The 227,659-nt window shown below is 40.9% G+C and overlaps 7 protein-coding genes across 16 annotated transcripts; 1 reads left to right on the top strand and 6 right to left on the bottom strand.

Moving 5' to 3' along the window:
• Positions 1 to 94,807: 94,807 nt before the first annotated feature.
• Positions 94,808 to 154,311, bottom strand: tnk2b (tyrosine kinase, non-receptor, 2b). 7 transcript variants are annotated; one of them, XM_085438175.1, is made up of 19 exons: positions 154,080 to 154,311; positions 142,589 to 142,829; positions 114,346 to 114,523; positions 113,023 to 113,093; positions 110,545 to 110,814; positions 110,120 to 110,272; positions 109,741 to 109,904; positions 108,693 to 108,812; positions 108,374 to 108,500; positions 108,117 to 108,263; positions 107,820 to 107,914; positions 105,882 to 106,076; positions 105,564 to 105,655; positions 105,167 to 105,211; positions 104,403 to 104,836; positions 103,054 to 104,289; positions 101,436 to 101,531; positions 98,460 to 98,590; positions 94,808 to 97,359 (listed from the first exon to the last, which is right to left on the bottom strand). In XM_085438175.1, the coding sequence occupies exons 3-19, from the start codon at positions 114,506 to 114,508 to the stop codon at positions 97,353 to 97,355; spliced, it is 3,546 nt and encodes a 1,181-aa protein (XP_085294301.1). In that variant the 5' UTR covers positions 114,509 to 114,523; positions 142,589 to 142,829; positions 154,080 to 154,311; the 3' UTR covers positions 94,808 to 97,352. The 7 variants fall into 7 exon arrangements, with proteins under 7 accessions (XP_085294301.1, XP_085294295.1, XP_085294296.1 ...); XM_085438169.1 differs by lacking the exons at positions 142,589 to 142,829; positions 154,080 to 154,311 and adding an exon at positions 126,843 to 128,122; XM_085438170.1 differs by lacking the exons at positions 142,589 to 142,829; positions 154,080 to 154,311 and adding an exon at positions 126,843 to 128,122 and having other exon boundaries at positions 110,548 to 110,814.
• A 1,633-nt stretch (positions 154,312 to 155,944) lies between these two features.
• On the bottom strand, positions 155,945 to 168,490 carry LOC146688163 (transferrin receptor protein 1-like). Its single transcript, XM_085438839.1, has 18 exons — positions 168,199 to 168,490; positions 166,498 to 166,547; positions 165,600 to 165,837; positions 165,068 to 165,239; positions 164,716 to 164,941; positions 164,514 to 164,636; positions 163,834 to 163,929; positions 163,393 to 163,532; positions 163,143 to 163,294; positions 162,935 to 163,054; positions 161,799 to 161,884; positions 161,438 to 161,501; positions 161,237 to 161,304; positions 161,071 to 161,135; positions 160,864 to 160,957; positions 160,529 to 160,750; positions 158,599 to 158,757; positions 155,945 to 158,163 (listed from the first exon to the last, which is right to left on the bottom strand). The coding sequence occupies exons 2-18, from the start codon at positions 166,528 to 166,530 to the stop codon at positions 157,921 to 157,923; spliced, it is 2,301 nt and encodes a 766-aa protein (XP_085294965.1). The 5' UTR covers positions 166,531 to 166,547; positions 168,199 to 168,490; the 3' UTR covers positions 155,945 to 157,920.
• A 760-nt stretch (positions 168,491 to 169,250) lies between these two features.
• On the bottom strand, positions 169,251 to 174,661 carry LOC146688162 (transferrin receptor protein 1-like). The gene is made up of 16 exons (XM_085439152.1): positions 174,466 to 174,661; positions 174,173 to 174,359; positions 173,857 to 174,082; positions 173,655 to 173,777; positions 173,129 to 173,224; positions 172,662 to 172,801; positions 172,412 to 172,563; positions 172,204 to 172,323; positions 171,977 to 172,062; positions 171,576 to 171,639; positions 171,056 to 171,123; positions 170,890 to 170,954; positions 170,683 to 170,776; positions 170,348 to 170,569; positions 169,930 to 170,088; positions 169,251 to 169,647 (listed from the first exon to the last, which is right to left on the bottom strand). Exons 1-16 carry the CDS (start codon positions 174,644 to 174,646, stop codon positions 169,405 to 169,407), a joined length of 2,226 nt encoding a protein of 741 aa, XP_085295278.1. The 5' UTR covers positions 174,647 to 174,661; the 3' UTR covers positions 169,251 to 169,404.
• Positions 174,662 to 178,392: 3,731 nt separating this feature from the next.
• LOC146688161 (transferrin receptor protein 1-like) lies at positions 178,393 to 190,801 on the bottom strand. The gene is made up of 18 exons (XM_085438318.1): positions 190,682 to 190,801; positions 186,592 to 186,641; positions 185,849 to 186,086; positions 185,348 to 185,534; positions 185,024 to 185,249; positions 184,822 to 184,944; positions 184,273 to 184,368; positions 183,861 to 184,000; positions 183,611 to 183,762; positions 183,403 to 183,522; positions 183,176 to 183,261; positions 182,770 to 182,833; positions 182,251 to 182,318; positions 182,085 to 182,149; positions 181,878 to 181,971; positions 181,543 to 181,764; positions 181,128 to 181,286; positions 178,393 to 180,846 (listed from the first exon to the last, which is right to left on the bottom strand). Exons 2-18 carry the CDS (start codon positions 186,622 to 186,624, stop codon positions 180,604 to 180,606), a joined length of 2,316 nt encoding a protein of 771 aa, XP_085294444.1. The 5' UTR covers positions 186,625 to 186,641; positions 190,682 to 190,801; the 3' UTR covers positions 178,393 to 180,603.
• Positions 190,802 to 196,737: 5,936 nt separating this feature from the next.
• Positions 196,738 to 200,924, bottom strand: ints15 (integrator complex subunit 15). 2 transcript variants are annotated; one of them, XM_085439700.1, is made up of 8 exons: positions 200,772 to 200,924; positions 200,012 to 200,213; positions 199,682 to 199,903; positions 199,174 to 199,339; positions 198,787 to 199,064; positions 198,440 to 198,677; positions 197,584 to 197,623; positions 196,738 to 197,163 (listed from the first exon to the last, which is right to left on the bottom strand). In XM_085439700.1, the coding sequence occupies exons 2-8, from the start codon at positions 200,204 to 200,206 to the stop codon at positions 196,929 to 196,931; spliced, it is 1,374 nt and encodes a 457-aa protein (XP_085295826.1). In that variant the 5' UTR covers positions 200,207 to 200,213; positions 200,772 to 200,924; the 3' UTR covers positions 196,738 to 196,928. The 2 variants fall into 2 exon arrangements, with proteins under 2 accessions (XP_085295826.1, XP_085295825.1); XM_085439699.1 differs by lacking the exon at positions 200,772 to 200,924 and adding an exon at positions 200,610 to 200,704.
• Positions 200,925 to 202,360: 1,436 nt separating this feature from the next.
• Positions 202,361 to 212,390, top strand: rgs11 (regulator of G protein signaling 11). Its single transcript, XM_085439311.1, has 17 exons — positions 202,361 to 202,637; positions 202,907 to 203,003; positions 203,248 to 203,298; positions 204,042 to 204,148; positions 204,429 to 204,480; positions 204,927 to 204,985; positions 205,152 to 205,228; positions 205,311 to 205,392; positions 206,063 to 206,131; positions 206,596 to 206,619; positions 206,709 to 206,770; positions 207,064 to 207,177; positions 207,447 to 207,562; positions 209,103 to 209,190; positions 209,267 to 209,405; positions 211,005 to 211,087; positions 211,181 to 212,390. The coding sequence occupies exons 1-17, from the start codon at positions 202,575 to 202,577 to the stop codon at positions 211,308 to 211,310; spliced, it is 1,413 nt and encodes a 470-aa protein (XP_085295437.1). The 5' UTR covers positions 202,361 to 202,574; the 3' UTR covers positions 211,311 to 212,390.
• Positions 212,391 to 213,236: 846 nt separating this feature from the next.
• pgap6 (post-glycosylphosphatidylinositol attachment to proteins 6) lies at positions 213,237 to 224,956 on the bottom strand. Of its 3 annotated transcripts, none has more exons than XM_085439092.1 (13): positions 224,795 to 224,956; positions 223,114 to 223,297; positions 222,817 to 223,018; positions 222,104 to 222,231; positions 221,733 to 221,998; positions 221,047 to 221,393; positions 220,842 to 220,938; positions 220,151 to 220,265; positions 219,749 to 219,891; positions 217,813 to 217,991; positions 217,346 to 217,492; positions 217,121 to 217,237; positions 213,237 to 217,032 (listed from the first exon to the last, which is right to left on the bottom strand). In XM_085439092.1, exons 1-13 carry the CDS (start codon positions 224,859 to 224,861, stop codon positions 216,709 to 216,711), a joined length of 2,316 nt encoding a protein of 771 aa, XP_085295218.1. In that variant the 5' UTR covers positions 224,862 to 224,956; the 3' UTR covers positions 213,237 to 216,708. The 3 variants fall into 3 exon arrangements, with proteins under 3 accessions (XP_085295218.1, XP_085295219.1, XP_085295221.1); XM_085439093.1 differs by having other exon boundaries at positions 222,104 to 222,201; XM_085439095.1 differs by lacking the exon at positions 224,795 to 224,956 and having other exon boundaries at positions 222,817 to 222,872; positions 223,114 to 223,181.
• Positions 224,957 to 227,659: the final 2,703 nt, after the last annotated feature.

Below are 227,659 nucleotides of genomic sequence, written 5' to 3'. Positions count from 1 at the left end.
AAGTCACAATGTACAGATGTCTGGGCCTCACCCGCCTCCAATCTGCCAGCTCTGTAAAACTCCATGAATTGCATTTTCAGCCAGGAATAACGAGGAGCAGTGAAATGCTAAAACATGAGTGTCAGGCATCTTCTCTCCTGGCGTCCATATATTCCGCTGCAGGCAGAGAGGAGTCGTAGCATTTGTGTGCAGATAGCACACCGTGCACTGCTGAACCTTGACTCACTTCTGAGTCAAACAAGTGCAACCTTTCCTCCACATGCTACACTAACCACTCAACTCTTATCTCTAAACACGCGCGTGGCATGTCTGACAGATAATGCAGTTGTTGTTTTTTTCGTTTGTGCGAGGAACAGCATGTCGCCTTTCACTTTGATTTAAACGGAGTTTTATGTTGAAGCGACAGTAAGCAGATAAAAAAAAGCTGAGTGAACAAATAGATCAGTTTGCATCAGCAATAACATAACTTTGAGTCTCTTCTGGTTGTTGCAGCTTTATGTGTCATGTCAGCAGACACAGACAAACAGTACACACACAAAAAATAATTAATAAACCACCAGTTCAACGATTGTCAGCAATTAGCTGATGATTAAAAGCAAATCCTGGTAGCCAGACAAATATCGACTGCATGCGAGTGGGAGGGCAACAATTTGGTGCTAAAGCAGTGTGATAAAAATATCCCTCTTTTGCATCTCTTGACTTTGCATGCAATGGAAAGTTCCAGAATTAGATGGGGAAACTTAGTCTTACCTTCCCAGTGTGTTCTAACACTTTCCACCAAATAGGCCCCTTGTCACAGTGGAGCGAGGTAATTACCTGTGAAAACTGTACAGTGACATTTACTCTGACAACATCTTCCCCATATGCAGGCCTAATTGAGTTGAATCAAGACACTTGGGTTTCTGCTGTGAATACCACCCTCATTTAGTCATCGCAGTGGGATTGGGCGGTTGGTATTTAGGTGGGTTTCTAGGTCAATTTGGCGACTGTGCTCTGAGGAGATGTCCAGGACGATGAAGTGCAAATGGGGTCAGAAGGTTGTCTCAGAGATTCTGTTTTATGTGTAAATCAGAGGAAAAGTGCTAGCAGAATGGTGCTTTATGGATAATATCACATTTAGTTGATTTGTTATGGACTGTTACCTGTTTGGTCACATTAAATCTGTCTTGCTGTTCCCCCAAAGAGACACACAGTTCTGTCACTGTAGCCCAATTTCAGAGGGGTAAATTGTTACATTTATTAACAGAAAGTATTTTATTAGGTGAAAAGGACATGTTCACTTTCTCCGTGGTATGTTCAGACCCAAATTCACAATCTCGCCCTGTTCTGCTCGCCCTGTCCCACATTATGCTTTCAATTGCTAGGGTTTACATTTATTTATGAAAAGCACTCACACATCTGGGCAGCCGGCTGTGTCATTTCCACTTTAATATAACAGTATATACTAAAATGAGTAATATTTCTGGAGTTATTACCCCATTTATTGAGATGATATTCTCTCATGTGCTTTTCAGCAGGCCAAAGCTGCAATTACACCAATATCTGAGCTTTAAGTTGAGTTAGAAAACAGCCATGAGTTCAGCAGCCAAGCCAAGCTTTGTACAGCTCTGCTGGATATATCATAGCTTCTCTTCCTCCAAGTTTGCCTTTTCTTGTTGTCTATATAACTGTGAGGGGCTGAGCTGGTTGGACATGCGGACACAGGAGGTTTTAATTAAATGACAAATCTACAAAATTCCCAGCTTCCTTCATCCTCCCCATGCTTCCTCCTTCCTCCTACATCATTGTTACCCTCACCTCTGATGTTGACCTTGTGAGAATGGCCTCTGCTGCTCTGCAACTTAATGTACCACGGGCTTTAGGGTAAGCTCAGAAGAGGCGTGATGCTGTGGATCATATCAATTTATTGTCCACAAATGTAATACACAGGCCCTCCACAGCCCCTACTTGAGACCCGTGCTTTAAGTGCTTGACACACAGCTTGTCATGGCGTGATACAGCAGAGGAGAATATATGATGGTGGTGGGAGGTGGGGGGATTGTCTGAGAATAGATTGTGAGAGGCACTCAGGATGCGGCTCAGCATTTTGTGGCAGACTGGCAGGTGTCAAATCAAGTGCATGTCATTGCAGCTGTCCATAACTATGTGCTGAGGTCATTTAAAATTCTACAAACAATGATCATGGTGTCTTTAAAGCACACTGTTGAACTTACACATATGGTTGCAGTGGTGGATACTTTTATTAATATTATTAATCATCTCATGTTCATGTAATCTCTATGAGCCGAAAGTTCAGTCGTCAGACTTTTCCAAATACCCGGAGTATTTTTTCCTGCTCTCGGCTCTGAAACATGTCAGTGAAAAAAGAAAGCCTGCTTCTCTCCTAACAAGGAAGGTGTGGAAGGGGTTTTTTGTTCCAAATTTCAATCAGTTTGGCTCAGATAATATTCATACCAAGCTTCAAAAAGGTTATCAGTTTGATTTTGAATTTCCTTTTTCAAGTCATTTGCCTGTTACACCCAATCCAAACTGATTATGACTATCATGTCTCAGCGATTATTTCATGTACTGATATCATGTGAGATTGTTGACTCTTCACTGCTGAACTGCTGGCACCCATACCTTTGTTTGCAGTTTTTGTTTGGTAACTATGATCAGTTAATTGTGAAACACATTCCTGCACATGGCAGAGTGCATTAATTCACTGTGGAAATCAATAAGAATGTTTTATTTCACTTTCTGATGTAAAGAGAAAAAATATCAGACTTCGGAGCAAAGATACCTTTATTGGCTGGCTCACCGGGGACATTAAACCTGCCTTTAAACGCATTTAAAGCACCAGCAAAATTAAATGGTAAATGGACTGGTTCTTATTTAGCACTTTTCTGCTCTATCTGTGCATTCAAAGCACTTTAAATAACTTGCCTCATTCACCCAGTCACATAAGCACTTTTTTCTACGCTCTTTCTACCTAACATTCACACACATTCTTACTTGGGCTTAGACTCTTGTCCAAGGATATTTGGCATGCAAACTGGAGCAGACAGGAATTGAACCGCCAACCTTCTGATTAGTAAGGTAAGAATGGGTTCAGACTATAAAAACACTTTTATTCTGTTTTTATTTGGCAGGGTAATCACTCACATAATTAAATGGATGCTCATTTATTCATTTCAGTCATAAGAAGGAAAATGTAGTACTGGAGTAATTATGATGGTGCAAATATTTTGAAGTGACACAGTCCTGATGGCTGTCATCTCTCTTTACAAAGAACAATGCTGGGCATCCTCTGCACACGGCCATAAACAACCAGAAGAGTCTGTTCAGTGACAGGTTGCTTCTCCCCAAGACAAGAACTAACAGACTTAAAAACTCCTTTGTCCCACACGCCATCAGACTGTTTAACTCCTCTCTGGAGGGGAGAGGGAGGGGAAACAGGAGGACAAAGGAGGGGGGAACAACTAAGCTGTAGTGCCTCTTCACCTCACTGTACAATACCTTGTGCAATACTTTTTGTAAATAGTCAACAGTGCAATAGACTCAATACTTGAAATGTGCAATTCACTTGTATTTTTATTTTTTATTCCTATTTATTCTATTTATCCCCTTTGTATATTTTATTTATATTTGTCTCTGTATTTATATATGTGTGTGTGTGTGTGTGTGTGTGTGTGTGTGTGTATATATATATATATAACAGTTCTGTAACTGTAACTTTGGTCGTTGCTGTGCTTTTTTTGGAAGTCGAATTTCCCAGAGGAACCCACCCGAGGGATTAATAAAGTTCTAGCTTATCTTATCTTATCTTATGTGGCATAAAGAAACCTTGAAAGTGGCTCAAAGTCACTGTTAAAAGACACTTGTGCATATTTATGCTTACAGAAAGTGCAGAATATATACAGAGGGGCCTCAGGGACAATAACTCTAAGGGGAAAAAATAGAATAGTTTCCCCCAGATTATAAGTCCAAACAATCTTAAGTTTCACCTTAAGAGTGAAGATCTTATGTCTAACCAAACAGCTTAAACACAACTGAAACTGAATAGATAAACAAATAAAGAACTTTTATCCAAACTCACAATTAAACTTCAAGGACACCAAGGTTGCAAACCTTTGCCAACTCAGCTCACTTAGTAGTATTGTATTTCGTATATATTTATTTTCTTTACTTTGTTCTTTTAAACATACTTTAAGAAGTTTGTAGTGCAGTAAAAAGTCATGTCTTTACTCTGATCACACAAACATTGCGTTGGCGTAGATAATGAATAACAGGTTCTGATTTATAAATAACTGTACATAAATAAAATGGGCTTAGTATTTATAATCAGGGATGGGACTCGAGAACCTGTATTCCTTGCAATTCCTTGGACTTGGTCCTCTGCTTGGCTGTCCATCCTGTTTATCGGGTGAACTACAATCAGCTGATTTCTGTTTGAGTGCCAGAGGCGGAAAACAGTGGCACAGTCTGCAGCGAGGACATGTACATTACTTGTATTTTTTGCACCATAGTACACTGCAAACAGCATTCAGAACAGAAACAACTGCAGTATGCTGTTAACACAACTTTGGCAGTTTGCAAGTATGCTAACACTAAGCTAGCTAAGACCAGGAGTGATGTTAAAGCTGAGTAATTGTCCAACCCTACCTGTTCATGTTTCTACAGCAGAATCACAGTGGCGATCAGTTTCTTTGTGTCATTGTGCTGGTTTTCTGCTTTGCTTTGTGTTCATGCCTAAATACTAAGAGAAAGATCATATATGTGTTCTCTTTACGATAGGGATTTGTGTTGGTGTGTGGGACTGTAGGTTTATATTGTTAAATGGTAATTATGAGACAATGTGTCATTTTATGGAGAGGGTGAAAATAATATAATGTAGAATACTCCTGGGAGTAATTAATTCATGTACTTCACTTTACTTACTATTAAGAAAAGTAACAAGTGCAACACTGATCACAGCAAAGAGGGGAAACACATCCAACATGTACAAACATTTGACCACACAGCAATGCAACTAACCTGCATGAATGTAATGTCTTTGATATGCTTCTTGGAGATGGCGGTGACTCGATAAGGAATCAAATCGATAAGGGATAAGGGAAGCGCCTTGAGGCGACTTTTGTTGTGATTTGGCGCTATATAAATAAAATTGAATTGAATTGAATTGAATAATGGAATCGAAATCGCAAAATTCTTATCACTTCCCATCCCTATGTATAATATTATACTGTAGCATATTTCTAACTAACTAGGCAGCTCATTTTCTTTCTCCTGGTAATAGTTTCTTTAAAGATGTAACACATTTTCGGGTCAAAAAGGTGAAAAGGTAAAATTTAATGCGATATTTAGATGTCTTTATATGATATTTTCTATATGTTAACAATACACACCACACTTGTCAATTTTTTTAATGGATTGTAAACATGACTCTACTCCACATCCCTGCAAAAATTTTTATCAGAATTCATTCAAAACCTTTCGAGCTATCATGTATACAAACAGAATGATGACACTCACGCAAGCAAATGCTACCAAAAGGCGGTGAAGGCAAGAACAAACTGTAAAAATAAAAGAAAACTGAAATAAGGACCAAGAAAACACTCTCTCAGACAACAGAGGGACAGGAAGGAGGCATATGAACCAAACACACAACAAGATTATAACTATAAACCATGAATCAACACAAACACTATAGCATATGGGTCTTCAAGGACATTTTAAAAGATGTGTATTGTGCCTAACTCTTTCTGAATTGCTACAAGAACTCCAGGATCAGTAGTGACTATGCTTCTATGCAAATGCGTTTCAGGAGACAGCACATCACTAGTGTACATATATTTATATTTATAGATACATATATATTTAGTCATCTTTTCTCTTTTACCATGTCTCTCTAATATTTTGCTCCTTACTATTTTTCTATTTTTTTTATTATTTTATTTTTATTTTATTATATTTTCTCCTACTGTATCATGCTGCTGAGTGACTGCTGCTCGTCAAACACATTTCATTGCAATGTTGACCCTGTGCTAACTTGCATATGACAAATAAAACTGAAAAACTGAAACTGATCATGCTTTCTGTTGGTCTACTGATTGTTAAAGGCATGTTTTTCACGTTTTATACATCTGTGTCAGCTACACCTTGTTTTTTTAGACCAAGCAGAGCCAGATGAAGATGATGCATTTTCCTGTACAGCCTGACAGCGCTGTGCTAAAAGCACTAAGCATGAAAAGTGCCTGTTTCGCCGATAATTATAGCAAAACCTCTTATAATGCTAAGAAAATCTGTTTTCGAGTTTTCAAGATCCAGAACTATAAGTACTTGTATAACCACCAGTTAGGTGAGGACAGCATTTTGAGTTTCATTTAGGAGGCGATTACTTCCAAAACCAGACTTAGACTGCAAAACCACCTTTTTGTAACAACACTTTAACATTAGGGGTTTTCACGGGAACACTGTCAAAGTGGTAGATGCATCACCTCATTTAACATGCTAAATAGAGAAATAACAGTTCTAGTCAAAATCCTTCTTATAACATGAAGGCCCCTGAATAGGGTATTGTGAGGTAATTGCAGTGCCATTTATAGCCAAAGAACAAAGGCCCCACTATTCATAAAAGCCAGGAACATGCTCTTACTATAATAACAGTCTGCTGTTTTTGAACAAAACATGGAACTGGAAAGCACTTGTTTTTAGCGTGGACCCTTCGTTCACCACAATCGCTCACCTGTTGTTTGAAGACCGCTTGTCAGTTCTGTGCTTCTGCATTCAAGTAAGACTCTTTTACTTAACAATCGCTGGAGCTACAAGTCAGAGTGATGACATTTTTGGTTTTTTTAAGGTTTATTTGCTGCTCCAGAGAAGGATTTCCTCTAACTCGGTGATGATGTGGCTCATCAGCTGAAAACGAGTCAAACCGTGATTCCCTTTGTCAGTCGGCAGCACAGTCAGGGGCTTAGCCCAGCTGTCAGAATTTTAAACCTGCAAATGAAATTAAAAACAAATAAAAATAGAAACCATCCCCTTTCATTACTTGTAGTGGATATGCTTTGCTATTATTTTAACCATTACTGTCTGAAATATATACTTTATATTAAGCTTTTAGTTGAATCAATTATCAGCATTAAGAAACAAAATGTCTAATTTAAACCACGTCTCATATGGAGATGTAAAGTTTGAAAGCCGAGGTTCAAACTTTCTGCTTGAATTTAAGAGACAGAAAACTATTTATTGGTTCAAATGTATTTGGATAGTTGATTTAAAAAAAACATACAACAAGAGTGGGTTAACGTGGCATTTGCCCATGAAAGCTGCTGTTGTCTGAATTAAAACATGCAGCAAGAAAAAAAAGAAAAAAGGGAAACAAAAAGAGTTTCTAAATGAATACTGTGTTACACTTTGTGCAAATTAAAATACACTGGTAACATAAAACGCTCAGGACATCCAAGAAAGACATCATAAGTGGACGATAGCATGAGGCCTTCATTGATAAAGAAATACTCTTTCACAACATCCAGCCAAGTAAAGAACACACATCAGGAGGTAGCTGTAATGCTAGTCTAATGTAATAGCAAGACTTTACAGGAAAAATACAAAGGAATTACCACACAGTACAAAGTGTGGGATCAACAGGTCAAATTATACTTCAAAAAACTTTTTTTTTAAATCAGCTGACCTCTTCTGTAGCCTTTTTCTGGACAATCTGTAACAGAAAGAGTGGAAAAGGTACAAAAAGCCTCGGGAACGCTCATAATTTAAAGGAAATCACAAATTATAAAGTATAGTGTAGGCAGTGAATGCATGAACATGCATGTATTCTAATGAAAGTGGGTCAATTATACAGGGCAAAATCACAACAATAGTGCCTCACGGGGCTTTATATCATAAGGTAGACCCTACAACAATAAAACAGAGAAAACCCCAACAATATTATGACATCCTATGGGCAAGCACTTTGGAGACAGTGGGAAAGAAAAACTCCCTTTCAACAGGAAGAAGCCTCCAGCAGAACCAAGCTCAGGGATGGACAGGTGCTCAAAACACACTGTAACACAGGAGTTACTGAAGTTAAACAAATGAAATATTTAGCAAAGACAGAGTGAATTGCCTGATCTCAAATCAGCCTAGCAAGCATTTCAGTGAAGACAAAAAGCTGGAAGAATACTGACAATAATACATTTTAAATTTCCAAGTGCATGTGAACCCATGAAAAGAGAGAGAGTGTATAATAATGTCTTTAATACCTTAACAGCTAATGTTCAACCCCTCAGGTTTAAGCCTTCAATGTGCACTTGTGTTTGGTGCACAGTTCTAATTGAGCATACTTCCTCCCAGTTCACTGCCTGTAGGTTTTTGTCTGTGGACAAAAGGACTGTTTCCATGTATCTTCACGTCGAGGATTGACTCCAGGCTGTCTTTTGCACTTAGAAGCAGGATGACAGTTCAAGACACCCAGCCTTCTCGGAGTCACTGGCCAGGGTGCTGAAAGGTGCCCCCCCCTGGGTACTCTGCTTTTAACTGCTTTGCATGGTAGTTTCTATATAAAAAACAGGGCAGCAGAATGTAAAATTACCTGTTTCTATTTAATTTATTGTTTATATTAAGAATAGATTACATAACATTGTGTTTGGGACATATAGTAGATTTAATGGGGGCGACCGTGGCTCAGGGGGTTGGGAAGCGTATCTGTAACCGGAAGGTCGCCGGTTCGATCTCCGGGCTCTCTGTCCTGGTCGTTGTGTCCTTGGGCAAGACACTTCACCCTGCCGCCTACTGGTGTTGGCCAGAGGGGCCGATGGCGCGATATGGCAGCCTCGCTTCTGTCAGTCTGCCCCAGGGCAGCTGTGGCTACAACCGTAGCTGCCTCCACCAGTGAGTGAATGCGAGAGAGAATTCACTCTCTCGCATTGTGCACCCAAAGCGCATTGTAAAGCGCTTTGGGTGCCTTGAAAAGCTCTATATAAATCCAATCCATTATTATTATTATTATTATTATTATTATTATTATTATTATTAATTATTCCTTTATAATATGTTAATAGTATTGAATGAGAAAACATTAACCTATATTAGCTTATTATGATAAGGTAATGACCACTAATGTCACTATATTAAAAGGCACCACCATCTGCACCTTCTTGTAATCAGGTGAATCATTACTTACCCCATTCATCTATCCAGTTTGGTTTTGGTTGGGCTGGAGCTTAACCCAGAGCTGGGTACCATAAGGAAGGATACACCCCCGAACGGTCACCTGTCACAGATGGGGGAAAAATGTTATATGCAAAATGGAAACTATCAATATGCTTTAAATGATTTTGCATAAGAAAGCATGTGAATTTTAAATATGAGCTATAAAAGCAACAGCAATGATCATGTGACCCGTGTTCTTTAGAAAATGTAACAAGCCGATAACCCTACACAGGATAAAGACCCATTACTTTTCCAATATCTCTCCTGGCAACTGAATAATGATGGAGGAATGTGATAAATTATATCTGTCATCATGTGTTAGTAGGTCATTACATTATGAGTCCGTCTGATTTAACACCAGCCACTGAAATAATACAGATGTATGAAGTGACAGCTCCTGTTAATGTAATCTAGTGGTTCAGATTTGATTTCATATAGAAACATCAGACGAAAACTGCAATTGATTGCAGAGGAGAAAAAAGCAGTGAACCACAATAATTCAAATTGTGTGTAAGATGGACAGATGAAGAGAGGAAACGTCGGAGAACATATAATAATGTGCAAAAATATATTTGTGCACTTCGCAAAGTTAAATAAAGAAGAAAAACACAAGCTTTCAAAACATGCAGGTAATGGCACCTGTCCCCTGTGGCTCTCTTATAGAAACCAGATGGATAAATGTATGGTTAAGTGAAATGTAGACTTCACAAACATTTCACTTTACTTTTTCACAGTTAAGCTTATGAAGTTCGCTAATTGCTGCAGAAATCCAGGGCATAAAAGTCTGAAAGGTGATTTATCACCGTTCATGCTGTATAACCCTGCATGAATATTGCTTTGACATTTGCTTTATTGCTTAAGGACAAAAGGTTTTCCAAGCCTGGTTGTTCCTCGGTCAGTATGTCCATTGTTGTACAGTAAAAGCCCATTTCTCTCTCTGCATATGTAGACTACAAGAATGCCTTCCCAAAGGCTAGATATGTGACCTCTGCAAGTGCACTATGAGTGTACATATTTATGAGTCATTCCTTGAGATTCTAATGTGTCACTTCACAGTCTGTCTTCCAAATTGAAAAGAAATTTGACTGAATATTAATTTTACCTTTAGACTTGAATCTTTTGCTACCTGTCACCAAGAAGGTTCTGGATGCCTGCCTGCCCAGATCTCAGTGTATGTGGCTCAGTAAGAAAACAGGAAATTATATTTATATTATTGACATAATTTTGAGTACAATTATCTTTTTTTTAATGATTTTTTTTATTTATGTGGCTGTGATGTCTCTTTCTCTTGACTATGCTTTGTTTAAAGATATGACTCATTTTGGGATCAACTTGAGAGAAAGGCAAATATGAAATACAAAAAGGAGGTCAGAGGTCAAATGTGACACGATATTCGGAAGCAAACCATAATGGGATATTTATAAACACGTTAGCACAATGAAGCTGGAGGATGAATGCTAACTTTTTTCCACTCAATAAAAGTTAACGTGAGGGTTTCCAATGGTTAGCAAGAAATGCAATTGCATGGCAGGATGCTGTAAACGGACCAAACTTCAGTCAGGAGAACAACTGAGATAATCCATCCAGAATACGAGGTTAGTCATTCATATACCGCTGCACGGGCTGGGCTGTAGTTACATCATAAGGTTTTAAAAACTGAGCTTTAAAATGAATAGTGGTAATACAAAGCATTAAAAAATGTTAAAAACACAACAGCCTTGATAAACGCAGAGTAGCTTGAACCCAGATGCAGGGTTCACACGTCATAACTTAAAGACTGGATAGCATTAATATCACTTCAATTTGCTAAACTTGAAGGAGAGGTCAGAGGTCAAATGTGACATTATACATGTGACGTGATATTTGAAACAATGCAGTACTTTCCATACAATACACATCAGTTGTTATGAGACTTTTTGCTTATTTTCAACCAATAAATCATGAAGTTGACCTTGAGGACCTCGGTGGATGTAAGTCAAATTTTAATGGATTGTTAATGGATTCCTTCAAACTTTTCAATCTATTTTGTTTACAGACAGAATGATACACGCTCACGCAAACACTACTACATGACTTCCTTAGCGGAGGTAATAATGTTATACTTACACTCTATAAAGTTATACCATTACATTAAAGTACAAATTTGTCTCCAGAGGTTCCCAACTGGTCTCTATAAATATAGACATCCTTGTGCCTCTGCAGATACAATAACATGCTAGATTTTCTGAGAATCTAGCCAAATTTAAAATCAGCAGAGAGCTGACACAGATGAGTTACAGCCAGAGAAATATGATCAGTAATATGATCTTTTTCCCCCATAGGTAAGCAGGAGCTGAGAAAGCTTCATTCCTCTGCTATGTCAGCACGGCGCGCATCCCAACAGCATGAAACAATCGCATTTCCCATTTAAATGAAAAGCTGCTGTTATGGAAGCCATGAATCGATAAAATTGCTACACAACCCTCGATACCTCATCAGAGATGTGTGTTTTTGTGTGTTTTCTGGCACGCAGAGTCACATGTTTCAGTTATGCTCCCTTGGGAGTGATGTCCCTCCTGATGTATCATCATTTCATTTGACAGCAATTATTCTTTGTCACTGGCGATACGAGAAGAGGAGCAAATGAAAAAGAAAATGTGCAGCGAGGCCTGTTTCTCAGCTGGCACTTGTAGACACAAACAGCCATTCGAGCAACAAGCTGAGGAAGCAGAAATATGTGATTTATACATGTGATGCAATTATTTAGCATTTTACCTGAGGGGGCTCGTGACAGTTATTGAGGAGTGTGAAATTATAGATAGTATTCTGTTATTTGGCAGTGAATAAATGAAGTGATTTGTCAGGGGTGTTGTGAAACCAACTAAGTGCTGAGATTAATAGCAGATAAAGACAAGGCACACACAGTCTTGGAACAAAGTCTGACAGCAAGAAGCACAGAGCACCACAGTGCGAACGCCAGAAAACAGCTAATGATTTCGAAATATGACCACAACTATACTGGTGTGAAAAAGTGTTTGCCCCCTTCCTATGTTTGTAACACTTAAATGTTTCAGATCGTCACACAAATTTGAATATTAGATAAAGATAACACACGTAAACACAAGATGCAGTTTGTAAATAACAACCTAAATATAACAAAATATAAAATTAAGAAGGGGGCAAACACTTTTTCACACCACTGTATGTGTGGTTTAGACATTTGTTGTTTTTAGTTAGCGTGAAGGTGAAAACAGGGCTGCCAAGTAATAAACTTAAACAGTCTTGGTTATATTATGAGTGAATAGAGCAATGGACCATTGATAACATGAACTAATAGTGATTTTTTTTAGTCATGGTTTTACATCTGTAACTGGCCACATGAGTCTGTCACGTCCTGAGTATTTCCATATATAGTAGCCGTGTCCAAGAGGTTGTAGATAAAGCAATACTTAGCAAACAAACTAAACTCAAGTTTTTGACAGGCTACAATATTCTCATGCTAATGTTAGCTGTTAACTGCCTTTAAAATGAGTTGTTGTGGTGTTACAGTAAAGGTAGAGTGTGTACAATCTCACTTGTATAGAAAGTAGTCAACTGAAAACTGTTTTCTTACCTATCACAATTCAAGTGCATAATCCGAGCTATCGTGGGGACTGTGAGACAAACATGTCTTGCTGTTTTTTAATCTGTATTGAGTGTGAGCAGTTGCCTTGTTGTCAGCTATCAGGAGACCGGAGGCCTGCGTGTCTAATTTGCTGACAAGTAGTCAACAGTATTTGAGACAATATCGGGAATATATAATCATGTTTGTACAAGTTTCTGTATTTTAGAGCCCTGACTTCAGTTCAGGAGATGAGGCTGGAGGTTAGGAGGAAGAGGACGAGGTAGAAAGGAGGGAGGATAGAGAGCAGTGGTGGAGGAAGAGAAGGAGATCGTCGGAATCTCGGATCCATTGCAGCTGCATCATGTCTGACAATTGGTTCAAGGATTTCATCCTGACACCCAATGGTAGTCAGGGTGGTGTTGCCTAGCCTGTAGAGGTCTGTCCAGCCCTCCATGGATATGCTACATACCACCAAACCGATCATGCTGAATGCTGTTCCAGGCAGAGTAAAGTTGTCCACGGCTTCTCCTCATCCTTTCATGTCTGTCACATGTGTTTGGGTTGAAGCCGCTCTTAACAGTGAAAAGCACAGGGTACCAGTGATGAACCTGCCAATTCTGCTATTTTATGGCAAATATCAATCGGGCTCCACGGTTCCCACTAACATGAGGCCCACTGGCACATTCACACCAGAGGCTTGCTGGAGGTCATTTTGTAGCTCAGGCAGGGTTCATGCTGCCAGAGAACTGTTGGTAGACTGCTCACTATGGTCCTTAAGCCGAGCAGTTACTCACACATTGATACTGTAGAAAGGTTGCATTAAAGAGCAGACATGTTTTCTTTAAGAAACAAACTTAAGCAGTGTCATCTATGCAGCCTCTTTGTTCTTTGCGTTATTCTTTACATTCTTGTTTTAGTTACCGTCTCATTTTGCCCGTCACCTCTGTTTCTTTTCCCTCTTCTTGTCTTTTCGTCTTCTCCTTGCTACTTCATCCGTGACTCCACAGCTATAAATTAGAATCTCTTTCCTTTTCTCGCCATCTCCTTTTGTCACCCCCCCCTCCCCAACTTGCCTTTGTTGCCATCTCTTTCAGTTTTTCAATTTTCACATTCCACTGGTACTCCTCTTTCCACGCATTAGCTTCCTGTTGCTTCACCTTTTGCTCCGTCTCCTTTCCTTCTTTCTTCTTATCCTTGGCTTGGTGCTTGTGATTCCTGTGCCTAATCTGTCGCTATAGACATATGAGCAGCAACACAAGTCATTTCCCACCTGGTCTGCAGGCAAATCTAAATCAAATCCTCAGGGAGACAAGGAGACAAAGGGATAGGGTGAAGAATAACAGACAGCTCGTGAAAATGAGGAAGAAGAAGCCCATTAGATAAACAGGTGGGGACATAACCTCTGATAGAGTTAGATATCACTCCAGTGAATTAATTAGACAGCCAAGGAGGAGTGCGATAACCTCACAAGAGAGACTTCCGTAGTGTTGACATTTTTTATTGCTACTGGTCAATGAGACCCTGCGCAGTGTGTTCGCCATTTAATGGGTTTTATTGAAGACCACTGCAACTTTAATTAACTCGTCCAATCATCTGTGTCGTGGCAGATGGTTAAATTTATACATTTACATAAATATTGGCTCTTCTAGAAGACACTGATGCCGGTGAATCCAAATGTGTGCGTGTCCCTCCTGTGTGTTGACTTCCTTTGACGGAAGGGAAAGATGACCTACCCTGTCAACCTCCATCCCAGATTTAGAAAAAGACTTATGTCCACATTACACCCCCACAGGTTCCCTCCTGATTAAGAGATAGCGGATGGAGTAGGTGACGGAGAGGTGACAGAACAGCCCTCTTGTTCATTATGTATCTGGATATAGTGCTGACAGCTCTGATGACTAATGGACAGAGACTCTGAAGAGATGAGAAACTGGCTAAACTTTGTGGCCATGGGGTCTTTTTTTATATTGACTGTGTAAATACTGTGTTCATTCAGAAGATGTAAGTGCTTCATTTATTTTTAAGCTGTCAAACCTGCTTTTGTTTGGCTCTACAAGCATTTAACAAAACATAGCAATTTTTCTTAAAAACATAATCTCATTTTGACACGTACCAATTATGATGAAAGTGTTTTCTAAGTCTTACTAAAAACGGTAGATGGTTCTAAAAACTCAAATAAAATGAGGTACAAAAAAAAGTGTTTTATCTTATTAACCAGACCCTGGTTATGTAATTTCTGAAAAAAGGCCGCCATAGTTTTTCTATTAGTGCTCAGTTCAATTGAGTTTTAACAGTCATCTTGCTTCACATATTTGCTTTTATGCTTTATATATTTAAGGTAAAGATAATACAGTAATAGAGAGGAATCTCGAACTATGAGACTGTCCTCTGTGAGCAAGCATTTGGCAAAAAGACTGCAGATCATTTAAATTTTTTTCTTTTTTTTACATTTACACTTTGAAAACCGTACAATGACAACATATCAAATGTTAAAACTAACATATGAAGTTGTTTTTGAAAATTAAGTGCTCATAAAGACACAGTGATATCAAAAGACTGGGAAATAATAATATTAACAAAAGAGTATCCCAGAAAGACTGAGTCTTACAGAGACTGTGAAAGACCGTGTGAGGAAATGGTTGGAAAAAGAAGGGCTGGCCGCAGACCAGTCACCCCCACCTGGCCAGGACAACAAGGACTGGGACCAACCAGAAGCCAGCCGTCCCCACCCGAGGAGCAGGCATTAGTGCAGGGATGTACTGGATCTTGGTCCTGACCCAAAAAGTGCTTCTGGTTCTGATTTACTATAACATGAAAACTGATACTTTTTAAGTGACAGATATTATAATGTTTTCCATGTGATTTGTTAGACTGAAATGGGCATTTGGATCTAAATACTCTAATCAGCCATAATATTTAAATTGTCAGCATAATGATGTGTTCTGTGTCCTCCCAAATTGGGTCCAGCCTATGGGCATGTCCTGCAGCACTAGGAAATCAGCGGTGGATTCTTCAGGTCCTGCGGGCGGTGGGTGGCGCCTCCATGAATTGGGTGTGTTTGTCACGATCCTGGGTCTTTTGACCCAGCGTTTTGAGTTTTAGTTTATGGTTTATGTTTAAGCCCTTCAGGTTTTCTAAGTTCATTTTTATCATGCCTAGGTTGTTATAGTTCTTTGTCATTAGATTCCCCTTGTGTCTTCCACACCTGTTAAGTCTCACTTGCCCTTCATGTGTTTCATGTCTGTGTCTTACGTTGTCAAGTTCAGGTTGTCATGTCTGCGTCTTATTTTGAAGAGGTCTTGTGTTCCTGTGTTCATCGTGTTTAGTTTTACTGTGACGTCATTATGTTCATGTGTGTCAGCTGTTCCCCCATGTGTTCCCACTTCTCTCATTAGCCTCCTGTGTGTATTTAGTCTGTGCCTTTTCATTTAATCTTTGTCGGATCGTCTGCATTGTTCCCATGCCATGTCCTGCGTTCAGGTTTTCATAGAGCCGCCGCCGCCGCCGCCTCCTCCTCCTCATCATCATTGCCATGTTTAGCGTTTGTTTGTTTTTCTACTTGCCAAAGTTTTTCATGTTTCCTTTCTAGTTTACCCAGTTTAGGTTATTGCTTAGTTTGCGTTGTTTTCGCCCTTTTATTTTGTACTGTTCTGTCTGCTTTAATAAACAGTTCATCATCAGTTATGTTTGAGTTGTGTCTGCACCTGGGTCCATTCCTCACATTCCACGCAGTTTGCCTCGGCAAACTGTGACAGTGTTGTAGAGCATTCGGATTAGGATCTAGGGAGTTTAGAGGCCAAGTCAGTGCCTTGAGCCCTTTAGCCTACTCAGTCTGTTCCTGAGTAGATTTTGAAGCTTAGCAAGTTGCATTTTCCTGCAGGAGACTACACAGTATCAGGAGTGCCAGTTGCATGAGAGGAGGGTCAGTGTTTAGGTGGAAGTGGCATTAGATGTCAAACTGTCAAATTAACATACAAACCAACACCTGAGCTTTTCTAAAAGAGCACTATATTCTAGCAAGATCGTGTTATTAACTTAATCTGTCACCTGGTGTTGTTATGGCTCATCAGTTTATATTTTATATGTCCTACAAGGTAAACACACAAATCCAGAAAGCAAAAACACAAACTGAATTTCATTCCCATATTTAAATTAAAAAGCCCACACTGTGAAACAGACTACTCTGCTGGACCTTGTAGCACGTGCAAATCACAATAACAGTAGAGTTTACTTGAAGAGATCAGACTGTTACTCATAGTAAAATAAAGAACCTTAGTTTTGTGGAAGTTGGTGCTCCGTGAAGATTTGAAATGAATTTCAGCTTTGTGTATATACGACCTCTGCAGCACATCTACAGGTCTTAGAGGTTTCCATAGTGACAGCATTGTTCACCTCCTCAGGAGTGCTGCTGGTGGGTGATTACTGGAGATGAGATTAAAAAGTCTATAATGAAAAAGATGGACCTGACTCTAGATGAGAAAATTATATTCTTGTTCTACAATAAAAAAAATGTGGCTGAACAGTCAGTATTTTTCCAGAGGTGTTGTGTGTGGTTTTACAAAAGTCTGTGTGTCTGTGTGTGTGTGTGTGTGTCCCTGAACACGTGTGTGTTTGTGTCAGTCAGGCGGGGCCATGTTCAGCATGTCTAATGAGATGGAAGAAGGTGCTTGGAATGAGGATTAGAGAGGAAATAGTTGAGAATCTCCTGAAGGCCAGAGGTGAGACTGGTAACTCGTACAAGGCGGGCCTCATTACAGCAATGTGTTATAACAGAATCACTGCCGTAGAATAAACATGGGACTCACAGGAACACTGACATTATCTTTAGAGCTCTTTAGTCATTCGTATGTGAGCATCTCTACATGTGTACACATCATATGCATAATTTTAAAGATTTAACAAACATAAGACAAATAGAAGGTAAAAGGAAGGAAACTTTATCCACTCCAAGTTTTCCCCCCCTTTCTGCTTCACCTTCACACTGATGTGACACGTTGGCTGATGTTACAAGTTCTTTATTATTTATTTAAGGGGCGATTGTGGCTCAAGAGTTGGGAGTTCGCCTTGTAATTGGAAGGTTGCCGGTTCGAGCCCCGGCTTGGACAGTCTCGGTCGTTGTGTCCTTGGGCAAGACACTTCACCCGTTGCCTACTGGTGGTGGTCAGAGGGCCCGGTGGCGCCAGTGTCCGGCAGCCTCGCCTCTGTCAGTGCGCCCCAGGGTGGCTGTGGCTACATGTAGCTTGCCATCACCAGTGTATGAATGTGTGCGTGAATGGGTGGATGACTGGATGTGTAAAGCGCTTTGGGGTCCTTAGGGACTAGTAAAGCGCTATATAAATACAGGCCAGGCCATTTTATTATAGTTCTTGCTGCCAAGGGTGGCACAAATAGCTATTAGTGTTAGGAGGCAAGCCAGGTTGTCAGGGTTCCTGGGTCGGTGACCCAGTGTTTTCAGTTTTGTTCATGTTCAGTTTATTTTGCCACTTCCATGTGCTCACTTCCTGCTTTTCCTGTGTCAGCTCGTCTTGTGTCATTAGCCAGATTATGTTCAGCTGTGTACTCACCGGTCTCTCATTATCATCCTCGTCAGTCTGTGTATTTAAGCCCTCTGTTTCTACTCGTTCACTGTCGTGTCATTGATGTTATGTTGTCGTTTCCGCCTGAGTTCAGTCAGTCAGTTTGACCAGCCAGCCATTTCCTACCTCTGTTCTGTTTGTTCACTCCATCAGCAATAAACACCCACCTTCACCTACCTACCTGTGAGTCCAGCATTTGGGTCCTCCTTCTCTCATCCACGACACGACTCCTGACACAGGTATGTTTGAACATTATTTTTTCCATTAATGAATGAAACCATCCTGCAAAAATGTCCATCTGGCAGATACAGAACATAAAGAATAGTTTGAAGCAGCTTGATAAACTCCAGAATTTATTCTTCTTTTAGCTGTCTTTTATGAACTGTTCATAAAGAAGAGCAGACAATGACGACTGCTCCCTTTCATTCAGTGTAAAGAAGTTTATCCATGTATCACCCTTACCTAACCCAGTCAGCCAGTCATCCTATAGTGCAGATGAAGACTTGTTTTCAAATAAAGGGATTTCTTTAAATTCAGGAAAAAGGTGATATAATTTTCTTTGGCAGCGACTATATAATATCTGAGTCTTCACAGGTGCATTCAAGAAAACCCAAGTAAATATTTCTATAAGCTGCAAATTTAACCTGATCGGCCTCACGCCCCCAGCACCATGTAAACTCTAGCTATTACATTGGATTTGTAACTGCAGACTGCATTTAAACGTGAGACAGTAGTTACACCACTGGTATCACAAAGAAACACTTAGACCATACGAGATCACTGAATCTGCAGCCAAACAGGGTAATAGGGTGCGTAACAGGCTGTCTTTGATCCACAGGCCGGTGAGCTGGTTGAACAGCAGACTTCTCTTGACTTGCATTGGCTCTAACCTGACCTCCTGAAAGAGGATGGCCTTTACTCAGCTGGAAATGCTCCTGTCTCAGAATATAGATCACTTTCCAAAGCAAAGCACGACAAGACAACTGCAGGTCAGGTCAGAAAGATCCTCACAAATAAAATTTAAACTTTTTTCCACTCACAATTTTAATTATCTGCATTTATATATCAGTATGCAGGTGTTTGGTTTTTTGGTTTTTGTTTTATTTGGTGGTTCTGGTGGGGGGGTTCAACTGCATGACTAATGAAATCATCAACGAAATGACTAATGACAGCACAAATAGAAGTGTCGAGGCATATTTGGTTTGGTTAATAGAGAGAAACCATCCCAGTTTGACCTGATCAGCTGTGATCAGTCGAAACAGCAAGGGTCAACACTATCATCCCTGGCTGTGAAGTTGCTTTTTTGAAAATCACAACCTGGCACACCACATGTAAAGATAAATAAATGAGCTGGAAAAAAAAAAGAAAAAAGAAATGCCACTGGCTTCCAGTCTCTAGACCTCTTATTAGAGAGTGAGATGAGCGCTTTGTGTGCATCAGATAGTGGTATATAAAGGAAAGATGCCCTATGGGCTGAATGATGGATGATTTCCCATGATGAAATCAGCAGCCAGTGGCAGCTGACAGCAGACAGGAATACAGGGCAGTGGTATGTCTGAAAATAGTCATTTGGTGGTTGGGTGGTAAAGTAACAGCAGCCACCAGCCATAGGGACAGGCCAGTGAACCAGTTTCATAAATAGACCAGTTGAGCTGAAACACTAAACTCCAACATGTTACAGAAAAAAGTGTATATTTTTTTCACTTATTCATAGAGCAGAACAGCAGTAAACACTAGTTGAAATAACTGAGCGACATGTCAGATTAAACTTGTATTTCAATGAAAAAGGTGAATGCGTCACTCTTTTGTGTCTCTACAACTTTCTGTGTGCAGCCTAATCAGCTACTGCTTGTTTTTCTTATAGTAAAGTTATTTTTGGGTCTCATTGAGACACAAACCTCGTCTTTTCTCTTTTGTTCCAGCTTTGCATCTTCTCTCCTCATTAACTTCTTATGTTCAGCAAATTTGTGACATTACCAGCATGGCAGCCTGCCAGGAAATATCACAGTTGGCAACATTTTTATTGACAAGCAAAAGAGAAATGAGCAAATTATGCTGCAGCATCGCTCGGGCATGTGAGGCCTGGAAACTGGAGAATGATTCAAGTGATGAAAGACAGCAGGTATAACTGGGCATCATGGGAAGGTATAAAATCCAGGATGATGTCTAATCTCTTTTTCTTTAATAGTTGGTGCTATTATATTAAATCAAGCAAGCACAAATGGAACAAAAGAAGAATCATTTTTCATGGGGACACAGACGGAAAGTGTTTTGTTTATATTCAGCTAACAAAAGTCATATTTAAGAAAAAAAAAAACTTTGAATAATAGTTACGCAGAATTACGGAATAGCTTCAAAATACAAGGGACAAACCTTTAAAGGGTGTGTAAGAAAAAAGAAGTGTGTGTGTGTGAGAATCAGGAAGTTATGAGCACCCTTGAGGAAATCCTACTGAGGTGCAACTATATGGGAAGAACGGTAAACATGAAATGAACTGAAAAGAGATCAAATTACAACATCATCTGCTACTGTAGCTTCAGTCTGTCCACTGTGTCTAATGATCACAGTAAAAATCCCCGGTTGAAGTACCTGTGTTTCATTTTAGTGCATTTACAAATTTAAATTTCTACTGTTTTGCATATCTGAAGAAAATGATTCACACATTTATCTATAATCTAAGGTTACTGATTATTTTTCATCTTAACATTGTTCAAAAATCTCAAGATGGTAAATTAGGTTTTATTTTGTTAGAGTCCCAATCATGTTGAGGGATTTATATTTACTGTTCAATAAAGCAAAACTAAAATGTTTCTTTCTTGCCAACCTCTGACTAACACACAACACTGGTTCATCCTGTGAGTGAAGTGTCATTCTATGCTTGAATGACTCCCAAGTCCGTTTTGATTGGTTCAAAAAACACAGACATTTCTCTGAAAATGGTCAGGTACAAGGACTGGACTGAAAATGAGTGTGAAAGCAACCAATGTCCAAAGACAATTTTTGAAAAACTTCATGAGGCCTGGAGAACTATTGCAGAAAGTCCACTTTAAAACATTACATGGCATTCTGGCTCCTTAGAAGCAAAATGTAAACAAAGAAAGGGTGACTCTAGACTTTTTCACAGCACTGCACTTTCTTTTATCGTTATTGTACATTAATCAAATCAGAGAATTTTATTTTAAAATGGCCAAATCTGTTGGAGATCAATGGAATCACTATTTATATCAGTTAATATAATTTACAGATTATTTGAGTGTACAAACAGTTCGATTCTGGTGAGTCTTGAGACTTCAGGTACCATTAGTCATTGATCAAAGTCATCTTCTTCATCATCCCTTTCTTCTGATTGTTTTGGCATCAATAACACATTCCCTCATGCTTAGATGAGAAACGTCTTTTTCTCTTTATGTTTTATAGCAGCACATGTGATAATAATTGATTGGGATATGGTTAGAACGGGACGGACTGTGTGCAATGAATTCTGCAGCAATCACTCAGCTGGTCAGTGTACATTAACGGTGACTTGTTTGCAGCATTCCTGTCAAAACAAGAACCCAAATTACTTTGCTAATGGCTAAGTTTCACACAGCCAAGACAAAACAGAAATCAATAGCACAGCTCAAAAGCAAGAAGGCAAAAATGGTGTAAGACTGGCAGACCAGTTAAAGAGAATAATTAACAACCACCAGTTAGTACTGCTGAGAGTATTTATCAAACGTGCAAGCACCTAAGCAAAGAAGTTAAAACACACACAAACACACACATAATCTTGTACTGTCATAGGGAATCTATGAAATTGGCTTGCTGTGTTTTAAGATCTTGCAGAAATTATAGTGAGTGCTTTTATTTGAAAAAGAGATTTGCACAAAGTATATCTCAGTGTGTTGGTGTGTGTGAGTCAGTAGCCTCAGAGACCAACAACTGGGGCTGTACTCAATACACTAGAGTGGTAGCACAGTTCAACTCTCATTGCACTCTGTCTCTCATCCATGAGCTATCAAGGAATCTTTGGTCCACTAGGCATTGACATACTCCTAGATAGGATTGCAGCAAAAAGCCATTTCACCATTAAAGAAACAACAGATGGGGTGAAGAGGAGGAGGAAGTGAAGAAGGAACAGTGAAAAAACAAGGGATGAGGAAAGGGTAACCTGGGGAGATACAGGGTTTATGGATTACCTTTCCTTACATCTAACAAGACCACCTACACAAAGACACACGCACATACAAACAATTCCTCCCAGAATACCACTCATCCTAATCATAATTACACAGGTTGGGCAGGATAATAACCCGCCCTCAGCCCATCATGTTGTTTCCCCTACCAGATAAGAGGCTGAAGCAGCAGAGAAAATGAAATTGAGATTATGGAAGCTGACACATGTGTCCTTCAGTGCCTGGACCGGATCCGGCTAACATTTCATCCCAGGAGACGTAAATGTGTGTGTGCGCAAGAGAAATGAGGTGGGGAAAAAGCAGAAAGACAGTTTATATTTATAAGGCAGATGGCTTGTGTGCTCTTTAAAAGGTGTATTTTCAATTAATTTAAAATCTTGCATGTTTTATAGTCTTATTATAAGACTGTTAAATGCGTTGTCCTTAAAACGTTAAGGTCAGGAAGCCTGTGAAAAATCAAGGACACAATGCTTTGTTCTGAGTGAGCTGACCCACTGTAGTAACGATATTCATGGACCATTATTTTGGTAGTGCGTCACAGACCTGTGATGTGTAACAGCAACACTTCCACTGAAATGGAAATATATTACCTATTACTCCTCCCCCTCTTGTTAATTCCAAGATTTTTGGAGAGGATAGAATTTCCTTCCTATCATTAGATACCTTTATTAGATAAAAACAAAGGACAAATGAAATGGCAAATGGATATAACGATCAGCCATAACATTATGACCACTGACAGCTGAAGTGAATAACACTGATTATCTCTTCATCATGGCACCTGTTAGTAGGTGGCATATATTAGGGAGCAAATGAACATTTTGTTTTCAAAGTTGATGTGTTAGAAGTGAAGTCTGGTCTGTGTGTTCTGATCCAACAGATGAGCTAAAGTTCATGCTGGTTGTAATAGAGACAGAATACACAGAGCATCACAGTTTGTTGTGCAGACCAGTCAGGGTGCCCATGCTGACCCCTGTCCACTGCAGAGAGCACCAACAATGGGCATGTGAGTATCAGAACTGGACCAAAGAGCAATGGAGGAAGGTGGCCTGGTCTGATGAAGTTCCTTTTCTTTTGCATCAGATGGATGGCCATCACTTATCTAGGGAATATCTGCCGCCATGCACTATGGGAGGAAGGAAAGCCAGCAGAGGCAGGGTGATGTTTTGGGGATTGTTCTGCTGGGAAACCAAATCAAATGGGAAATCAGCTGCTATCTATGTGGATGCTACTTAATATGTACTACCTACATAAGCAGTGTTGCACTTCATGTGCACCCTTTCATGGAGACAGTATTCCCTGACACCTCCTTCAGCAGGATAACGCACTCTGCCACAAAGCAAAAATGATTCAGGAATGGTTTGAGGAGCACAATGAGTTTGAGATGTTGGTTCGGCCTCCAAATTCCCTAAATCTCAAAACAGTCAAGCATGTGTGGGATGAGCTACATAAACAAGTCCAATTCATGGAGGCCCCACAGGACTTAAAGGATCTACTGTTGATATCATTGTGACAGATAGCACAGCACACCTTCGGGGGTCTGGTGGAGTCCATGCCTCAGTGGGTCAGGACTATTTTGGCAGCAAAAGGGGGACCAATGCAATAACTTCCTTTTACGTTTTTGCATTTACGCTTTTCTGTCTTACATTTAATTGTGTCTAACTGTGTCCTTATGTTTGAACAGTAAAATTTAAATTAAGATGCTATAATAGTTAGTTTATTCTTTTTATTAATTCTTTCCATTTAGGCTTTTCTTCTAAATAAAATTATCCTCAGACAAATTCATGTGAATTTTAAAGCAAACTGAAAATGAAAATTAGAAATGTTAAAACACAAAATGATCTCAGTGATGTAAAATATAAAAATATTAAAAATTGCTAAGGGCATTTTAGTGCATCTGAATACTGCTAATGGATTTGGGGGATTTTTCCTTGAATTGTATTAAAATATTCAGAAGAAAGTTTTTTTAAGTAGTTTATTTTCCACTTTTTCTTCTGTCTTTGAATCCTGTTGAAGTCTAAAATTACTCAACTAAAAACAGTATTTTGGTCTATGTTGTATCAATTTGTTCCAAAAGTTCCAAAAGTAGTTTAAAATGTCTATAATACTGCACGCTCTGAAATCCCCACATTCAACCCTTTATTTCTCGATTCTCCAGATACTGTAGTCTACAATCATTTCATGATTTAATGAGCTGTGGCATACTTAAAAGTTTAATATTTTGATTTATGATTCCTGTGGTATATAAATAAAAGCTTAAAGATGAAATGTTAGTTTTCTAACATGCTCCAAATTTTCTTCATCGTTCCCACGATGCTCAGAGGCAGCATTCATTTTCCTCTCTCTCTTCAGTTCTATCATCCTATATAAAAGCTTGTTGCTCAATATCAACTTCACAGAAAGACTCCTCCGTACAGCCTAATAGTGGTTTTGACCTTTTGGGGGCTAAGGCACATCAGACATCAAACCAGATTGTCAGGGCATTAAACCAGTTTAATTCTAAATGTAAATATATTCTGAATGTTAAAACTCAAACACTACATTTAGATAAAGACAGTACCTTAGTTGATTAGTGTAATAGCAGTGTGTCTCCTCTTTTACATTAAATTAGGGTTATTGTATCTATATATAATCATGTATGTGAAATGACATTGATCAAGCTGCAAATAGAGCTGATTGCTATTTATTTAATTGTTTGTTTGTTTGTTTGTGAAGTTTTTAAAAAAGAAGACAAATATGTGTATTTAAAATAGCCAGGGCAAAGGTGCTTAAGCTATTGGATCTAGCACCGGTGCATGTGCACAGATGAAAATGGGACTGTACTTGTAAAATATTAAAATATCAGCAGGAAATTGGTATGCTTAGCTATGTTTGCCCTATTCCATTCTGGGACGGGAATTCAAATGACCAAAGGACAAAAGTTCCAAAGTCAAGAAAATCTGACAGAAATTTGATAAAGCTTAGAACACACACACACACACACACCCTTGTTTCATCTCTCGCTCTTTAAGTCCAAATAAAGACATGTTTTTAGATTTCATTTTCTCAAATGATAAACTAGTTTATTCAGTTTTATTTAATAATAGCTTCAGTGAGATAAAAATGTCTTTTTTCAACTAAATGGTAAATGACCTGTATTTATATAGCGCTTTACTAGTCCCTAAGGACCCCAAAGCGCTTTACATATCCAGTCATCCACCCATTCACGCACACTGGTGATGGCAGCTACATTGTAGCCACAGCCACCCTGGGGCGCACTGACAGAGGCGAGGCTGCCGGACACTGGCGCCACTGGGCCCTCTGACCACCACCAGTAGGCAACGGGTGAAGTGTCTTGCCCAAGGACACAACGACTGAGACTGTCCAAGCCGGGGCTCGAACCAGCAACCTTCCAATTACAAGGTGAACTCCCAACTCTTGAGCCACGATCGCCCCATTAAATGGGCAAAAAAGCCAGCAAACAGACATTGTGCCAACAGTAATACAACCTGAAATAGTGTAGGATGAATGTCAGGGTCTATTAAAAAACAAAATCAACAGCTCGTGCATGAAGAGTTATGACCTTCCAAAAGTAAAATAGATCCTCCACCATCCCTTAATAATTAAAAGTCATCTCTTCCTAACAGTACAGGCATTTGTATATATGCAGGAAAAGACAAATGAATCCAGTAACCATAAACTATAAGTTGCTTTAGTTGTTGAAAGAACAATGCTCAGTATTGAGTAACATTATTTTAATATTAAATGAGACCATTGCAACCTTTCAAATATAACCTGGTTTGGGCAGTTTGGGAACATCTGATGATTCTCTCAAAAATTCTCAGTCAAAATGTAGAGTCGAATCACTGTTTGGGATTTTATTGTAACAACCCCAATTTAAATAAAGTTAGAGAGTTAATTAAAAATATGTGTTTCTTAAAATATCTTTTTCCCTTTCAGTGTACAGTCAGTACACTCCCATTTTCTCAAAATGTTGAAAAACTTGTTGTTCTTTGCAAGTTTCCACAAAATCCAAAATCTAATTTACAAAGACATTGAGAGCCTTAACTGTGACGATGCATGCTGTACCAAGATTCACCCTGTTTGATTTCTTAGTCCTTTAGAAGCCCACAGAACATCTGTAGAATGAACTGTTCATGGACACAGGGACATTAGAATAAACAGCTTTTAAAGCCAGTTTTTAAAAAAGAAAAAAAGTCAATTTCATCCACATGAAATAAAATTTGAAGCACTATCACATTTGCAAACACATTCTGTTGGATTTACAGTAAAATACAGGCAACTGTAGCTGCAAACCTTCACTGTAAGAAATATGGTGATGATATTTAGCTTGAATACTTTGTGAAATTACTGTATATATAGACAGATATACAGTATATAAAACCCTGTGGTATACAAGCATAACATTCTTTAAATGAATGGGCATAAGGGAAGAACATAATTTGATACACTCCCATGTGAATGTAGCAATGACAAAAGCAGTGTTGTGTTACATAAACACAGATAATGGCAAGGAAAGAAAATCACAGCATTTCCTGTTATCGCCATTATTTGGACCATAATATAGTTTTTTAAAGCTTTGAGAATCCTTAGTGAGCCTTTTCCCTTCCTTTTAGAAAGCATCCACTGTTAAGTGCCTTTGAATATCTGGCTTTTTGGCTTGGTATTTATGTACAGACATCAATTACGAGATCTTATCCTCTTTATTTTCTGAATAATTTGTCATTGTGCTTCATACATAGACAACAACTGTCTGCCCGTGCCAGGCAAGGTCAGGTTGCTTCAATTAAACGTACCATTAGTCAAAGAAAACCATTTGGCATGACAAACAAAACATCGTACAGAGGGAGGGTTTAGTCGATAAGTTGGGAAAAAACAGCAAGAATGAAAGAAGGTTGAATGACTTTTCCCAGTCCTCTTTTATTCTTCCCTGAAAAGGGAGAGAAAGCTAAAGAGAGAGAGTACAGCTTAAAAAACACATTTCTGAAATATTACAGTTTTTGCCCGTTGCTTGAACACATTTGGCAAAACGTCGCTCATTGTGCCAAAACTCTAAACACAAGTAAACACGACACAACACTGGGAAATATACCATACACATCTGTGCCAAAATGAAACTCCACTCCCAAAACCTAAACTCTGCTGTCAAAACCTAACATTCCTCTGTCAAAATGTAACTCTGTTGACAAAATGACACATACTTGCATCATATGCAAACACTTACAGATCAGGGGGAACACACTAGTCTTCTTTACATAAAACACTGCAGTCCTTGATTTCCATTGTGTATTCAGAAGGCACATTTACAGGAGACACATTTCCAAACAACCAAAAACGCAAATAGACCTACTCAATAGTGTACATCGCAGTACCATGAATTCAGATGAAGCAAAAAAAAAAAAAAACACAACACAATAATACTGCAATAGAAAAAACACTATACTGTAAACACAAAAAACCATGACAAGTGTGCATAAGTGGGCTCATGGATCCCGCCGTCTGTTGGGGTCTGGCCACAGGACCTCATCAACATCGCAAGCTATGTCCTCTCCCGCTAGGCACCGGGGAAAATACCCTCTTGCATGCCGAAACCATCCATGGATCGCTGTCACCTCAATGTCGCCGCAGGCCTGTTCCATTGCCTGCAGAAGAGGCATGCGGGCATGTGGTTGGCGGTCATATACTCGCCATCTCCAAGCCGAAAAAAATTCCTCAATAGGGTTTAAAAATGGTGAGTAAGGGGGCAAGTATACCACTTCAAATTGATTGTGGTCGGTGAACCAGGCCTGGACCAGAGCAGCCCGATGGAAACTGACATTATCCCATATCACCACAAACCTGGGCTGATCTGGTCTGTTCTGTACAACTATGTTATGGAGAGCATCTAGAAATGTGAGTATGTGTTGGCTATTGTATGGACCTAGCATTGCATGATGGTGCAGAAGTCCTCGAAGGCATATGGCGGCACATAATGTGATGTTTCCCCCGCGCTGCCCTGGGACGTGCACAATTGCCCTTTGGCCAATCACATTACGACCCCGTCGTCTTGTTTTGCTCAGGTCGAATCCAGCTTCATCAATGAAAATTTATTCATGAGGCTGTGCAGCTCCATCCATGGCCATGATGCTCTGAAAAAAAGGGGAACATGTCACTGTACTACAGTGCTACACATACAGCACCCTCACCCCATCACACAGGTACCTGTGTAGCTCTCAGAATAGATCCATGTGGTACTGATATGGTACATATTCAGCTGCTACTGGACTTCACCAATACTCTATTGTAAATGTAAGGGACAGTTACACGTACCCGTACATATTCAGCTCGAAGTCCTTTGACCGTGTCACTGTTCCTCTCGAATGGGACTCTGTAGAGCTGCTTCATGGTGATGCTGTGTTTACCCAAGATGCGTCTGATGGTGGTGATGCTCACATGGTCTATGTTGCTGAACACTCGCCTGTCTGCAAGTATTTTCCGTCGTAGCTGGTGGAGACGGATGGCATTGTCTGCCCTCACTAGGTCCACAACGGCAAGTTCCTGCTGTTGTGTGAACAGGCGTTGCCGTCCACCCCCAGAAGGTCTTCGGGTCATTCTGGAGGAATACAACCACATATTGTCATCGGTTTGCTTATTTTTCATACAGTACTTTACTGTACGTACTGTGTCATCCACTGTACAACACTGTACTTCAATATGAGGAATCAGCCACTTTGGCTGCAAAAGGAGCATTAGCACCCCGTACACTTGATATGGTAATGTGATATACTGTAGAACAGTGCTATGGAACCATCTGAGTAGAGCAGAAGGTATGGAGGTGAAGACAGACCTGTTTTCTAGTCGGAATGTTCGTATTATAGATGCCACTGTGAAGCGGCTTAGATGTGGGTGGACTCTCTGCCCAGCTTCCCTCATAGTCAGGCCATGGTTGATGACATGGTCCACCAAAGTTGCTCTTATTTCATCAGAAATATGGGTCCGTGCATGGCCTCTTCGGCCTCCTCCTCCTCTTCCTCCTCCTCCTCTACCTCTTTCTCTTCCTCTTCCTCTTGCTCTCCCTCCATCCATGCTTGCGAAGTTCTTGAAATGGCTACGCTGAGGGCATTTTGTAGTTGGCTAATTGGTGTTCGGTTTTGCAAGTAAGTGCCTTCAGGTGTGTATTTGAGTGGTTGCAATTACCCGATGTGTTTTGTATTTTGGATACATGTGTTTTCCGAATGGCACCCTGAGATTTCATTTTGTGAGCGAAGTGTCTTATGTATGACATAGAGTGTAGCATGCAGGACCATGTGTGTTGCATAAAGGGGTAGGTGTGTTGCATAAAGGAGTAGGAGTGTTGCATAATTGGTACTGGGGTGCAAAGCAGCGCTTTTGTTTAAGGTATGGGTACATGTGTTTGAGGTATGGTAACAAAAGCTTCACGTTGTGTTACTTTAGTCTGAGCATGGGTTTATAGTGTTCAAGCAACGGGCAAAAACTGTAATACATGACATTCCTCAGCCAGATTCCCACTGCCATTATTATCTGTGAAAGGGTGACATATTGTAGAGAGTGGGTGATGATGATATTCAGTGTGAAAACACACTTCCTGTGCACGCTCGCTGTCGTTTTGAATGAGGCAAGCCGAGAGGATGGCTGCCAGTCTGCTCCACACATTTCCACACGTTTTCCTACAAATTAAAAGTAAGCCCTGTGTGTGTGTGTGTGTGTGTGTGTGTGTGTGTGTGTGTGTGTGTGTGTGTGTGAGATAGTTTAAATTGATATATTTAATCATCAATTCTAAAATCATTATCTGAGAAATGTTCATCCCTTAAAGTCTTCTGTTGTGCTTTCCATAATTACTTTTGGGGAATGTCCAGGGAGCCTCAAACGCTGCTGGAACTTCAATTTTCAATTTTATTGGTTTAGAAAATTGTCGCCAGTGTTGCCTCACAGCTAGAAGGTTCAAATCTACCATCTGGAGTTTGCATGTTCTCCTCGTGTGAGTACTGGCTTCCTCCGACTGATGACAGACAGGCAGGCAGACAGATAGATCAATGGATACACAAACTGCTTTTCATTATATTATTGCTCTCGGAACTACACATGAACCAGTTTCAGCAATATTAGTGCAGTTTGAGCAGAAAAGAAAATTGGTTGGCTGTTTGCTTAACTATTTGCATTCATTACTAAATATTTTTTAATCAGAACTTTTTGAGTCAATGTCATAAAAAATATCTTCAAAACAAACTTTCCCAATGGGAAAGAAATCGTGTTTTCCTCTGATCTCAAACTATTCAATTAACGATCACCAGAAGACCAATTTCAGTGAAATACCAAAATGAACTATCTGGTTTGAGGAACTTAGAGACAGCAATTTCTTATTCATCTCAGAACGAGAAAAAACAACAACATCTGGGGTACAACCAAGAGATCAGTGTCCACAAGCTTCGCTTTTCTTTAATTATTAACATTAATAATGGAATTTATAATGGAAGAGATAAAGCTCTTTCGTTAAATAGACTTTTGAACACAAAACATGGTGCATATTGAAATTCTCTAGACGAGTCTTGTGCATGTGTCAATTACCACAAACAGTCACTACAATAAGAGTGTTGTGTTGGGTGTGGATGTATTTTATCAAGCTGTGTTGTGCAGAGCTGAAGATGCTACAATTCTCTTTAGGAGTAACCAGGACTGACAGGATTTTAAATCGGTGCATCAGAGGGAGAGCTCAGGTTAAGCAGGGAGACTAAGTTAGAGAAGCCGTGCTGAAGTGGTTTGAACATGTGCAGAGAAGGGATTGTGGATACATATGAAGCGGACCCCTCTGACACGAATAAGGAGTTCAGCAAACAAACCTACCTATAACAGATAATATGATGTCACTGTGTTGGCCAGCAAGCACCTACCAATGGGGTAAAATGTCCATTTTTATTGTGCTTCTATAACAACTGAGAAAAGCATGTTATTATTTAACTACCCAAGACCACATCCTCATTTCCTGTAGATTTGGCAGCATTTCTAGTAGATAATGGCAGATGGAGTAAGGATTCATTGATGCTGCCGTTTTGGGAAGGCCTCAGCATGAAAATGAAAACAAACACCTTGTAGTGCAGAGAGCACAGGATATGTAGACGAGACCTGGAAGGAGAGCGTGAGCATTTTGAGTTTATTTTGTATTTTTGTATTATTTTGTATTGATTCATATAAATTATCTCCAATTTAAAATCATGACAATTACATCTAATTTGAATATTATGATAGTTTACGTCACATCACCTGGCAACCACCCAACAATGGACTAAAGTTACACTTATATAGCAAAGTAATTTGATTAATGTACTGAAAAAAACATGTTGGCTTCTAGATTTACTTCAGTATGTTTATAGTTAAGTTTATGCTTGGGTAGAAACACTATTGCAAGTATCAGACACACAAAGACTTCTTACACTTAGAAATTGTAATTTCTTTGTCTAACTTTAATGTGACATTTAATGTCACAGTTCATCTACTCAACTTTGTATTTTGAAGCTCGCAAAGTGTAAATGTGTCAGATTTTAACTGGCATGTGCTGCTTTGTTAAAACAAGTGGAACTCTAATAAATACAAAGTAATGTGACATTTGTTGCTGCTATAAACCACTGGTGTGATGGCAATCTACCATCCTGTTAGTTGAATTTACAGTGCTGTTACAGTCTTGAGCTTCAGCCCATTTCTTTATATTTTGTTAGGAAAATGGGAAATGGATGCAGTGATTTGTTGATCATTGGACAAATAGTGAATAAGGCAACAACAAAGTTTGTACATTTCTAACAATGTTGAAAGTCAATATTTAGTATAATCACTTATATTGATCAGCACAGCCTGAACTCTCTTAGGCAGCCATCTTACCATTACTTTTAGTGGTCTTCAGGAATAGCTCTCCAGACTTGTTGTTCATTCAAATATATGCAGTGGGTTCATAATCTCAACAGTTTTTTCTCTAACACAACTGGCTGAAATGCAGCCCCAAAAATGTCAAATTCGGAATCATCATTACATCAGACCTGTTTCCATTAATTTTCAGTGCAGGTCTTATATAATTTCTCAGCCTGTTCTCCCTGATTTCCTTCCTTAAGAATGGCTTCTTGACAGCCACACTTCCACTGAGACTATTTCTGATGAGGCTTCAGTGAACAGTAGATGACCTGAAGGACAGATGCATCTCTCAGGTCCTGTGAAGCTTTTTTGTTTGTTTGTTTGTTTTCTTCTTCTTTTGTACTCCAATCCATTTTCTTCAAATTAAAAAAAAAACACTGTACACCATGTACATCATATCTCAACATCAGTATGTTGAGATATGATATTTCCTGTGTGAATGGATTACAACCCAAAATCCCAGTCTTGAACACACATGAAACTCTACACATATAAAGGCTCATTTATATCACGGAGCCCTGCTCTCAAGAACACTGTCTGTGACCAGTGTTGCCAACTCCTCAGTAAGGAAAATCACTATTGGCTGTCCTAAAAGTCGCTAGAAGTCGCTAAATGACATCATCACCTAATTTGCGTAATTGGCCATGCTAATGTAATTGTAACCTACGCTGTTGGAGAGAGAAATAACATCGTGGAAGAGACATAAAGTGAGCAAAAAACGTCCTAAATGCATTTAGAATTTATTTAGAACTACAAATTAAATTTCTTTTAGCAATTATTGTTTTTTAATGTCAATGACCGGCAAAAGTGACCCGAAATAGGCACTCTGGTGTAGTTACTTTATGTGTGTGTGTGTTTATAAGTAGTTTTAAACCTTGTGATCCACAAAACAGCATAACAGTAAAAGAAGAACGGGAGCAGCGGCTTCACTCATGCACTGTTCATTTGCAGTTTGGACGCGTAGGTGTGAACATCTCCTGCAGCTGGGGGAGGACTATCCTCCGCCCGTGAGCGCTTTAGCACGGGTGGGGTGCCCACGGCAGCACCGCTGCTTGTTGAGAGTAAGAGCAACACGCCCTTTCACGTCAAAAAGTCGTCATAAATAAGTCTCCAATAACACCAGAAAAAGTCGCCAGATTTGTCGCTAGTCGCTTTTTAGAAAAAAAAAGTCGCTAAGGGGTCTGAAAATTCGCTAAATATAGCAACAAAGTCGCTAAGTTGGCAACACTGTCTGTGACGCTGGATTTAAGAAATAAGTGCTTTAAGTTTAAGCTGAATTTGAATCACCAGACTGACAAGCTAAATAAGGAAAGATTATTTTATTTTATATAATTGACTATGTGCACGTTAGCATATGCTACTTCCGGTGCGGAAACTCCTGTGGGGAGCTTTGTTTCCGGTGTCCTATTCGCGCCTGGCAAATGAATGAATCAAGCGGCGATTTACATTTCTATAGATGTCTTGGGCATTTACACAATATATCTGTAAATGATGTTCATCGACTTGTCAATATTTTACCCCCCGCCTCAGAGCAAAAGAGAAAAGGGATTCAAATGTTATATTTAGAATAGAATAGAATTCAACTTTATTGTCATTGCACATGCACAGGTACAGGGCAACGAAATGCAATTTGCATCCATCCAGAAGTGCTTTAGTGATATAGATATATTACAATATATATTAGCAATAATATAGATATGTAAGTATATTACAGAAATGGGTCTATTTTGGTATGTTATAATGTACACGGTATTATGTTGTGAATATTCTATAACTATAAGTATGTACAGGCTGTAGTGAGTACAAGCTATGTACAGGATATGAACAGGATATAAATATGAAAAACTATACAGAATATGAAATAAATAACTTTACAGAAATCTGAGATTTAAAGCTATACAGAAATGGGAACTATGCAAGTTGTAAACAGTTGTAGGGTTAAAAATTATCGTATGTACAGAATGATTATCACAGAGCTATACAGTAGTGCAGTTAAGATAAGTGAGGGTGTGGATAATTTCTACAGAGGCTATATAAAGTGCTAGTGGTTGTGAGTGGTGGTTCAGTCCATGTTATTATTGTGTGTTTGAGGGTACAGTTGTCCATTGTGTGTGTGTGTGTAGGTGGTTGTGTGTGTGTGTGTATGTTCAGTCCATGTGTTAACGTGGGTCAGATGTCAGGAGGCAGAGTTCATGAGTCTGACAGCTGTGGGGAAGAAGCTGTTCCGGTACCTGGTGGTCTTAGTCCGGAGGCTCCTGTAGCGCCTCCCAGAGGGCAGGAGGGTGAGGAGTCCATGTGATGGGTGACTGGGGTCTCTGATGATTTTCCCAGCCCTTTTCAGACACCGCTTCCTGTAGATGTCTTTTATGGCAGGAAGTGGTGCTCCGGCGATGCGCTGGGCAGTTTTCACGACCCTCTGCAACGCCTTCCGGTCTGAGGCAGAGCAGTTCCCGTACCAGACTGTTATACAGTTGGTCAGGATGCTCTCGATGGTGCAGCGATAGAAGTTCACCAGGATGTCTGAGGACAGGTGGTTCTTCCTCAGAGTCCTCAAGAAGAAGAGGCGCTGGTGAGCCTTCTTGACCAGCTTGGAGCGGTTGGTCGTCCAGGTGAGATCCTCGGAGATGTGGACTCCCAGGAACTTGAAGCTGCTCACACGCTCCACAGCCGTCCCTTTAATGTGGATGGGTGGATGTGGGTCAGCATTCCTCCTGTAGTCCACGATGAGCTCCTTGGTCTTCTCGGTGTTAAGCAGCAGGTTGTTTCTGTCGCACCACTCAGCCAGACGATCCACCTCCTCCCTGTAGGCGGCCTCATCATTGTCACTGATGAGGCCAATCACCGTGGTGTCATCTGCAAACTTAATGATGGTGTTGGAACCATCAGCAGGTCTGCAGTCGTGGGTGAAGAGGGAGTAGAGGAAAGGGCTCATCACACAGCTTTGTGGTACACCGGTGTTCATTGTGATTGTAGATGAGCAACGGTTATCCAGCCGGACATGTTGGGGGCGGTTGGTCAGGAAGTCCAGTAACCATTTGCAGATGAGGGAACTGATGCCCAGGTCTGTCAGTTTCCTGATGAGTTGTGAGGGGTGGATTGTATTGAATGCTGAACTGAAGTCTATAAACAGCATTCTGGCGTAGGTGTTGTTGTTGTCCAGGTGTGAGAGGACAGAGTGCAGTGCGATGGAGACTGCATCCTCTGTGCTCCTGTTCTGGCGGTATGCGAATTGGTGGGGGTCCAGGGTGGGGGGGAGACAGGATTTGAAGTGTGCTAGGACCAGCTGCTCTAAGCACTTAGTGATGATGGGGGTGAGTGCTACTGGGCAGTAGTCATTGAGGCAAGATGGGTTGGAGTTTTTGGGTATCGGGACAATGGAGGTGGATTTGAAGCAGGCCGGTACCACAGCGTGGGCCAAGGACAGATTGAATATGTCTGTGAGCACTCCTGCAAGCTCCCCAGAACACGCTCTGAGAACACGCCCGGGGATGCCATCGGGACCTGCAGCCTTGTGGACATTGATCCTGCTCAGCACCGCTCCTACATCGGTGGGGGAGAGAGTCAGAGGTTGGTGGTCTGGCGTCACGTCTGCTTTTGTTGTGATTGTGGGGTTCCCTCGCTCAAAACGAGCATAAAAGTTGTTGAGCTCGTTGAGGAAGGAGAGATTTCTCAGCTGTCCCTCGTTTATCGCGGGTGTTATGTTCTAAAAATAACCAGTGATAGGTGAAATCAAGTAGCCAATTTTATTTTTTGACGGTGCAAAACGTTTCGTGGACATCGTGGACATACAGTCACACTGCTAGAGATCGATGCAGCGATTCTGTACTGTACAGGAGAGACGTCACGGAGGAGATCATCTGCAGCGATCAGGACGCAGGACACAATGTGACGTAAAAAAAAAGCATGCAAACTTGCACTAAAAAATCCGCAAAACAGCGAGGTGAAAGGTGAACCGCGTTATAGCGAGGGACCGCTGTAATTTTGAAGGTAAGTCACAACATACCCTTCGTAAATACTAATGTATAGAAACCGTTACCAGCAATCATTAATTTTTTGTGTGGCTTTTTTCACGGTTTGTTAACATGCTGTGTAGGTGTGTACTTGACTAGCTGATATCGACATAACGGGGGAAACATCTGGTTTGACTATTCTTCACCTGTAGTTTGAATGCTGAACATTTGCCTGTTTAAATCATAAGACCAGTCATTATACAGAGATACTTCTGAATGTGGACGATGTGTCTTCTGCATGCAGTAATGCAGTTCTGCTTGTGTTGAGTGATGTAAACAACTGATCGATCTAAACACTTTAAACGTCAAAATTGATCATTAGATTTTTTATGACACAACAGTGGTGAGAGTTCCCACCTTCTGCTCTTTGTAACTTAACGCAATCTTTCCGTTTTCGAGTTTTGGACATGATTTTGGAGTATATCTTCGCAGTAGCGATTGACCGCAAAGTAAAGCTACCGGAAATGCACAACCCCACATCTGGTCTCAAACCAGGAAGTTAGCATTTTCTCGTGCACATAGTCAATAGCACTGATCACAGTATAGCCGGACAGGAGAGAAAAAATCAGATGCTGCCTTAAGCTTGTCTGTCATGATCTGGGTGAGTCTGAGTAACTTTCCACGGCATTGGCTCTCCTCTCCTGGGTGGAGCCCTCCTCACTCCTCCTTGCTCCTCACCTGTTGGCAATTACTCCAGCAGTATTTATGACCAGCGCTCACAATGAACCTTCACCAGATTGTCTGCTTACCATAGGCAGTCCTCGGCCTCACATTCTTTCTTGTCCTCCTCAGCGTGTTTTGCTTAACCCTCTTCACCTGTTCCCTAGTCGGCACCTGGATATATCTTCCAACTCTCGCCACAGTCAAGCCTCGGGATTCTGGTCTGTTGCTGCTGGTAAAACTCAATCTTGCAAAGTGCCATCCTCACCTGCCTTCCTCCCTGCGCACCCACATCACACTCTGTATTCACTCGGATGTAGTTCACCTCCTCCTCAAGCTAATCTCTACCTGCAGCCATGTAAGACATCTTAGTTGTTAAACTTGGATTTATTCACAACGCTGCGGACCATTCTGATTATTATCTCCTTTGTTCCAGTGTCCCTGGTTTGCTATAGTTTCCATCTGCCCATTCCTCCCCCTGCTGTTCCTGTGACCTGACTCAGCTTATATTCTGGCCTTAGCTCTGCACTTCTCATAATACCTAGCTATTGCTCGCTGTTGAATTTAGTTGCTATTATAATAATATTAGTTGCTGTTATTCTCTGCCAAGAAATAAATAGTAAAATAAATTTATGTTCAAAGTCACAAAGCCTCCGGTTTTTGGTTCTGTGCTTGAATCCATTCCTTTTCACGGGTCATTGAGCCCTGACTCTGTCCATCTGATGAACAACCTGTTACCTGACTCAAACGGGCTCTCCTCTACAAAGTCCTCTTTTATAAAGTGCTTTACAAACCCAAACACTACTGCTAACAGACGGATTTTCCAATTTGAGTGCAGCTAGCCAAATGACGAACAGCCAGCTAAAGAGACAAACAGTGAAAATGGACAGTTTATCCGTGGTTTAACATCAAACTCATTGTTGCAGCACAAAGTGACCCCCTTAAACTGATTTGTAGTTTTAGTGTACTTATGAGTTATCAGTTCTGGCACTAGTTAGCTAACAAGTCTATTAGCCACAATCAACCAACCAACCACATGACATCACGTCCCGTGCTGACAGAGGATGGCGCTAAACATGTTTTTACAACTTTAAGCACTGATTTCTTAAATCCAGCTGCACAGACAGACTTACAGAAGGCTCCATGATGTGAATAAGTCATTTCATGTCCTGTTTAATTTTAAATAGATATAGAAATTAACGTTTGCTAAGTCCTTCTTTACCTACTATTGGAATCTTTTTATAACATTTTTCAATGAAAATAGGCACTGACTTACAAAACAGATGGTTGCTGTTAAATAGTAAATACTTAATTTTCAACTGACAGCTCACTGTTATGACATTATAATCAACATGCATGAAGAAACAACTGAAAGTTGCTGGAAGACATACTCGGATATACGGGTGATTGTTGTTGCATCTAACCGTAATTAGTCATAAAAGTAATATAAACCAACCTTAATACACTAAATGGGATAGAAGAGATAGAAATGAAAATCAAAGGCATGTGAAGCTCATTACTCACTGTCACAGCGCGAGTGACAGCTACATCCGCCCTAAAAATGTACACTGTGAGCCATTTATAAATAACAGTGATAGGAACTCAAAATTGATGTCCCACATGATGTCAAATCCCTCCCACCATCCCTGCCATGTTTCTTTTCTCTCAACAGCTGGTGCAGATGCAGCAGAAGATCCCATGTGCAAATACGTCAACATAATAACCTTTTTTTTAAGCTGTCTTCTCCCAGAAAACACACATACCTGTGATGAGCTCCCTTGTCCACCTGTCACCAACTGGCGCGTAATCCTTCCTGGGAGCATCTTCCATTCAAGGTTATTTTAATTGGTTGCTGGTCTCCCCGGAGAAGGAGCTGTGTCTAACAGAAGACTCTGTAATGGTTTGCCATGGGAGCTGTGCATTAAACATACAGTCCAAGTCACCAAGGAATACTTGAGCACATGCAGTACCATCCCATATGGATGCCGGCTCTTTGGGTATCATCAAGTAAATGTGCCACATTACCTGAGGCCACAATAATTAATCTGTTGATGTTTTGCTATTTTTACATCTTTAGGCTTCGGTCACAAATATTCAGAGAATTGATGGAGTGACCTTGAATTGGATTTTGGGTATCAAAGTACATTGACAGAGGTGGGACCAAGTCATTGTTTTGCAAGTCTCAAGTAAGTCTCAAGTCTTTATCCTCAAGTCTCAAGTCAAGTCTCAAGTAATGTCAGGCAAGTCAGAGTCGAGTCTCAAGTCACTGGTGTAAAAGTCCAAGTAAAGTCACAAGTCTGAAATTTTGAATTTCAAGTCCTTTCGAGTCTTTAAAAAAAAACGAAAAAAGAATGTTGCAGTTATGCTAAATGTAAATATTAGACCATGTAATTTTTAAATCTGTGTTTTTCTCAACACATGACAAAATAGTGAACTTAGAAAATATACACAAATTGTGAAATTGCACCTCTTTAAAATGCAGCTCAATTAAACCTAGCTCCAAGAATAATTTTCACCGACAGTTCTGAGATAAGCTGCATGTTATTCTTGGATGCGGTTGTAGGACCGGCTTTAAAATCGCATGACAAAAATATCATACACATTTAAAAAAACTGTATCACCAACGTAGCCTGGACAACATTTGCTAGTTAGATGAAGTCAGCTATCTCATTGTAGCATATTTATATGCATATTTATAATCATACGGTTCTTGGAGTGAGTGCATACACTCATGAAGTTTAGTAACTTCCGGTCACTGAAACAAGCCCAGGTACAGTTTACCGACGGATGGGTACAGGACCTTGAAATGCACCGTGTAGAACGAAAGACCATCGTACGTATCATAAGTTTACCAGTCTCACAAATTGTCTTCATAAATACACATTCCTTAACCGTTTATTAATAGGACCTTTGAGCTCAAGGGTAATTAATTAGCAGTGGAAATAATTTCTGGTAGCATCACAGAAATGTAGCAGTGACAATAATATTGTATGCTGTAATCGTACTGGGCAATTAGTGATACAAAACAACTGTTTTACCCTGTGAATAAAAGTATATGTTTTTGTCAATGTACCATATTAACAGAAGCGAAACGCAATATTGTGTCAGGACAATTCACTATTTATGCACAATAAATAAAGGAGCATAGCGGGACAATTTCTGTTCAGCGCCAGACTTGCTTGTAACCTATATCACTAATTATGTTATGAAAATGACGTATTAACTACAACAGCAGACTGACCTTTGTGTAAATGCTTGAGCAGACTAACCTGTGAGCTGGAGTGTTCTGGGACGTTATATTTTGTCTTTGAATGGCTGCAATCCAGGCCACCTCTTTGTTACTTCGGAAACATGGCTCGAACAATTTCTCTTCAACGACGTAATCCGATAACAACCGATCTCTTTACCCGTCGGCTTCCCGTGGCTATCATGCGACCGGTTATTGCAGTTAATAATACAACAGCTTCTTGACATTTTTGTGTTTCTTTTTATCGCTGTGTGACTGATTTCAATTGAAAGCCTGCGTGCGCTAGTACCTCTTGCCACGAGTTCCCAGAATCCTTTGCGGTTCTACCCGTGAATGACGTCACATTTTCAATCTCTATATAATATGCATGTTAAATTTTATATTTGGGGTAAAATATCAAGTCTTTTCAAGTAAACCGGTTCAAGTCCAATTCAAGTCCCAGGTCATTGGTGTAAAAGTCTAAGTCAAGTCACAAGTCTTAGAACATTTTTTCAAGTCAAGTCTAAAGTCATAAAATTAATGACTCGAGTCTGACTCGAGTCCAAGTCATGTGACTCGAGTCCACACCTCTGTACATTGATTGTTGTTCTTGTTTTTTAAGCACTTACTGGCTGGAGAATGAGGTTACACTCATTCAGTTATCTGTTTTTATATCAGTGTGAAGTTATCCAGACTTTAGCCTAGCCTAGACACATCCCTATGTTGTAATTTCTATATATTTCACTATAATTCTGCCTTACATACTTTGCATTTCCTTATTTCATGCAAAAGGTCTGGTGGATATATCTGGAATGCTAAGTATAGAAACTTGCTGTAGGGGTAACTGATTTGAAGGCAAAAAAACAGTGGAGTCGCATGCATATCTGAGACTCATACAAAAATGAGCAAATCCTATTCATGTGGTACAGAAACCTTGAGAGAGACTGACCTGACTATTGTAGCTGACGGGTAACTCATTGTTACCAAAGACCACCTTTTGTATATTCATGGTCCTGACCCATTCTTGTGCATCAGACACCACACAGCTATCTATTTTTAACGGATTAATTCTACGTTTATGAGAATACATCAGTTCTCACAATGGAGTTGAATGGAATACAGTAATCTTTTTTGGTTTTCAAATAATCCCAAAAAATGACTGACTGCACCTTTAACAATATTCCTTAATCATACATATAATAAATATATCACACTTCCACAACAATCAAGGATCAAATGATAATATTACATCTGCTAATGTAACTTTAACAACAAATAAAGCGGCCAGTGCCCTGAGCTTTTCTGCTGTCTGGTGCAAAACTTGCACCAGTTTTTTCAGACTGTTCTCTGTAAACCATAGAGATGGTTTTGTGGGAAATTCCCAGGAGGTCAGCAGTTTCTAAAATACAATCAAAAGCCACGTCCTATTCAAAGTCACTTGAATCATCTTTCTTCCTCATTCTGAACTTCAGCAGGTCATCTTGACCATGTCTATATGCCTATAAGTCTTCATTTACATAAAGTTGAACAACAAAGGTCTTCTCATTTATTATAAGAAGATCTGCAATGACAGTTGCATATGCTTGCACACGCCGTTCACTTTGATGGAAGACTGACTTTAACAATAAAACGGAACATAACAGCCATCAGTGCTGCAATTGTTGTTTTTCTTCTTTTTCAACTCAGATTTGTTTGCCAAGAGTTGGTCTGTTTATGATTCATCCTTGCTGTAGATGTCCCCACAGGGACTGCTTCTTAAATAAGCCTTTGATAGCTATCTAAAAAGAATAGAAGCTTACAACACAAAGCTGGTAGTTTCTTTGCCGCAGTCAGGCCTGGTAGCCAAATTTGTTTGAAATTCAGTTTTAAGTCAAGGCCGTTGTCATTGTTTGGTAGGGCTACAGTGAATTACATCGTTTCATATTACTTGCAGGCAAGAAATAATCTGTGTCCAAAAGTCCTTATCAATAAATCAGGTGTTTTTGTAAACAACTTGAAGTACAGATATCTTTCACACACACACACAATATCATATATGAAAGTGCATGACTTGCCCTCATTCTGTTGTTTCATTAACTGCAAGCGTGTCCCTGAATATGCCCTGGCTGGTTAAATCCACCCCAAGCCTCAGAGACAAACAAGTAAATAAATAATAACAGAGCTGCTCTTCAAAGCTCGGTTTAATTATCCACAAGGAGCTTAACGGGTGGAGGGTGGGGGTGGGGGGGCGTTCCGAAGGGTGACAACCTTTGTGCCTTGAACCCTCCCACATACACACAATCACATGCACACATAGACATCCATATCTAGCGAATTCAAAGCCATTCATCATGATGTCAGTGAGAGGCCTGTGGGTAGGACTCGGGGGGAGGTAAAAACCTCTCGAATTAGAATTCTATTTCACGAGTTTACTCGCCTCTCGCTTGTCTGTGAGGTCTGGTGCTGTTAGGTTGTGTGTGTGTGTGTGTGTGTGTGTGTGTGTGTGTGTGTGTGTGTGTGTGTGAGAGAGAGAGAGAGAGAGAGAGACAGACAGAAAGACGGGGAGATGAAGAGGCCATTCATGGACAAACTCCCTGCTTCCATAACAAACTGCAGCTTCGTTGTTTTCAGAAAACAATAATAATTTTGTCAGACTCAAACATGCATTGTTAAGCACATAAAACATCACGATCGATGCTTTTGTCCAGTGTGATCTTGGGCCCCCAAGACTGACTCTTTCAGACAAGACTGACTGAATCTAAGGATGCAGACAAAGTTATGCTTGATCAGTGTGTGAACATGTTCCATGATAGAGATCACAGTCAGCAAACCAAATTGAGACAGGAGCTCAGTGATGCTCAGACACGGTAGGGATCACAAAGTGATCAGTACCTGAATTCTATGTCATGTGATTTGATTGTATTGAATTATGCACCAGCTATTGAACCATAGGTTAAAATCATGGGTTCCAGGTACCAGCGAGTTCTTCTTCTTTCTGTTAACAAACAACACTTGTGATATTGTGAGAAGAGGTGAGCACTAAACGTGATTCAGAATTATCCTTACAATCAGAGTGAGTCGCAGCAAAATCCTTTCCTCGCTCAATGATTCAGAGTTATTGTTGAAAATACAACTTTTCTACAGAGCAAGGTTGTTTTTTACAAGAGCGGATTTACTACAGTCAGTGTATCATTTTTATTGCTGCACTTCCTGTTTACAGCCCAAAAGCAAATAGTCTTACAAGGGAATTTGCCTTATATATTGTCATCAAAAGTTTTGTTTGTGGAATAAAAGATAAGTTAAAATAGTTAAAATATGCCACTCTGTGTACTATCCCTCATTATTAAAGTTCTTAGTTCAAAACAAATGGGAATTTTAAATATAAAAACTTACCCATGCATCAATTTTCTTATGCTTATTCTTGGCCATGTTGTGGGTGCAGCAGCTGAAGCACAGAGCCCCAGATCTCCCTCTCCCTAGCCACCTCCTCTAGCTTGTTCACGGAAACACCAAGGCGTTTTCAGGCCAGCTGAGAGATATAGTCTCTCCAACTTGTCCTGGGTCTGCCCCGAGGGTCTCCTCCCAGTGGGACACCTCACCCAGGAGGCATCCTTGTCAGATCTAGTCCATGTTTCATTTGTACCTGCATGAAAACTTGCATAATTTACATATTGCCAAGCAGTGAGATCTGCTAGCAAGCCTGTTTGTCTTGTTGTCAGAATAACCAATAACCATTATAGGCTGGGATGTCTGCACAGGGATGTCTCCCATCAATAGAGGGAGGTGTAACACATTAATGCTCGGTACTCTGATGGTTATTGAGACTGCATAAAAAGTGCAGGGAGATCAAAATAGATAAAACGGAGTGGTTAAAAGGTCAAACACCACCAACACATTTGCATAAGGAAACTGAGCTTAATTTGAATTCAGGCACACACACAAAAAATCCACATTTGCACAACCCTAGAAAACTGGATTCACTTACATTCTCCCTCATTCTCTTTGTATTTTCTGTATTTCCCCACACAGACCATACGCTCTGGGTGTAAAGCCAGAATCTTTAGACCCTCTGTCACAGCAAGGACAAATGTGCTGCAGCAGAAGATACCTCATTTAGAGATTCACTTCAGTGCTGCACCACAGACAGCCATTTATAATCTCTTCCACAGATCTTCACACATTCACACACAAGCATACATATGCATGCATTGCACATAAGGCAGTGCCACCGCTGCCTGTGTAGAATATTTTCTACCTAATATTCCTGATGTTATTAATTCTGCACCGTGACACAGTTGTGTTTGCTAAAGGTAGCAGCTGAAGAGTGATTTAGCCTTGACCCTGTAGTGGTATTATCAAATTGTCCCTGACACCTGAGTCCATTCTCAGACTTATGTGTGAACTCATTACTGTCCAGATTTTTGTCAAAGGTGACTGTGTGCTTTGACCCCTCCCCTTCCCCTTTGAAGGGAAAGGTGAGCTGCCTGCACTCGAGGTTGAACTATGTAAATGAAAAGCACGCTATCTCGTTCAAATTGTTGATCTTTCATGGGTGAAATAGAAGTCTTTCATGTTGGCAGGACGCAAAAGGCCAACGAGAAGGAAAAAAACTGACAGACAAAAATTTCAGCCATGCTCATCAGATGATTTTTTTTTTTATTTTGTATTTTTTTCTTGTTTGAAAGTCAGCTAGTGGAAAAATGACATTTGCTTCTGAAGCGATATGAGAAAAAAAGGTTAACATTCAAAGGTGGAAAAGTTGGATCTGTGATTACACATCAAATAGGTAATAATGGTGTTACTGAACAGTCTTACATCACCAGTGAGGTAATGTTTAGTACAGTACATGTTCAGCTGCTGGTTATGCTCTGGAATTTTGTTATAAAGCAAATGATGATTGTCTTGAAAGGCGTTTTAAAAATAACATTTTACTTACTTCACCTATCTGTATTGGAATTTCTTTCATTTGTTTATAATGCATTGGTTCCACTGGGTTTTTAGCATGTCTGCTAAATGTCTCAGTGTTTCACACCTCATTCACGCCGTTAAACAGCTGGATGAGTTTATCTCAGGAAGTTGGGGAGGAACATTCACTCAGGAAGCCTGGCACCAGTGTTGGAAGACTCCACAGGTAAATGGTAAATGGCCTGTATTTGTGTAGCGCTTTACTTAGTCCCTATGGCCCCCAAAGCGCTTTACACTACATTCAGTCATCCACCCATTCACACACACATTCACACACTGGTGATGGCAAGCTACGTTGTAGCCACAGCTGCCCTGGGGGCCACTGACAGAGGCGAGGTAGTGGAGTCTGTTGTTTCTCTTTGAGGATGGGGGAGAGACAAGGGAATCAACCACTGCAAGAGGTAACAAGGAAGGAGGAACTCTTTCTCTGGGGGAGACCAAAGGTGTAAAACAGCTGTGTTTTGCCTTTTGTTCTGGTGGCCGCGTGCTCCGAGATGGCTGCTCTCTCACCAAGCTTGGTTATTTTCTTTTTTATATATTTTATATTTAGGATATTAGCTGCCGCTCACCGTTTGTCTGCAGGTTTTATTACATGAAAACTTCCATAACACATCCTATAAAAACATAACCAAAAGCCCACCGACATTCTGAGTGTGAGGTTTACTTTGGCAAACTTCGATGGTCACATGTGCAATGAAGTCCAATAACAAAGAATGGTCAATATTTATTAAGCAGTTAATCAAATCAAGGTTATAATAGTTAATTAGTACTAAACCCACAACTAACACTGGATGTAAAGACAAAAATGAGATTTAGCAATTAAAATCAAAAAAAGAAAATGGTTTTGTGTCTTTGGTCATTTTTTAAAATCACTCTCAGACCAGATCAGTGGGGGAACTTTTTTTTAATAATAATAATAAGACAATATCCATCTCCTCTGCCTTGTTCTTTGTCCTCCATGGGTCATCCCTAAGTGTTTTCATGTTGAGTGTTAAAAAAAGCAACAAGATATTGATGACCAAATATCAGGTTCCATGGGCGAGTGGGTAACTCCACAGTCTGTGATTAGTGTCTGTGATTTTTTTAGTATTCTGTGTGTAGTTAGCTATGTTTACTACTTTAATTTTTGAATTGTCTAAAAACTCCTTCAACAGAAACTGAGTAATATCAAAATGTTGTAGATTAAGTACCGTAACTTTAAAACTAACATTTGGATATTTGCCTTTACTTCAGATTAAAACGTATGCTGCTTGCAAGCAGGCACCGACTTAAATGTAAACGATGTAGACATATCAGCCTTGTTTCAAAGCCCACTTCAAATTCCACATCTAATAACATGACTCGCTCATGGGAGTGAAAGACAACAAGACCTTTCTATCAATTCAGTCTGTGCTAACAGTGGTTCCTCTTAGAAGGTCCACAGAGTGACCTGATTAATCTGTAGATTGTCTAAAACCTTTTTAATGAACAAGTCAATCCCTTAAGTCCTTTTGAGCTTGTGCTGCAAAGCTAGCTCAGTCAGGATCTTCTCCTTAATCTCAGCTTTTTCATGTTAGTCATGGGATACAAGACTTTATTGACGAGGGCCTTCAAAAGATCTCAGCGTCAACTGCATGTAAGGCTGTAGCAGTGCATGTTGCAACTGAGCCTGAAGGTGTGTCATTGATATTGGACCCTTTATGAAGCGCCTTGAGGCGATATGAAGCGCCTTGAGGCGACTTTTGTTGTGATTTGGCGCTATATAAATAAAATTGAATTGAATTGAATTGAATTTACTACAGGGATAAAAATAGATAAAAATGAGATTAGGCAGTAAAAACTAGATTAACTGGGACTGCAGAAAGAAGAGAGAGGGCAGGGGAGAAGATGAGATGAGAGGTATTCCCTTGAGAGCTGGAAGCATGCTGAGCCGAGCCCCATTAGTTCACAGCTGCCCCCATTAATCTACTCTCATCTGCAGGTGTACAAAGCCTATATGTAGACAACATGCTCATGTAGAAATACACATCCATATCTTCTAAGGAGAAAGTAGATGTATTAACAGTAACATTCAGCTGTTATACATTTTTCTGAATTCTGGGTACGTTTGTAAGTTTATTTTTGTTTTTAGTTATTACATTATTTTCGTACTTGGTTTTATTTATTTATTTGCTTTAGTCAACTACAATAACCTTCACGAGAGAGCCCGCATTGCTTGCATATATACAAACTACAATATTTGCAAGTGATGCAGTCCTCAGCTTAAAACACCGCTAAGCCAGTTGTTTGCCCGACACAAACATGGTTTATTAATAGGAAATGCCTTAAGTAATATACAAAATTATGTGATGGAGTATTAACGAAACTGTGGGATTCAGAAGAGAAAACATACTTTAAAAGAAAAATGGTGACGAGATAGAAACATTAAGCTGAAGCAGCAGCACAGACACAAGACACCTGCTAGAATTAGGCAATGACTAGAGGTATTTTAATAAGACAGGTACACTGTGACCGATTCTGGTTTTATCTGTGCTGAAACATTGGTGAGGCAGTTCCGATGTTACCAGTTGTGCTGTTATATCGCTCTAACACCAGAGTTTGTCAAATGTAGAACAGACTTCACCTTGATTTATAGTTGCCGTGAATTTATGTCGAGCCTACATAAGTGGCTGACGTCGTTGCCAGTATTGCAAAAGAGTTTGTGTTTAGGACGTGCAGATGGTATAGATTAGGGCTGGGTATTGTCACTGATTTCTAGAATCGATTCGATTCCGATTCACAAGGTCCTGAATCGATTCGATCCACGATTCGATTCGATTTGAATCTGGGAAATTTTGCCTCAGACAGTCAGATATTATAATTCAGATCAGTACATTTACATATTTTTGTATCTATAAAAAGGAAGCTGACACTTTCCAGACTTTATCAAAGGTGTGAGCATCACAGCAGATGCCTTTGTGTCAAAGTAGCTGAAGATAAAACACAGAAAAACATGAAGGTGATTTTCCTGGCCTGGGATTTTATAAAAATATTCTGCAGTACATCAAAAATGAAAGAAAACCATTAATCAACATATGAACATTACCTCTGAAGTTACAGCAGTTTTATTAGAGACACGGCTAAGCGTTTTGCATTTTGTATAATTTTAAAAAGTTTAAATTTGTTCAGAAGCCTATTGAAGGCAGAAATTAGGTTTTCTTTTCAGAAGTAAGTAAAAGGAAAAAAAAACATCGGCCGACAGCGCTGTAAACAACGGTAGTCTTGCGCGTAACAAGCAAGCGAATAATGCAGAAAACAGATTTCAGGGATAGACGGGAAACTGTTCTTGAAGTACAGAGAGAAAGAGAGAGACAGCTGTGCATGAAGTGGGATTTTATTGTGGTGGAAGCAAAACAGCAAAAGTCAGAGGGAATCCATGACGATGTTTATGTGAAGCTTAGTTTGGATCTTCTTTTGCTGCTGGTTCGGTCAATATTGTTTGGAGAAAGATAAAACTAACGGCTTTAGAATCAGTGCAGAAAGGGCATAAACCAGGGGTGATACTAGGATCAGAGCTTTGGGGGTGCTGAGCACCCAGAGAGCTGCCCAGCCAGGCAAAATAAACTTTACACGTAACGATGAGACTTCTTCCCTGTCTCTGTCAGTCCCTGCATCCTTAAATGTCTCCAGTGGTCCCAAGTTCTCTATAACTGTCTCCTCCCTGTTCCTCCCTGTCCTCGTCGTCTGTTGTCTTCATTTCCGTTATCAGTCATCATAATTTTACCATCTCTGTGCAAGTCTGCAAATTTCTTTATTAAATCATAAGATTCTTAAATTCATCAAGTCTCTCTGTGCCTGGATCCTTGACACAAAACATGACATCACTGTTTTTGTCACTGTACATTTTAACACAATTTAATCCCCAAATTTTGAAAAGTCTGTAACAAAACCATCAAATCTGATAAGGTTTATTTAAATGCTGCAAAAGAAGAATGGATTGGAATAAAAAAAATACATATCCTAACCTTAATTACTGGGGGAGAATAATGAGTGATGCTCATAGTGAGTAAAAAGTAAACTGAGTGCATTTTTTGGACAGAGATTCACTTTTAATGAGTATGTATAATATAATACAGATACATAAAAAACAGTCCCAAAACAGAATAAATTATTACAAATAGATTATTACAAAATATTAATAAAAATTATAAAAATGGAGGCAACTTTGCCTGTGTTAGAATGTATACAATGTATGAAAAAATCTTTACTGCAGACACTAATTTGACTAATTTAATAATACTAATTTTGTGTTGTAAGATTTATGAGTTTCATGCTTGGTACTTGGGAGAGCTTGACATTTTTCTCAGGTGGTACACAATGTAAAAAGTTTGAGAAACACTGATAAGTGTATGTGTGCTTTTGGAAAACATTTACCAGTAAAGCTGCAGTACAGAATCTTTGAAACAAGCTTAAAACATTTTTAGAATATAAACAGAGCATCTGCTTCTCTTTACAGCTCCTCACTCCACCAGGGCTGTTTGGCACTTTCTGATAGTGTGCAAATGTGGTGCACGTATTGCCGCAGTCGTACAGACAACTGGACGGTCCAAAAGTTGGCCTACCTATTACTGGCTGAGATTTTAGTTAAGTTGTGGCTGCACCACATAAAAATATATCATTAATTTTAATCTCCCCAATCAATTATAATGTTATGTTGGAATGTTGTTAAAGAGGGTCAAAAATGTTTCAACCCAGTTTGTTTTGCAGATTCTGTATAGCAGCTTTAATATAGGGAGAACACAACTTCCAGATTGTGTGAGTAAAATCAGGTTTTTTCTCTTTGTCAGTTTAACAGTTTCTGTTGTGCCTGTCACTGTTCCCTGTCTGTTTTCTTACCTGGTTCTTCCTGACCTTGTACTTTCTCCTCATGTTCCCCTCTTTCCTCTCTCCCTCTTTGGACTGACAATCATACACAAATAGATTGTATTCAATTAGATGAAAAAATTACATTAATATGAAAAAAAATACTATTAAGATCACTAATGAAAAGTCCGCTCTCAGTGTACTTTCAACCAAAAGGCAAATAACCAAACCACATGAACATCTGATAAAAGATATTGTAACATTCACAAGAACCAGACGGTTGGGTCTCAGTTTGTCCGTTTATTCGGCACATAAGCAAGCGGGTTTCTAACTCCGGGGAGAGCGCCCTCATACAACTCTTCTCTCCAGCCTGGCACACACACACCCAAAACAACCAGGTCCCCCCTCCCCTTCCTGTACCACAACCAAACATGAATCTTAAAGGAACAACAACAGTGTGCAGAGATCACCAACATGTCACTGTACAATAACACTTAACCATCGTTACAATATAAATATTGAAACACTGATCCGACATTATCCTTTATTGAGGGATCGTTTGATCTTACACTTTTACCTGAATGTGGCTCCTTTTTTTGAAAAAAAAAAAAAACTTCCTTATATCCATTATGAACCTGGCTGTCTCTCTGTACACAAACACACACACACACACACAACAGGAGTTATAAGGTTAATGGGCATTCAGTCAGCATTCAGTTAGCTAGTTAGTATCCATTTCAAACAGGACAGTGGTAACAACAACAGGCTGCGGACTCCTTTAACCCTTGTGTGGTGTTCGTATTTTTGTTACTCAGCCAGTGTTCATGGGTCTGGTGGACCCGCTAGAGTTTTGGCTTTCCAAATTAACACTATCAAACAATTTTATGTTAAATTACTCAACAGATGTTTACTTCATCCCAATTACAAGACATATGAACAGCAAACATGGTTAATTTTTTCCCTTTACCTTTGTTAGATCACATTTATGAATTAATGTGCTTCTCGTTTTTCTTTTATATAAAATGTTATAAATAAATCAGTTATAATCAAGTGGAGTGAGTGGAAAGACACAACACATTTACACGTGAAAAAATAATTGATTGTTTAATTTTTCTTTTGAAAAAAACTGAACACGGGTCTCACAGACCCGAACACCATACAAGGGTTAAGTTTTAGATTTTAGATAGGCTGTATACATTTCAAAGGGAGCAACAGAACGGTCAAATGTCGCTGATTTTACTACAGAGCAGGATGGATTGTAGAGTAGCAAACATCGTTGGAAAACAAGTTTTCAACACTGCAGGTTACTTGGGTGTAATGTTTTTCGGCTAAAAAGAAACATGGTCTGACTCCTACCTAACAATATAAAGAGTAACTGCAGGTTAAATGCAGCTAACATGTCCTGTTTTCAGCAGAAGGGGAGAAGCGAGCTGGAACAAACCATTTTAGGGGGGGGGGGGTATCTATACTTTTGTTGTTAAAATGTTACGTCTCAACCAAGTACTGTATGCTTTTTATATTTTTAGTAGTGTGTAACAAAAACAGCAAAAATTGTCAAAAAAGTAAGAAATCTTTGGGGGTGCTTTGATTCATTTTTGGGGGTGCTGAAGGGTAGAGAAGCACCCCCAAAAATGGGCTAAAATAGCCCCTGGCGTAAACACAAAGCGCTGACCCGCCGAAACATCAGAGTCAGCGAGCTGTCGGCTTTCAGCCCCGACCGTGTCCGTGCCGTCCGGTGAGAAAGGCGACATCTCACTGATTCTGATCCGGGGGTCCGCGCTTTGTGTTTACGTCTTTGTGCAGAAGCCGTGTACCTGCTCTCATTTACTGTTTTAAATGTTTGGTGGTTGTCAAAACTTTGTGACGTTTCACCTGTGATTCTGTAATTTTGGGCAAAATACATTTATATAAAAAAATCGATTCAGGATTTTAATGAATCGATATCACGTTATCCAAGCCAGATTTTAATCGATGAATCGATTATTAAAACCCAGCCCTAGATATGAGGACACATTCAGTGGCACAAGGAACTATGTGAAGCTTTATGACATGCTGGGCATGTTTTGGACCACTAGTTACATTACATTACATTAAATTAAAAAATAATAATAACAATTGATAACAAGGTCGGCCTGCATGAAGAAGTAAAGCCGAGGGTAAAGGAGTCTTCGTGTATTGAATACAAAATGCAGTGGAGGAATATTAAACGTCCTTTAGTTGTATGCTTCAAACTTCTATCAAAGGAGTAAAAGGATAACTGTCTCCCTGCACAGCACTGTGGAGCTGCAGCTGTCATCTGACTATTAGAGAAACAATTAACATGCTGTATGTGTCATGTACGTTACGTATTTAAAATACAAAATATGAGTAACTATATTCCGTTACAGGTACCATTTAAAAAGGTGGTATTTAGAATACAGTTACTTTGTTGAAATAAATGGATTACACGGCAGTACTTTCCTGTTTTATATTGTGGCGGGTCAGGACTGTTTCGGTTTTGTTAGACAGCTACGTTCTGTAGTTCCAGGCGGCAGCGTTGCGGTTGCCATGGTTACAGGGTGATGCTCTCGCTCTGCGTGTTTCCTGGGTGAGAGAGGCCTTTTTGTTGTTGTTGTTGTGCTAAGCTAATAGGCAGAATGCAGAATGTAGCATCATGGGCAGTGTAGTCCGTCCTGGAGGGAGAATGGACTGCCATACTCGTTATGTGCCTGTGAGCGCGAGGTGGGAGAAAACGGGAGCTGGAAGCATGTAAATATAATAATAACCACTGCAGCCAAGAAGAGTGCCTGACGAGCCTAGTTGTAAGTAAGCTATTAAGACTCGACTGTACGCTTTGTTCGTGTTTTCCTCCGACACAATAAGTTCTGTTGGAGCAGTCTTTCAACGCCTCTCTCTGTCTCTCGCAAGCAGAGTTGACCCAGACAACAAAGTAAAGCTATTTTTCGGCTATGAGCCCGACACGGAACCGTATTAGTCAGAGGTCCCTTTACTACGGTTCGGAGCCGCAGAGCTTCAGTAATAGTAATAAATCACACAGCAATAGTACATTCATGTAGTTGTAAAATGCATGATAATATGTTAAGTAATCCAAAGTATTCAGAATACGTTACTCTCATTGAGTAACGTAACGGAATACGTTACAGAATACATTTTAGGGCATGTAATCTGTATTCTGTAATGGAATACATTTTAAAAGTAACCTTCCCAACACTGGTCATTGCAGTTATCTTGTTTTACTTGAAACAAGGAAGTTCTGAAGAAGTTTGTAAGTTGTAAAGTTGACTTACTGGTTTGCAAAGGGAAGAGAAGCGTGTTACAGATGTGTCCAAATTTTAAAAATTTAGCCGTTCAAGTTTTTTGTCAGTTTTCGGCATTTAAATCATTAAGCTGACCTTGAAGTCCTTGGTGGATGTAAACTGGATTTTAATAGATTATTAGCATGACTCCAGTCTAATCCCCTACCACTTTTTTAATCAATTCATTCAACACTGTAGAGACAAAAACATAACCATACTGGTGGCACTTCTTGCCGTTTCAGATCAATGTTTTCTGTCTCATTTGTATTAAAGACGTCATTTAAAATACATATCGGTGCCAAATGCTATAAATATGTTGCCTTACATTATAACGATCAAAAAACCAAAAGGTTATTTCTTGATGCGTCTTGTTTTTGCCTTAAAAAAGGGGTGGCTGTAGCTCAGGTGGCAGAGCAGGTCAGCCACTAATCAGAAGGTCGGTGGTTCGATCCCAGGCTGCATCCTGGCTGCATGCCAAATATCCTTGGGCAAGATACTAACCCCGTGTTTGCCTACTGGTGGTGGTCAGAGGGCCCGGTGGCGCCTGTGTCCGGCAGCCTCGCCTCTGTCAGTGCGCCCCAGGGCAGCTGTGGCTACAATGTAGCTTGCCATCGCCTGTGTGTGAATGGGTGAATGACTGAATGTAGTGTAAAGCGCTTTGGGGTCCTATGGACTAGAAAAGCGCTATACAAATGCAGGCCATTTACCATTTAAAAACGTCTGTGTTATGTTTTTAAAACTTAAAAAGGAAAGGTTGTAAAACTGTGATTTTCAGCCTGATATTAAGTTACTTGAGACTCTGTAGTATCTTTGCACAGCTACTGTAACACTTAAGGTTAATGTTTTGAGTCATTTAATGTTTTTGAGTGCTTTGAGTTGCTTATACCACACTCCTGCTGCATTATACTTTAGGAGAAATGGGCTGCAGAGTTCCTTTTTTTAGTAGTTATGATGATGTGAAGGGAGAAGATGTCAGAAACAATACTGGTTTTTAGACGAAAGCACAAATAGCGTTTCAGATGGAGTGAGCGAAAAGAGATAAAGAAGCAGAATAAGGATAAAGAAAAAGTCAAACACACACTGACAAAATTCTCTGACTCTGATCTAATTCCCAATATAAATTCAAAGATGCCAAAGACAGTTGTGTAAGATATAAGAAAGAAGAAAAAATAAAGAGGTCTAGGGTGAAAAAGCTGCAGAGAAAGTACATTCAGACCCCCAACATTTCCCAAAGAACTCCAACTTCTTATCTCCACCTATAGATTCAGTACATACTGTACCGCGTGTTCATCCTGATGTGTTTCTCTACCAATGTCCTCATGGCAAGCATGGGCTTCCATCATGATTTCAAATCAAATCAAATCAAATCAAATCACTTTTATTGTCACATCACATGTGCAGGCACACTGGCACAGCACATGCGAGTGAAATTCTTGTGTGTGAGCCCCACAAGCAACAGAGATGTGCAAACACAACAACACAAACGAGCAAAATACAAGAATGGCCAACCTGAAACTAATAAATATATGTACAATATATAATAGTGTATGCATTTCTGGATGTGTATACTAAATATTTTCCTACGTGTGTGTGTGTGTGTGTGTGTGTGTGTGTGTGTGTGTGTGTGTATACACATTTTTACAAATTAAATAGTAAAAAAAAAAATAATAATAATAATAATAATAATAATAATAATAATAATAATAAAATATATAAAATATACAGAGTTGAATATGTGCAAAACAAGTGGCATTTATATACAGTGTGGAGTGCATAATGTTGAAGTTCCAGTAGTGAAGCTGAGGTGTCTATGACGTGTTCAGCAGTCTGATGGCCTGATGGAAAAAGCTGTCTCTCAGTCTGCTGGTACGGGACCGGATGCTGCAGAACCTCCTTCCTGATGGAAGTAGTCTGAACAGTTTATGGCTGGGGTGACTGGAGTCCTTGATGATCCTCCCCGCTTTCCTCAGGCACCGCTTCCTGTAGATGTCTTGGAGGGAGGGAAGCTCACCTCCAATTATCCGTTCAGAGCACCGCACTACTCGCTGGAGAGCTTTGCAGTTGTAGGCGGTGCTGTTGCCATACCAGGTGGTGATGCATCCAGTGAGGATGCTCTCAATGGCACAGTGATAGAAGGTCCTGAGGATGCGGGGGCTCATGCCGAATCTTTTCAGTCTCCTGAGAAAGAAGAGGCGCTGCTGCGCCTTCTTCACTGTTTTGTTTGTGTGTACTGACCACGTAAGATCCTCAGCCAGATGTACACCAAGGAACCGGAAGCTGCTCACTCTCTCCACAGCAGCGCCGTTGATGGTGATGGGGGTGTGTACTTCTCTGCACCTCCGGAAGTCCACTATCAACTCCTTTGTCTTTGCGACGTTGAGGGTGAGATGGTTGTCTTGACACCAGTGGGTCAGGGCGCTGACCTCCTCCCTGTAAGCCGTCTCATCACCGTTGGTGATAAGACCCACCACTGTAGTGTCGTCCGCAAACTTCACAATGATGTTGGAGCTGTTAGTGGCTGTGCAGTCGTAGGTGTAGAGTGAGTACAGGAGAGGGCTCAGTACACACCCCTGTGGAGCACCAGTGTTCAGTGTGATGGGGGATGAGGTGATGCTGCCCAGTCTGACCACCTGGCGTCTGTCAGACAGGAAGCTAAGGATCCAGCTGCAGAGGGAGCTGCTCAGTCCTAGATCCTGCAGTTTCCTGTCCAGCTTCGAGGGAACGATGGTATTGAATGCTGAGCTGTAATCTACAAACAGCATCCTCACATACGTGTCTCTCTTCTCCAGGTGTGACAGGGCAGTATGTAGTGTCAGGGCTATGGCATCATCAGTGGACCTGTTGTGGCGGTATGCAAACTGTAGAGGGTCCAGTGAGTCGGGTAGTGCAGAGCAGATGAAGTCCCTGACCAGCTTCTCGAAGCATTTGCTTACGATGGGGGTCAGGGCTACAGGTCGCCAGTCGTTCAATGAGGAGATGGTGGAGGATTTGGGTACAGGGACGATGGTGGCCATTTTGAAGCAGGCTGGGACTACAGACAGAGAGGGGGAAAGGTTGAAGATGTGCGTGAACACTCCAGCCAGCTGAGCCGCGCATGACCTGAGGACGCGGCCGGGAATCCCGTCCGGACCAGTAGCTTTGCGTGCGTTCACCTTCCTGAAGCACTTCCGCACATCCTCCTCAGACACAGTGTGCGCACTGACGTCATCCGCGGTGCGCACACTGTCCGGTCTCATGGTGTTCGCTGTGTCGAATCTAGCGTAGAATACGTTTAGATCCTCACACAGAGAGGCCGTGGTCTGCGGTGTGCTGGTTTTCCCTCTAAAGTCTGTGATCGTGTTTAGTCCCTGCCACATACTCCGAGGGTTGTCAAACTGTTGCTCCACCCTGTCCCTGTACTCACGTTTGGCTGCTTTGATCGTCTTCCGGAGTTGGTAATGTGCGTGTTTGTAGTCCGATGTGTTCGCGGAGGCAAAGGCCGCGCGAACATCTCCGTTAATCCAGGGTTTAACGGAGATGTTCGCGCGGCACTCGCGGATTTTCTCTCTTCTCTATGCTCTCCTCACTCTACTACATTTTTTTTCTTGCCCTCTCCTCACTATCTCCTGTCAGCGCTGCTCACTGTTTTACCCAAGAGCCCTGGGCGTCCCTGGCAGCTGTTCACAGCACTAATGGGGCACTGAGAGAGAGAGGCACATGTAGAGGAAGAGAAAGAGGCCCCATGGGCAAAGCAGCACGCTGGTCATACAGCAGGTAATACTATACTTGACCCAGCCATTCAGACCAGCCCATCAGCAGTGAATTCAAACAGTAACTCATTGTAGCATTGTAATGGAGTTTTCTCTCCTAGTGTGTACGACTGAAAAAATCTGCCTGTGACACTGATCCATACTCCGTGCATGCTTTACAGCACCCGCGGGTAGTTATAGAAAGTGAACAATATAAAAAGCCATAAATACAGAAAAGAATCAGACTTGGATTCCACCCATGTGTAGTAAAACGGCGATATCAAATTAAAAGTGGTGACATTGCTGCAGCCACTCAATATTTGTAGCCGGCTGTATGTACGCTGCAGGCAACCAAAAGTGAAATACCGATGCAACAATGTGATGTAAACTGTGATAAATTGTGCCGTACATAAACAAAAGTAACACTGCCACATCAGTCCCTGAGGTGCTTTCTACACTCTAAACCGCTGTAGAAGTTTCCCAAAGTGTAATTGTTTGAGCAGGTTAAATGAAGATGAGAAAGTGCAGATATGGGCCTTGCAGTGAGTCACGTTGTATCTGTTCTGCTTTGTTTAACTGGGTTGGATAGGGAGTTGGTGAATTGGTGCATGGGATTTCATTTGTTGTTACTAAAAATCTAGTGTGCAATCTGCAGTATCTGACAAAGCAGTGTTCTTAACCACCACCATCTGCCTTACTTTGTAGACTCTCCAATATTCAGAAGAAAATATGTTCAACTTAACAAACACCAGATTTCACATGATAAGTTTTACCAAACAAATCCTGCCTGAAGCTGGTTTCAGCCAAGTATTGGAATTTTTGTTGCTTGGAATTGGAGTTGTTGTATTTCACTGTCATCAAAGTGCCAAGGCTGTGTTATCATTGAACAAGAATGCCTTTCCCTGTCCAGATAAGAGACAGGTAAAGAATTTAACTGGAATATTCATAGAGCACCAACATCGGGATCACCACAGCAAGCCAGAGCATGTGAGCCAGTGCTGAAGAGGGCAGGTCAGCTTCACACTGGGTTGTTACCAACTTCATGAGGCCCACTTAGCAGAACTTTAGGCAAACTAGCCTCACATCCACATCACCTGATAACTCTTTCCTGATGATATTGAGAGATTCACAGGCCAGGCGGGATATGTAATTCCCTTTCTCGAGTCTCTCTCCTATCCTCTGCATTGGACCTATAGGAATCAGGTTGTGATCATCACTGACATGATTTAAAACTGAATCCACAATTTTCTACTGAACACCATCACCCCACACTTAGAGTCAGATCACGAGAGTCGTCACACAGTGGCTGTATGTTAATATTCATTTTTAAAAAGTTACAAGGTGAATACGTCTCAAGGCACAATCTGGCTTGTGCCATATGGCGACAAAAAAAGTTCTTAACTTCCTGCCACAAATATTTATTCAATATTTATTCAGAGCAGTTCATAGAAGGACAAGTGTTACCTGCCCTATCGTCCAGCATTATCTTCCACAACATAGCCCAGGGCTTGTCCAAGTCCACAAAGCATATGTAGAGTGGATGAGTTAAGTCTCAGAGTCCCCCCAAGCTACCTTTAATGATGCTGCTCCTCCTAAGCCTTTAAGGTCAGTAGTTGGTCAAGGAGTCCTTTGCAGTGGTCATGCATAAGCTTTTCTAATAACGCTTAGCAGCGTGGCACCCCTTGTGGGACCTTTGGATGCCACAACCTGTCAAAGCATTTGGAGGTGACAACACGGTTGTTTGGAGATGATGCCACAATTTGCTTCAGCTATTTGGGATTATTTTGTGACCTCCTGAGCTGAGGTGTGGTGCTATAAAATACTGGAGCTCAAAATAACTTGCACCTACACATGCACATGCTTGGTGGAGCTGTGGCAACAGTGGAAGGACATACAACGTGGCAGGTTTATGTACATTAGTCATTTATGACTGAGCACGAAATTATATTTAAGACTAATTTTACCACACTGGCTCCTTCTCTCAGCCTCAGCTTCATCTCTACATCTCTAACAGTCAGTGTCAGACGCAAGTCTCAATCATTTTTCACCACTGAATGGTTATTCTCTCGTTCTTTCTCTCAGAAACACAAAATGATTCTGGATTGGTGGTAGAATAGTGTAAATTCTAACTAATTTACATTGGGGGAGAAATTATAATGTGCTTAATGTTTTATGCAATGCTTGTCATGATCCTGGGCCATGTTGGCCCGCCAGTCTTAGTATTCATGTCTTTTTGTGTATTGTTCCTTATTTGATTTCCCCTTGTGACTTTTATCCCCTGTGTGCCCCTCTATGTATCTGTGAGCCCTCGTCTCCCCTCCTTGTGTTTCATTCCATGTTTCCCCAGCCCACTATGCCCGTGCTCTCTCTCTCTCTTCCTGTCTGCACCTCTGTGTACTTCCTGTTTTACTTTGACAGTCTCCCGTCAGTGTTGTTTACTCCTGCCATGTCTTGTTATGTTTATCTGTGTCAGCTGTGCTCCCATGTGTGGCCACTTCCCCTGATCATCCCTCTTGTGTATTTAGTTTCTGTGTTTCATGTAGTCTGTGTCGCGTCGTCTGTGTTCCCACCCTCCGTGTTTCCATGCCCAGTCTTTTGTATCACCAGCCATAGCATAGTTTGTTCCCAGTTTAGGTTTGTTTAGTTACTGCTCTTGTGCTGCCCTCATTCTTGTTTGTTTCTTTCCTGATCACCAGCCACAATAAACGGCTCGCTTTTGTTTAAGTGCACCCCTGTATCCTCACTTGTGTTCGCACCTGGGTCCTCAACACACTCTCCACACGGTCTGCCACTGCGACCGTGACAATGCTTGATGTAATTTGCCAAAATCTATTTAAGAAATGAAGAACCTTTAATATGAAATGCAAACAGGAAATGTTCAGTCTGTATACCACAAATAAGGTGCAAGTACCATGTATTTATGTACAATTTGCAGGTAGCAAGTCAGCTTTTTGCAGGAAATAATGACACAATTAAGTACTCTCTGGGGTTATTATAACTTAATCTCGACTGTGACTTACAGGTATTTTTACAGGGAAGGAGACAAAAATTGTACTGTAAGTAATTTTAAGTATTGAATTATTCATTTTAAGTACAGCATAAGTAATTACTAAATAAGTGCTGGTTAAGCAATTTTGTGCATAATGGATGTTTTACTATTCAATTATCTTAATATATTAAATAACAAAATGATACAGTGATAAGTACTTTGTCCAAGCATACACTCATCTGAGCCTGTATTGGAGACAAGGTGAGTCATTTCCATTAAACTTTAAAAGTCATCCCAACTAGTAGAACAGCACACCAAGGCTTTCTCCTTCTCCAGTGATGCCTACCTGTATAGACAAAAATTGAGGTTTTCAATTCAATTCAATTTCATTTTATTTATATAGCGCCAAATCACAACAAAAGTCGCCTCAAGGCGCTTCATAGATACAGAGAAAAACCCAACAATCATATGACCCCCTATGAGCAAGCACTTTGGCGACAGTGGGAAGAAAAAAACTCCCTTTTAACAGGAAGAAACCTCCGGCAGAACCAGGCTCAGGGAGGGGCGGGGCCATCTGGTATGATTGGTTGGGGTGAGAGGTGAGTCAATGCAGAGAGGTCTATTAACACATAGTGAGTGAGAAAGGTGACTGGAAAGGAAAAACTCAATGCATCATGGGAATCCCCAGCAGCCTACGTCTATTGCAGCATAACTAAGGGAGGATTCAGGGTCACCTGGTCCAGCCCTAACTATATGCTTTAGCAAAAAGGAAAGTTTTAAGCCTAATCTTAAAAGTAGAGATGGTGTCTGTCTCCCGAATCCAAACTGGAAGCTGGTTCCACAGAAGAGGGGCCTGAAAACTGAAGGCTCTGCCTCCCATTCTACTTTTAAATACTCTGGGAACAACAAGTAGGGCTGCAGTGTGAGAGCAAAGTGCTCTAATAGGGTGATATGGTACTACAAGGTCATTAACCCTTTACAGCCGATCGGAGCGGGCACGCTCCATTTTGCGTAACTATTTTTAAATCCCGGTAGCACTGCAACCACGTAAGCTAGCGCAATAATTTTTTTTGCATATGAAACCGGAGGAGTTGTACTTACATCTTATGCCATCAGCTTGTCCTAGGTCACAGTTTCCTTCCACATATAGCTTTGCAAAAACTGCATAAAAATCACTTGCAGCAACAAAAACATGGGTCGTGTCCAAATTCATGGGCTGCATCCTCCTCAGGACCCGGCCTTCGCGGTCTACGTGGGCCGGGTCCTCAGAAGGTCGGGTAGGCCGGAAGTAAACAGCCGTGAAATTGGACGGTCTAGCCTTCTGATTAGCGTCACCGCTGTCTCGGTGGAGTTTAATAAACTCAGCCGTCTGCTCCTTGTTATCTAAAATATAACGGGACACTGGCGTAAATTCTCGACTGTCTCATACTTCTGTTTAATCAGTTTTCTGTTTGACGTTTAGTCAGCTGTGTAAAAACCAAGGAGGAACCCACCCGGGGGATTAATAAAGTTTTATTTTATCTAATCTAATCTACTAACTTTAATCTCAGCCAAACCGATTTACTCACGAACAAACAAAACACTGAAAAAAGCCCAACAATAACATTTTTAGGTTGTCTAAGTGACTTATATATTACGTTTAACCCGAGCAGCGAAAGTCCGCGGTGATCTGAAAATGATGTGCCGGGAGTTGTGCCGTTCTCGGCCGCATCAGTAACCCTCGAGCTCCCGGCTAGCTATCGAGCTGGTGGGTAGCAGACGCCTCCGAAAACGTCGAAGCACTTTTGCAAATATGCGATATCTTGATAAACCGAGCAGATATTTGATGTTTACATAACTACTTTATCGCCTGAAAATATGTTAAAAGTTTATTTTGTGACCCAGAAAGATTAGTATGAGTAATTTTAAAACTTAGTAGCGGCCGCCATTGTTGGAAACTGGAGTTTGGCTGGGCCGCGCTATGAATTCTGGGATATGGTAGGCCACGAAGGACACACCCGACCCATCCTTCAAATTCGGGGAAAAGGAGGACGCATTTGTCGGCTGCATTCGGAGGAGTCTACGAATTTGGACAGCCTTCGGCGCGTCGCTGTGACGTAATCGGTCTACAAATGCGGCCTCAGGAGGATGCAGCCCATGAATTTGGACACAACAATGATATTCCAGAAACACGCTTCGCCGATCCGATCAGCTGTTTGTAACACTTCCTACGTCCATCAGCGCGAACTATCACATGACCGCATGACCTGCCCGAAACCGGAAGTGACGTCATTTTGCGGAAATGTAGTTTTTTTTACGATCGGGGCCTTATGAGCCTATACTTGTGTTTTAAAAAGTTATGTTTGAGTTTATGACTTTCTGTGTCGTTTCTGGGATGCTTAGGACTCATATTGCACTGCTGGAAATAGTTTATTTTGATGCATATGCTGTTATTTTGCAAATTTGCACTCTAATATTTATTTTCGTTTTTCCTGCAGTATATAAAAATTGGTGTATTTCAAAAATAAAACTATGAAGACACTCAAAATAAATTTCCTGTGGTGGGAAACTAGTTTGTGCAACTTTTTTGCATTTACAGTTTTGAGGGATGAGCCTCTTAAATTTCTCTAACTAGAAATATATGTTAAAAAAAACAAAAACGATTTTCAATTTTTTTGTAGTTTATTGCACTTTTTTGCAATTTATGTAATTACTATGCACCTAATGCAGACATATTATTAAAGTTTGGGCTATAATGGTTGTATTGATGTATAGCAACTTGAAATGCTCCCAAAAATGGCTACACAGCATGTAAAAATATAATATAAGCTCTGGCGGACTTGGTTCTATGGTAGGTCTTAAAGGGTTAAGATAAGATGGGGCCTGATTATTTAACACCTTGTATGTGAGGAGCAGGATTTTGAATTCAATTCTGGATTTAACAGGAAGCCAATGAAGGGAAGCCAAAACAGGAGAAATATGCTCTCTCTTTCTAGTCCCTGTCAGGACTCTTGCTGCAGCATTTTGGATTAGCTGAAGGCTTTTCAGCGAGTTTTTAGGACATCCTGATAATAATGAATTACAGTCGTCCAGCCTGGAAGTAATAAATCCATGAACTAGTTTTTCAGCGTCACTCTGAGACAAGATATTTCTAACTTTAGAGATGAGATGGTACAATAACCTCAGTTTTATCTGAATTAAGAAGCAGAAAGTTAGCGGCCATCCAGGTCTTTATGTCTTTAAGACATTCCTGCAGTTTAACTAATTGGTGTTTGTTATCTGGCTTCATAGATAGAGCTGGGTGTCATCTGCATAGCAGTGAAAATTTATGCTATGTCTTCTAATGATGCTGCCTAAGGGAAGTATGTATAATGTAAACAGAATTGGTCCTAGCACTGAACCCTGTGGAACTCCATAATTAACCTCAGTGTGTGAAGAGGACTCTCCATTTACATGTACAAATTGGAGTCTATTAGATAGATATGATACAAACCACTGCAGCACAGTACCTGTGTGTACCTGTCAGCACTCTTTAATACATTTTTCCACTTTAGCATTAAAATCAAAATAAATTATTTGTCATATGACAGTTGGCATAAGATCCACTCTCCCACAACCATGAATTGGACAAGCAGTTATAAATGCAAAATGAATGTTTTTCATTATCATTTGGAGACCCAAGAAGTACAATGTACAATGTTGAAATCATGTATTGTATTTTTGGCATTTTTTACAACCAAACCATTACTACTACACGTACTGGCCACTTCATTAGGTTCGTCATGCAAGTAACTGGCTGGACCCCTTTTTCCTTTAGAACTGCCTTACTTATTTGTAGTACAGATTCAACAAGGAAACATTCTTCTGAGATTTCTCCACCATATTGACATGACATCCACATCCATGATGCAAATATCATATTTCACTGCATCAAAAAGATGCCGTATTGGATCAAGACTTGATGGGTGTCATTTAAGTACAGTGAACTGACTGTCATGTTCAAAGAACCGGTTTGAGATTATTTAAGATTTTAGATTTGGCAAGGCCTGCTCCTGCTAGAAACATCCACACCAACAAGGTATTTTGACACAGAGAAATGATGCTCACTGGATAGCTTCTCTTTTTTTGGACCATTCTCTGTAAACCTTAGAGGTGGTTGTGATTTCAAAACTCCAGTATTTCAGAGCAACCATGCAATGAGCAGAGTCAATTCAATTACTTTTCTAACAAGGGGCAAATGTGCAGCAATTTTAGAAGCTGTATTACAAAATTAATGTAAAACACCAGACCTAAATATAACACTGTCAGCCTTGTATTGCTTTGTTTCCTTAATGCCATAGCTTTAATCATCTGCGTTTACTTTGTCCCCATTAAAAACGAAAAAGTGTAGACATGTCAATGTTTGCATAATATTTTACAACACAGCAAGATAGTACCATAACTTTGCACATACTATAGCTAAACAGTTGTCTGTGACAGGGTTGTCTTGTTCACACTATCATAATTGGGTGTCTCTGCAGCAGACTCAGGGCTTTCTAGCTTGTACCTGTGGACCACATGGACCACAGGGATAGCCACTAAAAGAAGAAACTAAAAGAAAGAAAGATTCAGCCTATTTACTCATTTTGTTTATTTGAGCACAAATTTGATGCTGAATATACTGAACATAAATAATCATTTTGTCCATCTACAATGGTTCTGTAGATTGCCAATATCTTGATCGAAAAGGCTAGTTTTAGTGCAGCGCATAATATGAACCTAGTAAGCAGTTGTGAACTGGGACTACTTTGTGATGGTACAGCATAGTGCATTGCCCGTTACAGGGTCCTAGCACCTTAGTCGCTCCTTAACACAGCCTGTGCCCTGAAAAGTACAGGGTACTTACAGCGTAATTGTTTCATTGTTTCCTGCAAAAACCTGACTTGTTACCTGCAAAATTGCACATGATTACAGGGTATTTGTGCCTTATTCCAGGATCATATTATAAAGTGTTACTGTTTTATTGTGCTCTTTCATGTTATGGGGCACATTAGTTGATGCTGTAAAGCAGTCAACACACCTTAAATATGATAATAACACCTGACCATGTAATTTTTCTTTATATTATATCATATCAAATTTATTTGTATAGCACATTTAAAGACCAAGGTACACCACAGTGCTTTCCAGTAGAACCATGATACAGATAAAATCACAATATAAAATATAAAACAATTACATAATATAAATGCAGAGCCAGATAAAAAACACACTAATTAGCCTTAAAAGCCAGGTTAAATAAGTACTTTTTTTAGACATGATTTAAAAGATTGAATAGAATCTGATGCGTGAATGTCAATAATTTATATCCCATATTAAAAAGATTATCGAAGTTTTAAAAAATGATTGAATCTCATTCAACTTGTCTGGCTAAATATAAATAACTGGGTGTCCAACAGGGGTGACCAACTCCAGGCCTTAAGGGCCGGTGTCCTGCAGATTTTAGATGTGTCCTTGATCCAACACAGATGATTTAAATTGATAAATTTCCTCTTTACAAAAAAAAAATTAAATCCTCTTTCTCCACTGAGCCACTCTTTCAGCTTCAGGTGACAACAATCTTTGAAAAAATAAAATGTCTTCACATGCTGAGTTAATCTTTGTTTCCTTCTGTCACTTTCTGGGAAGAGACCAGCTTAATAAAAACAGTTATTTGCTTCCTTGTCTACAGCTTCTTCTTTTGGTTTGTAATCATGTTAGTCCACTTCACAGTCAGTGTACTTGTTTGCTGGCTATGCTGCCCTATTGATGTACTTATTCCCAGTAGAGAGTCAATAAAATTGCTTTTTCTTTTGTTTTTGTCATGGGTCACAGGGGCAGACCAGCTTAAATGCACATTTACATGAAATACTTCTTTACAATGAACAGTGAAACTGGATACTATCATAATAGCTTTGAATCTCGTAATTCAAAGCTATTACGACAAATCAGCAAAGGCAACATATGCAGGCAATACAGCATATGTTGCTAGGAAACGGACATAATCACATGTCCATCATGAACACAAGGTAAACCCAGCGTAGGTAAGTCCAGGGTTGTTAAGTAAGAACCACTTTCAAGACTAAACTAAAAGTTGAATTTTGTCTTTGTCCTTAAAGACCTCATGGTGAAAACGCTTTATAGATATTGATCTGTGGGCAGGTTCTTGTAAACTTAATGGCATTTCTAACAGAAGTTTAATCATATATGAACAGACTACAAGTGAGTGTTTGTTCATTTGCATCATTGTTAAACCACAATACTTCAAAGAAGAGATACAATTTAAATTAAAAATGAGGAGAGAATTATGGATAAATTAAGATTAAATCTGGGCTTTTTTGCATGTTAATCCAGAAGTTAATCCAGCCTCTCTAATGTGTAACTGATGCATATGCTCTATAAGCACACCAGTGCATGTAGGATGAATTACTTGTGACCAGTAATGTTAAAGTAATATTTTTAAGACATTTACAGGAAGAGTGTATAAGTAGTTTTAAAGTTGCCCTGATAAACAGTTCATTTGTTTGCTGAATCAATTTATCATTCTGTTTACATTCACACTAACCCTGATAAGTTCAGGTACCCAGACACAAATGTTTTCTTTTTCACTTATGTATTTACAGACTGTCTCCCACCTGTGCAGACAACTTCCCAATCTTTTGTCTTCCTTTCCTGCTGTGAGAGCTAAAAACTGCTTTGTCTGATACCTCTGGAGAAACATTGAGGATCTTAGTGCTTGTACATCAGAAACTAGGCCCAGGTCAGCCTGGGTCTGGCTGCTCTGCTCTGCTTTGTTCTGTACTCCTCTGTTCAAGACAGATATAAATGGACAGAAGGCAGAGAAGAAGCAGGCCACAGTGGTGAGGCTAGATGTTTTATTAGCTTTGTTCTTTTTGATGGGGTTTATTCCCTGATAGAAAAGCCTCATTTTGTGTTATGAAGAATTTACATATCACATTAATAAAGCATATTAGGTCTAAAAATTCAACAGTTAAGGTCAGATGCAGAACAAATGAGTCATCTATATAATATTTATCCAAAAATGACACTGTTAAATTGCAATTATGCTAACTGACACTGTGTGAGAGGGGAGTGTGTCTTCTAAAAAGGCTTTCGGTTTGACTTGCTATATTCGAAAAATATTCAAGCCATGCTAAAATCATTAAAACACTTTTTTCTCCACATTTGTAATAAGGATTCTTTTTGCTTAATAAAAAATGACAAACTTCTTTTGCATCTGAAACTTATTTTACATTTAAGCAGTTCAGCCTTACCTTCAGATAACAGCATCAATGATTTGCAAACCACACATGGCCATATTTTATTCACTACAAAACATACGAAACATAACAAATATTTAAACTGAGACATTTTACTATTTCATGAAAAAAAAAAAACTCATTTTGAATTTAATGCCAGCAACATGGCTCAAATAAGTTGGAACAGGGGCAAGCAAAGGCTGGAAAAGTAAGTGGTTGTGGCGTGGGTGTGGTCTCTGGCCGGCTGCAGAGGAGGGGTGACGCAGTGAGCTCCCGGGGTGGCGCAGGGGCGGGGTGAACAGGTGTACTGGGATCTGAATGTGATTGTGACTCTTTACATAAATAAATAAAAGTATTGCTGTCATCACACTCGTGTCCAGTGTATGTACAACGGGTCAAACATTACAGTGGTTCTAAAAAAGAAACAGCTGGAGGAACATTTTGCAACTAATTAGAATAATTGGCAACAGATCAGTAACATGACCGGGTATAAAATGCACATCTTAGGCAGAGTTTCTCGGAAGTAAAGAGAGGTAGAGGTTCAAAAATGCAATGCAAAATTAAATGTTCTAGAACATATAACACTGTGAGTACTCTGAGTAATGGTAATGCCCGACCTGGTGTCTTTGGATGCTCAGATTAATTATTCAGTCAGAGATGACGCCCACCTTTCTAAACAGTCAGCTTTACCTTTAAGGCCCAGGTGTTGACTGAAACAATCACAGTCCACATATTTGGCCACATCCCTACTACATCTGTATCAAGGGTAGGCAACTCCAGGCCTCAAGGGCCGGCATCCTCAGGTTGTAGATGTGTCCTTGAACCAACAGAGCTGATTCAAATTGCTACGTTACCTCCTCAACATGTCTTCAAGTTCTCCAGAGGCCTGGTAACGAACTAATCATTTAATTCAGGTGTGTTGACCCAGGGTGAGATTTAAAACCTGCAGGACACCAGCACTCAAGGCCTGGAGTTGCCCACCCCTGATCTATATAGTGGTGGCTTATGACACCAGCTATCAACCACCTACAATCCAGTCTTGAGATCCCTTCCCATATGCTTCAACCCCACTCACACCTTTCCTCAGGGGACCCCTACTGATGGAGCGAGGCAAGAATCCTCTGGGTGAGAGCTGAAACATCTTCACGAACTCAAAGAAGTCCGGTCAATTGCCTTTTTTAAAGCTCTTGAGACTGCATCCTGGCCACTGTGCTCACCCAAGTCACGAGATACATTTGATGGTTAACCCAATGTGTGTCCTTGTGCAACAGACCTCTCCTGTATGTGTCTTTGATGTATGTTGTAGACAGTGCAGGCGAGTCTAAGAGTCTGACCATTAAGGAGCATATCTTGTATCACCTCTGTTTACGCTTTACCACTCGAGAAAACCACCATCAAAAAAGTTGCAGTACTCCTGACATGAAGTCAACAACAGACTAAGGACAATCATTTGTTGAAGATGCCAGTATGTGGGTGTTATACAGCAGAGGTGGGACCAAGTCATTGTTTTGCAAGTCTCAAGTAAGTCTCAAGTCTTTATCCTCAAGTCTCAAGTCAAGTCTCAAGTAATGTCAGGCAAGTCAGAGTCGAGTCTCAAGTCACTGGTGTAAAAGTCCGAGTCAAGTCACAAGTCTGAAACTTTGAATTTCAAGTCCTTTCGAGTCTTTAAAAAAAAAAAAAAAACGAAAAAATAATGTTGCAGTTATGCTAAATGTAAATATTAGACCATGTAATTTTAAAATCTGTGTTTTTCTCAACACATGACAAAATAGTGAACTTAGAAAATATACACAAATTGTGAAACTGCACCTCTTTAAAATGCAGCTCAATTAAACCTAGCTCCAAGAATAATTTTCACCGACAGTTCTGAGATAAGCTGCATGTTATTCTTGGATGCGGTTGTAGGACCAGCTTTAAAATCGCATGACAAAAATATCATACATATTAAAAAAAACTGCATCACCAACGTAGCCTGGATAACATTTGCTAGTTAGATGAAGTCAGCTATCTCATCGTAGCATATTTATATGCATATTTATAATCATACGGTTCTTGGAGTGAGTGCACACACTCATGAAGTTTAGTAACTTCCGGTCACTGCAACAAGCCCAGGTACAGTTTACCGACGGATGGGTGCAGGACCTTGAAATGCACCGTGTAGAACGAAAGACCATCGTACGTATCATAAGTTTACCAGTCTCACAAATTGTCGTCATAAATACACATTCATTAACCGTTTATTAATAGGACCTTTGAGCTCAACGGTAATTAATTAGTAGTGGAAATAATTTCTGGTTCATTACAGAAATGTAGCAGTGACAATAATACTGTATGCTGTAATCGTACTGGGCAATTAGTGATACAAAAAACCTGTTTTATCCTGTGAATAAAAGTATATGTTTTTGTCAATGTACCATAATAACAGAAGCGAAACGCAATATTGTGTCAGGACAATTCACTATTTATGCACAATAAACAAAGGAGCATAGCGCGACAATTTCTGTTCAGCGCCAGACTTGCTTGTAACCTATATCACCAATTATGTTAAGAAAAATGACGTATTAACTACTAAAAAACACTGACCTTCGTGTAAATGCTTGGAGCAGACTAACCTGTGAGCTGGAGGGTTCTGGGACGTTATATTTGATCTTTGAATGGCTGCAATCCAGTCGCCTCTTTGTTACTTTGGAAACATGGCTCGAACAATTTCTCTTCAACAACGTAATCCGATAACAACCGATCTCTTTACCCGTCGGCTTCCCGTGGCTGTCATGCGACCGGCTATTGCAGTTAATAATACAACAGCTTCTTGACATTTTTGTGTTTCTTTTTATCGCTGTGTGACTGATTTCAATTGAAAGCCTGCGTGCGCTAGTACCGCTTGCCACGAGTTCCCAGAATCCTTTGCGGTTCTACCCGTGAATGACGTCACATTTTCAATCTCTATATAATATGCATGTTAAATTTTATATTTGGGGTAAAATATCAAGTCTTTTCAAGTAAACCGGTTCAAGTCCAATTCAAGTCCCAGGTCATTGGTGTAAAAGTCCAAGTCAAGTCACAAGTCTTAGAACATTTTTTCAAGTCAAGTCTAAAGTCATAAAATTAATGACTCGAGTCTGACTCGAGTCCAAGTCATGTGACTCGAGTCCACACCTCTGTTATACAGTATATGGAGGTCCTACTGCTTCCTTTCCATTCAAGAACAGCATTTTTTCTGCTGGCAGATTATGGTGGTGTCACCAGTCTAGTCTACAAGGACAATGCAGACCCACAGCAGGAAGAAGGAATGTCTTGGTACTCCAGGACAGTGTGATGTCTCTTCTGACAGCTTTATTTACTGTGATTTTTGCAGCTCAGGCAAAAACTAGAACTGTGTGTCAGCTTTCAGAAAGGAGAACTTACAAGGACTTTATTTTTAACTGACTTTTAACTGAATTCAGCTCAACTTTTGGTCCACTTAGGTTAAACTAAGCAAAAGTTTGTGGACGAGGTGCAGAGATCCTGACTCTTGTTATGTTAGGGGCTTTCAGGAGCCATGACATTGAGCTGCTGACAGAGTTTGTGTATTGTTTCTTTTTCCCAGTGATAATAAGAATGAAAAGATGACAACTGCCAATGGAAAACTATTGCCTTAGGTGCTCGGTGCACATTAAGAAGAGTTTTACCTAGAGAGTGTCTGTGCAGGAGTGTGAACTACTTTGCAGTCTATGAGCTCTTCAGTTTGCTCTGGGGTCCACAGTAGTTTGGCGTGATTGAAATTCTGATGGTACAATCTGAATAACTGCCTGGTCAGAAGTGCTTCAGGCAAGATGTACCCTTAATATAGGAAAATACTGAAAAAAGTTAATATTTTGTCCTTACGGGTTGGAAAGGTAACCAGTTCCAGCTCAAATCAGCGAGAATGGAGATTGCAGACTTGGGATGTCTGGAGTCCAGTTGTGCAATGTGTTCCTCTGATAAGCATCCCATTTCATCATTTCTTGCCTGTGGGTGAGATGTAGATGCCAGCTGAAATTAAGAAGTGAAATTGTCTGACAGAGGAGACCGGTTCCCAGGATTAATGACAAGTAGTCGGGGGAGGGGGGGGGGGGGGAATCATAAGTCAGCATCAATTTGAGGCTCACAACAAACACACTGACTAAACCAGAAAAGCAGGAAACGTAAAACTATTTAAACCTGTTCAGTGATTTTTAGAACTACCAAAATTATTTTGTTGAGGATTCATTTTAATTACCAAACTTAAAAGAATCTACTATAAAACTCTTAAGCCCAAAGATGTCTGACTGACAGGTAAGAAAATAATATGAGCTTCAATCAGCAATGGTTTGACATTTTAGGACATACTTTATTGCCTAGAGCTAGATAAGATTGCTAATTCTCTCAGACATAGTATGAAGCTATAGCCAGAATGCAGCTCAGCATAATGATTGGAGGAAAACTCAGCAAGCCTTACTCTGGTGAGTCACAGAGAAGAGACAGCATAAAACAACCTAGACACAGGACTGACGGCTTAAGGAGTTAAAGGTCCCAGCGACCCTGGACTCTGTTTAAAGTGTCTGTCAGTCAAACGGCCACAAACACGCTGAGAACAGTCAGAGAAACAAAATTAACAGGAAGTAACTGAAAATCAATCGCAAACACACTCAAGAAAAACACAAACAGACACAAAACAGCCCTTAAAAAGATCACGAATGGGCTAAATTAACAATAAAATGAATACAAATTACAAAGTTGTAAATACTGCAAAGATGTATAAGAGATTTGAGGCTTTCATAAGTCTCTCCCTTTAAGGGCCCATCGTCTCATAATGGATTGACGATTAAAGATAATGATTAGTGAGCTTTGGAGGTGCTGCTGCTCGGTCTGACAGCCTTTAGACCAGGGGTGGCTAATTTATTCCCCCACAGGGCCTTGTGAGAAACTGGGACTGTTGTGGAGGGCCTCAGCAATAAGCTGAACACATTCTGTTCAACATTGATTTAATCTCTTAGTAAACCACTACCAGTAAGAGAAGATGTTATAATTAGGCCCTAATTGTGGCCCCTTTGGGAAAATTAATTGCACATCCATACTTTGAAAGCAGGAACGAGATGATGATGATTTCTGTTTCTACATTACTGTGAACCAACCACTGGCTGTAGGTTCATGAGACTAGTACAAATAACGCTTCTAAACACATTTCCAACAACCTTTCCACAGTGTACTGACACTGTGTGTTACTGCATAAATATTAAACTGTGTTTATGACAGTCTAATACAACCACTGTGGGGAGTGAGGCAGACAAACTGATAATATAATGATCATGAAGATGGATTGTTTGCATGTGTATGTGTGTAAAATGGGAAAACTGACTGCAGCCAGCAAACACTGGAATACAAATAATGCTTAAACGCTTTAACGTCAGTGATTCGGCTTAATCGATGGCACAGGTGTCTGAACATTATTCTTTTGCTTTTAGGCTTGAGCTCATTAATAAAGTGGCAGGTGCACGGTGGCGTCAAAGTTCTACAAAAACATACACGATACATGAGCAGATGGGTCATTATAAAAGAGAAAACGTTGCAGTTTGATTGGTCCTTTAGTCAAGAACGACAAATATTTAAAGAACCTGTTTGCAGGGGATTTATATTAAAAAGTTTGTCACTGTCAGCTTTCATTAGAGCTGAGTAATTATTGTTGGTTTGATCGTGATAATCATAAACACGATCACTACCGAGAACTTCACATACTACATTAGAAGAAAACGCCCAGCCTCATGATCAGACCCGGGGAGTATCAGCTAACACTTGCTAGCTACTTAGCTTAGCAAGTTGCTAACAGTAGAAAGCTTTAATAAATAGTAAAGCAGTATATATTTTCCGGAAATAAACAATAGCAATCTTCTTTTTGCGTTCAAATAATCTTTTTTTATTAAAAAAAAAAAGAAAGTTATGTAAGTTTTCTACTTAAATGTTTTCTTTAACTGGGGTTAAACGTCACATTTAGCTGCTGATTAGCTCTGTGGACCACAGGCTTGTCCCATGATGATGTACCTGGATCATCTCACACTGGGAAAAAAGACGGTGGAGGGAGTAGAAGCTTCACACAGAGAGATTTCTAGCCAGAGGGAGAGATGAGAGACGCATCCCCTTCCTCTGGAGAAGCTCACACACAAGAAGCATTGGGTTTTTCTTCTCAGTCTTCCTCAAACCTGAAAGTTATTTTTGTGTTTGTGTCAATGTCGTGATTCACTTTAGGTCCCAACACCTATATATAGTATTTCAAAATTTCCCTTAATCTTTTAAATGTTTAACATCTTTGTTTGGTGTCCATTTTAATAGTTTGGATTGCTTTTTTATTATAAACTCATAGGAGCAGATTAATTCTTCCCCAAAAGAAGTTAAAATAAAAAATTAACTTTTTATCAACGTTATGTTTATTTTCCATATATTAGCTTTACAGTCCTTATACTAGCTTTTACAACTTCAGCTTTGTCTGAAGAAACAATACAGGAGGTTATTACTTCCTGCCGTTATCAAACTCTTGAACTCATCTACTTCGGTTTGAACCAGACGATACACAGCTCACTGTTCTCCGTCACGCCACGGTGTGTATTTGCATACCTACCAGCATCTTTTACCTGTTAATGTCTCAGAAGCATTAGTCTTAATACTAGTGTCCATTTACATTTATATCTCTATTTCTACACTTCTTGCTTTGTTGTCTGTGGTATCTCTGCTGCTATGACAACTCGATTTCTCTTTAGGACTAATAAAGTTTCTCTGACAAGACAAGACTAAAAGTACGCGTCATACTATGATTTACTTATAAAACTAGCTTAATCTTACATGGATGAATGGAAATCACAGTTGCTTCAGTTATACTTACGGTTGTGACATAGTTTTAAAGTTGCCCTGATAAACAGTTCATTTGTTTGCTGAATCAATTTATCATTCTGTTTACATTCACACTAACCCTGATAAGTTCAGGTACCCAGACACAAATGTTTTCTTTTTCACTTATGTATTTACAGACTGTCTCCCACCTGTGCAGACAACTTCCCAATCTTTTGTCTTCCTTTCCTGCTGTGAGAGCTAAAAACTGCTTTGTCTGATACCTCTGGAGAAACATTGAGGATCTTAGTGCTTGTACATCAGAAACTAGGCCCAGGTCAGCCTGGGTCTGGCTGCTCTGCTCTGCTTTGTTCTGTACTCCTCTGTTCAAGACAGATATAAATGGACAGAAGGCAGAGAAGAAGCAGGCCACAGTGGTGAGGCTAGATGTTTTATTAGCTTTGTTCTTTTTGATGGGGTTTATTCCCTGATAGAAAAGCCTCATTTTGTGTTATGAAGAATTTACATATCACATTAATAAAGCATATTAGGTCTAAAAATTCAACAGTTAAGGTCAGATGCAGAACAAATGAGTCATCTATATAATATTTATCCAAAAATGACACTGTTAAATTGCAATTATGCTAACTGACACTGTGTGAGAGGGGAGTGTGTCTTCTAAAAAGGCTTTCGGTTTGACTTGCTATATTCGAAAAATATTCAAGCCATGCTAAAATCATTAAAACACTTTTTTCTCCACATTTGTAATAAGGATTCTTTTTGCTTAATAAAAAATGACAAACTTCTTTTGCATCTGAAACTTATTTTACATTTAAGCAGTTCAGCCTTACCTTCAGATAACAGCATCAATGATTTGCAAACCACACATGGCCATATTTTATTCACTACAAAACATACGAAACATAACAAATATTTAAACTGAGACATTTTACTATTTCATGAAAAAAAAAAACTCATTTTGAATTTAATGCCAGCAACATGGCTCAAATAAGTTGGAACAGGGGCAAGCAAAGGCTGGAAAAATAAGTGGTTGTGGCGTGGGTGTGGTCTCTGGCCGGCTGCAGAGGAGGGGTGACGCAGTGAGCTCCTGGGGTGGCGCAGGGGCGGGGTGAACAGGTGTACTGGGATCTGAATGTGATTGTGACTCTTTACATAAATAAATAAAAGTATTGCTGTCATCACACTCGTGTCCAGTGTATGTACAACGGGTCAAACATTACAGTGGTTCTTTTTTTTTTTTCCTTTTTCTTTTTCCTAAATGACATCAGAAACAGCAGTATGCGACATTACGTGATGGCAGAGCTTCAGTTCATCCTTTGTCATTTTTTTTTTTTTTTTTTTTTTTTTTAATAAATAGGACAGGGGGAATGAATGAGAGAGAGAGGGGGAGAGAAAGAAAGAAAACCAAAGGGGAGAAGAGACGGTGAGAAGGGGGGGGAAGAGAGAGAAAAAAAAAAAACTCCTGGGTCACCTGTATGGAGAAAAAAACAAAAAAAAACAAACAAAAAAAACAAACAGAGGAGACAGCAAACAACAAAGAGCAACATAATAATAGAGAAAACAAAGCACCATCACAATAAACTAGCTAGCCATAGATATCAATATTTACTAAATAATAAACGATATTGTGCAGCACGCAAGATAGACAGCGCACAGTGTGCTTTGAGGCAGCAGCCAAGAAAGCTTTAGTCCGCGTCTGTGAATACCCATGTGTGCATACCTGTGTGGATCAGCATGCTTGCATTCCAAAGGTTTCTCCATGTAATGATCTGCTAGGGAGTGTGGGGGGGCCACAGCCCCGTCCTCCAGGGTGTGAAGTGGGTATGGAGGAGATCAAAACTCCAGACATCCAGAGGCCCCCAGAACACAAGAGACCATGGAAGACCAACAGAGGGGCAGCCGCGCCACTGTCCCAGTAAGAGCTGAGGAGAGTCCCAGATGAGGGCTCGCCCAGCAGCCGCGGAGCAGAAGTCAGGGGGAGTTGCAGTGACGCGCCCGTGAGCTCCGCCGGCCCCCAGCTGCGCCTGAGTGACCGAGCCCTAGGCCGAGAGGCCGGGGGCACCCCACCTCCAAAGGGGCCCGAGCGAGCCCCAGGCCCCAGGCCCCGACAAGCGGCCGCCAAGGAGTGAGCCGGTGTGTACCCGGACGCCCACCCCCAGACACAAAGAACCACCAACACACCGACACCTGAGGGAGTCCGCCACCGGCAGGGGAAGTGGTGGTGGGTGGAGATAGGCCTCCAAACCTTGGAGGGCCTGAGGTGTCCCCAGAGAGGTGGCGTCTGATACCCAACCTGACATATAGACACAGACATACAGGCACACACAGACACAAACATCCATTCCCACCCTCATGCTCTCATATGCACTCACTCCACACTCAACCAACGTGGAGACAGACATAAAGAGACGCTGTACACACAATCACACTCCCCAAGCGTACTCTACAAACCGGGTCTAGGTACCCTTGCCCCTGGAGGGGGGAATTGCACCCAGACCCAGGTGGTGTTACCCTTTTCCCTGCGGTGGGGAGAGGCAGACCACCCCGACTCCGCAGCAGCAGGGAGGCCCCACACCCCAGACCGCAGTCGGACGGCCAACTCCTCCTACTAGCCCTCCCGCTCCAGCAGGCCGCAGAGAATGGGGGTGGGAGAAGACTCCAAACCTCCCTCCACCCGCTCATTGTAGTGTTGATGCATGTGTGTTCTAAGGTGCAATTAAAACCCAGGAGGGCATGGAGCTACCTGCCAGAGAGCAGCAGGTAAGCGCATAGTCCCTCCTGCTAACCCTCAATGACTAAGTGTATTTAAAATTGAGAGGTGGGCAACGACGTCAGGGGTGAGGTATACACCCTGATGGTGATTTGGACTCCGTGATTGTGCCCACCCCCAAGATCCTATATGTATGTGTAATAAGAGTGTGAATAATGTGAATGTCTAAGTTGTGGGATAAAATTGAGGCAGAGGCAGCCAGAAGGGGACAGGGGGGGGGGGGGGGGGGGGGGGGGTAGCCTCCTCTGCACCCTGGTGACATACCCCTACTCCAAGGCCCTGCATGTGTGGGTGGTTGTGGAGGAGCGGGAAGAGGGAGGCAGCTGGAGATGGGGAGGGAAGGAAGGGAGGGGCAGGTAACCCCTCCCTGGGGCCAGCTCCCCCGCTGACCCCAGTAGGCACTCCCACCCTCCGCGACCCGCCAGGGAAGGGGGGCCCAGGCCCATCAGACCGGGGCCCAGTGCAGTAGCGCCCCCCGGCTCCACAGAGCCCTGGACAGTCCACCCAACCCCACCACAGAGAAAACTGCACCCACCCCACCAACCACACATCTTCCAGACTACATAAGACGGTAAACGCCCAGGCTGAGATCTTCCTCCACCTCTCCTGTATCTCCCCCTCCTGCAGAGAGTTCCTGAAGAGAAGAAAGCTCCTGCAAGATGTGACCATCCCCCCCACCAGTTGAAGAGCCCCCCAGGCGGCTCGATGCACCGGCGGCACCCTGCTCCAGGGCCGGGCCCCCATGCACCCACCCGCCCACAACCCCGGCAACACACCAACCAGGACCCGAGCCCCCGAGGCCCGGCCCGGGCCCCAGCCCAGAGACGGAGCGCCCCCAGAACCTCACGCCCATCCCGGACCCACCCAGGGGCAGCCAGGTTGCCAGGTCAGTAACCCGCGTCCGTCAGCACAGACCCTCCCCTAGCCCCGCTGCACGCAGCCGCGAGGAAACAGTCACCTGAGAGCCAACAGAGCCCTCAACCGGACGTGACCGCTACCCCGGGTTGAGCCCCCCAAGGAAGATGCCTCCGGGGAACCCCCCGACGCCCTAAGCCTGTCCCTACCCCCTCACCAATCACAACAGTGAAGGCGGGACCAAACTATGACCCCCCACCCCCACTAGGTGATGGAGCTGTGTCAAGACTAATGTAATCTAATAGATAATTTCTATATTGGTTAGAATTAAGATTATTTTTATTTTTCCAGTTCATGAGGACTGTTTTCTTGGCTATGCATAGGGCAGTGAAGATCATATGGGCTATATTCTTTTCTGAAGTGACATTATCTAAGCTGCCCAACAAACACACTAAGGGGGAGGTTGGAATGTTACATTTCAGACATTTTGATAAGTCTTCACATATCTCGCGCCAAAACTTTTGCACTGGTGGACAGAACCAAAGAGCGTGGATGTAATTGTCTGGTGTATTGCCTTGACAGTGTGAGCAGTTGTTGGAAGATGTAAAGCCCATCTTGAACATCCGATGACCTGTATAGTGCACTCTATGAAGTATTTTGTATTGTATTAATTGCAGACTGGGATTTTTAATTAATTTAAAAGTTTTTAAGCAAATCTGAGACCAGAAGTTTTGGTCTAGGTTGACTGATAAATCTGCTTCCCACTTTGCAGTAGGAAGGGATATTGATTCATCTAATTTAGAAAGTGTTCTGTATATTTTAGATAATAATTTGGGGGATTTAAGAGTAAGAAAATGTGCCGCACTTAGTGGTGTTTGTAATTCAACTTGACTGAGGTTAAATTTCTTTTTTACTATGGATTTAATTTGTTGATATTCTAAAAACCTTGTCTTGTTGATCCCATATTGTTCAACTAGTCTGTCAAATGGAATAAATTCTGTTCCCTCTAATATATGTTCTAAGTATTTAATTCCTTTACAACTCCATTCTGGGAAATTAATCATATTATTGTTTTGTAATATGTCAGGGTTATTCCAGATAGGTGTACGTTTGCATGGGATTAATGAAGACTCCGTTATTTTTAGAAACTCCCACCATGCTGTTAGAGAAAAGCTGATGTTGATACTTTTAAAGCATTCATGTCTTTTGATGTTTGAGCTAATAAATGGTAGGTCTGAAATCTCTAGATCCTTGCATAGTGCCTGTTCAACATCTAGCCAGGGCTCAACTAAGAAGGTATGTTTTAACCATTCTGAGATGAACTGAAGCCTGTTGGCTAAGAAGTATTGGTGAAAATTAGGCAGATCTAATCCTCCTCTATCCTTGGTTCTTTGTAGCGTTTTTAAGCTAATACGCGGGGGTTTATCTTTCCAAAGGAATTTGGAAATATATGAATCCAGAGATCTGAACCAATCTTGTGATGGTTTGTTAGGGATCATCAAAAATAAGTAATTTATTTTTGGCAAGATCATCATTTTTATAGTGGCGACCCTTCCCATGAGTGATATGGGTAAAGATTTCCATCTAGTCAGATCGCCTTCTACTTTCTTTAGAAGTGGGATGTGGTTTAGTTTAGTTAAGTCTGAAAGCTTAGGAGAGATATTAATACCTAAATATTTAATATTTCCGGATTGCAGTGGGGCAGAGGAAGAATTATGGAAGGAGCAGTTAATGGGGAGAACTGTAGATTTTGGCCAGTTAATTGAATAATCTGAAACTCTTGAAAACCAGTTTATTAAAGTAATTACCTCAGAGAGGTTGGTTTGTGTGTTTTGCAGAAAAAGCAACACATCATCCGCATAGAGACTGATTTTATGTTCTATGTTCTTACATTTTATGCCCTTAATTGTTGTAGCCTGTCTAAATGCTGCTGCTAGAGGTTCGATAAAAATTGCAAAAAGTGAGGGGGAGAGTGGGCATCCCTGTCTGGTGCCCCTCAGGAGACAGAAGCTGGAGGATGTCTGGTCATTTGTTCTGATACGAGCCGTTGGGGAATTGTATAATATTCTTATCCAGTTTATGAAAGAGTTTCCAAAACCAAATTTGTGTAAAGTTGCGAATAAAAATTTCCAATTAACTCTGTCAAATGCTTTTTCTGCATCTAGAGATAATATTATGGTTTCGATGTTTTTATCGTATGAGTAGTCTATTAAATTAAGTAATCTACGAGTGTTTGTTGAGGAGTGCCGACCTTTTATGAAACCAGTTTGGTTAGGATGAATTAAGAGGGGGGTCATTTTCTCTAATCTCTTTGAGAGAGCTTTGCAGATTATTTTAAGGTCTACATTTAAAAGAGAAATTGGACGATAGCTTGAGGGAAATAAAGGGTCTTTGCCTGGTTTTAGCAGGAGACTAATGTTGGCAGAATTCATATTTGGTGGTAGTCTGCCCTTTTCCTCGATTTCCTGCAACATGCTGTGGAATACTGGTGCCAAAATTGTCCAGAATTCTTTGTAGAATTCTGCAGGAAAGCCGTCTGGACCTGGAGCCTTATTATTGGGCATACTTATCAGGGCTTCCTGGAGTTCACTTGGCGTCAGTGGCGAATCCAATTCCATTGCTTGACTGTCTAGTAATTTTGGAAGAGTTACGTTGTCAAGAAACAGATCAATTTCATTTTTAGATGGGTTTATTTGTGGTGAGTATAAAGTTTCATAGAAATCCCTAAAAATGTTGTTTATTCTTCCAGGATCATATATTGTGTTCCCCGATAAATCTTTAGCAGCACATATAGTTGTTTTTTCTTTATTTATTTTTAGCTGGTTAGCTAGAAATCGACCTGATTTGTTACTGTGTTCAAAATTCTGCAAGCGAAGTCTTTGTATAAGGAATTGTGTTTTTTTATTAATAGTTTCATTTAATTCTAGTTTTGTTTTGCATATTTTGTTCAATGTTTCCTGATCTTGGTGGGACGCGTAGGCTTCTTCTAGTGATTTGATGTTTTTTTCTAATTCCTGAATATTTTTGTTTTCTTCTTTCTTTTTGTGTGATGAGAAAGAAATTATTTTACCTCTCATCACAGCTTTCCCTGCTTCCCATAGAACAGAAGCAGATATTCCGGGAGTGTCATTAAAGTCTAAATATGAAGTCCATTCCTTTTTAAAGTATTTAATAAAGTCTTCATCTTTAAGTAGTGATATATTAAATCTCCAGTTTTTACTTGGCGTAGTATTATTCTTGTGCATTAGTGTTAAAGATACAGGAGCATGATCGCTGACAGCTATAGGATGAATCTCAGTGTCTGAAATGTCACACAGCAGTGAGCTGCTGACCAAAAAATAATCCAGACGAGAGTAGGAGTGATGAACATGCGAGAAAAAAGTATATTCCTTACTGGTGGGGTGAAGAGAGCGCCATGCATCGCAAAGACCAAAGTCGTTCATATACTGTTTGATTATATTTGTGGACTGCCAATTACGCTGAGTTCCTGTTGTGTTGAGCCTATCCATTTCTTCATTTAGTCCAAGGTTGAGGTCACCGCCAAGAATGAGTGTGCAATCAAGGTGTTCAGAGAGTGCACTAAAAAAACCGTGGAAGAATGAGGGTTCATCAACATTTGGACCGTATATACTTACAATACATAGTTTTTTGTTCAATATTGATAGTTTAATAATTAGAAATCTACCCTCTGGATCTATAACTGTATCGAGTACTGTAAAATTAACATTTTTATGTATTAAAATTGCTACTCCCCGTTGTCTAGAATTATAACCGGCTGCAAACACGTTAGGAAACTCAGGTGTTGTAAGTTCATTTAAACCTGTGACAGGTTTGTGAGTTTCTTGTAATAAAACAACATCTGCCTGTAGTTTTTTAAGCTGGTTAAATATCTTTAACCTCTTTCCTCTGGTGCCAGCTCCATTTACATTCCATGTGACAAACCTCAGCATGCCCTTAATTGTGCGTGTATGTCTAATGATGTATGCTGGGTGTTTCGTTTAGACAGGTGGAGAGAATATGGAAACATCCCTTGTTTGTAAATAGAAAGAGAAAAAGAAGTGTGGTGAGAGACTCCATAAGTCTGACTATGTGTGTGAATATTCACTAATATGAACAAGCGTGGCTTGCTTATGTGTCCTGCAAGTCTGTGCGTGCTGTGAGGCTGTTGTGAATGTGCTGCCGTTGAGCTGATGTGTTTGCGTGATCGTGTTGTGAAAATATGGAGAAATAGAGGGTGTTGTTTGTAGGTGAGTGGGGAAGTAGGTGACCACAGCAGTGAAAGACAAGAGAAAGAAAGAAACCACATGAACTGTGAGCGACAACAAAAAAAAAGAAACGAAACGGAAACATTCCAATTAAAGCAATGACGGAGGGTGACGGTGTTATATCTGCTATGACATCCTACTGATATTACTAGGTTAAACACATTTTAAAGGAGAAAGTGTGAATGAATAAGAAAAGAGTGTAGCGGGTTCTTATCTGGAGTGCAGTCAGTATAACCACGGTGTGGTGCCGGGGTCGCGGTACAGCTGTCCGTCCACGTAGAGCCGGTCCACGGCGATGACAGCACGGGAGCCTTTCTGGATGAAGCTACGTCGAACTGGGAACAGGACCTTGCGTCGTTCCAGGATCTCTTTGGGGAACTGGTCGTTCACGCTGAAGTCCGTTCCTTTCAGCTCTCTGCCGCGACTCTTCACCTGTTCCTTCTGTTTGAATTGACTGAATTTGGCCACAATAGGCCGTGGTCTCCCGGTCCGCGACCGCGCGCCCCCCAAGCGATGTACTCTATCGAAGTCGATGTTCTTTACGGTGTCCTCCGGCAGCTTCAGGTGGATTTTAATGAAGCTTTTCACCGTTGCCTCTGCGTCCTCTCCGGCAGTTTCTGGAATACCAGAAAACACAAGATTATCTCTCATGCTACGGGCTTGTAGATCGATAACGGATTCTTTTATTTTTTTATTTTCAATGTTTAGCTGGGTCACGTTATCGGTGAGAGATTTAACCGACTCCCGTAGCGTGGCATTTTCAGCGGCAAGCGTTTCCACCTGCCGCTGGCTGAATTCCAGGGATTCTCTCAGAGATTTAAATTCCCGGTGTAAGATCTCCACCAGGGACAGCCTCGCATCGAAACTGGACAATCGCTTGTCGATTGACTCCAGGATTTCTGCGATGTCTTTGCCGGCAGGCGATGTTGTACCGGGGGAGTCTGCCTGGCGACTTCTCTTCGATGACGGCGTCTCGATTTTGGCCAGGGAAGATGCACTCTGGGCCTTATTCATTACTAAATCTTGAAAACAGCGGTCGATGTAATCTTGGAGAGCGTCTAAACTCTCCCCGTTGTCCTCCAGGGTGTTAGAGATGATAAAACAGATGTTGTTAGTTATATGACAATTGATTAGTATATTTGGTAATACTGAAGCTTGGAAAACCTTTGTTAAACTCTATGCTACCATTTGCTTTTTCTCCGCCAAAATCTCCGGCGTCTGACGTCACCTACAACATCACTTCCGTCACTTACCTCCTCGTCCATTACAGTGGTTCTAAAAAAGAAACAGCTGGAGGAACATTTTGCAACTAATTAGAATAATTGGCAACAGATCAGTAACATGACCAGGTATAAAATGCACATCTTAGGCAGAGTTTCTCGGAAGTAAAGAGAGGTAGAGGTTCAAAAATGCAATGCAAAATTAAATGTTCTAGAACATATAACACTGTGAGTACTCTGAGTAATGGTAATGCCCGACCTGGTGTCTTTGGATGCTCAGATTAATTATTCAGTCAGAGATGACGCCCACCTTTCTAAACAGTCAGCTTTACCTTTAAGGCCCAGGTGTTGACTGAAACAATCACAGTCCACATATTTGGCCACATCCCTACTACATCTGTATCAAGGGTAGGCAACTCCAGGCCTCAAGGGCCGGCATCCTCAGGTTGTAGATGTGTCCTTGAACCAACAGAGCTGATTCAAATTGCTACGTTACCTCCTCAACATGTCTTCAAGTTCTCCAGAGGCCTGGTAACGAACTAATCATTTAATTCAGGTGTGTTGACCCAGGGTGAGATTTAAAACCTGCAGGACACCAGCACTCAAGGCCTGGAGTTGCCCACCCCTGATCTATATAGTGGTGGCTTATGACACCAGCTATCAACCACCTACAATCCAGTCTTGAGATCCCTTCCCATATGCTTCAACCCCACTCACACCTTTCCTCAGGGGACCCCTACTGATGGAGCGAGGCAAGAATCCTCTGGGCGAGAGCTGAAACATCTTCACGAACTCAAAGAAGTCCGGTCAATTGCCTTTTTTAAAGCTCTTGAGACTGCATCCTGGCCACTGTGCTCACCCAAGTCACGAGATACATTTGATGGTTAACCCAATGTGTGTCCTTGTGCAACAGACCTCTCCTGTATGTGTCTTTGATGTATGTTGTAGACAGTGCAGGCGAGTCTAAGAGTCTGACCATTAAGGAGCATATCTTGTATCACCTCTGTTTACGCTTTACCACTCGAGAAAACCACCATCAAAAAAGTTGCAGTACTCCTGACATGAAGTCAACAACAGACTAAGGACAATCATTTGTTGAAGATGCCAGTATGTGGGTGTTATACAGTATATGGAGGTCCTACTGCCTCCTTTCCATTCAAGAACAGCATTTTTTCTGCTGGCAGATTATGGTGGTGTCACCAGTCTAGTCTACAAGGACAATGCAGACCCACAGCAGGAAGAAGGAATGTCTTGGTACTCCAGGACAGTGTGATGTCTCTTCTGACAGCTTTATTTACTGTGATTTTTGCAGCTCAGGCAAAAACTAGAACTGTGTGTCAGCTTTCAGAAAGGAGAACTTACAAGGACTTTATTTTACAGTGGGGCAAAAAAGTATTTAGTCAGCCACCGATTGTGCAAGTTCCCCCACTTAAAATGATGACAGAGGTCAGTAATTTGCACCAGAGGTACACTTCAACTGTGAGAGACAGAATGTGAAAAGAAAAATCCATGAATCCACATGGTAGGATTTGTAAAGAATTTATACGTAAATTAGGGTGGAAAATAAGTATTTGGTCACCTCAAACAAGGAAAATCTCTGGCTCTCACAGACCTGTAACGTCTTCTGTAAGAAGCTTTTCTGACCCCCACTCGTTACCTGTATGAATGGCACCTGTTTGAACTCATCATCTGTATAAAAGACACCTGTCCACAGCCTCAAACAGTCAGACTCCAAACTCCGCCATGGCCAAGACCAAAGAGCTTTCGAAGGACACCAGGAAAAGTATTGTAGACCTGCACCAGACTGGGAAGAGTGAATCTACAATAGGCAAGCAGCTTGGTGTGAAAAAATCAAATGTGGGAGCAATCATCAGAAAATGGAAGACATACAAGACCACTGATAATCTCCCTCGATCTGGGGCTCCACGCAAGATCTCATCCCGTGGGGTCAAAATGATCATGAGAACGGTGAGCAAAGATCCCAGAACCACACGGGGGGACCTGGTGAATGACCTGCAGAGAGCTGGGACCAAAGTAACAAAGGTCACCATCAGTAACACACTACAACGGCAGGGAATCAAATCCTGCAGTGCCAGACGTGTTCCGCTGCTGAAGCCAGTGCATGTCCAGGCCCGTCTGAAGTTTGCCAGAGAGCACATGGATGATACAGCAGAGGATTGGGAGAATGTCATGTGGTCAGATGAAACCAAAGTAGAACTTTTTGGTATAAACTCAACTCGTCGTGTTTGGAGGAAGAAGAATACTGAGTTGCATCCCAAGAACACCATACCTACTGTGAAGCATGGGGGTGGAAACATCATGCTATGGGGCTGTTTTTCTGCCAAGGGGACAGGACGACTGATCCGTGTTAAGGACAGAATGAATGGGGCCATGTATCGTGAGATTTTGAGCCAAAACCTCCTTCCATCAGTGAGAACTTTGAAGATGAAACGAGGCTGGGTCTTCCAACATGACAATGATCCAAAACACACCGCCCGGGCAACAAAGGAGTGGCTCCGTAAGAAGCATTTGAAAGTCCTGGAGTGGCCTAGCCAGTCTCCAGACCTCAACCCCATAGAAAATCTGTGGCGGGAGTTGAAAGTCCGTGTTGCTCGGCGACAGCCCCAAAACATCACTGCTCTCGAGAAGATCTGCATGGAGGAATGGGCCAAAATACCAGCTACTGTGTGTGCAAACCTGGTAAAGACCTATAGTAAACGTTTGACCTCTGTTATTGCCAACAAAGGTTATGTTACAAAGTATTGAGTTGTATTTTTGTTATTGACCAAATACTTATTTTCCACCCTGATTTACCAATAAATTCTTTACAAATCCTACCATGTGGATTCATGGATTTTTTTTTCACATTCTGTCTCTCACAGTTGAAGTGTACCTCTGGTGCAAATTACTGACCTCTGTCATCATTTTAAGTGGGGGAACTTGCACAATCGGTGGCTGACTAAATACTTTTTTGCCCCACTGTAACTGACTTTTAACTGAATTCAGCTCAACTTTTGGTCCACTTAGGTTAAACTAAGCAAAAGTTTGTGGACGAGGTGCAGAGATCCTGACTCTTGTTATGTTAGGGGCTTTCAGGAGCCATGACATTGAGCTGCTGACAGAGTTTGTGTATTGTTTCTTTTTCCCAGTGATAATAAGAATGAAAAGATGACAACTGCCAATGGAAAACTATTGCGTAAGGTGCTCGGTGCACATTAAGAAGAGTTTTACCTAGAGAGTGTCTGTGCAGGAGTGTGAACTACTTTGCAGTCTATGAGCTCTTCAGTTTGCTCTGGGGTCCACAGTAGTTTGGCGTGATTGAAATTCTGATGGTACAATCTGAATAACTGCCTGGTCAGAAGTGCTTCAGGCAAGATGTACCCTTAATATAGGAAAATACTGAAAAAAGTTAATATTTTGTCCTTACGGGTTGGAAAGGTAACCAGTTCCAGCTCAAATCAGCGAGAATGGAGATTGCAGACTTGGGATGTCTGGAGTCCAGTTGTGCAATGTGTTCCTCTGATAAGCATCCCATTTCATCATTTCTTGCCTGTGGGTGAGATGTAGATGCCAGCTGAAACTCGATTTCTCTTTAGGACTAATAAAGTTTCTCTGACAAGACAAGACTAAAAGTACGCGTCATACTATGATTTACTTATAAAACTAGCTTAATCTTGCATGGATGAATGGAAATCACAGTTGCTTCAGTTATACTTACGGTCTGGCAGAAAGAAAAGAAAAGCAGTAAGATCTCAGCCACCTTGCTAGGATGCACACTGCCTCTCGCTCAGTAACAGTAGAATGAGACTTCTTCTATGTCTTTTTCTTATTGGCGTATCTGACAAAAATCATGGGTGAGAATCTTTTCAAAGTAATGTCACCTTAGAAATGATTTTTCTTTTAAACACACATCAAATGTAACATTTCTGTCCTCTCCCCCACTGCACCTGTGAGGGAGAAATCTCAAATCAAATTTGAGTTTTTGTAGCCCTCTACAAGGTGAACAAGCTATCAACTCTTTTCCATCAAAAAATGTTTTAAGACTCTTCATTTCTGAAAGCAGCAAAACTCTCTCTCTTAATAAAATGTCATTTTCTCCTCTGCACTTGTTACTTCCTGCACCAGCGGTCTATAATGGCTTATTTTTGAAAGGCTTTTCTGTGCTAATGTACTGTAGCTTGGTTTGGACCACATTTCTAAATCACTGAAGGGTCAGTTTCTAAACCAGTGGCCTCGAGGGATCCGTTTCCCTCTTTTACTGAAGCATTTTCCCATTTCTCTCCCCACCATCCGAGTCCTCACATCTCCCCAATCAGCTGCTCCTCCTCATTTCTCCAGTTTTTAAAGGAAAAAAAGCTCCCATTTCTTCCTCTTACCCTTCACCACCTTCTCCTGCAAACAGTATATCCTCCCTCATCACGCTCACTCCTCCTCCATCTCCTCTCCTGTCATTTCTTTTTCTTTACCCTGTGATCTTCTGTAAGGCTTTTCCCCCGTGCCTTGACAAAAATTGCAGTGCATTTGATAAAGTTTTCTCTTTTTCTCCACTATTAATACACGTCTTAACTAATTACAGTCAAGAATTTGTCATTAAGGAATTCATTTTTCTCCATTTTGTAAATTAGTATGTAGAAATTGCTGTCAAAATGCTTGGCTGACAGAAAGTGTAATGACATATAAAGGAGCTTTGTGAGAGGTTTTTTTGGCACAGGAATGTCATTAAAGCAACTATGCAGGAAGACAGGATACGCATGAATGTCACTGCCTTCTTATATTATGGCACAATTGCTTTTGAAGAACATGGAGCCGCCCTGTTTAATTTACATGAACAGACAGCAGTCGCTGCGGCACAAAAAAAAAAAACTTAGACAGTGTGGTCTTTTTAACCTGCAGCTGTGTGACTGTAATAACATCACACCCCTTCGTCTTCCTTCCTTGAAGCCACCGCTCCTGCACATTTCACACGAGCACCTGCTCCATACAATATGCCTACAGAAATCCAATGACTGGAGGTCGGCAGTGGGAGCGTGCACGTAACGTACAAATGTTAGTCATTCATGCGCCCCATAACGGGTCCCTGAAAATTTCACAGCTGATGTTCCCATGTTTATGTCTCATTATGCCAAATGACAGGACATACCGCTCGACATAATGAACATCATGTGATGTTCAAAGCACTATTGGGATTAATTTCAGTGTGAGTCAATATTATGATTTAAAAGGTGAAGCTTTAAACAGCACATATTCAACTAAGCTAAAAGTTCATTAGTTGTAAAAGGTTAGATAATCATATAATGACCTACAAGGTCACAGAGACGTTGAACACAAGGCTACCTATGGCCATGATTAATTGCTCTTGTGGGCGTCGAGGTTCATTATTGTGTCCACACTCTCAATGGCAAAACACGCTCTGTGTTTTCACTCAGCCACCCAAGTAGACTTGGGAGTCAGTTTCATATACTCTCCCTAAGCTTTACTGATCGGTCCATCTAAGGACAGGACACAGTTTACTGTACTGTTACTGAAAATTCCAGAAAATAAATCTGTTTTTCTTTAAACACTGTCTTCAAGTGAATCCAAATTTTTATATTACCAAAACTCTAAATCTAGTTCTGCACTGCTCCTCATTGCTATTTGGCATTTTAGCCTCTTTCAGTCCAACTTTTTGTGCTGATTTGCCTGTATTCATGCTGTTATTTGTTTGACCTTACTGTTTTTGTATTTTATAGAGTGCCTAAAAAAATCAAAGTATAGCATCAAGTCAGTTAAACTTCTGGGATATTGATCTGGTCATTTGAGGCTGTTGTTAAACAGTTTCAGCTGCTTTGGTGTTAATGAAATTAATAACCGGTGCTCCAGTGGGGCAACAATGAGACAACTCCTCAAACAGAAATGGTTTTAAAGGTGGAGACATTTTCCCCCCTCATCTTTTCTGGGTGTTTTTCAATAGTTTTGCATTTGACTAGAGTCAGTGTCACTGCTGGTAGTTTGAGGCGTTACCTGGACCCTAAAGAGCTTGCACCAGTTGTTCAACATGTGCCTCCAAGATGTCACATTAATACATACCATTGCCAGAAGGTTTGCTGTGTCTCCCTTCACAGCCTCAAGAACATTGAGGAGACTCCAGGAGACAGGCAGTTACTCTAGGAGAGCTGAACAGGGCCGTAGAAGGTCCTTAACCCATCAGCAGGATTAGTAACTGCTTCTTTGTGCGGGGAGGAACAGGAACAGCACTGCCAGAACCACAAAATGATCTCCAGCAGGACAGTGCTGTTAATGTGTCTGACCAAACCAACAGAAACAGACTTCATGGGGGTGGTTTCAGGGTCCAATGTCCTCTGGTGGGGCCTGTGCTCACTGCTCGGGTCCAAGAAGACTGACTGGTATTTGTCATAGAATACCAGAATTGGATGGTCCACCACTGGCACCCTGTGCTTTTCACAGACGAGAGCAGGTGTGAGGTGGGAGTATGTAGGCAGTTCCTAATGAATTGATACTATTGACCGCATCCACGCTCACCTGACCTTCATCCAGCAGAACACCTCTGGGACCTTATGTTACACCACTAGGTTGCACCTCAGACTATCCAGGAGCTCAGTGATGCCTGATGTGTTTTTGCAAAGTGTTCTTTAATTTTTTTGAGAAATACAATTTCCAGTGAGCAACTTTTTTTAACTGCAGAAGAAGACCTAAAAATATTCACAACTGAAGTGTTAATTACAAACCAGTTTGCATTTGTCCATTGCTGTTTCACACTTCTTGGTCTAGAGCAAGCCAGGAGTCAATTTACAAACTGCAGAAGTGACAACTTATTATTGTCACCATGAGTTTCTCTATCTTCCAATAAGAGTTTAAAAAAGACAGCACTCACATGTCGTAATTATAGGAAAATGACCTCATCATTAAGATATAACGTACTACATGGGGAGAGGAATAAAGAGGCAAGAACTCTTCATAATGTGGCTGAGAAACGTGAGGTTTTTAAAGACATCCTCACCATCAAAGTAATTCAGTAAGTGTCGTCAGTATCATTTGTAGAATTTGTCTCCAGTCAGGACCCATTAGTTTTTCTTAGTATCCTCGTGATAGCAAAACTAGGTATCAGTAAGCAAATGACAAGTCTGTAGCTCAGTCCAACAACAGTTACATACATGGAGAAATTATTTATACATAATATATATTGAAGTGAAGAGCTTTACTTAAAGAAGCAGAAGCAAATGTGTGTTTGTGTGTCAGAGACACAAATAGGAAGGAAAGGAAAGAAATAGAGGAATCCATGTAGGTAGTGCACCTCCATTTCTCCCTCAGTCCAGTCTCCAGTCCCTCCATCTTTTGTGATGTTTTTCTTCCCTGCTCCAGCTTCTCGAGCATCTCTCCTGTGCATCTCTCTTTACCCTGTCATCCTGTCACTACTCTGTCTCTCGCTGCTCCACAGCCAGCCGATCCATTGCACACTCAAGGTTTGTTCCTGTGTTACAGTGTGTGTGCTCAGCTCCGAGCTAAAGTTTCAACTCCGAACTACAAAGGAGATGGCGAGGAGAGAAAACGACAGGTTTCAAGGAGAAAAATATACCTTTTCTTAAGAAAGAAAAAAGAAAAGGGGGGGAAGAAAGCAAAGGCAGATACCGGAATCATATTCTCTAAAGCAAACGGTACACAAACACACACTGACACATATATAAATGCACATTCCTGAGGATTGTTTTTTCCTTTGGCAAAAGTTACATTCTTTATCTGCTCTTTTGGAGGCTTCCCAGCTGGGTTTACTTTGTCTCTCTTCCCTCTTTATTTACCCTCTTCAATTGAGACAATTTCTCAGGGGACTCCTCTCTGAACCCTCTGCTACTGTGACCAACACAACTGGAACACCAGACATAGAGACTGAGAAACAATAATGTACACGCACACACAAACACACCGCCAAGATGAATAGAGGGCGTACAGGGCCAGCTCTCATTAGCAAGCGGGACTTCTCTGTGTGCAGCAGTAAAGCAGAGCGTCTAAACATGACAGTGAATGATGTAGAAGGAAAAAAGATCAAATATGCTTTTTTTAAAATTTGTGACATAGGCAGCTTTGTTCCATTATATTCTGTAGTCCAGTTTCATTGCCCATGAGACAGCCACAACATCAATAAACAAACGAGCCAGTTATATGCACTTTTAAACCCTAACGCACTGGAAACAGATTGTAAACCCTCAGTCACTAACTGCTCTGCGCTGCAGCTCCTGACACGAATATACAAGATGAAGGTGAATTGATAGGTTTGTGTGATGGATCAATACGGTCAACACATCCAACGCCTGGGATTTCTTTTCTCGCCTGCGTTGCATTGTCAGAACATTTATAATCACGGGCATCAACATGGCCTCATTGACTCAGATCGATCCGCCACATGTAACAGCGCAAGGCTGAGGGAAGAGAATATTAATCCACAGCACAGCTGATTAACTTAGATTTACATTGTCTTTATTGATTGGAACCTATATTTAGTTATTTTAGCCCCCAAAACGTTGATAACTACTAATCCTGGAGATCAATTCAACAATGGCAGCTCGTGTCCACCAACTATTTAACTGTGGTTCAGAAATGTGAAGACTGAAGAGTGGCTCAAACCAGCTCTTTGGCATTGCAATCACACCTCTATTGGCTCAATAACCCCTGACCTTTTCTTTTAGCATGCTGATGTTTTTGTGTAAAGTTTCTCTGCACCTATTGGCCGATTTTTCTTTGGTGATCTCATTTGTTTTCTTCATAGAAATAATTTCATAATTAGAAATAATAAAAAGAAAAGAAATAATTAGGTTCAGGGTTTTTAACACTTATTAAGTAATATACCAAAAAATATTGGGCTTACAACCAAATATAGCTTTTAAAATTTGATGATTCAAAGTAACTAGATACAGTGCATAAAGTACAAAAAAAAGTCATCATAAGACATCTTGTGGAAAATGCTTTGCAGTCTGTGACGCTCTGAGTTCTTTGACTCACGGTTATCAGCGGAGGCTTTGTGTCTTTTCCCTGGTGAGGCTTTCCTGTTCACTTCACACAGCCTTGGCTCTTGTTTGATGTGGCGTCTCTGCCACTGATCTGCAGTCGATCAGTGGCAGAGAAGTGAAGCAATTGACCGTGCTTCACTTCTTCAATATTAAAAGCTCTTTGTTTGCACTGGGTTTACAAGTAAGACAGTAAGGTGGTCGACGAAATGTTGTAAAATAAGTTTTGGGTTTTCGACTTACATACTGTCCTAGTGAAGTTTTTTTCATCCCCTCTCTCTGTCTCCTACACACACACACACACACACACACACACACACACAAAGCTGTTTCCTTCATAGACATTACCTGCTCAAAGGGCGCAATTTTAAGCAATTTAACACCTTTCTCTACTGCCATCAGACCGGATGTTGTGCTTCATTTGAAACACTCCCCTCATCCCTTGAAGTGTTTGCTGGGATGTGGTTTCACCTTGCCTGCTCAGTGTAGTGATTTCTTCCATTTCCACTGGCTTTGTCCAACCTCTCATGGAAAAGATTATCCTTAATCGTGCTGTTTACAATAAACACAACTCAGGTTTCAAACTACTGTTTACACTCAAAACCTCAGAAAAAGGCAGCGTCTGAAATGTCTCTCACATAAACATAGTTTGTCTGTGAAATATGTAATCAGTTTTTATATGTCTGTGTATGTTAGGTGGGGATGACATTTTATTATGTATACCGTACTAGTACTTGGTTAAACCCTGGTTTGCCCTCAGAACTGCCATAATTTCTTGGTGGCAAAGATTCAAAAAGGTGGTGGAAGCTTTCCTCTGAGGTTTTGGTCCATATCGAAATGACAGCATCATGCAGTTGCTGCAGATTTCTTATCTTCAGCTCTGTGATGTGAATTTCCTGTTCCACCACATCCCAGAGGTGCTGTATTGGATTGGTGACAACTTGGTAGATGCCATTTAAATACAGTGGACTGACCGTCACGTTGAGCAAATCGGTTTGATTTTAGTTTTTTTTTTTTTGGTATGAGTATATGAATTGTAGTCTCAGCTTCCTGTTCTAAGCTGACACGAGTGGCACCCAGCGTGGTAAGCTACTGCTTCATGGCTTGATGTGTTGTGTCTTCAGAGACGCTCTTCTGCATACCTTGGTGGCATATGAGTTGTTGGTTATAGGAGTTACTGTTCCTATCAGCTCAAAGTAGTTTGGCCATTCTCCTCTGACATTAACGAGGCATTTGCACTTACAGAACTGCAAGTCAATAGACGCCTTGACCATGTTGGCATGGATTTTCTTAATGAACTGAGTAGGTGCCGTGGGATTCACTTGAATTAGATTAACAAGCAGATGAATAGATGCACCCAATGAAATTGCCAGTGTATATATACCAACAGGGTGCAAGAGGTAACTGAATGGTTTGATGAAAATAAAATGAAAGAATTTATTATGGCTTTGCAGTCTCCAGATCTCAAATGGAACACATATGGGAAATTGTTTTTCCTGGTGTAACATCAAATGTGTAAATATCTTTTGGTAGAGCCACAGAAATCCCACCTACAGCAGAAGCATCACTGCAACCTTTCTCCAATCCAGCTCTTCCTTACAGCTGTGTCTGACTTAATGTCATATCTGTTGTCATGAATGCCTGCTCTGTTCTCTTCAAAGACAGTATAAAATATGGGCGTAACCACAAAAAATCCATTGCTGACTTCTTATTATTAAGTCTTGAGCCATCCTGGTGTTTAGATGAAGTGGTGGTCCAACTGCAATATCACATGCTCTTTGGCTACCAACTTGTGATTTATGAGTCATTAGTCAACAAGTACATCCTGGATAATCTTCCGTGAAGAGTGAATGACTAATTCACCAGACTAATTGTTCTGATCAATATACCGAACCCATAAAATAAGTTATGTTCATCTGTTGTACCTTCTGTTGTTCTATGCTTTAAGCTTGCTGTCACTTTAGCTATTACTAAAGTGACAGCTGTGAGTTCATCATTGTGACGATTTTAGTAAACACATAGTTTATAGTTTGGGCAAGATTAGGTGACCCTGAATCCTGCAATAGGCCAAGGCTGCTGGGGGCTTCCCGTAATGCACTGAGCATGTCTTTTTCATTCACCTTTTGTCACTCTCTCTGTTTATATACCACTCTGCATTTCACATTATGCCTTTTGTACCATCTTCCTCTCCTCACCCCCAGACGGTCACAGCAGATGACCGTCCCCTCTCTGACCCTGGTTCTGCTGGAGGTTTCATCTTGTTAAAAAGTCGTTTTTCCTTCCCACTGTCACCAAATGTTTTCTCATTGTGGGTTCTCTGATTGTTGGGGCTTTCTCTGTATTATTGTAGGGTCTCTACCGTACATTACAATGTGCCTTCAGGTGGCCGTTGTTGTGATTTGGCGCTATATAAATGAAGCTAAACTGAATTGAATCTTGCTGCTGCTCACCTCACCTTAGCTATTGTGAGCTCACTATATGGATTTCAGTAAAAACAATGAACAAAACAAGTTAAAAAATAGTTAATTCTTTAGTAAAAAATACATTTATAAATTCCGCAGCATGATCTTCATTTCCATCCATGACAACAACAACCAACTGTACAGTAGGCATTTACAATGAAACACATTCTGGGAAGGCAAATACATCAAAATGAGGAAAAAAATATGGCAATTTGAAGCAGAAACAGCAAAACCAATAAAAAATAAAGATTTTTAAATGAACACAGATTCAGGAAAAAAACCAAAACAGATCTGACTGTTTAACAGAAACAGAACATCAGAGTTTCAACACCCCAACAGGAGAACTTTGCTTTGGGTTCACCAAAACACCACAAGGTTAACTTCAGTCCTTCTAATACAACTACAGCAGCTCGGTATGAAGACGAACAACACGTGAACAGACTAAGGAGGCAGCACTCGCATGCAGCTGTCCTTATGCACTGCTTTCACAGTCAGCTTCACCGCGTGACTTTAAAGGGAAAATGGCAAAACTGGCCCCGAATCACTGCTTAAGGACAACTTTATCTCACTTTGGGTCAGAAAAACAGTCAACAAACATTTTACACTGAAAAAACAGCTTTTCTTTTGATTTTTCTTATTCAATTAGCAGGATAGATTATAACAGATAAAATCTCTGCTTTTGCTACTGGATGGTACTGATGGACAGGCTGGGAGGTTAGAGGATTGACAGCAGCCCTATTGCACATGGGAGAAAGCTTTTACTGGAAGTTTCTACAATCAGTCCTGTACATCCTTTAAAAAATATATTTCAAAACTTATTTCAAAGCCTCCTAATTTTTCAGGTTGTTATGACTCTATGTTAAGCTTTTTTATTCTTTTTTTTTTTCTTTCAGTCGCATCCTTGGAGATTTGTAGACATATTGAGCTCTGGTTTGGACCAAAGCCAGAGCATATGTGCAGTCTCACACATGAACACACATATTATGTGTTTTATATGTAATATAATGTAATTCAGAAAGAAAAATAGATATTTTGGCAAAGACAGTTTAAAGAGGAGCACCACAGAGATCACGGGAGTTAACTAAAAACTATGTAAAGCACTGCTTTCCAGCATTGGTTACTTTTGTAACCAATACTTTTATGTGGCCAACCACACAAAAGTATTCAGTCTACCTTACTGTAGATTTTCCTTCCTTTCACTGGTGTCATCCCCACATACTAAGAATAAATATCAGGAGGAGCCCAACTGTTCCCTGTTAACTGGCTCTGCTGCAGTGACAATACAGTCCAAAAAAAAAAAAAAAAAAAAAAAAAAAAAAGAGAGTACCATGTCATCGAGCAGTCAGTTCACCCAGAGCAGACGCGTCCTCTCAGTATTAAATTATTACCCCTAAAGCTGCTGACCAAAATATCACAGTTGTGGTCTTAAGTGATGATTATGGGATGGGATCTGTGCCTTGGGGTAAATTTCACTACACCGCTGATATTAGCTGCCGGTGTATTCTGGGTGCACGGAGAAAACCGCATGCTGGCAGGACTTTTCGGTTGATGCGCAGGATTCTGTGTAGGCAAAGTGCTTAGAGGGAAGAAATGAGGAAAGACTAAACCTGCAGTGAAGAAAGTTTCCACTGGATGGGTTTGTTTTTTTTAGCCACATGTGGCAATAGAGACAGAAGAGAATGAAATATTTTTAAAAAGATGGTGTCACAAGTAATAGAAATAACAGTCTTCTCTCATCTCTGAGGACTATGTTCAAGATATATTGAACAATATCATACACACATGCATGCCTCCTCATAAAGAGCATATTGTATATACCCTCGAATGTAGGTGTACAAGTGTACAAACTTCTTCTGCCGTCCATGAATTGTCTTGATTCGATGCTTATCTCCATATTTTCACCTTCCTTTTATGGCAGAATAATCTCCTGTACAATACAGAGTTGTCAGCCAATTAAGTGGCTTATTTTATTGTGCTTGGACGTTTCAGAGGTACTGTGCGAGCTTTCACAAATTATTTTCCAAGTGATGCAATAGCTGCTAATACAGGAGGTTTAGCTTTAAAGAACTGTACGCACACGGTACAGTTCTTAGGTTCAGTGCTGATATTGTACATCGTGTGAGCTCTCCAGTAAACTGTGCATTGCTTTGAGACAACACAAAGACTTTTTTTGTTTTTGAAAGTGCTCCTATGTATATTGCGCTAGCCATCTCATTTTGGCCTCTTTACATTTCCTTTCAAACCATTTCTTATTCTATGCAAGTAGCTCACAAGACGACGTCTGAGTGTGGCAGCACCCAGAATCTGTGAGACGTTTCAGGCTAACCCGCTGGTCCTGAAAATACAAGTACAGTCATTTCTTGCCCTTGGGTGGGCACACCAAAGTAAAAGTATGACCCTACACATCCATGTTAAGTACAAACACAGCCATAATGAAGTTTGGTATTTTGTGCTTAATTTCTGAGTCTCTAATACAGTCTTGATTGGAAGTGTGACTGAACCAACAGACAAAAAAGGTCAGGAGATGATTCATCTCTGATGATGTTTTACTGCGGATGAAGTTCCAATCAGAGCTCAGCAGCTTGAGATTTCTGTCACCGTCTGCAAACAGAAAGAAGCTTTAGAGGTGGGGAAAAATGATGAATCATGAAATGTTAAGTGCTAATCGTCTTGGACAAGACTTCACCTTTTTTGGGGCTTTTAAGTGAGATAAACACTGTGCTGGCATTAAGGAAGAGTTACAAGCAGGCGGGAGATTCATCTAAATAATGCAACACAAAGAGCTATTGCCAGTTGGCTCCCACTTCTTTCACAAACACCCCCCCCCCAAAATACTACATATTTGAAGCAAATGTAGACAAATATAGAGCACCATTTGAAATCATGTAAACAAATCATTTCAGTTTGTCTCGTCCTATCTATTAGATGTGTTTAAATCAGCATAAAAAAAAATTATAAATCAATGTTTGAACAGCGAGCATCAGTATATCAGTCTGATTGATCTCAAAAAGCACTTCAGTGCCTGTTGCACACAGCTCCTTTATCAGGCATGAAATGCTTCCCCGCTGAGGGAAACGGAGCACACATGCTGATAAACCTGCGGGACGTGCAAATGTCCGCCACAATTATCTTTATCAAATCACATTCAAATGGTGAACGGACTGCTACAAAATAGCTCCCTCTGCTGTTTGAAGTCATGTTATTGCCGCTCAACTCGTGCGTCGTTATTTTTTTTAAGGGCTTACACCCCCTCGCCCTCCCCCCTTCCAACACCTCCTAAATCTAGAAGCCACATATGAGCCTCTATCTCATTAACGGCACATCAGCATTGCATCACAATACTGCCTGCTTACATTTTCCATATATATACTAAATAAATGTGCAGTAACAATCTCAGCAGCTCCACTAGGAAGCAGATTTTAATTATATGTTTTACAAAGAGATACGAAAAATAGCATTATGTCAGCATAAAGTTCCTATTAAAATTCTAGTAACAATCTCTAGAAACTATTAAATGAGCATCAATGTCAAATTGAATGAAGGGAACTTTTTTTCCCCCTCCAGTGTAGACTCTTGCTCCTAGATAGGGTCAAGGAAGATGAATAGTAATTGCTGGGCAGTAATATAAGAGTACGGTCCATTCAAAGTAATATATGCATTCTGGGAAGTCACAATCATTGCAAAATCGTAGGAAACACTACCTTTGCCTTGTTGTAGATCCATAGTTATCCAGCATGTGAGTGCTGGCCACCTCCAGGTTCCAGTCACACATCTCCAGCAGCTTTAGACACTCTGATCTGCTCCTCAGGCCCAAACAGAACAACTGTTCTACCTGTAGAGAGGCAGGTCACAAGACATTGTTCAAGTGACCAAAGAGTTATCAAGAGGGAAAAAGATGGGACTGTTAAAGAGAGTTCAAGGTGAAGAACTTTCATCTTTTTTACTGAATGGAGTGCCAGTGAGTGTAAAATTATTTCTGTCTTTGTACAAGCTCAGCTTGTTCAAACACATTCCTGTAGCTTAGCAGAATCTGAACCACGTGGATGAGTTTTTTCTGTGTCTCACAGACGTTTCCACCACCATCAAGGAACACTCAAGTGTTCCCTTGTGTCTACTGAAGTCCTAACAAATTGTCCATCCTGCCACGTTGGGCAAAACCACAGCCAGTTAAAACGGTGTTAAAACCCACCCTAAACATATCAGAGTGTCTACATGCTTTTTCATTTGTAGCTGCTCACTGCAACTTTTCCTCAAGGATGAATAAAGTTCTCTTATCACATCTCGATATGAGCCTATAGGGTAAAAGTGTAACTGACTGTGTCCATTTGCAGATACACCCTGTTATTACACAAACGACTGACCTGAGACTTGATGAACCCGATCTGGTAAGCACTGAAGTGTTTACCGCTGAGGTAACGGATTTTCATGCAATCTTTGTTTTGATGGCCTGAGCAATAAAATGTTTTGTTCCTTTTACAGTGGGGCAAAAAAGTATTTAGTCAGCCACCGATTGTGCAAGTTTCCCCACTTAAAATGATGACAGAGGTCAGTAATTTGCACCAGAGGTACACTTCAACTGTGAGAGACAGAATGTGAAAAAAAAAAATCCATGAATTCACATGGTAGGATTTGTAAAGAATTTATTCGTAAATCAGGGTGGAAAATAAGTATTTGGTCACCTCAAACAAGGAAAATCTCTGGCTCTCACAGACCTGTAACGTCTTCTGTAAGAAGCTTTTCTGTCCCCCACTCGTTACCTGTATGAATGGCACCTGTTTGAACTCATCATCTGTATAAAAGACACCTGTCCACAGCCTCAAACAGTCAGACTCCAAACGCCGCCATGGCCAAGACCAAAGAGCTTTCGAAGGACACCAGGAAAAGTATTGTAGACCTGCACCAGACTGGGAAGAGTGAATCTACAATAGGCAAGCAGCTTGGTGTGAAAAAATCAACTGTGGGAGCAATCATCAGAAAATGGAAGACATACAAGACCACTGATAATCTCCCTCGATCTGGGGCTCCACGCAAGATCTCATCCCGTGGGGTCAAAATGATCATGAGAACGGTGAGCAAAGATCCCAGAACCACACGGGGGGACCTGGTGAATGACCTGCAGAGAGCTGGGACCAAAGTAACAAAGGTCACCATCAGTAACACACTACAACGGCAGGGAATCAAATCCCGCAGTGCCAGACGTGTTCCGCTGCTGAAGCCAGTGCATGTCCAGGCCCGTCTGAAGTTTGCCAGAGAGCACATGGATGATACAGCAGAGGATTGGGAGAATGTCATGTGGTCAGATGAAACCAAAGTAGAACTTTTTGGTATAAACTCAACTCGTCGTGTTTGGAGGAAGAAGAATACTGAGTTGCATCCCAAGAACACCATACCTACTGTGAAGCATGGGGGTGGAAACATCATGCTATGGGGCTGTTTTTCTGCCAAGGGGACAGGACGACTGATCCGTGTTAAGGACAGAAAGAATGGGGCCATGTATCGTGAGATTTTGAGCCAAAACCTCCTTCCATCAGTGAGAACTTTGAAGATGAAACGAGGCTGGGTCTTCCAACATGACAATGATCCAAAACACACCGCCCGGGCAACAAAGGAGTGGCTCCGTAAGAAGCATTTGAAAGTCCTGGAGTGGCCTAGCCAGTCTCCAGACCTCAACCCCATAGAAAATCTGTGGCGGGAGTTGAAAGTCCGTGTTGCTCGGCGACAGCCCCAAAACATCACTGCTCTCGAGAAGATCTGCATGGAGGAATGGGCCAAAATACCAGCTACTGTGTGTGCAAACCTGGTAAAGACCTATAGTAAACGTTTGACCTCTGTTATTGCCAACAAAGGTTATGTTACAAAGTATTGAGTTGTATTTTTGTTATTGACCAAATACTTATTTTCCACCCTGATTTACGAATAAATTCTTTACAAATCCTACCATGTGGATTCATGGATTTTTTTTCACATTCTGTCTCTCACAGTTGAAGTGTACCTCTGGTGCAAATTACTGACCTCTGTCATCATTTTAGGTGGGGGAACTTGCACAATCGGTGGCTGACTAAATACTTTTTTGCCCCACTGTATTTGTACAGTTTTATTTTATAAAGGTGTTTCTGCCAGTTGTGTGTATGCAGTACTTTAAGACTATGGAACCTGACCTTAAAAACAAACTACATCCCTTTTGCTATTGAGCTTTTTTACTTTTGTTATTTAAAATGAATTAGTTTGAAACTTTACACGGACTTTTTTTCATCTTATGACAAAGTAAAGATTTAAATAAACACCATTAAAAATAAACACCGAACAGAATTTTCCATTTAGGGTTTGTAGCCATACTTATTACTAATGATCCATATATGCAGTTATTACACTTTACATGCATATAGTCATGTGCAAATTGGAAATAACGCCTTTCAAAAATAACATTTCAATATGCAACAACACTAGAAAAGGGGAATAAACAAAAATTAATAAAAAGTCAGTAAAAGTATCTCAAAAAACTAAAAAAATGACTGAAGCTTAAAGGAACATTTTTCCTTCTCACTTTTTACCATTTTCAGGCCTCCATACAACACTACTATGAGTTAACCAGTAACATATAATTTCTGAAACAACTCAACAGTCATAGTGTGCCAACTATGGCAGGAAATGCATTAGCTTTCAGTAAATGCACAAACCTTTAGATAATGCACAGCTTGCTGGACATTCCAGTTGTGGTTCTGGAGGGCGGCCTGGCACTCCTCCATCGTCACACCGTGAACCGCCTCCTGCACCTGAGACACACAACAACACTGAAGTTTAAACCCCCGATTCCTCACTTCTTGTTTTTTTGGGGTCTCAGTAATCTTTTGGTATCTTTTTCTGATGAAGAAATCATCTAAGATTAAAGCTCCATGTACATCCTTTAGGTGAACAGTGGATTTACTGCTAAACATGATAAGAATCTCAGCTGGATTTAAGCATCGCTGCACAGATCAAGTTTTAAACGTTCACATCTCTTTTCAAAAACCACCTTAAGCCTGCTCAAATTTCAAGAAGATAAGTCTGACACAGTGTTCCTGTGTGTACAGAGACTGTGGCAGCATAATCACCAGTTTTTTTTTGTCAGTACTTCTCTTCGCATGAACTTGATTGAAACCCATGTTAACAATTTCATGTTACCAATCACTGCAGTTTTACGCAGATATTACTAGTAAACTCATAAGGCGCTATATACATTATATTCTTATAATACTCTGTCTTGCACTGAACTCCCCTGCAATGCAGCTGAGATAGCTCACATTCTTGCTGCACTACTTTTTGCAGCTGTATCAACTACAAAATGCCAAGTGCCTGAAAGCCTTCAGAGTTCACAGCGCTTCTGACTCCAGCCAAACTCGAACAGCGCGAGAATCAATTGACCAACCTAAAGAAACAAATGAAACTTTGAAGTTTCTTCTTTGAAATCTGATTCTCACCAAATATTTATATGGCCTTTGTCTCATAACGAATGCTAGTGTATTTTTAACAAGTTATGAGAAAATATTTGAGAATGCAAAAGAAAAAGCTTAAACATGTATGCTAACAATTTTTCTACTAAAAGGCATATAAAACATTCAATTTCCAATTTAATTAGTTACATTTGATGCATAACACATTAATAAAGATTGCCTCCAGTTGTAAAATTACACCGTTTCTTAATTTGGTTGTCACGATGATTTGAAGGCGAAATAGAAAGTTGATCTTTTCAGAATCCTGCCATTAAAAGCTGCTGTATCACCTTTAATTCCTCACTCTTGCTGTCAGTGCAACAGGAAAGGAAACACACCGCCGTACACCCACCATGCTCTTCCTTACAGAAAGCATTTAAACAATGAATATGGAGCTCCAGAAAACAGCATTACAACTGAGAGGAATCAAGCAAGCCAGTCATGAAATATGCACTGCAGACTATTTAAAGCCTGCTTCTTAGACCGATGCTAATGAATTACACCGAACAATGGGCTCATATTTTAGTTCCTTGATGTGTGATAAGGGATTTAGGATAAGGATTGCCTTAACAACAGTGATACTGAACTACAAACAGATGACTATCTGCTTAATATTTCTTACCAAATGACAAAAAGTAGCATTAAGAAGAACAAGGACAAGTATATGTAGCAAGCAGCACATCTTCCTGCAGGGGTTTCATATCCATCATGGCCAACCTCTGCACTTTCAATACAGATGTAAATCATTAATAACTTTCAGTGTTTTAAGTACTTTGCAGTTCAAATAACATTTTCTTAGAGGCACTTCATCCATCTTAGACCTTACCATCTTGACCCTATCAGCTGAGTTCCCTCCTCCGTCTGTCCTGGTACAGAAAGCAGTGACTGCTGGTGCTGTCAGCCCGTCTGAAGAGACGCGAGGAAGACTAACTGAACTCTTCATCCCTGACCGTGGCCAACCCAGATTGCTGTTATTATTGGAGGAGAAATTGGCTTTCAGGTCCCCACCCGGCTGGACCAGCCCCTGCACCTGGGTGTGCCCCTGCAGTGTGTGACTGCTGACCACCATTGGTCTGACCGTGGCTGTGTTGGCTTGCCGTACATGCTTTTCTTCCACATCGTTGGCAGGAAGGCTTTCAGCCTCCCTGAAGAAGCGATCGAATCGATCGAGATACGGTGGCCTCTCTGGCAGAAGGTAATAGTGGGTGTTACTGACTTTACGCCCGTCACGGACGATAGGCAGGATACAGGGGCCCTTGCTAGCAGCGTCCTTCCCCTGCACCTGGGCCTGGATCACTTTGGGTGCAGCATATTTGGGGTCCGAAGCAAAGCTGTGTGTAGTAGGCATGAGTTTACCCGGAGAGGTAGAGAGGTAGGAGCTGTAGGTGTGTGTGGGTGGGCAGGTTGTAATGGCAGCCTGCATTGTGTTGGGGCTGACAGAGTAAAGCCTCTGCTGGGGGGAACCCACTACCAGACCCATTGGGCTTGGAGTTCTTGATCCAGGCTGAGACAAAGGGTCTCTGGGAGGGATTTGAGGTGGTCGTTCCTGTCCTGCACCTGAAACGTTTTCCGTGGTTTCAGTCGGCACTGGAGAAAGGGAGAGGTCCCTTGACCAGCGGCCAGAGGTGTAGTCACCCTTCTTTATGGGGCGAGGGGGGATGGGAACTCGTGGGGGGATCTGGGGTCGGTCCTCGTTACAGGAAAGGACACTCTGCTGTTGTCCCTCATGGGTTTGGAGACTTTGCGGAGTCTGGGGACACGAGACTGAGCTCTGCAATGGCGAGCACGAACGAGGAGCACTTGCTGCCGGTACATTGAGCCTCCTCATGCACTCTTGTTGAAGTTCTTGAAAGATCTCTGCAGACTGTGAAAAAGAGGTGGACAGGCTCTGGCTGTGCTTGCTGGGGAGAAACAGGTTGTCTTCCAGACCTTGTCTGTCTGAACCTCTGGAGACTAGAGCCTCATCATTGACCTTCTGCCCAGAGGACAGAGTTTCTTCTGGATTGCGGCCATCACTATGCTCTGCCTCATTCTGCTGCTCCGAGCTGTTGATGGAGCTCACCTTTCGGAGAAAGAAACAAGCTCACTGTAATATTACTTCAGGCAACACAAAGACAAAATAATTCCACTTTTATAAAATTTTGACACAGTGTTAAATGTATTGTGTAGCCCTACCTCCATATCATCCTCATCTTGTGCTACATCGTCATAAGCTGGGGGTGGGGGTAATGGCCGTGCATCCCAGTCCACTACTGGCGTAGGGTGAAGGGGGCGGGGCAATGATTTGGATGGGCTTTGAGGTGGAGTCCTGTCCAGGAGATTTTCTGCTTCCAAAGCCAACTTGGCCAATAGAGGAATCGGAATTTCAACCACGGGAGAGGGGGACGGTGTGGATATTGGGTACTCTTCCCCAAAGTCAATGAGGGACACTTCACTGTTAGTGTTCTGGCCTGAGCCTAAAGTCCTGCAACCTCCCTGTTTGGAAGCAGAGACCCACACGGCCGGTTTAAGTTTGAGGCCTTTCACAGAACCCGTTTTGCGAAGTGATAATCTCTTTAGTCCCGCAGAGGTCAGATCCTCCTCCTCATTTACTGGGTCATAGGAAGGTTCTGGAGATGAAAACACAACATATTCTTGATGCAGTTTAGAGATCATTGACACCAAGGTTGTTTAAGATCACTTAATACCACTAAATGCAAGACACACAGCTCCAAAAAAACTCGCCAGGTGTGACTGGAGAATACAATGCACAGCAAGGACACTGCACACCTTTTAGAGGGACAAAGGTGTAGAAAAGAAGGGGGGGGGGGGGGTACACTGCAAAGACAGGCAAAGAAAAGATGAAAAACTCTGAGATGTACCTTTGAGGAGTGGAACTAGGAGGGAACAGAGGGGGCAGGAGCAATGGGTGAAGAGCTGCTGAGAGAAACCAGACTTACTCTTGATTAACACTGCTGGTTGAGGAGGGCGGGGAGGAGGCTCCTCTGGGGAAAATAATAACAGATGCCACCAGCGCAAAGGAGAAACAAAGAGGGGAAGAAATGACAGCAGTAAAAGATATTAAGATAAGAATAAAAACAGCAAGCGCCATTACATCTGAAAGCTTTATTAGGATAAAAGCTCTTCAGTGTCTTTTTGCACAGCAGCAGCAGATCTTGAAATTTCAACCAGCAATGCATAATGGAAATAAGAAGAAGAAAGAAGCACTCTTTAAAAATTAGGAATATGATCATCTGCTCAGTCTGTCACTGAACTGAAGAGGTATTGAGGCAAGCTTTTTGGTAACAGTTATACATCATACAGGTATACATTTCTATAAAGAGCTCTTTCACTCACTTTTAGCTCGTCCTGCTAGCTGTGTGGGCTGTGCAGCACTGAGGTCCAAGCCCAGAACGTCAGGAGGATCCATGGGATTCCCGAGGTACAAACTGTCGGCAAGAATGAGACATGTTAATGCAGGAAACATCAGTGGACTGCATATAAAGCAGCTTAAGCAGCCCGCTAGTGCCATCTATTGGTGAGTGCTTACTATCACTGCAGCCCAACCGAAAGACCATTTAAAACATTTCTAGATGCATGATATGAATGCCATTTCACGTTCATTAAATAATCAAACTCAGCTTGAAAAATTAATAAACAAAAGCTGTCTCTTACTCATCGATCCTATCAGGGAAGCCCCAGCAGCGATGGGGATTGGTGTCTCCATGTCCTGTGTGGATGAAGCTGTTCTTGAGTGGACGACTGATGTCGTGTGCAGACAACCCTGCTACAGAAGTCACCACATTCCTGGGGAACTGCCTGACCTTAAGGGTGCGTTTATTTTGACCTCGCCACCAATAATTCTCTGCCCTGAAACGTATTAGGACAGATAATTATATTGGGTATGAAAGCAGACTGCCACTTTTTGACATTGAGAGTCAAGGATGTGTTTTTTTCCAGCCCATACTCCATCCTTGCATTAGCTACAGGCCCATCTGTTGGAGGTGAATGTGGGGGTTGCAGCTGGTACCAGCTGACACTGAGTGGCAGATGGGGGAAAACCTTGAATTCACGCTCACATTCACACCCGCGAGCAATGTAGACTTGCTGATAAACAAACACATCTTTGGACTGTGGGAGGACTCTGAAGTGCAGCCTTGCACACTTCTCTGCACTGCACTGTGTTTGCATTCAAGACAATATTTATCAGTAGTGGGGTTGGTATGTTGCAGAGGAGAGTTTAGACCCATTTGGGGGGTGCTCACTCATACCCGAATGTAATCAGAGCACCCCTAAAAATATTAATAGTACTAATAATAGGGTATTTTAGTATTGTTTTCTGGAAATATCTTCAAATGTCTATCTGTCTATTTATAACACTACAGGATAAAATAAAAACAGTAGTCTGCTGGTATATCAGGAGCTGCCAACCAAGGGGCTGCTGTACTTTATTATTTGACTTTGATAAATATTTATTTTCCTATTCTAGTCAAATTGGGCTCCAGTGTTTGTTTACAGTACAGCATCAGATCCAGGTGACAGCAAGTCAAAAGGTGAATGCCTGTCTATGTCCAGCAGCAGCCTGTATTCACTTTGAATATTGCTATAAACTGATATGGATCATGTAGATCAGTTTGTCTTTTATTCACAGTAACGTTTAACTTTTGGGTGACGGCACAAAGACTGAGAGAGGATAGAGAGGGAGAGACGAAGACAGCAAAGAGAGCAAAAAGAAACAGGTAAGAGTGGACATGTAGTCAAATTCACCAGAAATGATAACGCTGTAGCTTCTCTTTTACCCACATTCATTAATGATGAGTTCACATAACTAAGCAGTGTGTTTTCCTGTTTTCTGTGCCTGATGTAATAATTATTATTATAAGATTATATTTTTGTTATTTTCTAGTTTCTAGTCGAGTGAGGAGGCTGGAGAGAGAAAAGACAGAGCTTGTAGAAGAACCGCAAGAATGAGGGAGCAATATCAAATGCCATTATTCACAAAGTCTAACTTAAAAAATGCCAGTGGACATTCTAAAGAGAGCATATTGATATATGATGCTGAGTCTGCTTAATAAATGAGGGTTTGTATTAATATAAAATAGCTATTAGCAGTTTGCTTCGTTTGCAGGTCTATGGACTAGCAGTGTGATTTTCCAGTGTCTGTACTGAGTGAGTGCTTGATGAGCTGGTGGACTGCCTCTATGTTGTTAAGAGGCTGAAATTTTTTTTTGCACGTTTTTCATCTTTTCTGCTTTGCCACAAATGGTTCTTTAACGACTGAGCCTTTGTATCGAGTTTGATAACTAAAGGCTCCACCCTAAAACGTGTGGAAAAGATTGAAAACTCTGATTGTTGACACTGAATTATCGTCACACATAACAACAGGTCCCCCAACTAATTAGGTTGCCTTTGAAGATCCCATTGTAATGTTTATCCAATTGAAGGTCTGCACATGCGAAAAGGGTTGATTAAATTTGCAAACAGCATATTGCGTCATTATTAATTACAAAGCAATCCATTAGGATTGGGAGCTGAGCCCCCCCACAAGTCTGAACCTAGAATCGCCCCTGATGTGTCGGTTTAATCACTATTTTAAGACCTTTTATCACCCACCTCCCCTCTATGATGGTGATAATGTCATCGACCTGGATCTGGAGTTTGTCAGGCTCATCAAAGTCCTGGAGAGCACACATGTCTGTAGGCATAGACTGAAAAAAGAGACAAAGACAGAAAAAATATAACAGATTTAATAAGCAGCCTGTTCACTTTTTTCTTTGAAATGGCACCACTAGGTGGAGCTAATGGTAAATTTATATAATAACAACATGATGTCAGCAGAGAAGTTAAATGAATGTAGAAAACATGCATGTTTAAATCCTAGAGCGATGGTTAAATGACTGCTAACGCCACCTCGAGCAGGAACTCGCGTAGAGCAACAAAAGTTGGTCTGTCATCAGGTTTCTGAGCCCAGCACTGCAGCATGACGTTATAGATATCCTGTGGACAATCCTCTGGCTTAGGGAGGCGCTCACCCTCTTTATCAATTTTATGGAGAATCTAAAGACAAAAGAGTACAGCTACGGTATATGAATCACTGTCTATATGAGCAAATTTATGTATTTTGGCTTCAGAAGTTTGGTTTTTGTTGATCCTTTTTGTGCGTTTACCTGACTACCATTAAGACCCAGCCAAGGCTCCTGACCGTGTGTGAACATCTCCCAGAGGGTGACTCCAAACATCCAAGTGTCTGTTGCATGGGAGAAGGTTCTGGTCTTTAAACTCTCTGGGGCACACCTGTAACATGAAAAACAATACACTACAGTCTATAAACCAGCTGTGCACAGTCTGAGCATAAGTGTGGAGCAGGGATTTAAATGGGGTGTTTCCCTGGTGTAAGGATTTGTTTTGAAAAAACGATTTCTAAATTCTGCCTTGGCTGATAGTTTTAACAACAAAGCAACAATGAAATGAGTTCATTCCACCCACCACGCAAAGGGGACCTTGCGATGCTCCTGCATGACATAGTGCTCGTGGTTGTTAGGCAGCGCCCTCATCAGGCCAAAGTCACCAATCTTCACTCTGTGAGCCGAGGCCAGCAGGATGTTCCTGCAGACAGGGTGGTGATGTTAACAATTAGCTGGAAATCCTAAAATGAACCTTCAAGCTGGAAAACATTAAATGAACGAACTCTTCTACATGTAGAACTAATGTTCTTAATAATAACTATTTCAATAATAATTGTAGAGGAGACTTGGTCCGTATGCATTTTACTGATAGGCCAAGCACAAGACTGCAGATGTAGGATCTATTGAAACTGAGCATGACTAAAAAGATTAAACTCATTTACAAGTAAATAAATATTTTAGTTCGATCTACTAATATGTAAAGAGAACTATTATTTCTAGTAGTTTGGGTCTGTTCAGTTCCCTGTCTTTCCATGTGCAGACATGAAAGCCAGAGGCAGGAAGAGAAACAGCAAGACGTTAGTGACAGATATGACAAGTCACTGATTAGGTCTTGTGGACATGCTAAAGCAGCTTAAATGGTGTGCCATAACAGATAAAGAGATTTATCTGTTATGAACTTTTTGGTGTGTTAGAAAGTCAGCAGATCTTTATCTCAGAACGCTTCCAGCCTACAGGATACAGTGCGTGCCCAGAGAGCTCAGCAAACCTTAACGCAGCAGCTGTGTGTAGTCATTACCCTTTTATTACAGCTTTAACTGGTAAAGTGACTCATTTGTACCGGCCATTAAGGTTTTTCCCCAGACCTCTACATAGTGTCAGCACTTAAGTGAAAGTGTCTAATTTTGGCAAGACCAAGAACTTGGACCACCCAGTGCTTCCAGCCAGTGACTCATTGTGCTTATGGGCCAAGTCTCCTGTTAATGGCCTGTAAATTTCTGGGTGGAGGAATAGGAGAGGCAATATAAATAATTCACCACAGCAGAAAAATTATTCCTGAATGTGAGCAATGTATGTTTTTCAGTAGTTTTTTACCTTTTTTTTGCCTCTACCAAAGCTCTGCACCCTACCTCGCTGCCAGGTCCCTGTGGATGAACCTCCTCTGCTCCAGATAAGCCATGCCACAAGCCACCTGCACAGCATACTGACACAGAGTGTGGATCAACACTGGGCCTTGAGGACGAACGCAGCGCAAACGCTCCAGCAGAGAACCGAGAGGTGCCAGTTCAGTCACCTACAGCATGCAGGTGAAAAAGAGAAATAGAGCATGGGTGAAAAGAACGGACAAACTCAAAGCATCTTTTGTCCTTTCGCATTTGCATATGTGGCAAGTATACACAGAGAATATCGGCCCCGAGTTAAAGCAGCTACTGTAAACGGTTATGTGCACTCGCATTTATCTGTCTGTATATTTTTCCCTGTGCGTGTGCATTTCTGTGTGTCCACTACCATCTTCATTGGGTGTGTGAGCACCACACCGTAGAGGCGGATCAGGTTTTGATGGTCCAGCGAGTGCATGACGTTGACCTCACAGATGAAATCCTCCAGAGCGTCGGGCTGACTGAGCACATCTGTCTTCAGACACTTCACAGCCACGTTCAGCTAAAAAAAATGATGAGTTCAAACATCAGATTCTGCTTCTCCTCATACTCAAAGTGTCTAAAAAGTTCTCATGAAAATCCCATTAAAAAACAAAAGAAAAAAAACAAACATTCATGCGCCTGCTTTTATCTGTTCCTAGACAAGATGCAAACAAGCAACATGTTTCATGCAAAAGAACTGTGTGAGCACACTCCAGTTATTTCATATTTCCAACATGTTTTTGTTTTGTTTTTTAAATTGTGGATAAATGGTATAACAATATGCCTCCTCACCACCTTCCCCGCAGGTGTCAACCACTCTCCCCTCTTCACGACGCCAAATGAGCCATCGCCCAGCTTCTCAAACAGCGTCAAGTCCTTCTCTGGGATGAGGCAGGTCAGACCCTGCTGCTGCCCGTCGAGGAGAGTGCCACCACTGGGCTGCGTGGCTAGGACTCCCTCCCCGACGCCCAGAGGTGGTGTGGGAGACAGCTTACGAAACGAGGAAGCCGGTTGACCCTGCTGGGGTATGTCTCCTCCATCTGGACGTTTACCACTAAAAACCTGGAGAGAAACAGACAAAAATGAAGACGTGTGAAAGCAGAGAGAGGGGCACTAGAACATAAAAATATGAGCATAATTTAACATTTTGCATAAACAGCAACATTCTACATCCTGGTTCCCCCTTTTTCAATTTATGTATAATAGCAGGTGGTTGAAAAGCACACTCGTGCCATGGTGAGAGTCTGACAAGCAGTCTCAAAACCATTACTGCAAGTTCTTGTGTGTGCAGCGAGGTCTTTTAATGGCTTAAATTTTTAAAATGAAGCTTACACATAAAGAAAACATCATGAAGTTTGTGGAAAAAGTAAATAAAATTCCATGCACATGTACTAACATGAGCACACATGTTTTTGCACACACACAAAATACTTAGAAATTTCCTGCCTCTTGGCTTAAGTACTAACAACACAGCAGGAATAACTTAGCTGTTAGGAAGTACTCATTAAGAAGCCCTATTAGATTAAGTGACCTGAATGGCTCTGTGTGCTGCACATGCCTGCATTTGTGTGTGTGTGTCCATGTGTGTTAATGATTCATTGCCAGTCTCCTAAATCCGAACCCATAAAAATATGTGTGCCGTTTGGCGCCACCAAGGGAAGCCTTTGTTTAGAGGACTTGAATTAGACTGTTTACCAAAATAGGAGTTCACAGAAACTGGTGGTGATATTAGCTAGCAGGGATGAAATCAAGCCGATAACAGGTCAGATAAAACACTAGAAGAGCCTCTCCTACGGTGGTAACACAAATACTACATTACGTATCAAATCAGTGATGTCGGATTCACTTAAAAACATCTCTTATTGGCTCATGAACATAAGGTCAGTACTCAGAAATTATGTCATCAGTAAAAAAGAGGTGTCAATGAATATCTAGTGCCAAACATATTTGACTGGCTGGATATAAACAGTAGCAAGCGGTATGTGGTTTCACATTCACACTGGACCAGACATGACATAATGCTGCAGACCTTTTTTGAAAGACACCACCTCTGTGTGGTCACGGTGTGGTTAGTTCGTTTCAAATAGAGGGCTGGATATTTAAATAATTCTGACTATGGCGCGCACACACACACACACACACACACACACACACACACACACACGAGTGGAGTCATAAGGGTCGGTGACACACAGATGCGGCTCAAGCTGCATTCACAAAATGCTGTCTTATTAAATTCCCCTTAAAGAGACAGAGCTTTTTTTTGCTTTAAGTTACTTCTTCACTTTCCTTTAATAAAAGACTCAAAGGGTAATTAAAAGACAAAAACTGCGAGGTATGTAATACACATGCTGACGCAAATACTCAAAGGAATTAACCATCGAGAAGGATACTGAGGAGAAGCCGTCAGAGTTGTGTGGGTGCGCATGTGTTGGATGAGTGTAGCCGTGGTTCTCACAGGACGGTGTTTGCCATCTAAAATTACACCTGTCTGCCTCCGCCTCTGGCACTATCCTCAGATAGAGTAATCTGCTTCCTCAGCTGGCTGTGACAGGGTGTGTGTGTGTGTGTGTGTGTTTCCAACTATCTTTATGAGAACTACTTTGAGTTTGGGAGCCTTACACTGAGGACATTTTGGAAAATGAGGTCTTTTTAGCTTGGTCCTTGCTTAAAAGGCCCTTTTTATGGGCCAGCACTTAAGTTAGGATTAGGTTAGGCTAAGGCAGTTAAGATGGCATGGTTCAGTTTAGGATTAGGAACTAGGGAATGCAATGTCAATGAATGTCCTAGCAAAAATAGCCTTGTAAGTGTGTGTATGTTTATATCTGAATATGGACTCGGTGGCCCTCCTCGTGTGTCCTCAGGAGAAAAATTACTCTTTATATAAAAAATACAAAACTCTCCTATAATCATCACAGGTCTAAAAAAAATGTGCTAATTGAAAGGAAAGTTTCTCTTAGCGACACCTCACCACAATCACGAATGTTTGTGGTTGATTTAAAACCTCTGCACTACTAACAGCCAGTATTAAGTTAAAGGCTGCTTTTAAGCACATACGACTATGTTAACATCTTTCCCTCAGATTACAACGTACTGATGCCAGAATTCATTCAGGGGGTGCTGATCATATCTGCGCGGAGGGCGCAGGTTACTGTGGTACTGTATCCACACTGTTACACCCAGACGGATTCCACAGTGGCGACATCCTGCCAAATATACCGTGCACCATACTGAGTTCTGATGTGCGCTGTGCTCGTCTATGTCTGTCACCTTGCTCATCCAGGACTTGCGCTTGCACATGGCTTTCCTCCTTTTCACGGCCTCCCACAGCCTTCTCTGCCCTGCGGTCAAGAAGAAACAAAAAGAGGCAATAGGTCAGTGGCAAGGCATTCAAATGAGGACTGCAACTGCTCAAGGATCCATCAGGAGGAATCTGAGTGAAAGAAGGGTATACCATAATGAATTTCAACACATTTACCACAACAGGAAGAAAACCAAACACCCAGCTTTGATATGAAATGAGACAAAGAGCAAAAAGCAAAGGGAAGGAGGAAGAAGAAAAGATAATAAAACGCCAGAGAGCAGTGAGCTGTGCAGTGGAGAGACATGTGAGGGAATATATGAGCATGCGAAGTGGGTGTAATTAGTCTTAAGCGGCTGTGAAGCACAGGCCCTGAGGGCTTCAGTAACTGGATTTAGAACAATTCTGCTGTGATCCACTTTATACACACCGCAGACAAAAGATCTGACAGTTTAATATCCACTCTCACTGTACCTAATTACAAATTGTGACTTTGTAATGACATTAAATGCATTAGTGATGCAGGATTTGTTCAAGCAACATCAAGGATGAGCCAAATGACACAGTGCCATTACTGAACACAAGAGTCATACTTAAGGCTATGTATAGATGCATACAGAGAACAAAAGTAATCATAAATATAAAAATTGCTCATTAAGCTATGAAAGGCCAGTACTGCTTTATTAGGAAATAAAACACATGAGCAGAGAAGACAGTAAATGATGATTTTATGAAGTTGTAGTTTGGAATCAGAAATTCTGTGTCTTGCGCTCATTTCCAGTCTTGAAAGAGTTGATAAAAACAAGCCACTAAACAACAGCCATGCTTTCAGATATCTAGCTACACTAAACCACCGCTCTGAGCTAAAAGCTAATATCTACTTCTACAGTCTACAGCCTGGTAACAAAGGCAGTGCCAACATCAATATTTTAAGACTTATAATGTATGTTAAATATATTCAGCATCTGAATTTAGCACGAAAGAGTTACAACATTTGCTAATTAGCACTAAAACTACAGGACAAACTGAAGCTGATGGGGATGTAGTTCATTTTTAGATCACAAATTATGGACAAAGAGTACAGGAGATAAACCGTAGGATTTTTCCTTTGAATAAGGAACATTTATACTAAGTATCTAACACTGGAAGCCACTAGCAGGAATACAAATTTAAACACAAGAGAGACATGCCAAATGAACATCTGGATGAGCTTCTTTGGCACAACAACACTGCGGTTCTCTCATTCACTCACTGACAAAAACACACACATACACGCAGGTACTGTGTCTCACCGGGTCGACCCATGCCGATTTTCTCCAGGTCTTCATTCTTTACGTAGTCAAAGTGCGACAGCCGTGTGACGTTAAGGTCATCTCGGATCCGTAAGAAGTACTGCTGCAGCTGCACTTCCATCAGCAGTTCCAGCAACCATTCCGTCCCTTCCTCACATTGCATGCTGCTGCCCAGTTTCTGATAAAAATACAAAGACACACACAGAGTTAAGCCCATTCAATAGTCATTCAACACCTCTCCCAATGCATGCTCCAAAATCCGTAAAATACACTCAAAAAGGAAGTCAGCCATCAACAAACAGAGAAAGAAAGGAAACTGAGCTTGGAGCCAGCTCCCTCTTAACTAAATCATTAACAGCCTATTGCTTATAAAAATCAAGTCACAAACTCAAGATCAAGGGGGCTAAAGCGGCAAACATACTGTAGCATAAGCTACTTATCAAAGGATAAAAACAATGAAAACAGTCATTTTCACTGCAATTTGATGTCACTGTGGTGTCAACAAACCACTTAGTCTTCAATAAAGTTAAGCTCAAAACAAAGAAAGTTGTTTTTGGCTGACTTGCTGTAGACTGCTCAGACATGAATGTGCCAAAAAAAACAAAAAACAAGAAGAGCAATACAAGAAATATATTATGCAAAACTGATGTCCAAACGTCCAAAAACCAGACGTGGCCCCGAAACGGTTTCACCGCAATTCCTCACAACACCGAGTCAGCCCATCAATCTTTAACGTAAAAACAAAAAACATCCATTTAACGTAACCAGAAACCTAAACCTAGATGGGCTTCTTCACAAAGCTATCGTCTCAAACTGATGCAAGTTCAATTCAAGACAGTAAACAGCTTTGCTGGAGAACAGCTACACCTGCTCAGAACTTTAAGGAAGTAAACTTGTAAACCAAGCTTAACAACACATGGAAAAGAGAAACATTCCTAATCCGCACATAAAGGCAGACAAAACTTTACGATGGGTGCTCTGGCTGAAGGGGTCACTCCACTGATCAGTATTTAGACTTGGCGAATGAGGAACTTCCTGTGCTGGCAAAGGCGAGGTTACGAGGTCCAGAGAACAGTGTCACAAAGGTCACTGCTTCCTTGCTCGCTGCCATTTAAACTTCCTGAGGGACTTGCTTAGAGGCCATTTCCTATTATTTAATGACTCTGGCCTTAGAAGCTCAAGAACACACACACACACACACACACACACACACACACACACACACACACTTCTAATGGTGGGCCATAAAATAAAGCCCGTATGTGACCAATCCCTAAATCTATCCCTAAATCTACTATGTCTTTTCAGAAATAGCTGTTCTGTATTTTACAGGAATTTTAGATGTGAGGTCTGACTGAGGTCAACTTATTGGGAGGGCTCAGTCCCCAATGGTTATGGCAGATGTTTGTATCCTGATACAGATTCATTCCTATAACCATAAAAATGGGTCAGCTGTCTTTTTGAAATCACAGGAGTCTTCCCCAGCAGCAGTCAACACTGAAGAAAGAATGCTATTTCTCTGGACGGTGCCAAAGACGCAAGTCAGCTTTCTCTTGGGCCTCATTTCATGGCAGTGTCATTTGAGGCATGAGGGGTCAAAATCAAGGAGATGAAGCGCTTCTACTTCTTGGCCCACTAGCAAACAAATTATTAACCCATTAAGGCATGTTGGGTTTGTTTTTTCCTGAGACACGTTCATAGAAATAAGCTTTGATACAATTAATTTAGGTGGCTAAGAAAGAGCTTTATACAGGGTGTATCAAAAAGAAACATCTGACTTTAAAGTGCTTTAAATCCGCAGCTGTTTACTGGTAACAGTCGAAACATGTACTGGTAGAAAGCGAGGATTTAAAAGATTCATGTGGTGGTTGGGACGAGTTATCGTATTGATGTGTGCCATGTATCTGGTTGGGGACACACTGAGCACGTGTAAACGATGCAAGTTTTGTATGTAAAACTTTACATGCAAGCGTCTATGCCCATTACTTTGAAACATATAGCCTTTTGAATTCTTTTTGATACACCATGAATCTTCACCAGCTGAGATCATCAAATTATACTTTCTCCAAACAAAACAGGGTCCTTCCTTTATTTAGTTTATGTAAAACGTCATCAGGAGCTTAACTTCTCCTAAAGTAGGAAGTAGAAAATGTACATTTTGAAGATGTGAGGTTAAACTTGAAAGAAATGCTGCATCCCAACTGTTAGAAATGACTTCCGTTAAGACTCTGAAGAATCCAACCAGGGCTAGAAATCCAGAACTAACTAGTGATCTATATACTTTCCTTCATTTCACCATATTTTAAAGAAGCATCATGAAATGCTGACAGATTAAGAAGCTAAGCCTGTTTGCACTAAACTTGTCCAAGCTTAGCGTTTACTTCAAAAAATATTGAAAACGACCAAACAGGGAGGAAAACAAAGAGAAATAAATGAGGGATGCAGGAATTTAGATGCAGAGAAACAACATGGTGTCATTGCTGAGAAATGCTTTTGGCCTGAACGAATTCCTCAAGGTGGTGCTGATATTCACACAGGCGCATGTACACAGACACACACAAACCTACACCTTCTGGCCAAAATCATGTCCTGTGTTAAATCGGTTCTGCTCTCACATCCTGCTGCAATAACAACCATCCCTGGGGAGAGCCTCAGACCAGCTGGAGAGTCCACACACACACACACACACACACACACACACACACACACACACACTTAGAGACAACTGACCTCCACCATACCATATTCATGATTCATGTATTCTAACAACTAATTAAACCACATGACTCTGACTATAGTTACAAGCATCCATGTCATGCTAAAGAAGATATCCCCTCAATGGAATATGGAGAGTAGACAATCCAGCAGAGCAGACTTACTCGATATACGTGAAAGCGTGCCAGGAAGGGGAATGTCTTTTTCAGCTTGTCAAAGCGTCGCATCCTGAATTCCTTCGTCTGGGATGAATGTAGGTGCAAATAAAGTGCATACACGTTTAAATGGCCCGTGGTTGTTGCTTGTCCTTTAAATCATTACCAGAGCCACAGCACCCTTGGTTTGAGTCTCTGAGGGAATTCTAAGAAGCGCACACAGTTTTTGGATCCGGACCCAAACCTATGAACCCGAGAAGGGGAAGAAAAACTTCCTGAAACCCTGCACGCAAATCTACAGCATTCCATGGCGGGGTCAATCCTCCTCTAAGCCCCTTCTACTGCTTCAGCTCCCCACAAGAAGTCAAAGAGGCATTTATGTAGCACTTGAGAATGCAGAAGAGAACTCAAACTGGCTTGTAATATTAGGAAAGAAGGCTGGAGAGCGAATGGAAGCTGCTGCTTCTAGCAGAGAAAGCCTCCCAGCTCTGCCCTCTGCCCAAGTCCAGCCATGTGCCCTCCTCAGACAGCAATGAGCCAGTCATCCAAACTTGCAGAACTTCACAAATAAGTCACTCCTTCTTCCTCCCTTCCTTTCACTGCCTCTGTCTCTCTCTCCCTCTCTCTCCCTCTCCGTCTCGCTCTCTCTGCTTTGCCTGTGCATATACTGTCTGTTTGCTTTTCGATCCCTCCATCGCGCATGGGACTAAAAATAGGAGCGTCTTCTGCCCGATTCAATCCCCTCGGCAGCACAAACAGACGAGCCAGAGTCGGCGTCTCCGGCTCCACTTTTTAGGCTTTAAAAACATGCATGTCTGCCAGCGGGGGGAGGGAGGGGGGCCAGTCTGCATTTGTTTACAGGTAGCATATGTGCTTGAGCTTCATGTTGACTGCTTATAATTCTCACTTCTGCATCAGCCAAATTTTCTCTACCCCTTTATCCTGCCCCCTCCTGCAACTCCACTCCTCACCCTATCTGTCCTGACCCCCGAACCCCCCACCCACCCTCCTCCTGCCGTCCGTGCAGTGCAGAGCAGAGCGTGGTGCAGAGGACAGAGGCTTCATGGTATTCAGCCCGGAGGAGCATTTGATCCAGGGCCAAAGGGTCACATTCAACTGCAGGAGGGGGAGCTTGTTTCCTGTGATGCAACCTCCCAAAGACACACACACACACACACACACACACACACACACACACACACCCCAAGCGCTCTTCCAGCTTCTCCCTCTGTTGCCTTGCAGAATTTCCCAACCTGCTTAGTGTAATATTTTCTCAACTGAAATGTATTGTTGAATGGCAATCATTATCTCTATGATTTACGAGTAGATTTTCCTACTATATATTTTTTCCAAGTTTCATTTTAAATCTATTTGTTATGATCTTTAATCACTTCTAACCAACGCATTGTGTAAGAGTATCTGCTTAACAAACCCAGAAGCATACTCGAAGCACCAATCATTAACCACCAGGATCATTCGGACAATGAAATAGTGTATGAATAATTTCTGAGGTATGAACCACACGATGTGCAAAACAGATTTACAGATATCTGTTAGTGGATGACTAATAGTTTACAGTAATAGTGAAGAAAAAACCCACATGAATATAATTATGATTACATAAGACCTGCTCAGGTCACTTAACCGCGGTAAACTCGCACACTCCTTTTCTGTCACTGTGACGTCTTTTTTGCGCTGACTAAAACTCCTGCCATCTCCCTTCTCCTCCCTATTCTTCACTCCTTCATTAATCCCTTCTCTTTCACTCCCATGCCTCCTTCTGTCCCTCCTCTTTATCCCTGAGGATCTGGCCAAACTCTTGCATTTTCTTCTTTATTTGGTGCTGCCTTTTATTTCCTGCCTCTAATCCTCTAAAATGTTATCTCTCTTCCACTACGCTGACTATAAACAAACCCGTAGCGGCTGTTTTTCAGACCAGTGGTGGCAATAAGCCATGTCTGCCTCCGTGGGCAGATATTATTAAACTTTTGCCTTTCTGATTTCACCACTCCTCCTCCCCCTTCTTTCGCTCGCTGTGCTGTTTTTCATAAGTCTAGCCCATCAATCCACACTTTGACTTAGCTGTTCCCTTTTCACTAGATTTAGTTTTTTATAACGCTCCCTCTGTCTTACTCTCTCTTCCATTTACTTCCACACACTTCTGCTTTGAATTAGGAAGTTTTGTGTTTACTAGTCTAAGGGTGGACAGAAGGCGAGCAGGCAGAGGTGTTATGGGATGGAAATAAAAACTACAAATGGTGTTTGATCATGAAGTATTGGAGTTTAATCAGAGACGGGAAAACAGGCCTTTGTCAGAGGCGGGTGATGCTGTGCAGCGTGAGTTTGCATACCAATTTATTTGTGTAGTTTGTGTACTTTAATCAGCTGTCTAAATGACTTTATTTGAATGTTTTGATTTATAAAAATTATTATTTTTAACTGTAATGTGTAAGTGAACAAATTGTCTCACTTTAGAGTGACGTTATAATAGATTCAACGAAGTCAGCCAGGCAAAGGCAGGCGGCCATACTGTCATCAACACAGGGAACAGTGTGCTAGCTGATGATATCCACATTGGAGTCTCTTTACTGTGCCCCTTGCCCACATGGAGAGGGATCAGAATGACATCAGCCAAAACTTTAAGAGAACATGGCCTACTGTATCCTACATCCATACTGTATAAATCCACAAGGCCCTCACACAGGTGAAAAGTCGCAGCTCATGGTCATCACCTTAACACAAGCCAACTAAGGATACCAAACTTTTTATATAAGTAGAACAGCCTAAAAATCCCCATGCCTTCCGTTTGGATTTCTTAGTTTACAGAGTCTCTATTGCTTTTGTTTGACAGCATTGCATTAAAGTATATTATAGTTACTATATGAGTCAAGCATCCAGAATCATAAGGATCACGTAGACCAATTAATATCATAACTACCTCCCTAGACTATTCAGATTTTTGCATCAGCCGTATTTTAATAGATGCCAATATAGAATTTGTCACAGTAAAGTTAGCTTCAGTGATATGATAAATAAGGAAGTAATGTTTGCTTTGGAGCACTTATGTAACTCACAAGACTGTGAAACAGATGCTATGAAATAGCCCACATTCCTGAAAATCAGCAGCAGGACAAAGAAGGACATTACTAACATAACTGGATTTTTACAAAATGTTGTCCATTAATTCATCAAAAGAAACAACACTGAACAATTATCAGTTGTCAGTGTCAGTTGGATTGATTAATCAACATGATTCAACAGTAATGAAGGTGAAAAAAGCAATAGCTTTAAACCACTTCAAACAGAACTCATTATTAATTACCTTTTGTTAAATTAAAGAAATAAAAAACAAATAAAGAGATAGGCTGGGATAAAAAGAAGAGGAAATATGGCGACACCAGTGTGGCAGTTTAGTGAAACGGGAAGCTGTGTGTGTGATAATGCAGCGTTTGTGTAGAGTACCATCAAATATCCAATTTCATCTGATGTTTTGTTAGAAATCAGTGGAAGGAATGTGTGAGAGAGCCATCAGCTGCCCCCTGACTAAGGAGATTAGAGCAATACGATTAACATAAGTCAATATGTATTGTTGCCATATGAACACTAGGGGGCACCAAATCTTAATATGAGGGGTTTTCATTGCTCTGTGTGTGACAAGCATTTGTTTTTCCACTCTAAAAAGACTTTGGGATTACACAGGTCACTCAAACTTTTATCAGTTGCCTTTCTGGTTATGTGGGGCCAGTTTATGACCAGTGGCAACAAAATCCAACTAAGGAAAAACAGCCCATTTTACCATGCCTCGAGGTGTCTTTTTTTTTTTTTTTTTTTTTTTTTTGGCCTGTCCCGTTTGGCTCTTTTGCCATCAGATTTGTTGTCTAAAGGCAAAGAAAGATGCCCAACGGATTTACTTTACCAAATTGACCATCCCAGCCTTGCCGTAATGGTCCATTTGATTCACCTTTTATTGTTTCTTTTATTTTCACTTACTGAATACGGGACAGACTTGACTGGGGGAAAGAAGGGGAGAAAGAAAGAGGGAAAGAGAAACAGCTGAGAAGAGGGACGGGGGAGAAGGGCAAAAGACAAAAACCAACAGAACAGGCAGAGAAGAAAAAAATGCATATATCAATCACCTGGGTCACCTGCTGAGAAAGAAAAAAGAAAACAAGCAGAAGAGAACAAGAGCAACAGAACAAACAACACCACAATGATACATGGGAATACGACAGCAAATACCAAACACTAAACACCACTGTGCAGCACACAAGACCAACAGAACACAGTGTGCCCTGAGGTAGGAGCCAAAAAGGGTGCAGTTTGTGGGTGTGATCACCCGTGTGTACACCTGTGAGCATGGACGCGCTTGTTTTTTGTTTTTTAAAAGGTTCCTTCTTGTAATAATCTGCTAGAGGGTGTGGGGGGGCCACAGCCCCGAGGTGTCTTGACAACTAGTGGCTGGTGATTAAGACAAAAAATTATTATCAATTTTTTTATTGCTTGCCGAAATAACGAGAAAAGTCTCGTCCTAATAAGTTCAAGAGTTAATTAGGATTCAAATGCTGAAAGTGAAGAAAATTTTGATTCAAAATTGTAAATATCTTGAAATTTAAAGTTAACAAACTGAAATCTCAGTTTGGATGAATTGGATGAAAACTATGGTCATTTTTTAAATCAGAACCAGATAGCATTTAAAACCAGGGCTCTATCTGGCATTACCATGTAGTTACAGTAAGTCACAATATGACTGTAGTGATGGCATTTGTGTCAAACAATATCAATATTTAGTGACTTAAACATGTGATATTTTGATATATTGGCCAGTATTTTTTTCCTTTATAAAATCAAACAGATTTCCATAACACCTATTTTGTGTAGTTGCTTACTCATTTACACTACTCAGATCAGCTGGTTGGTTGGGCGTCCATACATGCGTGGTGCCATAGCGAAGTTGCATAGTGCCCTCTGGTGAACAAGCTATGCAACATCAACACATGGTTTTTCTCCCATCTCTTCTTTATCTTTTTTAATTTTCATTCATCCGTTGATATAAAAGCAGTTGCTGATAGTTTAGTAAACACCTAATTTCAGTTGCTAATTGGTCGATTTTCTTGATTTTTTTTTTCTTTCCAGTTTTCACTGTCTGTTTGGTTTGACTGAGGTTTGGTTTACGCCCTAGTTTGGGTCAAAATACACCTCTGTGCAATGTTCATGGTAATAAAGCTAAAGTAGAAAGCTAAAGTAAGCTAAATAAACTTTTACATGCCGTCTTTTTCCACACAAGTTCTACATATATCACATCACAATAACCTGATCACCTGTGGTGACGACCCTGGAGGAAGCTAAATGTGACCAGTTTATCAAGATCGATGAAATTTATTCAATTAGATAAAACTGTTTGGATTTTTTTTTTACAGATTTACTGCAACTAGCTTTACATTAAGACTGCTGTCTGACCTCGCACGCATGCACAAAGTAGTCTGACCGAGTGGCTTTACAAAAGGACACTAATACTATAAAGCCCAAGTTAAATGTTTGACCGTGAAGATTACATTATCATGACCAGACATCAGATTAGGACCTTTCTAGCTAATAAGATTATGAAGAACAACATGCTGTGAGCTCTATTATGTTACAGTACTGAAACACACATGCACATACACGCACACACACATTCTCGTGTTGATATCTTAGTGAGGACATCTAGTTGACATAATGTTTCTCTAGCTGCTTACCCTAACCATCAAAAATGTTTGCCTAACACTAGCCTCCATCCAACCATAACCTAATTGTAACTCTGACACTAAAACTACATTTTGAGTCTTAAAAATGCCATCAAACTTGTGAGGACAGGCACTTTAGTGCTGACTAGTGGCTGTTGGTCCCCACACAGATGTGTAAACAGGTATACACACACACACACACACTTCTAGATTCTGTAATATGATGCTCACTGTATACAGGAAGGCATGCAAAGGCATGCACACCGACTAGATTCATCCTGAGGCACTATGTTGGGAATTAAGTTAGCTTACTGGGCACCGGTGTATTTCTAAACTAAGTTCCAACATTTTGGTAACAAAACATCAAACTGCGTTTTGGGTGCCGGGTGCCAAAAATGCAGAGTGAAGAAGAAGGAGTAGTAGAACTACATTAATCACTTTAGAAACTGTGCTAGAACAATATCTACACAAACACACAAAAACCTCTGACAGAGGACAGCATGCACAGACATACAGAGATCCATCATTCCTAATGTCACAGATAGCAACTATCTCCCAAGGTCTGGCTTTTACGTTTTCCTTAAATCCCTTTACCGTCCACAGGAACTCATTACTCACAAAGCCAGGAGGGGAGAGGCGGTGTGAGGCTGTGAGCGTTAATGTGCCCATGAACAGATTATGAGAAAGATGAGAGCTCTGGATGCCAGTGGCCTGCTTCCAGGTCATCACTTCCAGTTTTCAGGAACATATGTGCTGTGTTTTGTCAACAAATGTTGTTTTGGTAGCTTGACCTAATATGCATAATGCCAGACTGTAAAAAACAACCCCCACAAAACAATGAAATACACCCGTACTGAGCAATCCTTTCTTTGATCCCTTAAAGCAGGTTAAGAGGGAGAAGGAGGAGCCATTAAAATAAATATCAAATATCATGAATAAAATGATTGAACTCAAAATCTATCACAGCAGGTAGCTCAATCAAAAGAAATTACTTATTACATTCATATTATTCCAAACACAGTGGATGCCCAGCCATACTCACGGCCGACACAAATTCATCATTTTCAGATAAAGCTTGCCCGCTAATCCCTTCATCCTCCACAGGGGGAAAAACATCCATAAGATATCTGTGTGGAGAATAAAATGGTCACTCTAATAACACAATAAGTATTTTCCATACACCTACATTTTCCGTACATCTACCCTTAAGTGTTTTTCACTCAGTTTCAGAATAAGATGAGGCAGCTGCAGGCTGTGGCGCTGAAAGCTAACCCTAGAAAAACCGCTGTACTCAGCACAAAGCTGCAGCTGTGGAAGGAGACTGATCTGATTCAGCCCCAAACAGAGCACAACAGCTGCAGCGTCCATCGGTTCAACTCTGCTCAACTAGCACACAGATCCTCAACACACACAGGACAGTATCACATTTAAACTGCCGCACACATCTACACATTCATTTATCTTCTCCCTATATTTGCTTATCAACAGCAGGTCCCGGAGGGCTGAAACCCAGTACATGTCAGGGAAGACCAGCGCAGGGCATTGCTTGAAGTAGCAGCGGTAGTGAGTCAAATTTGAACCCAATTCCATTTAAACACAAGTCACCATAAAATGTTTAAACAAACATAATAAGTAAATTAGTAAAAAATAAATAAATAAATAATAACATCCATTTTGAAAAAGTTCAAATTGTAATTCTCACCATACTGAAATCAGGCAATTTTTATTTTTTTTTTTTACATATTTTCAGTTTGTGTTTAGTTTTTTGTTTAAATTTAGATTTTTTGTTTTTAAATTTTGAATTAATTTCTTATTTTCTTGTTTCATTTTTACATTTAATGGTAGAAATTACACATTTCAGTTAAGCTTTCATTCGTTTTTGATATTTATTTTGTTTACTTTGTTACAGGATAACTTTAAGTAGTTTAGGATACACATTACAGTAAAAATTGTATAAAAAGAAATACAAAAAGAAACATTGTGCAGGCAGCTTACATATCACAATTTCAAATATTTGACCAAATGAACAAAGACTTAACATTTCCCGTGTGTTTTAGACCTAAGTTTAGACTGAAGAGCAGAGGCGATCGTGCCTTTGCCTCAGCTGCACCCAATCTCCCTGCTTCTATTCGTGCCTCGGACTCTGTCCAATCCTTTAAATCAAGATTGAAAGCATACTTATTTAACCTGGCTTTCCTGACCAGTTAATACCCTTTTTAAACTTTTTATCTAATGTATTATTTTATTATTAATTTTACTGCTGTTTTTATCTTCTTAGTAGATATTTTTGTATTCACGATCTGACCTTCCTCCTGTATTGAGGTTTGATACCCATTTTACTTAACTCTTAAGGTCTATTAGTGCCTCCATTCTGTCTGTGCTAGTGCCTGATCTGTACTTATGTTGTTTCTCCGTATTACTGTGAAGCACTTTGGCGTGCCTTCAGGTTTTTAAATGTGCTATATAAATAAAACTGTATTTTTTTGTTTATTTATTATTATTCACAATACGTTTCAAGTCCAATTTTTACCTTTATTGTACTTTCATCTGTTCTTTCAAAATTAGTTTTAGTTACCAGTAATAACTGCTTTAGCCACATTTTAATCACATTGAAAATACAGTAAAGACCAAACTATCAACACTGTATACCAGACAGTTTTTTCTTGTTTCTTTAAGCCAACTCCTAATTTTAAATAATCTATTCCAGCCTAAACATGACAGCAACACACACCCCTGACATGTAATGCCCTTGCAGACTGTTGAAACTATTCAGTTTACAACATCTCTACAAAAAAGGGTAAAACGGTGAATTACCGACCTGGTGAACTTATTTATCTAGCTCTGAGTTCAGTGATTCTACACATTTTCTTCTGATGTTGAAAACATTAAAAAAAGGCAACAGAGATGTTTCACAATGGTTTGATGTGGAAATTAAACGGCCAGCCTAAAAGCCAAACAAACAAAAAAAAGAGTCGGGCCTTCACAGTATTTGTGAAATAGTGTGTGTGTGTGTGTGTGTGTGTGTTTGTGTGTGGCTTTGCAGAATAGGTGGGAGGGTATAAAATGTCATAGTTTGCCTCTCACCAACCTCATTCTGCAGCACTTCATCAGTGACCTCATGGCTCTGCATGCAATAACTCGGCCTCGTGTGTGGGCGAGAAGCGCCGTGTGTTGTGCTGAGCAGGGCGCTACTGACATACATGGGTAAAAGAGCTAGTACTGTCTGACAGATGAATGAGCACTTTGGGAGATCTATGAAGTGGAGTTATGTTCGCACAATCCAACCAGACTTTTTTCCCCTCAGCAGACGTATGTCTTGCCACAGGTGTTACTAAGAACAATGGCCGTTGTAATATTGTGTTTCAGCAAGCCGGGATAGTGTGACAATGAACACGCAATGCCACTGAAACTAAAGTAAACTTAGTGGCATCCAGTAGTTACACCTGTCTTTGTTTACCCCTTATGCTCTGACGTGTCAAAGAGTCTGTTTGGGGGAAGGAAAAAAAAGCTTATAAATTTTCCACATTATTTAACACTAAAAATGATGGACCACCTTGATCACCTGATTAGGTGCTAAACCATCAGTACGCAAACTGACACGAAGGGAAAAAGGATGCTGAAATGTCGGGAAACCCGGCCCGACACTGACTGAGGAATGAAAGCCATGTCACAGGAAAACAGCTGTGTACATTCACCAAAGTGTTTTGGACATGACACAGCCAGTGTGACACTGAACAAGACAAGATAAATGCTCACAATGGCAATGATTTGAAATACAGAGACACCTACGAAAGCATAAATCATCATTTCATTTCCCTTTGACAGGTTCATACTGCTGGCTGAAATTAGTCCATTACCTACTATTACCTACTACTGTAAAATAAAGGGAACTGCACAGGTCTACCTCTTCATCATCGCTAGGCAGCCTTTGGTAATCCGACTCTGTTGTCTCCTGCAGTCTCTGGTATTCTGCCGTCTCCCCCATGGTGGAGTTCTGAGACCCAGCCGGTACCTGTTCGGGTGCTACGTGTCCTCAAATAGCTGCTGCTCCAGCCCAGTGAGCAACCCACACACTCAGTCGGTCAGTCAGCTCGCGTCGACATCCATGCAGGAAGACAAGTGCGATATTCTGGGCGTCGTTCACGGAGCGGCGTTGCATTATTCTGCAACGCCTGGCACAATACGTCTTATTACTCTGCTAACTCTGCTGTCACTCCTGCATCCAGTAATACCACCTTCATTGTCTTCATCGTTTAGGTTGAGTCAGCATTCGTTTAAAATGGCTGGACAATGAGTTCTTCATTTTCACACCTTTGTGACAGGAACTGACTAGTCTCTAAAAACAAAGCTGCTAATCCTCATGGAAACAGTTTTCAGAAGTGTAATTGTGCTGATAATCTGCAAACAATACTTCTTAATACAGAATGAATAACTCAATTCAGTTCGTGCAGGCAGGAGTAGCTCCGCTTTTGAGAAGATATACAGAATGCAATCCTCTTGAACGGTCTGTCCTTTTCATATGTCAGCAGCATTAAGAAGCTTCTGGGGTGTGAAAATGATCATTCAGAAGTCATTCAGCAAGGATTATTGTCCCTCAGACAATGAAATTCCAGCCTGGGTCCTTGGAGTTGCTGCAGTCAAGAGGTGGGAGTGTTAGGAGGATGAAGCCAAGGTGTGGCACAGAAGGTGAAAAGTCTAACAGGCTCCGCTTGTATCCTCACATCAGCTTCTAACCTCAATCTCTCTCTTGTGCTCAGTTGTGCTCATCTCTGCTGTCACTGCCTGCCTCTCTCTCTCTCTCTCTCTCTCTCTCTCTGACTCTTGTTCACCCTTCCTTAATGCTGACGCATGCTCCTCATATCCAGCGACGGCTCTCTCCGTTTCCATTTCCATGCCCCAGGCACTACCATGACCAGCTTACCTCCTCTTACTCATCGGCAGTGAAAAATCACAGCAAGCAGTGGCAGCGGTCGTCCGGGTGACGTCTTTCATATTTCACCTGAATTAGCTCCTTCCTTCTTTGTGTGGTTTTTTATTCATTCCAGCGGCTCGGCTCTAACGATGCCGACTGAAGTCTGGGAGCATTTTGGACTCTGCTTTGTCCTAAATGGACTTCCTGATTGCTCGGTCGATGCCTAATCCCTCGCCTGTTGTTATTGTTTTTCCCCCCCTCCTCTCCTTTCGAGCCCTAACCCTCTAACCCGCTTTCCACACGCTTCCACTTTTTTTTCCCCACTCGATGATTTGGCGAGTGGTCGCCTCTTCTATTACCGTGGCAACATCAACCCATCCCACCTCCTCCCCGCTCCAGTGTTCTGTAGCCACGGTGATCCACTCAGCTGTGGTCCTGATAAAAGCAGCCAATGAGAATAAGTCAAGCCAACAGGAAAGGGAGGGGGAGGAGAGTGTCAGGCGAGAGGTGGAGAGGCGGAGGGAGCCCTAATGAGGAGAGTTAATCTTCCCTCTGAGAGGGAGAAAAACATGGCCATGCTGCTTTGTCTGTGTTTGTGTGTGTAAAGCTCTCCAGTATAGAGGACATCCAAGCCATCTGGACCTTGCTGTGTGGACATCTGGGTGAAGAGGAAAATAGAATAAAAGAACAACGCATGTGCATCTGCGTACGCACACACGACACTTCCCCATCGCTCCAACTGATGCCATTGAGGAAAAAAAAAAATCTTTAAAGCACTCTGGGACAGCACAGAGTATTTGTTTACGCATGCATGATCTCCTCCTCCCCTCAGTCTATGTCACTCTTTATTCCTTCCACTTTCATATCCTTAAAACTCGCCCCTCTTTTGTTTTGCCTCCTCTCGCTCTCTTCTCCATCTCCGACTCCACTCCAGTCCTGCTGATGTCCTTAGGCCAGTTATTTACAGCCCACTGCACAACATTCATTTTTTGCTCTCATTCCTCCACCTCTTCCTCTTTTCTGTGATCTGGTCCTCCGGAAGCAGACTTCTGCAAATTTGAGAGGCACGCAACACAACACAGCAGTGGAACAAAAGCAGCAAGACTGCGTAATTGAAGTTAAAAAATTATTATTTTGGTCAATATTGACGTCACCATGACGTCACCACTTTTTAAAGTTAGAATTTGTCAATTTTCTTTTCTTTTCTTGTTTCTCGCTCAAAATCTAAATCCAAAATGTCGTGGTTTACCTTACTTGCATTAGAAAAAAAAATTGCAGAATAAACCTTTTATCTCGATTATGTCATTTCCATTATTGCTGGAAGAGTAGAACTGAATATAAAATCAATTATCAGCCGTGATATGCGTACGCCTCCAAAGAAACACATGGTTTGCGCATAATTATTTCTGCAAATGTAAGTGATACGATTTGGATGCACACATAATACACAGTTACACACACTGTAGGTCAGCGATTCTGCATTTATTATAAATCAGGTCCTCAGACACCTACTGTGTCCAAGTTTTTAGTGTATTTATAGGGCAGTAATATCAACTCATACTGTAGCAGTACATGCTGACCTCTCCTCTTTTACCCCTGCTATGGATTCGTGTTTCGTGTTTTATTATTCCATCCCTCTTACAGCTCAATCTTAAATGAAACCTCTTTATATGAATTTACTTTTTTAGTGGAGTAAAAAATCTCAAGAGCTTTCAACCTTAATGGCCAACAACATTTCTTAAAAATAGTCATGACGGGTGGGATTCACAGTGTTGCATTACCTATGATCTTAACAACATTCTGCACGTATTTGAGAACTGAGGTTACCAGCTGCTGTAGTTTTGAAAGTGAGGATTTTGACTGCTTAGCAGTTCAGAGCCTGGGAATTGGTCTGGAATGGATGGAGGTTAATTCAGCATCCAGATGCCAACTCCTGCAATACATGCGGGTATGTTTGTTTTCCTAAAGTAAGGAAAGTCTGCCCTGAAAGAAAGATGTATGACAGCACAGGCTTCTCTAAAACTGTGCTTCAATGGTGTTTTCATAGAAGTTAAACTAAGCAACGCAGTATCCACTGATTAATACCCACTCTGGGTATTGGATTTTCAAACTGTGGGTTGATAACAAGCAGGCATCCATACTTTCCACAAGAAACTCAGACTGCAGGTACCATTTAGTTATGAATGTGATTTTTTAAGCATGTTTTACTTTGATACACATTTTTCTAAAATTCCTAAACAATTTTTCCATGCAGACTTTCACAGAGCGCTGAAGCACACATTTTGAAATGGGGTCATACAGCGAGCCCTCCATCAGTGTATTTCTCTCTTTAAAGTGTCTAATGATACATTTGTCCATTCAGTTTCTAACTTTCTTGAATCATGTCAAACGTGTAGGCATACAGAACGAAATGAAAAAACCTCTACAGTGCAGTATAAACAACACAGCACTGCTGAGTAACAGCAGATACCTTTCCTGTTTATCTGAAATGTTTAACTGCATAAACTGTCCAAAGTAAGAGGCAGTGAAAGAAAAGTTGAGCCGCAGGAGAGACGAGAAAACAGAAGGGATCTGCGGTGAATTGAGGCCATGATAAATGAAGCGGTGCTGAGCTGCGGTGTTACGCCGGGTCACTGCTGCCCACCAGCTGCCCCCTGATGAAGTTAACACACTCAGTTATAGGCTGCTCCACAGACTGATAAGAGTGAAGGGCAACGATGAAGGACGCTGTGAAAATATTTTTCCGCACCAACCTGAATTTTAAAAAATCGGTTTGTAGCCGATGATAAGCACCCGTCAACCTTAAAAGTAGAGCTTTTGTTTTGCAGGAAAAGATTGCATTTTTTCTGGACATGTGGATAATACAAAGTGCATTGCTCATTCACCAGCATCATCAGAATACACTCATCTTGTGTGTGTGTGTGTGTGTGTGTGTGTGTGTGGACTCTCCAGCTGGTCTGAGGCTCTCCCCAGGGATGGTTGTTATTGCAGCAGGATGTGAGAGCAGAACCGATTTAACACAGGACATGATTTTGGCCAGAAGGTGTAGGTGTGTGTGTGTGTGTCTGTGTACGTGTACATGCGCCTGTGTGAATATCAGCACCACCTTGAGGAATTCGTTCAGGCCAAAAGCATTTCTCAGCAATGACACCATGTTGTTTCTCTGCATCTAAATTCCTGCATCCCTCATTTATTTCTCTTTGTTTTCCTCCCTGTTTGGTCGTTTTCAATATTTTTTGAAGTAAACGCTAAGCTTGGACAAGTTTAGTGCAAACAGGCTTAGCTTCTTAATCTGTCAGCATTTCATGATGCTTCTTTAAAATATGGTGAAATGAAGGAAAGTATATAGATCACTAGTTAGTTCTGGATTTCTAGCCCTGGTTGGATTCTTCAGAGTCTTAACGGAAGTCATTTCTAACAGTTGGGATGCAGCATTTCTTTCAAGTTTAACCTCACATCTTCAAAATGTACATTTTCTACTTCCTACTTTAGGAGAAGTTAAGCTCCTGATGACGTTTTACATAAACTAAATAAAGGAAGGACCCTGTTTTGTTTGGAGAAAGTATAATTTGATGATCTCAGCTGGTGAAGATTCATGGTGTATCAAAAAGAATTCAAAAGGCTATATGTTTCAAAGTAATGGGCATAGACGCTTGCATGTAAAGTTTTACATACAAAGCTTGCATCGTTTACACGTGCTCAGTGTGTCCCCAACCAGATACATGGCACACATCAATACGATAACTCGTCCCAACCACCACATGAATCTTTTAAATCCTCGCTTTCTACCAGTACATGTTTCGACTGTTACCAGTAAACAGCTGCGGATTTAAAGCACTTTAAAGTCAGATGTTTCTTTTTGATACACCCTGTATAAAGCTCTTTCTTAGCCACCTAAATTAATTGTATCAAAGCTTATTTCTATGAACGTGTCTCAGGAAAAAACAAACCCAACATGCCTTAATGGGTTAATAATTTGTTTACTAGTGGGCCAAGAAGTAGAAGCGCTTCATCTCCTTGATTTTGACCCCTCATGCCTCAAATGACACTGCCATGAAATGAGGCCCAAGAGAAAGCTGACTTGCGTCTTTGGCACCGTCCAGAGAAATAGCATTCTTTCTTCAGTGTTGACTGCTGCTGGGGAAGATTGTAAAGGATGAGTTGGGCTTGTTTTCATGGAAAAATGAAAGGATTAAATGAAAATGAAAAATCATTTGTTTCTTGTTTGGGAAAACTTTTGCGTCAAACTCTTAATAGCATGTCTGCCACTGGCACAGCTTAACCCGTAGTGGACCAGCCAAAAGGGCCGTTGGATCGTCTTTCTCAGGATAAGAGTCAGGCATGATGTAGCAAAATGCAAAATATGGAGATGGATTCAAATGACAGCAGCTCTAGTTAATCCTAAAACCACAGGCACTACTGTCACCGGATCACGCGAGAATGTTTCCTGGCTTACCAGTGTACCGTTTTACTTCTTGTTTTCAACAAACAGGAGGATTTCAAAGATAGCTTCAAAGAATGTTCTGACAGTGGGACTTTTTTACCAAAATAAGAGGACTCCTGTGATTTCAAAAAGACAGCTGACCCATTTTTATGGTTATAGGAATGAATCTGTATCAGGATACAAACATCTGCCATAACCATTGGGGACTGAGCCCTCTCAATAAGTTGACCTCAGTCAGACCTCACATCTAAAATTCCTGTAAAATACAGAACAGCTATTTCTGAAAAGACATAGTAGATTTAGGGATAGATTTAGGGATTGGTCACATACGGGCTTTATTTTATGGCCCACCATTAGAAGTATGTGTATGTGTGTGTGTGTGTGTGTGTGTGTGTGTGTGTGTGTGATCTTGAGCTTCTAAGGCCAGAGTCATTAAATAATAGGAAATGGCCTCTAAGCAAGTCCCTCAGGAAGTTTAAATGGCAGCGAGCAAGGAAGCAGTGACCTTTGTGACACTGTTCTCTGGACCTCGTAACCTCGCCTTTGCCAGCACAGGAAGTTCCTCATTCGCCGAGTCTAAATACTGATCAGTGGAGTGACCCCTTCAGCCAGAGCACCCATCGTAAAGTTTTGTCTGCCTTTATGTGTGGATTAGGAATGTTTCTCTTTTCCATGTGTTGTTAAGCTTGGTTTACAAGTTTACTTCCTTAAAGTTCTGAGCAGGTGTAGCTGTTCTCCAGCAAAGCTGTTTACTGTCTTGAATTGAACTTGCATCAGTTTGAGACGATAGCCTTGTGAAGAAGCCCATCTAGGTTTAGGTTTCTGGTTACGTTAAATGGATGTTTTTTGTTTTTACGTTAAAGATTGATGGGCTGACTCGGTGTTGTGAGGAATTGCGGTGAAACCGTTTCGGGGCCACGTCTGGTTTTTGGACGTTTGGACATCAGTTTTGCATAATATATTTCTTGTATTGCTCTTCTTGTTTTTTGTTTTTTTTGGCACATTCATGTCTGAGCAGTCTACAGCAAGTCAGCCAAAAACAACTTTCTTTGTTTTGAGCTTAACTTAATTGAAGACTAAGTGGTTTGTTGACACCACAGTGACATCAAATTGCAGTGAAAATGACTGTTTTCATTGTTTTTATCCTTTGATAAGTAGCTTATGCTACAGTATGTTTGCCGCTTTAGCCCCCTTGATCTTGAGTTTGTGACTTGATTTTTATAAGCAATAGGCTGTTAATGATTTAGTTAAGAGGGAGCTGGCTCCAAGCTCAGTTTCCTTTCTTTCTCTGTTTGTTGATGGCTGACTTCCTTTTTGAGTGTATTTTACGGATTTTGGAGCATGCATTGGGAGAGGTGTTGAATGACTATTGAATGGGCTTAACTCTGTGTGTGTCAAGGGGGGACAGAGCTGAGCCTGTTAAAACATGTAAACGCCTTCTCTGTCCCCGTGATGGAGAGCACAGCAGACAAGCTGTGGGTGTAATGATAAAGTGTTCCCAGCCCAGGCATCGCAGCCTGTTTAAACCTACCTTTAAGAGACTGTTAAGCATCCTGAAAGACTAAAAGGACTGCAAATCCTGGGTCCCTCCTCTCTTTATGACTGTTGGTGGGTAGGCTTCAGGCTCTGGGGGCAACACTAAGCTTTTCAACAGGAGCTGGATGAAATCCCCAATGTCTACTCCTGATTGTGGGGCTTGTATGGTGGAAACATAATCAGGGTAGTAACTGACAGTATAGCTCTGGTGCACTGTATGAGTGTGTGAGTAATATAGTGGAAAGTATTACATTTCTTTTGAATTTGTATTATATTTATTATTTGCATGAACAGATGTCCAAGTGATAGTACCTATCCAAGTCATAGATAAGCTAATCTGCAGAATAGTTTCTGAATTAGTTACCGATTCTAAAAAGAACGACAGGTCATCAGCTATCAAAACTAAATGTATGGCTTCAGTGTGTCTGCATCTTATCATTAAAAAAAGTCCATGTGACTCATAAAACCACTTTTACTGTCAGACTAAGATTTCTCAATTATCCGGCAGCCTTCACCTGAAATGTATCTACCTGCGGTTCAATGAAAGGGATACCTCTACTTCTACCTCTGTCTCAGCCTATTGCTAGCATCCTCCTCAGCTTGTCCTCCTTCACTACAACAACAGCTTCTCTCTGTGGTCTTCCTCTTTCCCTTCTGTCTGGCAGCTCATTCTTCAACATATTTAAATGTTCACACTATCTTGGTTTGGATGACCCCAGGTATTTAAACTGACCTACCTTCACCACCTCTGCTGCTTCCATCTTCACCTTCCCATCCACCTCACTCTCATTCACACACATGTATTCTATCTTGCTTCTCTTAACTTTCATTCCTCTTCTCACCATAGCATAACTCCACCTCTCCAGGCTCTCTTTTACTTCAGCCCATCACCATCGCAAACAAGAAGGTGCCCAGAGCTCATTCCTGATGTAATCGCACCTCCACCTTCAACTCATCCGTCACATCTACTGCACACCTCACCACTGTCTCGCTATTCACACGTTCTGCACCAGTTTCATATACTTTCTCTGCCACTCTTGACTTCCTCTTTCAATAACACAGTTGCTTTTTCTACGACAGTGCAGCGCCTTCACATTACCTCTCTTTTTGTCTTTTCAGAATCACCGGCAAACAGCTCAGACAAAACATGACCCCTTATTTCTATTCCTCACGATTAATTAACTGCCAGTTCTTGCCGGTTAAAAACAATCAATGCAAAACAAATAAATGAATGATCACATGCAGCAAAAATTAATTAATTAATTTAAAAAAATTAAAAGAACACAGGCTAACAAGATCTTCTTTGCTGGCTTAGTTCCCTAATATCAGTATATTTTTCCACCAACAGACCTATTGTCTGTCAAATGGTCAGTGTGATTTCTATTCTCCACAATAAAACACTGAGTCCTGACAAAGAAGGCTTTTACCTGTAAAGGAATACTAATATTCTAATAATGAATTACCATTTCAAAGTTAATTCTTTAGACATGCAACGTGGGTTAGTGTTACATTGTATTACAGACCTGTTTCTTCTTAAGGTCCCAGATAAATTCTACTTACAGCTAATTTGGGTTCCCAGCACTAAGAAGCACCCATGTAAGAAGACATTTCTCCTTACAGTAAATGGCAGCGACGTCCACCCACCCACAACTTCTCATCAGAGACCAAATCTTTTCCCCTTAAAAGATGACTTCAGCTCACTGACTGTGAAAACCACTGTAAATCCTATGGTATGATTCACTACTCCACGATACTAAAGAAGAACTTAAACTGCTGGCTCTGCTGCTGCAATGCTGAGTTCACTGCTGCTTGGAAAATGTTGATTCAGCAAGGACCAGAGAGGAAGCTGATGAAGCTATGGCCTGGGGTGCCGACAGTGGATATGTGGCACAGTGGCTCCGTTAGCATTTTTATTGTTTTATAGTACAATCTTTACCTGTAACACTGGTTTAGATCCACCTGGTTATTAGGGGTGGAAAAAAAAAGAAGTTTGAAAGCATAATTTGCTAAATTGCAATACATGTTATCACAATACTCAGCATATTGCAAAATATTAAAAACTGCAACAATATCATATTGTCAGTGAAGTGTCGTGATAACATCATATTATGGTGCGTCTAGTGATTCCCACTTGTTTTCTCCCATCTATGAACAAAAGCATCTCTTCTCTCTCAGTAAGCCGTCACCACCGGCCGCTAACTTGAGTTTCGAGCAGTAAAAGTCTAAAAGTGGAAACTTAATGAAAATGGTGTTCTTGAAATATGGCCTGTCCCATGGCCTTGACACAGCAAACTCACTGTTAGGATCAATCGCAGCTGGGCACTGATTCAAGCCCTTTAATGATTTCCATTCACTCACAATATTTCATAGCTGTCATGAGAAATATTATCCTCAACAAATCCTTTCTAATCACCCCTTTCGTAGAAAGATTTCCATTTCACATGGATCACGGGCGAGCAGGCATGCTCAGTAAATCCACTGCGGACAGAGGTGTGTGCATGTGGGAGAGCGATGAGGAGACAAAGACTGAACGTGTGTGTGTGAGTGTGACTGAGACTAAGAGACAGATAGACCTCCAAGCTTTATAATCCTCAGCTCTCATGTTGTCTTTCTGGGAAGTGTTAAAGGGGCACACGAGTGCGCGTGGTGTTTGCTTTCCACTGTCCCATCAGCCCAAACAGCTGGGATTTAAGAGGGTCATTTAAAACGTGCAGAACAACACTGAAGGCCAGATAAACCATGTGCATCCTGTTCTCTACTTCATGCATAGAGTAACTCAAGCTGATAAGGATGCTAGGTTAGGACGATAAATAAGTTGTGATAGAATTTAACATGAAGCAAATACATATTGCTTTCACAGAGCCTCCAATTCTTTTGAAAAAACAAAGATAATTTTTACTCCCACAAACACACATGTTATATTTTGCCTTGTGAACATTTGACATGGTACTGAAACTCATAACTTTAACCTCCTTCAATAGTTTTTCCCCTTCCTCTTTTCCCCCCAATTCCATGTCGCATGTCTTAGTTTCACATTGGGTAAATCTGAGCTTCCTCTTCACTGCTGTTTTTCAAAAGTAATGTTACTACCAATATTACAATCAGCATTTTTAATCAAATAAAAACGCTGCTGCAAATAATCATTTAAGGAAACGTCTATAACATATTCACAACTTAAGATCAGAATTCAGGTTTGTGAATGTAAGTAAAAATTCATGATGACTGAGATTTAGCTGTAAATCTTCATGGGTGTGACTGGGACACACAAAAATAAAAAGGAAATAAAAAGGAGGACAGGATCAGAGGGAGCAGAAAATGGGTCGAGGTTCTCGGGTCTCACTTAATCTGCATGTGCGCATTTGTGCCAAGGTCATAGGTGAGGAAGTATGCATAGCACCAGAGGCTAAAGCGCTCAGTGCCATCTGGATGCCTGGCCATACATCATGCCAGGGGCTTTGACTGTGTGTGTGTGTGTGTGTGTGTGTGTGTGTGTGTGTGTGTGTGTGTGTGTGTGTGTGTGTGTGTGAGAGACATTGAAATGACACCAAACATACCAGCTCATTCACAGCCTCAGCTCACATGCCAGACAAGGCGTTCACAGAATGCAGATCCTAAGTTTTAGTTTAAGCTGAGCCGTAACGTTAGACAACATGGAAGATGATTAAATCGATCTTTCTGTTACGGAAACTACAGTACAAAGTACAGAGTTTCAAAATTTACTGCTTCATTGAATGCACTTGACACACTGTAACCATTATCCTTGGCTAATAATTAAGTGACAATTTATTATTACTTAATCCATTTGTTTTTGTTTTCATGAAAATGTTATCGTTTCCAATAAACAAAGGTTTTAAATGTATTTAAAATATGCATTTTATGGTCAGCAGTTCAGAAGAATTAATAAATTCTCACTTAATGAGAGCCTGAAGTCAACAAATGTCATCTTAAAAGAAAAACATTTAATTAGCTGCATATCCACTGACTATTCATCTATCAATTCTTTAATAAATGTCCTACAACATTTAAAAATGCATTAATCCAAACTAAATGTCCTCTTTTTAAGCACGACATGCTGGCGCTGACGTCACTTTTCTACTTCTAATGTGTAACAAAGTGCTTGGATGAAGCCATTCGGTTAACTGAAACCATACGGTCTGCTTATCATTTCTTCCTCAGGCCACAGGGGGGCAGTGTGAGACAGTGACGGAAGTCACTCTCAAAGCATTTTTGTTTGTTTTGTTTTTGAGTTGTTGTACCTGAAAGTTCTTCTTTTAAAGACAGTGTGAGGAAGAAAAACAATACTGACATGACTTAATTCATATTTAGCCATCCATATATTTCAAATGCTGCTTAAGTACAGACAAAACTCACTAACATTAACACAGTGTGTTCACGTGTGCGTGTCAGAAACACATACAATAAAAATTACATATACAGTTTTCATCGAGATGATGATTTTCGGGATATTTCTGACGACAGCACAGATAATAACTAAACTACAGCAGTAGAAACAACAATAGATGACAGATTATTGCTCAAACTCAGATGTTAATCATTCTTAGCAATGTCTGTCTGCAGCTGTGAAGGATGCAATGTCTTCTATTTTTAGAAAAACAAAACCACCCAGCCTAGAACGGATGTCATGCTTATCCTTTAAGTTGGTAAAGATCACAGGTAAAATACCAGCTTAATGATTTCAACTGATACACTCACCAAGGCCTCACAAACAAGCTCACACTAAGGACTGCAACATTACCACAACATTACACCTCTAACATTAAAATAAATATATAAAGATTTTTTACAAAATATCAAAAGTTTCAAACTGTCATCTCTGTAAAAATACTTAACAAGACATATTTAAGCAGTGTGAGATGTAGGCTTTGTCAAGGACCTGTCAGAAGAATTGCATCATCATGTGCAATGAGTGTGGGTGTGTATGGTCAATATGTAAGCTACTCTTCCAGTCCCTCTGATCAGGAGAGTGAAAGATAAGGAACACAACACACTCTATACACTGCAGCCATGTGTGCGTTTCTGTGTGTGACGACAATGTGAATTCTTCAGTTCGTATTATCACATGCAGACTAAACTATGTATGCCTCAGTTGAAACTAATACAAACCCAGTAACAGAAAAGTTTGGATCCTGTGTAAAATGTAAATAAAACCTAAATAAAAACTTGCAAATCTCATAAACTCATATTTTATTCCACGCAGAACAAGTCAAATGTTTAAGCTTAAAAAATTTACTATCACTTTGAATTTGATGGCAGCATCACGTTCCAACTTTTTTGAGACAGGGCCATGTTTACCCCTGTGTAGCATCCTGTCTTCTTTTACCAGGAGTCTGTAAACCGAGGAGACCATCTGCTGGACTTTTGGGAGACGAATGTTTCCCATTCTTGTCTGCTCAACAGTCCCGTGTCTTCTTTGTCATATTTTAGATGATAATACTTTTTTTGATTTTCTTTTAAATGTTTCCATTTTGTGAAAGCTCTTGGCTGCACTTCGGCACCCAGACTCTTCTACCAGCTGCAGTATATGAGGGTCGGGATTGTCTTGCTGAAACATGCGAGACCTTCCTCGCAAAATACATTGGGAGCTTTGTTGTTTTAAAACCTGTATATAGCTTTCAATACTGATGGTGTCTTCCCAGATTTTCAAGCTGCCAGTTCAATGGGCACTGATTCACCTCCAAACCATCATATCCATGTTCCACAGACGGTGATTCCTGGAAGTCATCCTGAGTCCCTGTGCTGATTTCCACAACTAAATCATGCCCGTTTTTAATGCAGTGTTTTATAAAAAATCTCCAGATTCTCTGAATTTCTTTGTGACATCATATACTGTAGATGATGAGATATTCAAAGTCTTCATAATTTTTTGTTGAGGAACTTTATTGTGAAAATGTTCTACAATTTCACGTTTTGGAGGGTTTTTTCAGATTTTCCTTTGCTCATATTTACATAAGAGAAACTCCAAACATGCTATTTATACCCAATTATGTTACTGCTTTGTTCACAAATAAACTAATTAGTTCTAAAATGTTCTTTTGTTTCTTTTTAGTACCAATTCCTTTTCCAGCTTTTTGGAGACCTGTTGCTGCCATCAAATGAAAAACACTCAAAATCTTCTTAAAAAGGTACATTTTTTGTTTTTTATGTTCTATTGTGAAATTTGGACTTCAGATTTACAAATGATTGCAATTTGCTTTTATTTACATTTTACACATCATCCAAATATTTTCGGAATTGGGGTTGTAGGTTTTTCCACAGTCGTGCATACACTGTTAAAATGCTAAAATACACATGACCACAGATTCAAATAAACATATGTGAAAGCCCACAGTTCCTGCTGTGAGCATAGCATCCCCCAACCACTAACTGAGGACAACCAATCAGCAGAAAGATGGCTTCAAGGGAGCAGAAACGGCTTGTCTCAGACGGTGGATGAACAGAGGGGCTGGTGGATAGCGTGGCAACCCTTGCACTGATGCTAGTGCATAAACTCCTGATCAATGGACCAAACAAAAGAAACTGGCAATGCTAAAACTTTCCTTCCTTGTTACTTTCCATTGGCAGGATGTGAAAGGTTATATGATATGCAACAAGCCACCAGTTAGTCACTCCATAAACATTTCTAAGCTATTATCCTATAGAAGTCGACTTCTTGGTTCCTGGATGCCCTGAAACTTCAGTGATTAATCCTGTCACAGGTATGAAGAAGACGAATCAAATGAAGATGAAGGTCAGCACCCTGACGTTTATCTTTTAGAGACTGATTTCAGATTATAAGAGGCTCAAGTCTTCTACCCCAGAGCTGTGCGACTGTGTTACCAGTGTCACAAGGTGATCTATTACAGGGACACTTAGTCAGGAAACCCGACGCACTGACAACAGGCCGGACATACAATACACCAGGAAGTCACAGACAGCACGCCAGTCCTCAGGGGGTCTGGTAATGTAATACTTGTAGATCAGGAGAAGAGAAGGGATTATTAAAAGAGCGAATGGTGAAAGGAAAAGGAAAAGCCAGAGGAGGAATGAAACCAACAGCGGGTCATGTGACAACTCGCCTGCAGGTAGTTGGACTGAGAAGTGGAGCGGGGGTGGGAGTGTATGGAGTGCCAGCCGGATGTAAGTTCATGGTTAGAATAACACTGTCTCACACCCACAGGCGCACACACTTTGACTCCCAGAGGCTCCCTTTCCTCCAAGTTCTTCTCTGTCAGTCTGGGCCCCAAAAGCCCCTTCAAGCATTCAGAGACACTCCACAAAAAGCACACTCACTGATCACTGCTACTATTCTGGGAGCTTCCGCTTTACCTCTCTGCTCCAGAATAGAGTAGAATATCCATTTCTAGACGTCCACATGCTTACTCCATCTCTGTCCACGTCTCCTCTGTCCTTCTGTTGAGTTTGTTAATCAAATCAGGGCCACAGAATCACTTTTTTGTCAGGAACTATAGGATACTTTCTTAAGAGCATCACAAGCTATCTCTCCTCCACCTCTCATTCTCTTTAAACAGATATGGGATCAAAAACCTCATTAACTTCAGGCCTCTTTGTTGTTCCATTAGACATTTTACTATGTAAAGGAAACCTAAGGCAGGTGATGGTTTGTTACACAGAAACATCTGGAACACGACAAAAAGATCCGTTGTGGAATCTTTTTTTCCTTGTAGGTGATGGTATCTATTTACTGTCACACTAAAACGCATCCTAAGCTGCCACCGGCTGGTCCAAACTGACCAGTAGGCCTGGCCAGACGGATTCTTTCATGACATGAACTCGCGAATCTCAGCAGAACCCAAGTGACTCGCAAAATAAGGCACCAAGTGGAGTTTCAGACAAGGAAATGTGATGTTTTCAATCAGTTTTACAATCAGAATTCATCTTCTCTCCTTATCCATGAACAGGACTCGAAACAGTGCAGTGCTGTTCTACACGCACGAGCCAAGAACACTCCAGTCCCGAATCAAGAGAGTGTGAATGCACACGTGTCATCTTAATTGTGCGTACAGTCTGCATTGCTTATAGTCTGCCTCTGATAAAGAAACACCAAACCTGACAGCAACATCCAGTTGTTTGGCTTGTTTTCATTAAAGCAAAGAACAACTCAACCATAAGAAGTATTATTATTTCTCTTTTTGCTGAGTTCTGCAGACACCTGCTTGGGAGTGTCTGGCAGGCATCCTGTGCGTGGGTCTGTGTTTGTGGCAGTGGAATACAAGGGTTTCTATTAAAGCCACCAGTGTGACTCTCACTTCCTCCTAACTCTACCTCATCAGCTAAGAATTCTTATTCAGTGGCTGCGACCAGAAAAACAAACTAAGCTGGGACGTGACCGATCCCTTTTGGTTACACAAACAAAAGCATTATGAAACAGGAAATGGTCAGCCACATCTATCTTCAACTAAAACACACACGCACACTTAAAATCAACATTATGACCACTGATGACATTATCTGAGGAATTTGATCCTTTTCAAAAGGTGAATAGTTCAATTTTAGACCTCCATGAGTTGGTGACCAAAGCAGAGTCAATGTTTGACATGACCTCATGTTTGCATAGTGAGCACATACACACAGACACAGTGTGTCAAAAAGACACAAACATGTGAAGTCCTGAAGCAATGTACACTATGATGAAAACTAGGCATAAAAACAGTCACACCCAAATGCAATGGGCACTGCAATAGTGCTATAGTCTAAGATACTGGAGGTACGAGCAAATACGTGCACTGAAGTTTCTTACCTGCACTATTTGACCCACAGAAACACGGTTTTCTTTCCAGTGTTGGCTCTGTCGTTGTAGATCCTTCTCTCAAGTTGACGAAAGAAGGTCAAACGCATACAGACGAGGGCCCCAATCCATTGAGGTGAGATTATGCTGAGCTACAACTCTGTGGCACTGCAGGGTTAGTGCGTCCCTACATGATTTCATCTCCATCCATTGACGAAACCAGACCTTGGAGTTTTTTCCTTGCTGAAGTAGCCTAAAAATATATATAAACAAACAAAAAAAGGGATATGCTTCAACAAGTTTTGACTTCATTAAGCATTACAAAGAGTCTGAATGTTGCTTAAATGCAGATGTGCTGTATTTGCATGAAATGTTACTAGCACTAGCACCGTGGATGTTTGTGTACCCTCAGAGCTCCCTAATGTAGCGATGCCAGAAAGAGTTGTTAGCCGAGTTGTGAAAACTCAGGAAATTACTTAATTACTTACTTAAAATTTTCTAGGTATACGGTATGAAACAAAGGTTCTTTCATAACTAACAAATAATTTATTTCAGGACGAGTTCGTTTTTGCATCATTACGCTGCCCTGTGTCCACTCTAGAGCTGGTTCCACAGTTCTTCTTTTGGCTGCTCCCTTTAGTGGTCGTCACAGCGGATCATTTGGCTCCATCTCACCCTACTCCTAGTACTCTCCAGGCAGCTTCATATTTAACATCCTTTGGCCAATATCCCCTGTCCCTCCTCTGCACATGTCCAGACCATCTCAGCCTTAACTGTTTAACTTTGTCTCCAACCTAAGCCGTCCCTTTGACGTGGTCACTTCTGATCTTTCCACACATTTCTACCTTCCAAGGATCCAAACCTTGACACCAGCATCAACCTAGCTCTCTCTCTAGCTCACTCTCTCTCTCTCTCTCTCCACAGTAATTCATCACTATAGCTATGACGAGGAATTATATGTGGGCCAAGACTTTACATTTGTGGGTAATAATAAACCTTTACATTAGGAATTTTCCTTCCCAGGAGCATTATGTTTTAATTTTGAAAACATAATACTTAATGACAACTTTGTGGTTGACTTGATTTATGTAATGGCAAATTTAAAACACATTTATTACCACTCAGCACAAACTTTAAGAAAATGAAAGCCTATTTCACTGAAAATGAAACATCTTCTAAGGTGAAGCTGAAGTCAAACTCTTTCCAACAAATCCACCCACACACATACATGACCAAACAGAGTGCTGGCACCAACCTGAACTGAGTTAACATTCCCTGATTGCAAAACACCGCACGCGGTCAGACGAATTAGATCTTTTTTTAATGACTCTGCAAAAATACTAATGAGCACAATTCTGGATCTATCAGAAATGATTTAATGGAACTCCAAAACAGAAGCATGAGCTTCTTCCCCGCTGAATCAATACCTAGAGCAGTCTACTACCGGAAGCAACTTCCAATGTTGGACATGACTTGGCATTTTTCCAGACCAGGTCTGGGGGCTGGGGTAGGAATGCCAGAGGGGCCCTCTGCAGGAGAAGGCAGTATGAATGAATAAAATGCGATTCACACAGACACATGAGGACACAGTCCACCCACCACCTAGTAAAGTAGCTGACTGGAGCCTACAGTGTCAGAGGAGGAACACCAGGCTATTCTTTTTGCCTGCATGCGCCCGACAAGCAACTCCTTTGTCTCTGAGAAAACAGACCCCGTATGTAACTGTGGACACTGCAACAGAAAAGTAACACACACTAACCACATACAAGCTCATAGGCGTGAATTGTAAACAAACACGCACACTCAACAGTCTGGCAGCTTTTAAGTGATAAATAGCCACGGGAAGGTCAATTATTTATCTTTGGTGTCAGGGGCTTGAAACAGTTAGCCACTCATTTTTCTATTGACAAAAAAAAATTGTAAAGTGCCAGAGGGCAACATCGCACCACCCCAGGGGACTTTACATTTTTGTTACGCAACAGGGAGAAGCTAGTTTATGGCTGTGGCCCTCACCCTGGCATATAAAGTCACACAACCACCACCTAGTCTCTAGAGGGTGCGGGAACGGCCAGAAATAAACTGCGCACACACAGCCGAGCACAGAGGCCACTTATAACATCACAAATGCACAAGAGCAGCAGTTCTTGTGCCTAACTGAGGTGAGAGGACCAACTACGGAAGCTTCTAGTATAAACAAAAGAGGTTTTCTGTTCACTACTTAATGACAGTCAATTTAAGTTGATTTGAAGGTACAGTTAGAATTTTTTGAGATTATTCGAAAGAAAAACTGGATATTGTACCTATAAATATACTTTGTTTAGTGTGTAATTACATCTTTCAACAAATTGATGCATTGTTATGAACTTGGAATTAATCCATTAAAAATGCATAGGAGCGGCCGCTGGTTTGTGGAAGCTGCCATGTTGCACCACCATCTTGAATACACTGGTCCCTGCTGTACCAATAGCGTTTTATTTATGTATCTAGAGACTGGGTACATACGTAGTACGCCGTATAAAGAGCTAACAACAAGCCAGTTAAAAACAGCAGCAACTGGTTATAAGCTAACATTATACCAGCTAAGCTAATATCAGGCTTAAGTATCCTAAAAATCACATTTCTATTTTTTTGTCCTACAGCGGCCACCGTAACTAGGACAACACACTCTAATTAGGAGCAGTAAGAAAACAGAACTGAAGCTGAACTGTGATTTTTTACACACTGTACCTTCAAGTTACCAAATTAATGACTGCCTGAAACAGAAACCCTTGTAACTTTTACAGCTGACAGAAATTTGTATTTTTAAAATCACTAGGTCAGATATTTTAACTTACATTGTAACCAAATACATGAAAAAGTAACACACTCAAATTAGCTGTTAGCAAATGTTAGCATGTCAACACAAAACTAGGACGTTACACAACAAAATCATTCCTGCTAGCCTGGACATTTTCCACAGTGATTTATTAGCACAGTGATGACAGCGTCTGGTTCAAAGTAGCTCTACTGCTAACCCTATTAAAATCTTCTTAGAAATGCTAGAATGGCTAAATACTCTTAATCATTTATAAAAATTTGACTTATGACCCGAGAACGATCACTCAAACATTCTGAGATAGTGACTAACTGGTGAGTTGAACATGTGATTGACCACAAGTTAAGGCAGCTATCATTTTTGGGTAGTGTTTTGAAAAAGGTTTATTTTTTATTTTATGTAATGGAAGTTAGCATTGTGGATGAAATTGTATATCAAGTTAATACTTCTGACTCCATTGAAACAAATCTTTTGATCCATTTAGGCACAAACAATTGTTCTACGAGCTTAGTTATAGTTAAGCACTAAATAGCAGAATGTAAAAGTAAGCAGAAAAAATGAGCTAAAATGTTGTCGTAGCACTTAACTTTAGTACATAAATCTTCCCATTTAATAACTCTGTGTTTTTACATAAGCTCATAATTAACTGGGATTCGACAGGCTGAATAGAAACGCTGCTTCTCCTGTCCTTTTAAAGCAGAGTCAGTGCTGATTCATGCTTTATACTGTCAACAGTAAAGCCTTTCTTTCATGCAGACTCCCCCGACTGATGAAGTCAAAATGTCACCACTCACCAAACAAGTGTTTTGAGCTGCATCATTTATACAGACTCTGACACACTGACAATAGAAGCCTTTAGTTTTTATATACACACACAACCTAAAAATGTAATTATACTCCTGATACAAGCTTCATGTAAACTACATTAAAATGTAATTTAATTTAAATGAAATTAAGCTATTCATTTCATTAAGCTTCAGGAAAGCTCACACACTTGGACATATATACTCCCCTCTGGACAGAGCTAAGCTGCAGTTGGGGGTCATGTGATACAACACGGGAGGGCAACACTTTCTCTGGCAGACAGTGAGGAAGAGGAAACACTATGAGGGGTTTGGAGTATTGAAACCATTCTATCTTTGCTATAGGAGACACTACAGGAAACCCAATACTCTCTATTGCTGTCACACGCACATACATATCTTTAGTGGGTTTTGGAACATATGCTATAGTAAATCAGTCTCCTCCCTATGAATAGAACTGATTAAAGCATGTTCATGTTTAATATTTCTGTTATTTATGGGCTGAATTAATAGTCAGTCATTTGGATTTGGATTTTCTTTTAGATTATAAAGACTTTTAAAATTTTTAAATAAATGGAATTTTTCCAAAGAGTCAGTGTTTACAGTGTTGACCCTTCTTCATAACCTGTGCAACTCTGGCATGCTGAATATCAGCTTCTGGGCCAAACCCTGATTGATAGCAATCATTTCCCTACAGCGCTCCAAGTTGATCACAAATTGTGGGCTTCTGGTTCTCCATCGACTTTTCAAGGACTGACCACAGATTCTCAATCAGATTAACATCTGAGGACTTTCCTGGCCATGAACCTAAAAATGTCAATTAACATTAATTAGATTCCGGGTCTTTTGACATAGCCCTCCACCATGTTGGAAAATGTGCAGATTGTCACCATACTGGTCCTGGATCGTCAAAGGTGTTTTCTGCATGGTCAGTCCTTAAAAAGTGGACAAGGAAAAGCTGATGTACTTCAAGTGCTAAAGCAGCAAAGTGTAGTGAAAGTGAAACACAATTTGTGCTACTGTCCAAACTTTTGCAGGACACTTACCAACTTAGACAACCACAGTGACTGCTACCTTTGCTGACTAACATCTTGTACATTGGCATTAGTACTTTGTTACTAACAAGCATAATAAAGAGCCCAAATTCAACTCACTTTCAACATCCCTCACACCTACCCCTGTCTAATGCTAACATTAATCTATTAACAGTGGAGTACGTTACAGCACCAGGACAGTATATGAGAACCAGACTAACAACAAACTGCATACCCCATGATTACTGAAGAAAAGAAAAAAGAACGCATTTCAGTTTTCATGTGTTCCTCATTTCTGGCATATTAGACTAAGATGTGACGCACTTTTGCTACTAAATACTTTCACACCAATTCTGCTTTTTCTGTTTGCGATGACAGTGTTACCCTTTAGCAGCAGTCACTATAAAAGTCATATGATTGAAAAAAGAAATGGAACAATTCAAATTCAACAAGCTTTGTTGTCTGTCAGCTGAGAAACTGCTGAACAATCAAGCTGACTTGAAACACCTCCCTGCAGAAAACTTCTGGCTCACTGCCTTCAGTATCTTATCCCCATCTGCCATTCTTAATTACCGACTCGGACATGCAGTCTAAACTACACCTTGCGCTACTCTGAGTCATCAAGTATTTACTGAGATTTTTTATTCCTCATGCAGGAAGGTGGCACAACACCCATGTAGACTCCAACATCCTGTTAGGGAGCTGGCACTGAACACATTTGGCACCGTTCCTGCACTAACTGCTCGCTCGGCATCGAGCCAGTACTGACAACAGCTTCCTCTTAATCTGTTTTACCCATCCAGTCCTCCATAGCCATGCCGTCTCTGAGCAGCGATGACCGATTCAATGCAAACATCATTAGTTTAAACACGTCGACAAGACCCCGTGTAGAGATTTCAGTCCAAGCAGTGAATTTGTTACGTCATTAAGCAGGCGTTTCTTTGACACATACACACAGATGTTCAGTGACAAAGCGTGGGACTGGATGCTGCCGAGATCAGTTACAGCTTAATTACGTCTACAATCGTTGCATAATTAAATATTAAACTAAATTTATTATTTTTTTATACTTGAATGTCATCCTGGAACTAGCAATTAAGATAAACACTTACTTCTGACCTGGCAAATTAAAAGTTAAACAGGACCCATTATGCTTATTTTTAATCACATAATTCTAGTCTTGAGGTCTATTACAGTACCTTTGCATGATTCATAGGGGTTGGAAAAAAACATACATATATCCATACAGCATAGTGTTTTGTGTGGCGATATTGTATCATTACAGAGACACCAAATGTTGATATCAATTTTTTTTTTAATAAATTATTCTGTGCATACTATGAACGCAAAGGCTCACCACATGCTCAGATCCTTAAACAACATTAGCCAAACAACACTGGCCACACTTAGCGTGACAAAATGATCTCCTTATTCAGAGCAAGGTAATGACTCAGTCACACAAGTGAAAATAGGACAGCAACCCTTGGACTCTCAGAGAGATTATCAAAGGTTTGCAAATAATTGCCATCTAATTTATAAATACAGACTAATGCCAACATCAACATGTTGGCATTAGTCTGAATGAGTCTTAAAGCACAACTTTAGGGGACTCGGATCAACTGGTTGCCATCTGGTTGTATTCCAGTTATACTCCTATAGAACAGGAAGGTTGCTAAGTGTAATTGTAACTGTGAAATGTGAATTTCTGTTTATGTAGACACCAGCAAACGTGATTGTCGGCCAATTATCAAACTTAATTGCTTTATTATCAGAAACAGATTGCATGTAATTGCCAACTTGACTTAGTTCAATCAAAGACTGATCGCAGACCTATAGCAGACTTTGTCTTATGGCAACATTTATGGCAGGTTTCAGCGACAGTGTCGGTAGGTTTCACGATCTCATTTTGCAACAAAGCATTATTTTATTAGATAAAATCGATATTGACAAAGTTCAACTTTGAGGACATAATTTGCAGTTGATAAGAGGCGATAAATTGCAATATATGTTATACTTAGCATATCATAAAATATCACAAATTGCAATAATATCGTATTGTGACAATATTGAACAATGAGGTGTGTCGTGTTTCCCACCACAATACATTTTCTTATACTTGATGTAGATGCAGCTCGTCAGCGCTTCCAAAGCCTGAAACTAGCCGTTTTGGCTCCTCTGCTGTCAAGCAACTATATTCTGATTAGCTACCCTGAAAAATAGTAACTTACAACATCCCATCAAATGCCCATATATAACCAAACATAAGTAAGTGTTGTTTATTTATAAAACACCTTTCACAAACAAGGGGTCACAAAATGCTGTGCACTAATTAGAGTAAGGAGAATTAAATGCGATAAAAATAACATAAAACAAGTTGACATACAGAATACCTTAAAATCAGTTAGTACCAACAAAAAACGGATTAAACAAATAAGGTAAATGGCATCAAAACCTCACATTTGAGAGACCAGCCACGTTAATTTTAGTTCTTTCAATTTCTACGCCCAGGCAGCTGTACAAATGTGTCCTGTCTGTTACTAGATCAGCCCCGAGGGAGAAGAGCATGACTGATTTTGTGTCAGTTAAAGGTATTCATGTCATATGACTGCCATCCACGTCCTACTAGTTTAGTAACTAACAGAACATCCTCAAAGTAATTAGATGAGAAACTTAACAAATAACAACACAACACGATACAAAAGCAAACTAAAAGGAAAAAAGTATTTAAGTTTATCAGCTGCTGAGAGCATGTGGATCTGCAAAGCACAAGGACTTTCTCATCAGCAGAGCATAAAACAATATCAACTTACGTGACAGCACGTACATATGTGACACCATAGAGTAAAAAGGTACACTCAGTGGGAGCCAGGGTTTGATAATATCTTCTTCAAACAGTGTGTGATGCTACAGAGTTGCCTGCAAGTTTGAGCATGTTAAAAGTGAAAGCAGCTGTAGCCAAATTTAAGCCAGAGGAGTGAGGAGGTCAAGGTGCAGGCAGGAGATACGAGGAATCATAATCTTCTCTACGCAAATTATAGTGTTAAAGCATAACTGTTTTTTTAAACTTAGTTTTTGGAGTTAATGTGGTTTTGCTTCATGCAAATGTAACTGAATATGTTATAGTACGTGTACTGTAATCAACTGCACTTATAATTGCAAATAGCAACCACTGAGCAGTGCTATGGAAAATGTGCAAGCCATACTGTTAACACCAGTCATGGTGTATTAATGGAAAGGCTTTACAGAACTAGCTGGAGTTGGATTTTTATACCCAATCAGCTGTGCATCTCCTTCAGAAAAACCTCAACTTTCACATCAACACGAATCAAACAGGTGCTATGTGCAGTAACAGACTCAGTGTGTTGTAAAGCTACACATATGCGGTCGGTAAAAAAGAGAGCCCCAGCTTGTTCCATCCATCCATCCGCTTATCCTTTTCAGGGTCGCTGGAGCCTATCCCAGCTGTCATAGGGCGAGAGGCGGGGTACACCCTGGACAGGTCGCCAGTCTGTCGCAGGGCCAACACACAGGGACAGACAACCATTCGCACTCACATTCAACCTAGTGGCAATTTGGATTATCCAATTAACCTGTCCCCACAAGTTGCATGTCTTTGGACGGTGGGAGGAAGCCGGAGTACCCGGAGTGAACCCACGCAAATACGGGGAGAACATGCAAACTCCACACAGAAAGACCCCGGCCTGATGGTAGAATTGAACTCAGGACCTTCTTGCTGTGCGGCAACAGTGCTAACCACCCTGCCACCGTGCTGCCCCAGCTTGTTGTATAATAATAATAATAATAATAATGTGTGAAGGCCACAGTTATACTGATCAAGCAACAGTTGTACCACAGGAAGTCTGACTGAAACTGCAAGGGTGACTCTAATCTTCTCCGTGTTGAACAAATGCATCTACGATCTAAAAGAAGCAGTTTTCGCACCATCGCCGCTCCTTTTGAGTCACCTTTATTCTGACTGGCTGCCTGCCGCAAACAGGATGTAGTCACAGCCAAAGCATCCAGGCCAGTCTGAAGTCTAGCTTCTTGGCTAACTGGAAACTGAACATTTTAATATGGTTTTTTTCTGATAAATTTTCATTTACCAGCGAATGAATGAAAATTTTAAAAAGAAAAAAATGAAACACCCTTCAAACATGTTATTAGTGGTTTGTCCACCAGAGGGAACTTTTCCCTGTTGGCAGCAGGTTTAGAACAAGAAGTTAGACCGTGCATAAACAAGTAATACGTGACAACAGGACAAGTTGATTTTTTAACCTAAATTGTGTTACATTATTTCAGTAAGGACTAAATCCCTAACAAATTTTAGCAAAACTGTTTCATGTGTCTGAAAGAAAAAGAAAAATCCCCAGATATTGCTATCAGTCTTATGTATCACTCACATATCGCCTGTGAGAAAATAAGAAAAACCATAAAAAGGATAATGCGTTTTTATAGTCAGATGTATATTAAATAAGAGTTCACACTCATGATTGATGTGACATCCAATGACAACAATAACAAATGTCAAAACCTGACCTGGACTTTGTCAGCAGACAGAGGCTCATTTTGATTTTACTGTCAAACCATTAAAATCAATTGGCCACTAAAAAAAAAAAAAAAAAAAAATCACTTATGTGCAAATGCCTTGCATAATGCTAAGCATAAAGCTATAAACCCTCCTCACAGGCTACAAAGATAATGACAGCTATTACAGCAGAATGTGTGCGATGTGACAGGCGTGTGTGAGCAGTGCAGACATGAAGCCTACAGAGTGCATCTGCAGTGAAAGGACACATAATGGAGGTATCGCGTGTATGTGTTTTGTGGTATGCAGAGGCCGGGTCAGCTGAGGTTAGATTTACAGTGCAGAGGGTAGCGAGCTTTGTTCCGCTGCCCTCAGGCCTCCTATCCGACACCGGGGTTCATCATGTGTGCACGCATGTGGGTGAGAGAAAGAAGCGGAAGACGGGAAGATAACGTACAGCAAGTGGGAACAAGAGCTGAGGCTGAGCTGCATAGTTTCACTCTGTGAAGTTCAATGCATTTTTTCTTTTTTACTCTTAAGGGTTGGTTTGATTGACGAGACGAGAGAAGCCGTTTCAACATCCCATAATGAAACTGTTCTGTCTTGATGGGATGACAAGACAACCGTATGGTATGCGGTGGCAATGAATGATTTTAGGCAGGGGTGTCAAACCTAAGGCCCGGAGGCCAGAATTGGCCCAACAAAGAAGACACGAATCTGGCCCACTGGATAGCTTTCGGTAATGTGAAGGAGGGCATAAAATTGTAACTGTATTTTCATGGGTTTTACAGCTTTTCCTACTAAAGATAAGGATAAAGACATCCCCGGTGATGTCCATATGACACCAAAGTAATTAAATAAATGATAAATAATGACAGAAGTGTTATTGTTTTTTCACTATGTACCAGCAAAGGCACATACAGCCCACTTTGATCTTAAGTGGGCCAGACTAGTGAAAGCCTCCTTTACCTCATATCTTAATATAGGAAAAAGAATTACAAGTTCAAACATGCATCTCACTTTTTCTACACATTTAATCCCCGAGTTTAAACGTGTAGAAAACAAGTACTGCTGTAATAAATCAAGGAAATGTGTCAGCACAGCTCCTCACACTTAAATCATAAGAAATAAATGTGCAAAATTCAAGAAAAAGTTCTGGCAGCTCTGTATACCTATTACTTCATTACTTTATTTTAGTAAGAATGGCTATGAGAGATGTATTTATCAGCAGGAAAAGTGATGAAAATACAGTTAAAAGTCAAAAATGTATGCTCTGCTGTTGAAATTGCACTTCTTTGTCTTATATTTAAATATCTCAGGGATTAAATGTGTAATCAAAGGTCTTTACACTGACTGAAAGGGGTGTATCAGTGGTTCGGCCCACTTAAGATCAAAGTGAGCTGTATGTGACCATCAATGTAAAACGATTTAAGGACCTATGGATGTCATGAAAACACTAAATTATGGAACATCTTTTGGAAGAATTGTGTTTCACTTCTTGGGAGCATCAATGCCAATGTGCATCAAAGCTGAAACAACTTACTAAAGACACTTTATCACGGTTTTTCCTTTCATTTGCCGCGCGCCTTATATACAAGCAAAGGGCTGGAGGATGTTTGCGGATCTTATTTAACTATTTGAATGCATTGGCTGAAATCCCTGCACAGACTCCTCATTCTGGACTGTGTAATTATACATTTGCAGTGAGTGTAGGCTTTGATATCATGTGTTGCGTGACTCCTTCACTGGTCAGGTGTGCTGTATTTATCCAAGTCAGAGCCTAAACAGAAATGTTTGTATCGCTGTGTAAGCAAGTTAAAGAGGCAGAAACAGGTCAAGTGCGCGTATAGAAACACACTACCTTTAAGAAAAATAGACATTTTATAGACACTTGACATCACCTTTTGCCTTTTTCATACTTCCATGTGACTTGCTTCAGTAAAGAGGACCTGTTAGGCTAACTAAGCACACCTGGGTGCCCTCCTCGCCTGAGCCTCTGCCCGGACCCTGAGACAGCTATCCGCATATAAAACTCACGTACATGTACAAGCTGGTCAGGTTGGCCCCCTCTGTGACCTGCGTTGTTGCAACTAAAGTGCTCCGGGCTTTCACAACAGAGACTCACAGCAGCTCTCACCTGCTGCCTCCTTCCCGCCACCAAGCCTATTTAACCGGCTCGCGTTGCATTTGAGGACCTGGACAAGTGGCCGTCTGACAACTAAGTACTTGAACTTTAACTGCGACGCTAACATTTCCACAACTAAATGAAGACTGCAAGTAAAGTTTACTACTCTGTTAGTCACTTCTGTTTAATGAGTGCACCTACCTGTCAGTCTCGGTTCCTGTCACCTTACGCTCCTGTAGCCCTCTCTTTAATGTTACTATTATTTCATTGATTTGGCCTCCAAAAAACTTTCTACAAATGAAGAGGTGCTGGCATCCCCGAGAGCTCCTTGTCCTGTGGAGTGGATGAAGCTGATGAAAGTTTGCTGAATGCTTACACAGCAGCAGTATCCGAAATACTGCCCGGGTATGAATGCAGAGGCTGCTGGCGTCGGTTCTGCGCTGTCCTTGTACAACACAAAGATCTTCTATACGTTTACCGATGGATAACTCCATTAAAGAACAGTCATTGTTTCATTTATCTGAATTGATGTGTATTTATTTATTTAATTTATTTGTATTTGCATAAGGAGGCATTTAAAATATATATTAAAATGAAAAAAACATGCAAAAATACGGAAGGCTTTATTAAAAATAAATAAGGTCCAATTAGTCAACTGATTGTCTCATTCATGATATTTTAATTATAGAACTGAGGAAATAGTCACCTTGCTTGCTCACTCATTAATTAGCTGATAAGTATCGCTTCATAACACAGTCATGCTTTACATTATTATGACATACAATTAAAAATGGCAGAGCCACTAAAGGCACAGTGAGGAGTGCCTGATCTATCTATCTATCTATCAAGTTATGTTTCAAGCGATCTGCCAGTCATTTCCCTTTTTTACTAAAGCACTACATAGTGTTTCATTTTTGTAGGTTGGTTTGTTTCACCGCAGGAATAAGTAGCGAAGTGAGACGTCTTTTATTTTCTCATATCTCTGTTGCGCATTCACTTTGTCAGCCCACTCTTAAAGAAATATTCTCCCATTTAGATTTTTCATGCTACCACCTTGCTGACAGTTGTCTCTGCAAACTGAAATGAAGCCTCTGTGGACGTGTTCAGATATTTCACTTACAGAGATTCCTACAAAGAACAACTGGGTGTATTTAAAGAGAACAACAGGGATAGGGAATGAGGTAGGACCTCTAGCTCCTGTTCCCCTTGATTTTATACCCTGATACAATTAAAAGCTGCCCAAGTCATTAGAAGAATGCGCTATGATTTGGTGGTGGTGAACGCACTCTGTGAACTAACATAGATGATAGGTTTTTATGACAAATCAGCTCATTTATAACAAAAAAATCTTTTTCGGACGTACGTTATTCCGAAAGTCATTGAGAATAAAACGTTTACGAGCCGCTGACGGTCCGATTTGAATTAGATTCACCTGCCTGAACACGCTGGAAAAAGCACAAATGCCAAATGATGCACTAACGATTTCTTTACTTTGTGTCCATCTTCCGGTCAAATTGTGTCACAGCAGCTTTTTGTGTTTACGGGATCATTTTGAAAAAGGACACTAAATGAATGGGCTTTAATACAGACAAAAAAGAAACGAAAAACTAATTAATCATTGACATGAATACTTATTAACTATTAAGTTGCATAAAGTCAGACTTTGCAAATTTACATTTAAATGGAACATATTCAGCCAATTTCCAGCTTTACTTTATCTTTCTACGCCATCGAGGATCTTTTACATGCTTCAGTTTAAAATATATAATTTTTCTATTTTAAAACTTTGTTTTTCGACTTCGGTCATTTAAATATTCCATAGGCTATAAATAAAATAGGCATTTTTTACATTGCACATTTGAGGTTAATTTTTATTTTAAATCATTTAACACACTTCAGTGGGCTACATACTTAGTGTTACTATCAGTCCAATACCAATAACAGTGTTGGTATCGATACTAGTGATATTTGGATGAGTCCACTCACCTCTACTACACCTCAATGTGAATAATTAAGCAAAACTCAAATAGTTGTGTTTATTGAAGAAGAAAACTGTAAGGCCAAGAAAATGTGTTCACAGTTTATTTGTTTTTTTAGCTGAATATTTTAACAATTTGCAAACACAAAGGAATTTTACATTTTTTTTCCAAGTTCACCAACTTTTGATCTTAACAGAAATCAAGAAAATTATCTGAACCTCTTTCAGCATACAGAAGCTCGGCTCTCCATTGGAGACATGAAACGAAAAAAAAGGAACAAAGGAAATCTCAACAAATTCATCAAAAGGTAAAATGTAGTTTTATTCATTCAAACTAAATCCACAGTGTAGAGTGGTGATTAGTTATGGAAATAATACTGGACCACAATGCTGTGGCCATGGTAAGTGTTTGTAACACTCCTTTCTTTAAAGCCAAAATTCCTTCAATAGTAGACCTTGAAGATGGAACAGATCAGCTGGGCCGGATGAAATGGGCTCTTAAACCTTACACCTTGAAACCATGTACCCAAATAAGTGCATTTTTTGTCGTAAAATCGTATCTTTGGTAGAATACAGTAGCCATTACTTCACGTGCCCTACTCCCCTACACTGTTGAGGCTAGTGGTCTCTTCCAATTTTAGCTAAAATTGCAGTGGTGAAACAAGCAGAAGCAGGTTTAACAAATGCAATAAAAAGAGAAGAGTGAGGTGCCACCTTTATTATTTTTTCAAACAAATCAGGATGAAACCACTGCAGTTAGCTTAAAGTTTTCCAGACAATATTGGACAAGAAGACATCCCAGCTAATCCAGACATTAGCAACAGCTGGTAATGATAGTGAATTATCATGACCTGAAACGATGGTTCAGAAACTGTGCTTCTTTAGATGATCCATCACATGAAAAAGCTCTGGCCTCTGATTTTAATATCAGGTACTCTGAGATGCTTTTGCTAAAGTGATACTGTGATGGTTATTTTTCATTTTTATTTCATCCAGCCAAAGGACTGATGTTCTCCATGGTATAGGACAAAGGATGAGCTTAAGCCAGAGGTATACATTGTCCGTCCATCCTTTCATAATCAATAATCGCTACTCCTCCTACAGTATTTGTCATTTTTTAGCTAAATATGCACACAATGAGATCCTAATTAGTCCTTACCCAAAAAGGTCAAAGTCATAGTCACATTTGCTGTTTTCTGTGCTTGAAGACCAAAGTCAGGATAGTACTTAATCAGGGAGATGCTCTTTACCCTCGTGGCCCACACTGAGGCTATCCTCCAGAGACTGACGAGCATCCTCTAATCTTTGAGTAAGTAGTTTGGGCTCATTGTCAGCCAGAAAAAAGATGAACATCTGTGCATAAGATGGCCTCACCCCTCCCTCCATCACTATGAATATCTGCACCCGTGCAGTTAAAATAACTTTCCTGGGTTCTACCATCAACACTACCCTCTCACTTAATATGGAACTCAGTTGATGACTCAGGAAGGTAAACACTATTGTGGCCTTATTGTCCTGCAGGGTGTGTAAAAATAAAGTGCTGACTGACCACACAAAGATCAAAGTGTAGCAGCCCTGTGTCAGCAGCCCCTTACTGTATGGACGTGAAACCTGGATCACCTAAATGAGACCACTCAACTCGTTCAACACGCGGTGCCTCAGAAGCGTCTTTGGATTCAGATGGCAGGACCGCTTTCCAACCACTGGCACACCAACCATCTGTGCTCAGTGGCTTGTAGCTATGATATTGGCGTGACATGATGAGGGCCAAAGTATTGAAGATCGTGATATTTAAAATACCACAGGTTCAAATTCAAGATTTGTTTTTTTTCTTTGTGCAAGTATTTTTAAGCGGAAGGCTCACATATTTTCTATCATGACATATCATATATTGGTTTTATGGAAAATTTTAGAAAAAGGAAAATGAACACTGTGGAACAGATGTGATGACTTTGTGGAAATCCATTAAAAAACTGTCTGTTAATCACACCATCATACTGGCTGTCACACCGCCAGTTGTAATAAGAGGGCCAAGCCATGAACAAGGGAGGGCAAAGGACTTTTCTAGAATTCATTATCCAGAGACCAGATGTCCCCTGCTAGGGAGTTGGCACAGGCCTGAATGGTCCAGGTCGCCTGGGCAAGCTTGTTGCGGAACAGCTCGGCGTTGGCCTCTGGGCTGGCAGACTTCAGAGCGTCGAGGTGGCTGGACAGAGCTTTGAGGGTGTGGGGGCCGGAGCCCAGCAGGATGTGGCGAAAGGGGCTGTCTATCGGAGAAACGTAGGGTGACAGGAAGTTCCTTTCCACCTATAGTAACAGGAGGAGGAACATGGAGGAGTTTGTTAAAAGTGTTCTGGGTCACCAGACTTTTCTGTCATATAAAAGGAGGCAATTAGCAGCTAAAAAGAAAACTACCTTGAATACTATTGCGCTTTACAGTAGATAAAAAGTAATGCAGTAAAATAAAATATGACGTATTCCATTTTAAATATGACACAAAAGTAGCTAAACCACACTAAAATATATGAAATCCTTTGGCCAAAAGCTCAGATAGCAGCTTAGCTTTAGCTTTATTGTTGTCTCCACTTTATAAGCCCATTAGCTGTGTTGATTCACCAGTTGAATTAATAATTATCAGTTCAAAAGAAGGAAATATTTACAATAACAGCAACAATTGCTAAGATATATCCATATTTTCCACAGAATTTCTCAGGAAGAATTACTGAGTGTTGGAAGCCTTACCGTCATGATGCGGTCATTGATCATGCGGCACATCTCCACGTTTTCCAGGTCGCTGTTTTGGATGTCAGCTGTCAATATGCTAGAGACACGGTTGTAGGAGCCAGAGGCCATGACCAACCACTGCCCAGTCAGGGTCTTGGGCAACAGCTGGGGCTGCAACTGGAAGCAGACAAATATGCAGGAGTGATTTAGTTTTCACAATAAACTCAATTTGCTAACTGGACGTGCAAGATCTGACCAGAGTCTGGGCAAAAGAGTAAGAGAGGTGACGTTACTCTACATCTCTTCAACTTGCTTTCAACTAGATAAATAGATTTCATTTAACTAAATATAACATTTCTTTTTTATGTAGTTGTTAATGAGTCCTTAATTAATAAAATAAAAATGTAGTTTCAAAATAATCTTCTTTTACTCTAATTAAGTCTTGGATTCATCGTTTACGCTTTGCCCGATTCTGCTCAGAGCCCAAAGCAAACTCAGCATATCCAGGCTAAGACTGAAGACTATAAGACTGAAAACAGCTGCAATATAAATAAAGTTTAGTCTATTTGAAGGCAGAAAGAAATGCCGGCAAAATGCCAACTGTGTGACTTAGACCTAATATCTCAACTCTTAACCTCTCAGACTCACTATCACATCTCTATCATCCAACCTTCCTTTATCTCATAAGTTCTTGAAAGAGTAAAACAGCTAAGTGATCATCTCAGAGGAATTGTTTATTTGAAGAGTTTCAGTCAGGTTTCAGAATTCACAGCACAGAAACAGCTTTAGTGAAGGGTACGAATGATCTTCTTATGCCCTCTGTGCTTGTCCTGCTAGACCTCAGTGCAGCGTTCAATACTGTTGACCATAATATTTTATTTCAGCCATTAGAGCATGCTGTAAGTGTGCTGCATTGATTTGAATCATATCCATCTAATACAGTACAATTTGTTCATGTAAATGGGAAGTCTTATTTCACACACCAAGGTTAATTATGGAGTTCCACAGGTTTCTGTGTTAGGACCAATTCTGTTTACATAACACATGCTTACACAAGCCCTGCAACAGACTGTGGACCTGGTCAAGGTATACTTCCCCATGGTAGCTGGGATATGCCATTAGGATAGATGGCTTAACTTGTCCTCCAGTAACACTGTGAGGAATCTTGAAGTCATTTTTGACCAGCAAATGTCCTGCAGTGTGTATATTGAACAAAATGCTTTCTTGCATTTGTGCAATATCTCTAAAATTAGAAACATCGTTCTCAAAGTAATGTTGATACTAGTTCATACATTTAGTACTTCTAGGTTGGACTACTGGAATTAAGCCTTCAGTTGATCCAAAATGCTGCAGCCAGAGTACTGACAGGGATTAGAAAGAGAAAGCATATTTCTGATCATGGTTATGCAAGAGGTTTCTATTGTTAAAAGGGAGTTCTTCCTTCCCACTGTCGCCAAGTGCTATCTAATAGGTGGTCGTCTAACTGTTGGGGTTTTCTCTGCAATATTGTAAGGTCTTTACCTTACAATATAAATTGTCTTGAGGCGACTGTTGTGATTTGACGCTATATAAATAAAAATGAAGAAGTAGTGAAACTTCTTTGTAATACAGAAACCTTTGAGTTACCTGGATAGGACGAATTCCAGCTTTGAAGTACAGGCCTGTAATCAGATAGTTGTTGTGTTTCTAGCATTCCAATTACATGTTGTCAACAGCGAAGTCTCAGAATGACCTCTGGTGGACCAACTATGTAACATCAACACTCATAACATGGTCGAAGTGTGTTTCTCTCTTCTCTGTTTCCTTTGTTAAAAACTTGTATTGGCATCATTGTATCAATGTCAATACTGATATATCAGCAATGGTCAAGTTGCTCCTGATTTCTGCAGCCCTGCTCTCAACAAGGTAAATACTATCTTCTTTTACAAGGACACTGGTGAACACTCACCCTCTGAACAGCCTTGACCTTCCCATTAATCTGAACCACGTGGCTGCGTATGAGCTGGTTGTACTTCTTCAGGTCCATCTGCAGCAGGTGGTCATGGACCAGCCTCAGCGCTATGTGACCTGCAAACTGGCCCGCTCTCACAGCCAGCTGAGGAACCTGGCTGGCTGTGACAGAGTTCAGGTTTTCTCGGGTGTCCAGGTTTGTGCCAAAGTGCGGGTAGTCCTGAGGAGGCACACAGGATGTTTTAAGAACTACTCTCAGATCTACAAAGTTGGCATTAGTTAAAAGAGTTCAGAAACTATTTAAGAACTTGTAGTACAGAAGAATTCACTTACTGAACTTCCAGAGTGGAATCTGAAAGCGACTGAGGGAATGCCGGAGAAGGCGAGGAAAGGATACGCAGCACTGTCCATCCTCAGAGGCTCCAGACTTCAAAATCAAACACAAAAAAGAAGAGTGAGAATGACAGCCTACTTTCAAACAAGAAGGCTGTGATAATCATCACTGGCTATACTTTGTTATCTTTAATTAGACGGACTCACATAGCAGACTCCCAGTTGTTCTTTCCAAACTGAGAAAGAAGAGACTTGTCCTTGTCATAGTTCACCTAAAAAGAAAACAAATACTTTGATTAAACTCTTGTTTTATTTTACAAATAAAACTGACCAACAGAATTATTTCTGCAGAAGAGATCAGCTGTGGAGTTACCTCTTTCAGAGCGTTTTGGACCAGGCTGTGCAGCAACGGGCTGGCTGCTACTTTAAACCCATTCTGACCTAGAATAACAAGACCACTAATATTTAGTTATCCTGAAACATAAGTGACGCTTTTTGCATGTGTATGTAAAAGTTTGACATTAAACAGCTTCATGGGTACAAGAAGTCTGCATCCATGTCACAATACCAATACCTGTCACAATGCCGTCCAGGTTGATGTAGGCGACTGCTTTCATGCTCAGAGAGGACAGATAACTCTGGAACAAAGAAATATCCAAAATAAATTTATACTCAGCCACTTTGTTAGGTACATCTTTTCAAATGTTTGCTCTCTAATAAGCCAATTTATGCATGTAAACATGAACCCGATGTGAGATGAAACTGAACAATTGTGCAGCAAATGCTTGATGCTGTGTCAATATGAACCAAAATCTCTGAGAAATTTTTCCATCACTTTGTTGAATATATGACATGAAAAATTAAGCTATTATAGCATGTATTTACATGAACAGAGTACACTCATTATTAATGAAGTTTTGCCTTGCATTTCTCACCTCCAACCACTCGGTGGCGCCAACACTCCCATACTCTCCCGCACTCCAACTGGCAAACACCATGCTCCTCCTGGGTTTGAATCCATCTGACAAAGTGGAAACACATTTAATAAAACTAATGAAGCCGGCGCGTTTTTTAGCTGCTCAGTGACAAACTTTAGCGTCTGATGTGAAGTTTACATCAATTTCATTACTGTTACGTATTCATTTGGTTTTTTTCCCCAATTCAGTTTTATCTATATACAGCCAAATTGCAAGCTAAAGAGGTAAAACAGAGAACACGCCAACAATCAGACTTGAAGCACTTGGTGACAGTGGAAAATAAAAACTCCCTCTTAACAGCAAGAAAAATTAGGAAGAAAAAGAGGTGGGTAAAGAAGCACTCAGTGCATCATGGGAGGCCCACAGCACCATAACTAAGGGAGGATTCAGGATCACCTGATCCAGCCATAACTATAAGCTGTAGCAAAAAGGAAAGTTTAAAGCCTAATCTTAAAAGTAGAAACGGTGTCAGTCTCCCAAATCCACCTGGGAGTTGGTTCCAAAGAAGAGCGCCCTGAAAGCTAAAGGCTCTGCCCCCCCATTCTCCTTTTAAATACTGTGAGAACCACAAGTAGGCCTTCAGACTGAGAGTCAAGTACTCAGCCTGGGTAATTACAAACTGTGAGGTCTTTAAGATACGATGGGGCCTGATTATTCAAGACCTTTTTTGAGAATGTTAAGGTTTTTGAATAAGATTCGGGATTTAACATGAAGCCTGTGAAGCAAAGCCAGTATCGGAGAAATGTTTTCTCTTTCTAGTCCCTGTCAGTATTCTCAGTCCAGCACTTTGAAACAACTGAAGACACATCCTGGTCAAAAACAACCCCAAGATATCTAAAAGTTTTATTTCATTCCAAGACAATGCAATTGTTAGGGCCAAGTATGATAGCCTTGGTTTTCATTTAGAAGCAGGAAGTTAGAGCCAGGTCTTTATGGCTTTAAGACATTCCTGTCGTTCAACTAATTGGTGCGTGCCATCTGGCTTCACTGATACATTAAACTGGGTATCCTTTGCATAGCAATGAAAATGAATGATATGCTTTCCCATGATAGTGCCTAAGAGAAGCATGTATAAAGTATCAACAGGTGCTCACCGTTCTCCACCATGTCAGAGATGGAACGCGCCAGCTCGACGAGGACGCTGGTGCCCACGCTTGATGCTGCAAAGCCAGGGCCCCACGCATCCCTCTGGGCCCCAATGACCACGTATCGATCTGCAGACGGTCACAGGACATTCATCACTCACATCGTTTCCATATTTCCTGATCACAGGATCTCTCTCATTATTCATCTTTGCTGTACCTGCATCCACAAAGCCTTTGATGACCCCAAAGACATTATTTATCCTTTTCTCAGTAAGGACATTGTTGACTTCCACAGTAATAACATCGCTCTCATCTCCGAGTCTATTGATGCCCTCCCAACTATTTGGCTGAGTTCTACCCCCGAGCTGCCTGTTGGATGCAGACAAACATCAACCCTTTATTGATGCCCTGTTTATTACAAGCTTCGACAATCTTTCTGATACCAGTATGATGTTTGTGAGCCTTACCTCAGAATTTTGGTTCCCATGCCTGTTGTGATAGTCTGAGCCAAAATATGTGGCAGGCCTGAAGACTGCACAGGTGGAAACTGGGTGTGGTTGAAGGAGGGGAAGCCTGGGGTGTAGGGATCCCCAGAGCCCATGTGGACCTGTGGGAATCAGAAGAAAAACACAATGCAGTGCAATTGCTTCCTCTTAGCAACAGTATTAGGTTTACAGACTTTAGAGTTTGTAATACATGTCAAATCAGTCTTCATATTCCCTGTCTGTCTTTTTGTCTATGCTTCTACAGAACCTACCAGCAATGGTAGCACCCTCACTTGCTCAAAACTCCAGAAAAGCTCCCACTGCATTCCAATTCTTTGAATCTTGAGAACATCAAACAAACTAAGCACGTAGAGCACTTCAGTGGGTTTTATTCCAAGACATTTTAAAACTGCCCTCACTCACATGTCCAAAGAGTGAAGTATCATTTCCAATAGGGTAATCAGCAGGGTCTGGGTAGATCAGCACAGCAGAAGCGTTCACTTTGGCTGCATTGGCTACCTATAAGCAGAGAAACAAGGCAATGGAAAATTAAGTTCACCAACAGTAAAGATTTTTGCATGAATCCATCCATCTTTTTGCAGTGTTTCATGCAAAAAGAAGTAAACTTAAGTCCCACAATCACTAAACTGGTATCACTAGTATGACCTCAGATTTACAAAGTACCCTATTGCCTACCCTGTCACATCAGCTGCCACATATTAAGCCTGTTCATCTGATAGATTTAAACATGTCACTTCTATGTGTGAATCTGTGCCATTTAGCAAAACAGTCTCTCCTGAATTTATGCACAAAATGTTCTCCAAGCTTTATTTCATCACAGCCTCATGCAGGAAAGAGGATGAAGAAAAGTGTAGAGAAGTCAAAGCTTTTTACACACACACAAAAAACAAAAACAAAACCAGATTTAAACTGGACTAAAACTTCTGTTTGATATTTTGACATTTTCAAATTGCAATTTAGGGACATGACAGATTTGCAAGGAATTACAACACGCACAGATATTACCCAAGTCACCCCAGGAAAGATAATTCCTGTTTGAATAGTTTACTAATACAACTTTTGCATCTTTTTAAGCATCCCACCTTCTCAGCAAAGCTGATCCTTCCAGCTCTGACCAGCATCACCCTGTTATTCATGTTGATGTTCATGTTGTTCAGCTGTTGGAAGTCATCTTCCTGTCCATAATGGGCATACAGCACTGCACCCTGGAGCCATCAGAAACTGAAATGTCACTGCAAGTGTCACTGTACATTTTTCCTACTCATAATTTAGCCTTCTGATTACCCTTGCTGTTCCACTGGCGCTGTAGGACAGGAAACCCGTTGGACGTTCCTCTGATCCGTTCTTGAAAACTATTCTGTTGTATCCAGATGCTGGGGGGTCCTGAACCTTGACAAAGTACTCATCAGTCCAGGTCTTCATGCCGTACTCCTTAAACTTTTTTATCACCTTGTTCCCCAGATCTTCATCACCAGGAGAACCAGCCCGGTGGTTGCTACTGGTCAGCTGACTGTGAACGAACACAGGGAAAACAAATGGAGGCAAGAAAACAGGGCCCAGTTATTCTCATTTAAAACTGCAATGCACATAAAATTTGTACAGCACTGTACATGCAATGTGTGGGGTTTCTATTCACCTTAGTGCAATCTCTAAGTTGGATGTATTTAGTTTATCACCAAGCAGTTTTCTCACATCATCCCAGTCCATGAAAGGGACAGCACCAGTCTTATGGGTAATATCATCTTCAGAAGGTGCACAGGAGCAATTCAGATCCTTATTCTTATGAACCAGGTAGCCAGTCAAATAGCCTGAACGTGGTAGTCATTTAAAATGAGGAAACAATTACTAATAAGGAAAGGGAACACACCCAAGACCAGACCATAGCACAGAGTCAGCATTTTAAAATACCAGTGAGGGACCAAGAGACCTAAAGTTTGTACACTATCAGCGCTTACACCTCCAGACTAAATTCATGGCTATAAACTGTCAAACTGTTGCTCAGATGAATGCAAGGTCAAAGCTGGGCTATGTTTTTCAGATGATAAAATTATACTTTGTAAGTTTTCACACACACATGGAAAATGTTTAAAAAAAATGTAACTTTCTAGGCGTATGCATCTCCTCAGACAAACAGAAATATGCCAACTATGCCTTTCTCCCTCTCTTACCAATGACAAATGTGAAGACGATGGTAGCTGCCATGAAGCAGAGGCTCTTGGTTGTACATTCAAAGTTTTGAGCCACGTGTGGTTGGCGGTTTGACTTGTGACTAAGGTGGCCTTCGTCGCCATTCTCTCCAACCTCCTCATTCATGTCAGACGACTGTATCATCTCCACCTGGCTGGTGTCACCTTCCATATTATCAGGCAAGTTGAATCGTGTGTAGGAGTGTGGTTCATTGTTAAACTAACAAAACAGAAACAGAAAAGGTCAGGGTAAGCAAAACATATTATTTCAGTAACTACCAAAGAATATAGAACCTGGGTGGGAATCATAGACAGCATGCCCACTGATCCAGTTCTGTTTTCTTAATATATGTTACCACGAGTCTTCGATTAAACAGTTTCAAAGGTATTTATACCACTGCTATGCTGACGATACACTGTTTTACTTTTCTGTTAATCCAAAAGCCTCAACAGTCCCTCCTGCCTCAGTGAATGTTTCACTGTCATTACTGATTGAAAGTCTTCAAATTTCCTCCATCTCAGTGCTGAAAAACGAAGTTCTTGTGTTCGGCCTCGACAGTTCCTCTAAGCAGGTCAGTCATTACACCAGAGCAGTTTCAGTGCAGTGCACTAGCAGGCTAGTGATTCGCTACATGCGGTAGGTGGTAAGTTAGATTCAGATTTTCCATTTGGATTTAGTTTGTGTTATCCCCCAAGAGAAAAGTGTCTTGGTTTGTGAATTGGATTTTGGTAGAGTGTCCCTGTGCCAAAGGAAATACTGCACAGTGAAATGTATATTTGAAGTAACCTTTCAGTTAAGAGGTGGAAATGGAAAAATAAATAAATAAAGGGGGGGATTCAAGCTTAATACTAAGCTTGTTAACACTCACTGAATACTTACAATTTGGGACATCGCTGATCTTGCTTGGTCCATGGCTGCTTCAGAGGATTCTGAGAAGATAAACCAAAAAGTTAGACTACTCCAGCCAAGTTTAAGTCTTTAAATGACAGGCATTTTATCCTCCAAAGAGACTTAAAGGCAGGTGGTGCGTGAATGTAACTTTTTATTCAACTTAAATCCCTCACAGTGCGAGCAGTGGGTTGCTGCTTTTTACTTGCATGAACATCCAAAGAATATATCCCATGTCTTGTCATTGGTCCGATTCTTCTTATCCTAAAGGCAGAGCTGGCAGGGGAGCAAAAGGCAAGTGTCCTGCACAGGTCGACACACAATGACACCACCGACTCTTTGGTCTCGCCCATCGTGGTGGCGAGGTAGGAATGGATAAACTGTTTCTGTGGGCTGGGTCGATTTATACTCATAAAGAGTTGCGATCAGGAGTGCTTGTAATTGATTGATTGTTTGATTGAAATCTGTGGAAGCCAGAATTCTGGATGTTTGTAGGGGATCAACTACTTCCTTCACTCAATGACAAATGCAAATAAATTTATAACTTTTATGCAGTGTGTTTTTTTGTGGATTTGTGGTTGTGTCTCTTTTCATTAAAATGAAAATACCATAACAAGTACAGACTGTTCTTCTCTTTGGAAGTGGGTAACCTTACAGATTCATCACAAATCAAATAATTATTTCCTCCACTGTTAAGAAGTCAAAGGCAAGTTGTATAAGGAGCTTAAGCTATGGGACAGAATCTATACAAGCTAATCATAAGAATCTCTTCAGCCCATAAGAAACCTCTTTACACGTTGAGGAAAGTTTCTGTTAAAGTTTTAACACTGACTCTCCCATAGTTTTCTTGAAAGTAAAAATGGGTCTGGGGTCTTATGTAGTAATGCTTTCCTGTACAGTTCTTATCATATCTACAGGTACGTGCATTATCAGAAGAAATATTATTTCTGTTAAACGTGCACATAATGTCAAACACATAAACACTACACCCGCGACAAGATTACAGAAGAGAGTTTCTGATCACTCAGGATTGTTTTTCATTAACTCATATGTGATACTGCAGAGCCACTTAGAGGCTTTCCACTGCTGGCTGAGGACTGTCATAGAGGACGCACATGCAGAATTCTGCTGTGGATTCAAAGTTATCAGACAACGCATGTGACTAAAGTGGACAATGAGTCTAAACTGGAGGGCGTAAAATGCACCTCTTGTCGTTAAAATACAGATGGAAGCTGAAAAAAACCCTGCAACATTCATACTGCAGTGACATGTGGGCCATTTAAGGGGAAATTACGAAAGGAATTGCACAACAACAACAAAAATAATAATAAATAAAACTTTTTCTGCTCAGCAAACAGTAGTTGAAACCTCGACCTCGGCTCCCAGGTCAAAACAATTCGCGCTATGACTGCAGAAACTGTGCAGCACACGGACGGGTGTTGATGTTGTTTCCACGTAGAGTCGTTGTAGTCACTCAGACCGTGTCTTACACAGTGAGAAATATAGATCTGAAAACTAATCTGATTAGTACATAGTCGTGATCAAACAGCCACATAATGCTCTTTCCACGGCACAGACTACACTACACCAGAGTGTGTTTTCCCAAATTAATGAGCAAATGAAACAAATGCACAACACTTTTACGCTTATCCTTATCTAAATTCTCTCTGATGTGTTACATGGCGAACTTACTGTGTCAGACTGTTGCCTCTCTGTGACCGATGTCAGCATCATAAATCGGGGGACACAGTTCTCTGAGCAGGAAGATCTTTAGCGCAGTTGGGAAAGAAATGGGCGTGAAAGGGCGAGATCACGAGTTTGGAGTCACCGCTCAGTGGTAACATACTTCCTCTAATCTTTTCTAACGACAATATTTTTATTTACATTGTTTATTCTAACCCTTGAGTAGGCAATGGGCGGATCGCGGTCCGGATCTGGACCCAGATGACGTTCTGTGTGGAACCAGATCGTTTATATTTTACTCTGCGCAGCTTTCCACGAACTTACGGTAAGGTTATTTTTAATGTGCGCAGCTTTTTCTTTTGTGTTTACGGTACTCGACGTACACAGGAAGCAAACGGGTTAAACGCGTACGTTATAAGCCATCCCACGTGACATTACTCAACCAATCAAATAATTTCTTCAGTTGAACAGGCGCATTGCGCGTGTGCGAAAACAAAGTTTTGTACTGAATGTACACATTATGGGAAACAGTATCACCATAATATTAAAAAAACTACCTACTGTTATTAACATTTTGGAAATTACTGCTCCTGATAATTATACTTTTATATAAAACGTGATTAAAAACTATTTATAGTGACCCCTGCCACTGATAAATAAATAACTCAATAAATAAACACGTGGGTTCTGTTTCAGTGCCACATGGTTGAGGACCTTCTCCCCTGCTTTGACAGGTCTGCACAGATTAGCTCCAATGCCAGGAAATGTGTTTCGTATTTGATTCAGATCACTTTATTAAATTCATGCATATAATCAGGGCTTTGCGTTGTTTTGTTGTTGTTGTTGTTGTTGTTTTTATTTTTAATGCCGCTGATTATTGCAAATCTTTATACACTGGTGCTTCTGTAAAAATCAATCGGAAATTTCTGTATCTATCACAGTATGAGATATTTTAGCTAGTGATAAAAAAAAATAAAGCTCAGGTTTGAACACCGCAGCAGCAATAGTAGAACAAAAAAAAACAGTTTTCCTCATGGTAAACTATAGAAAGTCATTGACTTATTGTCATCATACGCCGCTTTTAACAAATGAACATTGTGAAAACAATATGATGACTTAGTAGATATCCACTGAAAACGTGGTGATTAATCACAACAGCACTGCCTGTTGTAATAAGAGGGCCAAACCATGAACAAGGGAGGGAAAAGGACTTTTCTAGATTTCATTATCCAGAGACCAGATGTCCCCTGCTAGGGAGTTGGCACAGGTCTGAATGGTCCAGGTCGCCTGGGCAAACTGGTTGCGGAACAGCTCGGCGTCTGCGTCGGGGTCGGCAGTCGTCAAAGAGTCGAGGTGGTTGGTCAGAGCTTTGAGGGTGTGGGGACCGGAGCCCAGCAGGATGTGACGGAAGGGGCTGTCTCTGGGAGAAACGTAGGGTGACAGGAAGTTCCTTTCCACCTATAGCAAGAAGACGGACATCATGAAAGAGCTGGATAAAAACCAACGTTATCAACAAATTTATTGGACAGTCCCGTCCTTTGAAAAGCAGAAAGCAGACACTGAAGACTACCTACATCAACTATTACACTTGACTGTGATTAAAATGTGATGTATCCCACTTAATATACGATCCAAAGGTAGCTAAACCAACACTAAAGTTGTAATTTCAGCTAATCAAAAGCAGAGGTGGCAGCTTGTGAAATCAACTAAACTTGATAGACTGAGTTTTTTCCCCCTTACCGTCATGATGCGGTCATTGATCACGCGGCACATCTCGATGTCCTCCAGGTCGCTGTTCTGGATGTCGGCTGCCAGCGCGCTAGAGGCACGGCTGTAGGAGCCAGAGGCCATGATCAACCACCGCACTGTCAGAACTTTGGGCAACAGCTGGGGCTGCATCTGCAAGCACACAAACATGCAGGGATGACTTTTCTCCCTCAAACTCGAGTTAGTAAGCTGGACATTCAAGACCTGAACACAGCTTTGTCTTCTATGATGAGAGGAGTAACCAGGCAAAAAAAAAAACTGATTCAAAACTGATCATTTAAGTTGAGTGATGAAAAACACGACAACAGTCAAGTTGCTCCTGATTTCTGCAGCCCTGCTCTCAACAAGGTAAATACTATCTTCTTTTACAAGGACACTGGTGAGCACTCACCCTCTGAACAGCCTTGACCTTCCCATTAATCTGAACCACGTGGCTGCGTATGAGCTGGTTGTACTTCTTCAGGTCCATCTGCAGCAGGTGGTCATGGACCAGCCTCAGTGCTATGTGACCTGCAAACTGGCCCGCTCTCACAGCCAGCTGAGGAACCTGGCTGGCTGTGACAGAGTTCAGGTTTTCTCGGGTGTCCAGGTTTGTGCCAAAGTGCGGGTAGTCCTGAGGAGGCACACAGGATGTTTTAAGAATTACTCTCAGATCTACAAAGTTGGCATTAGTTAAAAGAGTTCAGAAACTATTTAAGAACTTGTAGTACAGAAGAATTCACTTACTGAACTTCCAGAGTGGAATCTGAAAGCGACTGAGGGAATGCCGGAGAAGGCGAGGAAAGGATACGCAGCACTGTCCATCCTCAGAGGCTCCAGACTTCAAAATCAAACACAAAAAAGAAGAGTGAGAATGACAGCCTACTTTCAAACAAGAAGGCTGTGATAATCATCACTGGCTATACTTTGTTATCTTTAATTAGACGGACTCACATAGCAGACTCCCAGTTGTTCTTTCCAAACTGAGAAAGAAGAGACTTGTCCTTGTCATAGTTCACCTAAGAAGAAAACAAATACTTTGATTAAACTCTTGTTTTATTTTACAAATAAAACTGACCAACAGAATTATTTCTGCAGAAGAGATCAGCTGTGGAGTTACCTCTTTCAGAGCGTTTTGGACCAGGCTGTGCAGCAACGGGCTGGCTGCTACTTTAAACCCATTCTGCCCTAGAATAACAAGACCACTAATATTTAGTTATCCTCAAACATAAGCAGTGTTGGTCAAGTTACTTGAAAAAAGTAATCAGTAACTAATTACTGATTACTTCCCCCCAAAAATAATCCCGTTACTTTACTGATTACTTATTTTCAAAAGTAATTAATTACTTAGTTACTTTTTAAAAACACGATTTACAACCTGAATAGGTGATAAAGCGATAGATCTTTCAGCCCAATTCTACTTTTTCTGCATAATTCATCATACAAAATGTAATCAAATGGAAAAGTCTCTTTTTAAAACTTGTTTTATTAGTTTTAATCTTTTAACTTTATGCATCAAGCAAAAATTTAATTATATGCACCATTCTCTGACTGGAAGAAATTTCTTTAATATTTAAACCTATTTTCTGCACATTCCAGCTTCATGAGTACAAGAAGTCTGCATCCATGGCAACCAATACCTGTCACAATGCCGTCCAGGTTGATGTAGGTGAATGCTTTCATGCTCAGAGAGGACAGATAACCCTGGAACAAAGAAATATCCAATATATGAATGAGACTGAGCACAATCACTAATAATTATCCTCCTCAGAATAAGTCTATTCATTTACGTCTTCTTTAATGGGCATTTGTTTTTGGTCTACATCTTTTGACTTATTTGAGCTATCCTAAAAAGAAATCCTGATGTACGAAGTAGAAAACATCCTGGGCTTTCCATTGATATCTCATGCATTTTGGGGGGGGGGGTCTCTTTTAGCACCAAAGATGAAGGAAATCGCAAAAAAAGTACAATGAGAAGATTTATTTTTGTTGAGTAAAAGAAAAATGCAGCTAATCTGAACCTTTGCCATGCACTTCTTACCTCCAACCACTCGGTGGCGCCAACACTCCCATACTCTCCCGCACTCCAGCTCGCAAACACAATACTCCTCCTCGGTTTGAATCCATCTATCAAAGTGGAAACACAATTAATCAAACTCATGAAGCCAGCATGTTCTTTAGCTGCTCAGTATCTGACGTGAAGTGTACGTCCAGGAACATTTTATTTGGAAATTAAAAACCAAACATCAGCTGCCGACAGTTGCTCACCGTTCTCCACCATGTCAGAGATGGAACGCGCCAGCTCTACGAGGACGCTGGTGCCCACGGTTGATGCTCCAAAGCCCGGGCCCCACGCATCCCTCTGGGCCCCAATGACCACGTATCGATCTGCAGACGGTCACAGGACATTCATCACTCGCATCGTTTCCATATTTCCTGATCACAGGATCTCTCTCATTACTCATCTTTGCTGTACCTGCATCCACAAAGCCTTTGATGACCCCAAAGAAATTATTTATCCTTTTCTCAGTAAGGACATTGTTGACTTCCACAGTAATAACATCGCTCTCATCTCCGAGTCTATTGATGCTCCCCCAACCATTTGGCTGAGGTCTACCCCCGAGCTGCCTGTGGGATGCAGACAAACATCAACCCTTTATTGATGCCCTGTTTATTACAAGCTTCAACCATCTTTCTGATACCAGTATGATGTTTGTGAGTCTTACCTCAGAATGTTCATTCCCATGCCTGTTGTGATAGTCTGAGCCAAAATATTTGGCAGGCCTGAAGACTGCACAGGTGGAAACTGGGTGTGGTTGAAGGAGGGGAAGCCTGGGGTGTAGGGATCCCCAGAGCCCATGTGGACCTGTGGGAATCAGACAGATGAAAAGATGATCTTAGAGTGGATCATGACATCTTTTCAAAGGTAGCTTTAATCAAACTAAACACATGAACCCCATTATTATTGTGGTTATCATTTAGATTATTGCACTGGTAGAGGAAGCACAACTACTTCCTCTTATGAACAGTGCTAGGTTTACATGCACTTCACAACATGTGTATTGTCGACATGTCAAACATCTGTCCTCTCATTTCATATTTAAACAACAGTCTTCACCTTTCCTTCAGTGTACTCATCTGAGTATTTTTCCAGGTGATTTACACCTGAGGAGTAAAAACTGTCTTCACTCACATGTCCAAAGAGTGGAGTGCTCTCGCCGATCGAGTAATCAGCAGGGTCTGGGTAGATCAGCACAGCAGAGGCGTTCACTTTGGCTGCATTGGCTACCTATAAGCAGAGAAACAAGGCAATGGGAAGCTAAGTTCACCAACAGTAAAATTATTCGAATGAATCACATAATATAAAACGAAGTTTCATGGTAAAAACATAATTTCTTCTGCGATGAATAAAGTATGATTCTGATTCAGTTGGGGAGAAAGAGGATGAGATGGAGATGACAAAGGAGAATGCAGTGATGGAGGAGGCAGATGAAGGAAAGGAGGAGAAAGATTATGAGAAAAGTATGAAAATATAAATCTGCAGATCTTAAAAGGTCATATAGTTCGGAAGGTCTCGCCTGTACAGAAACACACACACGAAAATTCTAATGGAATTCTACTGAAGGTTAAGAACAGAGGACATCTACAAATATTGACAAGTACCACAGGGAATAAAGTCTCGTTCAAATGATGTTCCACCTTATTTTGAAACCACCCACCTTCTCAGCAAAGCTGATTTTTCCAGCTCTGACCAGCATCACCCTGTTATTCATGTCGATGTTCATGTCCTTTAACTGCCTCAGGTCATCTTCCTGTCCATAATGGGCATACAGCACTGCACCCTGGAGCCATCAGAAACAGAAATGTCACTGCAAGTGTCACTGTACATTTCTCCTACTCATAATTTAGCCTTCTGATTACCCTTGCTGTTCCACTGGCGCTGTAGGACAGGAAACCCGTTGGACGTTCCTCTGATCCGTTCTTGAAAACTATTCTGTTGTATCCAGATGCTGGGGGGTCCTGAACCTTGACAAAGTGCTCATCAGTCCAGGTCTTCATGCCGTACTCCTTAAACTTTGTTATCACCTTGTTCCCCAGATCTTCATCACCAGGAGAACCAGCCCGGTGGTTGCTACTGGTCAGCTGACTGTGACAGGGAAAACAAAAACGGGTTACTTATTATTAAAAATACAACACACATAACAAAATGTGTGCAGTGCATGGAGCCTCTATTCACCCAAGGACAGCGTCCATACTGGATGTAGTCAGTTTTTCAGCAAGAAGCTTTTTCACATCATCCCAGTCCATGAGGGGAGCAGCACCGGTCTCATGGGCGACAGAAACGTCTTCATAGCGGAGAGCAGAGGTTGCACAGGTGGGAGCCAAATCCTTATTCCGATGGACCAGGTAGCCAATCAAATAGCCTGAAAGTGGCAGTGATTCCAGATAAGGGATGGGAACAGATCAACTGAATTAAGTGACTCAACTGACTACAAAACCACAGCTTCCTCTTTTAACTTGCTTTCTTACCGAAGATGAAGACGAGGATGATAGCAGCTGCTATGAAGCAGAGGACTTTGGGTGTACATCTACATTTTTGAGGGACGTATTGTTTGCGGCTTGACTTGTGATTGAGGTGATCTCCAACCTCAAACGGCTCATTTATGCCAGATGACTCTATAATCTCCACACGCCTGGTGTCATCTTCCATATTCTGGGTAGGTCGAATCATGTGTAGAAGTGTGGTTTACTGTTAAACTGACAAAAACAAAAAATCATGGTAATCAGAATATATCACTTCTGTATTTTCCAAACGACATCATAAGTCATAAGGCCAGCTTATGATTTCCCACGCTGTGAAAAAAGTAATTTTCCTTCTTCATAAACATGCCTCTAACAAATAACTCATCATTTAAATGCATTTTTGCTGTGTTAAAATCAGATGACAGGCTCTCAAAAACTATGAACACAGGAAAGCTGTCTCCTTTCACTTTCACAATCATCTACTCTTTCTAGCCCTACTTTCACCTTCCCAGTCTTTTTCTTGAGGTAACTTGTCTCTTAACCTGCATATATTTCCTGTGTGCTCAAAACACATCACAGATAATGATGTATGAGAAAACCATCCAAAAAAATATTTGCTTGAATAGTGGAAAATAAAGCAGAAAGATAATTCAATTCAATTCAATTTGATATAAAACAGCATCATATCAACAATTTGTCAAACAGTCTCCTCAAGAGTTAATAAACTGAACTTACTATTTGAGATTCCCGAGAGCCTAAAAAAGGTGGATGGTCACCGTCTTTGGTGGCAAAAAGAAAGTGGGGATCTGCTTCCTGATTTGTTGTATATTAAAAGAGGAGGTGGTGGGCAGGGAAGGACCTTTTTACTCTTTCTGTTCTCCAGAATTGCAAAAAGCTCCATTTCAGTTTTTACCGAAATGAAACTTGTCTTTCAGGTTTTTAATCTCCTTAGTCAAGTTTAACTGTAGATTAATAGTTATCAGACACTGCGTGTGACTAGAATTGGCCAGGAATCTAAACAAGACGGGCTAAAATACACATTCAGGGGAAATTACCCAGCAAACAACAGAACTACCAGTAAAGTGTTTTTGTTCATTTGTAGACTTTGTCTCAGTGAACTTAACTGAAACCCTGACATTGTCTCCCTGCTCACAATGATTTGCGGTATGACTGCAAAAGGTGAACCATAGAGGGAAGAATGCTGGTGTCGTTTCCATGTAGAATAAGGATCTAGCGAGAGCGTAACAAAGTAAGAACTATAAATCAGATAACTGCTGTGGGGGGATTAAATTTCCATATAATGGCATTCAGAATTTCAGGTAAAAAAAAAAGGTCAGATTTCAAACTGCTATTATTTTTGAAATAATTTGATATTAATTGAGTAACACTGTGAAGGTGTATACTTTTCACTTAAAGTAAAATTAAAAACCAGATTGACCTAATATTGAATGAGTAAGACGGTGAGAGTGTGTGCTGTTGATCTAAAGTGAAATGAGTCCGTGGAAACACGAGGTTTCCTTATAATGGCATTCTGAATGTGAAGAAAAAACTGCACTTATGACATTTCAGCAGACTTTTAATTTGAAATTCAACAACAAAGTGATGTGATACTGACTGGGTAACACTGTAATGGTGTAAACTTGACCTAAAGTGAAATTAGTCTGTATGCTTGTAATGGCTGTACATGCATTTTAAAAGACGGACCATTTTCTTCTACTTATCCAATTCAGGGTCGCAGGGGGCTGGAGCCTATCGCCGCTGTCATGGGGTGAGAGGCAGGTTACACCCTGGAAAGGTCAAGGATTAGGGCCACTCACTTTTTTTCTCAGTGAATTCTGAAAAACCTCAGAAATGCCAAGAAATGTCAGAATTGTGAGATTAGTGTGAGAATTCTGACTTTTTGTTTTCAGAATAGTGAAAAGAAAAAACAAAGTTTTCTTCAGCTCTAACCGTCTTCAATGGTACTGGGTACATTCTCAAATGCTTATTTTTTCTCAGGACATTTGAGGCCACCAAACACTCGTTGATAATCTCCTAATCAGAGAATGGGCTGCAGTTTTTGGTCATTTTATCCAGCTCTATCCTGGGACATAGACTTGAGTAAATTAATGCATAAAGTCTGTTTTTTGTTCAAACTCTGCTTTCTGCATCTCTGTTGTTTTTCATGCAAGTTGTGCATTGGCTGGCACACAAGTAGGTAGGTCAATCACCAAAAGCAGTGGCCTTAAAAAACAGAGCTACAAAGTTTTTCTGGAATTTCCCTTAAAAAAGTAAATAAACAAAAATAAAATGGAAAAAAAGAATTTTACAAAAAAAAAACCAAACAGTGAGTTGGTACACTTCTTTAATAAAAAGGTAAGGAACAACCAAAGTGTCGCACATGGCCTGGGGTCAGCACAACGCACAGGCAGGCTTTTTCCAACTGATTGGCTGCTGCTTACAGACAAAAAGGTTTAACAGCAGGTGGTGGGGCTGCTGTGTAGCTAAGCTGCTGCTCTCAGTGACATCATACAGAGCCAAAAGTAGAGCCTCTGCTGACAATCAGAGGTGGGTAGAGCAGCCAAAAATTGTACTCCAGTAAAAGTAGCACTACCTTAACATAGTTTTATTCAAGTAAAAGTAAAAAGCAGCCATCCAAGAAATTACTCATGTAAGAGTAAAACGGTATTTATTTAAAAAAAGGCTACTTGAATATTGAGTAACTGATCATAACATCTGATTTAATATAAAAAAAAAAATTAGATAATCAGACAAGAACAACGTTTAAAATACCAAAATTTGCACTAAAGACAGAAAAAGAAATGTATATAAATAACATGATTACAAAACAATAAATCTAAGAAGAAACACTTTTCCAAATCATTATTAAACGAATATTTACAGAAGGTAATATAAATATATTGTCAGGATGAGGTCGTGGACGAAAGAAGGAGGACCCAAACGCTGGACTCACAGGTAGGTGAAGATTGGTGTTTTATTGTCAACGGAGTGAACAAACAGAACAGAAGTAGGAAACGGCTGGCCGGCTGGACGACTGACTGAATGGATGAATGAAAGACTGACTGACAACTGACCGGCTGACCTGACGGAACTGAACAGAGGACAACCTAACAGCGGCGAGAACAACATCACAATAACATCAATGACACGACATTGGACTGGTTGAACTGAGGGACATAAATACACAGGCTGAGTGATGAGAGATTAGAACCTGGTGAGTACACAGCTGAACATAATGACCTAATGATAAACGGGAAGAGGACGGAACATAATGCACATGGACCAAGGCTAACACAATAAAACAGGAGGTGAAGCAGACAGAATATAAACAGTGAACATGAACTAAGAATACTGGGTCAAAGACCCAGAAACCCTGACATATATGGTGTTGCTTTGCCTCTCCAAATGGCACAACAGGCTCAGCAGATAGAATAACATTAAAACAACAAACCTTATGTACAAACAAGAAGTGTCATTTCAACATAAACTGTAGGTTTGTGTCTGTGTCTCATGCATTTTTGGTTAAAACATGTTTATTATTCCTTTACTGAAGTTATTCACACTGAGTAGAATGGCCAGAATTATTTCTCAAGAGTAGTGATACTTCATAATAATATTACTCAAGTAAAACTACTCAAAGTTACTTTTTGGAAAAAAGTAAATGTAATTGGTTACTACCCACCTCTGATAAGACAAGAGAAACCCTCATTGGGGGAGTTAGAGACTGAAGAGGACGCCAGATGACCACGAGAACCATGATCACCAGCACCATTAAGCAAGGCACCGAATAATGAAAAAGGTCACTGGTAGTTTTGTTTTAAGAACTAAAGCAATAAGCTAATGTACAATACAGTGCCAAATTTTATTAGTAGCCTAACAAACAAGACAAAGTGTCCATGTTATTGAGAATGAATAATGAAACTAAGACTCCAATAGCTGTGATTGTTTATTGCAGCAATGAAACAAAACAACTGAAATAAAGCAAAGCAAATGTGCGCACAGTTTGAGAGAAAGGAAAAAGAACAAAGAAAAGAAAACCACGCACAATAATAATCGAGCATTTTCAAACATTCTTTAACAAGGGTTACATTTTCCCCCTTTGATCCAAAACTCATCTGCTAATTCTTACAAGCCAGTGCTGAAAATGGAGTTGCAATTTCTAGAACCTGCCTCATTATAAACCAACAGGATTAAGGTAAAATCACTCAAATGACGAATGGTTATTGCATCATGTTAACAAGTTTGATGAACTACAATCAGTCAGATGGGTTTTGGACAGAATCCTGCTTTCAGTCATTTGAAATGGACTCGCATCCATTTGTTTTCTGTCTAGCAACTCTGTTTTAACACCAGTTTGATTCTTAGAAAACAGGAAAAAATAAATAAACTGAACCCTGATACATGAAAACGAAACAATCCAAGTATTCGTCAGCTCAGAAACAAAAGAAGAGGCACAAGGAAATCTCAGTGAATTCATCAAAAGAGAAGGTACAATGAACTTTAATTCATTAGACTAACTCCATAACACAGAGTGGGGGCTGATTATGGAGACACGCTGTTGTAACCACATTACACATTTGTGCTTTCCTTAAAGCAAAGACACCTTCCATATGCAAAGAAAAGACCAGAGCAGACCAGCGTTCGCTTCAAAACAGACCGTCTCGCTAAAAACAAGCACATCAGCTGCTTGGCCTCACTAATGACACAGACACTGATCTGTGATCAGGTGCTCTGGGTGCCAACCTGCCTGTCTAGAGAGGAACGCTGAAGAAGTCAGCTTGGAACGCCAGATGGGATTGCAAAGATGCAAACGTGTGCGATGTGTAGCTTTGTACTGTATATACACATTATGGGAAACACTGTCCCCGATAATAAAAAACATCCACCCCTACAGTGAAATATGGAGGGCACTGCCTCCGATACGGCACACACTGGTAGGCAAAAACTACCTTCAGTTTTTCACATTATGGAAATCACTGCTCCCGATAATGCCATCAAGATGAGAAGTGTACATGCACCAAAGGACAGGTACGGGTAAATATTGTCAGGTGTGATGTGTGAGCTGGCATTGCTCAGAGACCAGTTCAGTGTCAGTTGACAGAGGGGAAAGAAAAACTGTTGTGTACCAGCTGTCGGTGCACATGTACACTTCTTTTAGCAGATGCTGCTTTTGTCATTTCGACAGTATAACTGTCATAATTATGGAAGACACTGCCCCCGATAATTATACTTTTTTTATATAAAACGTGAATAAAAACTATTTATAGTGAACCCTGCCACTGATAAATAAATAACACAATAAATAAACATACGGTTTCTGTTTCAGTGCCACATGGTTGAGGACCTTTTCCCCTGCTTTGACAGGTCTGCACAGATTAGCTCCAAAGCCAAAAAAATGTGTTTCGTATTTGATTCAGACCATTTTTTTAAAAATTCAATTCTTGCATATAATTAAAACTTTCCCCCATTTAAAGTAGCCGATTATTCCAAATCTGTGTGCACTGTTGCTGCTGCATGCTGTAAATCAATCTGCACTTCTTTCAGCAGCTGCATCTATTTTCTGACTTGAGTTGTGTAGCAGAATCAGCACAGTATGGGATATTTTAGCTACCAATAGAAACCAGCTCAGGTTTGAACACCAAGCCGCAGCAGCAGTAGCAGAAATACCAGCAGTTTGCCTCGTGGTAAACAAATACAAAGTCATTAGCTTATTGTTATCATACTGCGGTCTAAAGATCTGAGCTGGCAAACACAGTCTTTACTGTGATTCTGACCTGATACTGTTCTGGAATTAAAGAAAAAAAAATCCAACTCATTCAGAGGTAACACCAATTTAAAGTAGTACTTCCACATAACATTTGTTGACATTACTAGCACCATGTGATTTAAGACTGTGATAACTAAATACCACATGTTCAAATTCAAGATTCTTAGAGGGTTAAGTCCTTTTAAGGCAGAAGGCTTACAAACCACTTTGCAACATGTTTGGCTTTAAGAGAATTTTAGATAAAAGGAAAATGAACATCGTGGAAATGATATGATGACTTTGTAGATATCTGCTGAAAACGTGGTGATTAATCACAACAGCACTGCCTGTTGTAATAAGAGGGCCAAACCATGAACAAGGGAGGGAAAAGGACTTTTCTAGATTTCATTATCCAGAGACCAGATGTCCCCTGCTAGGGAGTTGGCACAGGTCTGAATGGTCCAGGTCGCCTGGGCAAACTGGTTGCGGAACAGCTCGGCGTCTGCGTCGGGGTCGGCAGTCGTCAAAGAGTCGAGGTGGTTGGTCAGAGCTTTGAGGGTGTGGTTACCAGAGCCCAGCAGGATGTGACGGAAGGGGCTGTCTCTGGGAGAAACGTAGGGTGACAGGAAGTTCCTTTCCACCTATAGCAAGAAGACGGACATCATGAAAGAGCTGGATAAAAACCAACGTTATCAAAAAATTTATTGGACAGTCCCGTCCTTTGAAAAGCAGAAAGCAGACACTGAACACTACCTACATCAACTATTACACTTGACTGTGATTAAAATGTGATGCATCCCATTTAATATACGATCCAAAGGTAGCTAAACCAACACTAAAGTTGTAATTTCAGCTCATCAAAAGCAGAGGTGGCAGCTTGTGAAATCAACTAAACTTGATGGGCTGAGTTTTTTCCCCTTACCGTCATGATGCGGTCATTGATCACGCGGCACATCTCGATGTCCTCCAGGTCACTGTTCTGGATGTCGGCTGCCAGCGCGCTAGAGGCACGGCTGTAGGAGCCAGAGGCCATGATCAACCACCGCACTGTCAGAGCTTTGGGCAACAGCTGGGGCTGCATCTGCAAGCACACAAACATGCAGGGATGACTTTTCTCCCACAAACTCGAGTTAGTAAGCTGGACATTCAAGACCTGACCACAGCTTTGTCTTCTATGATGAGAGGAGTAACCAGGCAAAACAAACTGATTCAAAACTGATCATTTAAGTTGAGTGATGAAAAACACGACAACAGTCAAGTTGCTCCTGATTTCTGCAGCCCTGCTCTCAACAAGGTAAATACTATCTTCATTTACAAGGACACTGGTGAGCACTCACCCTCTGAACAGCCTTGACCTTCCCATTAATCTGAACCACGTGGCTGCGTATGAGCTGGTTGTACTTCTTCAGGTCCATCTGCAGCAGGTGGTCATGGACCAGCCTCAGTGCTATGTGACCTGCAAACTGGCCCGCTCTCACAGCCAGCTGAGGAACCTGGCTGGCTGTGACAGAGTTCAGGTTTTCTCGGGTGTCCAGGATTGTGCCAAAGTGCGGGTAGTCCTGAGGAGGCACACAGGATGTTTTAAGAACTACTCTCAGATCTACAAAGTTGGCATTAGTTAAAAGAGTTCAGAAACTATTTAAGAACTTGTAGTACAGAAGAATTCACTTACTGAACTTCCAGAGTGGAATCTGAAAGCGACTGAGGGAATGCCGGAGAAGGCGAGGAAAGGATACGCAGCACTGTCCATCCTCAGAGGCTCCAGACTTCAAAATCAAACGCAAAAAAGAAGAGTGAGAATGACAGCCTACTTTCAAACAAGAAGGCTGTGATAATCATCACTGGCTGTACTTTGTTATCTTTAATTAGACGGACTCACATAGCAGACTCCCAGTTGTTCTTTCCAAACTGAGAAAGAAAAGACTTGTCCTTGTCATAGTTCACCTAAGAAGAAAACAAATACTTTGATTAAACTCTTGTTTTATTTTACGAATAAAACTGACCAACAGAATTATTTCTGCAGAAGAGATCAGCTGTGGAGTTACCTCTTTCAGAGCGTTTTGGACCAGGCTGTGCAGCAACGGGCTGGCTGCTACTTTAAACCCATTCTGCCCTAGAATAACAAGACCACTAATATTTAGTTATCCTGAAACATAAGTGATGCTTTTTGCATGTGTATGTAAAAGTTTGACATTAAACAGCTTCATGGGTAAATGGTAAATGGCCTGTATTTGTATAGCACTTTACTAGTCCCCAAGGACCCCAAAGCGCTTCACATATCCAGTCATCCACCCATTCACACACTGGTGATGGCAAGCTACATTGTAGCCACAGCCACCCTGGGGCGCACTGACAGAGGCGAGGCTGCCAGACACTGGCGCCACCGGGCCCTCTGACCACCACCAGTAGGCAACGGGTGAAGTGTCTTGCCCAAGGACACAACGACCGAGACTGTCCAAGCCAGGGCTCAAACCGGCAACCTTCCAATTACAAGGCGAACTCCCAACTCTTGAGCCACAATCGCCCCAGGGGTACAAGAAGTCTGCATCCATGGCAACCAATACCTGTCACAATGCCGTCCAGGTTGATGTAGGTGAATGCTTTCATGCTCAGAGAGGACAGATAACCCTGGAACAAAGAAATATCCAATATATGAATGAGACTGAGCACAATCACTAATAATTATCCTCCTCAGAATAAGTCTATTCATTTACGTCTTCTTTAATGGGCATTTGTTTTTGGTCTACATCTTTTGACTTATTTGAGCTATCCTAAAAAGAAATCCTGATGTACGAAGTAGAAAACATCCTGGGCTTTCCATTGATATCTCATGCATTTTTTGGGGGGGGGTCTCTTTTAGCACCAAAGATGAAGGAAATCGCAAAAAAAAAAAAGTACAATGAGAAGATTTATTTTTGTTGAGTAAAAGAAAAATGCAGCTAATCTGAACCTTTGCCATGCACTTCTTACCTCCAACCACTCGGTGGCGCCAACACTCCCATACTCTCCCGCACTCCAGCTCGCAAACACAATACTCCTCCTCGGTTTGAATCCATCTATCAAAGTGGAAACACAATTAATCAAACTCATGAAGCCAGCATGTTCTTTAGCTGCTCAGTATCTGACGTGAAGTGTACATCCAGGATCATTTTATTTGGAAATTAAAAACCAAACATCAGCTGCCGACAGGTGCTCACCGTTCTCCACCATGTCAGAGATGGAACGCGCCAGCTCGACGAGGACGCTGGTGCCCACGGTTGATGCTCCAAAGCCCGGGCCCCACGCATCCCTCTGGGCCCCAATGACCACGTATCGATCTGCAGACGGTCACAGGACATTCATCACTCGCATCGTTTCCATATTTCCTGATCACAGGATCTCTCTCATTATTCATCTTTGCTGTACCTGCATCCACAAAGCCTTTGATGACCCCAAAGACATTATTTATCCTTTTCTCAGTAAGGACATTGTTGACTTCCACAGTAATAACATCGCTCTCATCTCCGAGTCTATTGATGCTCCCCCAACCATTTGGCTGAGTTCTACCCCCGAGCTGCCTGTGGGATGCAGACAAACATCAACCCTTTATTGATGCCCTGTTTATTACAAGCTTCAACCATCTTTCTGATACCAGTATGATGTTTGTGAGTCTTACCTCAGAATGTTCATTCCCATGCCTGTTGTGATAGTCTGAGCCAAAATATTTGGCAGGCCTGAAGACTGCACAGGTGGAAACTGGGTGTGGTTGAAGGAAGGGAAGCCTGGGGTGTAGGGATCCCCAGAGCCCATGTGGACCTGTGGGAATCAGACAGATGAAAAGATGATCTTAGAGTGGATCATGACATCTTTTCAAAGGTAGCTTTAATCAAACTAAACACATGAACCCCATTATTATTGTGGTTATCATTTAGATTATTGCACTGATAGATGAAGCGCAACTACTTCCTCTTATGAACAGTGCTAGGTTTACATGCACTTCACAACATGTGTATTGTCTACATGTCGAAAATCTGAGTGTTTTTTTCGAGGTGATTTACACCTGAGGAGTAAAAATTGTCTTCACTCACATGTCCAAAGAGTGGAGTGCTCTCGCCGATCGAGTAATCAGCAGGGTCTGGGTAGATCAGCACAGCAGAGGCGTTCACTTTGGCTGCATTGGCTACCTATAAGCAGAGAAACAAGGCAATGGGAAGCTAAGATCACCAACAGTAAAATTATTCGAATGAATCACATAATATAAAACGAAGTTTCATGGTAAAAAGGGGAAACGTGAGGCTTTGTTTACATAATTTCTTCTGCGATGAATAAAGTATGATTCTGATTCAGTTGGGGAGAAAGAGGATGAGATGGAGATGACAAAGGAGAATGCAGTGATGGAGGAGGCAGATGAAGGAAAGGAGGAGAAAGATTATGAGAAAAGTATGAAAATATAAATCTGCAGATCTTAAAAGGTCATATAGTTCGGAAGGTCTCGCCTGTACAGAAACACACACACGAAAATTCTAATGGAATTCTACTGAAGGTTAAGAACAGAGGACATCTACAAATATTGACAAGTACCACAGGGAATAAAGTCTCGTTCAAATGATGTTCCACCTTATTTTGAAACCACCCACCTTCTCAGCAAAGCTGATTTTTCCAGCTCTGACCAGCATCACCCTGTTATTCATGTCGATGTTCATGTCCTTTAACTGCCTCAAGTCATCTTCCTGTCCATAATGGGCATACAGCACTGCACCCTGGAGCCATCAGAAACAGAAATGTCACTGCAAGTGTCACTGTACATTTCTCCTACTCATAATTTAGCCTTCTGATTACCCTTGCTGTTCCACTGGCGCTGTAGGACAGGAAACCCGTTGGACGTTCCTCTGATCCGTTCTTGAAAACTATTCTGTTGTATCCAGATGCTGGGGGGTCCTGAACCTTGACAAAGTGCTCATCAGTCCAGGTCTTCATGCCGTACTCCTTAAACTTTGTTATCACCTTGTTCCCCAGATCTTCATCACCAGGAGAACCAGCCCGGTGGTTGCTACTGGTCAGCTGACTGTGACAGGGAAAACAAAAACGGGTTACTTATTGTTAAAAATACAACACACATAACAAAATGTGTGCAGTGCTGCAGTGCATGGAGCTTCTATTCACCCAAGGACAGCGTCCATACTGGATGTAGTCAGTTTTTCAGCAAGAAGCTTTTTCACATCATCCCAGTCCATGAGGGGAACAGCACCGGTCTCATGGGCGACAGAAACGTCTTCATAACGGAGAGCAGAGGTTGCACAGGTGGGAGCCAAATCCTTATTCCGATGGACCAGGTAGCCAATCAAATAGCCTGAAAGTGGCAGTGATTCCAGATAAGGGATGGGAACAGATCAACTGAATTAAGTGGTGCAAGCCAAACCCTGACTGAAGTGTCTCACTCAGATGACAACTCAAAGCTAAGCCATGTTTTTCCAGATAAAATGACACATGGTAAGTCCCCTCACCACACCCACACACGGAAAAATTATGTTAAAATAGCTGTCGGACAGTGAACTTCCACTTTTTCACAAGTAACACACAATCCAACGGGACAGATCCCCAAAGAACCACTCAAGTTATTGTGCACTAAATTAAAGAGAGTTTCTTCCTTCCTCCCTCTCTTACCGATGATGAAGATGAGGAAGATTGTAGCTGCCATAAAGCAGAGGTTCTTGGGTGTACGTCCAAACTTTTGAGCCACATAGGGTGTGCGATTTGAGTTGTGATTCAGGTGGCCGCCAACGCCATTTCCCCCAGTCTCCTCATCTATTTCAGATGACAGCTTCATCTCCACCTGACTGTTGTCACCCTCCATATTCTGGGTCAAGTTGAATCGTGTGTAGGAGTGGGGCTCCCCATTAAACTATCACAAATAGAAAAAGGGTAAGCAGATTAAATTATTTCAGTAACTCCCAAAGAACAGCAGTGGTTTGATTTCAGGATCTTTGCTTGGACTTACAAGAGGTAAAAGGTTTTTGCTTTTTTATGACCGAACAGAGATTTGACTGAAGAATAATTCTAGATCTCAATTTATAATAAGTGCTTTACAAACCCAAAGATCAGCTAACTGGTGGACTTTCCAGTTTCAGTGTGGCTAGCCAAACAAGAGGAACCACTCACTAATTAAAACAAAACTTAATTATGCAATTTAACAGTTTAACATTTCAATGCATTTCTGAATATGAAACAATTGCATTTATCAAGTTCTTCCTGTGTTTGTTCCCAAAATAGAATAAAAATTAAATTCTGGTCATGCAAGTTCTCATTTTTGCAATAACAGTCATTTCAGGTGTGGAAATGATGATGTCCCGTTTAGGATGAAAGCTTAAAGCAAAGCCTGTTATTGTTGGGTTTACACTTATACTTACAATCTTGGATATTGTTGACCTTGCTTGGTCCATTGTTGCTTCTCAGAATTCTAAAAAGATAAGGAAGAAGAAAATAAGTTAAACATTGCAGAGTTGGTGAATGCAGCCACAACTGAATCTATAAAGGGTAATGAACCAACCCTCTTCTTCACGTAGTGTGCGGCTTGAATTCTTTGTGCTTCAATTTCAGTTCCCTTACAGTGCGAGCAGTGTGTTACAGTTTTACTTGTGATGTCCAAACAATACATCCCCACCTCTTGTCTAAACATCCACAGGGCTTCCTATCTTACTAACTAGAAAAACAGTGCCGTTTCCAGGCACAAAAGGCCAGTGTCCGTCAAAAAACACCATCTGAGACCCCTGCAAACTCCAACTGAATGCAAGACCACTGATTTCCCACAAAATCGTATGCCAAACAAAGCAAGGTGTCAATTTAACAAAGCCAACAAGGTTCAAAATACAAGTTCTCTACATACAATCTTAAATACTGGAATTCTCAGCATGATAAAGAAGGACCTAAAAGCATAGCTTTTTGTCTTGCTATGCTTTACAAGGTAAAAAAAAAAAAAAAAAAAAAAAAACTGACCAAAATGTAACTGAACAGCTTTAAAATCCAAGAAGTGGAGTTCCTCTTCATAGGAACCACATGCAGACAATGTGAAACAATGCTGCAACATTCATACTGCAATCACAATTTCAGGGGAAGTTTCCCAACCATCAGCACACAAAGGATATTTGTTGATAAGCTATGGCCACATTACAGAAACATTTTGAATACACACATTTTGATTGCTTAACATTAACATTTTTTCCTGTATCAGAACAGGCCTTTGTGGGATTTGCTTATTTAAAAAATATATTTAAACAAATAAATAAATAAATAAATAAATAAAAATTGATGGCTCAACGTCTCTTCCATTAGCTGTGCCCTCAAGAACAAAAAGACCAAGCCATCTCAAATCTTGTCTCATCAAGAGTGGATCATTTTACTGTGTGAAAAGTTTAGAATCACAGGGTTAAATCACTATCACGGTCACTGAACTTTGGCCTGATTAAAAACACTGAAAACATTGTTTTGTTGACGCCGACTTGAAATCCACATGGTCCGAGAGTTGGCATACAAATAAATTGTGCAGTCGCGGGTTGATGCATTCTGTAATGGTATGGAAGTGTTTAATAATATAATGTGTGCTGTTCACACAAATCAGGAGAAATCCTATAATTATCCTTAGGACCGATTTGCAGCTACAGATGGGAGCTCGAGATGTCTAACTGGACAGTGCGTGTGGAAGGTCTGTGTGGGCAAATGCCAAGGGGACAAACAGGCGGGCGGGCAGGCTCGGTCTAATTTGCAGCAGAAGAACACGACCTTAATAGACTTCGATGGCAAGCTTCCAAGACAGAATAGATAAAAAGCTTAATATTTCCACAAAGCAAATGAAAGCACAGACAAGTTGGAACCTGCCCTCGGTCAAGTTGTTCAGGAAACACTTTTGTCTATTCTCAGCACTATGAGGTAACTTTAGAGCATGGCTTGGCAGGACTACCTAGACAACCTTCAGGGTAATAAACCAGAACCACACTGAAAAGCAGTAAAATCAGCTCTAAAAAGGACAACAAATGAGCAGCCTTATATTTTTCTTGCTCACAACTTTAAGTGTGACTGATGTGAGCTTTAGAAAGTAGAACTAGGCAAGGATTAGTCACCGTGTAAAGCTAATTGATCTCTAAGGTGGGTAGAGCCGTGTCTACAGCCGTACATACCAAGCATACCGGTTCTGAGCTAAGCCGATCCTTTAATCAGATTAGCTACTCTTTGAGACTTGGAAACATATGGATATTAATATTAAATAGAAATCAAGAATTCATATGTTCAATTTCAACAGCACTTTACTAAAAACAAGCGTTTTCACATCACAGGAGAAGCCCACTTCTGTACATCAGTTGCTGAACCATAACTATAGCCAAAAGGCACAAGCTGCATCACCGTTGAAGATGTTTTTGAACATGTGTGTGTGCCCAAGAGATAATGTGTGTGTGTCCCACCCTTCTGAGAAGGATACTGGCAGGCATGGTCCTCCACACCCCCCCCCCCCCCACACACACACACACCAAGCTGTAACAGGAGATATTTGCCCCCTGTGAGCCCATGATCAAGGTTATTAAAACAAGATCTGGAACAGCGAGCCACTCTCACCAGTTATTTTGTGTTTTTCCACAAAATACAACACAGCATTTTGTCTCTTTTTACAAGTTTATCTTCCCAAAAAACATTCAAGCTGTCAGACACAGCTCCTTATCGAGTATGCCTCAAGTTCAACCTTCAAGGACTGCACAGTCCTGCAAAAAATTGAAATGTCACTGTCAGGGTCAGAGAGGTGGAGTACAGTCTGGCTCTACAAATGCAACTTCCTCGTACAGAGTTCAGAACTGAACAAAACCCTTTGTCTGAAAAAAAAAGGGCTAACTGTTGCTTCATCATGAGGCACAATCTGGCAACAAGAACAGAGCTGTTGTAAAGATGAGGGTGATTGAGAAGGACAAAAAGCTTGGAACACACCAATGTTTTACACAATAACTGAACCAGTCACTCTCATTCACCAGATTAACCGACCATTTTAAAATTACTAGCCACTGCCACCTTAAATCTGACATAAGCATAACAACAGTCATTATGGGAATTAAAGCCCTCCTCCTGTGTGTCAAGGGATCTTTATGCAACTTGTCTGTTTATGTGTATTCAGCTTCCAAAAGAAAAGAAAAAAAATCCCAACAGTTATCTATTACTGGATCATTACTTAAAGCACAATTAGTTCATAAAATAATGTAATTACCACAATGCACTTGCACTACACCCCCTATGTTAATTACACATCCAAATACCACACAATTAGGTGGAAACCTCACCCAAGCACAGAGTTAACCTTAGCTGAAATAAAACCAGCATGTGAGAAACTTACCTGACCATTCACCAATGTACAGGAAATAACGCGCTTTATAGTTTAGACTGTATATATTGAAATATAGCTAAATGTTGCTTCCTAAGAGGAAAAGAACAACATGTGAGGTAAGCGGTGTATAGGAGTTATTGTAGAGTAGCAGATCATGTGATAGTCACACTGGGGGAAAAGCAGGGCAAGCAAATCCTTTTTTTAAGAAGTATTTTTAAACAGCAGGAAATTCTGAATTCAAACCATCAGAAGCGACACTGGATGACCTTGAATTTACTAAACAGAGATTTCAGGAGAGTTTTGTTTCCTGTTCACTTTCACTATTGTGGGTTCTACTCTAATACCGCAGCGTGTGTCTCTTCGGCACAATTTAGCCCTCTATACCTATATAACAGTACTACAGAGTACTGTCGGCAGTATTATATTAAAACTGCACCCATTAAGACAATGACAGCTCGCAGTTTACAGGGCTGTCAAGTTCACCCACTGCTGCTCCGAGAACTCATCCACAGCGAGAGCCAGCTTCACGTGTTTTATGTGAGACAATTTGTCACCTTTATTTAGACCAGCGAGTTAGATTATCTGAGAAGTTCCTGAAAATCTCCCAACCATGTGCATCTTCATTATCCTATATTTAGCCGCCAGTAGCTTGTGTGACAAGGTCAATGAGAAGGCTCGACACTGGCCCGGTTACCTCCACGTTACAGGAACGAGTCGTTACGAGGACCTGGCGTTAGCTTACACCGGAACAATACTCCGCAATGCTGGCTGAACGTGACAACCGGCCTGCTTCATTATGGCGCCCTGCAAGCTGCAGCGTGTAGCTCGCGAGACAAAGTGACAGGTGACGTTCGCGAAGACACCGGCTACCTACGTGCACGTGCTCGGATACGGAGCTAGCAAATTTGCTCAAAGTTTGACACATCAGTAAACTGAATATGAGATATATAAACATTTTAATACATCGCACTCTGAGGAAAGCGAAAGATGGCCATGTGCCATCTGCATCGAGTCTTATTTATTTTAACTACAATAAGCTTTAACACTTCCCCAGCTCGACTTGAAATAGTGTAGCTAGGCCTTCATTTTTTTTTATTTTTATTTTTTACTGTTATCGTTTCTTTTCTTTCAAAGCTCACCTTCTCCCCAGCACAACCCAACCTGAGTGACCTTCTGCTGTGTAACACGCGGTTCCTTCTTCGGTCGGCGCTCTTCCACCCTCCAGCCAGGAATTACGCTGCACTCACCAACTACCCCGCTTATTATTGGCCGTGCAGGATCTACGCACGCGTGACGTCAACACAGCGGAAACGTCAAAGCGCCCATTTTTCTTTTTTGCAGCCTTTATTACCGTCAAATCGAACTATGAGCCAGTATAAAGCAAGGTATGGACATCAAAGAGGCAGTAGGTGTTGTGAAACAGAGAAGGAAAGGGGGCAATAAAGAACGACAGGACGGCAATAAGCTCGCTTTTTCTTTAATTTGTGACGAAATCTTCATCGTAAAGTATTGCTCTATTTCTTTCACAAAAAGTAGACGTTTTTTTCTGACAAATGTACATTTGTGCATGTGGTACTTGGAAGCGTCTTTGTCACAACAATCAATGCAGCCAAATTAAACATTTTTACTATAAAGCAACAAAATGACATAAAATAGTATCAACTATTAAAAAAGAAGGGGAAAAACAACAATATGTAAATGACAAGACCAAAATAGAGGGACAAGGAGATTATTCGCAGAACATGAAATTTGCTGTTCTGCTTCAATTTGCTTTTGTTTACACAAAAAGTATTTGGATAAAATCTATGGATCAGCTTAACTAAAATTTCAATGTGTGTTCATTGTTTTTATTAAGGTCAAAAATGCCACAAATGTGAGGATGGAATATACAGCATGTTTCTTCCTAAAAGAAAGGTAAAAGGAAAGAGAGGAGGATTTGCACTGCATGGCATATGGATAATGCCAGATTCTTTCTGCAAATACCAGCTGGTTCTGAAGGTATTCATCATGCAGTTGTGTTTATATATTTATAAGTATGAGGAGGCACTAACAAAGAATAACCTATTGTAGATGAGGGATTATGTGGTATAATAAAGCAACCAATCTTTAACTTAAACTAAAATGTTCCAAATCACACAAAACAGAAATGCATACAGATGGAAGAAGGCCTCTGTCAGTGATGGAGACTACTTATTTGATAAAATATTTCTAGAAGCTAATGAACATAACCAAGTATGTGTGTATGTGTGTTTGATAACTCACAATATTAAAGTTGTCAAAGAAGACTAATAATATTCTTCCAAGCTTCTCCATCTTTACTTGTACGTTTAAAGTGCAAATTATGGAAGATGCAAACTTTTACTGAAATCCAATCCTGAATTCTGCTGGATAAGCTTTTTTTATAATAGCTTCAGCTTTTTTTTTTTTAAGAATCATAGTGTGCTGCGCTGTGGCCTTGTACCATATCTACCCTTCAAAATTATAGTTTATAAAGTCTAGAATGAATATTATAACCAGAAAATTAGAAATTACCATTTATATCTATGTAAGTAAATATACTTTTAAAATGTCCTAATAAAATATTATAACTGTACTTTTTCCCCTCTGGTATTTTTAGTATTTTGGTTGTGTTTAAAACCACAGTCTACCTTGAATGACCTTTCCAGATAAATCGTGGCTTTTCTTCCATCAACTGAAACCTTGAAATGAGGAACAGCAGACATGATAGCGGTCAGGACTGTTTTTTTTGTGTTTTTTTTTATCTGTGTGTGTGTGTGTTTGGGGGGGGGGGTCATACACCCACAGTCCAAAAACAGTGTTGTCTTTGTGCTGCAGCTGTGAAAATGTCTAGAAGAAGACAAGACGTGAAGGTCCATTGACTGTGGTCAGTGTCTGAAGTTTTCCCATTTCTGCTTTTCATTCCCACACAGCACAGAAGTAAAGACAATGCTTTATATTCAGAATTAATACAGAGCAGTATTCTACCACTAAGCCTAGGAGTGCAAAGTTTGGAAATTTCCACTGGAGCCAAAGTTGGTAAATAATTCAGTGCAAAGACTGATGCTGTCTGGCCTTTAGTAGCCAAAAAAGGAGACGACATTGATAATTTGGTTATTATACTACTCACTGTCATGTTCATTCAGACAGGGTTGACCAATCAATAACCTCTGGGATTGGGCATTGGGGTGGGCAGCAGCGAAGCAGTCGCCACTGATGGTAAATTATTAGTAAATCTTTGTAAACAGGTCTTTGTAAACTTTTTTTGATGGCTGGTTTTGCAATCTCGTTTATTTGCCATCACTTTTAATTATTGATTATTGAACCAAAACAAGCGCGATTGTGAAATTGTCCCTGTAATTGCTCTTTTGGGTTGACTTAAGTAATTGCATGTTTATGCCCAACATCAGGCTGCTTACATGTATTTTGCAGAAAGCAGTCATTGAGTGACGAGAGCGCCGGCTTTAATAATGTTCCCACACCATCATTTCCCCACATTTTTGTGTCACACCTGCTTTGGAAGTCCACTTGTTTGAGAACATTCCATGCTAGGACTCAGAAGCACACTACTGTGTATATATCTCTCTCTATACAAAACAGTGGACATGGGAAACGGTGCTTTCACGTTTAAGGATTTAGAGTTCTGAAAGTTCAAGAGCATTTATTACAGCAAGACGTCGTTGTAGTTCCATGTTGGTGTAAGCCAAGAATGTAAAGTTGTCGTAAGAATTGTTTTCAGGCCGGCCTTTGTTGTCTCTTTTAATCATTACTTGGCACACTGATCCAAAGTGAGGCATCGGGTAATAATGTGTGGTGTCTGTAACAATAGTCCAACTGTGCAAGAAGAGAGGAAGAAATGTTTTCTCAGAAAAAAAGACAAGACAAAAACAAGATGTCTGGAATTTAAAAAACGAAACATTTAATAAGGCACACGTGTTCAGTGTGCACACGGAGAGAGGCTGTAAGACTCAACCGCTTTTCTGAAATCATTAAGAAATACCTCATGCAACTCCTTCCTTCCTTTCTTTCAAATAAGACTCCTGAATAGGTTTAATAGAGAGATCTCAGCAACTAGGCGTTGGGCTGCCATGAAAATTTGTGCAGACACGACATTCCTCGGAGAACGAATCCTGCAGACTGTTGAATTTTACTGTAACTGCACAAGGCTGACATTTGTTTCTCTGAATAAAATACACTCCTGTTTTCATGCACACCTGTACAATCAAATGGAATCCAAATCCAACCTGAGAGATCAGTTCTGTGTTTCTTATGAAGCTCATAATACTCCGATTTTGATGAAGCCGTCAGGAATGTTTGGCTTTAATAATGTGGTCACAGATAAAAATGGTGCTGTGCTGGCCTGTTTGCAGCTCAGAAACACCTCTGAATATTATGTTACCCCATCATAAAAGTGCACTATGGTACAATAAATTTCTTTACCGCCATTTGTTCAGTAAACTAATTTGATATCTAGTGATATGGATCAATGCCCATGTTTGTTCACACATCATTGGCTCCAAGAAGATCTTAATGCATCTTATGATCCACTAACAGTTTCACCTGCAGAGGTTTGATTTCATTTCAGAGTTTGAATGAATGAATGAAGAGTTTGTTTTTTGGTGCATCACCGTGGCAAAATCGAGGTTTTGCCTCATACATTATGTTTTTTTCCAAGGGCTGTTTGGGAAATGCTAGCATGCAGGTGATTCAGGTAAATGCTACAAGCCACTAATATTTAGGATGTGCAGGTAGCAGGGACTTTCCTCCTCTAACATGCATCACTGTGCACACATTAATACAGACTTAATAAATTAGCCAGTAAGCAGAACAGTGAATGAGAGAAGATAATATCCTTTCTAGGTGTATTTTTTCCAAACTGAAAAGCAGCACGGCTTTTTTTTTTTTTTTTTCAAACTTACACACTGCTGCTAATGAAACCTTCATCTCAGGAGCTTCTTGGAAGCTTTCAGGACGATATGGGAAAGAATCATCCTGAGTTTCCCATATCACCGTTAAATCCCCAGAAAATAACTGCTTTGTGTCCTCTTTGTGCTTGTTTCTGTCTTAAAGTGAATTATAAGATCAAGCTTTGCAGGATGTACAGTCAGCAGCATTGATCCTTGTCTTTGAGAAAAGCAAATACAGCTCTTTATTCAGAGACGCTTGTGTTGTTGGATATGACAGAGCAAACCTGTTAATGACAGCTTTGATGCCATGTACTGTACATATTCACTCAGAGAATAGAATCAGTTACACGAGTCCCCCCACAAAAACTAGGTGAAAGATACTTGTTTTTATTTTTTGAGTCCTCCAGTGACAGTTTGATTTTTATTACTTTATACCTTCAGATCGACAGGTGCCGAAACTGCCGGTGACTTCCAGACTTGTTGCTGTATTTGTAAGAGAGGAAGTGTAAGCAGAACCACTGAACACCTGCACTCTGTGCAAAGCAAAGTGAAGAAGGGGAAGAGGTCGTTTTGTGCCATGATTTATTTTGCTGATATGTTGTTTCAAGCATGAATGAACTTTACGAGTTCACAGTTAAAGATTGAAAACCTAGTGTAACATTTAGTCCAGGCACTGCAGACGTTCACCACTTAAGTAGTTCACCACATAAACTAGTCCAGCCATCTAGTTTATGGTTAGCTTGCAGTTCTGAGGGAATCAGCCCCAATGTAGGTGGTGGTGCATCTGTGTGACTGAGGCGGTGTTCCTGCAGAAACCTTGCTTCTGCAGCTGTTAACACACAGTCCAGCCCAACCATACAGTCACACCTCTGGCAAGGGTGAACTGAACCAACACAAACCAAAATATCCTCTGAAACCCCGACGGAAAAATCTGTTACAGTAAGAGCACAGATGAAACTAGCTATGGTCAGCATGTGTGGCAACATGGTGCAGCATAATTTTCTAATGTTAATTAGTACAAGAACGTATCAAATGTTGAAACTGAAATTTAATGGCAGTAACACATAAAAAAAGCTGGTAGAGTCAGTTACCTACGAAATGTTGGAACATCTAATATCTGATGAGGTTAAATAGTTGCATGATCGGAAATAGAAAAGCTATTTAATGTTGGCCATACACTCCTTTCTTATTTCATCAGGACAAAGAAGACAGAGTGTTGCTAAAAGGAGAAACTACATATCTTGATGATATGCGACATATCGCATTCTGCTCTAATTTACATTTTCACCAAACCACACACTAGAATGCAAAATCTGAGTCCGCCCGGCCAGTTTCATTATCATTTGTAGAAACAAAGCTCACACGCTCCTTCTCATCGATCCCGCCTTTTTAACTTTAATACTATCTCCGTGTGTCACCTTTGAAGGCCCAACAGTAAAGCATCATTTTCTAGGAAGAGATTATCCTTATCACTGCCTCCGCCCATGAGATGTGTGTGTGTGGGGGGGCAAACAGTCAGCACATGCATGAACATACTACAATCAGCCTTAAGCTGTGGCGAAATGCATTTGTGAACTGGATTCCATTTTGCCGCCACATGCTGACACTCTGTTGGAGCGGATTCAAGACTTCATGTATCCTCGCACCTGTTCCAGGATGGAATGAAGGAAATCTACGTGCACCTCTGTTAGCGCAATTCCAGTAAGAACAGAAAAGGAAGCACAAGGGCTAACAATGGCAACAATACTGATCAAAATAACATGAATAGATTGAAAACTATTCACTTCATTCTAAGCACGTTATAAGGAAGTGAAGCAAAAATATTCAACCCTATCCTAACCTTTTGTTCTGTTAAAGGCACCCATTGCTTCTGCTATAGAGAAAATATCGCAGATGATGCAATTCTCATCCTACATGAAGGCAGCTGGGGCCTCTGAAAAGGGTGAGGTGCTGCAGTTCAATGATATGCTATCTGCCCCGCAACAGGGCGAACTTATGCACACAGGGCAGGGCTCCAAAAACTCTTGACATCTCCAAGTTATGTAATGAAGCACATTGAGTTTGGGACACGCCGAACAGTCTACCTTTACTCATTTGTCCACACTCTGAGTCAAGTTGCCTCTATGCCTGCACTTGCACATGTCACGTCATGTTTTAACAGGTGGTTTGGTTAATTCCTGTAATGATGATTCAGTTTCTAACTGTCCACCTGGAAATACAAGCTCAGCGTTTCCTGCTGGAAACAGGACAACAGTGACCACAAATAGTTGGTAAAAAGAACACCACCATGATGGAGGTAAAAAAATATTTATTGGACAAACATGTAAGCCTCACAGACTTTCTCAGAAGCAAAGGTGCTAATAACATCAGACAATAAACCCTAGTTACACAAACACACATATTAATCCACGCACACAAACACTCACTTCATACTACCAAATGTCCACATGAACATCTGCCAGTGGTTTGAGGGATTTTTCTCTCAGTGGCTGGGTCGGAAGGGGAACGGCATCCCTGTCATAAAGGGCTGAGCTGGGTACTGAGGGTGAGAGGAAGGGTGTGGGGCAAGTGGCGCATGCGGGGTGTGTGCGCGGTGTGTGGGGAGTGCAGGGAGCGGGGCGATGGGTGAATGAGCGGCGTGCGGACTATAGGCCAGCGGAGATGTGTGGATGTTGTTGTAGTACATCACCGGGCCAAACAGCACCAACTGGAGCAGACTGGAAACACAAATACACAAAAAGATGAGACTGAGATGAGAAGCCAAAAGAAAACCAAAATCACAGGAATTAAATCTGTAATCAAATTGACCCTCGGACGGTTTAAGTCAAAAAAGGAACTTAAACCGTCCGAGGGTTAAAGGCACAGATACTGCATTGTTTAAATAGAATGGCTTTAGCGGTAAAATTTCTTCCAATGGGGAAGTTTGTTCGATTTCACTTCAACACCTAAACTTCAGTCCTTAACCAGCTTCCTATATAGTCTAGGGTGCTGGTTATAACATGGTACATTTATGTCATTTTGTTAAAAACAAAAACAAACAAACCCTGAAGCTGAAGCACAGTGTAGGCGACAACACTGTGGAAATATCACATTGTGAAGGGAAATGATGTACTAAACAACAAATTCTTGGATCTTACTTGTTGTGGGGGAGTCGGGAACAGATGGCCCTCAGGTCCTCTGTGAAGACAACATTATGTTTGAAAAGACAGTGTGCTAAGACAAAGTACAGCTGGTTACCTAGCTACTAAATTCTTTTCTAAAAGCTCCTTCATATATAACATTTGTTAAAGTTCCTTCAAAGTGACATTTTAAAAATCAGTTTGCCTTTAAATACTAATGCACTCAATCTTTTTAGGTCTTTAACTTAAAAGATAAGAGAAAAAATAAAGCAGTAATTGCAACACGTGGGACAAGTTTATGTACCCATCTACTAGGAAGGAGAAAGATTTCACAGGACTCTACTCAGTAGTGAAAAACTAAGTACAAGACGTGATCCAACAGCTTTTGGAGACACATTCAGCAGCAATAACTCAAAGTAATAATTTTCTGTATGACTTCAACAGTTTCTCACATTGTTGTGGAGGAACTTTGGCTCATTCTTCACTCAGACTGACATTTGGACTCTGACTGAGATGTTGTAACAGTCTAATTTTTTTTGTTTTTCAGTCACTCTGTTGTAGATTTGCTGCTTTATTTGGGATCATTATCACATGACATGATGACATGACCCAGTTTGGACCAAGCTTTAGCTGTCAGACAGGTGGCCACATATTTGACTCTAGAATACTTGCTTAGAATAATATACAGATGAGTTCATGGCAGACTTAACTGTAACTACAGCTGTGTTTTTTTGTTGTCATTTTGTTTCTTTTAGAAAATGAACTTAGAAGCCATACATGGAGCTGGATTTGAATAGCTGAATATTACATTAATTTCCAGTCTCAGGCACAACAATGTACAGGCACTCACGACACCATTTTTCCACACTGTTACCTCTTGAGCAGAGCAGGGCTCCGCTGGCCATGGCCACCTGCAGGGCTTGGGCCAGCCGGTCGAGGGCCAGCTGGGACAGTGCAAGTGTATCAGCGGAGGACGTGTGCGTGTGTTTGTCAGCCTGGTCCAAAAGTCGGGAAAGATCGGACGTCAGAGCAGCCAAGGACTCCATCTGAAGCAGTGCCAGGCGACCAAAAAGCCCCTTCTCGTTGAGTATGTTGGGCAAAAGCATTAAGACCTAAATAAGGAAGAAGGAGGAGATGGCTAATGACCTTCTCTGTGGACGTTACAAGGGTTTACGTGTACAATGTGTCTTTTACTGAATGGATCTGAACACAAACACAAACCTGTAGGACACTTAAATGGAGTGCAGAGAAGAGAGGCCCTACTTCTGGCTCATTCTCAGAGCTTCCATTGGTCAGCGCCTGCTTCTTGTCTCTGCTATAGACCAGCGGTGCTTTTATGCACCAGCGCACCAAACCCCCTAACGGTGTGACATCGAGCGAGGTGATCGGTTGGCTGCCGGAAATGGGCGAGTTCAGGAAGGTGATCAGGACTAGATGAGGGTCATCTTGAATCCACGATACTATCATCTGGAGGAGTTCGAGTGGGGGGGTGAGCTCCTCTGAAAACACACACAAAAATGTTAAATATCAGATGTTCCTCCAACGAACACAGGCGTGTCAGTCTTTTTTCAAACAGTTTCCATGTTTTTACATGCATTTTTTTTTTACCTGAAGTGAAGTCATAGAGAGTGGTGACAGCAGTGATGAACTGGCAGCAGAAGCGTGGGCTTGCACTGTGGATATTCTGCAGGGTGGGCACAGAGCCTGGGACCATACTGCAGTAATCATCTACCAGCACCTGCGCCAAGCGTACGCAGTACACACGATGGGTTCTCTGCACAGCACAAACATAATCAGAAGCCTACGATTAGTACATCCAAAGTACAGGGACACATACATGCAGTCTTTTCTTGACACATCAGGTCCAGACAGTGTCAGGAGAAAAACATAGACCTTAAAGCATCAAAGTTCCAACTGTGATAAGGGCTGGTGAAACTGGTCAAATTACACATGGCACCATCACTGAAGCAATACATCGTCCAGATGCAACGATGTCTGCTGTCACGTATCAAAGTCTAGTGTAAGAACAGTTGTTGTGGTTGTGTTTTTTTGTCATTTCTCCCTGACCTCATGATTTCACTACTAACAACACAGGGCTGTGTGATTGAGTCCTCACCTGCAACCAGGTAGCAGCACATTCCAGGATAGGAACCCTGCCCACAGCGATAGCCATGGAGACCAATTTGCCCAGCAGTGCCATGCGGCTTTCATCTGCCTGGTTGCCTTGGAGATTAAAAAGGGCAGCAAACATAAGTTGACGGACAGCATCACGACTCTGCTCCTGAAAACAGCTGCACATGATCTCCAACAGCTGGAGCTCCTGAAGAGCACTCATTCTCTGAAATAAAGAACAAAACAAAAAAACACACTTGAGTTATTGACTGATTTCTTTTGTGTGTTTACATATTATACATTGGTGCTTAAGCATTCTGGGGTCCCAGTTTACCCTGGCTGTGGTGTTTCTATCTTTGGGTGCATGTAGAATGAACTCCTCAACCAGCTCCAGGGTTTTTGAGTCAACCTGAGGAGGCTGCCTCCCAGACTGCACCAGGTTACAGATGTAAATGTCCAGGTGGTACAGCAGCTCCTTGGCTGCACTCAGCACATCCCGAGGCAGCAATGACTGACGGATGTCACCCATCTGTAACCTGACAGAGGCACATAAACAATGTGAAAGACGTTAAATATGATGATCAGAAGTGAAGTGTATTAATGAAAAGTCCATGGTAACAAGGCTGTATCTCTTCCATCTGTGAAAGTATTAAACAGTTTTAATTCATGAAGTAACAGTGGTTCTGAAGGCTTTAAACAACACTGCATGGTGGGCTGTTAAGATGTTGCAGACTTTTTTTTTTAATCTTGACACACTGTGACATGTGCCACAGAAAGAAAACAACACAACAAACAAAGCACATTAGATGTAACAAAAACATTAGCTTGTTTTATCATCCAAAATGACGGAACAGTGGACAGTGATTTTCTTTAAACTCTGGTTTCAAGTTAAATTATGCCTATGACTTTTGCCGTGTCTATAGTGTCAATACTTTTGGAGTGGACCAGCTCCACACTGAGTCTCCTCAATGGTCTGCTCCATCCTGCTACAGCTAGTGTTAGCTGGCAGCTAACACTAGCTGTTTCCTTCGCTACAGAGCTTACGCGTTACAGTTAACCCAGCAGTATTCAAAAAGCAGGAGTTAAGCACTTACCTCAGCAAAAGCTCTTATTTCCTTTCAAAAAATTAGCTGAAAACAGGACCACGAAAGGTCTTAAAAGACGACGGAACTGCTTCCTGCTTCTACGGAAGCCTGTGTGGCACAAAAATGACAGCCATTGACGTTCAATCATTGTCTTTAATCATGTGTATGTAAACTGGCAACGCATTAAATTAAATTAAATTAAATTAAATTAAATTAAATTAAATTAAATTAAATTAAATTAAATTAAATTAAATTATTTTTGTTTAAATTATTTTACCAATCAAAAACCAAAAATATTTCACTCTCATAATTTTATCTTTAATTCCACATAATGACACATCATACATTGGGATAGGGCATTGTTTGATTGACTGATCTATTTTATTAGAATACACACACACACACACATCTCTCTCTCTCTCTCTCTCTCTCTCTCTCTCTCTCTCTCTCTCTCTATATATATATATATATATATATATATATATATATATATATATATATACATACATATATACATATATATACATACATATATACATATATATATATATATATATATATATATGTATATATATATATATATATATATATATATATATATACATATATACATATATATACATACATATATATACATACATATATATATATATATATATATATATATATATATATATATATATATATATATATATATATATATATATATATATATATATATATAGGAGCACTAGGTGCGGTGACTCCCAAGCTAGGCGAGTGGCTCCAGCAGATCCCGGGAATAACATCGGAGATCTCTGTCCAGAAGAGCGCAGTCCTGGGAACAGCTAAGATACTGCGCAGGAGCCTAAACAAACAAACTAACAACCATATGACCAAATCACATCTACGGATATAGTAAAGAGAGGGAACAAAATCCGTAACAATATGTAGCTACTTTGTTATAAATATAATGATGGTTAAGGATATATAATACATCCTCATTAAAACATTTAACCATTTTAATCTACATAAATGATTAAGCACCAGTGTTTGCTGTCATAGATATTTTAAGATACAAAATACCAGTTCATTTCGAAATGACTGTAATTGCTGATATGCTAATATGTGTAAGCGGAGAAAGCATCTTTAAGAATTTTTGTTACGAAAATTTGTTTAACTGCAAATGTATTTCTTAGCTCATACAGTCAGGGCCAGTTTATTGTTTTTAATGGCATAAAATGAAAAAATACCAAGGCTGCTTGCTTAGTCATCTATTTATTGACTAATGTAATCCGTTCAACACATTTCAGCAACCTGACATGTTTTATTCAACCTTTTAGCTATTTAGCTCACAGAACATACTAATATGCAGTGTCTTTATCTTTATTACCCTTATCAGGTCAGTACACAAGCCAAACGCTCTCTGCAAATATAAAACTATTAAAAAAAAGGTCAATATTCAAATAACAGCGAAAGAACTTGATATGGTACGCTTTGGTAAGGCCTACATTTCGTATACAGCTATATTTTTTCATTTTCAGTTCGTCATGTAGCCTATCTGTAAAAAGAAACAGAGAAAAGCTAGTTGCCTCTTTTGTGCCGAAACTCTTGAGTAAAAATTTATTTGACCTGTAATCCTCTCTAATCTACACAGCCGCGCGCGCGCCCGGCAGGCACGGGACAGCCTGATGTTTCCATCTCTCTCCCTCTCTCTCTTTTCTCGCTCTCTCTCCCTCTCTCTCTCTCTTCTCTCTCTCTCTCTCGCTCTCCCGGTAGCGCTTTGCTTTTGCACTTTGCCGTCCCGTCGAGTGATCCCAAGCATCCCGCAAGATGACCATCAACACCCTGGCTAAAGGAGGGTGTCATCGGGAGCAAATGGCATGCTTTCGAAAGGTAAGACTGCTTGATCACGTTCTCTTTGGTTGTATTTATTTATTGTCACAGAATATCCTGGAAATCCAGCGCTGAACAAATCCAACACATTTCATTAGATTAAAGAAGAAAAACAAATTAAGGTAAAATTATCATTATTATTGTTGTTGTTGTTGTTGTTGTTATTATTCGTGTAGTGGTCCAATTCTTGTTGCCCAGCTGCATGTTTACATATGTGTGTGTGTGTGTGTGTGTGTGTGTGTGTGTGTGTGTGTGTGTCTCCCTTGCAGATGGAGAAAGTGATAGTGGCCATGCAGGACCCTGACATGGGCATGAAGATGAGAAACCAGAGGCTTCTTATAACTGTCATTCCACACGCCATGACAGGTGTGTGTGTGTGTGTGTGTGTGTGTGTGTGTGTGTGTGTGTGTGTGTGTGTGAGTATGCTCCTTGTGTCAGTATGCATTAGAATCAGTGCGCTTGGGTGGACAGGTACATTGCAGCTTGACTTTGTCCCAGCAGTCATACATAATTCAGCATTCATTTTTTTGAGAATCCCGTGTGCTTTGCCAAGATTGGAGAGGAACTTCTTTCCTCACTTCCCCTCTTGTTTCTTTCCATTCTTTTACAGGCCATGATATAATTGCCTGGTTGACACACAAATACAGAATCAGCGAGGAGGGTAGGTGTACAGATGCATACAATGTGCGCTTGATTGTTGACTGTTACGTATCTGCTGTTTTTCTCCTGTCTCTGTGTGAGCGGCATGTTGTGTGTCGTTGGTGTGTTGCCAGGATATGGTGCCTGACGCGGTAGGTAGTTATTTGTGTGTGCATCGTAGGGAAGGATGTTTCCAGTAAACAGGAATGGGGTTAGCCCCTGTGGGACTGGGTCTGATTAACTCACCTGATGATCTGAGTTTGATTAGTGTGCCCAAAGAGATCTCCACCTCAGGAGATTTTCAACTAAATTAGACGTTGAGGGGGAAAAAAGTAGCCTGCTGGTCCCTTTTGCTTCCGAGCAGCAGGAAAGAAAAGAGTGGAGTCAGGCAGAGAGAGACAGAGAGAGAGTGGTAGAAGCTGATTAAAAAGCATCCCACGGCTTTTTTTTGGGAGCTGTCACTCAAAAAAGTAGGGCTCTTTAACAAATGAGGAGAGACTGAAGATTGATGAGGCATTCCATCGCTGGAGCAAAGCCTTGATTTATGAGAGATGGTTGACAATGCTCGCATGTGTGATAAAGAAAAGTGCAGTGCCAACAGCTCTTTTCCAGTCACAGCTACTTAGTCAGTTCAGTCTAAAAGCTTTAGTCCTAATGAAATCAGCATCCCCTCTCAGGTGCCATCAGACATGACATGGTGATAAATAAAAAACCTGAATAACAATCTGGTGAGATGATTGAGACTTCTCCTGTGGTGTTCGACAGAGTCTCTGCACCTTGGCAACATGCTGGTGAAATATGGATACATTTACCCCCTCAAAGAGCCGAGGTGCCTTGTGCTACGGCCCGATGAGTCACCCTACCGCTTCCAGGTCAGGCCGCTCAGTATGTCCATTCTGCCTACTTTCTACAACCCTGGCCCTTCCTCCATCAATCTTTCAGTAAACATCACCTTCTCTCTATTAGTGCCCATCTCCCATTTTCACTCTCACTCCATTAGCCCACTTCCTAATCCCTCATCCATCTGCCAGTCTGCTGCTTTTTCATCAACTGCTTCAACATCAGTTTCAGTCAAGAAAAAAATAAATAAAAAGGAAAAAGAAAAATGTTGCTTTTAGTTAGTTAGTTTTTTTTTGTTTGTGTTTTTTACAGACTCCTTATTTCTGGACTAGTACCAGGTGGCCCGCGTCAGAGCTGGACTATGGTAAGAAAAAACTCTAAATATACATGTGATCTCTGAGGGACGATGTCCACTTCCCAGTGGACATGTCATATATAAAACATTATATAATCATGATTACGAACATGTAAGCTCTTTTTTACATATATCCTACAATTCCTGTCTTTTTCACTCTTTTTAAAAATTATTTATATGAAACACTTTGCGAAAAAATCCTACACGACTAAGAGTTTTTATACTTTAGTGGTTTATACATTCATAAGAGAACCCCAGTTTGAGACCAGGAGGAGACCCAGGAAAAAAAAATCCCAAATCAAATATGCGGAGCTACCTGCTGTGAAGACCCATGTGAATAAGTGAGCAGCTGAAGGCAGAAAGGAGCCTTTATAACATCTAATAAACACAGGTGCAGGTCTTTGGACCTCTGATTTCACCTCTTTCTCTTTGTTTTCTTTCTTATATCCCAACAGCAATCTATCTGGCTAAAAAGAATATAAGAAAACAAGGCGAACTGATGGAATATGAGAAGGTGAGGAAATCATGTGGGTATGCATGTCTGTGCATCTAAATGACAGAGAAAGTGTGTTTGTGTGTGTTTGTTTGTGTTATGAAATATGCACCAGGAAAATTTGGGCCAAGAAGTCTGTGTCATCATTCCTCCTCCTCTCCTCCCTCTTTTCCTTTTCCTTTTTTAGGAAAGGTACAGTCTGTTGCACAAGAGGATCAACCACACCTGGGACTTTGTTGTGATGCAAGCCAGAGAGCAACTCAGGTGCACTTTGTCGCAAACATGCACGCACACACACACGTGCGTTTACCAGCGTGCACGAACAAACCTTGTGATTTATGTTCAGAGCGTCCAAACAGAGGCGGAAGGCTGACCGCATTGTTCTGGAGTGTCAGGAGCAGGCTTACTGGCTCATCAACAGACCCCCGGTACGCTCAATAACACTGTACTGTATTCAACTGTACTGTGCTGTACATGCTATGCTACAGCACAACTACATGATCATCTCTATACTTGGCAACTATTAAAGCTGTATCCCAGCATAAAAGCAGACAGCAGTCCCACTAAAGTTCACCCACAGTCCCTTTTCCCTTCTGCATGAAATATTCAACCTATCCGGTAAGAGCCTCAGTTGACATAGAGAGAGTGAGAGCAACAGAGGGACAAACAAAGAGAGCAAGAAAAACATCATCATCATATTCCACATCTTTTTCTTAGATAGAGGCAGGCAGGCAGAGAGAAGTACCAAAGGGGAAGGAAAAAGCGTTCACGTGCGTGTGCATGCCGCGGGAAAGAGGGGAGGGGAAGATGAAAGGGATAATGGGAGGCGGGTGGATAAGAGGACAAGGGTTTTGGAGGAGGGACTCCATCCTGTCTCGACCTTATGAATTAGGGACGAGGGCTTGGAGAAAAAGAAAGAAACCTGGGACTAAAAGTCAGAGCTAGTGGAGTGGAAACTTCTAGGGAGGCTAAGTGCTCGCTCACATACATCTCATCAGACACACACCCACACACACAGATATTGTATAGACACATGCATCAAATACACTGTACTTAGATTTTACTATGTTATTTTTTGTTTTTCTTCTTTTTTTACAGCCTGGGGTTAATAACGTGTTGGACACAGGCTTGGAGCGACCAAATAACTTCAGCTGCAGAGTCACACTGGTCAGTGACTTCATTGTATTTCTCTACTTCCTGCTTTAAAAAAAATGCATTAACGATATAACTTTTCACTCCGTGTTTAATCGCCACCTTTTGTTCTTTCTTGCCACTGGGATCGTTTGAAAGTAAGTTTACCGCAGACCTGCAGTGTATTAGGAATGATTATAATAATCATGATTGTAAATCAAGGTTAAAAAGTCGAGGACCTGAGATGACAGGGTAGAGTCAGTCGCGTCTGTCGTCCCAAATGGGAAATCTAATTCAGTATGTTAGTCTGTAATCTCATACTAGGCTGTCATTGTTTGTAAAATTATATATTTAATGCTACTGTTTGTGTGTCTGTGACACATTTGGTCACAAGGCAGCTATCCTCAAATGTATATGTTTCTATAACTGTAACATACATTATATAAAGGTTTAATGTGTGACCTCACACGATGACCCTGTGTTACTCTTTACAGAACTAGAACAGTGACTACTACAAAAGAGAGGTAAGTACAGCGCGTAATTTAGATGCCATCAGATTAAGTACGAGTGTATAGAGCACATAAAAGGTTTTTCCTCCTGCCTTTGTTTGCAGATTGAAGCCTGTAGAAAGGCTCTTGGAAGAAACCGTGTAAAATCATCCATCTGCCTAGAAGGGTATGTGTCAGTTTGCTAAAGGCTCACATCCAGACACGCACAGATACACACATAATAGACGTCTGATTGCCCGGGTCAAACTCGGCATCTTCTAGTACGCACACACATGCACATAAAGCTTAGCGCTCCCTCTAGAAGAGCCACTAATGGATGCTTCCCGGGGCGAGTTGGAATTAGTGGCCATTAACTCTTATGATCTGCAGGACTAATACAATAATACCGTGTGTGTGTGTGTGCGTGCATGTGTGTTCTTGTGTGCGCGCATGCCACTGCACTTGTGCGTGGATGTGCAGTTTTCTGAAATACAGCGAGCAGTACCTGAACCACGATCCCATTATGCAAGGCTGCCTGCCCAGTAACCCCTGGATCTCTGATGACACCGCGCACTGGACGATGAACGCAGAAATGTGAGACAATGCAGAGATTATAACCAGTCCACACAGTACAGTACTCCACACGTTCAAGACTTCATCGAGTCATGTAGCAGCAGCGCGTTAGATCATATATATTTTCTCACAGTTGAAGTACTGAACTTATCATGCTTTTCCTTATTTTACACTAAGTAGTAATTGAGACTATGAAAGCGCTACAGAAACATCAGCGTGTTACATTACAAATGAGCTCAGCATCCTACATCCAGCGTAACATTTCTGCTTTTTGTGCGTTTCTTGAGCAGAGTGCCGGTCCCGACGCGCCTACGAGTAGAACGCTGGAGCTTCAGCTTCATGGAGCTCCTCAACGATGCCATGGGGAGGAGGGAGTTCATGACCTACCTGGAGAAGGAATTCAGTGGTGAGAAACAGGAGCGAGGGAACCGATTACAAATATGGAGCATTCAGCTTTGAATACTGGAGGATAAAAAAACAAAATGCACTTGTTATACCATTCATATTATTATGTTCACTATCACTGTTGTGGTCCATAATTTCTTAGACAAAGATACAGACTTTGTAGTTTGTTTCCCCTCTGTGCACCACCATGGTGAATTTAAAATGAAACACTCAATAGTGAGTGAAGTGTAGACTTTCAGCTTTAATTCAAGGAGTTTAACAAAAATTATTTTTAAACATTAGCCCTCATTTTCAGAGGCTCAAAATAATTTGTACGAACAAAACTAATTGTAAATATGAGGATTGTTTTTGTAGGGCGGCACGGTGGTGCGGTGATTAGCACTGTCCACCATCAGGCCAGGGCCTTTCTGTGTGGAGTTGTTGTGGATGTTCTTCCTGTGTTTGCGTGGGTTCTCTCCTGGTACTCGGGCTTCCTCCCACAGTCCAAAGACACGCAGTTAGTGGGGTTTGGTTCATAGGTGTGAATGGTTGTCTCTCTCTATGAGTTAGCCCTGCGACAGACTGGCGACCTGTCCAGGGTGCACTCTGCCTCTGGCACTGCGGTAGCTGGGTTAGGCTCCAGCTCCTCTGTGGCCCTGACAAAGATAAGTAGAAGAGAATAGACGGATTGTTTTTATTACATGGATTTAGTCAGTGACCACCTGAAGTCTTGAACCCATGGACATCATTAAATGCTGTCTGAGCAATGAAGACCTGGCACTTTGGTGGTTTGCAGAGGAAAAACTGCAAAACTTTGTGTCTGCATAGCTGTGTTTAAAGTGATCCATAACCCATTTTCCCAGTAAAGCAGGTCTGAATGTCTGTATCCACCTGCACTTTCAGTTCATGTTTGCATCAATACAACACAATGTTGGCAGGCACCAGAGGTGTCCTCCCATACCCTGTCTTCAGCCACGTCCCTGTCGAGGCTGAAACTGCAGCTGGAAATGAGCATAACAGGTGTAAAATATGCGTGAAATACGAGGAATATAGTATAGATTGTTACAATATTACACATGGAAAATCTATTTAATTGTTTTTCACATCAGCTTTATTCCAAATTTGATTATCTCTCCTAATGATATTTTCCAGTCCCGGCGGTGAGAGGTGGAAAAGACGAGACAGTGGAAAAAGAGATTCAATATATTTATGTGTCCTGTATAAACACCAGAGACGTGGGCTGAAGCGCTGCGCAGCAATCAATTAAAACAATCTTTTAAATCATTAGAAGAAGAATTCAAATACAGAAGAGGTCACAAACAGATGTGGCAAAGTTAAAAGGTAGACGAATGGAGGAGAGGAAGGGCCACATTTAAGAGTGAGATGTGGAGAAGAGGGAGGCATGAGCAAAACACAGGAGAGGGATTTGCTCACCCATGCATGCGTACAGTAGGAACTCTTTCCACAGCTATAAAAAGACTCTTGCCGTGTGTCACATTTTCCTGCATCAGTGTTGTTTTACCACACACGCAGCTCCTCACCGTGTGTCTCTCCGCTCTCAGCGGAGAACCTGTATTTCTGGCAGGCGTGTGAGGATATCAGACATGGAGAAAGCTCCAAAATCGTAGAGAAAGTGGAGGACATCTACAAGTAAGTGGACAGCCATGTCACACATGCATGTGTTACATATTCATAAGATAAGCACCTCGTCTTTTATGTAACCCAGGAATTTCCTGGCTCCTGGAGCGGCCCGCTGGGTCAACATCGACAGCAAGACAATGGATAAAACCTTAGAGGGGATCAAACGGCCGCACCGCTTTGTCATGGACGACGCGCAGATGCACATTTACTTCCTCATGAAGAAGGTCTGACCTCTGACTCACCCACCCACACACTGTACCTTTATGTAACAGCACTTACCATCAACCATAAAAAATGCATTATAAGCAAGCGCGAGCCATGAATATGGAACACAGATCCTTCTTATACTTTTTCACCTGACGTGGCTTTTCTGTATTTATTAAACGGGATCTCTCTCCTTTGTCCCACAAATTATAATAAAATTATGCAACGTTATGAAGTCATGTGCAAAAGTCTTGAACCATTTCTTTATACTTTGCTTCTAAGAAGCCAGACTCTTGTCATTTTTTAAAGTGGTCTTCATCAATTGCTCTTCTAGGCTTTCTGAAGGTCTTGCAGGGGTTTTCTTTGGACATTGGCTTGCTTCTTACTTATTTTCAATCTAGTCCTTGTACCTGACCATTTTCTGAGAAATGTTGTTTGTTTGTTAAGCTGCTTCACACTGACCTGTGAATCACTCAAGCATCACAAAGGCAATTTCTCAAGCGATGAACCAGTGTTTATACACATGACAGACAACTTAGCAAAGAACCTGTCTAAACTACAGAAGATGAACAGTATGTGAAAGCCATGCCCCTGAGGAGTAGGAAAAAAGTCCAGCAAAGACCCAACACAGGATCCGAGAGATGCATCTGGCCATGTAGTCGATCATTTACTATGCACTGAAGCCTTTTCAGCACAAGCCTGGCTGTCAATAAGCCTCAAAAGGCCGAGCTTTGCTAAATGACACACAAACTGAACTAAAAATCAGTGAAAACTTCATTTTCAAATACTTTTATGCACAAATTTTGATTCACCTTACAATACCACTGGAAAGCAGCTAATTGGCAATGACTTTGTTTTTCAGCGTGACAATGATCCCAAATGCAGCAAAATTACACTTGCATAGTAAAACACAAACTGTATAACAGTATCAGGCATGGACTGGCCTCCCCAAAGTTCAGACGGTGTTGGAGATTTAAGGTGGACATACCAAAGAACGACTTTCAAGCTTGTTAGAATTGTCTGTTTTCTGCCTTACATACTATGTCACCTACTTACATTAGCAAAATATTAAAAAAAATAGGGGTGGCTCAAGATATTTGCACATTACTGTATGCACAGTCTGTTTTTTAGATTGTAATGGTGCTTTGAGGTGAGTCCTGCTTTACAGGAATACAGCTTGGGAAAAAAGCTCATTTGCTTCCTTGTCAGACGAGAGGATCAATATCAGTTTCTTACCAGTGAGCTTTAGAAGTGCTGCTTCACCTTTGGTCAGAGCCAAGCTGTTTCAGTGTGTATTTAGTATTTATGCCAAGCTAAGCTGGATACCTCTTTGCTCTGGCTTCATATTGCATGACATATGAGAGTGTATTGATCTTTCCTTCTTACCCTCAGCAGGAAAGTAAATTAACGCATTAAAAAGAAGCCAGAAAGCAATTTTTGTTTTTCTACCTTTTGCTCTCCAAATCTTTGGTTGGGTACAATAAATGTGTGACTTGCCTTTTCCTGTTTCTGAACATCAGATTTAAACAAAAAACATACTTTTTTGACTCATGTGGAAGTCCATCTTTTCTTTCCCATGAGCTAAAAGCTTCTTTTTGTGTATGTGTGTCTGTTCCCAGGACTCCTATCCAAGGTATCTCAAGTCTGACCTGTACAAGAACATGCTGGCCAAAGCCATCGTCCCCCAGGAAACCAAGAAAAGGTGACATTTTTATACTCATCCTACTTTTTTTCCCTCTATCCATATTTAAGCATGCATTTAATGAGCGCATTTTCCTTTTCTCCTTCCCGTCAGTGTGTTCCCCTTCATGAGACGCCAGAGGCACTCTAGCCCCTCCCCTGCTCAGACTGCCACCCAGGCAGCAGAGGAAGAAGGCCTTGCCAAGGGGGCAGGTGCCAACTCTGCAGCTGGCTCGCATTTCTGATCCAGGCCAAAAAAAAAGAACCCAAAAAAGAGAGAAAGACTCGGTCGCTTTACTCTCTGTTGTCTGAGTTTTTTCTTTAAAATCAAACAGAGCTTCTCGTACGCCGCAGCAACATCACTAGAGCTTTGAGAAACAGGTGTCATGGCACACCTGAGCAGCATGCCACTGAAGGACAACCAGTGAACCACAGAGAAGAGCTTTTTCTACACCCTTTATTGTTGCATCCTCATCCCATCACAGTGTGCTGAATAGTTTTTCCTATGATCCCCATATCAAGTGTTCTTTTTCTATAGAATCCTGAGCCGGTTTAGGTAAAGGCGTCGGTAACATGATATTTCTTCAGAGATCTGCCTCAGTGTGACTGTGATTGTTGGGCAGTTTGCTTGTGCAGTTGGAGCTGCACATTACGTTTGTCGTTGCGCTTCACTTTTCTCAAGCATGCTCTCAACTCAATAAAATGTCACAACAGCAGTTAGTGTGGTGCTCCAGCCTCAGCCCTGCATGCTGTGAGTACCTGTGAGTGTGTGGATCAGCGACCAGGTTTTAGAGCACCTTTTCCTTCCTCTCTTTCTACCACACACTGCTAATCGATTTCATGGTTTAAGTTTTTAAATCCCCAGAAAAAAGTAAAGTAAAAAAATAAATAAACAAACGTTCCCACTGAAATTTGTACCTTCGGTCATTTAACCCTTCCTATGGCTACCTGCAGGAGCTCTAAAAGGCTCATTATTTGCATTATTTATTGTAACACTTCTGTTGCTTCTACTTCCTTATAATAATAACTGTTCTGTGCTGGCTCCCTCTACTGGCTGCATGTGACCAAAGCAACATGTTTTCAAGTTTCCTGGAAAAACTACAGCCTGTGATCCTTTGTGGCAGGTGTGATCCCTGAGCTGTGAGCACCCTTTTCCTTCTCAGCACATTTTATCTGAAGTCTGAAGATGTGACAGTAATGTGTAAAATAAAATCTACACCTTAAGACCCTGCAAACAATCGTAGTCTGACTCTGGCCTGAAGGTGATTGGAGTCAGCCTGTCTGCACTGATGAGTGGAACTATAGTCTGATATACAGGACTCAACTCGGCTTGATGCCAAATGCTTGCATTTCAAGCACTGAAGCTATTTTGTGGTTATTATTGGGTTTTGCACATTTATCAAGGTTAATCAATTTAGTATTGCAGATTGCATGCAGTTGCCTAGTTCGGCTGCAGACTGATAGACTGGCTTTGTCTCATTACCGTCTCAATGCACCAAAAGACGCCAACTAACTGTAAGTGGCCACAGACCTGGTCCCCAACTCTGAAGGAACCATTTCATGGGCAACAAAATCACAAACACACAGTTGCAATAATTTTCTGTGTTGTGCATAACCAAGGTTATCCGTAGTGTGACTGTAGTGTTTCTTTCAGCCTGTGAAAGCTTCATTCAGCTCTATAGATCTGAACCAAGCCTCCAAAGTTTTCAGGATTACAGAGAAAAAAGTTTATATATTACAGAAAGTGTAGATTCCACAGTTTTTGAAGTGCAACTCAACAGCAACAACGTGTTAACAAAAAAAAAACAACAACAAAAAAACCCCAAGCAAAAACAGGCTTTTAAATTCTTCACACTTTTTTCGGAGGTAGGTCTACACGCTAACCACACCAAAGCAGTTCAGCTTAATGTTTTGATCTCTAAGCTTTGCAGGACCATCAATTTTACTAATGGGGGGGAAGCTATTTATGGAAAGGGGGAAATACTTTTTCTCTCTCTCTCTCTCTCTCTCTCTCTCTCTCACACTCACTTTCAGCATTTTTGAGGATTAGGATAATCTGCTTCCCTCTGTTCCCCATCCCCTCTCTGCTATCCAAGTATAAGTGCTGGCGATGGAGTGTCTTCGCCTTAGGAACAGAAAAGAGCAGCCACATAAAAAGCATTGACAACAAATGAAATTATGTTCTTTACACATGGATTTATTTTTGGTAGGTTAAAATATTGTTTGGGTTTTTGACAGACTAACAGTACAGGGAAATAAAATCACTTCTGATGCCGAACATTACATTTTTTCCATGTTTACACATTAAGAGAGCAACAGTGTGTTGCGATTGAAGAAATCCTATTCATCCTCCTACTTATTCAACAATGTGATTCGCGCTAATACATGAGAGAAAAAGAGCATTACAACAATAAAAGTAAGGGAATGCAAGAGTGTTAGTAGGAAACATTCAATTTAAACCAAGTGCAAAACCCTTACAGTATGCAACACACTAGACAAAGTGTAAAGTAGTGTGTACATCTTACATAAAACAGTATGGAAAGTATTCAGCAGCCTTATTGGTAGAAGAGACAAAACACACATTCAGGCATACAAAGTACACAAAGAGGCACAAGACTAAATTCTGAATATACATTCAATAAGTTCCACTTTGCACACTATGAACACTGGATTGCTCTGCTATGTAATATCAGTAGCTATATACATTGCATCTAATCATAAGGTGCGTCAGGTGAATACAGGAAGTGGTTTTGGAGTAGAATTTAACGGAATTAGAGTTTAAAAGAAGGACACGGCGTTACTTAGTTCACCAATGATTATGAAAATCAAACGGAATATGGAAACAAAACGGGGCCCTAAGTACGCTGGCTGTGTATTACCGTATCTGAATGTGTAAAACATTTACATGGGAGACCTTTTTTGTATCAGCAAGCAGATCTGTAAACAAAGAAAGAGACTTGCATGGATAACTTCCAGTAAAAGATGCATTTGTTAGTGAACTCAGTTTTATCTGTGAAACTCACATTTATAGTTATGAGCTGTATCCCTAGTTATGTAGCCCATAACTAGGGACGACTTTGGTTATGATTTTAATGACACCAATCCCATTGCCAGGTCTGCTTGTAGGCGACATCCTTTACCAATTTTCTTACTGAATTTGACATATCGTCTGAGGGGAACAATGTAGACCTACACAGGATTTAGCATCAGTAAAGCCGTTTTATTATCACTGTGAATAGTTTTTAGAAACAGAATAGCAAACAGAGCCAGCCATGTGACTGGTGTGGAAAAGTTCCACTGCCATAAGTCTGACATCATTGTTTTGCAATGTGCACCTGTCAGAAAAATATGCGAGCAACGATAAAAGAATAAAAAGGGGAGTCTTCTGTGCTGTTACCGTGGTTACAGCAAGCACTAAAAATGACATTGTGGTCTGCTCTCCGTTTATATCACTTTATAATCCAAGTTAAACTGGTAGATTCATTAGGAGAGGAGTTCTGTGTAAACTCAAACATGTGTGCAACTACAAAGTTGTGCGCAAATCTTTTTCATTAGCTCACAAAAATAACACACTCGGCTATAAACATCCTTAAGGGTAGAAATGTTCAGATACACGTTGCACATTTGAACATTCAGATATAGTGATGTAAAGCTACAATGCTAACATTTACTACACTGCTTTACACTTACATTTCCCCACCTGTTTATATCATCTAACTCAAAGTCTGTTGGGGTGATAGCAAAGCCGATAAGGGTCAAGACAGTTTTTATTTGGACAAAAACTTACGCCCTTTATACTAGGGCTGCCACAAATGATTATTTTGATAGTCGACTAGTCACCGATTATTTTTGTGATTAGTCGACTAATCAGATCATCATCCACTGGACGTAAAACGTACAGCTTATTGCACCAGCACGTATCTGCTCTTATTTAACTATCATTAGCTTACAGCTTTAAGTGTTTAAGGTATGTGCTAACTAAAAATAAAGACAAGATGATAGTTTATTACATTTTAATGAAATTTGCAGATTGTTTCAGTGAAGTTTAATAAACTCAGCCGTCTGCTCATTGGTATCTAAAATATAACAGGACACCGGAGTATATTCTCGAGCATCTCACACTTCTAATAATCAGCTGTCTGCTTGACTTTTATTCAGCTGTGTAAAAACTATAACTTTAATCTCAGCCAAACTGATTTACTCAGGAACAAAGAAAACACTGAAAAAAGACAAACAATAACACTTTTAAGTTATTTAAGTGACTTATATATCATGTTTAACCTGAGTAGTGAAAGACAGCGGTGGGTTTGAAAATGGTTGGCCCAGAGTCTGGTGTTCTCACGGGCTCTAGTGAGCGTTAAACCCCGGTTAGCTATCGAGCTAGTGGGTAACAGACGTCTCCGAAAACGTCGGAGCGCTTTTGAAAATATGTGGTGTCATGATAAACTGAGCAGATATTTGAGGTTTACACAGCTACATTCTCGCCTGAAAATACATTAAGCGTTTATTTTTTGATCCAGAAAGAGTAATAAGAGTAATATTAAAACTAACTAGCTGCCGCCATTGTAGGAAACTGAGCTGGGCCGCGCTATGACTTCTGGGAAACAGCTTCTTCTTCTTCGGGGTTTAACGGCAGCTGGCATCCTTGTACATGCAGTGCTGCCATCTTCTGTTTCAGTCCGTTATTACACGCTTAAAATCCTGCTACTTATTCCTGCGTCTTTTGTGATCTTACAAAGCTTCAAACAATGCGTCGTCGACGATTTTGATAGTCGACGTAATCGTGACTACTCGACTAATCGTGGCAGCCCTACTTTATACATTAAAGTTTGTTTACAGTACCATATTATATATTTGTGTATGGAGTCAAAGATAATCTCTTTACTGGGACAAGTGACTGTGCAAGTGTTGCATTGCATTGTGGGTAGTGTAGGTGCTAGAAAGAAGAACGGGCAAATGAAAAGATGCTGTTACCTGTGGTTTTAGCTGTGGTCATTTTGATACTATAAAACTGTCAATTGTGAGTCCAACACCCTTTAGGAGACTGAATTGAACATTAAGGCATGAAAAATGTAATAAGCAGACTTTGGCAAAGGTGTTGTTTTGTTTTAAATGGTCTAATAAATTTGTCTTCTTGCGCATTGCACTTGGACGACTGCACAATAGAGCGTAGCAGCCGTGAAAAAAGCTAGTATTAAAACTACCTGTTAGTTAAAGATCAAGCATGTGTCGAATGGATCTAAACATAGTCGTGTCAATAGACTAAATATAAAGACTTAAAAGAGTTCTTTATAAATATTTCAAACATTAATGTCCTACACTAGTGAAACATACGCAAAGCACATAAACTCCTGGGCATAAAGTCCAAGGTTTTGTTGCTCAACCCTACATTAAGCTGGTGCAATGAACCGCTGATCAAATAGTCCACTGTGGAGGTTTCAAATGTGTTTGTGCATGTTTTGTTTAAGACTTAATTTAATGCAATTATGAATAAGAAACCTGCGGACCCAAGAGAATATAGGTCCAGTTTGATTTTTAAAATACATTACTTGGAAACTTTTTTGTAAAATGTCAACACCAGCAGGGATCAGATGCTCGTGTAAGTCTAAGGGTGTCAAACAGCCACTACCATCTCCTGACCTACTATGTGACCGTGTAGAGTTCGTCTTTGCTGCCTTCACAGAGAGTGTATCCACAAACCCGGGGTCTCCAGCTCCAGTTCAGGGTCCAGCCACTGCTCCAGCCAAACTTCTCCCTGTTTTTCTTCTTTGGTGGCAGCAGTAACACAACGCAGCTCGCCACCAGGATGTGCCACAGCGAGTGTGTGTAATAGTAGTTGTCCTCTGTCTCAGCAAAAGTGTACAAACACAGGCCGATTAAGGCGCACAACACCCCCGGGATCAGGTAGAAGACCCAACGCCTCCAAGAGGGCGGGTAACAATGCCGTCGATGGACCCCTTTGCGCACCTGTAAACAGAAAAGAAGAGGAAAAACTGTTTTATTACAGTCCAAAATATAATCAACATCTGCAACAGATGGAAAATGCGTCTCTTACCCAGGCAATGACCATGATCAGTATGGCACAGAGGATGGGGCCCAGCAGGTTCCACAGGCCCGTGCGGTCCAGTTGCATTGACATGGCTATCAGCAGAGTCCCGAGCATGAACAGAGTCTACACACACAAAGGGGCAAGAAAAACCCACACAGCCTTTTATAATATACCAATCCTTAGCAGAGTGTGTCAACAGTATGAAAGAAGAGGCAGGAATCAGCATCTTACATATTTGAATGCGTTTCTGATGCGAGCCATGCACAGGATGGTGACCCAGAAGGAGCAGATGGATCCTAGGAAGTCACAGTACTGCAGAGTATTATACTCCATTATACACATTACTGCAATGCCCGGCTGGTCACAAGCATGGTAGAACTACAAACAAGAGGGAAACAATGACAGTAAGGGCAGATATCAACGTTTAAACTAAGATTAGTATTATTTGCTGATGCTCATCTTGGTTTTTTTTATTACTATTTTTGTATCATCTTTATTGGTGACAAGTTTACTGAATATCTCAGTACCACCTACAAACTATGTAAGAATAGTGCAGAAACAGGAAAGCTCACCGTCTCCTCTCTTACACAAACCCACACAATAACAATCGACTCTTAAACCTATTTATGTATCAGAAACACACTCGTAAGTATGTCTACATGTATAAAAAGGTACATGCATGTTCCTGAATGTTTTACCGTGGAGAAAAACATGCTGAAGAGGTAGACAGAGGCCTCGGTGATGTAACCGTGTTTGACTGCAACCACGATGGCAGGCAGGAAAGCCAAGTTGCTGAGCGTGAGCAACAGAGTTGCTAACAACTGGTGACTATACGACTGAGCTGTTGAATCATCTGTGCAGCCCCAACCACTCCAACCTGCACACAGTGAAAATAAATAAATGCATGACTGTAATTTTTTAAGGAGATCTCAAAATATTTTAATATTAGTGAAATATAAGCTGCAGTGACACAAGTTGATTCTGTTCACTCATCCAAGTGACTTCTTCAGTCTGAGCTGACTGCAGGTTTCCACACCCTTATACACACTACATTTGCACAATGACTGAGACTAACACCACCGATGAACAACAGGCTGTGAGGTCAGTTTCTGGATCACTTATATACAAATTATCACGACCATAGATCAACAACCACTAATCAGTGACAATGTTCTTCTGCTTCCCAGGCTGCTGTATCTGTGGGGATGGTGTTGGGTCTGTGTTGACAGCCAGTTTATGCTCCAGTGGATGATGAGAGTCAAACATTAAATGCTGATCCATATGCGTAGGTTTACATCAACTTTTAAATGTTCCCAAATACTAATGGAAATCTCACAGCCTAAGAAGGCTACCCTGCCACTTTCATATCTTCCCTGGTGAACTTGATGTGTTGGTCCACCGAGTTAATGTGATCAGTGAATTGTGGTACGTCTTAAGGTGTCATCAACATACCTGAACCAATGACTTGGTGGTGTTCCAGGGTAGGACAACAAAGCCCTCTTTTCCACTTCTTCCATGTAAAAGTTGGCCACAATGGGTGAAACTGGGCAACCCATGGCACACCCATGTTTCTACCTGTAGTACTGACTCTTATATGTGAAATAGGTGGAATTAAAACACAGTTCCAAAAGCAAACACACGTGGTCGGTGCAGAGAGTGGTCCGGTTGCTGAGGTTGGTGTCATCCTGTAATCACTTATGAATTACCTCCACTTCTTCAGTGAGCGGTGACAGTATTTCCTCACGATAGTCTTTCTGCTTTAGCAAAACTGTCCACCTACCCTTGAGACGATGATGTTGTTGATGTCATTACTAAGTGATATGAGTGCCTCTCCTCTGTGCTGATTTTGGATGGTGGGGGATTTGCGTTGCTGAGACCAGCCAAAACTTTAGTCGGTAGCTGCTCTGCTTCCACGTCTGCAATGTTGTTGTTTAGAATAGCTGTGATCAGTCCACTAGCGGGATTTCTCTCTGCGTCACAGCAAAAGTTCAACCCTTTTGGAAGGATGTTTTTCTCTGCTTGAATGAGTTGTCTGTCAGACAAATTTTTTCACCCACTTGTCCACATCCTCAGTGTGGCGTCCTCCTCTCTTCTGGCCACTGAGGACACTCTCCGTATTTTGCTCTGGTTTCCGACACACAACAAAAAGGTCAAACGTCCTTTGTTGCCTGGTCTCAGAATTTTCATGCTGTCAGTGAATTCAAACACCTTTTGAAGGATTTTCTTATCTAGAAGCATTGCAAATCTCTATCGGATCTGCTCTTCTGTTGATTTTAGCACATCAACGGTAAAAATTTGTTTGTCTCACCCATTCATTGAGCAGCTGACTCTGTGCTTTCTGGATGATTTTCAGTCAAATTGCTCAAAACTGAATAGCTGAAAAACAGTACCTTAAGAAATTTACTGTTTATAAGATTGGGGAAACCTGTAGTCAGCTGAGACTGAAGAAGTCACTTGGATGAGTGACGAAACTGAAAACGTCCAGATGAACAGAATCGACTTTTTGGGATTTCCTTACCTGGATGACTGAACATGCATCAAGACATAGGTTAATATTTTTAGTGCTTCTACTACAACTTTAACAAGGCCTTTTCTTAGGGGAGACGGACTGTGTGTGTCTGTGTGTGCGCGTACCAGCCTTGCATACACATCCAGCGTACAGGTAGCTGTAAGATCTCAGAAGTCTACATTCACCGTATAACCCACAGTCCTCTACACAGGCACTGAGGAACACCTCTGGGGTCACAGACACCACTGATGCGTTACCACAGTTACTGCTGCAGGAAAAAGCACAAACACATGCATGTAATATTATACATACATTACACACACACACAAAGTATGAATAAATGAATGACACCTCATTTCATCAAATTTCAAACTTCTAAAATGTAAGATTTGGTACATATTTAGTGTACATTTCAAAAATATCTGAAGCAAGAAAAGCTGAATAACTGAACACAGTCTGCTACTGCTGTGTGTGTGTGTGTGTGTGTGTGTGTGTGTGTGTGTGTGTGTGTGTGTGTGTGTACTTACCTGTTGCATATAAGCTGCAGGGTGAGGTACCACGTTGCTGACTGAGGAAAAGGCAGCCTGACCACAGCTTTAGGAACGCTGGCATTCACAGCAACACCATAACCTCCAAATAAATCTGTCATCAAATCAACAACATACTGTTTTGTCTACAGGACACATTGTCATCTAAAAATCAGACCCACTGTGAATTCTGAAATTTATACCTTTTTGTGTTAGATTTTGTTTGAAATGATAAAAGAACTGGTATTGTATAGAACTTTTCAACAGTACTCAAATTACTTCTTAGTCATTCACCCAATAACAAAACTGCTTTTTTTCCTCTATACCTAAGAATCTTAGGCAGCTCAGGATTCAGTGACATGCACCATGTAATCAAACCACCAAACTTCTGATCGGAAGATGACCTATTCTACCTCCTGAGCCATAGCTATGACAAATGGATGAAACACTTTTAAGAGATCCCATAAAGCTACACTAAATAAGCCATGATAACAAAGTGAATTGTAATAGAAAACCACTTGAACTTTATGTAAAAATAATTTTAACAGAAAACTTTTCAGCTGATTTATAATCCATCTACAAAAATTAAGACATTTGTATGCAAGTCTTCATCGAAGCGTTCTGATCAATTAGGCATAAGCAATGTTTTCTGGTGTTTGATGTGTGTGAATTTGAATCAGTGCTACTGTACCTGTGCGACACGACTGAGAGTGGTTCAGTTCAAGGACTGGAGTCCAGGGAGAGAGACATGCTACCACACTGCTGCTGTTCCCCAATGTCATGTTAGTCTACAAAAACATGACACAGACGCATGTATCAATGCAAATCTCCACAGAAGCTCAACTCTGTGACTTTCCAATCTGTCTATGCAAGTACAGCGATTCAATGTTACTCACAGAGTTGAGTGTGAGCTGCAGGTTGAGTGTGCCACCACTGGCGTGCGCGTGCAGGGGGTATGTGAGCAGCGTGGGGTGTGTATTTGTAACGCTAACATTGGCTCCACCAACGGGGGTGAATCGCAGTGACAGGACATCCACCTCCTCATACAGCACAGGGATGCTCCACACACACGCTGACCCCAGCAACTGTGACATCCATGAAAACGATTTATTGCTGAAGACACCTGTGTCTGCAAGCACCGAACTGTTGCTTGATGATGAGGAGTTGCTATAACTGCTGTTGCCATGGAGCTTAAAGATCTCATCATCTGCTTTGAGGCCAAGACTTTTTGGCTTACATCCCACTGAAGCAAAATGGATACACAAGAAAATGTGTTAGAACAGAAATACAGGTTGTGTCTGGAATCATGCACTCATTCAGCACTTCTTATTTAAACATTTGGAGCTCACTGTCAAAGTGGAAGAGAAAAGAAATGTGGGTTTATTTTTTGACAGGCTTCTTTTTTTCTTTTCATTCATGATGATGCAATGAGAGAGTGACCATATTTTAGACTATTTTTCTTAAGGTACTGGTGGATGTTTTGGGCCCACAGCGTAGTTTATATATTGTAGTGAGTAAAGAGTGATTTCAAACACAGGTGTAATGTGTGTACATACTTCAGTGTACATATTTCTGAATTCACCTGTGTAGTTTGAGACAACGCTGAAGGTAACAGTACGGTTGGCTCGGGTGCTCTCAATAACAACTCGTATCCAGGTGTCCCAAGGTGGATTAGAGAGAGCTGCAGAGCAGCTAAACCCTGAGCAGTTCATTGTTATTGGGCCCTGCTGCAGAGAAGCTGAGCCAAGCCTGAGGACCAGGAAACAGTTTCCCATCTCCGTTCCCTCCTCTGATGAACAGCCAGCCACAGAAACCGAAAGGGAAGAGGCAAACTCAGGAACATACAATCTAAGAGCAAGAGAACAAAATACACTCACTTACGGTCTTCTGACTGATGCATGAAAAAAATGTGCAAAGACTGGAAATACAGGAAATAAAACATGCACTTCTTACTTAAGGCGTGTAGGTCTGTCAGGGGCTGCAGTTTGTGTCAGGAATATGCCGTTCTGCAAAACAGGTGTGTCCACTGCTCTCCTAACTGACAATTGAGGCTGGAAGAAATAGGAGCAGGAAGGAAAACCCTAACAGATAAGGACAGACAACAAAGGTCTATAAATAAAGACATTGTGTTGCACACTTCTTCTTACACAGATGGGTGCCATTCAGAGTCTGAATAAGTGAATAAGAGGAGGTGATTACAGGAGAACAATAGGAAACTAATGCACACCAACACAATGCAGAGATTTAAGATAAAATGTAAACAGATCAAATGATAAGTAAGAAAACTCTTTTGCAGGAGGAACAGAGCCAAAGAACGTGGTTCAGCCGGTTTAGCATGAAAAAAAAACAAAAAAAAACAAAACTGCTCCCATATATCAAGTTAGAGTGATAAAGGAAATTGTGAGTACTAGTGTAACATGACCAGAATACTAACAATGTACATTGCCTGCCCCCCCTCACCCTCATGCAAGTGCAAAGGTTACATAATTGTTAAAATTAGATGACAATTTGAAACAGCCAAGAAAATTTAAACCAGTTCTTTCTTCCATATACTCCTGGTAACGTCACAGAAATTTTAATGCACTGGATCAGGGAAGAAAAATTGTGGCTAACCTAACTGTGGCATCAGCAGCAGCAACATGCACCATATGCTGCTCTATACCAACCTTCTGTTCAATGCGGCCATCATCTTCAGGCAAGTGAGCAGCAACGTACCAATCACCTGGAGCAGGGTCAGAGAGGTTAAAAGTTGTGGAGTTCTCTGAGATTACAGGTAAAGTCAGAGACAAACAGGGGGTCCACAGTGTCGTATTGGGAAACTCCTGCCCTGTGGGGTTTATAACAGGAGGGGCACCCCATCGAATATAGCTGCAAAATGGTTATAACATAAGGTTAGGTTAGGGGGGATAAAATACATTATAAGGAGTCTCAAAAGGTCATTATTAATAAACTTCATAGCTTACATAGTGACATTATGCCTCCCGCAGTGGAAACTGTGGCCCTTTGTCACAGAAAAGAGCCAGCGAGCGATGGCGGTTTCCTCCGGTATGTGAAACCTCTGCAGCCTCGCATTCCCGTACCAGCCATACTTTGATAATTTCTGGGCAGGTTTGGATGACAGCTCTGACACAAATGTCACCTGCCCATCTGCAGGAAAAATAGTAAGACAGTCTTTCACCTTATCATCTTGGAGTTTCTCTCAAAACATGGAGACGCACACTAAAGCGGTGGCATTCCGTCAGGACAAGCAAGGCAAGCAGTGCTCCCCTTGTCCAATCAAGAATAGGCATATTTAAAACCTACCAATGACAATTATCTCTCCCCTTTCATCTCAAACAGTGCTGTCAAAAAGCTCTTCACGTGTGTGCATTCATCCTTTACATTACATCTTGTGGCTGCACTTAACTATTACAGGTGCGCTTGTTTTGTGTTCTTAGGAAACTGTAGCTGTCTCCATTTTATGCGAGTCCCTGTTCCCCACTAACAGTGACTGGAGCTGGACAAGCTGAGAGGCCAGCAGCCTTTTTTATAGTCATTTGCACATAACACATTCTGGATCTCTGGTCTTTGACTCTAAACTTAAGGGAGACCAGCATCTAACTGCTACTGGCCCAGCTTTCACTGCTCTGAGACCAGTTACGATATGCTTTTTGTGTGGCAACACAGCTGGCACGGGCAAGTAAACAGGCTTCAGTGATGTAGCATCATAACAGATAAGTTTTGTTCTCTTAGGAACCTTGGCCAACATGTGGGATGTAGAGAAAATGGAGTGTTACTCATTAATAACTCCTTATTAATAACTCCTATAGCACAGTGGCAAGGAAAGCTTTCATAATAGAGCACTGATGGCAGTTCTGACCACGTCCAGTATAACAAAACAGGCAAATTAACCAGGTTGCGCCAGCACTTTAGCATAAAACACCTGGCTGACTGACTGAATGTCATTAGTTTAACCAGCAAAACGCCTTCATCTTTAATTAGGATTTTTAATCCCCTCTGCAGACATTGGCAGTTAGTCGTGTCACACGCTGCTTAAGGCTTTTAAGTTAGCTGGGTTATTTTTGTCATTAATATATTTAAATATACATTTTTAATCTTGAGAAGTAGACATACATTTCTGAGCTCATGATCTACTGTTCTTACTCATACTACCAAGATATGAGGCAGTATAAGGAAGGGGTTTTGTGTGTTTACTTGTTTTTTTGTTTATTAAGAGTGTGTGTGTCTTGGGGTGGGGTGAGGAGTAGGTTGTCGTTGTTGACCTTATATAAAAAATAAATTACACTATATAGATAGCTATACATTTCCAATAAGAAATATTTACATATTTACATTCTTGGGAGAAAGGAAATGCATACAGGACACTTGACAAGATAAGACTAAAAACAAACAAACAAAACAAAACAAAAACAATGAGGGCTAAACATGTCTATACACCAGTAGAAACAAAGTGCTTTCTTTGACCAGGGTAAATAACCAGTTAGTAGCATCGTTGCATAGATATACTGTGAGCTCACTGACTAGCGCTGGCAGCTCAGTGCGTCTCTCATGTGTTTTCACGAGTTAACTTCAAGCCAGCCATGACTGCTAGCAAAAGTGCTAATACGTCGGACTTTGTGTGTGACCTCTGCCCGAAACACTTACCGTCGTCTCCTGATGTCCAATCCGTCAGGGCAACGAAAAGGAGACTACATAGAAACCAAACTTTCATGTTTCCTTCCCAACTATCCGAGTCGCTACATCTTCCGTATCCACCTGCACTTGCAAATTTACCTTCCCCGAGAAGACATCCCTACGTTTTGAAACACTTCCTGTTTTCTCTACATGACGTCACGTTGCGTTTACGTCCTATCGGAAAGAATAACACACACACACACACACACACACACACACACACACACACACACACACACACACACACACTATGTAAGGCTTGTGTATTTCCCTCGCAATTTCATTAGTTTTTAGAGACAATATGTAAATATAAAAAAAGGAAAAAATCTGACTTTTGCTAATAAAGCAAAAAAAAAAAAAATTCAAAATAATCAATTGTGGATTTGCGTTAACACGTATTACACCACTAACAATGGACATATGATTATCACGATAAATTAAAGAAAAACAAATAAAAAGACTACTGACTTACTTGTGGTTCCCAGGATATTCAAAAGTAGAATGGAAGGCAGAGCCTTCAGTTTTTAGGCTTAAAACTTAATCCCTGCCTCTGCTCCACAGTATGTCTTTTGCCCCATCTTTCTCGCGTTAACCTCCAACTGGCTGCCTCTGCCCGAGCCTGGTTTCTTCCTGTTCCTGTTGTTCTTTAAAATATGCTGAGGTTAAACAAATTGATTAAAATAGTAAGAGGGATATAGCAAAATAAAAAAGTGGATTTCTAACCTATATGAACTGTTACCTTTGGCAATTAAAATTAGTCTTTTTGTAGCCACTTTTTCCACAACCAAGTTTACATTTAGTCTCAGGACAGGTGTAATTTGTGCAGGCGGGACCAAAAAATTCCTGTGATCCTAGATTGTCCCGGCTCTGTTATGCTGTGATGGCATTTTGTGAGTAGTTTGGATTGGTTGATAGGGGTGGATCACTGCAGATCACTGTGAAAGACCACCTGCCCTTAACCTTTGCAGAAACATGTCCTGATGGCAGTGAAAATGCCTCCATCTGCTGGGCAAAAATGTGTCCCTGAATGGTTTGGTGACTTTGAAAGTGATGTCAAACAGGCCTCAGCTTTAGCAGTCACCAAATCCAAACTCACCGCAGTACCTATGGGAGTTCTTTTAACAAGTTAGACGATGCTTTTTACCTTAAAAAAAATGTATTCCCCAACTATATAAGGACACAACAGTTATTTCACCAATAATGACATTTAACATTCAGGCTTTTCTTCTAAGAAACAAACAAGAGTACCAATAAATTACTTTTATTGTCTTGGCAATTACAGTGGGGCAAAAAAGTATTTAGTCAGCCACCGATTGTGCAAGTTCCCCCACTTAAAATGATGACAGAGGTCAGTAATTTGCACCAGAGGTACACTTCAACTGTGAGAGACAGAATATGAAAAAAAAATCCATGAATTCACATGGTAGGATTTGTAAAGAATTTATTCGTAAATCAGGGTGGAAAATAAGTATTTGGTCACCTCAAACAAGGAAAATCTCTGGCTCCCACAGACCTGTAACGTCTTCTGTAAGAAGCTTTTCTGTCCCCCACTCGTTACCTGTATGAATGGCACCTGTTTGAACTCATCATCTGTATAAAAGACACCTGTCCACAGCCCCAAACAGTCAGACTCCAAACTCCGCCATGGCCAAGACCAAAGAGCTTTCGAAGGACACCAGGAAAAGTATTGTAGACCTGCACCAGACTGGGAAGAGTGAATCTACAATAGGCAAGCAGCTTGGTGTGAAAAAATCAACTGTGGGAGCAATCATCAGAAAATGGAAGACATACAAGACCACTGATAACCTCCCTCGATCTGGGGCTCCACGCAACATCTCATCCCGTGGGGTCAAAATGATCATGAGAACGGTGAGCAAAGATCCCAGAACCACACGGGGGGACCTGGTGAATGACCTGCAGAGAGCTGGGACCAAAGTAACAAAGGTCACCATCAGTAACACACTACAACGGCAGGGAATCAAATCCCGCAGTGCCAGACGTGTTCCGCTGCTGAAGCCAGTGCATGTCCAGGCCCGTCTGAAGTTTGCCAGAGAGCACATGGATGATACAGCAGAGGATTGGGAGAATGTCATGTGGTCAGATGAAACCAAAGTAGAACTTTTTGGTATAAACTCAACTCGTCGTGTTTGGAGGACGAAGAATACTGAGTTGCATCCCAAGAACACCATACCTACTGTGAAGCATGGGGGTGGAAACATCATGCTATGGGGCTGTTTTTCTGCCAAGGGGACAGGACGACTGATCCGTGTTAAGGACAGAATGAATGGGGCCATGTATCGTGAGATTTTGAGCCAAAACCTCCTTCCATCAGTGAGAACTTTGAAGATGAAACGAGGCTGGGTCTTCCAACATGACAATGATCCAAAACACACCGCCCGGGCAACAAAGGAGTGGCTCCGTAAGAAGCATTTGAAAGTCCTGGAGTGGCCTAGCCAGTCTCCAGACCTCAACCCCATAGAAAATCTGTGGCGGGAGTTGAAAGTCCGTGTTGCTCGGCGACAGCCCCAAAACATCACTGCTCTCGAGAAGATCTGCATGGAGGAATGGGCCAAAATACCAGCTACTGTGTGTGCAAACCTGGTAAAGACCTATAGTAAACGTTTGACCTCTGTTATTGCCAACAAAGGTTATGTTACAAAGTATTGAGAGTTATTTTTGTTATTGACCAAATACTTATTTTCCACCCTGATTTACGAATGAATTCTTTACAAATCCTACCATGTGAATTCATGGATTTTTTTTTTTCACATTCTGTCTCTCACAGTTGAAGTGTACCTCTGGTGCAAATTACTGACCTCTGTCATCATTTTAAGT

This window comes from Copadichromis virginalis, linkage group LG18, assembly GCF_057382275.1.
Source record: "Copadichromis virginalis isolate Kocher_CV1m ecotype Utaka linkage group LG18, C_Virginalis_male_GT1.1, whole genome shotgun sequence".
NCBI lineage: Eukaryota > Metazoa > Chordata > Actinopteri > Cichliformes > Cichlidae > Copadichromis > Copadichromis virginalis.
The sequence above is the reverse complement of the archived record's forward strand: the minus strand, read 5'-3'. Positions and strand labels throughout refer to the sequence as shown.

What these genes read in the sequence shown, in the direction of transcription:
- LOC146688161 (XM_085438318.1), bottom strand. Translation starts at nt 186,624, where the DNA reads ATGGACCAAGCAAGGTCAACAATATCCAAGATT. An exon ending in GGTCAACAATATCCAAGATT is followed by an intron (nt 186,087 to 186,591) that starts GTAAGTATAAGT and finishes TATTTGTGATAG; the next exon opens with TTTAATGGGGAGCCCCACTC. An exon ending in GCGCCACCGAGTGGTTGGAG is followed by an intron (nt 182,834 to 183,175) that starts GTAAGAAGTGCA and finishes TCTTTGTTCCAG; the next exon opens with GGTTATCTGTCCTCTCTGAG.
- ints15 (XM_085439699.1), bottom strand. Translation starts at nt 200,659, where the DNA reads ATGGAGCAGACCATTGAGGAGACTCAGTGTGGAGCTGGTCCACTCCAA. An exon ending in GGAGCTGGTCCACTCCAAAA is followed by an intron (nt 200,214 to 200,609) that starts GTATTGACACTA and finishes TGCCTCTGTCAG; the next exon opens with GTTACAGATGGGTGACATCC. An exon ending in TCCATTTAAGTGTCCTACAG is followed by an intron (nt 198,678 to 198,786) that starts GTTTGTGTTTGT and finishes TTCCTTATTTAG; the next exon opens with GTCTTAATGCTTTTGCCCAA.
- LOC146688162 (XM_085439152.1), bottom strand. Translation starts at nt 174,646, where the DNA reads ATGGAAGATGACACCAGGCGTGTGGAGATTATAGAGTCATCTGGCATA. An exon ending in CTCTGACATGGTGGAGAACG is followed by an intron (nt 172,063 to 172,203) that starts GTGAGCAACTGT and finishes CCACTTTGATAG; the next exon opens with ATGGATTCAAACCGAGGAGG. An exon ending in AGGTCAAGGCTGTTCAGAGG is followed by an intron (nt 170,089 to 170,347) that starts GTGAGTGCTCAC and finishes GTGTGCTTGCAG; the next exon opens with ATGCAGCCCCAGCTGTTGCC.
- LOC146688163 (XM_085438839.1), bottom strand. Translation starts at nt 166,530, where the DNA reads ATGGACCAAGCAAGATCAGCGATGTCCCAAATT. An exon ending in CGTCTTCACATTTGTCATTG is followed by an intron (nt 165,240 to 165,599) that starts GTAAGAGAGGGA and finishes TACCACGTTCAG; the next exon opens with GCTATTTGACTGGCTACCTG. An exon ending in TCCAAAACGCTCTGAAAGAG is followed by an intron (nt 161,136 to 161,236) that starts GTAACTCCACAG and finishes TTTTCTTTTTAG; the next exon opens with GTGAACTATGACAAGGACAA.
- pgap6 (XM_085439092.1), bottom strand. Translation starts at nt 224,861, where the DNA reads ATGAAAGTTTGGTTTCTATGTAGTCTCCTTTTCGTTGCCCTGACGGAT. An exon ending in ATGGCCGCATTGAACAGAAG is followed by an intron (nt 222,232 to 222,816) that starts GTTGGTATAGAG and finishes CTTATCTGTTAG; the next exon opens with GGTTTTCCTTCCTGCTCCTA. An exon ending in CTGCAGCTTATATGCAACAG is followed by an intron (nt 219,892 to 220,150) that starts GTAAGTACACAC and finishes TTTTTCCTGCAG; the next exon opens with CAGTAACTGTGGTAACGCAT.
- tnk2b (XM_085438176.1), bottom strand. Translation starts at nt 117,287, where the DNA reads ATGCGACGCTTTGACAAGCTGAAAAAGACATTCCCCTTCCTGGCACGC. An exon ending in TGACACCTGCGGGGAAGGTG is followed by an intron (nt 110,273 to 110,544) that starts GTGAGGAGGCAT and finishes CATTTTTTTTAG; the next exon opens with CTGAACGTGGCTGTGAAGTG. An exon ending in GCTAGCAGGACGAGCTAAAA is followed by an intron (nt 105,212 to 105,563) that starts GTGAGTGAAAGA and finishes TATTTTCCCCAG; the next exon opens with AGGAGCCTCCTCCCCGCCCT.
- rgs11 (XM_085439311.1), top strand. Translation starts at nt 202,575, where the DNA reads ATGACCATCAACACCCTGGCTAAAGGAGGGTGTCATCGGGAGCAAATG. An exon ending in CAAGCCAGAGAGCAACTCAG is followed by an intron (nt 205,229 to 205,310) that starts GTGCACTTTGTC and finishes ATTTATGTTCAG; the next exon opens with AGCGTCCAAACAGAGGCGGA. An exon ending in CCTGGAGAAGGAATTCAGTG is followed by an intron (nt 207,563 to 209,102) that starts GTGAGAAACAGG and finishes CTCCGCTCTCAG; the next exon opens with CGGAGAACCTGTATTTCTGG.